The sequence below is a fragment of the Rhinolophus sinicus genome, linkage group LG06 (genome assembly GCF_036562045.2).
Source record: "Rhinolophus sinicus isolate RSC01 linkage group LG06, ASM3656204v1, whole genome shotgun sequence".
Taxonomy (NCBI): domain Eukaryota; kingdom Metazoa; phylum Chordata; class Mammalia; order Chiroptera; family Rhinolophidae; genus Rhinolophus; species Rhinolophus sinicus.
Genome location: NC_133756.1, coordinates 141,269,144 through 141,557,501, shown reverse-complemented (window position 1 = coordinate 141,557,501; position 288,358 = coordinate 141,269,144). Strand labels below are relative to the sequence as shown.

General features: G+C 39.6%; 1 protein-coding gene across 7 annotated transcripts; it reads left to right on the top strand.

Moving 5' to 3' along the window:
* The first annotated feature begins 102,835 nt into the window (after positions 1-102,835).
* MPPED2 (metallophosphoesterase domain containing 2) lies at positions 102,836-264,828 on the top strand. 7 transcript variants are annotated; one of them, XM_019738618.2, is made up of 7 exons: positions 102,836-102,995; positions 109,227-109,475; positions 151,571-151,752; positions 187,396-187,621; positions 257,436-257,551; positions 260,692-260,805; positions 263,450-264,828. In XM_019738618.2, the coding sequence occupies exons 2-7, from the start codon at positions 109,348-109,350 to the stop codon at positions 263,566-263,568; spliced, it is 885 nt and encodes a 294-aa protein (XP_019594177.1). In that variant the 5' UTR covers positions 102,836-102,995; positions 109,227-109,347; the 3' UTR covers positions 263,569-264,828. The 7 variants fall into 7 exon arrangements, with proteins under 7 accessions (XP_019594177.1, XP_074192264.1, XP_019594175.1 ...); XM_019738616.2 differs by lacking the exon at positions 102,836-102,995 and adding an exon at positions 103,374-103,699; XM_074336162.1 differs by lacking the exon at positions 102,836-102,995 and adding an exon at positions 103,782-103,813.
* The last annotated feature ends 23,530 nt before the right edge of the window (positions 264,829-288,358 follow it).

Sequence of the window (288,358 nt, the reverse complement as noted above, 5' to 3'; positions counted from 1 at the left end):
TTTTCTGAAAACAGGACTTCGTATTAATCAATTTTAGGTCCCATGTGGATGTTGTAGAACTAGCTTATTATTGTTGACATTGAAATCTTACAATTTCACACAAAATCAGATTTAAATAGTTCCAAAATATACAGATCACACATGAAATGCAAAATCTGAATGTTATTTACTCATTACATTTATTATGCTTTGGATTAGAACAGACTTCAAAGCTACATTATTCTCTTAAGATTTTATAAGAACCTCTATTTGTAAAGCATATTTCCACTCTGCCACATACTTCCATGTGGAATGGTCTTAGGAAAATTCTCTTACACTTGCTTTTCTCTCCCATATCTATATTAATTCCTGCTTGCTTTTCTTATGATCCCAGGAAGGAAGAAAGCATGGAAGGATTGATTTACTTGCTTAGTAACATAGTCTACGGGCAGTAACAACGAGTAACCTTGCATGTTTCTTGCAGTTCATTTTTTTCTCTGAAATAAATCTACTTCCCTTCCCTGGAACTTCAAAGCCACCCTCTACCAGATCTCCATATCTCCATGCCATGGAATGAAGTTTAAATCAAGGCAGGAAGTCCTGGGCTGTCATATGGGTCTTAGATGCCTGCTTGTCTCCAGAAACTGAGGTCAGCTGGCCTCAACATTGATTCAGGCCAGCAGGACTTTCAGCCTGGCCAGTGGACATCTTAGAAGTATTTTCATCTGTTTGGGGTCTGCAGAAAAGTACCTTAGGTTTTCCTAAGAATTCTCACCCCTCCTCCACTCCACCCTTTCAACTTGGACCCCAGGAGTATTTCGAGGGAAATTCAATCCATATGTGCCTGATTCGTGTTCACTTAACTCATTGACATGTTGTTTTCCAGGAGCTGATTGATGTACAAGGAGTCTTCTGACCTTTTTTCCTGAACCTTGCAGAACTGCCTTTCTTTGAGCTGGAAAATTGCCTTTCACTTGGGTAAGTAGCACTTTTGAGAGTTGAAAGTTTGGAGCTCAGCTTGAAACATAGTTCCCAAATCTGCGTGGGATTCTGGGTTTGACAAATGTGGCCTCAATACCTTTGTATAAAGCCCTTTCTTGCCTCATTTTTTTTTTCATGTGTGACACTCATAGCTAGAGGGGGAAAAAATACAAAGATGATGATAACTTTCAGGGCATCCAAGCGGGTATCTGTGGAAGTCACAGCATCACTCTGATGGTATAAGATGTCCAAGTCCATCTGTTCTCTTCAACCATCTTTCACTTGCCTTGATTTCTTTTATGTGGTCCCAACCCAAAGAACTTCCTCTGCCAAGTTTTGAGTGTGTGATAAAGGCAGCAGCTGACTTTAAACCCTGCTTTGATTCTGTTAGGCAACTTCTCAGCTTGGGTTAGGTTCCCTAACAAAGTATTTCAGTAGACTTTCATACTGCTGCCCCTTGGAACTCATCCTAAATGATGCCACTAAATCATAAAAGTTATAAAGACAAACTATTCTCTCCTTTATTTTTGCTAGGTTAAGAGGGAGCTGAGACTGGGGCGTGCCTCTGTCCAGGGACAGCTGGCTAATTGATCCAGAATAGCTGGAATAACACCATGAAAGGATAGTCTCTTAGCTCTTCTAAAACTCTGGATAGAGAGGCTAAATTAGATCCTGTAACAGGAATCTACAAACCCAAATGCCTACAGGGGACAAACAAGAAATGTGAATAAGTAGAGCAGCGTCAGGGGGGACTAGTTCATAGGGAATTCATGTCCAAAATTCATCTAAGCCAATGTCCAGAGACAGCCACTCTAAATTGTTGCAGACTTGGTGTTGCCAGCTCTCTGGGATTTCAAAAGAATCCAGAAATCTTCTAATTTTTAAATCTTTGCATCTAATTCACATATGATACAGTTCTGTTTATGAGCCAAATTTAGCCTCTCATCCAGGCTATGACAGAGGATCAGAAAAAGAACAGTAGTTGGCAATTTATTGGGTAACTGTAATGTGCCAGAAGCTACACTAAATGCTTTACAGACATTATTTCATTTGCTCTTCACCATTATCCTTTCATATAGGATAGTACTTGCCCCAGATATAACAGTACTTGCCCCAGATATAACAAGAGAAAACTAAGATGTGGAGTTCTTGTTAAACATACAGATTCTTCATCCCCTCCCAGACCCCCTGAATCAGAATCTCTAGGCACAGGACTGACAGGTGATTGGAATGTATACCAAAGCTGGAGAACCATTGTGTCATGATAGAGCACAAAGAATATGCGCTGAGCTTTAGACAGAATCTGGTCCAACTACACAGTTTGCAAATGAGCCTCTCAGAAAGGAGCTGGCTTGCCCAAGCTTAGATAACAGAACCAGGACTCAAATTCAAGCCTACTTGCAAGTAATAATAATAATAAATAGTAATAGTGATCCCAGATCCCATTTACTGAGGACCCCATGCAGCAGGCCCTAGACAAGTAATGATATCGCCCCCGTTTAATTCTCGTAGAAATTCTGAAGCAGATATTATTGTCTCCATTTTATAGACAAGTAAACAGGCTCAGAGGAATCAAGTGGCTTTCAAGGTCACTCAGAAAAAGTAAAGGGTAGAGTCTATTTTCAAATCCAAGTGTGTCCGCTTCCAAATCAGGAGCTCTTTTTATTATACAACAAGGACAAAAACTGCTGGGTCCTTCCCACTGAATGCTGATGGAACAGTATGTATTAAGCAGATGGTACAAGAGCACATTCCAGGAACCCCGTGACAATGATGATGGTGATGATGGTATGCTAATTATGCAGAGGACCAGGAGGAGAAGGAGGAAGAAGAAGAAGAAAAACCAGGAACTGTCAAATTGCCCAAAGGGTAACCAACTGGTTGACGCACTAACTTGCTGAATGACCTAGTGTGGGGACAGAGCCAGGAGTGCAGTTTCCAGGCTCTCGGCCTCACGTGGAAAGGTGCTGGCTCAGGTAGTAAATGGCCATCAACTGTGATTGGATGGCCATCAGCTGTGGCTAGTTGGCCGTCAGCTGTAACCAGTGAGCCATTGGCCACTAATATAACTGCTGTGGCTACGCTAGCAGAAAAATGGGGGCTAGCAAGAAGATGGTGGCTGGGCTGGCAAGCGCAGATTGCAGTTAGGATGGCTGGTTGCGAACAGTGTGGATCCAGCCTCCAGTGAGAGTATACTAGTATGACTCCCCTACCTATGGCTCTGCGGGTGTTCCTTTTTGGCCTCACCATATCCTGCGTTCTCTTGTGGGGAGCAGGAGCAGAGACCCCGCAGGCCTCCCCGCATGACAAATGGCACAGCGAGCAGGGTCTCCCGTACGACACCTAGTCTCAGAAGACACTTATCCACGTAGGGGCTTTGTCGTGCAAGGTGTCATGTGGCGTCTCAGCTCCTGCTCCCCACATAAGAACACAGGATATGATGAGGCCAAAAGGGAACACCCACGGAGCCATAGACGGGGAGTCATACCACTACAGTCTCTCTGGCGGCTGGGTTAGAGACACAGGAAGCAGGAGCCACACTATCCGCAACCAGCCATCCACTTCTCTCTGCCAACCAACCTCACTTGCCAGCTGCAATCCGCCGTGCTAACTGCAATCCGCTCTTGCTAGCTAAGCCACCATCTTCTTGCTAGCCCCCATTTGCTGCTAGCGTAGCCTCGGCAGTTATATTAGTGGCCAGTGGCTCACTGGTTACAGCTGACGGCCAACTAGCCACAGCTGATGGCCATCCGATCACCGTTGATGGCCATCTACTACCTGAGCCAGCACCTTTCCACGTGAGGCCGAGAGCCTGGAAACTGCACTCCTGGCTTTGTCCCCACAGGCTTGGTGCCCTCATCTTTTAAGTGAAAGAGATTTTAGTAGGTAATCTTTATTCTCCTTTACCTTTTGAAAACTCAGTAACTCCAAGTGAAGCAGCAAGATGAATTATAGTATTTATGCAAATGTGAAGGCAGGAATGAATGCTTTGACCCTGCCAAAGCAGTCAGGCAGGCTGCTCCGGCCACAGAACCAGCCCTGCTCAGTCTCACAACGCCACTGTGAGAAGACTTGCCACACCTTAGACTCCTTTACCAAATATCTTGGAAAAAAATTTAAAAAAACTGCAAGTGGGGTCAGGTTATCAGGCCCCTTCTTAGGAGGCAGCCTCATCTTGTCTAGAATGAGGCCGTTGACCTCAGGCCTGGGGAGTGTCTTCTATCGTTCTTTCTCCAGCCTACTCTGCTTCCCAGCCTCTATTCCACCATCCTTTCTTCATGTACAGGAAGCCAGCTCTTTCTGTGATGGAGTAAACATTGCATTTGAGGTCAAGGCACTTGGACCTCTGCTGTACTTAGTTCAAGATCCAGCCAAAGGCCAGATCAATACCACAAATCACAGCCAAATGACAGAAAGGAGGCTCTTGTCCATTTTTGCCCCCTTTAAAGATGCCATTTCTAACACTTAGTCATTTCATTAAGTCAATTTCATTACTCCTTGTTTCCTTAAGATGCCTGCACTAAAGGCAATCTTTAGCCCCAGAAAGAGCTGGTCCCTGCACTATTATTATCTGGGTAATACATAGCTCCTCTGAGGTGCCTCCAGGGTACAAGTGGCTGTACCTCAGAAAAACAGCCCTCAATATTCAAAAGCACTCTGTACGGAAAAAAAGATCAAAGGCTTTATGGGGGAAGCATCTATCTCTGCTGAATGCATCAAGCTATATGAATCTATAAGAGCATAATGTCAGAGCAGTGTCATATAAATGCGACTTGTCACAAAGTTATCTTTTGTGGAAAAGAAATGTTGCCATTCAAAAACACATAAAACCCCAGCTTGCTTCAAATAGTACGTACATAGTACATCTTCAGATTCCTACAGCTAAATCAAACCAGGGTGAAGCAAAAAGACTGACTCGGAAAGTTTAATTTCTGTGCTCGCTACATGGTGAAATAAAGGCCGAAGTCTTTAGTCTTTCAAAGCTTATGAGTTTAAAAAGTAAAAGAGGGTTATCTGTCCCTTTCAATTTCTCAAAAGCCTTGTTTTGGTTTTGTTTTTTATGGTTCTGCTGTTCAGTGTACACATAACCCCAAGAATTCAGAAAGGAATCTCTGATGCCAAATCTAGGATTTGAAATAGATAAATGATTTTATTAGACTCATCTGGGCATTTTAGCAATTATGGGTTGTCTACAGATATTCAGTGAAGCATTACTGGTAATACTGATAAACTGGAAAAACCTATGTGTCCATCAATAGAGGAACAACTAAATGAACTGTGGCATAGTCGTATCATGCAAGCAAGGCAGAGAGCTTCCACAAAGAGTTGTGCAGGCTGTTCACTGCACAACTCCATGAGTGTCATATACGAATAACAGCCCTGTTGTTGCCACTATTGTAGCATCTTAAAAGATGAGGTAGATTAAATGTGCTAATATGAATATATGAGAGAAAGAAAGTTTCAGAAGAATATGTGTATGTGCATTTCTTTTAATTATCATACACTTGAAAAACAGTGCACGCATGTGTGGGTGTCTGTGTGTGCATACATGCACAATTTTGGAAGGATATGGACTAAATCACAGCAATAATTACATGCAGGGAAAGGGGAGAGAGAACAAGCTTGAGGTAATCATCAAAACACTCTCTCCATATAAGTAATGTTATAATTTTCAGTAAGATGAATGGGAATCTAAAAGAAAATTTTAAAGAATTTAAATGTAGATTGTGGAGCAGTATAAGCTCACATTTGTGATTATTTTTATTTTATTATTATATTTTAATGTATTTATATGTAAATATTTTATATTTATATTTTATTTAACTGACACATATATATTGTTATTATTATATTTATATTTTATTTATTATTATTTGTGATTATTTTCCAAAAGAATCAGTAAGTGCACGACCATGGGACTCATGTATTATATATTATTATATCTTTATGGACCTATTTCCCCCACTAGGTTAGGATCTCCCCGAGAACAGAAACTGTATCTACAGAATTCTTTTACCTTTAGCAACTAACACAATGAATAGCACAGAAAATTGTGAGTTAATAAATTCATTAATTTATCAACACATTCATTCTACAAATATTTAATGAGCACCGACTCTGTGCCCTTAGAATCAATTAGGGAATGCAACCAACAAAGTTTATGTTCTGTGAATGAATGAATGAATGAATGAATGAATAGGCTGAGAGAAAATGGCCAAAGATCATCAAATGCATTCCAAGAAGGTTCCCCCAAAATATAATTAATCTACATTTGAGAATTTCCTGGTTTAGAATTGCCACTATTTGGCAGTAATTTGCATAGGCAAAATAACTTTTCTCAATTTGGTGTTCTTTCTTTTTCTTTCTTTCTTTCTCTCTCTCTCTCTCTCTCTCTCTCTCTCTCTCTCTCTCTCTCTCTCTCTCTCTCTCTTTCTCCCTCCCTCCCTTCCTTCCTTCCTTCCTTCCTTTCTTTTTAATGGGATTTCTCTACGTTTATGTTTTAAATTCTGAAACAATCTAGTAGGCTTTCTTCTGGATTATGTTCCTTCACTATAAAATAGATCACTTAAAATATCTGTCCCTTAATGATGTCGTACAACATTCCTGCAAAGTTCTTTTTAATTATATTAATAATTTCTCACAACAGTATTGCTCTTTACATTTTTCCAAATGTTTTCTATATACAGTTTTTACATGATCCCAAATATAATTTTCATTTGCTTCTCAGATAAATACAGTGAAGTATGCTGGGTAGCATCTATTGAATGGACACATGAACCAAGGCTCAGAGGAGTTCAGCAACTTGCCCAAGATTACAGAGCCAGAACTGCTAGCATCAGAACCGGAACCCAGATCCTTGGAGTTCAAAGCCAACGCACGCCCATTCACCATGCCTACACACTTAGTCCAAGAGTTTCGGGGCAAACAGTACTTAATGAGTTTAAGAAAGTAAGTTTATTTGAAAGTTGAGACAAATCCAACTCAAGAGGAAGTCCCTAAGCTGTAAATTTGCATACTTTCTCTGTGTCAGGGTGTGTTAAACATTTAAATTGGAGTTAGGCAGGCTCGGTTAATATCTATGGCTTCTTTATGCTTACCATTGAGATTTCAATTCATGAAGGCAGTAACGACAACACCGAAGACAGTTTCTTAAGACTTTTCCTGCACTTCTGTGCCCTCTATTTGATCATCTGCCAAGGTTTGTGAATAGTGCCAAATCAAACAGCACAGCATCTCAAGGACGCTTCTCCTGGGAGTTGAGGAATTCTGCATTTGGAGCACGGGGTAAGATATAAAAGGCACAATTATGGTCTTCTTTGAAGAGTTTAGAGGCAGACAATGTTAATCTATTCTTTTGGATTTTCTGGTCTGAAGTGTCTTCCCTGAGCGACCTCCTCACTTCCCTGTGCTTTTCTGGCCAGGTTATCCTGTATTAGTATAAACATCCTAAAATGAGAAAGGGGACAGTGACCTGATGCTTTTAAGCATTCTTCGTGAGAAGATTCTACAGAAGCATCAAAGAAACAAGCACACGATTTCCATTTGCAATCTTATTTATCTAAGAAAATAATGTAAAGGTTTCTCATTCTGATCTTGTACATAAATCTCTAATGAGCTCCTGTTTGTGTTTCAATTTTTCCTGACTTCATTGTTAGGAAGATTGTATTAGCATGTCAAGTGTGATGTTATTAGTTTTTATTTAATGGTGCTTACTTGCAGAAATTGTTCGGATATACTATACTTGAATTTTCTCTTCAGAGATGCTCCTCTTTTTCTTATGTAACCTATAGGTTTTCTATTTGGCTTCACTCAGTGAGGAAAGCCAATGGTTAAATCTTCTTACTCAGGAGAAAATTAGAAAAATTTGTGCAAATTTTGGATACTGTTATAATAGCATGGGACCAGTAAGACATGCAAAGATACACTTGAATGTTTTTAGACTAAGAAGCCGAAAACCAAAAGTATTTATAGTTTTATCACACGTTCTCTGTATTTTCTTATAGAAATTTACATTTTATATTTGTATTCATCGGCCAGCGATTTCTATAACACAGTACTAGTCTTCACTATAAACATTAAAAAGACTTTTTAAAAAGTCCTGAAATCTGGAGTTTAACTTTTGATTATGTGGCAACACTGGCTAGCTGCTCCCCAAACCCATTTCCTCTTTCTGGGTATAGCGCTAACTTGCATAGTGAGGCTATGTGATGTTATCACCAGTGGAACGTGAGAGGTGATACAATGCCACTTTTAGGCTCAGTTAAGGGAAGGTCCACCTTCACCGTATGGTTCCCCAACTGCAAGCTGGATTTCAATGTGCAGGGAAATGAGGCACTGAGGCACAGTTTTTGTCGGCCTCTACCTTTGAATGACTCCACAGAGCAGGGTCATCAACGACCTACATGGGGCCGCCATGAGTGAGAAATAAACTTTTATTGTGTTAAACTACTGAGATTCAAGGCTTGATTTTTATAAATAGTTAACTTACCCAGATGAATTTTATCCATTTATGTTCAACCTCTGGATGTCTCTCTCTTAAATTTGGTGTTACAATGAATTTTTAATATTCAATTTTAAGAAAACAATTAAATGTCATGCAATAAAATCCTCCTACGTATCACAAAACATTTTCAACACAAAAAATAGATACGAATATCCAATAAACATTCAGGTACATTTTAAACATAGTAATTTAAAAAATGAGTCAAAACAGTGAGATATCACTAATTTGTGTCTAGCAAATTAATTTTTTTTAAATGATTTTAGTCTATGTTGGTGAATGCAGAGAAATCACTATGTTTATTCTCACTTACTAGAAATATAATTTTTGCAATATTTTGGGAAATAAATTTAATAATATATATTAAGATCCTTTAAAAATGTTCATCCCCATTAAGCCATAATTCCATTCTTAACAATTTACTCTATAGAAATAATTGTTGATGTCATGTGCAAGGATTATTTCTGCGTCATCTATTTCAAAGTTGGGCAAACTCAGCCCACAGGCCAAATCCGACATGCCACCTGTTTTTGTAAATAAAGTTTTATTGAAACATAGCCACTACTCTTCATTTACATATTGTCTATAGCTATTTCTGCAACAGCAGAATTGAGTAGTTGCTACAGAGGCCTTATAGTTCACAAAGCTGAAAATATTTTTTCATTTGACCCTCTATAGAAAACTTTTGCCAACCTCAGATCTACAAATATGAAAAATGTGAAGTGTACTGAGCACACAATGATAGAGGAATTGTTATATAAATTATGGTACACTTTTATAATGAATTGTCACAGAGAGTAAAACATTTTAAAATGGGTGAAGGGTGTCTAAAAGTAAAAAGAAAAAATAAAGAAAAAATTTTGTAAACTAGTGATGTTGAAATATGTTCTTCATGTAATACTAAGTACAAAAAAAGCAACATTCAAAATTATTTATACATTATGATTCCAATATAATTAAAAAATATACACACAGGTACACAAAATAAAAAGTAGATTAGAGAAACTAAACATCAAATGCAAATGTTAGTGGTGGTTATTTATGAGGGGTAGAATTTGCAGTGGTATTTATCTGTTCTTTATAACATATCTATATTTTCTAAATGTTCTACAGTAAACAAGTCCTGCTTTTATCATTAGATAAATATTAATTTTATTTTATTACTAAAAAGAAAAAAATTAAGTAGTCAAATGGCTGTAACATATCAAGCCTAGAACATGGGTAGAATTATTTCTCATATTCCCACCTAAATGACAAATCTGAGCTAAAACACACATTATGGGAAACTCCAAATTTGGGGATCAAACTGTCAGACAAAAGAATAATCAACAATTCAGGATGTTTAGCCCTCAAGCTGAGTCCCTAGAGAAATGAAGTTAAACCAGCAATATGTTCCTCATCTCTTACCCCCTTTAAGGAGCAGAGGAATTTCAAAAATTAGATGGGGTAGTAGAAGAGGATAAAAGGGGGTCAAATATATGGTGACAGAAGGAGAACTGACTCTGGGTGGTGAACACAATACAATATACAAATGACGAATGATAGAATTGTACACTCGAAACTATATATATATCTCTCTATATATACGTATATGTATTTATATTTATATACGTATATATATATTTAAATTAAAGTTCGTTGGGGTGACAATTGTTAGTAAAGTTACATAGATTTTGGGTGTACAATTCTGTAATACATCATCTATATATCACATTGTGTGAACACTCCCTGACTTCAGTTTGTACTACAGGGCAACAATAATCAAAACAGCATGGTATTTGCAGAAAAACAGATACACAGACCAACAAAATAGAATTGAAAGCCCAGAAAGAAACCTACATAAATATGGACAGACAATTTTTGACAAAGAAGCCAAAAACATACAACGGAGAAAAGACAGCCTCTTCAATAAATGATGCTGGGAGAATTGGAAAGCCACGTGCCACAGAATGAAACTAGACTGCTATCTGTCACCATGTACCAAAATTAACTTGAAACCTATATACTTTTCCATACCAATGTCACTCCAATAAATTTAATAAAAATTTTTAAAAAATTAGATGGAAGAGATGATGGATTTGTACCTCTTCTTTCTTTGAAAGGGAGTAGATATTTATCTATTTAACTAGTTCCTCAGAGTGTCTGAATTTTGCATAATTGTATCTGGACAGAAACTTCCATATCAGACACTAGCTGCAGGGGGCAAGCCCACTGCCCTGGACATGCTTCCAAGAAGCCAGGTGTTCCCTAGGGTAACTGTTTTTCCTTGGATTCCTGTCTAGATCCATTCAAATCTTTCTGCTTAGCTGTGTACATTTGCAAATAGGCCTTTCTGATTCATTTACTTACAGATCACCCATAAATTTTTCCTGTCAATGGTAAAATTTATTAGTCTAGATATGCTACTGCAGGTCAACAAGTAGGTTATGTAACCTCCATGTAATTGCTGAGGAAGGAAAAATGTATGTTCAGTGTCATGGATACAGAGAGAGGAAGGAGACTATTTTCTTACAGCTGCCTAAACAGAAGGAAGCAATTATTAATCTCAGGTGTGGAGCCAGGAATTCAAAATCCTAGAAATTGAGTTGATGGAGGAAAGATTGAGAATGATAATGAGTGCCTTAAAATGATATCTATAACCAAAGGAGAAAAGAAATAGTATATAATGCTGACCTTTAATGAGACGTGTTTGGTGATATTCAGACCTCGTTACGTATATAATTGCATTGCTTACTAAGTGCCAGGCACTGAGCTAAGCTCTTCACTTGCATAATTAAATGTACTGTTTACAGTCCTGTGATAGGGAGTGCAATTAGCATCCACAGTCTACATATGAGAAAACAGGCAGAACAAAGGTTAAGTATTTTCCTGTAGTCACACAGTTGGCTAAGAATGGTTGAAGCAGGAATCAAACCCAGGTCTTGCTCACACCAATGCCCACAATCTGTGCTACAGGCAACCCAGGATGACCAGCATGATGAGGACGTCATTCCTTCTCTGTGTTGTATGTCCAAGCGACTCCATATTCCCTCTCTTCAGCATGTACATTCAAGCCAACCAGAAGCGGTTTCAGAATTTTATTTCAGAAGGTCAGCAGTTGTCTTGGAGTAGCCAAATCAGATAAGGCAACAAATGCCAAAACGCTTTGCACACCATAAAGGGCTGAAGGATATTAATAACCACGGGTGCATTCTCTAACATTCCTGTTGTACTTTGTATTATAAATTATAGAGATTAAGAGAGTGATTGAAGTACAAATCATTGCATAAACACACTGCATATCTGGCTGGCTTTAACTTTTCACAGGACGGTTTTCCTCATGTGTGACCTGGGGACACTATTTACAGTATCACAGGAGTGTTGTGCAAATAAGGGAAATAGTAGACATAAAGCCCAATGCTCAGGGTTCATGTTCAATAAATGGCAGCTATTCGCTTTATCACGGTGAGCAATTGTAAAAGGTGGAAACTGATTCATCAACTTCTTCAAAAGAACATTTTACATTGTTTTCTGTTTCTCTCTTTTTCGGGGGACCACCCTTTGAATCTATTACCCTTTGAATAAATTCTCTGTTCGCTCCTTTTTGCCTCCTTGCTCACTAAAGAAATGGCACGCTACAAGAATACCCTAAGGCAGGTTGTCTACTGAATAGTGGAATTGAAAGGCCCTTGCGAAAAGCTTTATGTCAACTCCTCCTTAGAAATAGTTTAGAACGTTAAAGCCTAGATATCCAAAGGATGGTCTACAGACCAGCCCCTAAGGACTCTATCAGGGAGCTTATTAAAAATTCAAAATCTCGTCCCACCCCAGACTCACTGAGTCAGAATCTACATTTAACAAGATGCCCAGGTGATTCATGACTCACATGCACTTTTAAGTTTAAAGCACCCTACAACAAGTCTGACAGAAGAGAGAGGCTTCTGGGACAACAGACCAAGAAGCAGCTTAGTTATTATAGTGGCTATTAGATGGGGAGTGCATAGCATGACTCCTGGCATGTAGTCATTCACTGGACAAGCATTTATGCACCTGTTATGTGCCAGCTACTGTGCTGGTTACTGGAAATAGAAAGTTCAAGAAGATTTCGACATGTGTTCACATTTCACATCCTTGTTTAACTTTTAGTCATCCAAATTCTCCCCTGAGGTTCTCTGCCTAAGGTCACCATCTATTTTCTTCTCCAGGGAACTGACGATATTAATAACAGCAAACATTCATGGATGGCTTGATCTGTGTCAGACACTATGTTGAATGCTTTAAATACTATAGAGGACATCTGTTGTTTTGTCTACCCCCATTTTTTTTTCTTGTAGTAATGCAAAACCTCCTTTGTTGTATGAGAGAAGGTTTCCCTCACCCACTTTTCTATCCATGTTGTTTTGGGTGGGGGTGGTATAACCCACTGGTTCCAGGATCAGGCCAATTTGAGAATCCTTTCCCCTGGACTCAGTCTGCAGTGAATCACCCAGAACTCAGAAATGAGATTCAGTCCTAGGACATTTGCTGGAACCATGGAAAGAAGGGTACAATTTTTTACTGTAGTAGCTAAGCTGCAGGATGTAAGTTTGGAGCTTGCTGCTGGTGGTCATCTCTGCCAACACATAAAGAGAGACTACTTGAGAATAAAGCCAAACCAAAGAAAAGCAGAGCCAACAGTTGGAGAAGAAGATGTAGATTTTGAATACATTCATTGAATATCCCCATCCAACCATGCCTAAAGCCAGCCTTGAATTTTCAGTTCCTTATTGACTGAACTAATAAATTTCCCTTTGTGTTTGAGTTGGATATTTGTGACCTACAACTGATGATATCCTCACAGCATAGAAAAATGTTTTCATTTAATCCTTACAAGGCGTTCTGAGATAGTTACTATTAACGCACCCATTTTTCAAATGAAGAAACTGAGGTTTGGAAAGATTAAGTGTCTTGCTCAAATATACGTAGCTGACAAATGGCAGACTAAAGATTAAATCTCAGAATTTCTCATTCCAAAGGTTCACAATTTATTAGCACCATTGTAAATATTGCTTACTGTCTGGAATCAAACTCTATATTTGAGAAAGACTGACAAGAAATAAATATCTTAGTGACTCACTCTATGAAAGTATGGCTTTGAAGGACCACTGAAATAAGAGATCCATTGATAACTTCCCATAACTGAACCTTCTTGAACAGGGTTCATTGCAAATCTCATCTTAATTCAGTCTGTGCAATAACAGGTTGCAGGTTCATGGTTACAATAGTGGGTAATTTACTCGAAGGTCAAAGCCAGCTCAAGGTAAACTTGGAAAATAAAAACGTTTGTCTTCATGGACCTTTCAGCTTCATAGTTCTACTCCTCCCATGCTTTTCCATGTCCCATTTCCCAATAATGGCATCCCACGCTAGTTCTTTTTCCTGGGACCCAATTAAACTTCTTTAAGAAAAGAATCAAAATGTTTTCCATAGTAAGATAGTTATGACTGAAAACAACCTTCATCTCTGGGGTCATCTAGTTCAAAGCCACAGAAATAAACTATTAAGAGTGGAAACCTATGATCAAGGAAGGTAGAGTCAGTCTACCCAAGATTTCTGCAATCATAGCACCAACTCCATCTATAGGTAAGGTTACATCTCAGTGAGTCTGGGGATACTTTGGACCTACAAACAGCCATTGCTAAACAAACATCCTTTATAGGGTCATATCCATTGAAAGTAACTAGAACATAATTTAGCCCATTCTTCAGGGGACGTGAAAACTCAAACAGGAGAATGATATGAAAACTGCATAGATATTAGGGAAAGACAAGATGAACAGAAAATTTTGTAGACATGTACCATTTATTAAAATGAGCTACCAACAGTAGCTTTTAACAGTAGAAGAAAGAAGAAAGCACTTGAAATAGCGAAAACACCAGTGAGTCTGTGCTCGTTGTGTCTCTACTCCATTCGCCTCCAATTTCCCATCCTGCTGCTGCTTCACTCCCAAGACAAGTTGCTAAATTTGTCTTTTCTGCAGACCTGCTCTGCGTTTGCCAAACTAAATCCTCAAACATTTTATTCATAGGTGAGGTTAGCTGTAACTGCATGAGAACAACGAAATCTCATCTACTTTGTCCAAGTGGACTTGGAGAAAAATTCAAGGTGTAAAAATGTTCCCTCTTAATAAGGAAATTCTTTTCTCTTAGTTGTAGTCAGAGCCATTAAAAAAAAAAAAGTGTGCATAAATATATTTTTAAATTTTTAATGTTATTCAATATAAATATGCATTCATTTATTTATTTAACAGACATTTAGCAGTGCCTACTATTAGTGAGACATTGTATGTGATTGGTTATATAAAGACATGGAAATGAAGGACCTCCAGGCTGTGACTTCCTTTTACCCAACAAATATTGGCGTTCTTAACGAAAGGCCAAGAACTGTCAGACAGAGCTATGAACAATTCATAGAAGTTTTCTGCTTCATAGAATTTATATTCTAGTGGAAGAAACCAATAATAAACACAAACCTTAACAAAGGAAGATAATTTCAGAAAGTGATAAGAAAATAAAACAATAGAAGATTAACTAATCTGGGAAAAAGGAATGACTTAAGGTGCAGGTGTTACAAAAAGTTTCTTTTGAGATGGTTTCATATGAGCTAAGTCTTGTGATAGGTTATAGTACTGTTTCCCAATTCCCTTCCTCTTCCTTGTAGACAATACATCCCCACCATATGACCGCACTGCCGTCTGTAGGAGGAGTTTCCTTCCTTACCACACTAATCAAGCTCGGTCATCTGATATGCTTTGACCAATGAAATGTGAACACAAGCAACAGTGTGCCAGCTCCACGGAGAGGCTCTGAGAACTGGTGTTTGATTTCATCAGCTTGCTGGTTCTCTTCCCTCTGCCATGAGTTTGGCATATTCCACATTGGGTTTGCTCTTTGTTCCTGGAGCCTAGGAAGAAGACCTGGGGAGCAGATCCATAGCTAACTCACAGTTTGTGGATCAGCCATGCAACATAAGCAAGAAATAAGACTTTGTTTTTGTGAGACACAGTATAACCTGGTAAAAACTGAGTAATATATACAGCTAAACAATGAGAAGGAGCCAATTTTGAGAGGATTGGGTAGTGTATGTGTGTGTGTGTGTGTGTGTGTGTGTGTGTGTGTAGCTGAGAATCCATTTGGCATACTCAAGGAGCAGAAAGAAAACCACTGTGGGTGGCACAGAACTGGAGATGATATAAGAGGGTAAGAATGGGTCAGATGATTTAAATCGTTGTAGGCCATGGTAAAGACTCTGGACTATATATATTCTTCAAAAATTTTTAAAGAACACACCCAAAAGTTGTCTTTGAAACCATTTTCACTTATCACATTATATTTTATTTTTTAACTTTTAAATTTTAATCTTTTACACTTACAGAAATCTTGCAACAGTAGCACTTGAAACTTCTCCTGTCAACATCTGACATAAACATAGTACAATGCTCAGAACAAGGAAATTAACATTGGTAACACCATTAACTAAACTATAGACCTTATTAGAATTTCACTAATTTTTTCACTAATTTTGTCTTTGAGGTCTAGGATTTTGTCCGGGAGCTTATTTGAGACATCTTATTGCATTTAGTTATTTCTCCTTAGTTGCCTACATTCTATAACATTTCTTCAGTATTTCCTTGTTTTTCATAACCTCGAAATTCTGAAGAGTATTATCAGATATTTTGTATAATATTTTGCCAAAAACTTGGGTTTGTCTAATATTTTCTTGTGATTGGAGTGAGGTTGTGCCTTTTTGGCAAGAATACTACACAAGTGATATATCTTTCTTAGTGCTTCATATCAAAGAATTCATGATACTGATACATCTTTATTGCTAGTGATATTGACTCTGCTCACTTGGTTAAGTTGGTGTCTGTTGCATTTCACCAGTGTATATTCATTATCTTCCCTGTTGTAAATAGTAAATATCTTGTGGAACAAGTTTTGGTGATTTTCTATTTCTTTCCTCCCTTGTACAATTATTAATGATAATTCTACAGTAAGAAAGAGCTCTTCCTTCTCCCTCATTTATTTACTTAAGCAAACATTTGTTTATATCAATGTGTACTCATGGATACTTATTTTATTCCATGGGTTATAATCCAATACTGTCATTTATCTCATTGCTCCCGTTGTTCAAGCTTTGGTCATCAGAAGCCCCTTTTAGAGGTTGGCTCTTGAACAAAAGAACAATTTCAATCCCATCTTTTTATTAATCATTATATTCTGGTACCATAAGATGTCCAGGATCATCTTGTTTCTCTCACCTCAGCCCTGGAATCAACCACTTCTCCTAGGAGCCCTGGTTCCTTTTACTGCAAATGACGTTTAGAAACCAAGAGCTGGGTGCTACATGTGCTAGGTTGGTGCAAAAGTAATTGCAGTTTTTGCATTTATTTTTAACCTTTTAAACTGCAATGACTTTTGCACCAACCAAATATATTATTATTGGACGTCATTGCTTCTAAGCCTTCTTAGCAGACAAACTAGTAAAGATATTTATGTAATTGAACCCACACATGACACAAACCTATGATTTTGTATCTGTCTTTGTGTGTGTGTGTGTGTGTGTGTGTATGTGTGTATGTGAAAAACCATGAGTTTATCCTAATACATCAGATTCCAATCAACACTGCAGAGTTCACTTTAGCCTTTTCCTTTTCCTTATTTTTTAAATTCTTTCTCCACCAGTGAGAAACCCCATTCTTATTACCTGCAATATATTTACCTATTTGTTAAATTTTAGTATACCCATAAAGTTGTTTCAGAATTGCTAAACCATATACCTTTAGGAAAAGCATCTACTGACAGTATTACAGAATTCATGCATGCTTAGTTCTCTGGGTCTATAGCCTTACAATATCCAATCAAGATAATATTTTCCAAAGGTAACAGGTTGGTTCTTTTCCTCGCCATCCCCTTCAGTGTGATTATGTTATTCACTTACATTGTAGTTGGATCACGTGTTAGTTTCTGTCCCATTTTGTGTTCCCTCTGCTTCCGGTTGGATTTATTATTTCTTACTTTTCAATAATAATAAAAATAATTTTAAAAGTAATGTTTCATATATCCTTCACATTATTTGTGTAGGTGCAGGATACGTGAAACACGGCTATAGTTCTGAGATCCAGAACTCTTAAATATATACTCAGAGAAATGCCATGCCCTCCTCATCCCTGCTAACCTGTTCCAATTCCCCTATTCTTTCCATCCTTTTTCCACCTACCCCATTAGGGAACCAATCTCTTTTGTTTCTGCTTTACCCTTCCTGTATTTCTTCTGCAAGAATGAATATCTATATGTGTATTTTCTCAGCTCTTTTATTTCTTGTTATAGATACTCTTTGGTACTTTGCTTTTTTATGTAACAGTATGCCCTGGAAATGAACAGTATATTTTAAAATATGAAGGGGGGTGGGGAGTGCCATATCATCTCAATCAACTTAATACTCTTCACCTACAACCTAAATGGATGATAGCTCTGAATTAAAGAAAAAAAATAGGTTTCAGTATAATGTGTTCTTTGAAGAACACTGTTTAATTTAAACCTTTAAAATGTTCCTGTTTTATATCCATCTGTAATTTCTGGCAGAGGAGCAAATATTTTAGACCAGACCACAGACTTGCACGCCTTGGGCTGTGTTCACCATTGTCAAGCTCTGCTTTCCTTGAAGGTCAGCAGGCCTGACATCTGACACGAAGTCAAGCAAATCGTCTCTCTATTTCCGTAGTTGGAAACCATGCACACCCATGGAAAAAACTGGAAATGACTGTGTTTGGTTTGGACAACTCCCCCAAATGAGAGGGAGCCCAGCATGAGTTCTGCCTGAGTGATGTTTGAAAATCTAGCTCTTGGGTCTACCTTAACAGTCTACCTATTGGAATTTGAATGGAGTTCAGATACATAAACCAACTATCTTTGCTTTGGCTTCTCTTGAGTCCTATCAGTCTACACCTCATCAAGAGTACGAAGTTTGGAAGAACAAAGGAGCAACTGAGCATCCTAAAACCAGCTGTTAATTTTGGCCTTTGGAAATGTCAATGAAAGGACTTAAAGTTGTTTGTTTAATCATGTCTCATTGGTACTCTCTGTGATTAATAGGAATTTGAGTAAAAGGAGTTAGCTTCTCTATTGTCGACATGAAGAATTCATATTTAATTCTTTAAAATGACAACTTTATGTTTAAGATTCTAAAATGCTAACTTAAATTTAGAATTTTTAAAATTATACTTTTATGAAAGAAAACACCCAGAAAAGTAGATGTCAGTTAACATGTTAGGAAATCGATTTATTTGAATCTTGAGAAAGACAATTATATTTTTATCGGTCAATTAAAGAAATTTTTCTGTATCTGTCACATATTTCAAACCCCAGTTTAGCAGTGTATCTGTCAATGGAAAGATTAAGAGCTTGAAAATTACATTTTCATGAAGAAAGAAAAAGTAGAGTTTGTTTTATTTGAGTTAAAACTTTTCAACTAAATCAAGAACGGAGGAAATTCTCTGGATAGAAAGGCCTTATATAAAGTAGCCATATCTCTAAGGCAAGAGTTTTAGGAGTTAGAGAACCAAATTATCTGGGTGATGCCCTCCACTCTCCATTTGCCCTATGCATGTAAATGCCTTGGTGTAGTGAAAGCTCCTACTTCTAAACATGTTTTAAGATACTTACATGGCCCTAGAACACATTTTCTGTCTGTGCCAAAGAAGCATCTGTGAAGCATGAAAAGGGCAATTGTCCAGGCTCCATCCCTAGAGACTTCAACTCAGTTGGGTCCTGAAATCTGTATTTTTGCAAGACTGAGTAGTTAAGAAACTGTCCTAGACTGGAGAGGGAAGAGGATCATCTAGCCCACCCCATCCATTGCACAAATGAAGAAGTGGAGGCCAAGACAGAAGTCAGAGTCAAAAGCAATTTTTCCTAAAATATTTTCATTCATTCAAAACATATTTACCCTTACACTCAATGCACTGAGCACTTGGAACACACTGGCAAGTTAGACAGGTTTGGGCCTTGCCTGGCAGAAAGACAGGGTAAAGGCAGGAGTAAGATTGTGAGAACTGGGTTATAGCCCAACTCAGTGATCTTGCTGTTGTGATTCACAGCTTTTGCCCTAGTTCGGGTAATCATTACAATCTCAGTAACTGAGAAAGACATAACATCATTAAAATGAAAACGAGTTCTCTTTCAAATATTTCTTGTGTTCTTGAAATATCTGTTACGTTCCTATACTTATATCTCCTTAGGCTCCCACCCCTTGAAAGTTTCACGGTTGCATTGTAAAAGTGAGATCTGGGAAGCCATCTGCCTCTTACTCATCTCCAATTTCTAAAACCCACATGGGGGCTAACCTGATGTGAACCCTAAGTCCTAATGTCAAGTTCAACCTTTTGCTTGTGCTGAAGAAAGCAAGCCCATCTGCGGTCAAATTTATGTAACATTTACTTATAAAGAATGTATTGTACTGTTTTGTTTTGTTTTGCATTGGATGGGGCAAGTAATGCAGACACTGATACTTAACACAGTTCCTTCTTATTTTCTCTTGAAATGTGGCTTGGTTAATGTATTCTGCATGGACTTGAAAGGTTTTGGAGTGAAGCAAATTTCAAAGTGAAGATTTTTGGGATATTGAACCTCTGTAAGAAATCAAAAGAGTGCATAACAACAAGCTGATAGTTTGGAGATTAGTTTAAATTCCAGGGCTAATACACGGTCTTACTATTGCTAAGTCTAATGTTTGAACTAAATAAACATCCATTTTCAGAGTCTTCACCAAAATTCCTTTCTTAATATGTATCTCTGTATTAGAAGCATTTAGGTAACCAATCATATTCTGTTGAATGAATGGTGAATTACAGTGACATAGTTTTCAGCAAATTCTAAACAAAATTTTAAACAATTTTATTAAATGATTAGTTTAACATCTACCATTTAAGTTGTAGATTTCATTGTAGGCTTACAGTGGAGATTTCTCAAGCATACTAATAATGCCATTCACTTTTAATTTCATATTAACTTAATAGATGATGCAATATATTAAAATGAAATTTAAACTGCAAATTGCTTCATTTTTGCCAATTAAATTGTCACTTATATTTGGATAAAATTTGGATAGAATTTCATACAAAATTTTTAAAAGGCCAAAGGCATGAAAATGATTCCTTTCGATATTATAAAGTTGCATATTTATTCAGAGCTTCTTAACCTTGCAAGTCTGTTAAAAGTGGTATGGAAACAGTTCATGGACAGGCTTTCTCATTACATTTTTGGCACCTTTACATCAGACTCAGCCAGAACCCTGAAGAGCAAAGGCAAAATTGGAACACATTTATCTGAATATTTCAGAACCTCCAATGAGTTTGCTTCCAAAAGCTAGGGAAGGGTTATGGGGATTCTTTTTCCCTGTTTCTTCTTCTATGAAAATCTTTCATTATCCAAATTCATTATGGAAGAAAAGTGCTATCTGCAAATGTGCTTTATTTGTAGTATGTCTATGCAAAAACTTTTTGGTTGAGTTTCAGGTCCAGAAAACATCTTATTAAACATGGTGGCCATCCAAGTGCAATTTAAAGACCCCATGACAATTTTCAAAAGGAGCAAGAATTAATCCCCAAACCTGGCCAATATCAATAAAACTACCTCTAATTTCCACAGTCTCGTTTGAACTGCTGTCAAGAGCAAAATGGCTTTCTCCATTAGCTTACATAGCTTCTAACCACCAGTGTTTAACTCATTACTTTGTAAAGCACTTTAAAGTACTTTAAAATACCCCCAGTATGAAAACTACTATTTAAAAACAATCCTGTGCGGTTTTGTACCATATCAGCATAACCTAGCTAGACCACCAGAAATAACACTAGTGATTCCTAAACTTAGAGTTTTACAAAAGCCATTTTTAATCCACCAAGTCCAAATGAAGTTGATGGCACCATGTAGATAAGTTTCAAGCCATATCTAATTAACACACTATAGTTTATACTTGTTTTTTGAAAACGGCCATGAATGGTGTAAGTCCCTTCCTTGACTACAAACTTCTTGAGAACAGGGTCCACTTTTAATTTATCTACCCCAGATCCAGTTCATGGTACCTTAAAAAAGTAGAAAAAAAATTTGGTAAAAACATTGTTATTCATTTATTAATCCTTTCAAACATCTGCCCATCCATCTTTCATAGTCATGAGTCAGTTACTAACGATAAAGAAATACATCTTTAAAATAAGTAAAAGTAAATAGAAAGATAGATAAATTGACGGATTCTGTCCTCAGGTGTTCTTAGAATAATGTTGGAAAATAGAAATAAAACCAACCAATACAGTACAAAGTTACGAAAGTCCTAAGCAGAGGGTCTTATGGGAACACAAAGGAAGAGTAACTGGAATTCTACAGATGACTTCCTGGATGAGAGACCCTGGAGGTGGGTATTTACGGATGAGTAAATGGTAGCAAGGTCGAGTAGAAGAAGAGCATCCCAGGAAGAGAGTGAGCAAAGCCTGAGTATTCAGAGAATTGCCAAGTACTATCACCAGAAAATATTCCCAATGGGCGCAGGATTGCTCCCAAAGGGATGCTTTAAAAAAAAGTAATGGGTAAATGGGGTCAAATATATGGTGATGGAAGGAGAACTGACTCTGGGTGGCGAACACACAATGTGATATGTAGATGATGTATCACAGAATTATACACTTGAAACCTATGTAATTTTACTAACCATTGTCACCCCAATAAATTTTAATAAAAAAAGTAATGGGAATATTTTATTTGGTCCCAAAGACTGGTGGCCCTATAAATGATAAATGGTCAGGGATGTTATATGTTCTGTAATGGGCAAGTCAATCCAGCACAATGAGAAATTGCCCCAAGTCTTATACATGTTTGGAATGTCCCTTTAGACATTTATGTCCATAGTTATTTATAACTTTCTTGGTGTACAGCTTAGCCCCACAGTGCATAGAACACAAAACATGTTTGCAGTTTTAATATACACTAATTTTTCAGGAATGTAATTATCATGTAAATCAAAGAAAGAATGTTCTTTGCTTTGTTTGGAACTTTATCAAATGTCATTCACCACTTCAAAAAATTACCAAAAATGCAATACAGGTTTTGGTATCTGAGTTGCCAATTCAGTCACCTGTATCAACCTGTATTTGTAGTTACCACTGTCAAAGTGATTCTATTTATAAACATATATGACATCTATTTGTAAGCATATACTACTTCACTAAGTCCTCCAATGTAGTTGTGCCCAAGCATTTTATATATTTTATTATATATTACTTTCCTTTTATTTTTCCTTTATATTATAATTAGGGCATTAAAAATAACATTATGCGTAGATAGATTATTTAATCTACAATTTTCATTTCAGGACATTAAAAGTGTGTTGTAAAATGCTTGTTGTAACAAAGGTGGCTTCAGGTTACAGAGGTGAGAATGGGCTGGTGTGTGGATAATATCTCTTTCCCCCAAAGACCTCAGCCATTACATGTAAACCTCTAATTGCCATGAGATGTTTCCAGTTCTAAGGGTCTGACTATGGTTAAATGCCTGCTGAAAAAAATAAATGAGTAAAATCAAGTTAGGGGACCACTTATTTTTCCCTGCATGAAACACTTTAATGTGATTTTTATACTTATATTTCCCGGGCTGTTTCAACAACATAAAAAGCCCATCCCACCTCAGGGCCCAAATGAATCAGTTTAAGAGCTGTTTGTATCTTAATAGATGTTATTGGGCTTAACTCTGACATTCCCCAACATTGGATGAAATATGGAACACGATTATGACGTATCGAAGGAAGAATCAGTGCCTGAGCATCTTGTCCTTGGGAAGAAATTACTTTTATTCTTCTTCTGATTTAAAATGAAGACATGACATTGAAATCTTTACCATGTGACATGAGAGATTCCTTTACACCAAGGGTAGGTTACCCATCCCATTGTTGTCACAATGATAAATAGGTACCTCTTGTTAAAAAAGCGTAGAATAAAGATTTTAACTGAGCTATGGAAGAGATCCAAGCACTATTTGCCTTAAATATGTTCTAATATACAGACTTAAAATGTCTGTTGAGCTTTTCGTTAATTTCATTTTCATTGCCTTTTTTCCATTCTCCTGATTTGTCTTCCTCATTGGCACCGCCACCACCCACATGTGGAGGAGGCAGGGTAAACGAGTGGAAAGATGGTTACACTACCATCTTTAGAACGAGGGAAACTTAGATTGAAATTCTAAGTCTGGCTAGGAGGACTGGAGCAAGATGCTTTTCTTCTATGTGCTTCATTTTCTTTATCTGGAGTGTGAGGATAATACCACGTACTTGTATATAGTAGACCACTCCCAGCACATAGCTCGTGCTCAACAAATGGGAGCTATCACTGAACATGGTAAGTGCCAAGGAGGGGAAGAAGCATAAAATGTGGCCCTGCCCTTGAGTAACCTAAAATCTACTTGAAATAAAAGGATTCATGCATAAATATTAATGATCTAGAACACGAAATACACTAATTGCAAAGTGAGTCAGGTAGATGATAACTACTGAAGGAGTTCCCACGGGCAGAAGCAGTCAGCAGGGCTTCATGGAACAGGAGGCCATGATGGGACTTAGAGCAGGGTCAGGAAAAGCAGGAAGGTGTTTGCAACAGGATGGCTGGCATCCAGTAGGTGCAGTAAGTACAGAGCCAGGGCCTGTGATATATTAGGGGGTCCATGAAGTCTTTTCATTTTAATTTCTTTTAAATGCAGAAGTACAAAATGAATATAATAACAATGAATGTGTAATAATCGACCCAACCTGGATTATATTTGTCTTTATACTAACACAGCCAGAAAATATAATTTTTGACAATTTTTATTTTGGGGAAGAAAGAGCCCATGAAGGCAGATAGTCTAAGGACCTCATAAATCATAATGTTCCCAGAAGGAACTGGGAAACTTTTTCCAGAAATTTCTGTCACTCACTCTGTTTTTAATTTACTCTTTGTTATAAAGTATGTCCCCCCAAAAACTCATATGCTAAAAGCTAATGCCCAATATGATGGTATTAGGAAGTGAGGCTTTTATGAGGTACTTAAGTCATCAGGATGGAGCCCTCAGAAATGGAATTAGTGTCCTTAAAATAACAAAACAAAACAAACCAGAGCGCTCCCTTGCTCCTCAGAACGTGTGAGGTTACAACCTTCTAGGAAGAAATTCCTCACCAACACTGAATCTGCCAAGACCACGGTATTGGACTGTGAGAAGTGAATGTTTGGTATTTACAAGCCACCAAGCTTGTTGCATTTTGTTATAGCAGCTAGAACGGACTAAGACTGTCTTCACTGAGTTTGTGGATCGCACCAAAAATTAATGATATGTTACATAACAAAACCAGTGATTATTTTAAAGAAAGGTTTTAAGCCTTTCTTTCTTTCAGTTCACTTAAATTTGCCTGTGTTTTGCTTCTTTGCCTCATCAAATCCTTCCAACGTTATTCTGGGTTCTCAAGGGCTCCAGAGGCAAGCTCTTCAATCCACAAGGATTCAGAAAGATGTGGCCCCTCTCTGCCTGTGTGTTCTTGGGCTGTCACTAGATGCTCATTGAGACAGACATCACTAACTCCCTTTTTACAGAAATAGCAAAGGGGCAATTGGAGGTGCTGATTGGGGTCCCTGACTCCCTTCCTAGATGATTTAGCTCTACTAAAAAAGAGAGCCTATCATCCCTCATTGGGGAAAGAAATACTAAATTGGAAGTTTGTTTTGTTTTAAATAAAAATCTCAGTTACCTATCTTGTCTCCCACTTGGTTTCAGAAAGAAGTATTATATTTTTTACACTTCCTGTCCCCAAATCCAATTGGCATCAATAAATTGAAAAGTGGGTTGCATAGATTAGGGTCTTTTGTTCCAATTCTTTCTCAGTAAGAATCATAGAATTTCAGAGCCAGATGAGATCATAGGCACTATCAGATCCAACTATTTTATTCTATTTCTGTCTCTAAGCTTACAGCCTAGTAAATATTCATCACCAGCTTGTCACCTCTTCTTCCACTCAACCTTTCCTCTTAGGCTCTGACTGATCTTTCTTAGGATACTTTGTAGCTCTTCTTCTTTTGCCTACTTTGTAACTGTGGCATTCACCAGGTTTTTGTTCTCTCTCTCTCTCTCTCTCTCTCTCTCTCTCTCTCTCTCTTATCCTATCAACTTTTAAGGAATAACTTCCATATTATCCTTGCCTCAGTAGGGTCAGCAAATGATAAGTGTTCAGAGCTCGTCCTAGAATAAAATTAAATTTTTTTTTAAATTTTGAAATTTAAAATTTTATTTTTTTATGTCATGAAACTATAGGTCAACCTTAAGCAAAAGGTTTAAGGACAATTGTTTTTTTTCTCCTAAAATGTTCCTTTTTATAATATATTCAATGAAGGCCGAAATTAGGGAGTTCTTGATTTTGAAAATGGTTGCCTAGTCTTAGCAGTGGATTTTACATTTTCTTTTTATGATAGGTTTGGAATTCACTCTGTCAAAAGATAATCCACACTTCTGCACAATGACTGCATCAGGAGACTTTGAAAATGAAAATATCCTTCCACCCGGTGAAAAACAGCATCTGTTATCAATTAAATGTGAAAAGGTGAACTATTCTGGAATAAAAGTGATTCTAATGCTCCCGTCTCTATAAAACCTGCTACCAAACACGTAATGGCTACTGAATGAACTTCATAGCTTTGACAGCTTATAAAATAAAATATAAAATGCAATACATAATAAAATTCACATTTATTTAATAATCTGGTATATGACACATTAGAGGGTATGGTAAAATAATCATGAGATTTTGAGTTAAGAGACCTGGGTTTGAGCCTCAGCTTCAAATGACTTGGGTCCAAACACTTAATGTCTTTGAAATTCAGTTTCCTTCGTTGCTGAACAGGAAGGATGATAATAATGCATCATCAGTTTGGTGAAAGAGAACTTCTTATTTATAAAATATAAAATATTATGCAAATATTTCCTTTCCACTCCATATTGAATAAGTAGCTTATAATTTTCTGTATTAAAAAGATATAAATTCTTTGAATTTGAGAATGCTGATATACATAGGTCTATATCCATTCCGTTTGTTTCTCTTATTACTTCGACCTTTATATTTATTCATTAAGAAAAAATTATCTTTGTTCACTTAACTCAGCAAAGTAGCATGTCTCATCTCTGCTATGCTTGGCACATAATAGATGCTCAAAAATGTTTGCTGAATGAATGTTTAAAAATATTACAAAATTTCAGCAGAATACCCAGCAAGTTTTAATGATGGGAATAACCATGAGAAACCCATGAAAAAGAAAGTAATGAAGAGAGTTAGGAAATCTGAGTGAAAAGATGAAAATCAAGGTATTCATGAGATTTGGCAGAAAGAGAGAGTCACTATTCGCTCCCTGGAGGAGATCCAGAAGGCTCTCCATCATCAGCAGGAAGTGGTCTGGTTCTGATACACCCTTTCTTCTAAAACAATCATCTTTGGCCAACTTCTAAGCACATCATTGTTAGCTGACTTGCCTGTCTGTCTTCATCATGTCTAATTCTCATTTCTCTATTTCCTCCTGACTTTTACCTTCTTTTTTTCTGCCTTCCTGTTACCTGCCCTTTCTTCTCTCTCTTTCCTTCATTGTCTAAGAGTGTGTGCGTGGTACATCTCTGTGTTGTATAGGGATACACACATGCACAACACACTCAGACAAACTATATTGACAATGAAAACTTTATGTTAAGGAATGATTGCTCTTGTAATAAGATCGCGTTTTTATCTATTAACTGGTGTTCTTTTGTTTTGCTTTTAAATTTCTGGAAACTTCTTCCACCCAAGCAGCTGCTAAGGTATTCTAGACTTCCTGTCTTAGGGAAGGGAAGATATAGCCAACAAGTCAGATTCTTGCCAAGGTCTTGGAGTAGCTAATAGATCTGATCTGGAAGAATATATAATTGATAAGAGTTTTTTTGTTTTGTTTTGTTTTTTGTCCCCCAGTTGAGATGACAAAGTGTTGAGGAAATAAGGAGAGTACAAAGCACAAATTTTGCCTGGATCCAAATATGATACCCTCAAGGGAACAAAACAACAAAATATCCTGATAACTTTTGTGATCTAAGAGCAGAGGAGACTTGTGTACCCCTTTTAAACACAGAGTTCAGCAAAGTGACAATATGGATAGAAAAGCCCCTAAGTCAGTACTGGCAGGGTCAATGGAATAGAAATGGCTGAGTATATTAGTTTCCCATTGCTGCCTTAATAAATTATCACAAACTAAGTGATCTAAAGCAACATGAATTAATTATTTTACAGTTATACAGGTCAGAAGTCCAAAATGGATTTCAATAGACTGAAATCAAGGTGTTCGCAGGGCTGCATTCCTTTCTGAATGCTCTTGAGCGTTTTTCAGTTTCTCAAGGCTGCCCACCCTCCTTTCCTCCATCTTCAAAGCCAGCAATGGCCAGTCAAGTCTCTCTGACTCTGATACTGACTTTTCTGCCCACTCTTGCACGTTTAAGGACCCATATGATCACATGGGGCTTATCTGAATTATCCAAGATAATCTCCCTATTTTAAGTTCAACTGATTGATAACTTTATCTCTTCAAACATAATTCCCTTTCGCCATGAAATGTAACATATACACATATTCTGAGGGTTAGGACAAGGACACCTTCAGAAAACCATTATTCTGTCTATCACAGCGGTGCTGTATGTGATAACTGACACAACCTCACAGAGTGTCCAAGGTACCACAGTGAATGGCAAAATGTTTTCCCTTCATGCAGTTGAGAATAACATGGACAATAACATGGACTGAAGGTCCCAGAGAGGTTGTACTGTCAGACTCAGGAGAACAGAGCAAGAGATTTATATAACGGACCAGTAACTAGGAATGGAAAACCAGGTACATTTCAGTAGCTGCCAGCATGGAAAGATGGTGGTCAAGGACCAGACAGCCTCTTTTCTCCATAAAGACCCTAAGGATTTTATGAGGCACAGTCCCCTGACACCCCTACTTTCCCCTCTGTGAACTTAGATGCAACCTCACAGAGAAAAAGAAGTGGGAAACCTTAAATCAGCTGAGGTTCCCTGGAATCGATAAAGACTAATTCTCCACTATCAATAGATCGGGGGCTCTACAGAGAAATTAGGTTCATTTCTAGGGGGATAAAAAGCGTATTTTACTTTTGAGATTATTGTGTGATATTTAATACACATTGAACTCTCAACACTTTTTTTTTTTAACTAAAATGGGCACTTTGCTTTCTTTTCCAAACCCATCGGGTGCGTGTAATCTCACCTGTCCTTGTACTTCTCACATTCAAACATTAGAGAAAAAGGAGAGGTAGATGGACCAGACCAGAGACCTGTGTCATCATCTCCTTCCCCCTTTCATTTCAAAATAGATTATTTTACCAAGGAAGAGACGTTTTCCTTCAATATACATATGTTTCTATTCCACTTGGATGATTTCATGGTAAACTTCAGAACCTCCCCCCAAGGTAAAAAACAACAACAACAACTTTTCAAAACCATTGCCTTTCCCAGGGTTCCTGTGAAAGAACTAACTTCTTTAGAGAACCCTATTTTTCCATGCACATGGAATTTTGCCTTAGGAAATGTCAAGGGAGAAGATAATAATGGGTATCTAAGCTTTCTTCTCAGAGCTTTCTACCTTCTAATTCCCACAACTCTTAAAAATAGATATTATTATCCCCAATATACCTGTGACAAAATTGAGATCCATAAAGACACCTCATTTTCCCAAGGTGCCTTAGCCTAGTTCCCTCCCCCTCCCATCCCACCCCACCCAAACAGAGCCCGACACAAAGGCTTGTATGCAGGTAGTTTATCTGGGAAGTGGGCCAGGGCACCGGACTGAAGGACTTAGGGAAGGCGGAAACGCGGCACAAGGATGCATTATAAAGTTGACCTCTCTGAAGGTGACAGAGCTTGACCCTGCCATGCCCTTCGAGGAGGTTTGTGAAGTGTGTCACAGGACTGTGTACCTGGGTTAGAAAAAAGAGAAGAGTTTATCTTTGGCCTTCTGCCCTGACTGGTTGAGTTAGGCCCACAGGTGCTACCACAATGGCCCTTCCAGTTCTGCATGTACAGTGCCAACAGTGTTCCCATGGTTGTCCCACATCTAAGCCTCATGGCAAGAAGCTAGAGATGGGGGGTGCGGGGTGGAGTATGGCAAGGCACTGTTCTGTGTCATCTGTGCAAAGCTGGCTGAAGCCTGCAGAAGCGGCTAAGACAGCAGTGGCTGCACGAGACAGACATGGGGCTGGGAGGAAGTGAAATGATACACTGAGGTGGTTAATACTCAAGGTCATATGGTTATTCAATACTTAAAATTAGGCCTGCATGACTGCAAGGCCTGGGTGCCTTCCATAATTCAGATGAGTTCCCAAGAAGATATTTGGCTTTGTGGAACTTAAGCAGGAGCTTATTACCCTTGGCAATTAGATGAGGATCTGGTATTGATTTTACACTATATCAGAAGTGGACCATTATACACTCACTCTTTGTGTATCTCAGGGCATGAATTCTTCCCCTGTTAACCTCCAAAATGGGTTTGAAAATAAACACATTAAATATAGGACTCTAAAACAGTGCTCTCAAGCAGAAAAATACTGTGAGCTACAAGTACAATTTTAAGTTGCTTAGTAGCCACATACAAAAAGAAGGAAGAAAACAAGAGAAATTAATGTTGACAATCTGTTTTATTTAACCCACAAGTATTATCATTTCCACATGTAATCAATAACAAATGATTGTTGAGATCGTTTGCATTCTTTTTTTTCTTTTTATTCATTTATTTATGTTTTTGTCACATTAAGTTGTCAAAATCTGGTGTGCATGTCACACGTACAAGCACATGTCAGTTCAGACTAGCTGTACTTCAAGTGTCCAATAATCACAAGTGGCTGATGTCACCATTTTGGATAGTGCAGCTCTGGGATATTCTCTATTTGTTAACCAAAGGAGCTAATCTGTGAAAGGCAATAGCACTGCAATTTTCCTGGGGACAAGATGAAGTAGGGAGGATTTCTATACACTCTCCAGACATTACGACTTTGGTCTATATTATTTCTCTCTGAAATAAACAAAACGTCAAATGGGCAAGGTTCATGGTCAGAAGTGATTAGAACAGTAATTCAAAGACAAAACCAAGCTATACATGAATCTAATATGTCAGGGCTTATTTCCCTCATTCATTTGTCTTTAAACTGCAGGATATATGTAATTTTTAACTTAGAGAGAAAAAGTTGTATACAGTCAAGCACACATCACACAATGAACAATATAAGATAGTAATTCTAAAAGTCAGTTACAAAGTATCCTATTCTACTTGAATTATAACATGTACATTTATTTGTCTTTGCTCTTACAAGAACTGCATCTGTATTTTCATGGGTTTATATTTCACATTAAGCACATAAGTAATTCATATAAAGTCTACTAAGACGTTGGCAGACATAGGTATTATAATAGCACATGTAACACATAACACATAAACAATAACATATAAAAAACACAAGATTTGGAGATGGATCTGAGTTCAAATTCCACTTTACCACTTACTGTTTGTAACTAGGAACCAATTAATTCTCCCCTTTCATCCTTGTTTTATCTTCTCTGAAATGGAGACAACAATACCTATCTTACAAGGGTTAGTAAGAATTTAAAAAGATAGGGTAGGTTAGCAACAGTGCCTGGTACGTGGTTAATGCTCAATAAATGGCAAATTTTAGTGAACAAAAATCTAACAGTAAGCAGGCTGCACAATGTTCAACTTGCCTGCAACATTTCTCAGTCTATTCATCAGTAGAAAAACATTTGTAACCCACATATGGGACCATGAATTACTGCGAGTGCCACTAAACTCTACAGTGTTAAGAAATTTACCAATAAAAGGGGCATTTTCCATTCAATGCTAGGCAAATTGTTCATAAAAATCCACAGGCTCAAGGCAACCTGACTGGAAAATTGTTTTTTCTTTTTTTCCTCCCTGTTCTTTTGTCTCCTAATCCCCACACTGTGGCCTGATTCCCATAACAGCTGAAATTAGCACTTTAATTTCCATATTATCTACTTTATAATACAGATGAATAATGTGCTAGAATAAAAAAGGGGAATCTTAGGAGGAATTACCAAAGATGAGAAAAAGTACTTTGCTTCTTCCTGAATAGTCTTTTATATCCTATACTGAATTATCAGTGACCAAGGAGAATACATCTCCAGCCATTCGGTCTAGAGCCAAATCAGAAGCTATCCCTCTGGGAAACAGAAGCCCTCTGAGATAAACCTCCTGTATTACCTGCCTCACATCTTCTTTTCACTACCTGCTTCAAGCCAAGTGGCTTGAGCATGCTTCTCTTTGAACGAAATGTTATAGGTTGCATCATTGTAATAATAATAATAATAATAATAATAATAATAATAGCTAAAATTTATTCAAATGCTGCCTATGAACCAAGTAGTGTGCTAAGCATGTCACTGGCATTAGCTCATTTATTCAATCCTATAGTTATCTGAAAGATGCAGAAATTGAATTGCAGAAGTTTAGTAACTTTCCCAAAATCATACAGCTGGTAAATAGTGGAACCAGGATTCCAAGAGAGACATTTTGACACCAGTGCCCAAGCCCAATAACACTACACAAAGGAGACCCAACACATGTTCAATCTACTAATAAGTTCTGCTGGCTCTACTTATAAGAAATGTTCCTGGTCCATTCACTTTTCCCCATCTTCACCTATACCAGCGCAGTCTAAGCCACCACCGTCTCGTGTCTGGAGAATTGCAGTAGTCCCCAACTAGTTTCTGTTTCCATTCTTACCCTCCTACAATTGATGTTCCACACAGTGGCCAACTGAACATTTTAGAATATAAATTAGACATTGCTCCAATTTTGCTCCAATGCATGAAGCCCTCCACTGCCTTCTCCATCCCTGTTGGAATAAATCCAATGTCCTTACCATAGTCTTTTAAACTGCACAGTCTGGGCTCTGTCGACCTCCTCATCTCATCTCCTCCTACTCTCCTTCTCACTCATCCCATTGTCTTTCTTTTTTCCCTCAAGTATGTCAAGCTCATTCTTTCTTTAGGGACTTTGCCCCTGCCATTCCCTCTATTTGGCACACTCACAGCTCACAGCTTCACAGAGCTTGTCAGCCGGGCCATCAGCTCATATGTCACCTCCAGAGAGAACCCTTTCCTCATCACCCAAGTTAAAGACATCCACCCCTTTTTCCACTTCCCCATTTGCTCTCCACATGACCCCATTTTACTTTCTTCATAACACCTCTCTATACAAAATCACTTGTTCATTTATTTGTTAACTTCTTTGTTTTCTGCCTCCCCTTTGTCACTAGCGAAATGTAAAATACTGTAAAGCAAACACCTGTCTGTCATACTCACTGCTGTACCTGCGAGGCCTAGAACATGATCTGGCCCATAACAAAAATTTTATTGAATGAAAATATGAACAAATCAGTTAATTAATGACATGACAAAAACCAGTCACCTTTAAAGATAGGAGTCCTCCTATACATAGCAGTAAGGTAGTGAGAAATGGGATATGACAGGGACACTACAGAGAAGCTATAAACAACTAACTCCAAAAAGAAACAAGGAGAAAGACAAAACGTGGTTTTTGTTGTTGCCACTTTCCCCATGCCTCCTATTGTTCCCCTGCCACAGGGCTGTGTCATTTCTGTTCTCCTCTTACTTCTCTTGAACAAAAATTTTTAGGAGCTTATACACCAGGTACTATGTTAGGTGTTTGGCTACGTCAATACATAAGAAATTCTAAGGAGAGCTGTATGTGCTCACACAAATAATGATACAAACGTTCTCTTTGTGATTTGCAAAAAATGTTTTTGAACAACGGGACATTGTATCATCATTAAGAAAAGTTGATAGATTTTTAATAGCAGGGAAAAATAAGATTATAAAAGTTTTTGAGAAAATAGGACATATCTCAAATATAAGAAATATGCATTGAAAATTACTAATAGTATTTGATTCCTGTTAGTGGAATTACAATTCTTTTTTCCTTCTCTCCTTCTCCTTCTTCTTGTTCTAAATCCATCACCTTAGATTCCAATACATTTCAAGAAGAAATGATCCCAAAACCTCATCCACCTCTCATGTTCATGTCTCGTGTGGTTAGATACAGCACTGTTCCATACTGTCTTCTTTCTTATCCAGGACTGAAGGGTAAACCTCTATTTGGGACACTGGTGTCTCATAACAGAGGTCAAAACAAATGGCTTTCTCTTGACAGTGGCACATGCAACGTTCCTTACCTTTCATTGGTCTAAGCAAGTCACATGACCATGCCTTATGTTCATGGGGGAAGACCTACATTCTTCCAGTAAGCAAAGGCCCCATATATTCAGAATAAAAAGGTGAACAGGCCTTTCTCTCATTTCCAAATTTTCTGCAATGAGTGCATATAATATTTATTAAAATAAAAATATCTTGAGATGTTGATTTTTAAGTAATTTTACTTCTCTTTGGCTAGAAAGCATTTAGCTAGAATACTAGAAAATTTGACTTTCAATGGTTTAAAAAAGAAAGGCTATTCTCTCACATAATAAAAAATATAAGGTTAAGTGGCTCTAAGCATTGGCTTAGTAATTCAGTTACATTAGAGTCAACTTGCTGCCAATGGTCTTGATTTGTCCCTTATATTTACAGTCGATTATCATGGATGGCTGCTGCTGCTACAGACCTAACTTCTTCAATGAAGGAAAGAGGAAAGAGAGGTTAAAAAAGCACAGCAGTCCCTTTATCAGAAAAGCGAAGATTTCCCGAGAACTGGCCCCATCCAGACTTTCCCTCATACCTTATTGGCCAGAAATGAGTCACATGATCACTCCGAGATACAGTTAGGTTTGGGAAAGCAAGGAATGGTATTTCTGTGTTTGGCTTAGAGCAACCATGATCTATCCTGGGGTTTAGCATATTTCTGCCTTTAAACAAAGTCTGAGTTATGTTAGCAAAAGGGATTTAGGGACTGGTTATTGGGTATGCATTTACCAAAGAAGCTAAGAGAGGGTGCAATTCATTCTGATAAGTGAACTAGGTGGACATCTTAGCTGGGCCTGGAAAGTTAGTGGGATTGTGCCCCATAGAGTAGAAGAGTGGTACTTCATAGAAGAGGAGCTGCATGAGCCCCAGCAGGAAGGTGGTTTGGAAATGCTGACTAGTTTGTCTGATATAACTAGAGCATAGAGTGTGGAAATGTCAAGAGAGGGTAGAAGCTGGGGCAATAAGATAGGGCCAGATGATGGATAATAATAATAGTTTGCATGCATTCAGTGCTTACTATATAGATCAGGTACTTTTACTGCCATCATCTCATTTAATTTTCACAACTCCATGAATGCCATATTATGTTCCCCTATTTTACATATGAAGTTAAGTAACGGGGTACAAAACTGGGATTAAACCTGGTCTACACTGTAGTGACTAAGAGTACTCAGAATGCCTGGAGCCCATACCCCCATCTTCACTTTATTTACACCCTTATCCTTACTCCACTCCCTCCTACAGTGACCCCCTCCAAATGGTTTGTAACCACAAATACACAAATTACATATCTATGTTATCTGAACACAAATTAAAAGTCAGTGTGGTGGAGAACTCCTGCGTGTGTAGAGAAAGAAATAAACTAGGAAGGGCCTGGAAATGCAAAGATTAATACAGAGACTGAATCTTCCAAGAAGACACTTCTCCTTGTCTGCACCTCTCAAATCAGAGCAAGAGAGAGACTATAAGTTCAAAATGTTTACTCCTCCCCCTAGCCAATTTACATGATCTGACAAGAAAGCATATGAGCCAATGGCGGGGCTATAACTCATCCACTATCAGAGAGGAGATGAGCTTAACAATAAGGCTTCCCAGAAACATCTTTCAAGCACCAATTCAGCTGCTTAAAAAGTACTGCCTGAAACACTAATAAATACTGGCAATCCATACAATACATCTTTACTTCTCCATACCAACTTTAACCATGATTTATAAGAGGCTGCCAGAATTCAGCAGATCTGGCAGTCACATGATCATCTACTTGTTTTAGAGTATGACAGTTTTCCTTTGGTGTCTATTTTTTTACCCAGATCCATAAATTCCTTTATAAAATCTAACTTCTTCCCCCACCACATTTTTTTAAAGCAAAGACATATATACATAATCGAAATCCATAAAATAATAAATGCATGAATGTTCTAATTGTCACTTCTACAACATAAACAGTTTCGGTGTTCTGCCTTATTTTAGGGTAGGGTAAGTCAGGGTTTCTTAGTTGGGCACTGTTTTATGGATCAAATAAAACATGTAAAATACAATGCTTGATACATACTCAAGTACATAGGCCTATCCTGGTGAATATGTTAGCTTGAACCAAGCACAGAATCCAATTTTTTTCCTTCCTCTCCAGGAAATGCTTTGAGGTGAATAGAGTTTTAATTCATTGTTTCATTCTGCATTGCCATATTCTGGCTCCTGTTTATTTAGGAAATTAGATAACAAAGCAATACTTCCAAAAATTGAATAAAGCTATATGATTGATATAAAGTAGAATACTTTAGAAATAATAACAAAAGAGAGGAAAAGTCCATTCTGGAAAATGTGAGAATTGCAGACCAGTAATCATAAGGTCCCAGAAAATTCTGTTTCCTTGATTTATCATTTCATAGATTGGAAAATGATCCTTTAGGATTTCTTATAGAAAGCATTTGTTCAAAGAGGGGTAAATTAAACCAGATAATCCAGAAGTTTCATCTAATTGTCAAAGGTCTGTTAAAACTATGATTAAATCAACCCAATTTCTAGCATTAAAGACATGAATGGCTTTAAATTTTGCCAGCTTATAACAATCGTTTATGTACTGTGATGAGTTAAAGGTAAAACACTACTCCTATGTTGATAAGTGGGAGCAAAATATGGCTTCTGTCCACCGAGTTATATCTACCTATGCAAAGACATACAAACATTTTTGTCACAGAGATTTAACTAAGCAAACATGATGTGGGAGCTGTTACAGAAGTCCAGCTCCTTTCCAAAGCAGTGAAAATTTAAAACAGGATAAAGGAATCTTTTTAACACCTTATTGAATATGCTAATTTTACTTTAGATTTCAGTTTTGTACAAAACTGTTCCAGGAGCAAAATACTTCTGTAATAAGGAAAATTACTCTGTTGGATATTTCCTGTTACCACTACAAGATATTCCCCAACCTGCTCTGGACTCTGGGAGGCAAAACTTTATAGACTGTCAACTGGGCTCTTGGCTCTCCGTGATCCATTTGAGAACAGCCGGAGATGGGTGATGGGAGGGAAATGAAAGGGAAGTATTTCCTCTGGCTCCCTTGATGTGTAGTCAGGGCAGGTTGGCTACATTCCTCAACCAAATGCCACAGCTTTTACCCAGCCTCCCTCACTTCTAACTGTAACTAGTCTCTCTAGATTCTGGTAACCATTCCCTCCCCTCGTCCTTTTAGATCGACAAGTGGTAATAGCTCCCCACTGTTACTAGCCCCAGAGGATTGCATCTTTCCTGGTTGGTTTCCCTAAACTCTGTAATATTTATTCTTTTATTCCTCAGTTAGCCAGTTTTGAGTATGTCATCCATTTCCTGTTGGAATTCTCACTGACACATTCACCTTTTGAAATTGCCTATAAAGTCATTTTATAACTACAGTTTTGGGTCATTTGGAGTACAGTGGTTCCAAGGGTTGGTGTGAAAGTCAAATGCTTGAGTTCAAATCATGGTTCAACCACTTACCTACCATGTGATCTTGAACAAATTCCTTAACTTTTCCACATCTCAGTTTCTTCATCTATAAAACAGAATGAATACCAGTAGTGATTACCTCATGGCGCTATTTTGAGGATTAAAATAGCTTAGAAGGATGCCTGGTACATAGTACATGCTTACAAATGATGACGACTTTTATTATGTCTTCATACACCATGTATTATCCTTGGTAGTTGGTACACCAATGGTACGTTACTGTGAACTAAATGCCAGACTTCATTTGGATTTTGCCAGCTTTTCCACTAATGTCATTTTAGAGATTTTTTTTTAAGGAAAAAAAAAATAGAAAAAAACTTCAATACTAATCAGGAAAAAAATAATACAAATAAACAATAATGTTAATAAAGATAACCAGAATCAGAGATTTTAAAATGCATACGATTAATCTTCTGGAGAGAGACTCCTACCCACTCCTATTTATGGCTTCCCTTGCAGTTATGTGCAGCCTGGTGACTAATTTCTCCCTGATGCAATAAGAGTAGTATCTACGCATGCCACTCTGGGGCCTAGATCTTAAGATCTTGGGCATCTGCCTCCGAATCGTCTTCTGTCTCACAGTGAGAAAAATGACCTAAGGAAAGACAGAGCAGTTGACTGGGCCCCCAAATGACCTCAAGAAACAGCATTCAACCACCAGATTGAACCATTCACATAGTAACCATTACATGAGAGAGAAATCAACTGTGTTTCATTCATTTATGATTTTTAAAATGTATTTGCAGTGAACTAGAAATAGAAGAAAACTTTCTTAATGTGACAAAGGAATAGCTAACAAAGCCTATAGCGTGCTTCCTATTTACTAGTAAAAGTTGCAAAGCATTCTCATTCATGTCAAAAATGAGATAAGGACACCCACTGTCGTCACTGCTATTCAATATTGTCCTATAGATGCTGACACTACATAAGGCAAGAAAAAAAAATGATATATATGACTAAGAAAAAATACACAAAATAGCCATTGTTCGCAATACTATGCATTTATTTACATAGAAAGCTATGAATGTTAAAATGTATGAGAATACTACAATTTTTCTGGACATAACAATCCATAGGTTTTGTGTAACCAATCATTAACTAGTTTTAGAAATTGGATTTTCATACAAAAAATTTTAAATTAAATCCATAACTTGCCATGGCAAAAAAAAAAATTAATTACAGATATGTTAGAAACCTGCAAGGGAAAATAAAACTTTGTGTATTAGATGAAAATAACTAATTTTATGAACTCAAATAAAGAAAGATGTTTTAGGCACCACACTGAGAAGCTTAAGGCATAAAGGAAAAGTTTGATAAGTCAGCTTGTCTATTCCTTCTGTCACTTACTATCTATCAAAAGATGTCAAAAAAATGATAAACCACAGGCAGAAAAGATACAATGCACGTAACTAACCAAGAATTGATATCAGAATATATAAATCGCTTCAAAGAAATATGGAAAAGATAAACAACCCAATGGAAAAAAATAGGAGGCAATTATGAACAGACAATTCATAAAAGAAGAAATAAAAATGGCAAATAAACTTATAAAAATATGCTCAGTTTGAAAAATAGAAAGAATAATATAACCCACCATCAGAATTTTTTAAATGTTAATCTTTCATCATAGCAGCTTTAGATTTTTTTTTTAATGTACTGATAAGCCTAAAATCCCCTTTATCCCCTCTCTAGTATTGCTTAGTTTCCAGATTCATTTTGGATGAATAACAATCATGCATCATGTATATATACTCCAGTCCTTGTTTTTATACATATAGTATAGATATAAACATTGTTGTGTTTAGAACATACTTAATGGTTTTTGGGTTTTTTTCCAAAAAGTGAAAATAAAAATGGTCAGAGCCTGACATTCAATCCCTGGTGTGACTGACTTCAAAACCCACACTTTTTCCCATTATGAATGACGATGTGCAACTTCCTAAACCATGGGAAATCTTCTTCTGGATCTCAGAACCAGACTGTTGTCCTGGGTGCCAGAGTTCCACGGCTTTTCTGGCTGGGATGGGAGGAGTGTGAAGCAGAGCTGAGCCACGGAGGAACTGAAGCCTCTTAGAGTCAGACATGCAACCCTTATGAAAACCTTTTGGGAAAATCCAAGCTCCAAGACCTGGAAAGTCTAACAATCAACCTGCAACTTGTCAGAGGCAGACTGTAAATCTGGGCAGCAGATCCAAGAATCCAACATGAGTAGAGATGGTGGTGGAAGGGGGACAGGCTTTCAGCAAAGGAGGGCTCTGGCCTCGGTAAGCACTGTCTCAGGACCTCTGGCTCTTAAGAATTATAGATATGTGGAATCATCAAGTCCAGCCCACTTAAAAGGCAGCAGAAGGAACCAACACTTTCCCTCCTGAAATTAATAATTTATGACTATGGAAGACCTTCGTTCCCTCCCCTCATATCAAGACTGAAAGAAAATACATCTTTTCATTCCTACCGACCCCCCACTTTTCCTCTTCCTATCAGACTGGTGACAACCAACATGCCATCCCTAGCCCTTGGCTTAAGAAGAAGCATTTAATAGGACCCCCAGAGCACAGTGACAGACAGGAAGTAATCCCACCAATTTTTTCCCTCTCCAAGAAAAAGTTGCCATCCATTGGTGGGAGCACAAGGCAGCGTTAATTTTTTGATGGAAAAGAAAAAAAAAAAAGGATCATAGAAAATCGACTTCACTGTGGACCTGCCAGTTGGAAGCCTGACTAAGGAAGAGAGACGAGCAGGTGAGTATGGTTTGAAAAGAGGTCAAAAAAGTCGATATGAAAAATGAGACAAAAGTCCTAGGAGCATAGTAAAACTCTTCAGCTTTCATAACCCCATCACAATTGTGTCAGCTTTGCTGGGTCAATTAGCTGCCTACTCTGTCTTCCTCCGTTGTTAATAATGGCCACTATCCTTTCCCTTTAAAGAATGAAAATGAGGGATTTGTGGTTATAGTAAGCTATCATTAAAAGCACATGAATTCCTAAAAGCCTCTGAAAATAAATTAGTCTTCACATTACCATCTGCAACCATTTCACCTCAGCTAGTGATTCCATTAGCCCTCGTGCACTCTAAATAGGAGAGGGCTTGGATATTACTTAAGGAAAAATCTCCAAGGGAAATCAAGTGATTGCAGAGATCAAAAAGAGAAACTCCAAAGGTGGCGTCTGTGCACTCACATCGCTCCAGAGCCAGGACCCCGTGCCACACGAGGGACACCAACTGTGCCATCTCTCAAAGGTAAAGATGAACTCTCCAGTACAAGTCATCAATGAAACTCCAGGATGACTGGAAAGAAGGGCATCTGCGCATGCAGATTTAAGGATAATCTACTTAAGTTCTATCTTCTTTCTCTACGTTATTGGATCTCTGCTTTCCAATAAACCAGGTCAAGTCTGGAAGCATTCTCTAGACTGCCTCCTTTTGGAACTTACCTTTTCCCCGGTATACTGGGCTGGATAGTATTCCCCTAAAATTCATGTCTACCCCAAACCTCAAAATGTAAGCTTATTTGGAAATAGAGTCCTTGCAGATGTAATTAGTTAAGATAACGTTTCAGGGCTGGAGTAGGGTGGGCCCTTAATCCAATATGACTGGAGTCCTTGTAAGAAGAGGAAAAGAGACACAGAGACAAAGACGTATCTAGGGAGAACTCTATGTGACAACAGAGGTAGAGAAAGTAGTGATGTTATCTATAAGCTAAGGGATGCCAAGGATGGTTGGCAACACCACAAGCTAAGAAATGGGCACAAACAGATTTTTCTCTTGGAGCCCCAGAAGGAACCAACCCTGCCGACACCTTGATTACAGACTTCTGGCTGTCTGAAGGGTGAGAGAAAATACTCTGTTTTAAGCACCCTGTTGTGGTATTTTATCGCAGCAGTCTTATGAAACGAATACATGTAACTTCTGTAATGCCCCATTCTTTGGTGTCACACTGTCTCTAACTGGTATTCTAGCTGGCCCTCAAATAATGGAGTTTCTCCAGGCTCTAGCCTCGATCTCCTCTTTTCCTCACTCGAATCTCCCCCTGCCTGACCTCATTCCTATTCATGACTTCGATTACAACCTTCGTAAGTTGACACATACATTTATATCATCTCTCAAGTCACTTATACACCTTCCTACTTCATCTCTTGGCTTTCTCACAGCACTCAAGCGCACATGTACCAAATTAAATTCATTATCTTCCTCCCAAACTCATGTGTTTTCCAGTATTCCCTCTCGAATGCAGGGTCAGCAAACTTTTTTTGTTAAGACCCAAATAACAAATATTTTAGGCTTTGTGAGCCAGTCTCGGTCACAGCTACCCAACTCTGCATTTATAGCACAAGAGCAGCTATACACGATACATAAACAAATAAGCGTTACTGTGTTCCAGTAAAATTTTGCTTTCAAAAACAGGCAGAAGGCACAATTTGGCCCATGGGCCATAGTTTGCTGACCTCTGCTCTAGAGGAAAAAAAACCCTCCCACCCCCATCAGTTGCATTATCTATTACACGAGCCAGAAACCTGCTCTTAACATCTAATTCCCCTTCATAACACTTCCCTAATATCCTCTCAGTCCTGCAAGTTTGACTTCCTAAGCAATTCTAATCCATCCACTCCTCCACATTTCCTCCACTGTTCCTTTTGTCCTCTTCTGCCTGGATCACTACACAAGGCTACTGACTTATCTGCTCACGTCCACAGTCAGTCCCCTCCCCAAAGTGCTCTGTGCACCTCAGCAGAGCAATCTTCTTCAAATGCAAATCGAGACAGGACGCACAAACTCGGTGGCATCCCATTGTTCTTATGACAATGACAAAATTCCTTAACACAGCCAGCCATCCCCTACATGGTTTGTCCCGTTAGCCATGTCTCATTCTATGTTTCTCTCTCGTCTCTGCTCCAGGACCACTTTTTTTTTTCTCAGTTCCATTAACTCTGGGCACACACCTTTGTACATACTTTTGTCTCTTCCTAGCATATTCTTAATTCCCATCTTTATTTAGTAAATTTCTACTCATCTTTCAGATACAAGCTCAGGCACCAGCTCCTTAGAGATTTCCCTGACTTCAGCTCCACCGTCCCTCCCACTCTCATTTATCGTAGCTCTAGGTACATCTTCAGTGCATTATAGGTAGAGTTGTAATTTTACATTGGATAGCATGATTATCTGGTTAATATCTGTCTCCTCTACTAAACTGTAAGCTTCTTGAGGGCAGGGACCTGCTTTCTTTTTGAACTCCCATGGTTCCCCATCACCAAGCATAACAAATGCTCAGTAATGAATGAATATGAGTAAATCTTGGGCATAGGGAGTCAGCCTCGTCTCATCCCTGCTTCAACTATGTTTGCTCCACATTTCTCTATTTCACATCCTGGAACTCTATAAAGACTTCTCTTTAAAGAATGATTTAATGTGTGGCAGCACTGAGCTAGGAATTTCTTTACCTCTGCAGGGTTTCCTGGTCTAAAGTTAAACGGAGTCAGCGGACACCTGTGCAGGAATGTCATTTCTACAGAAAGTAGCTAGACTCTGAGTTTGGAAAACTCTTGCCTTTTGTTCATACTGAAATAGTGTACATTTAAAATTTTGGATTCTGTTTTTTTTCACCTCTTACTTTAATTTTTAAAGGCATGACAACATTCATGTTAATAAATTTTTCATGATTAAGAAAGAATCATGGAAACTTTTACCCCTGCTATTCAGACGTCTTATTGAATAGCAAATAACAGACAGTTGCAATTGGAAAATATTATTGAGACAAGGACTCACGAAGTAATGGAAAATAACAACTATTATCTGTCCATGATGAGTTAATTTGTCCACTTTGCTTTCTTTGAAATGTCTATTTTCAGTGTAATGATGAAATTATATGCTTATCCTCATTAGACCCTGGCATCAAATCAAAATTTTATGTGGTGAGCCTGACAAAGTGGCAAGTTCTCTTTGAGCTTACTTTTTTACATTAAATGTGATACATATGGTGTTTTTTAAAAAGACTCTTTTTATACATTTATAGAAAGTTGTGTAGTGTCCAAGAAAGAGCTTTGAATAGGAATTGGGAAACTCAGTCTCTACCCTGAGTACACCACTAACTAGCTAGCTGGCCTTACAGTTAACTTCTCTGCATTTGTTTCTTCACCTATAATAATGAAAAAAAGAAGACCTTTCCTGCCTACCTACCTGGCAGTATTGTTATGACACTCCAGGAAGATAAGGTGTGTGAAAGCGTTTAAATAGTTAAAGTTCTATATAAATACAAGGAATAAGTATTGTTACTGTTACCAAGATCCCTGAGGATGACAAAGTGTTACATGGAGAACGGAATAACGCAGGCACAGTCTACAAAATATGGATGAATATAGTTCATTGGTCAAAGGTTTCAAGTTATTGATAGATAGTAGTTAATTGTGGCCATTAACACAACCATATTTTGCAACCACCAGGATGCAAAATATGAACATATTTCCAAATAACTGAATACTTGTCATAATAAAGGCAAACATCCAGATGTTAGGAACCAACCAAATGATTTAGAATAATTTTCACTGATTAAAAAAAAAAAATTACAAACCAACCTTAAAATGATTCCTGTCACTGCTGATGGACAAGATCAGCATAACCTTTCTGAAGGGGAATGTGGCTGTGTATCTCAGGAGACTTCAGAATGGACATAACCTTGTACACAGGAATTCTGTTTTGAGAAAGTTCACCTAAACACATAATCAGGGATATGTTCAAAGTCAGGTGCAAAAACTCACAAAGTCAAAGTCACCCTGAGATACCACTTCACACCCAATAGGATGGCTGTTGCTCCTCCTCCTCCTCCTCCTCCTCCTCCTCCTCCTCCTCCTCCTCCTCCTCCTCCTCCTAATGTGTTGGCATGGGTGTGGAGAAATTGGAACCTTGTGCATTTTACAGGGTGGGGAAGTAAAATGGTATAACTACTGTGGAAAACAGTACAGAGGTTCCTCAAAAAATTACACATAGAAATTACCTTATGATTCAACAATTCCATTTCCAGGTATATACCAAAAAAGAATTGAAAGTAGAAGCTTAAACAGACATTTGTACGCCAATGTTCATAGCAACACTATTTACCGTAGCCCAAAAGGGGAAACAACCCAAACTTCCATCAAATGGATGAACGGATAAAGCGAATGTGGTATGTGCATATAATGGGATATTATTCAGCTTGGAAAAGGAATTAAATCTGACACGTTACAACATGGATGAACCTTGAAGACATTATGTTAAGGGAAATGAGACAAACACAAAGAGGTACCTAGAACAGCGGAATTCCGTGACAAAAGGTAGACTAGTGATTACCAGGAGCTGTGAGGAGAGATGACTCAGGACTGATCCTTTAAAGGGTATAGTTTCGGGTTAGGACGCTGAACATTTTCTGGAGATGGATGGTGCTGATGGCTGCACAATGCAAATGTACCCAATCCCACAGAACTGTACACTTAAAAATAGTTAAGTGACAACATGTATTATGTGTATTTTACCAAAATAAAAAAGGCAAAGCAAAAAAGTTTTCCACTCTAGCATTCTTTACGATAGTGAAAACAGGGAATAATTTACCGACCAACAGAGAGGTTGAGTTAAGGTATATGTGGTATATAAATTCAATGGTATACGCTGCAACCACTGAACCTGGACCAGAATCTTTCCACCAGCTTTAGTCAAAATTGCCAAAAAACTGGAAATAACTCAGATATTCACCAACAGGAGAATAGATAACCTAACCAAATCATGGCATATTCATACAATGAAATTCTACTCAGTGATAAAAAAGATTATTGTGTGTAGCAAACATGAACAACACCTGAAAGCAGTATGCTAAGCAAAATAAGCCAAATCCAAAAAACTACATACTGTATATTTTCATTTAAATAAGTTCAAGACAGGCAAAACTAAACATTAGTTATATTAGGGTTAGAGTTGGGAATTATGTTAGGGTAGGTGATTGACTGAAAGGGGGAAAAGTTCTATGTCTGGGTTGTAGTGTTGGTTACATGGTTGTATACATTTATAAAACTCATAAAATTTTACAGCGTATTTCACTGTAAGATTTACCTCAGCAAAAAAATTATTGAGAAAGAATATGTATTTATGTTGAGGTATTTTTCTAGCATGTTGCTAAAGGTAAAACAGAGACAATAAAAAACAATAGATGATTCATGAAGTCAGAGAGAAAAAAGGAGGGAGAGAGGGAGGAAGAAGGAAGGACTAAAGGACAAAAAAGTATGACAAGTATGATGACTTTGGGTGGAAGAAACGAGTCATTCTTTTCCCTTTGTGTTTTCTGTGTTCCAAGTTTTCCACATTGAGCATTGATTATACTTATAAAGAGAACAAAAGATATTTTTAAAATGTAAAATGATCCCCAAAAAAGTGTTAGCTTAGGAAGAGAAGTTTTTCATATATTTCAAGTATTGAAGTATATATTCAATATACTGGGGGTGCCAAAAAATGTATACATTTTAAGAGATATTATCTGTGAGTATGTATTACTTTTCAAAGTTGAATTGAATTATGGTAGCAATGTGTATGTAGTATGACGTTCACTCAAAAGATGGCGTTAGTCAAATGAATGCTAGCGTCATTCGTTGTATTACAATGTTAATACAGTTTTTCCCTTTCTTAAAATGTGTATACGTTTTTTGGCATCCTCTGTATATTTAATATTGGCTTTTCTCAAGGTTGTTTGGTAGAACGAAATTCAAAACATGACATTCTACATTTCTGCAACCTTTGGTGTCATAGGCAGAGGGCAAGATTATTCAAGATATGTTAATAAGCTTTTATTAAAAACTGAATGTCAGGTAATGGGGGAGGGGGATGGGAGATGAGGGTAAGGGGGATCAAATATATGGTGATGGAAGGAGAACTGACTCTGGGTGGTGAACACACAATGGGATTTATAGATGATGTAATACAGAATTGTACACCTGAAATCTATGTAATTTTGCTAACAATTGTCACCCAAATAAATTTAATTAAAAAAACAACAACTGAATGTCACCCCTGCTCTACAATTTTCCAACACACGTAATGTGGGAAGTGCCACTTTCTGTCAAAAGAAAGCGGAGAAACGCAGATGATCTTTGAGAAAAGAGTTAATTTTGTGTGTGGAGGAGACTTTTGTTGTTTTCAAGGGTAGATTTGGGTTCGGCTTTAAGAAAAATCCAGTGAAACAACAGTAGCAAAAACTGTATCTTCAAAATGTATTTACAATATGACATATATGGGAAAGAAAAAAGTTCACAAAATTGAATGTTGGGCCCTTGAAATCCATATATCTGATAATGTGATGGTTAGACATGTCAAAAATCAATTTTCCCCTTCATCTTGATAAAATTAAATTTAAATGTCTCTCTTGTTTTTCTCTGTTAAGGATTTTGAAAAATAGATTGAAGAGAACAAATATCTATACCGACTTCTTTTTTTTTGGAACCTCAAGTAATTTGATGTGAGTGGTCAGGTTATAATATGCCACCGTTTGTTTCAATCTCCTAAAGCAGAGATGGAAGGAAGCATTTAGATTTTTCCACATTAAGCATTAAATAATTTTAACACGACAAAAGTTGTTTGAGATCATCTAGTCTAGAATAAACGAATAGGTTTTTATCTCCTGAGTCACCTCTAATGTATTAATTGAGTTGCCTGGTTTGCTGGACTGAAAGAGATTCAGAATCCACAGCCACGCTGAACAAGCCAGTGGGATTGTCATGCAGGGTGTCACGTGGGGTCTCTGGTCCCACTCCCCACATAAGAATGCAGGACATGGTGAGGCCAAAAAGGAACACTCACGGAGCCATAGACAGGGGAGTCATACCACAATAGTCTTGGTGACGGCTGGGTTGGAGACACAGGAAGCAGGAGCCACATGATCTACAACCTGTGATCCGCTTCTCTGCCAACCAACCAACCCCACTTGCTAACTGCAATCCACGCTTGCTAGTTCAGTCACCATCTTCTTGCTAGACCCCATTTTCTGCTAGAGTAACCACAGCAGTTATATTAGTGGCCAATGGCTCACTGGTTACAGCTGACGGCCAACTAGCCACAGCTGATGGCCATCCGATCACAGTTGATGGCCATTTACTACCTGAGCCAGCATTTTTCCACGTGAAGTCGAGAGCCTGGAAACTGCACTCCTGGCTCTGTTCCCACAGGGATATAATTGGTTATGAAAGTCTGGCTAGCTTTGGACAGGGAAAGTGGTGGTAAACATGTAAAAAAATTTCTGTCCAAGCTTTAGTCCAATGCACTGATTTAACAAAGGAAAAAAGGGAGGCCCAGAGAGTTGGATTTGCTGTTCCATGAGATTAACAAATTGCCCAACCATTTCCATTCTCCTTCAGCATCTCTCTCCACTGTTAATGCCTATTCTTCATCAGGTCACTAGCCCGCAAAACTTACCTCCATGTTCCCAGCATCCTCATATTAGTCTCTACTTTTTATATCAACCGCCACTCAGGTCTCATCCCTCCCATCTAATCCTTGGAACCCATTGAACTATATCTGTTGGCACATCACCTCCTCAGACGTCAAGGTGTCAATTAACTGAAAAAAGTTCACTGTTATTACACAATTGTTACATTGTTTTGCGACTTCTGTAATTACAGACACTCTTTAATTACAATTTATTTCAACCAAACCTTGACTACAATTGTCCGATTCTTTCACTCAGGTTTTTATGTGGGGAAATACGGCCCATGGCAGATTAGGGGCAAGATGTTTTTTAGGCAGAAAAGCTTGATTAAATTGTCTAGACTTGTCCCTCTTTTAATAGAAGGTTTCCCACTTGCCCGTCATCAGTTATGCGGTCAGTCCAAAAAGGATTTCACCTCTGTAAATCACAACTGGGAGATTTGATCCTACTCCCCTTTCTCCTTTATAACCCTTTTCTCCACATTGTAATCATTAATGTTAGCGCTATTTGTTTTCTGTTTGTTTGTTTAAGATGAAGGTAATCTTCATCAAAGATGAAGAAGCCAAATCCTGTAAGGAAAGGATGTCAGTAAAATCTTTATATGGATGATGAAATTTCTCAAGGATAACAGTAGAATTCATATGTTAGAAGAAAAGGGGGAACCAGATTCCAAAGCATTCATCTAAATTTTGCTGCTCAATCACCCCATAACTTAGAAGCAGAAACCACAAATGTTTATTATTTAGCTCATGTTCTGTGAGTTGGATGGGATGAGTGGGACAACTGAAAATGCTGGGGCAGCTCTTCTAGTTTTGGTGGGAACCACTGATCTCTATAGTTGGCTTGCAGTTCTGCTGAGGCTGAATGGTCTAGAATGGTCTCCTTCACTTTCCTGGCGGTTAGATGTCAGTGGGTCTGCTTGTCTCTGCCCCATGTGATCTCTATTTCTTATCAGCTATGTTATACTCAGCGTGTTCACAAAGTGGAAATATTCTGAGAGAGAGACAGAGAGATAGAGAGAGACAGGGACAAAGGTGTGTGTGTGTGGAGAGAGAGAGAGAATTTTCATGGCATATGGAAATAGCAATGAGAACTCCCTCCATAGTTCTTGAAGTATGTCACAAGGAGTAGACTTCATTCAAGACAGCTACAAAGGAAGAGCGGGGTTTCCATTACGATAGGAGGAGACTCCATCCTCTTTACATAAAGAAGATTTTGTCAGTCCTGTAATGGACTGTGGATTCCTGGGGACACTGCAAGGAGTTGGGAGAAAGAAAGGGAGGGAATGATTACTTGGGGTGGGGCAGTAGATGCACAGAGGAATTTAGGTATTAGAACATGAAAGAGAACATATTTGCAGTAGTACCTAAAGATGGCAGAGGTAAGAAATAAACTAACCTTAACATTCTTAGCAGAGATTTGATCACAGGCAGTTTTCATACGGACACTGGCCCCCATATTTGGAGAACCTCTGCATCTGCCTGCACTAGGCTGCAGGTATTGCTGTGGGTCAGGTGGGTCGAGTTGCCAGATTTAGTGAAGAAAATACCAATAAAATTTGAATCTCACGTATAAACATAGAATAATTTTTTAGTATGTCTCCTGCAATACTTGGGACATAGTTTTACTTAAACCTTCTTTATTATTTGTCTGACAATCAGACTTAACCAAGGGTCCTGTATTTTATCAGGCAACCCTGGGGGAGGGAAGGAAATGGAGCAGATGCTGAGCAGAACTGATCACAGCTAACAGTCCTGGTGGCTCAGTAGGACAGAACCCGCTCTAGAACCAAGCACTGACTTTCGGTCAGGTGCCCCTCATCCCTTCCATTTACCAAGGAGGGTTTCCTTTCCTTCTCTCCCCCTTAGCCCCTACCTCACCTGTCTCCCAGCGGTCCCTCCAGTATTCCCATTTTTCATTCATTCCCATTTCTTGGCCTTCAGATCTCCCAGGTCCAAACCATGGCTCTCTCCTGCTCCCCACCATTCTCTGACCCTGATGGTCAACTTCACGTGCATGGTAAAATTAGCATCTCTACATCTACATCTCCCGATTTTTGTCTCCAGAAGAGGGAGGTAAAATTGGCATCGACTATAAATAGGAAGGGGGGATACTTCTTCAATTGCAGCCTCGATCCACAATCTTGATGCTGCTGCTGAGAGAATGAATACATCCCTAATTTTGCAAATCAGGAATGAAGGTGACACCCATTAAGAAACATCAAATAAAATATTTAAATGTATTTAGATTTCATATTCTCAGGTTGAGGAAAACCACAATGTAACTGACTGTGGAAACCCTCGGGGTTTATAGGAAAGGCTGCTTCTTTCAGTAAGCCGTGAATAAATACCAAAATGAAGTACTTAAAATTGGTTTACAATACACCTCAGCGCAGAGCCAATAAATTAATAAAATCTGGTAAGTTTTCAGATCCCTTGAGGGGTGAATATACAGTTTGCAACACAGTGACTTCACAGCAACAACACAGAATAGTGAAAGTTAATTTTTTGCATTCCCTATGCTGTAAAGTCCAGCTAATTTTTCACTGCCAAATCCCCTTTTAAAAAATACGTAGTTCTTGGTAGCTATTACTTAATTGTGATTTTCATGTCCTTCCTTTCTTTCTTTTCAGTTGCTTTTGAGGAATTCCAACGTACAAATAAGGAACTGCAGATGGCTTTTATCTTATTTACTTAAGTATTTTCAGCGCACTCAGTAATCAGTGGGTTATACTTATTCGGGTGTTGGGCAGGGAACTGCATACCCAGCTCCTATTACTGTTCATAAATTATTCTCCCCATACGCCCCATCCTGAAAATATACCCCAGTGGGCTTTGTTTGGGTAGTGTATTTCTGCAGTGGTGGTAGTAGGAATCTCACCAGAAATCTGGAAATGACCAATTAAAAGGCAACCCCCTCTCTTCCTGTTCCAATAACACTGATCAAAGTAATTGAACATAAGGAGATAAATGTGAATTATTTTCTGTGTTTTGCATAAACATTGTAAATTTTAAAATACATTTTAATATGGAGCACAACATACGACTGTCCCTGGAGAGTTCTGTTTACAAACCATTTAAAGATACATCATGCAGACAGCCCACCCTTATAATTCTAATGACCTCAGATATTTTGCATTAAGGCAATCAGTTCTAATGGTTGGTGCTTAAATGGTCAAGGAATTAAATAACAGCATAAAGAAGCTTCCATCTTTATTTAGAGCACAAATTACACTAGGTAACAGCTGTCAGATCAGGGTCCACTCCACAACAGGACATTTTAGTGAGCCCCCTTCTCTGATTAAATAAAGTTACTATGTAATTACTGATCATTTCCCAGATTTCAACTTGGGAGTGGTCCCACCTCACAGAAGCCCGTATGGGGTGTCCTATAAATGTCTGTGGAATGATACAGTCTTCTGTTTATTGATTTTCTGGGTATACTGGATGGAGTTGGACACCATCCCTGCCCTCAAGCACCACCCATTGTAGTGAGGAAGCTTGAAAAATGTATCTGGGGCAGAAAGGATGGTGCTGCCTTAAGAGGACTCTTCAGTAAACTATGCACATGTAATGCAGTCTAATTTTCTTTCTTTTCTCTCTTGGGTGTACTGATCTTAATTATTAGGGGAACATATTTGAAGTTTTCTTTTTTTTTTTTATTTACTTACAAAAACTGTTGTTTCTTTTCTTCACAGATAAAGCTCTTTTTTTAATTTTTCACAAGAGGTTGTCTGCAATTAAAACAGCTACCCCTTCAATACAAAACCAAACTAAACCAAATAATCTAACCACACAATAATATACAATGATTGGTCAAAGAAAAATAAACACCCCTGCTCAAAAATGAAACAGAGTTGTCACTCAGATGGCAGAAAAGCGAAATAGTTCTGTAATAGCAGTGAACTTCAGTTCTAAAATGATCTAACATGCTGCCAGATTCATGAGCAGTTTGCTTCTATCTACATATCTATTTTATCTTTATTAGGAGAGTTGATGAAGCCTTTGATGTTCCAAAAAACACAATATGGGATGAATTAAACATCATTTTCACCGTCACGTGTGCAGATTTGGACCTGAGATTTTTTTTTTTTAATCCAGCTGAACAGAGTCCAAAGCAGTTTTCATTACTATTAACATCTTCTCCCACCAATGTCTTTCCTGGCCTAATATTTCATCTTGATTAATGGACTAGTAGCAGGGACTACTTTTGTAAATGATGTTTTGCTTAAAGCGTCTGTTTATGTTTCAACAAAACAAATAAAGTCAGGATTATTAAGGAATATGGTGTTTTAGAAACAAAGAAACCAACCAAGATTAGAGGAAAGTTAACTGTTCCCTCGGGAGAAACCCTAGTGGTTAAACTGTTTCATCAGCAACCAAACAGAAATTGTTTTAATGGTGTTTTGAACATCTTAATTCTTGAAAAAATAATACCCATGCTCATAAAACACAAAGGGTGGAATCAAGGCTCTTCATTTGGAAAGTTGACATTTATTGAGTGCAATATTTCACAAAGTCTGTTCAAGCCAAGAGATGGAGGATGTAGAAACTATATGATATACCTTTATACTGGATCGAATATTTTTCAAGCCAAACTTATTGATACTGTTGAGAACAATTAATATTATTCAGAAGCTGAAGAGGGGTTGACATTTTAGGGCTGGGTTCTTGGGCAAAAAACCACATTACAAAGCACATTAATAACAGTTCAAGAGAAATCACGCAGGAAACAAAACTGAAGCCTGATTTCTTTATGAGCAAGAGAACACCAATGGAGTTTGTCTTTGCTTTCTCTTCCCAATTAAAAATACTGCATTCCTTTCTTTCTGTTTTCATTTTCTAGGTCTCAGTTTAAAAATGTAACACTCCTAAATATTTGGTGGGAGTGGAAGGGAAAGACATTTTCCTCACATACTGAAATCTGCTGCAGTTTTTCTCTGTCCTTTAAAAACTGTAGCCATTAAATGCATACTGCTGTCACTAGACTATCTTGGAGAAACTTCTAGATTTGTCAGAGCAGCAAACTCCATCATGTGCGTGTAAGGTATAAACAGACAGGGCAGGGTCCACCTCAGGCAGAAGATGCATACAAGAGGCTTTACATTTTTTCCTCCCTTGGTCTAAACTACAGATTGGTGTCCTTTCATTAAATGCTTTGGTTTGCCTTGATAAAGGCTGTTTGTTACCGCTGCTGTTGGGGGCAAAAGTTCTTTGGTAAAACTTGTCATTATTTACATACAAGAAAGGAAAACCTTGTCTATTAAATTAATTAGAATGTGACCTGAAAAGGAATATTTTTGATCAGTAAAAACAGAAGTCTTCGGGTAAAGGGGAAAAAAGGCAGAAAGGTTCAAAATACAGAGCTGCATTGTTTGCAGAAAGCCTGCTGTTTCCTTTATGCCTAGCTGAACCATGCCAGGAGCGCTCTTGAATTTCTACAAGAATACAGTTTCAGATCATCTGCATTCAGGGCCAGAGTCATGGCCCTGGAACCGATAATTGCCTCTGACAGGATTTAATTACCTTCTCTAGGACCTTTTCTCTGTTTGATTGGAGACCACCCCCTACCTCCGATCAAATCAGACAGTAATAACACGCTGAAGCGCAGCAGCCAATCACGAGTCAAGTCTGAACAGTGACCTTGCTGAGTCGAAGCTGATTGGTGGTGTCAGCCTTGTCAACGATGTCAGGGAACCGTCAGACAAGAAAGAGCGAAGGGGGAGCGAGGAGAGCGAGGGGAGATAAGAGAACAGCATTAATGCTAATGGAGGCTGTCAGCATTCAAGGCTCCAAGCCGCCTTACAAGCGGCCTTGCACAAAAACAAAAATATTAGAGAACTCACACAAGTCTAAAATATTCAGAAGGGGACATTTTCGCTTCTCCAGGTTGGGGCATCTATCAGAAGTCTATAGAATTCAGATGCAATTCAGATCCAGAAACAGATACACGTACACGATTGTGATAGAATAATTTTCATGAAAAGAAAGAGCCCCACAAAACTTAGCCAGATGAATTGGGTGGGAGAGATAAACTACTGCTGCATGATTTTTGTTTGCTTGCTTAACTAGAGGACTGAGAATAATGGTATTTAATATGCACCACAAAACTCTGCCTTTTAAAATTAACCTGACTTAGCAGTCACTCTATTATTTATGACCACTTTAGTGTGGGATACAAGCCCACCTGTAATCTTAACAAAGAATAATACATTCATTGAATGGCCAATCTTTGTGTACCTATAATTTTAAAATAATTTATAGTAATGGTATAATTCTGGATCTGCAAAAAATAGTTTAAGCTAAAATTTGGTTAACCTCTATTTCATTGATTAAAAAGCAAAACAAAAATGTGGTACTTTTCCCCTGATAAACAACACCATAACATCAGCGACTTATAAAATACAGAAAGTCTGTTACAAAATGGTAATAAATTGAGATTTGGAAAAGAACTAGAATACATTATTAGGACTGAGCTAATTTGGAGTTTAATTTATTCATTTCATTTGTCCATAAATAACCTTCCCCATAACATTTGTTTCGTTTATGACTCACCTAACTTTCTTCATAATGCAGCAACTAATATGAAAAAACATATTTACAGAGGTAGATTGAAATTTTGCTTAATTTAGAGGCTAAACGTCTAGTATTTTAGTAGAAATAGAATGTTTATCTATTGTGATTCACAGTGTATTTCATAACTCAGTCTTTTAAGAAAGCTGGTCTAATTTGACTCCTCTCCCAAAGAAAGGGACACTTTGTTGCACTGTTCCTAAACTTTACCACAAGGAATATTGCTTTTAAAAATAATATCAGCTGATTTCAGTTTAAGGCAAACTTTTGCCACATGTCTACAGATTTCTTTGAGCAATTTCCAGCTCCACCAAGGAATCTTACCAAAACAGCCATTGCACAAGTCATGGAATTTAAAAGATGATTTAATTAATATATAAGTAAATTGTATTTGTCTATGCTGGATCAAAATTTATAATTGACTTGTTAAGATGATATAGTTATTTCAACCTTTAAAAAAGCTACTTGAAACAACACACAAGGATGCAGGGTTACTTTGAAAAGTCGGTTTATTTTCAGAGTCCCATGGTTAAAACAACTCATTTAGGAAAAAATGTATCTGACGCAGGAAATCAGAGACTTAGAGTCTGGTTCCAGCTTTGCTATTGACAAGCTGTCCAATTTGGGCCAAATCACTTTGTTTTCATGGATATTGGTTGCCTCAGCTATAAAAGGCAGTTAACATGCAGTTACCTAAAGAATTAAAAGTGAAGCGTACGAGTATAATTAGAATGTAGACATGATAACAGAGTCATTTTGCTTCTTAGAAACACTGTTCAGGTTTGGTGAGTTTCTCTCTCCCTCCAGCCCCATCCTATCACACACTCTCACCACCACCCAACTTACACATACACACTGACAAATATTTTGACCAATATTGAGAGGAAGGTAACGAATAGTAACTGTCACTGTCAGGGCTAGAACCCAAATTTGTTAATCTTATCCCCAGATTCTTTCAGACTCCGCTTTTGCCACTTGGAACTAACACATTTTTGGTACTCAGATAAGTGCTAATTACTTACTGCACGGGTTTTAAGTATATTTCATTGGTAGACTTCATATGCATTATGCAATCTTACCTGGGTAAGGAAGCAGATGCTTAACAAATGCTTTTTTAAAAGACTATGCAAAAGTAAACAGATTTAGTCCTGGTGGGATTATTATCAATTTGAATTATTGGCCACTTTGGCTACGATCCCCAAGCCTGGAATATATGGAACTCTGAATATGAGAACAAATGTTATTAAGCTATTTTTAAAGTATTAAAGAGATTAACACAGAGATTAGATATATATGAGCATGTGTATATTCCAAACATAAGAAGAAGGTTTATTATGTCTCAAAGCAGATAGTCAATGACATTTTATTTCAATAGAGGATACATTTTCCTACTCCCAGTGAAGGGAAGGACAAATTTTCATTCTGTCCTCCTGCAATCACATCTTCAGCCAGTTCGGTCAGAGCAGCAGCAACAGAAAGGAAGGGAAAGAAGCCAATAATAGCATGCCTTATTTCATTTCTTTAGCAACAATGCCATTCTCGCCCTGGAAAGGTGAATAATTAATAGTCATTTGACTCCACCTAATTAAGTCCACATTTGCTTGTTCTGTTCATTTGAAAATGCTTTCCTTTATAGCAAATAGCCTTTGCTTATCTTCACAGTTTGTATTTCTTAAATGGACACTTTTGGAATTAAAGAGATTCTATCTGGGTTTTGAAAAGCCTTCCCCTTTTTGTACTAATCATTAGGAATCAATGACAAAGCTTACTATTTTTCTAAGTGGAAGACAGAATATTAACTAATTGGTAGGTTTAGATTCTTATAAAACAGACACTCAGGCCTCCTGTAATCCTAGATTGTGTCCCTTTTTTTTTTTTTATCGTCTAGAGAGTTGAAAAAGAAAGTCTTTTGGTCCATGAAAAACTGAACATACACCCCCCCAAAATGAGGATTTAAAGAGAAACCATGCACCAAATCATGGGTTATATCTCAGTTACTATTTCAGAACGATCTTTACATAATGTGAGTTATACAACAGATTGACTCTAATTGCAAATTCAGTCACTCCTTGACTGAGGCTCAGAAATCAATTCACAGTAAAATACGACATTCGGTCATTCAAAACAATAGAATAGTCAATATTTCACCATCAACAGTCTAGTTAGGACGTAGTTCAATACAATATAAATTTAGGGTTTCTTCTGTGCCAGGCAAATCGCTTCTATTCCATGTAAATTTGCCCAACATTCCCAATAATCAAAACCATGATGGAAAGTTAAATAAAATCATGAGATTTCTAAGACTTGTAGAGAGAATCTCCCCCAAAATCTTCTGATCTTTTCTTTAATTTGTATTGATTGTCAACTTCACTTGTGTTCTTCTGGTTGGCAATTTAGACAAGTGTCGCAAGCACCTGTAAAGGCAGTCTGCTACACTTCAGTCTATTCCTGAAAGTCAAGGGGACATTAACCCCTCCCCAGGACCCTACGTCCCTGCATGGTACTTGTGATGCGAGTAGGGAACGAAGTCCTGACACATAGGTTCAGATAGAGTGAGTAACACAGCTTTACTTGGGAGCCAATGTCCCTCCAGAAGCCAGTGCTCTGGTAAGCACAGAAGATTATACAGAATAGAATAGAATTTAATAATGAACCAAAGTCCAGATCATCGGGATGGAGAAGGTCCCTGGTCCGGGAGAGGTGACTAGGTCCATGACAGGTCTGAGGCAAGTTGGTCAAGGAAGAACTTTGGAGAGTCTCGGAATATCGCGGCTTGCACCTTGCAGAGGGTCTTAACTGGAGTCCCCAGTCAGACTTCTCACAGCATTGCTCTGGAGTTCTGTGTTTATCCTCTTTTCTTTGGACTTACTTGTTTACTTCTTAGGTGATAACCAGAAGTGGTTTGCCAGGAGTTGTTTACCTCTTAGATAATAACCAGAAGTTGTTCTGTAAACATTTATCACTCAATTTTGTTATACTTAGTTTCACACACAAAAAAACAACAACATGTTTTTTACTTCACTCTTACCAGTCTCAAACATGTGTGGCCATAGTCCTGTCCCTACTAGTAAACAACTTGTTTTGCACCCCTCAATCCAACATACATAATACATTGTATATACTCTATACAACAAGGAATGTCCAAGAAGGGAGAAAGTAACGTGAACTGGGGGCATGGGACAAGAAGGGTAGAGAAGATGCAGCTTCAACTAGATGGTCCAGAATCTGACTGAGATTGTGGAGTTTTGAAGTGTGTTGCACTTATAGTAACTGAATGAAAATGGCAACACAATTTTCCAATAGACCTCACATTGGCATCATTTTTACTAGCTCTAAAAGACTAGGGCAGAGAAAAGATAGAACTCAGATATATAATGAGAAACCAAATCTAAATAGAAAACAGATAAATGAAAAGTTTTGAGTCAGTGAGTGCTCCAAGACTGAAATTCCCAAATTTTGACTGTTCATACTGATTCTACTTACTTGGTCACCTTATCAAGTTACCAGCTGCCAAAATCTCAGTTTGTCTTTCTCAACCCTGGACTCCCAGATATTAAAGCATGATTCTTATTTTTCAGCTTGAACTTTTACTATCCAAAAATACCCAAGGCTTATATTGCTTTGTCTGTCATATTGTTATAACAATGTTGCGGTTTGCCTATATGTTTGGAAAAGGGCTGTTTCTTTAAAAAAAAACAAAAAACACCTGATGAAGTGTACGGTTTATGTACTTTAGAATCCACATTTTAAAAGTCTGGTGCACAAAAGGCTTAGAAATGCATCCAGAATGAGAAACTCCAGTCAACTGATTACTCAGCTGGCAAAATGGAAATTTCAAGTTGCATGGACAGCTAATTGCGGCCTGCCTCTGGAATGACAGGTCTATAATTTTTAGTTTTGTGTGCATTGAAAGCCAGTCACCTTGACACTCAGTGCTCCATTATCCACCGGCCACCAACCATATGATGATGTTCAAGGAGTGACGGGCCCTTTCCATTATGGGTGATGAAACACACCGTGTTTTATTTGGATAAAGCTGTCCTGAGGAAAAAAGAAATCCAGGTGCCTACTCCTCCCCAGGAACAACAATGACACGAACCACCTTTAATTCCAGAGAATCAACTTCTTTGTTCTTGGATAATAACAACCATCAGTTACTCTTGGTATTCGTGCTTTAATGTTGTGATCTTAGACTTTTAAATATAAATTTTGCCTCTTAATGTCAAGAGCTGTCCCCGTTAAATTATATTATGTTAGAAGAACTTGAAACCTGCTTAAAGCCTGCATGCCAGGGAAAGCTTAACATGTTTGTTCTTTGCTGTTTTGTTTTGTTTTTTTGTTTTTCCCCTGACAGCTATCATTTCAATTGTTCCAAGGCTTCGTGGGAGATGTTGAACCAGGAACCAGGAGATAAAATTATAATCCCAATTGTGAACTAATTTTGGCTGTTGACTTTGCAGAAAGCTATCATTCTCTCAGAGCCTCAAATTAATACTCTTTAAAAAAAAAAAGAGATGGATCCCAAATGTTCTCTTCATTTTCTTCTATCTCTTGAAGTCTCTGTTCCTATATCCATACTAAGGTCTTGATCGTAGCATTTTCCTGGCTGCAAACAGCACCAAACTTCATTTGTCAAGTGGAACAGTGAAGATGTAGTCAGATGCAAGTAAAATATCAACTACCAGAAAAGGCAGTTAATGATCTTACTGGAAATTTGGAGGCATATTGATCATGATTCTGTGCAGCAGCTCGGCACTGCTGTGGAGAATACAGGTTCTTTCTGTCCTTAATATGGGGTGTCTTCATTTTTTGACGTCACTTACTGTTTATAAATTGGCTACAACACCTCCAGGCACTAAAGCCTTCACAAAGATGAACCTGGAAAACACTATACTGAGTGAAAGAAGCCAGGCAGAGAGAGAAGTACTGTAGATTCACTATTATGTGGAGTCTAAGAAAGCCATACTCAAAAAAAACCATAGAGTAGAATGGTGGTTGCCAGTGGCTGGAGGGTGGGGGAAATGAGGAAATGCTGGTCAAAGGGTACACATTTTCGGTTATAAGATGAATAAGTTCTGGTAATTATAGTTAATAATACTGTATTGAATACTTGAAATTTGCTAAGAGAGTATATCTTATGTGTTCTCAGCACACACACACACACACACACACATTCACAAAACCTAAGTATGTGAGATGATAGATTTAATTAACTTGTATTAAATAACTTGTCTTGTGGTGGCCATTTATATATACACATATATTACACCTCTAAAAAATCACATTGTGCAACCTAAATATATACAATTTTTATTTGTTAACCATACCTCAATAAAGCTGGAATACATTAATTTTTTTTTTTTTTAAATACATGGCTACAAAAAATAGGTCTCTCCCAAACATTCCTGACAAGGAAAGGGGAGACCGAAAAGAGGGCTCTCTGATTACTAGGAAGTGAGACTTACCCAGAGGCGTTGTGGTAAACTGAGTAATGGCTGCCATGTCCCTGTCTTAGTCCCCAGAACCTGTGAATGTTACCTTATATTGCAAAAGGACTTTGCAGATGTGATTGAGTTAATAATCTTGAGAGGGGAGATTATTCTGGATTACCTGGGTGGGTCCTACTGACTGGTGTTACCATGAAACTAAGCTCTACCATATCAAAATTCATGGAAATTTATGAACTTTGAGATTATTTCTCAATTTTGAGGTGATTGTGATGTTCAATCACAATATTTATTAAGTGCCTAGTAACTCAGTTTAAAACTTCACTGACTTGCAAAATTCTCCTTGAACTAACCTCTGCTTATCTTTCCAGCATATCTCCCATCACTCTCTAGGGATCCAGTCTTACTGGTTTTTCAGCTTTTGTTACAAATTAGGCTTTCTTCCTCAAAGTCACTTCACTGTATATTCAGTTTGCTTTCTATGAAAATTTCCCTCACCCATCCTCACTCCCCTGTGCTTACCTAAATTCCACTGACTTTTCAATTCTCAACTAAAACAGCAATTCCTTACAACATTTCCCCTTACCACCCCAGACTAATTTAGCAACCCTTGTTACATGCTTACTTACTATCTTTTATATAATACATACATCAGACTGAAAACTATCTATTTGATGTTGTATTCTCCACTAGGCTGGTACTAACAGTAGAAGAACATCCTCGAGGAAGGTCTAGGCCAGGACGTAAGATCAGCCCTGTTGGCTTGTGTGGGAGCAAAATAAAGAAGGCAACACAACTCTTTCCTATCTGTCTCACTGATCTGAATGTTTATGTCCCCCCAGAATTCATAGGTTGAAATCCTAATGTCCATTGTGGTTGTATTAGGAGGTGGGGTCTTAAGGAGTTACTTAGGCCATGAGGGTGGAGCCCTTGTGAATGGGATCAGTGCTTTATAAAAGCAGGCCCCGGAAAGCTTGCTAGGCCCCTGTGAAATAAAAGCAAATACATGTATTGGTCTCTGCCCCCGGTTCCTGGCACAGAGCTCCTAAATCCCATGCAATTTCCTAAGTGATAAGAGTTCTAGGAGCATCTTTTCCTCTAATATTTAGTCTTCCACCAGTTTCTGACACAGAGCTCCTAAATTCCTTGGAATCTACTGGGTGATAGGAGTGTCTTTTGTTCTAATAAGGGGACTTACGGCCAATTCCTGAATAGCTTCAGGATAGGGGCTGGTCACTAGACAGACCAAACTATGATTGGAAGCTTGGAACTTTTAGCTCTACCCACTTCCCTTCAGGAAGGGGAGCGGGCCTGGAAATTGAGTTAATGACTGATCATGCCTACATGATGGAATCTCTACGAAAACTTCAAAAGTACAAGGTTTAGGGAGCTTTCAGGTTGGTGAACACATCTATCTCCTAGGATAATGGAGCATTCCAACTCCACAAAAACAGAAGCCCCTCCACTTGGGACCATTCCAGACCTCACTGTAGCTCTTCTTCTAGCTGTTCAGCTGTATCCTTTATCATATCCTTTATTATATAATACACTGTTAAACCTAAGTGTTTCCCTGAATTCAGTGAGTCTTCTAGCAAATAATTCAATCCAAGGAAAAGGGATCACGGAAACCTCTGATTTGTAAACAAGTCAGACCAAAGTGTAGGTGACCTGGGGACCTAATGCTTGTGATTACCATTTGAAGTGAGGACAGGCTCATGGGACTGAGTCCTTAACCTATGGCGTCTGTGCTAACTCCAATTAGTGTCAGCATTAAGTTGAATTGTAAGACACCCAGGTGGTGTCACAGAGAATTGCTTGGTGTGGGAGGAAAAAAATGCATCTGATGTCAGAAGTGTAAGTGTAGTAGTAGTTTGAGGGTAAAAGAGAAACATGGGAGATGTGAGTTTTTCCTTCACACACTCTTCTACCATGGGAGAACACATTGAGAAGTCACCCATTATGAACCTGGAAGAAGGCCCTCACCTGGAAGAAGGCCCTCACCTGAACAAGCCTAGACAGGTACCTTAATCTTGGACTTCCCAGACTCTAGAACTGTGAAAAATGAATTTTGGTTGTTTAAACAACCCAGCCTGGTGTTTTGTTATAGCAGCCCAAACAGACTGAGACCATTACCACATGAGCTCCATTTCCATAGTGTATTGAACAGTCTACCTCCCGATGTGGATTGCATTGTTTGACAACTGTTTATCCTAGTCATCACCAGCAGGTCAATATATTGCCTTCAGATTGTTGCAAAGGAGCCACTTGGAGAGAATGAGCCAAGAGGTGAGGTGTTGAAAACTGCTCCCTCTATTCAAGCAATCAAACCTCATTTGATTTATTAACCACTCTAGGCGCAGAATCAGGCACAAAGTACTCTTTATTTAGTAAGGGCACTAATCTATTGCTAGAGCTATACAAAGACACAAGAGACAGACCTTGCCAAAAAGATGGTCAAACCCATCCAATTGCACAGACTTGTGTTTCTTAAAATTTGGTCCACCAACCACTTGCATCAGAATCGCCTCCAGTGCTTACTTAAGAGGAATATTCTTGGGCCCCACCCTAGACCTACTGAATCCGATTTTCTTTGGGAGTAGTAGTCCTGATGATTGTAGATCAATGAAAGTTCAAGATCATTGCCATAAACTAAAAACCAAAAATAAACAGTTCAATTTTTTTCTATCCAAGAAATGTTTTGCTCTTATGTGCATGCTTCTAATCATTTCACAGCTTCACACAGACACTCGCCCTTTCTTCCATGTGTATTTGGCACAACACTTTACACACACCTGACTCAATTAAACATTGCCTCAGCTGAGCAATTCCAGAATCTTCATCTATTCCTCCATACTACTACAGAACTAACACAGCGTTTACGCCACAGGATAGCTCACACTTGGGGAATTGTGTTTCATCTAATTTCTTACAATTAATGAACAAGTGTTATCAGTTTTAATTGTGTTATCTTAGGCCTATATTTTGGCATAAATTATTTACCCTACTAATTTAATGGCAAACAGTCACCAAGGTGAGCTTAAGGCAGTAACTTCACATGTATATTGGTTAAAGGTTAATTATTTAGGTGCTACAACCAGCTTTGCAATAATGAACTCTCCTGGGCAGTCTCCATAAAATACATTTTTCAGCTTAAAAAAAAAAAAGAGTTTTAATGTTTGGAAGTTTCTCATGCTGAGGTTTATGTAACTTCTGGGTTTTACTGAAATTTTAGAGTAGAACCAAGGGCTTTTTGTGCCAAGCAAAAGACAAGAAAGAGAACAGGATAAAGGAAGAAAGAGCAATCATGGTTTCCAAATCTTTATATGAAAGTTCTAAACATTAGTGGTGGCTTAGGTCAAAGAACTACAGGACTAAAAAAACTAAACACCCATGTTTTAGAGCATGGGTCATATTTTTTTAAAGTCCCTTAAATTCCTCCATTTGTCATATATAGTTAATATTTATAGTATCTTATGCTCAATTCAAGTCATTCATTCATTTAATCCCAATAAACAGTCAAAAAAAGAAAAGAAAGGGCTGGCCCGGTGGCTCAGGCGGTTAGAGCTCCATGCTCCTAACTCCGAAGGCTGCTGGTTCGATTCCCACATGGGCCAGTGGGCTCTCAACCACAAGGTTGCTGGTTCAACTCCTTGAGTCGCGCATGGGATGGTGGGCTCTGTCCCCTGCAACTAAGATTGAACACAGCACCTTGAGCTGAGCTGCCACTGAGCTCCCAGATGGCTCAGTTGGTTGGAGCGTGGCCTCTTAACCACAAGGTTGCCGGTTCTACTCCCTCAAGGGATGGTGGGCTGTGCCCCCTGCAACTAGCAATGGCAACTGGACCTGGAGCTGAGCTGCACCCTCCACAACTAAGACTGAAAGGACAACTTGAAGCTGAACGGCACCCTCCACAACTAAGATTGAAAGGACAACAATTTGACTTGGAAAAAAGGCCTGGAAGTACACACTGTTCCCCAATAAAGTCCTGTTCCCCTTCCCCAATAAAAAAAAAAAAAAAAAAGAAAGAAAGAAAAGAAAATGACTTTGCTATGACTGGTTCCCAACCACTGGCACACACAGAATCTTCCACAGGCATGTGACAAAGTTTGATGATTTGGATCACTTGGAAAATTGTATTCATTACAAAGTAGGCTATACACAATGAGACCAAATGAGAAGTTGAAGAGCTTATGTAATGTGGTGTATTACAGGATAAAAATTGTGAGGAGTGAAAGATACAATATTAAGCCCTAATTGTTGAGAAATTGTGCATTTACTGAAACGCTTGAGAAGTTTGCCTCCTGAGTGTAACAATGCGTGTGTTAAATATCCCTCTCAAATAGCTGAAGTGCTACCCAATTAGCACAGTGATGTTGATGGATATGAGTTAATGCCTTCAAATACTCTGCCAAAACGTTATGCTCCAAAAGTCAATAAACTGAGACTCACTGCCATACAGAGTGGTAAAGTCTATGGCACAAATATGTACAAGTATTTGGAAACATAGCAGATGAACCCTTATACTATTTGGGTTTGCCGATAGAAGGTGTCCCTTGAGGAGTTGAAATCACGAACAACATAATGCAATCTCTGAAAATAATGAATTATTTTCTGAAGTAACTAGGAAAACAGTGAGCAGAAACTCAGGCAGTTCCTTTGAGAAGAGAACGAACACTCAATGTGTTGGGAAGGATAAAGGATTTCTGATTGAATGGCCAAACATTCAACACCCCATTCAGTTGAATGTCTACATCACCTCCTTCTGTTTTCCCCTACATAGTAGTTGGGCATTCACTCCCTTGTCTTTCCAAACCAAGAGATGCATTACATTAGCAGGCCAACATTTCACCTCTGCAAATCTGGGTCCATTTAAGCAATGTGTGAAATGCAAACTTTTCGACAGCTGATGCCAATATAAATCCAGATGCTCTCATGTCTATTTCATTCCCTTGACCCATAATCTTCAGGAAATCCTTTCAGTTCTTCCATCCCAGTGAGATACTTATTTTCTTCCTCATCCTTTTGCTCCACTCAACACTTAGAATGAATCTTAACCCTATGAACCCCCTCCTTTAAAACTCCAACAGCCATTCATGTCTCCATCCTTCTCACTTACATTGGTAGAAGATGTATGTGAAGATCTAACATATTCTCAGGTTTTTCATGAGAAACTGATGAGCTCTGTAGTTTATCTTTGGAGTGTTCCTATATTCATGTCTCATTTTAGTTTAGTTTTGTTTTTTGCTCGTGGACAAACTGATATTTTTCAAAAACTGATTAAAGGGTTAGAAAGAGTGAACTATCATCTCAGTTCTCTGTATTTTCTAAGAATCTCTCATTTGTGACTTACTATAGAACTAACTGTGTAATTTTCCCATCCCCTAAAATAGCACCAACATTTTATATCCAGGTACTTTAAATACCTTATAATGGGTGGTAAGATTACATAAGATTTTAACATTTATGTAATTTTAGACTTAGAATGAACATCATTTGATGAGCTACTGTTGGTCTCAGAGGATGAGTCCCACCCACTTTCTCTATAGGATCTAAGGTCTAAATTCAACATGAATGACTGAAAAAGTACTTCCATATTTGCTGTTCTTTAGTGTATTCAGCTTAAATGATAAATACATACATTTTTCAGCTTAAATGATAAATACATACATTTTTCATGAGATGTGATAAAATAATTTTATTTTTGAATGAAAAATAAAAGTGTCTTTTTAACATGACTTCGTTCTGAATGGCCCTTTTACTTAAAAAAAAAAAAAAGTTGTTTACTATTGAGGATGCAGTCTCATTCATTTACATACAATGAAACTGAGCCTGTAAAAAGTAAATGACTTGACTTCTCTTTCTGGTCTGGCCTGTAAGGAGATTAAAAGTTTTCACCCTAACAACAAGTTGAAAAATAGAACAAACTGAAAAACCAACAACTCTTCTTAATTCTGTCAGAGAAGTGAGGGTGACAGGGTAAACCACTGCCCCCAAAAGTAGTGAGACAGACAGGCAGATACAGAGAATCATAACTTATTAAAGCAGAAAATTATAAGCAGAAAGCTACATAGGAACCAATACCGATATAAGAAAACCTAAACTATAATTGACAAATTGGTGGAGGCTCAGTGTGCACAAGCCTGAGTAAAAAAAAACTCCAGAAGGATCCAGGTATAGGGAAGCCTTCACATTTTTGTGAGTTTTACTTCCAGGAGCCCTAACATGTCTTCGCAGTGAGTATCAGAGAAAAATCCCCTGTGTTTCCGGGAAGGGGAAGGGAAAAAAGGATCATTTTGAACTATACCAGAGCATTCTTTTCTTCTAAACAAGACCTATTCTGAGAAGAAACTATTTCACCAGAGCATAAACTGCTGGTTATATCAGATCCTAGGGGAAGGAGGGACATGCCCAACTCCAGCCCCTTCTAGCCTTCCACATAGGAGAAGGGAAATACATGATTCCAGCCTCCTTCAGCCACCCTGTCCCACCTGGGCTGGGGGCAACTGAGAAGCACTAGTGAAGTTCACAGTCCAGGGCCACAGGCTCACCAAAGCGCTGAGACCTACTTACAGGGCTGTAGAAGGCTTTCTCCCACATCCCACCTTATCACTATACTACGAAAGTCCTCTTTACTGCCGTTTCCTTTCATCCAGTACACCTTGTCTGCCTTACAAGCAAAATTTACAAGGCATACTAAAAAGCAAGGAAAAAAAACAAAACACAAAACCCCCACAGTTTAAAGAATCTAAACAAGCATCAAAACTAAAGTAAAAAAATGTCAGGAACATTGGAATTCTCAGAACACAACTTGTTTTAAAACTATGATTGGAATGCTAATGGCTTTAATGGACAAAGTGGACGATATGTAAGAACAGATGGGGTATATAAGCAGAGAGTTGGAAATTCTAAGAAAGAATGAAAAAGAAATCCTAGATATCAAAAATGCTGAAACAGAAATGAAGAATGCCTTGTATGGGTTCATTAGTAGAGTGGGCACATCTGAAGAATCTTTGAGCTTGAAGAGGTAACATTAGAAACTATTAAAACTGAAAAATAAAAATAAAAAAGGCTGAAAAATAAAGCACGTGATATTCAAGAATTGTGGGACAACTACAAAAGGTGTAATAATACATGTATCTGGAATACCAGAATTAATACCAAATTAATGTCAGACACTCAACCGAAGATGCAGAAAGCTCAGAGAACATCGAGGAGGATAAATGTTAAAAACCTACACCATGGCATATCACATTAAGGTTTCAGAAAATCAAAGATAAAACAAAATTTTGAAAAAAAGCAGAGGAAAAAACACCTTCTGTATACAGGAGCAAAGAAAACAATTACAACTGACTTCTCAGAAACCATGAAAGCAAAAAGAAAATGACAGGAATAGTTAAAGTGTTGAGAGAGAAAATATTGCCCACCTAGGAAGCTGTACCTTGCAAAATTATCCTCCAAAAGTGAAGGACAGATAGACTTTCTCAAACAAAGATTGAGGGAATTTCTTGCCAGTAGACTTGCATTGAAAGAAATGTTAAAAGAAGTTCTTCAGAGAAAATAAAAATGATACAGGTCAGAAGCTTGGATCTACATAAATAAAGGAAGGGCATTGGAGAATGAATAAGTGAAGGTAAAATACAACTTCTCTTTTTCTTGTACTTAGCTGATCTATCATATAACCATTTGTCCAAAATAATAATAACAATAATGTATTCATTTATGTATGCTTATATATAAGTGAAATGAATGACAGCAATGATATAAGGGATAGGAAGGAAGAATTAAGAATATTTTATTATTATGAAGTACTTACACCATACGTGAAGCAATACGGTGCCATTTGAAAGTGGACTTGACTTATTTGTACATGTATATTGCAAACTCTATGGTACCACTAAAAAAGGTAAAAGAAAAAATACAATTGATTTGCCAAGAAAAGAAAGAAAATGAAAGCATATCAAATGCTGAATTAAAACCATAAAAGGCAGAAAAAACAGACGAATACAAAATAGGAACAGAGGATAGTGGCAACAAATAGAAAAGAGTAGCAAATATGGTAGTTATTAATCCCACTATATCAATAGTCACCTAACACGGCAATTGTCTAAATACACCACTTGAAAGACAGAGATTGTCAGAGTAGATAAAAAAACAATACCCAACTATATGTTGTCTACAAAAACTCACTTAAATCGAAAGACACATATAGATTAAAAGTAAATGAGTGGAGAAAGATATACCATGCTCACACTATCAAAAAAAAACAGGAATAGCTACATTAATTTCAGAAAGAGAAGACTTCAGAGCAAGAAAAGTTATCAAGGATAAAGAGGGGCACTATATATTGATGAAGAGATCAATACTTCAAGAAGATATAATAATCCTCAGTGTGTATGTGCCTTAACAACAGAGCATCAAAATCCATGAGGCAAAAATTGATAGAACTGCAAAGAGAAATAGGTGAGTCCACTATTATAGTTGGAGATTTCAACACCCTTCTATCAGAAATGGACAGATCCAATAGGAAGAAAATAAGTAAAGACATAGTTAAACTCATCAGCACCATCAATCAACAGGCTATAATTGCCATCTCTAGATTACTTCATCTAACAACAGCAGAATACAGATTCTTTTCAAGATTTCATGAAACATTCATCAAGAAAGACCACATTGTGGGACATAAAGCACATCTTAACAAATTCAAAGGGGGAGCAATTATATAATATCTGCTCCTAGACAGCAATGCAATTAAACTAGAAATCAATAACAGAATAATAACTGGAGAATTCCAAATTATTTGGAGTTTAAATAACACACTTCAAATCACACATGGGTCAAAGAAGAAATCTCAAGAGAAATTTAAAAAAATTTTAACTAAATGAAATGAAAAACACAACTTATCAAATTTATGTGGGATGTAATGCATAAAGGGAAATGTATTACATTTCAATATTAGAAAGGAAGAAAGATCGAAAATCAATCATCTAAGTTTTCATTATAGGAAAATAGAAAAAGAAGAGTGAATTAAATCCAAAGTAAGCAGGAAAAAAAAAGAGAAATGATAAAAATTAGAACATAAATCAATTGAAAAATAGAAATCAATAGAGAAAATCAACAAAAACAAAAACTGGTTCTTTGAAAACATTCATAAGATTGGCAAGACTCTAGGCCGGCTAACTAAGAAAAAAGAAGACAGACATTATGAAAATTAGGAATGAAAGAGGAAATATTAATACAGAATCTATGGACATGAAGAGGATATATAAAAAAAGAATATTATGAGGAACTTTGTGCCCACAAATTTGTTAATGTAGAGGAAATGGCCCAATTCTTTGAAAGGCACTATGTGCAAAAACTCATACAAGAAGAAATGGACAATCCAAATAATTTTACATCTATATAAGAAATTGAATCAATGATTAATAACCATTCAATCTAGTAATCACACTCCTTGATATTTACTTAAAGGAGTTGAAACGTTATGCCCTCACAAAAATCTGCACATAGATGTTGATAACAGCTTTATTCCAAATTACCAAGACTTGGAAGCAATCTTCAGTAGGTGAACAGATAAATAACATCCCAGACAATGGAACATTTTCCAGCACTAAATATTATAAAAGGGGGAAGAAGGGTGCTATCAAATCATGAAAAGACATAGACGAAACTTAAATGCATATTACTAAGTGAAAGAAGCCAATCTGAAAAGGCTATGCATGCTGTGCGATTCCAACTGTATGACTCTTTGAAAAGGCAAAACTATGGAGGCAGTAGAAATAATGGTGGTTGTCAGGAGTTAGGAGAGAAGGAAGGGTGAACAAGCAGAGCATAGGGGATTTTTAGGGCAGTAAAACTATTCTGTACTACCCTACTATACTATAGCAATGGATAAATATTACACATTTGTCAAAACCCATAGCAATGTACAACATCAAGAGTGAACCTCAGTGTAAAGTAGGGATGTTGGGTGATGATATACGAAGGTTCATGGATTGTAACAAATGTACCACTCTGGTGGGTGATGTGAATAATGAGGGAGATTATGCATCTGTGGCAATAGTGGGTATATGGGAACTCTCTTTGCTTTCTGCTCAATTTTGTCGTGCACCTAAAATTGCTCTAAAATATAAACTTAATTAATTTGGGGGGGGCAGGGCGGAGTAAATGACCTATCCAAGGTCACAGAGCCAGAGCAAATATTTGAAACTGGAGCTTCTGTTCTTCAGCCCAGCATTTTCCCCTTACACCAGGCTCCCATTCTTCTGTCTGTATTTATATTTGTTTCTTATCCTGAAAATATAGATAAAATATTTATTCATCATGTGTCCTTTCCTTTATAGAATCGGACTTACTTTTTCATAAATTAATAATAATTTCCCAACTGTTCCTCTAGTTGTATTCTGATTAATGCTGTATATATTATTCATATTGAGAAAATGGGAATTAGACTCATTTGTACTTCAGGATTTTCCTAAGGCCACCTCTTAATATTTCAGGAGTGTACAGTTCAAGTACCCTTTTTCTCTTTTCAGCATATTCTGATACTTCTTCTCAGGTGCATGCTGTCCTCAGAAGCTTCAAGTAGATCATTTCCATGCCAAGAGTTGTTCAGTGCCATAAATTTTAATTTCTTGATTATCTGTTTAAGTGTTATCTGTATTTCATTAGTATTACTTATTTCTCCCCCGAGATATCTACAGACATCTTACATCTGTTTCTCATAGTCTGCTATAAATAATGATGATAAACTGTACATATGAAACAGCAGTATACTGTTTCAAAATATTTTCTATGACAAGTCTTGACAATTCAAACTCTCTTTTATTGAAGTTAACATTCTTTTATAATCTCAGTTGTAGCAGAAATAGGGGAAAAATATTGTGAAAGGGCATTATTTCCTACCTTTCATATTCAGCATCTGCAGACTGTTTATCCTCCATCAGGAAGTTAGTTAATGTAAATGTCTGGTGATTTGAATAGAGTGCTCTAGAATTCTTTCAACTGAGATTTGAAGAATTAAACTAACCTCTACCTTCAGGCAGAGGCATCATTATGCTGAAACTTGAGATAATGGGCTAAATAGAAATCCTGTCACTTAACATCCTTCCAGACCTAAACATGAAAGAAGGAATTGGAAGTTGAATTAATATCTTTATTTTTAAAAATGAAGTAAATCACATTTGATATAATTCCCTTTGAGAAACACGATCTGTATAATTTCAGTGTGTGCTTTAAAATGGCAGTTTGTAGGAATATGGAGAACAGGTAGAGGAAATATGTACAAAAGAAAAAAAAAAGGAACTTGGTTTATTTTTAATCCCCCCAGGAACCATTAGTTTGGTCATAAAGCATAGAATCATGAAACCATCTGAGGACTAAGATTGGGGGGTGGGGGGAATAAGCAGAAAAAATCCTGAGGACTGGCCAATGGAGTTTTCTAGGCCTGTTTCCTGGGACTCAGCAAATCAGGGGAAGATCATTAGTTGCTTTGGTAGAAAGGGTAAGAGTAGTAGATAGGTGTGGGGGCAGAGCCCCAGAAAGAAGTTTCCAGGCTCTCAGCCTCACATAGACAGGTACTGGCTCAGGTAGTAAATGGCTATCAATGTGATTGGATGGCCATCAGCTGTGGCTGGTTGGCCGTCAGCTGTAACCAGTGAGCCATTGGCCACTAATATAACTGCTGTGGCTACACTAGCAGAAAAGAGAGGAAGAATGGGGGCTAGCAAGAAGATGGCGGCTGGGCTGGCAAGCGTGGATGGCGGTTTGCGGACAGTGTGGATCCAGCCTCCAGTGAGAGTATAGTGGTATGACTCCCCTACCTATGGCTCCGTGGGTGTTCCTTTTTGGCCTCACCATATCCTGCGTTCTTGTGTGGGGAGTGGGAGCAGAGACCCCGCAGGTCGCCCGGCGCGACAAAAGGTTTAGGTTTTGTTTGTTTTGGCTTGTTTTGTTTTGTTTAGAGAGTCTTGAAATGGTGTTTCATCTAAAATAGTATCCAACATAGAATTAAAATTGCTTCATTCATTCATTCATTCATTCATTCATTCATTCATTCATTCATTCATTCAATGAAATGCCTATTTGAGAAAATGGCAATTAAGCCAAGATCTACAGGATGAAATGCAGGACTAAAGCATTCCAGGAAAGAGATCATCATATGCAAAGGCCTTACAGGTGTACAAAATTTTGAGGAGGGAAAAGATCAATAAGGCTACAATATAAAGTTTGAATAGAAAATTGACAGGAGATATGGTTAGGAATATAAGCAGAAACCCTTACATGTAAGGCCTTGGAAAGCTTTACAAGAAATTTGAATAATTTTCTTAGAGCCATTAAAGAACTTCCAATGTTGGCGAGGGGCTAACAACTTATATATATATATTAAATTTGCTTTTGTCCCTGCGTAATGGGTAGATTTAAACAGTCACTCTCAATGGAGTGTGACCTTGTCACTGAAGGGACATTTAGCAATGTCTACAGACATTTTTGGTTGTCATAACTGGGAAAGAAGGGGAAGGGTGCTGTTAGCATCAGTGGGGAGTGACGTTGCTGAACACTATAATGCACAGGACAGACCCCCCCTCACCTGCCCCAATCTACAACATAGAATTTTCCTGTCTAAAGGTTCACAGTGCTGAGGCTGAGAAATCTGAGATTCAAAGAGGCAACCAAGCCTCTTAGTCACAGGGAAATTAAGTGACTATTTCAGGGGTCTACGTAAGAAATAATGGTGTTTAGGGTGTTGGTAGTGAAATGGAGATAATTGGATGGATTCCAGATATAGTTTAAAAAGAAACTGGTGGAACTAGACTTCTATTTTTGGTAATGGCAGATTAGGTTATTCAACTCGTTACTGAAGACTACTAATAAAGGTAAATTACATGTTTTGTTTTGATCTTCTAAAGATAACCAAACAGCGAACAAATAAATGAGAAATTAATAGACTAAGATCAAAGGAGGATGGAAATCCAGAGATGTGAACCCAATATTTGACTTTATTTTTGCCCTGTATTTGCCCATCTAGGAAAGGCAGCCCAGAAGCTGAGTTGTTCTTTTAACATCCTCAAAAGCTTAGGAAATAAAAGTAAGAGTCTAAAGTTTGGCAAGAATGGGAACTCTGCTGAGCCATTTCTACCTAGGCCTGGGACCCTGAAGGGTTGCTTCATGAGAGTTAGGTGATTGGAAGCAAATGAGCTCTAGCACAGATGGCACCAGCTACCAATCATCTGGGAGACCAGAAACATTTCAGGCATGGAAATTGGATTAGGATGATCTTTAATTGCTAAATGACAGGTGTCTAAGACCAAAGAAAATCTTCTCTAGAGAAATAAAATGTCCTCCACATATTTGGGTTTTTTTTGGTTTATGTTTATTTGTTTTTTACAAACAGTGTTTTAAGCCCAGCATAAAATCAGATCAGACTAGATACATTAGAATATAAAATCAGCGGATGTAAAAGCCAATAGACATAGACCAACCAACACTCCCAATCCTGGAATTTTCAATCATAGACTGTAAATCAACAATATTCAAGGGGATAAAATTCAGTCTCAATGATTTCAAGTAGGGAATCAGAAACTCTTAAAAAAGTGACAGAACAGACTTGAGAAGAAACCAAATAGAAATTCAATAATTGAAACCTACAACATCAAAATTAAGAATTCAATGAACAGTTGACATAGCTGAAGGGATAATTCTAAACTAGAAGAAAATAACCATAATGAAACAGGTAAAGACACAAGGATAGAAACTGCAGAAGAAGGCATAAGTGACACAGAGTAACCAGGGAGAGGTTTAATATATATTTAACTGCAGTCAGGAGAACAGGAAACAAATAATAAGCAGAAGCAACACTTGAAAAGAAAATAGCTAAGAATTTTTCAAATTTGACGAAAGATGTCATCTACAGATTCAAAAAGCCCAGCTAATCCCAAGAGGATAAATGAAAACACTTCACAGCTAGACACATCACCAAAGACAAAATGAAAATCTATAGTGGGGGATGGAAGTCATGCATTGGGATGAAGAAAACTGGGGAAGGATTGATAAGAAGTAAGATTCTAATCCTTCCAGTATTATACATCTGGAATATACTGAAATTTTTTAGCTAAATCAGCATCATGATCAAATAATACAAGATTTTTTTTATTGAACTAAAAGAATACCCCAGCTGAGATTGAGGTTCCCTCCTAAGTGCTCTCCTAACACACTAGCACTCATCACACATTATTATAGTCAACTCTTTGCTTTCTATAGACTAAGTACTTTGAAAGTAAGAGTAATGTCTTTTATTTATTATCATCAGAAACCTGCCTGGCAAAGAGAAGATTCTCAATAAATTTTAATTATATCCCTTGTATGACTTACCGGTACAAATAGTATTTACTTACTAGGAACAGAGACCCGAAATATGAGCAAGGTGAACAAGATTCATGTTTATTTTATCTCAAGTAAATGAAATTTAAAGGCAGTCGGACTCAGGCTGGTAAAACAGATCCCACTTTTACAAATTTACCAGGCTCACCGTTCTTCTTTGGCTTTTGTATATGACTTCTATGCTTCAAATCAACTAATGACTACAAGATAGCCACTGATGTTCCAGCCATCATGTTTGCACTCTGGGCAATTAAAACAAAGAAGAGCCAATAGAATGCTCTTCTCAGCTGAGTTTGTCCCCTCTAAAGAGCTTTTCTGGAAACAGTACTCAATAAATTCTATTCACATTCATGGTTGCAGTTTTTACTTCCCCTGCCACAGTCCTACCCGCTGCGAGTTCCTGTCTCTATTTCCCTCTGTTCCCCTAGTTTGAGAGGTGTTCTGCCTTTCTCCCCAACCTTAGAAGCCTACTAAAGTCACTTCCCCAGTTAAAGAAAATATATTTCTAGATTTCTAAGGAAGAAAATAGAATGTGTTTTCTCAAAAAGAATGTTATCAGTAGTTATTACATTGTATAGTATGCTTATGTTTTCAAGTTAATAACTGTCAAATGGATTTCTCTGGCCTAAACTTAGAACTCAAACCCCATTCATAACTTGCTTAAATTAGAAAATTTATTTTTGATGACACATAATTGCCCTGGAAACAAATTGCTGAAACACAAGCATTTGTGAGGAAGTGTCGATATTGTTAGGTGTGCTAGAACTCTGATATTGCCTAAACTTTTGAATATTTGATCATATTTTACCTTTCCCCTGTGCTTCATTATTTTTCTTGCTATTCTCTTATTGGAATGTGTTGGGGTTCTTTTTTTCTGTTTATTTTATTTTATTTTTAATTGGGTCCCTCTTACTATCTGAAACATTTTTTTTCTCTTGAGACGCAACAGGAAATGATTTATAGATGTCTTGAATGTGGCATTAATCCAAACTTAGTTTTCACCTCACAGAACTCAGCTGGTAGCTAAAATGATACCTATAACATTTTGCACATTTCATTTAATAAACCAAGAAGTCAGATTTTAGCCTTTCAAATCAACCTACACACTCTCAATAGTTCTGCCTTGAAGTAGTGATGAATGAGTACTAGTTTGCATGTGATAATTTCCCAGAATTTAAGATGTATTTCAGGAATTATCTGAGAGATTGCTAATGCTATATTTTATCAAGTTATCTGACATAGAACCTTCTTTCTTTATTATGTGATTTTTTATTTTATTTATTTTTTTACTTCTCTGTTATGGCACCTTATGAACTAGTAAGATTGTTGGTTTCATATTGTGGTAAGCACAGATGCTTATCATCTAAGTGATTGCTTACAGAGCTTGTTTGGTTCTTCCTCACTCCAATCAGAGGTGGATTTATGATGGAGCTAATGATTCTTCAGCCTCAGGGCCCTGAATTTGCTTCAGCCTCTTCTAATGCTGAGAAAACTTGTATTTTTAAAAATTTATAATTGTATATTCTTTTTGAAAATAGAGGACCCAAAACGCTGTATAAACATCTTGTCCCATAAAAATCTGCCCCTTTCCTACCTGCTCCTGTCCCCTGCCCCATTATGTCTAAGTTAGCTTCCTTCCTCAAATTTCCTTCTTTAACTCTTAGTTGATCAGATTTGAAACCAGAACCCTGGATGAGATGAGCTGGGGAAATTCTAAGGCCATCTAGCAAGGTGTAAAAAAAATAAAAGATTAAGCCCCTTATGGAACCTTTCTTTACAATAGGAATCACAAACTTAAATTCTTCCAGGGATCCGACAGGCGACAAATGAATGGTAATGGCTAGATGACGACTTTGAACAACCCCAAGAGCTCATGCCCAGTTCGAAGGGAGCATTTACTCATCTCCAGACAATTGTGGCATGAAACTGAACTCACTATATCCAGATCTTCTTTTTTTTTTTTAAGAGAAATTGAAAATATAATTTCTTTTCTGCAAGTGAAATGTGAACTCTTTCAATTTTTAAATGTACACTGAAAAACTTTAATACACCGCTGAGCAAAACAAATCTCATCCAAGTGCTATATCGAACCACCAAGCTGCCAGTTTACATTTGTTTTATAGAAAATATGCATAACTTGAGAAATCTATAATCAATTTTAAGATGTTTATGAAAATACAGCTAACATACAATATTATATCAGTTTCAGGTGTGTATCATAGTTATTCAACATTTATATTCCTAAAGAAGTGATCACCATGATAAGTCCAGCAACCATCTGACACCATACTGTGCTATCACAATATTATTGACTGTATTCCCCATGCTGTACATTACATCCCACGACTAATTTGTTTTATACCTGGCTATTTGGACCTCTTATTCCCCTTCACCTTTCCCCCCTTTTTAAATTGTTCAATTACAGTTGACATTTCGTATTATTTTATGTTAAGTTCAGATGTACAGCATAGTGGTTAGACATTTATATAATTTAAGAAGTGATCCATCCCTCTAACTAGTCTAGTACCCACCTGGCACTATACCTAGTTATTACCATATCACTGACTATATTCCATATGCTTTACTTCACATCTTCATGACTGTTTTGTAATTACCAATTTGTACTTCTTAATCAGTTCACCTTTTTCACCCTGCCCCCCAACCCCCTTCCCATCGATCACCCCAATAAATCTAATACCCATCTGATACATACATAGTTTTTACAATATTACTAACTATATTTCTAATGCTATACCCTACATCCCCATGACTACTGTGTAACAGCCAATTTACACTTCTTTTTTTTTCTCAATTTGTACTTCTTAATCCCTTCTCCTTTTTCACTCACTCCCAACCTCCCTGCCATCTGACAATCATCAAAATGTTCTTTGTACCTATGAGTTTGTTTGTGTTTTGTTTGTTGGTTTATTTTATTCTTCAGATACCATATATAAGCAAAATCAATTGCATCTGTCTTCTCTGTCTGACATACTCCACTCAGCACAACACTCTCCAGGTCCATCCATGCCACCACAGATGGCAAGAACCCATTCCCTTCCATGGCCAAGCAACATTCCATTGTATATATGTACCAGTTACTCTTTATTATCCATTCACCCATCGACAGACACCAAGGCTGCCTCCAGATCTTGACTATTGTAAACAATGCTGCAATGAATATGTGGATGCACATGTGCCCTTGAAGTAGCATTTTGGGTTTCTTTGGATAAATACCCAGAAGTGAGATTACAGGGTCCTTCTTTGTCTTTTGTTATAGGCTTTGTTTTAAAGTTTACTTTATCTGGTATAAGTATTGCTACTTCAGTTTTTTGTTTTGTTTTGTTTCCATTTTCATGAAATATCTTTTTCCCATCACTTTACTTTCAGTCTGTGTGTCTTTCAAACTGAAGTCTCTTGCAGGCAGCATGTGTAAGAATATTCTTTTCTTATCCATTCAGCAACTCTGTCTTTTGATTGGAGCATTTAATCCACTTTCATTGAAAGTGTTAGGTTGGTGCAAATGTAATTGTGGTTTTTGCAATTATTTTTAACCTTTTAAACTGCAATTACATTTGCGCCAATCTAATAATTGTTGGTAGCTATGTAGTTATTGCCACTTTCTTATTCATATTTTTTTATCTTTTTTTTTTCCATCTTTAAGAAATCCCTCTAAGATTCCTTGTAATTCTGGTTTGGTAGTGATGAACTCGGTTAGCTTTTTCTTGTCTGGAAAGCTCTTTATCTGTCCTTCTATTCTAAATGATAGCTTTGCTAGGTAGAGTAGTCTCGGTGGTAGGTCCTTGCTTTTCGTCACTTTGAATATTTCCTGTCAATCCCTTCCAGTCTGCAGAGTCTCTGTTAAGAAATCAGCTGACAGTCTATGGGAACTCCCTTGTAGGTAACTAACTGCTTTTCCATTGCTGCTTTTAAGATTCTCTCTTTGTCTTTCACCTTTGACATTTTAATTATGATGTGTCTTGGTGTGGGCCTCTTTGAGTTCATCTTGTTTGGGACTCTGCACTTCCTATGTTTGTATATCTATTTTCTTCACCAGGTTAGGGAAGTTTTCTGTCATTATTTCTTCGGATAGGTTTTCAATTCCTTGCTCTCTTTCTTCTCCTTCTAGTACCCCTATGATGTGAATGTTGATATACTTGATGTGCCTGAGGCTCCTTAAACTTTCCTCATTTTTTTTGGATTCTTTTTTCTTTTATCTGTTCTGCTTGCCTGTTTTCTGCTACCTTATTTTCTAAATTGCTGATTTGATCCTCTGCTTCATCTAATCTGCTGTTAATTCCCTATAATGTATTCTTCATTTCAGTTATTGTATTCGTTACTTCTGACCACCTCTTTTTATGTTTTCTATCTCCATTTTTATGTTTCCTATCTCTTTGTTGAAGTTCTGTCTGAGATCACTGAGTGTTCTTATAACCAGTGTTTGGAACTCTGCATCTGGTAGATTGCTTGTTTCCATTTTGTTTAGTTCCTTTTCTGGAGCTTTGTTCTGTTCTTTTATTTGGGACATGTATTTTTGTCTCCCCATTTTGGCTGCCTCCTTGTATTTGTTTCTATGTACTAAGTAGGGCTGCTATGCTTCCCAGTCTTTGTAGAGAAGCCTTGTGTAGGAGGTATGCTGTGGGGCCACCTGAGACTGATGTCCCTTGTGTGGGTTGTTATGCCCCTTGTTGTAGTTGAGCCTTGGTTGCTGTTTGTACATCAGTGAAAGGGATTAACCCTTGGGCTGATTGATTGTGAGGACTGGCCATGACAACAGTGGAGGAGCTGTGGTGCTGGGGCTGCCCCTACAGAGCAGGGTTCTCTTTAGCGGGGCTCTGGTCCCTACCCAGTCCACCCTTTGAGTGTATCATTCTTGGAGGTGGCTGGTGATGCTCCAGCTCATTCTGAAGCTGGCCACTGGGCATGCTAGACCTGGGGCCTCTTGGAAAGGGACCTGGTGCAGGCCAAGTTCAGCTGCAGTGTGTGCCCTGCCTGAGGCCACCTGGCATGAGCCACAAAGCCATTTGCAGATGGCCACTGCCCATGCTGGGTTTGAAGGTGCCTCCAGTGGTCAAGCTGTGAAATGAGGCTGGCTGTCGCTAATGCTGGGCTTAGCGCTCAGCCAGAGGTATGGGACATGCCGAAGCCAGATGCTGCTTGTTTGGGTTTTCTGAATGTTTGAAAGATTTTGCATCTGCATGGTGGAATGGGGAAGGGTTCAACAAAGAAACAATGGCTTCTTCCAGCTTCTCTGTCTGGGGGAAAGCTGCCTCTCCAGACCTTGCTCTGAAGTTAGACAATTCAGTTCCTCCCTGGTGCCTTTCAAACTGCTGTCCCAGTGCCAGTGCTCAGAGTGAGTGAGTCCACCAGCCAGTAAGTCTGAGGGCAGGTCCTTTAAGAAGAATGCCTGGGAATGCAGTGGCCCTTGGTCTCACTCACCCACAATTTCCACTGGTTTCACAGCCAGAAGTTGTGGGACGTTTATACCTGGCACTGGAACCCTGGGCTGGGGAGGCTGGTGTGGGGCTAGGACCACTTGCTTCTTGAGGTGTGGGTGGGGGACCTCTGCAGCCACAATAGCCCTCCAGATTTTTAGTGGTCACACACAGGTGTGAGACCATCCAGGTTCATGTCTCTGCCCCTCCTACTAGTCTTGAGCTGGCTTCTTCTGTATGTCCTTAGTTGTTCAGCTAGACTTCAGGCGATTCTCAATGATGGTTGTTCTGTATTTTAGTTGTAATTTTGATATAGTCATGAGGAGGTTAGCATAGCATTTACCTTTTCCACCATCTTGACCAGAAAAAAAAGAAAGGAAAATAAAACCTATAATCAATTATTTGAAGAAATCTGATTCTTTCTATTCCCAAAGTCAAACTTGAGAGAAAGAAAAAGTTAAAGCTACCCTAAGAAGTCTCAGTGCTCTATAACAGTTTGATTATTATTTATCATAATAAAAAAATAGCTTCAACAAAATCAGTTTAGAGCCAAACATGTTGCTGGTGCTGGTCTATAAAAGTGAGTGATGGAGCCAGAAAAAGCAGGGGAGGCCAGTAAATATATAACAAACTAAAATATTGTGATGATGAAATAGATAACAGATATTGAATACTTATTACGTGCCAGGCACTGTGCTCAGTGCTTTTGTCAACCAAACAGTCAATCAACAAACATGCGTTGGGCCAAGTACTGTTCTATGTGCTGGGATAAAGCAATGACAAAACAGAAGACCCTGCTTTCTAGAAACTTAGAGCCCAGTAGAGGGAGATAGAAAATAAATGTGTAAAAAAAAGAGACCTATTAGATGATTTCAAGTGTTCTGTGATAAAATAAAGAAAATAGGTCAATGAAGTAGAGAATAAATAGAGTATGGGAGATGAAGAGTTTTCAAAACTGGTCCAGGATGGGCTCTCTGAGGAAGTGGCTTTGAATAAAGACATGACTTAGAAGAAGCAAAATGTATGTAGTTTGTTCCAAGTAGAAAGAACAATTGCTAATGGTTCTGAGATGGCTACAAGTTCAGGTTAGCTGTGGGATAGAAATTAGGTCAGTGTGAGTTGAGCCAGAGAAGAGTAGAAGATGAGCTCAGAGCGTGGGCAGGACCCCTGTGGAACTGTAGACCATGATCATCTACTATGGATGTTCATCTACTATGTGCAAGAAAGCCACTGGTACGTTCTGATTTAAGCAGTGCCCTGCTATATTCTGATTTAAACGTTAGCAATCACCACCGTCTACCACCCACCTTCATGCCAGCACACTTCCCAAGCCCCACTGCTCTCTGACATAATTGTCACTGGGCTGGATGAGTAATTGATAGTCAGAAGAGTATTTCACTTTACCAACCAGTATGGAAGTATTTTAATATTTTAGCAACCGCTACAGACACACTAGATCATACCAGCCGAATATCAGTCTTAAACTAAGAAGTCTGAAATCTAGCGTGTTAGGCATAAGACATCAGTGACAATTTCTGGCCAGGGGAAAGACAGGACCAAAGTAGAGATTCCAGAAGGTTGAACGGGCAGCTCTGTGCAGGATAAGTTAAAGAGTGGAGGGAGAAACTAAAGGCAGGGAGATCAATCAGCAGATGACTCCAGAAGAAGCATAAGATCAGGTGAGAAGAACACATCAATTCCCCTAAAGGATTTTGCTGCGTTAGGCCTTGCCTTGATAAATGTAATAAATCCCTTCCCCTTTAAATTGATTTGTTGGCGATTTGTTTTGATGCTGAGGGTACCAAATGGGCATATGGCTGTCACCTACATGCCCTGTGAGTAAATGATAAAACTACTACCCTTGCTTCCTCTCTCTTGAGGGAACGAACTTTAGAACTCTGTGGTATGGAAAGTGCTGGGTTAGGAGTGAATTCCTGAGGTAACTTGGTACTTTCCAAAGATGGAATCTATCTATGAATCTTTGATATGTTGGTTAAACTGGGAAAAGGAAGAGATTCACACCTGACATGAAGAACATGCAAAGATCTTTGAAAAATCACCTTAAGTATACATTTTTGCTTCTTTCTAACGGTCTGAATAGATAGAGCAATTTCAGGAGAGAGGTTTGAGCAGGGAGGACAAAATGGCAACAGTGGAACAATTGGTGAATCTAGGTGAGCATATGGATCATCATTGTACTATTTTGAAACTTTCCTGTTGGTTTGAAATATTTTAAAATAAAAAATAAGAGAAAATAATTTGTTAGTTCGCTAATTGTTCTTTCTGGGAGCTAGCTGACATTTGGTTTTTAGTAGCAATAATTTTAATGACTCACTTTGTTTTCACTCTTAGAGAGGTCTCGCTACAGCCCAAATGATAAAATGAATCCCATATGTCTGAATCAAGGGAACAAGGTCGTATTTCCTAATGTACAGTGGCCTTTATTCTTCTTATTTTAATTTCCCTAATTATTATTATATAAGCCAGGGACCCTTTGTATGGCTGTAGAGTTTCCTTCTCTTTGCCATTTAATTGCTATTCAGCTTGACACAGAAAACACTCAATCTAATAACTAGATGTTTTGAATTATCTATTTGTGATTTGTTTGTTTGGGTCTATGATAATTTTCAAAGTGTCTGATGTGTCGAACAAACATGATATAATATTTAAGAATGTCAGAGGGCACTTTAAACTTTATTTTTCAGTCCCTCACTTCAAAATACAATCATGAAGTTAAAATGTTCAAATTGCCATTTTCTGTAAACTGGAACAAATTCCAGTGCAACTCCAGTTATTGTTAGAATCCAAGAATAATATCTTTGCTTTGTGGTTTATTCACATCTTAAAATATAAGGTTGAAACATATAAAATTGACATTTTGTAGATCAAAAACAGTGAAATATTGACAATTTCATATGGTTCACCCTATTAAAATCAACATATTTCCTATAATTTTGACATCAGATAAAAATATGATTCATATAGTCTATTATATATTATTTCCTCCCTGATGAAATCTCATAGCTTACAGAAACATGGAAACATAGTTTATAGAACCTCAGAGCATGGGCCCAAAGCAGTTGTTACAATAAATATAAAATCTCATATAAACTTACAAATGATGGAGTTCAGTGTGTAGTATCCAACTCATTATTATTTTGTTTCATCTCTATGCTGGCAGCAATTGAAGAAAAAATACTATTGACTAAAGTTAGCTGAATGGAGGTTGCATATTCTATACACATTCTGTACAAATCCTACAAATTTTGTATATTCTCTACAAATTCTACATATTATTTAAACACCTGTACAGTGGATTTCCATGATTGTCCTTGTAAAAGTCCCTTCTTTGCCCATCAAATGGAAACCCCATGGAGAAGGTTGGAAGTTCACTAAGTAGTATTAGTCTATTGGGCAACCTACATCTTTTCCTTTCATTTTTTTCCTGAATTACAGCTTCCGATAACCTCTGACAGGTGAAAAACCACTCATAGAATTCTCTTACTCTTTCTTTTTAACAAGTGGATACTTTCAATTTAACATGTATCATACTTAAATGCCAAATCCTGAACGTACCACATGATGCAATAGAGTATAGATTATCCTAACTGCTCTGCTAAGTGCTATTAAAAAAAGTCTGTGGATAATTCTCATAATTTGGCTCACTTACAACACAGGCATATCTTTTCCTTGACACTAAAAATGTATTTTTCCCCTCAAATGATTAGTGTTTCCCTTGGATATTTCTCATTAATATCCTTAAATATTGTAGTTCTGAGAACTACAGTTTTTTTAGAAACCTAAAGTTGCAGGGATTTTTTTTTTTAACAAACTCTCTTAGCAGAAAATTGAATATTGGAGCTTCAGTACAATATAGGTGCTTTTTCTATTACCATTTCAAAACTATACTGGCAAAAATGAAGGAGGAACTGAGATCTGGGCTTCTTTGTTTGTTGAAATCTTGTAAATTTTCTATTCCAGATTCTTCAAAAATTCACTATTCCAGGAAATAAATATATTTTTTTCTTTTTTGGCATAAAACCCACACACTTCCTAAAGTTATGTAAGTACCCCAGTAATAAAAATAAGCACAGGAGGAAAAGAATTGGAATTGAGCAGCACGAACAGTCAACCGGAAGAAAAACATGAAAAAAAAGAGTATTATGAGGGAGGCAACAGAAAGACTCAGGTCATGATATAGAAGCTTCTAGAGAAATCCCTGTGTAACGCACACGTACAGGTACTGACCTATACTCAGGCCTCACACCAGTACTACCATCAGGTAGCACAGTGCGGTAGCTGACAGCCTGGGTGTTGTTATCGCACGCTTGGGTCCAAAACCTAGTTCCACTTGGGTCATCTTAGGTAAGGACCCCAGTTTACTTGTCAATGAAATGGGCATAAGAATGGTATGTATAGGATTGAGTTAAGAGAATTAACTGTGATATTCCAAGTAAAGCACTTAGATCCTGATTCTGATGAATCGCCGACAACTGTTAACTATAAAAACTATAGCTATAGCTTAGTAATTTCTTTTCTAGTCTTCACAGCAGAAGCATCCAAAACATACATGCAAAAATCACAATCCTCAGTAATAGCTGTGGAAAAGAACTCTAAAGAATTATATGGATTCAGGTGAAATCAAACTATAAGCTCATTGGCTCATATAAGGATCGAACAGCTCTTACACCATCATTACGAGACGTGCCTGCAGAGACGTGATGTCCTGTAGTGGAAGGACAGCAAACTTATAACGAGGGTACACAAACCAAATTTCAGGTGCTCCATAGTGGCTACTGTATTGGTCAAATTCTAGAACATAAAACATCATTACAGAACATTCTATTAGCCATTGCTGCTTTAAAACTTAAGTAATCTCTAAGTTAACATAGCTAACACATGGTAGAACCAGGACTCAAATCCAGGTGACATGACTTCTAAACTTGTCCTCTGACGCCCTCATTGCCAAAGCCAGAACTAAGATTTTCCAACACCCACATCAATGTTCTTTTCGTTGTCCACTATTTCTTCTTAAGACTATCATTACCTCAGTGAATTATTATATGCTTCTTGGTGATATAGCACTAATATTCATGAAACCAGAATTTTCCTGCAGGCATTCATGTATCCCTTAATGATTCTCAGTACATCTACACACAGACTCTACTAGCATTTACTTATTTTAAAAAATTTACTAACATTTTTATTTAAATCTATTTACTCAAAAGTTATATTACTATAGTGAATGGTTTATCTTTATTACTTGCCTTATATTTATAAAAATAAATGCAGTGAAAGCAAAATATTTTATCATATCTATTTACTTAAAAATTATATTACTATACTGAATGGTTTATCTCTATCACTCGCCTTATATTTATAAAAATAAATGCAGTGAAAGCAAAATATTTTATCATATTCTATCCAGGTACTAAGAGTTTTTTTTATATTTCTATATAGAGAGGTTTGTGTTTTATATAGTGTTAAATATATACCAGTACAAAACAAATACTTTTACTTGTGCTAATTCCAATTATTGAGGAAGAACCAAAGAAGGAATATATTTCCTACAATGAGATATGATGCTATTCACTGCTACATCTGTAGAGCCACCCAAAACCTTCTCTGTGCCCACCAGGAGTTTGTGTGGCACCTTTAGAAATTCTGCATCAAACATTTAGGGCAAACCCAAAACAGTACGTAATAAACAAATATAAACATGGGCAAAAAACTGTATCACACAGACAATGGGCAATCTAGAAAGGAAGTGATTTTCAAGGCATATCTTCGTGGAAGGATGTACAAATGGGCTTTAAAACTAGAATGAAATGGGTAGGATTATTTGGGCCAAATAGTTTATGTCCTAAAATAGGAGGGCACACGGAGTTCGGGGGAGAATAAGACTCTCAGCATGACTAGCAACACAGGAACACTTTGGAGAATTTGGGGAAATGTAGCTAAGTAAGGTGGGTGAGGCTCGAATTTGGAAAATTTTGATGCTAGATGAATACAGAGAAGTGAAATCCGTTTAGAGGAGTGGCTTCAACTTACTCACAGAAGGCTCAGGATTGGAGCTGCAGTACTAATACCATTATGGACATGAAAAGCGAACATGAGCTGGATAACTTCATAGAACCAGAATATTCCAGGCGTTTTCAGCCATGAGTTGAAATGTAGTCCACTTTGCATTACAATCCCAGTATCCCTCCACAAGCCAAATCCCCTTCACTTGACAGAGTCTTCGAAAGAAACTCATTGTCCAGGTGTATTTCTAATCCTCAGAGGTCTTTTACGTCATCGCCTCCCCCACTAGTAGTCCCAAGGCTGGATGCCTGGCTCAGGGCTGGATGTAGGAGCAATTCACAACTATTGCTCACTGGAGGACAGAGGTGTGGCAATCCAGCCACAGCCTTTTCATTTTCTCAGCTGATCCCCTATGTGGTGCAGAAGAGAATGAACCTCTGACTGTGGCACACTCTGACATGGCATGTTTTTAAGAACCAAGTTAGCTGAGATGGCTCTGGATCCACAGTACTCAAGCTCAAATCCCAGTCTAACCATTTCACCTTACTGCTTTCCCTTAAATGATAATAATAACAGTGTTTCTGTTAACATTAGCTAAAATAAGTCATACAAGGTATTCATATACCTCCTGATTTAATTCATGTTAGTTGTATCCCTATTACTACCCCAAATTATTATAGCTCTGTCATGCACACACACAAGCACGCAAATGTGCACATACACACACACACACACACACACACACACACACACACACATCCATATTCCCCAGGAAGCTCAAATTCCTACTTTGCCTGATTAATTTTTATTCAACCTTCAAGTCACTGAGAAGCCTTCTCTACGCTTCCATCCAAAGGAGCCACTTATTTATTCATATATATGTACAGAGGGTGCCAAAACAATGTATACACACTTTAAGAACGGAAAAAACACTGTATTAATTATAATACTCAACATATACCAATAACAAAAGATGAACACAAGTCACGTGTAACTTCTGCAATTACAAGAGGTGCTCAAAGTGGTCACCATCAGTATCCAGAGACTTCTGATTACGGCAAACTACTGCTTGAGCATAGATAACATCTCTTAAAATGTGTAAACATTTTTTGGCACCCCTTGTACATATATACATGTAAATGAGGTCAGACAATTAAGTTCATGAATTCATCCTAGAAAAAGTGCTACATACCTCATTGCTGAATATCACTATGGTCACCTTCCAAGTACTCCCCTTGGGAAGCTATGCACTGACGCCAGCACCTAGTCCACCCTTCAAAGCAATTTTGGAACTCTTTCTGGAATGGCCATCAGAGCTGTCGTCGTATTACACTTGATGTCCTGAATGTCATCAAAATGTCTTCCTTTCAATATTTCCTTTATCTTCATGCAAAGAAAGAAGTCATTGTGGTCCAGATCAGGTGAGTAGGGAGGGTGTTCCAATACAGTTATTTGTTGACTGGCTAAAAACTCCCTCACAGACAGTGCCGTGGGAGCTGGTACATTGTCGTGATGCAAGAGCCATGAATTGTTGGCAAAAAGTTCAGGTTGTCTAACTTTTTCATGCAGCCTTTTCAGCATCTCCAAATAGTGAACTTGGTTAACTGTCCATTGGTATAAATTCATAATGAATAATCCCTCTGATATCAAAAAAAAGGTTAGCAACATCATTGCAACAAGTTTGCCAACTTAATTGTCAGACCTCATATATATCTCCCCTCTTTGTGAAGTCCAACTTAAATTCATAGACATTTGTATAAACAAAGCTTTGCACTGGAACAAAGCCAAGTCAATTCTGTTCCCCAGCAACTGAAGACAGAAATGGTCATGTACAGTCATTTTAATCTTAGTCATTTTGTTTTCATTTTTCTTAATTCTCTAGTGCTCGCTATGTTTGTGCTTAATTTTGAGGTATTTTATGAGCATTATTAATCTCATTATGTCCAATGAATGTATAAGCAATGAGAATGATGAAAACTACTAATTAGTGGCATAAGATTATGATGGAAACAAAGTGAAACCTAGCATTAATTGATGTGCATATGTTCATCACTTGTATAGCATCATTTTGGACTTAGGAAAAAATAGACTTATGAACAGCCTTTGGAAATTTAACTCATCTGTACCCAGAGAAGTTTCTCTGTTTGGCTTTCTGGTTATATTTTGATTTCTCTCTCTCTACTCTATGTTCCATGAGGCTATGAAACAACGTTTTGTTCAGTATGGTATTGCAGAGTACCCTAGAGTTATCATGATAACTTCGGACACTAGCTACCTACAGGTAAGCCAAACGTCTCAGGGTCAGGGCACAGTCCTCCACAAGATTTTCCTTACTCCAGGCACCAGACACAAGTCCAGGAGTTCCCAGGCCACACTCATTTCTGACCTACTGGCTACAATTAAAAATTTCCCATTACCCCGTCATGTTTTATCATTTGTTAGAACAACTCACAGAACTCAGGGAAGCACTATACTTAATGATTATAGTTTTATTACAGCAGAAGGATACAAATCAGAACCAGCTAAAAGGAGAGGCACATAAGTGTCATCCGAGAAGATCCCAAATGTGAAGTTTTCTTGTCCCCGCGATGCACAGTATTACCCTGTTGGCACACTGATGTGTGACAATATAAAGAGTACTTGCCAACCAAGGAAGTTCACCTGAACATCAGCTTTCATTTTATGATGGAAGCCTAAAATTTCTGTCCCACTCGTAGAGGAATGGCCATACCTAGGTTTATTGATAATTGCATGGTAGGTGTAAATGAATGTGGTAAAAGGCCTAACACATTTGTTGAACCAATAAATAACATAAGTGACATTAATATTAGGGTTAAAGTCTGGCCTTTATGATTGTGAATAGTCATTATTTGTTTTGATGTCAGGTGAAAAAAATCACTGTTGGATGGCAATTAGGCTATTACTAATTAGTTGATCTGTTGAAGGAAATAAAATGCTCAGGAATATGAAAATTAAAATGATGATCGGTAAACTCATTATCATAGGGGTAAGAAAGAGGAGTATAGATTTTCGTTCATTTTGTTTCTCAAGTTTTTATCAGGATTTTATTATGTAGGCAGAATTGGTTGAATCATTGCCCATGGAACTCAATTTCCAGTCCCATTCCACTCCCCAGAGGTAGGCTTATATCACATTCTCAGAGCCCCAAAATCTAATCACACAGTTGGTCTTTCTAACATGGCGAGCCCCCATCCTGACTCACCTCACTAGTATAAATCATCTGGAGACTCACCATGAGTCTCCTTGCTATCATAAGCCTTCAAGTATGGTCTGAAGGGTGTCTCATGAATAACAAAAATAACCTATCACTTGGGAAATTCCAAAGATTTAGAGGTTACTTTCCAGGAATCAGAGACAAAGGCCAATAAAATTCTTTATTACACAGTGATGCATAATAGGTTCTATAAATATTTGTTGAGTAAGTAACCTGCTGGAGAGGTAAGTCAGGTTAAACTGGATTTTGCTATGATTATGTCAAGAAGAAAGATAAAACATGTGACTGAATCTAGCAATTTGGTGATTGTATTCAAAGCAGTTTCAGATATTAATTGATTAAATAAGTGGGTGTTGAAATGTTAAAGGTTACACTATTAAGATGTTTGCTGGTGACTGACTAGAAGGTGGGAGATATAGGATAAAGGGACATGAACTTGTTTGTAGCAAGATGAGAAGGAGCCAGTGGAGTATAAGAGATTAAGAAGATAAGACCTGGCTCGTTTGAGATGGCCTTATAGGTGACTGAGCTTCCAAGCACATCTAGTAGCCACATACGAGTCTCAGGGATGAGGTAGAGATGATTCACTCAACAATATGGCTTCCAATGTCCCTTCTAAACCTAAAAATCCATGATTCAGCTCTGTGTAGATATTATTGTTCAAAGAAGGTTGTTCCTTTAGGTAAGGGGTTCTTAATCTGGGGTGATTTTGCCCCCCAAGAAAAATTTGGCAATGTCTAGAGACATTTGACCCAACAATTCCACTTCTGTCTACATACTCAGAAGAATTAAAAGCAAAAAATCAGATATTTGTATACCCATGTTAACAGCAGTATTATCCATAATAGCCAAAAGGCAGAACCAACCCAGGTTTCCATTGATGGATGAATGGATAAACAAAATGTGGTATATCCATAAAATGGAATATTATTTAGTCTTAAAAAGGGAAGGAAATCCTGACGCATGCTACAATATGAATAAACTTTGAAGATATTACACTAAGTAAAATAACCTAGTCACAAAAGGACACATATTGTATGATTCCATTTATATGAGATACCTAGAGCAGTCAAATTCACAGAGATAGAAAGTAGAATGGAGGTTACCAGGGGCTGTGGGGAGTTGGGAAAGGAAATTTATTGTTTAATAGGTATGAAGTTTCAATTTGGGAAGATGGCAAAGTTCTGGAGGTGGATGGTGGTGATGATTGCACAACAATGCAAATGTACTTAATTCCACTGAACTGCATATTTAAAATGATTAAAATGGTAAATTTTATGTCATATATATTTTACCACAATTAAAAAAAAAAAGGCTAAACTGCTAGTATCTAGTGGATAGTAGCCAGGGATGCTGCTAAACATCCTGCAATGTACAGGCCAGCTCCTGCAACAAAGAATTTTCCAGCCTAAATGTCAATAGTGTTGAGATTGAGAAATCTTGTTTTCACAAAATAGTGAAAGAACAACAGTGATAGACTGTGCAGTGATACTGGCCTTTCACTTTTACACTGCTTTTCCACACTCAAGTCACTTTCCTGATTGCATCAGATTTCACTGGCCAAATCAAGCTAAAAAGCAGCAGAAGTGGAGAAAAAGGCAGAAATTTGGAATTCTCAGTTTCTGAGATACCTGTATATCTATCTTTCTGTAAAATAATTTCACCCATAAAATCTGAAATTATGTAAGACTCCCTAGGTTGGCTTGAATTCTTCATATTTTGTTGTATTCGCAAGTCTATTTTATGCATGTTCAAGAAAATGATAATAAACTATTTTAGCAGTGATGTATTATTTTAGTATATATTGTGTCTAAATATATGTAATCTGATTTAAATCCTTGGGAAAACCATGAGTCTTCTACAGATGTGTTTTCTGCAGAAAAGAAAGCATCCTGGTTTAGAGAATGTCTTTATTTCTCCTGTTTAAAAATACACAGAAATCTCAATGGTGAGGTATCATTTTTTCCACTGCATGCACCATTGCTTAAAAGAGAACAATGTCTCCTGTTAAATAACTAAACAAATTAAAACTTGAATGAACAATGACAGTAAGAAAAAATGATCCTTTACATTTTCTATCCATGGGGGTCTCTGGATCAATGGCCTTTCAAGTCAGTCAAATAAATCTCCGATCCAGTCGAACAATCATTGAGTCTTACTATTTTCAAGAAATTGAACAGCTTATTTAATTGAAAATGATTGAAGCAATTGTGTGTGTGAGTGTGTGTGTGTGTGTGTGTGTGTGTGTGTGTTTGGGCCACCATATTTGATACAGATTAAATACAAGTGAAAAAGAACTATGGTTTGAGAAGCAATGGTCCTGAAAAAATTTTTAGTATTTGATTGCTTAATTATTTGTTTATTCCTCCAGCTTATTAAAAAAAAAAGATTTAAGGCAGGTCTGAGTATTTTTATAATCTGTAGGCTCTTGTCTTATATTTGTAAATATTTGGTAGACTGGGTGCTAAGCACTAAATTATTAAAGATCATTAAAAAAAAGGAAGGAAGGAAAGAAAGAAGGAAGGAAAGAAAAAAGAAAGGGGCCTAATATCTTCTAACACCCAGTAAATTACTTGATCTTAAAGACTATTTCAATAACTTTATTCAAAACACCATTAGCAAATAAGACATATATTTTACTTGCAATTAATGTGTATTCAAGGATATGATAACTAAAGAAAATTATTTAAGTAGAACGAAATGTGGTCTGAGTGGACTTACTGTTTTTTACTTCTGTCATCCATTGCCATTCTGAAAAACACTCCAATTTTTCCCCCAGTGTTATAGTCTTGGTAGGGATGACAGATTCTGGTGTCTGTCTGCCCATTGGAGAGTCACGGCAGCCGCTGGGGGCTCTTTCTGCCAAATCATTCCTGCATCATTCAGATACATGCAGGAGGTGGATTTACAGTCTCAGCTTGGTGTGTGGATGTACTCTCCAGGACGTGGACTCTTACGCAAGTGACAGAGGAATGATGAGACATTGGAGTTGAGTCGTCCTGGTGGCAGTACCTACTAGTACGACACTACCAATGCTGTAAGATATTTCTCTAGTTCCTGGTTCCCAGTTCTCTACATCTTCACTTCTTGATTTCCTACTTCCTGCCCAAATGTTGTAGTAACTATGGCTGTGTTCCAATGCACACCAATTTAATGGTTTAAAACAATAATAACAACATCTATTTTGCTCAGGTCTCAACAAGGGCAGCTTGTTTCTCTTCTACTCATTCTGGCTTGAGGAGGCTTAAAGACAGGGATTGAAGGCCTGCTCACATGTGTGGTGCCTGGTCAGGGAAGACTGGAACAGCTGGGGACCAGAACAGATGGCGCTCCTTGGGCATCTCTCAAATCTTTATATGTTTCTATCCCGCACCGTGGCTTAGGGTGACCAGACTTCTTACGTGGCAGTTCAGGGACCCAAAGATCCACTCCTCCAGAAAGATTCACGCAGCAGCCCGGTCGCTTTTTATGACCTAGCCTCCAAAGTCATGCGGTGTCACTTCTATGGCACTCTTGGTTGAAACACTGTTAAAAAGTCCTTCCACCCACATTCAAGGGGAAAGAACATAGGATCTCCTACCTCTCAACAGAGTACAGTCAACACCACATTGTAAGAAGAACATGTGAAGTAGAATGTACATCGGTGCAAACATTTTTGGAAAATTTAACCCCCCTACCCCCAGCCTTCTGATTGGTCATCCTGTCACTTTTCCATAAACTCCCTGTTGCTGATCTTAGCCTGGGTCAGGCTCTATTACTTTATAACTAAAGAATCCCAATCTAATAGAGTAAGGATCTGTTTTATTAATCCCTTGGCAATTAAGTGCCACTTTCATGTTGGATATGTAATTAATATCACTATCAAGAGGTTGGTCCTTCTTCATTACTTAATTACTAGAAACACCTGCATGACTTGGAAGAAGACTTTGCTTCACTGGTGAACAAGTCCAACTATTTTATCAAGCTTCACTCCACTGCTGCAAAACAGAGACGATTGTAAGAAAATAGCTGAGGCAGAGAAAGGTTATTTGGTTTATCACAGATGGCAATGGGCAGTGAGGCCCTTCCAGAAACAGACCCAGAAGTTTGCATTCCCTCAGCCAGGCTGAAACTATTAAATCGCATAGAAATACCAGGAAAAGATAAGCAACATGAACTAGTGATTGCTGGCGCTAAACACTCTAGTGAGTTCAAAGAGCCTCAGGGCTTGCTGTTTATTTGGAAAACCAGAAAAAAAAGAAAAAAAAAGTGGTGAGAGAATGGTAGGTTAGAAGCCTAGCTACATATTAGCTTACAATTTTGTCTTAACCAGGCTTGTTTGAAGAATTTACATATTAGGGGTGTATGGGTTTATGTATGTGTTTCAAGTACTTTAATCCTTTTTTTAAAAAAAATGCTTCTGGGCATGTGTACAAATTTGAAATAAAAATGTATGTTCCAATGAATATTATCACTCACTCATTAAAATATCTCCTTGAAAAGGAGAGAATTTTAACATAAGAGTACATGAATGTCAGAAAAGCAAGTTAGAAAAATAGCAAGTGTTATAATTAATATGTGGAATTTGATGTTGTTTTAGTAAAGATGAAAATGTTAAAGTAAATAATTAAATCAGAGAACAAGTTTGTTGTTTCTAGGAATATTCCATTCCTCCTTCTGAGTCTTATTTATTAATTTCCCTTAGAACCCAGAAGGTTCTAGAAGATTTTTTCTTTTTGATGTAATTGTGTGATTGATCATCTATATACTTTCAAATTCTTTTATTAATAAAGTTGTGGAGATAAAAGAGAAGAGGAAAATGTATGCCTGTGATTCCAGCCATTGGTATTTTTCAGGGTTTAATTTTTACCTTCAGTGTTCAAATACTATATTTTCATCTATTCTCAGTCTCTCTCTCTCTCCCTCTCTCTCTCTCTCTCTCTCTCTCTCTCTCTCTCTCTCTCTCTCCACACACACACACACACATACACACACACACACACTCCAGTTCCACCTCTTCCCCTTTTGGTTGTCTTCCAGAAGCCGCTTTTTCCAGTGACAGACATCTTCATGGGTTGATTTTTGTGACCACTGGCTGTGTTGTGAGAACTGTTTTGGTCTTGCTTGTCTTCCTGCCTGTCAAAGGCCACGGAGTGTTGGAGTCTGAAAACAGCCTGAATCAGCATGGACCCCAGAGACGTTCAACACCTCTCAATAAAACTTTCAATGATCTTCATTTTTCACACATCATTTCAGTTGTGGATGACACCCTTCATATGACAAAAATTATATTGAATAGCATCTTGAATGAAAAGGTTTTTTTTTTGTTTTTTGTTTTTTCAAATAGAGATGATGCAGAGAATTACATCTAATAACTGGTTTTTTATTCTCCACTATGAATAAAACCGCTACTAAAACCCAAGAAAAATCCTGTGTGTTCCTCTAGAAGCAAAATATCCTAAAACCTTTAATTTGAAAACCCTGGGGGCCCAACCATTTAAGCCATCTTGAAGAAAATTCTATGTATGTGGAAACACCTGTTAGAACTATTTTTCCAAAGAAATGATTATTAAAGGACATTAGTGAAACACCTTTTTATTGACTAAATACCTTTTGGAGCTATTGCTTCACTCTCTTTTCTTTGTATGTTTACCTTATTTTATTAGCAACTTGTTGCTGGATTCTGATGTATTAATTCTTTGCAACAGCAAGAGATTTTTGTTATGTTATGGTATAATATTACTTCTAAAATGTTACATTTTTACCTCAGTGTAAGTACAGCATTGCGGAACTAAACAGCACACATAACTCTCAATCTATCATCTGCATTACATTCCCTTTGCATTAGGTGTACCACTGGCACGAAAATCAGAGCCCCAGCTCCAATTTTTCCAGCTGTCTCTGTCGCCCTGTGATCTTTTGGTACAAAATTTTCTAGCCTGTTTGAAAAGACAGGCTTCTACCCCCCCACCCCCTTTGATTGTGCTTAGGCATTTTGCCAGCCTGAGACATGGATTAATATGAACAGAATCACAGACTTTCCTGCATATGTCATTTACGTGTGTTTAGTGGCGTATACTAAGCAAGAAAAAGGCGGACCACAGTTGCCTTTGTGTAGGTTTTAGTCTGGGTAGGTTTTGATTTCACTCAGAGTCAAGAACAAAGCAACCTCTGACTTTTCCTCAAACTCAGCCCGTATGGAATGACTTCTAATGACTGCATGAACTGCTAGCCTTCAGATGACTAGAGCGCTTTTTGCTTTTTTAGTTTTCTCCTTCTGTGATGTTTTATGATTATACCCGTGGTGCAGTTCTATTTTTGTTTTTCATGATTTCCTGAGTGCTTAAAGTCTAGAGGGAATTTTTTTTAATCATTTGGACACCATCAAATGTGCTTTTCAGTTTAGGGATAATGTAGAAAGAGGCTTTAAGTATCATGCCAACACCAAACATGGCATTCCCTGTTGAATGAGCCAATTCCATCCCCTGAGTCTGAATAATTTAGAGGAGACGTGATGTCATTGTCTACTTAGAGATAAATGGAAAGGAGTCTGGGTGTAGACTTTTGGAGTGGTCTTTGTAATAATAGTAATTAAAAAAGAGCATTACCTCATATATTTAAACTTTCTGTATATACCATGTGCTTTTCTCATTTTTACCCAGTATTACTCATAAAGGGCTAGTAGTTCTGTTTCATTATTTTTGAAGTACTGTTTGGTGACACTGGTTTAACACTTTCTCACAGTTCACTGCTATAGTTTTCATCAAATTATATTTCTCGTAACACTAGGCACTTTCATCACCAATTTCCATATGCCTCAAAGACATGTAAGGACCACTTTGCCAACAGCAAATGCAGATACCAGATATTAGCTGCTACTGAATACATTTTTCTCTTAGTATAGCATTTTCTACAATGAAAATCTTAGAATCTACCAGGCCAACCCCTTGACACCCAAACACACTTATATTTGTTTGACTAGATTAGCCTGTGTGTATGGTGAAGGTGGAGGGTTACGACAGACTATTTAATTTGGATGTGCAGATCTAATGATAAAATAACTACTGGCCATATACACTTCCATATACTTCATATTCAAGCTTGTGGGAAAGTAACAGCCAAAGAACTGCCAATTTCCAAAAAAACTCTTAAATCTTCCCTGCTTTAAATTCTACAATTTTCCCATGTTATTGCCATCACATCTTGAACTGCCTGTTGTCAAATGAATGCTACAGATTAGGGGCCATTATATATTTTCAAGAACTCTGAAGTATGCAAATAAGTTATATCAATAATTGGTGTATCCATTAGTCATCGCTTCTCAACAAACTATCAGCTTACTTGTTTTGCTTATGAATTTAAACAGCATAAATAATCAAAAACTAACTGCAGCTAGCCAAACATAAAATCCTTAATTTGCTTTTTTGAATGCTGCTCATGCCTCAAAAAAAGGGGGTGGGGGAGAATTAATAAACCGACAATAAACTAAATACAAATCTTTTGGTCTTTCAAAGATCAATTCAATCATTCCCATAAATATGAATATCAGAATAATTTCCTTAATATGCTTTAGGACTACTGAATTCTTAAGGAAGCATCTTTTAAAGTAATCTCTCTGATTGTACTATGTGTGCAGGATCCAGAAATGGAGTATACACTGTTGGGTATTCTGAACTTATCACATGCATCACACTTCCTTTAATGAAAGTGCTTGTCTATAGAGCCACAGAAAACATTTAATGACATAGAAAGATGTTCATAGCATTATATTCATTTGAAAGAATAGGTTATATAGGTGATAAAGTATAAGGGAGAAAGAAGGGAACTTTTACTTCTTATGTACTTCATTCAGTGTTTAATTTATTTACAATGAGTGTACATTAATTTTGTTTTAAAAAGATTTAGAAGTAGATTACAACAGTGTATAATAATTGCTTGATATGGATCAGACATTATTCTAAGTTCTTTAAAAGGTATTAACTCATTTAATCCTTGTGAGGACTCTGTGAAGTAGGTATATACAGTATCTTCTTTTTACAAAGGAGGAAATCAAGGCACAGAGGATTGAAGCAATTTCCCCAAGATCACACAGGTAGTTAGAGGCAGAGATGAAATTCTAACCCTGCTTTTCTCTCAGCTACTATACTATATACTTAGCTGCATTCCCAATTTTATTCCATTTTTGTAAAATACATTTGACTGGAAAATCTATATAACAAAATGTGAACAGTGGATATTTCTGAATGATGAAATTATGGCTAATTTTTAAGTTTTTCTTTTGGCTTTTCTCTGTTTTCTAATTTTCACAAAACAATGAATATAAAAAGGAAAAATTGAAAAGAAAAAAATAGAAATTTTTAATTTCCTTCTAGTACCGGTAAGTGTGAAATAGGGATGTTGATACAGCACTGTGATTTGTAAGTACCCTCCAGTAAACCTTCCTTTTATTTTAGCATCTAGTAAAAACCGTGTGCCCTAAATCTTGGATATTTGACTGTTCTCTTGTGTGTAGATTTTACTTTGTTTATAGATGATCATTACAGGGCATCTTGAAAACAGAAAAAGAAACTGATGGAACCTTCAAAATGTAGAAATGCCAAGAAAGGGGTAAAGTTAGAAAACGTAATTGCCTTTATAGAAGTCCTAAAATGTTTGTATATATTTCCGTTGCATCTTTTCTTAGCAATCTGAGTTACTAAGCAGGGCCATAGTAACTTAACTTGTACCAGTAAGGAACCCAACAACTAGAATATCTTCCTTTCAATGGGTTTGAGAAGACTGATTGGGTCCCTATGGAATAATCCTGTACCAAAAGAACAATATTCTTACTTGCAGTTAGTGTCTATGTATTTTCTCTGAGAACACATCTGTCTATTTGAAGATTTCACTTAAAAAAACCAAATACTGGTAAGAATTCCTTAGAATATTTTTGGAATATTTAATACAGGTGAACTAGTTCTGATGAGGACAGACATGAAATTGATGTAGCATCTAAAATCTTTAAAGGAAAACAGAAATGCATTTACCTACTGGATTTATATTTCAGACAAAATTAGAACAAGTCCATACGTGGGCCAAAAATTGGTGTGGGGCATCAAATGGGGGATAAAGTTTTAGGATCTGTATATTTGAAAAAAAATAAATTAGATTAGTCACTTTTTTTTTTTTTTTTTTTGCCAGTGTTGTATTTAATACTGCGGTTCTTCATGACAAGATGGTATCCCAAAAGATGAGTATAGAATAGAATGAATACAGCTTGGAGACATAGGAAGGCTGGCCTGTGAGTGGAATGAGGAGATTAAGAAAGGGAGTCATTAGGTAAGTAAGGCTGTCAGCATCTCTGGCTGGGTACTACCCTGCCTTCAGCCAGTACTTCAAGATTCTGGTAATCTTTGTTTTTATTATATGAAATTTATTCAAATCTCGCATCCATTCATCTCTCTCCATGTCTCATCTCCTCCAAACTGTCCTGCTGAAGTCTACCATCACCTCCCAACCTATTGTAGTCATTTGCAATAGTTCCCAAATGGCCTCCCAATGTTCACTCTAGCCCCCTAAAATCCATTCTCCATGCTGGGGGAAGTGACCTATTCAAAACACAAATCTAATCACGTTAGCCTTTCCACTTAAGATCCTTAAATAGCTGCCAATTGCCCTTAGGATGAAGTCAAGCATCTTGAATAGGGCCTTAGCTGTGACCTTCGAACATCTCTAACCTGGCCCTTCAGTTCCTGGCCTCTGTCTAGAGTTCCCCATCCAGACCCCTTTTACATGTGCTATGCACTTTCTCATTCAGCATCCCACCACACTGCTCCTCTCTGCCCCATGACATCCTTGGATTCTTTTCCTGCATCAGGGAAGTTTTTGCTTAATCTCAGAGGAGACAAAGTCTCTCTATTGTGTGTTTTCTTTGCACCAGGGGTCCCTCCTTTCCATAAATATAACTTTTATTTCTTTGTGTGATTATTTCAAGTCAGTCTCTCCCAAGGTTCATGAGATTACAAACTTCATAATGTGAAGGACAACTCTGCTTTTTTCATCATTATACCATCAGTATGGTTTAAGTACTCTGCCTGGCACAGAGCAGAGCTTAAAAAAATATTTGTTGAATAATAGAACCATCACATTAAATAATATAGAGAGAAATGGGTTTTAGGTTCTGCTGGTCTCTCAAACTCATTTTATGTATATATTTTTTAGAAAATGTATTCATTCATTTATTTTTGCTGAAAAGGAAAATTACATTATATACTGCTTACTCAAAATATTGATATATCTTATGCTAGCTTGTCAAATTGAATTATTAAATTTGAAAACTCCCACAAACATTTTTTTAATCAGGTTATTATGGGTTTTCCACTCTTCCCATATTTCAAAAGAGATTACTTTGGCTTTTACGACAATGAGCATGTTCTTCCACCATGACAAGCCTCTCCCAAGTACCACTAAATTCTATCACTTTCCCAGAATTGGAACCATGATATGGAGAAAAACTCAGCCTATATTAATTTATAACAGATCATGCGAGTCTGTTAGGATGGAAAACACACTAACATACGCTTAGCATCTCATTCAGATTTTAAAAATTATTAAAATTATTATTACATAAATAATACTTGTCTGATTTTTTTTGATATGTAACTAGATATTGGCAGTAAGTATGGTAAGAAATAGTGAGTTTTGCATAATTTTGGTATTTTCACTCCCTTTGTATTTTTTAAGTTGCTGGCAAAGCTGGATCAAATTTAGTTTTTCTAAGATGATACCTATATATTTTATGAAATGAAATTTATCAGTTCTAGTGCTTCCTAAATCTTCTTAGCCATAAATGTTTTTATTGAACCAACAGGAAATTTTAAATACAAAGGACTAAAAACGTGATTTATATATATATTTAGAGGACTTCAAAAGGAATCATGTTAATCACACAGTTTTTTTTCTTTTTTCTTTTTTGACTATATCTGGGTACATTTTTCCTGTAAATTTTAAGATATAAATTTTACTCTGGATTTTTTTTTTTTTGCATCCTACTGCATTTTAAAAAAAGGGTGACTGTAAATGGATGTGATACATAGCAATCTTCAGTTTCTCAATGAGAAAATCAACTTCTGAAACAGTCTTATGTATTATTTCATATTCCTAAAGGCATTAGCAAACCCTGTTAAATGTGCTATGTGAACTCCATGGAAAGTCCTTAGGCTTACCCTCTGACACTGGCCTCATGACATCACTTCTGTTCCTGTATATCAGGTATGGATTTTCCTTCATTGTGTAGTTGCCTCATTCACTCATGCATTCTCTTACTCACTTTCTCACTTATTGACTCATAAAATTGTTTAACAAGTATTTCCAAGTTTCTACTATGTGCATAGCACATAAGAATGAAGTACACAAAGGAGTATAAGGTATAGTTCTTAAACTTGAAAGAGGTACAATGAAAACATTTTAAACAAGTCAAAAAATTAAAAACTGTAGGAATTTAGAATAAAGGTGCTTGTTGGCTCAGATTATTTCCTAATAGCTTCATAATATTAGTTCCATTAAGAGGCTCTGATTTTTCATAATATATATCTTAGCCTTTTCTGGAAAATGATAAAAATGCAGACAATTTAAAGGAAAAAAAGAGGTAAAATAGCTGCTGTTTGTTCCTAGCTGTCTTTAAGTTAGATTGGGGTATATAATTTCATTTCACTGAAATTACTTAGTGAAATGTAATAGTTTCAAATTTTTTTTTTTAAGAACCACAGGATTGAATCAAATTTTAAGTTATACACAAAGTATCCCTGAATTACTGAAAAACCTGTTACAGGGAGAATAAAAGCCAACTCCAAATAAAGTATTAAGCTTTCAAAGGACACAACATTCACTTTCCAAGCTTCCACGTAAAGTTCTCTCATGTTCCTCTCTCATTTTCTTCCCAAAACGCATTCTGAAAAGATATTTTAAAAAGATTGCAGCAGGCTATCAGGAATCATATTTGCCAGGTCCTTCGATGAAATCACTGGAGAAAGGGTCCAGATTTACATTCCATTAAAGAAAAAAAAAATTGTAGTATTTACATAGAGGCAATCATAAACTTAACATTTGGTTTTTATCCCTCTTCTGCTTTCCATTATAAGCAATAAAAATTGAATTTAACAACAATAACAAAAAATGGAGCTTACAGCCTCACTTATCTTTAAAAAAATAAAAAGTCCCAGCGTATAGCATTTAAAATTTGGTATAATGAGGCTCAATGTTTCAAAGCTGATGTCAGGGGACAGACATGGTTCACATCCAATCATTTTAAAACAAGCTTTTAGTGTAGGTAGCTATATAGGTAGAGAATATGATTTAATAAAATGCAATATGTTCAAATCCATGTAATGAGAATTATTTGAAAAGTGAATTCCTTTTGTTCCTGATTTACCATTTAAATCCACTTATATTTCTCCAGCTTCTTTCTTTTGGTAACCTAATGGAAATAGAATTTCAGAACCCTTATACAGCTTGGTCACTGCCTCTGTCAGTGTATAATTGATCAGCAGGGACCCTGTAGAGGCTGACTTACTTCTTCCTTCAGTACAAGTTACAATTTTAAGCTTTTTTGTGCCTCAATTTTTCCCCAGTGAGCAAATGGTATACAAATTTTCGTCAACTTTGTGAAGAATCACTTGCTTGATTTTTTATAGCATTATATGTCCTGCAAAATGTGCCACGTTATTATTTACTGTCTGTGCACATAGATTTAGGATCATGCACAAACTAGTATGAATGTATTGATTGACTGACTACCTGTTACGTTTTAGAACAAGAAGTTAGAAAACCACAGAAGTTATTTGACTGGTGCAGAATTTTGTTTGTTTGTTTGTTTTTGAAGGGTGGTGGGGAGAGGAGGACTGATTAAATCAGTCTAAATCCCAAATCAGTCTAAAAACTCAACCCATTTAGATAGGAGAAGTATACTACTAATTCATAGAATAAGGGGAACAAAACCAAACATTTCTTCAAAAACATGATTCTAGTCAGTGTTTGCTGCTGGGCTGGAAAACAAAATAAAAAGATATTCCCACCCCATCTTTGGCATTCTTTAATGTCAATGCCACTTGCTGTGATTTGTGCTGGGCAAGGGTAGTCACTGTCCCTTGATCCCAGTCCATTTAACAAGTACCGACACTCTGGGCATACTGTACAACAAAATAAATACATTAGCAAAACCATTTCCCCCTTCATTTCAGCCCAGGCATAAGAGATAGGTTACTTAAAATTCAAGTGCCAGGAAAGCCTATTGTAAAAGGGAAATATTTTCAAGTGAATTCCGTTTGATCTTTTTTTTATAGGGGCTCCTACCAGCCTCTCTCCCTTCCTCCTCAGACCCTGGTAACCAATTAGTCTCAGCACGGAGGCCACAGATCAAGTTGAAATGGCTCCTTTTTATTTTTAGGAGATATAATTTCAGCCAGGATGTCTAGTCAGTTGTCACATAGTATACTTAGCACACTTCTCACTCACAAACACATCCATTGGATTTTCCTTTGGAGAATGCCTAGATCTTTGAGTCTGACTCCTGGAAAGGAATTAGATCTGGTTGCCCTCCAAATCCTTCAGCTCTGACAATGGCATAACATCACAGGGCCACCTCATCTTTCACAGGAAGCCTTGCCAACCAAGTTTTCTAAAAGCCTTCTCTTCCTAGTCTTCTGTCCTCTAGCATTTCAGTGTAGTTCCCTTTCCTTATGTCGTTTGCATACAATTCTGAAAACCTTCCCCCCACCCCCCCATCCAAAGTAGCAGAGAAAAGGGAACTAACTTTGATTTCTAAAACGTTTTTGAAGGGCTTATCTTTTGGGGAAATGTGCCCCAAAGACAAAATGAAAACAATTAGAGTCTGCCTCTCCTCACCTCTATATCCTAAACCTGCCGTACATAATTCATGGAGGTGAAAGAAATTATCAGCTGGGTTGGCCTTTTCTTTCTCAGGAACAACATTACAGAGAGAAAGGGGTGTGTGTGTGTGTGTGTGTGTGTGTGTGTGTGTGTATCTGGTGAGTTGAAAGGCTTAAGAAAAGGGAGCAGAGCTCTCCCCCAGGAAAGCCTAAGCTCAGCAGATGGGAGGGAACCCAGGGTCGCCTTTTTTGGTCTGAGCTGAGTGCCCCAGCCCCTTGCCCTGCTCCAGCCGCGAGCTTTGCGCCCTGGAGCTGTGCCAGGACTTCATACAGCGCCTGACAGGTCGGTGGTTGGGGTGGAGGGGGGGGGGCTGGGTATTCTCTTTTTCAGAAGACACCCATTTGGAGGGAAAACTCCCTTTATTGTCCTGGGGCTCCGTAGCACCCCCTCCCCGGTCCCCGATCATTTTTACGCTGATCACACTCATGATGATGAACTTGCAGCTCAGCTTCCTGCCGCCTGCTTGACCCGGGAGCACCAGCAGGCTGCCGGCCTCGCCCTCAGTTCCCTCCTCCTCTTGCAACCCAGGGGCCTCGGGGCGCCGGCGGGGGTTCGAGTGGGCCGGGGCTGCAGGAGCTACGCGCCGGGACGCGGGGTCCTGCTGGGGAGCGCGCAAGGAGCGGCGCTTCGGCCGCCTGGCTTCCTGGAGCTGTGCTCCTTTGACCCCAGTGGCGGTCCCTGTCACTGCACCGCTCACGCTCCCTCCGGCTCGCCGCGCCCTCGCTCCCTCTCCTCGCCCCCTCGCTCGCTCTCTCCACAGATCGAGGTTGCTCTCGTCTTTTCTCCCCCCCGCCTCCTTCTCACGCCGCGCCCCCGGTCCCCCGCCCCAGCCCACCGCGGGACCTCCGAGGTCGAAGGTTCTGGCCCACTCGCGCCCCTCGCCAGCCCCGCGCGCCCCCGGCGCGCCTCCCGCCGGCTTCGCGATGGATCGCCTGCTTGCCGGGCGCTGAAGGCATCCCCGGGACCCGGAGCGCAGCCCGGGAAAGGTAATCCGCCCCGGGAAAGGAGGCGGAGGGCGGGGGAGGGGGAGGAGGAGGCCGGGCGCCCGGTGCCGAGCGCGAGAGGAAGGGAAAAAAATGCACACACAAAGCGGAGCCCGGGTGAGAGGTGCCTTGTCACAGGCGCGTGCGGGGGGCTCCCTGGCTGCGGACCGCGGCTGCCCCGATGCCCCTGACATTCGCACGAGCGGGCACTTCCCCAACAATTCGGAACCCGAGGAGGGCTTATTTTCTACCCCCGAGCGAAAGCTAATTCTTTTTTAGGTGCTATCTCCCTCCCACTCCCCATCTTGCCCTTCTGCTCTTCTCCCCTCCCCCCAGTCCTCGGCCCCCGACCTCTCGGGGTCTCCACATCCCCGCCCCCTCCTCCGCCGGGATTTCTTAGGAGGGGAGGAGAGGGTGTCGGCGAGGGGCAGCGGCAAAAGCCAAGTGGCGGGAATGGGGGTGGGGACGAGGGCACGGCGAGCTGTTTACTAGAAAGTCCCGGGGTTATGTGTTCGAGCCGCCCCGGCCTAGGCCCGGGTGCATTGTGTTGGCCCGAGCCCCGGGCGCCCGCGGCGGCCGGAGAGAGGTGCGGTGGCCGGGAAGGCGCCGCGCAGCTTTGTGCTGGGGCTGCGCTCCACCGCCGCCCCCGGGTCTCAAGCGGGGCTTTTCTCACCCCGTCCCCGCGCCCAGACCTCGCTCTCCCCTGCGGTCTCGGGTCTTCACGATCGTAGCCTACGGAGCGAGCTAGAGACTCCGGCTGGGCGGCGGGATACGAGCAGCGAGAAAAAGTAACCCTTGCCGCCGGATTTCTTCTGGAGAGAAGCAGGAGTTCTTTGGTATTTACATGTAACAGGGTTATCTTTGTGAAGCCTTTGAATTCCAGGGTTTTGCGGCCTAGGAGGTGAAGGGGGCATTTTCCCTTCTGGAGACTGGGGACGGGGGTAGAATCTAACATCAAGAAAATAAATTAAGGATGCCCCATTGGGGGTAGATTTAGAGCACATTTACCTCCCCTTCAACAAATCCCAAATTAAGTGCAATGCAGGTCATGAAAAATGTGTAATTGATTTGAGATGCTGCAAAGAAACACAAACAGGTCAGGGTGGAAAACACAAACAAAACTTTAAGTGAAAGAAAAGATTTCCAAGGGGGGTGGGATCCGTGGCCTCCACACCCCCTTCCAACCCTCGCTGGCTCCCTCCCTTCCTTTCTCTGCCGTTCCAGGGAAGCAGCCGGCTGCTCCCGGGCGGAGAGCCGGGAGGCGACGGCGGCGGCTCCGGGCGCGGGCTCCGCTCTGAGGGTTCGGAGATGCCAACGCGCCCAGGAGGCTGACGTCGGGGGCGTGGGGCTACGATGCCTCTGCGAGGATGGCGCGGTGTCAGGGCTATTGGCCGCCGTTGGTCATCAATCAATCCGGGGCTGGGGGAGAGGGAGAAAAAGAAAGACAGGCGCCCAGCGGAGCCCGGGGCCGTGAGCGTCAGCGCCAGCAGTGCCAGCAGCGGCGGCGGCAGCGGTGGCGACGGCAGTGGCAACCGGGGACTGAGCGAGTAAGGCGAGCTGGTGCTCTAGGAAGGAAGGGGGAGCTGTAGCCGGGACCAGACGGCCGTGAGCCGGGAGGGCAGGGCGAGCGCGCGCGCGCGCGCTCGTGTGTGTGTGTGTGTGTGTGTGTGTGTGTGTGTGTAGTTGGCGAAGCCCCCCTCCCCGATTTAAAACAAACACACCAATCCAAAGTGGAGAATTCCGCGCCCCCCGCCCCACCATATATAGACTCTCCGGATAGCCCGAGGCGCGGGAGGAAAGTGCTGCCCTTCCTCTCCGAAAGCATGTGCCAGCCGGGTGTCCGCAGTGCTGGAGACAAGTTCAGGTGTAAGTGCGGCGGGAGGGAGGGCGCTGTATGGACAGAGGCACGTGGAACTTTGTGCATCCCTTCAAAATCCCTGGCAGAGAAGCTGCCGGGAAGGCTTGTGAGCATCGCTCCGGGATGCAGGGATGTGTAACTGGAGGTGGACATAAAAGAGTAGGGGCGGGAGCTGAGAAATCACTCGATCTGTGCGGCAGAGGGAGGGGAGCGACATTTGGCGAAGTTGGAACCCGCGAGTTCCAAAGTCTGGACAGGCGGTCTGGCGATCTTAGGGCAAGTGAATAAAATGAGCATCCTTGTTTAAAGGAGGAAATCACGGGCCCCTTCCTCATCGGCTATGCCGTGCGGTGCTCCGGTAGAGAGGTCATGAGTTGTTGCTTTGAAACTTTTGGTAAATTGGACTTCTGGTGTTTAGGAGGTGGAGACAGTTATTTAATTCCCCGGCTTTTAATCCTTTCATTGCCAACAAACTTTAAAAGGTTTTCCAACTAGATTCCTTGGGGGAAAAAACAAACAAACATAAAACATTGCAAGTTGCACAGCTTAAGGGACAGGAGAAGTGATTGCTGTCTAGGAAATGCAAAATGTGCTCACATGGTTTTTTTTTTTTTTTTTTTTTTTTTTAAGATAGAAATCAAACTAGCAGCAGTATAAATGTTTGGCAGTAGCAGTCCCCTTTAGATTTTTCTTTAGGATCCCTGGCATTTAGTGCTGGATTCCTTTGTTTTGTGGAGCAAATATGTTGAAGTATAAAATGAAAAATTTTAAAAAGAATACTGGTCATTTTAAATATGCAAAAAGCAATACAAGAGCGATGAAGATGAGATACTCCAAAATCTGATCATTTGGAAGTTTTTCCTGCCAAAAAATGTGAAGCAAAGTGATACAGCTTCTTGATAGTTCTAGGCAGTGTATCGTTCTGTTTGTTTCACGCTTTTTTCAAATTTCTCAGGTTAGAGGAGGGGACCATTGTCCTGTCTCTGAGTTTACAAAAAAAAAAAAAAAAAAAAGGTCTTAACCATGTGTTGGTGTGTTTAATATTCTTACGATATGTTCATTTTGTGATGTGAGTGGGGGTGAACATAGCGTTTACAAAAAAAAAAAAAAAGCTGTTTCTTGACTTGCCTGTAAAGGTTCCTGTGCAAGTTATGAAGCTCTGCCTCAGTCTGACATTTTCTTCAAAGAACTCCAGATTAAAGAAGATAGACACTGCAGGTGCACTGTTTCGATAAAACATTTGAAAAGAGAACACGGTAAAGATGAATTCAAATGAGATGCCAGCCACCCATTTAGTCCTTCAGAGTTATAGGGTCCTGTGCTTGCTGATGAAAAGATGCCCTATTTTTCTGCTGGGGCAAAGGTGCAAAGGTGCAAAGATGTTCACTTGATAGAAAAGGCAATCCTGCAGTTGACTTTAGGATGAAGTGGACCACTTAGGGGTGTGAATTGATCACTTTCTAAGTTCTGCCTCTTCTAGGCTTCCAATGGGAGGGTCTAATGCTAACTCCTGTTAAGTCATTGCTTAGATATGTACATAATAGGTATATAGGCTGTCTTTCTAGTCCGTTTTGTTTAATTAGTGAGTTTGTTCCAAAAACATTTAAACTGTTTTTGGCACTGGGTGCAGAGATTGTTGCTGAGAGGTCACAATGGTCTAGACGTGAATTTTGTTTCCTTCGCTTCTTAATGTTCTGTATATCACACAATAGACATTGATGGCAGGAACATAAGAATTGCCATGTCATTTTTACACCACTCTCTAATTTGTGCAAACACTAGGTTCTCGCATTCTGAAAATGTGTTTTATTCCTCTGTGCTTTGATGGCTAACATTCTTTTTAATGACCCTCATTTCTATAACAGGAAGATATTTTCATTTGTATTTACTTTTCAGCGTGGCGCAATTATGCAGTTTTGTGCTTCAGCAGTGTCTCGGTACTTTGTGTCTCAAAAGAGAATTACAGTACTTAGAACAGGACTGCAATTTGAAGCAGGTGTTGTGTTTTACTGTTATGCAAAATAACAGTAAAATATAATTGTGGGGGAAATTAAGGAAACAGCTGCAAACTTGGTATGAAAACTGCTACATTATGATTTGTAAGCAGTTCTTACAGCTATCTTACATCAGAGGAGCAGGGAAAGATTTTAATTTCGTTAATCCTACTGGCCTGGTTGTCTGTCAACTGGTGCTTAAAGGAAGGACTCAAACCTCCCATGAAGGCAGGAAGAAGAAAGAGAACCCAAAGTGAGACTTTGTTGAAAATGCCAGTGCATCAGGGTTTCCTCTGTTGGCAGTGCCTTTGTACATTAGGAATGCAGGCGAGGTGGGTGTTGTTTAGCTCTCTTCACTAAGATGAAGAAGGCAATGATTTGAGTAGAACGCTGTGGAATTTCTTAGCCCAGCTAGCATATGGAGGACTACACAAGCCCTGGGTTGTAAAATAATAAAATAAATGGCCTATGGCAGGCCATCTGCATTTTGCTTGGTATTTAAGGTGTTTCATGCCAAATTTAAATCTAATCTTGTTATTCTAAATAATTTTATTTGAGATAGCAGCTAAGACTCCAGAGCTTAATGGTGTACATGGTAAATGTATTTTGCTGTGGAGCTTAAAGTAAGAGGATGGGTTACCCCAGGGTTACCCAAGGACTGTGCCCTCCGCTGCCGCTTCTCTACTGCACTGATCAATTACAACAGCCTTCATGCAAGGGTGTGCTTTCCTCAGTCTGTGCACACTTGCTATAAAAATAAACATCTTCATTTCTGAACTCAGTGCAGCAAATCATATACTGACATTTAGAAAAAGATTCAAAACTAATGGGAACTTAAAAAAGTGTGAAACCAACTACTGAGAATTAGGTAGCAGCAAGCAAGAACGAAGATGTAGACGTAATGGCTGCCCTCCTTTACTGCTCCCAGCTCAAAGAGAGATGGTAATGAATGCATCGAAAGTGGTGGTCCAAGCCTGGATGTGTTTGACTTTCCCCTGAGTGACGGTAGTCTTTAAAGAAATTGTACAGCATTGAGCAAGAGGGATTTGCTTCACCATAAAGTTCTTGGCCGCAGTGGAATGCATATGTATTCCAGGCATTGAGTACCTATGTATTTTGGGAACTGCTTGTGAATGAAAAAATTATGTGCAACGTGTGCATGTGTGATGTGTGTAGCATAGGTACACACATGTATTGTTATCAGCAGAGCATTTTAAATTTACATTTGTCATTGTGTTATATGGCTGTGTTAAACACTGAGATTTCAAATTATTATAGGACACCAACTTTGTACAGACCAAATATTCCAATTAGCAGGGATGGTTTGGAAGAGTCTCCACTTTGAGCACAAACCATTTATAGTTAGACACCATGGCAACTGTGGATATGGCCCTTCTGTAATTCATGTTAAGTGCCATAATTATAATTAAAGAGGAAATCTTAGTTTGAATGCCACTGAAATGATTTGCGAGCAGCCAGCAGTGTCATCTGCCATGTAATGTCCACTCTGAAGCACTTGCAGGGTAGAGAGTTGGAAAAGGTTGTATCCATGAGGCAACAACACAGATCAAGATTTTTCTGTGAACCAATTTCATGTCCATGTGTCACATTTGATGTCTCTTAGAACACCCTATTTTTCTTTGTTCTCATTTTATAATTTTTTTTTTTCTTTTTCCAGAAATGCACAGCGGTATTGATGAGTAGATCCTTTGGTTCAGAGGTTGGCTGAAACGCACCATGCCTGCTTCCATCCTTTGCTCCGGAAAGTTGTGAATTGCTCATGCCTATAAGGAGGAAGGATGGCACATGGGATTCCTTCTCAAGGCAAAGTTACCATCACGGTGGATGAGTACAGTTCTAACCCCACCCAGGCATTCACTCACTACAACATCAACCAGAGCAGATTCCAGCCGCCACATGTACATATGTAAGTATCACTCATGAACTTAAAACAAAACAAACAACAACAGAAAAAATCTAGCAATCAAGAAACTAGAAACAAAACAAAAAAGTCACTAATGACTTCTGTCAGGGAGAATAAAAAGTATCTGATTCGCAAAACAGATGTGTGTCTGTGGTTCCAAATACCGCTCAGAGGAATCTCCTACATCTGTGTAACACTTCGAAGTTTCAGAGTCCTTTCAACCACAACTTAACATTAGGTCTTCAGAGCCTCTGAAGGGTGGCAGTAGGCTGCCCACATTTTATGAATAAACAACAGAGAGGTTAAGGTATTTGCTGAATGCCACACAGTGAATTTTGGCAGCGTCTCCTGACCCCTAGCTCAATTTGCTTTCCATTGTATTGCTTGCCTCCATGATGAAATATTTCTTGAAAATTTCTGTAGTTTTTTTCTCTTTCACCTCACCCCACCACCCCTTTACATTCAACGGGGAAATAGGCCTAATTGGGACTAATTGTTCAACCACTGCTCAATCCATTGTCTTGCCTGTTGCTAGTGGAACGTGTGCTGCATGCTGCACGACTCAAACAATATGGGGAACAAAGGCTTGAGGGACAGTGGAACACTTGGTTCCAGCAATTGTACTTTTCTCTCACTCCCTAATACTATTGAAGGCATGTTGCGGTTTAAGCTGTTAAGGAACAAAGTGTGGGAGAAATCAAGAGGCGAGGATTTTGCAGTACCTGGATGCACACCAGCTTTTTTCTGTTCCTCTGCTACATACAGGATGTGCTGGGCTTTCAGAAGACAGGGCAAAAGGTCACCATCCCCCTTGTTTATTCAAGGCCTGGTGCCCATTCTCTGTTAGATCTTCCAGTGTCTAACATTAGTCTTTCATAGTAGGACTGAACCTCTTTGAAAACTATTGTATAGTCAAGAGAGAAAAGGAGGTTAGGACTCTGTTGACTGTTTTTGCAAAAAAAGTCCTAGCAAAATTGAACTCAGGGCATGTCTTAGTCACAAGCTCTTTTTTTTAGTAATTGTTTCCTTTGGGCATTAAAAAAAAAAAAAAAAGTAGGACTTCCGTCCCCCAAACCTCCCCCGCCCCTCAAATTTAGAAACTGTAATAAAACAAAAAGATCTTCTCTTGACTGCCTGCCTGGGTTTAAGTGTAAAGACGGGGATGCTACTTTGCAAGTATATTCAATAGAGCCACTCAATTACCTATAACGGGATTTCTGGGGGAAAAAAAAAAGAAAGAAAAAAAGAAAGACATCCTTTCAAATGGTTAGTGCTAAACTATTTCTAAGAATTGTATACTTTCTTTAATTCAGGATATATTCATGATTATGAAAGATTGTTAACATGATTTTAAGGAAAGGTTTTTAAGGTGAATAAGAATTTTCTTTGTTAAAATGGTTTTTTTCAACAGTAAGTATGTATTCATTTCAAATATTTCTTTTATTCTGCTTCTAATAATTTTTTCCTTCAAATACGTTACAGAATTTGTGAAAATGGATTTAGGATACCTTTAGCTCTGTTTTGCTGGGGTGATGTTTTGTATTAAAGAATCGCAAAGAACTTTGTGAATTCTGTTTCCTTTCAGGCAAAGGAAAGTATGTTTTGCCCCAGATTCCTTGGAAAGTGACTGATAGGGAACCTCAGCTTAGTCCTCACTTGTTCGTGGCCATAAGATTCCACTTGTGAAATGTGATGCATAGAGATATTTTTAAAATCAGGTAACCTTAGAACTGATGTGCTTAGTTCTAGCCATGCAAAGTTTGAAGGATCAAATCATACCTTTTCTGAAACAAAGCTTTGAGAAACGGGGTTTGCACTGGCAACCTAGACAGCTGTGTAGTGCTTTTACCAGGCATCCCTCCTACCTTGGAGAAGAGGATTCTTTCATGCTCTAGGTCCAGCTTGTCATTCCCCCTTGGCTACCCACTGAGGACTTCCTACCTGAACCCTTGGCTCCAGCTACACAAGTTGGCTCACAGTCACCTGAGCTCATCTTGCATCTTTCCGTTTTGATGCAATGTTTTCACCGTTTCTCAGAGCGGAGACATTTATGCTCTGCTCATCAAAAACCTCAGAGCCAGTTCAGGCCCCTCTACGTCTATGAAACCCCTCTTCTATCTCTCCCAGTCGAAACTGACTGTTCCCCCCACCCCGCAATGCGATGCTCCTAGTCACTTGGGGGCATACCATACCACCTCCATTATTATTTCTCTCTATATACAGGTATATACCTCTCTCTCTCTCTCCTCATGTGTTTCTTAAAGGCAGGGATTGAGCAGGTAACAGGTGCTCAGAATACTGATTGATCGACTGATTGATCCATCCATTGATTTGATTGGGCACTGAGATGAGAAATTGTGTTTGAGATTAGGAGATTTTCACTGGCATTTTTTCTGAGCTGTTTTTAGCATTATGTGTGTTTGCATGAAGGTGCCTCTGTATGGTCAAGATGCTGGCTCACCTTTTCCTTGTCTTTACTTTTCTGTGCTTGATGCCCTGGCACAGTGGCTGGTCCATACTAGGCATTCAAGTTTCTTGGTGAATTGTGATCGTGTTATACTTCTGTTATTAAAAAAAAAAAAAAGGTTTCCCTTAGTCTAAACAGAAACTTAAATTGGTTGCAAAATATCCATAAAATAGTTAGTCTAAAATTTCTTAGCTTTTCTGAAATTTTCAATGTGTCATGCAGAGCTTTGCTCCTGTCCCTGAGGATAGTCTCTCTTTTCCACTTGAATAGTTGCTCATTTGTTTTGCATGGAATTCTTAAAACATTTGTTTCCCTTTTTCACTTAAACTGAGGTCAATGAAGACCTGGCACAGATCATCTGGATTGGAGTTAAAATCCTACTCCCTCAAGTGATCCATTGCTTTCTTTCATACAACCTAGTTGGGGGTTTTGTCACCTTAATTAAAGAATAGCTCACTTTCCATTTAATTCAGTTAGTCTCACTTCAGGTTTGTGACTCACCTTGGGCCATTTACTTCCCTTCTCCAGGTCTCAGTTTACTCATCTGTAAACATTTACACCAAATGATAGTGACGGATCTTTTAGCTCTAACATACTAAGATTAAGATTGCAACTAAGACAATATTAATTTGTAAGGTGTTGGTGTGGGGGGAACACAAATACATAAGACCTGATTTCCATCTTCATGAAGCTTATCACTGATTTCATAGCTGTTCAACTGGCTGTAAGAGGTTTACTGCTTTCTCTCGGTTTGGTTTTACCTGTGAGTTCTGATGAGGCTACCACCGAGCTTTCTAAGAACCACTGGTTTGTATCTCTGCCTGTGATATTGGAATTTTTCTTTTTTTAAATAAAGCAATCCTATATGACCCTGGGAAAGACAATTAAAGCATAGCTGGAGTTGGCAGGGCAGAATTTAACCTAGAATTTGTGTGCCCCCCTTACCCAGACTCTCGAACACACTAATAAATGGGATGATTGAAAACCAACAATTAACAGGGCTTCATTTTTCTACAACCCTTTCATCTCTCCCGAGAAGGCTGTTGAGAAAATTATTTAGTATATTCATTTACTGATGGTGGGAGGAGGTGTTGAAGGAGCCAATGTAGGTTTGAAAACACAGTAAAGATTTTGTATGTTTTTAATTATCTGAAGCTAATAAAATATTATACAACCTTTTTAGTAGGGCATCCAACAATCTCAGTCTTTGCATGGAAAGTCCCATGTTCTGGGAGACCCCTTCGTCTTGCGCTAACCAGGATGGCTGGTCACCCTACTGAGGTCAATTCCTCACCTTTTTTGCTAAGGATTGGTTGTTAGGAAGCACAAATCAAGTTTTATTTTCAGTTTTAGTCACTTTGCTTGTCTATCTCTTCAATTGTCAACGCTCTTGGACTCTTACCTAGCTCTGGTTCTTTTCCACTTGTTTTTGGGAGACAGTGTAGCATGGTGGTCGGTATCTCCAATGGAATCGGACTATTGGATTTAAAACCTGGTTGCACCCCTGACTTATTTGTGTAACCAACCAGTGAGAAATGTATTAACTTCTCTGTGTTGTCTTTTTTTCATTTATAAAATGTGGGCAATAAGCGTAGTACCTATCTCACAAGGTTGTTGTGAAGGTTGTTGTCGAGTTCTTAGAGAAGTACTGAGTACGTGACCTATACACAATAAATGTTAGATGTTATCATTAAATGATGGTTTTATTGATTCTGTGTTTTGTATTCTGAGCTGTCTCAATTCGTTTTGAAAATCAGTGGAGTATAAATAAATGAATAGATAAGAAAAATCACTCACTGGTACATTTTGTCCAGGAAACTTTACTGGATGGAATTTTTAGCTGTCAGCGTTGGCATGCATCTTGACTTTGTAGGGTCTGTCAAGACAGTTTAGGAGTGTCTGTCTCACCTGCCTCCAGTTACTCCATGGGATTGACAGTCAGGGGAGGGGGAGGAGCCCCATGAGCTGAATGTTGCCTGGTTGTTCTCTGGGGTATCACAATGACCTTTCTTCACTTGGGCTGGTCTCAAGACATTGTACCTCCACCAGTGTCTTAGGCTCCCCATCGGGCTGTGCTTAAAACAGAAGCATCAAGAGTTAACCATAATTAACCAGGGTTGAGTGCAATGGGCACAGCTTGGGCTGGGGAATGAGGACAATATTCACGTGGTAGCTGAGAATGTGGTCTGAAATGAGATATCTCTATACAAATGCTGATCCTACCCATTACTGGCCTGGCTGGGTGGTGATCGACAAATTATTGAACCTCAGTCTTCCCATCTATAAATGGGTTTAATGACCCTTTAAAATGGTTGTGAGCTTTAAATGAGATGATGTATATGACAGATAGTGCCTGAAAGATAGAACTTGATAGATGTTGGGATAGTATTTATGGTCTTGTCAATTTGCTGGTGAGCATGAGATAAATGTTAACATCTTCCTTTCTGAACTGGTTGGTGGTATAAAACCTGACAAGTCCCAGTTTGTGTTCTTTTTGCTTTGTTGGATTGCATCTGTCAGTGTTTGCTCGGGCATTGCTAATCAAAAATGATCTGAAGTGGTTAGGGTATCTGGGTGATCATGCCAAATTCTTATAGGATTTTGTCTGATCAGAAGTTTCATTTTTATGTGGTAGGAAGTAAATGTTTGTTTCAGGGCTGTATTAGCTATCCTTAGGTGCAAAAACAAAGTTACAGAAGAGTGTTAAATAATGGTGCTGTTTGGTTGAAAAAAAATATAAAAGTGTGTAGAAAGATAAATACCAACATTACTGGTGATTATTTTGGGAATAAATTGGGAAATAATTTGGGGGAAGGGAGTGTTGGGTAAAAACCTTTACATTTTTATTTTATATACTTTATATTTATGTAATACTTTTATATTTTATTTTATATGTTTTATATTTATGTAATACTTTCACGATAAAAACACTTTTTTAAAAAATGATAAAAATATAATTTGTCTACAAGTGCTTCTGCTTTGTATGCAAGAGTTGCAGGAAAGTCTCACTCTGCTGCAAATCTACTTTCTTTTGGCCTGGTGACACCTTCTATTTTATATTATAATCAAGGAATGGACCAAAGGCTGTTCATTGGTTCAATATAATTCAACTTGCTCATGTGTGGGGAGAGGAGAGCAGTGCCAAGGATGCTGCCTACTTCTGAGTCCTGTATCTGAAGGGGAAGTTTTTGTTTTGTTTTGTTTTTTAAAGATTTTATTGGGGAATATTGGGAAACTGTGTGTTTCTCCAGGGTGCATCAGCTCCAAGTCTTTGTCCTTCAGTCTATTTGTGGAGAGTGCAGCTCAGCTACAAGTCCAGACACCGTTTTCAATCTTTAGTTGCAGGGGATGCAGCCCACCATCCCATGCGGGAATTGAACTGGCAACCTTGTTGTTGAGAGCTCGCGCTCTTAACAAATGAGCCATCCGGCCGCCCCTACAGAACCTCAGTGGCAGCTCATTGTCTTCAGTCTAGTTCTGGAGGGCGCAGCTCACTGGCCCTTGTGGGAATCGAACCAGCAACCCTGCTGCTCAGAGCTCGTGCTCTAACCAACTGAGCCGTCTGGCTTCCCCCTGAAGGGGAAGTTTTGAAGAAGTGTCTTCAAATTCATTTTTGAAAGCCCGCAGATTATACAGTATCAGTAAATAAATGGGTTGCTGTAGGACACCATCTGACGATGTTTCAGGGAACTTGTATTCTAGTCCTGGCTTGGTCACTAATTGGATCCATGATCCTTAGCAAGATGGGCCTCTCTGAATTTCAAGTTTCTTACCACCTATTGGTCTTGATGCTCTTTAGCATCATTCCTTCTCACTGGCAGTCTCAGATTTCTATTTCTTATCTTTTCTTTTGTCTATTTGAAATTAAGAACACAAATCCCTCATCATTAGTGATATTCTGTACTAAAGAATGTTATAGGGAGACATCATGGGGATATAGTGGAGGGAAAATGACCCCTAAGTCTCACACAGAGGAAGAGTAATATCAATGAATGAATGAATGTCTGGGGCTCCGTAAAATTGCACTTTACTAACAAGGTAGAAATTCATTCTTTGCTGCAGAGCTGGCTGCATTAGCTGTTTGAAGGAAGAGAAAAACAGAATTTCTAAACATTTTCTCTTGGTAAGCCGCTTTCTCATTCTCATTACAAATTTATCACTGGCCTGCACATTAGCATGGCCATAATTTTTGTTAATGTTTTCAATCTGAAATTCGTCATGGAGATGCTGAATGGCCCTTTTAGTTTGCACTCGTATATAAACACAGGGTATTTTTTCTTTTCCTCTCTCATTTCTTTTTTAAAATAAGTTTTTTTTTTCCTATACACTCCCTGAGGGTACTGATCTTGTGGTCCGTGACAGTTCGACTTCATTTTAGAGCTGACTTTTTTCCTATTCTGTAGATTTCTTTGTTTGCATTCGAGCATTAAAAAGGCAACCTAAAATCAGATATTTTTTTTTGTCCATATGGATTTGTTCTTAGAATCCTAGTTGTACGTTGCATAACTGGGTAATATTTTTTTTTTTTTGGTGGTTGGTTACTTAACTCTCTGGGAGGGTAAAGAATATTGACAAATAAAGCAGATCCTCTGTAGTATGGTATTCTTGGAATTCTGAAATACTTACATTTACAGAGATAAAGATTCATAGGGAAAGTGTGGCCACAGTCAATGGATATACATATCCTGAAACCGGGAAACCATCAGATCACCTCTCCTTATGAATTAAAGCTATCTCCTGCTCTAAATACAGTTGTCGTTTTTCTTTTTTCTTCTTTTTTTAAAAAGCTTCTTTCATGGAAATGTTTTGATAAAAATATACAAAATGGCAAGGCAAGCTAAACAGGAAGTAATGTAATGGAGAGTCTGTATTTGAGAAGTATTTAATTTTAATTCTGAGAGTTTAGAGCTTATAAAGATGTAAAATATAAAACAAAAGCTAGTGCCACGGAATCTACGACGTCTTATATAACAAACTCTAGGTAGTTTTGAACTGTTTTCAAAAATGAGAAAAAGCTCAGTCTCAGAGTATCTACCCATCAGTTTCTTTTTATTCCTTTGCGGTATTTCCTTCCTTAGTTCTTGTCTTCCCATGGCTTTTTCCTTTTTAGATTTTCATAGCATACTGAAAACCAGATTTTTCAGTAGCTGTCCTGGCATGATCAGGCTACTATTTCAATATCAGTATGGACAAAACTACCATACTTTTGCAGACCACCATGTTAGTCTGTTAGTCTGCCTTTTTTTTTTTTTTTAATGTAAAAAGTACACTTGGAGGCTTTGTCTATGTAGAAACACTAACTCTGCAAAGAGGAAACTCTGTTGGATTTATTGGCCCTTGCAGTATTTGGGTCTGCATATTTTTGTTCTATTTTGCTTTGAAGATTTTTTTTTTCTCTAATTTCTGCCTCTGTAGAAGGGTAAAATATATGCAAATAAGAAAATGCAGTTTTTGCAGGCTTTTCATTTTTTCCTTCTTTACCGTAAATAAAGAATATAAGCTCCTCTAGTTGGTTTAAATTTTTGTGCAGTTTTACAATAAATACTAAAACCCTTGACACTGGTTGAAAAAAAAAAGTAAAAGAAAAACTAACACCATTTAATAAAGGAAACAGATACATTTTTAGTACTTGAAATTATTAAGCTTTAAAATCCCAAGTGAGAATTAAACCACTCTTGAAGTTCCTCTGTTGGTCGTGACTTCCTCAAAAGATTGCAAGACTCTACACCGTAACATGGACTTGAGTCCAACCCATTTATTTCTTTGTGCAGTCTCTGAAACCTTCCAGCTCAAAGATTCGATAATTCTTGGATTGGAAAAATATCTTTTCCCATCTTGTGGTGGGCTATTTTGGCATTTATGCTGATTGGCTAAGAAAAGTGGCTCACTTGTACTTTTTGGTTTTAGGTATTTGGGCCACAGACCAAGTTTCAAACCGTTTATATATTGTACACTTAGTTTAAAATGTGTTTTGCACGAAGACTTATAACTGAAATCAAGAAAAAAATTAAATCTCCCACCAGCTAAGCAACCTCAGCATGTTTCTCTAATTTCCTGAAAGATTATCCTTCTGCTATAACATAGACATTTTACCAGCTCTATTTTGGTCCTGAGTTTTGGAAAGTTTTTCTCTCCTTTGTTTCATTTTGCTTTGCCTTAAGACTTCAAAGATAACCACAGAATCTATCAGACTGTTTTAGACATTTTTTTAAATCACAAATACGCTCCTTGCTTGATTCTACCGTATATTTAATATATTCCATTAAAAAAATATACCAAAGTTTACTTTCTAGTCCTGCTTGGGTAGGCAGGGCATATAATGAGGAGATTCATGTTTTATAGAGAAAAAGAGGAAAGATGGGGGTATGTGTGAGAGAGAAAAAGGGAGGGGAAGTGAGAGGGGAAGGGGAAGGGAGAGGGAGGGCCTAGCAGATATATTTGTTAGATCGTAATTCTCTTTCTTACAATTATGATGTCCGTGGCCTTGGGCTTGACTTTAACACCAGGAGCGTGTCAACATCCCTAAACATCAATCAACAGGGAGACAAGACAAATTGCACCTTAACTTTCTGGGGTATGCCAATTTTAGATACCAACGAATCCAGCATTGGAAAGGATCGGAATAGCAATTTTTCACACATTGACCTGTTTTGATCTCTGAGAAGGAACAATTTGCTAGACCTTTTTAGGTAATTCAAAACTTTAGGTTTGTGTTTCAATATTTAGAAAAACCCGTTTGACAAATAGTGAACTATGAACTGGCTTTTGAGAACTATAAGAATATCTGAAATTGCAATTTCCCAAGGTTCGCCATCTGTTAGTATCTAGGAGATTTACCATATGTTGTGCTCAGATTCTGACTTTTACAGGTTAACTTGTTTTCACTTTGTTCTTAACCCTCACATTTTGGGCACAGCTGGTAGCGCTGAAACCTATTTTGACTCAAACTTAGAGGAAAGAAGAATAGGGAGGGGCAAATCTTTGGGAAGAACCAATGGAGTAGGAAGGAGGTGTTAACTCCTAAAGGATATTAATTCCTGATTCTTCCATAATGTAGTTCAAAGACGAATCTAATATTTTCCCTGTGTAAAATGTACAGACTTGTGTGTCCTGTTCAGTGCAGTGGGGTAAGCCCCGATCCACCGCTTTGCCGGCTGACACTCTGGAGAATTCAGAAGGGAAATAATAACCCCGTGGGAGGTTGTTTGCTCCACGCTGTGCCCCTTGGTGGCTGATGGCTAGTCTGTTTTGCATCTCTCCATCTCGACCCCTCCACAACATTAATGGCAGCCGGCACGCTCCACTGTTTATCTTGGAATTTGATACCATCATCTTGGCAACCAAACTGGGACCTTTACTACTCAGATTGTTTGTCATTTGTTGTTAATTATCTGTTACCATAAATTCTGCACTTTGAGAAAAAAGGGAATGTTTTGAAATATTTCCTCCAGCATGTAAGTGGAGCTTCATTTGCTGTGGACAAAAGAGGGGGGGAAAATCAGCCCTTTTGGGAATCGGTTTCAGGGAAATCAAATGCCCTGGTTTTTCAGACAGGCTCCGTTAGGTCCCACTAATGCAGGCAGAATTTGCACTGGAAATTGTGTTTCAATATTTGCAAGGAAGAACCTTTGCAATTCAGCAGTGGTCTGTATTTAGGAGAGGTAACCCCTTTCGAGGAAAAACAATAATCTAACTTCACAAACGGGGGTTTGCAATCTCATTGTGCCATAATTGTGTTTTGTGTGTGCGAGAGCCAGCCTTTTCCCCTACAGTGGTTCCTCCCTTTCAAAGGTTATTAAGACAAAGCCATCCAGAGTGAAAAGTAGCTTCTGCTTACCTGCCTTTACGAGGTGTTTATTTTGTCAAGTGTAGAATTAAAATGAGCTTTCTGGCCATTAGTAGATTTTAATCATGCCCCCACACTCTGCAGGGAAGGTTGTATCACCTTATAAACAAACAGCGCTGTTTTGCAAGGTGCTGTACCATGAGCTACGAGAGCTCGCTGCTGCACTTAATATCTTCATAAAGCCGTAAACAGAAGATCATGAGCGAGAGGAAGGATGAATGCATGTATTTTGGAGGGGAGACTTTCAGGAGTGGAGTGGTTGTTGCTAAGCAGAAATGTAAGCACATTTAAAAATATAAAAAAAGAAATCATTTGAAAAGTCCCCCCCGCCCAAGAGTATATCCAGAATCCAGTCTGTCTCTCTACCGCCGTGTGCGTCCCTTGCATGTGTTCATTTATATTCTCTGTGAATGTCTCATCTTTACTGTGGAGATCATAACAATATGTGTGTGCTTCCGTAGGTACTAGTGAAGGTTATATTAAATGATGCTTGGTGCTTAGGAAAGGACTGAGCACACTCTCAATGTTCAGGGCATGGTAGTTATGATTATTATAGTAATTAATAATAATTGCCAGTAAGTCAGTATGTCTGTTTTATTCTTGTTGAGAAGTTTTTGTTTTCGTTCTTTTCCTCCTGGCTTTTAAAGTTTTTAGAGTTGTGCTGTCTCCGCAGCGATTCCCACACTAGGAGGGAAGGATTGAGTCTGTGTTAACCTATGGATAGCCAGGCCACAGTCTTAGTAAACAATATCTTAGCTGCCTGCCTGCTGCCTGGGACAGGGGAACTCTCAGAGATGTGTGTGCCTTTTATTGGAGTTGTGGAATTTGCTTGGGTCTGCTGCCTTTGGTTTCCACAGAACCAGAAAATGTCCTTCCCAGGCCCATAATAGTATTGTCCCTGAAAGGAAGCATCGTTTCTATATATTCGACTTCCATTATTCTTTTATTTTCCCTCTCAGTGTTTTTCAAAGGAAGTACAGTAGGGGTGTGTGCACTATTTTAGAACACAGATTACCATCAAACTTTTGGATTAAGAATTGAGTATTAAATTGGTGCCTCAGATTTAGTAACAGTTTGAGTATGAGAATAAGAGACTGGGGGGAGGAGAATGGAGGTTGGAAAAAAAGCACCCTTAGACTGCTCTAGAGGAGGCTGGGAAAAGGATTTAACACTTTGGATTTCTTAGAAGCCATTAAAACTCGGATGGGATCAGATTACCTGACTGCACATCTGAAACATGAAACTCTTGCCCTAAACCATGCAATTGAGTTAAGCTCCAAATTCAAGGCCTCCCCCTAAGGCTGGCCTCTGGGTAAGCCTCATTGTGGATTGCAAAATGATTTCCTTTGAGAGGAGCAAGACTACAGTGAGGTTTTTATGGCCAATTGAGCCTGTACATTGGTGCCAGCCAGACATTTGGCAGCAGTTAGTGCCAACTTTGGTGATCTGTCCACCGATTTTTCCCAAGGTCTCCCATCCCATCTGGATTCAGTGCTGACATTGAAGGGAAGATACGTTGTAAATCCAACTAGGCACGCCCCCTGAAGTTTGTATTTTTTAAATTTTTTCCAAGTGGAGAGGTATTGAGAGGTGCAGGGAAAGCAGCAGGTGGGTCCACTCACCGCCCTGAACTTTGAGGCTCACAGTGACGACGACAGCCCTCTTCCCTAAATACCATTTCTTCCCTCTACCTTTGTCACTTCTTTAGGGGTACCCGTACCCCTCTTTCTGGATCAGGTGAACCCTTTGTATATACTCAGAGGACCTACAAGGAATGCTTTCCCGAGGTCACAATTATCATGAATGCATTTTCTAATTGTTTGTTAAATCACTGTCTCCACTAGGCTCTCAGCTCTGTGAAGGCAGCAACGCTTATCTTTTCATTTTCCTTTTTTGCCTGCCTCTGTCTAGAGCACCTATCACAGTGCTAAGTACTTTCTGTACACGTTCCGAATACCTGCTGAATGAATGAGTGAAAGTTGAGTTTGCAAGGATTCAGTTCTCTCTTACTGTGTGCTTCCCCAAGAAGCTTGCGTTCCCTTGTAATCATTCTTTCATTTGGGGAGTGTGTATTTAGACGTGATGGTACACGTGGCTTTAAAAAGGGTAACTTATGTAAGTCTCCCGTGTTTTTTTCAGGATGGAGTTGGATGAAACTCAGAGTGAGTATTTCTGATACTCCTACACTGATGCTATCATCTATCCTGCCATCAGTTCACTTTTACAATGATAGTAGTAAACTCTCCTATCTAACATCGGAAAAACATCCAAGTTTCACTTTCAACTGGACCCTAAAGATTTGGGTTTCCTTTTGGGTTTCCTATGTTCTCTAACTTAAAAACTGAGACATTAGGAAGTCTGTTGTTTAAACTTCTTGTAAAATGCTCATTTATTGATCCTATTTGGGGTCAACAATTATTGGTTAGAAGGGTGAAATGAATGAGGATATATTTAGGCCGATTACCAGGAGTCTGACTGACAACTACCCCTAATGTGTGGCGTTTACCTGAAATGAAGACCATGAAATTGGGTTATCTATTATCATAAGAACCATGCATTGCACATACGGTGAACCAATTTTATTCTGTACTTGTATGTTGTTTTTTTAACAATTGTACTTTTTTTCTTTTGAAACAGTGAACTTTTTAAGCTCTTATAGAATAACTATTTTGACAGAATCTGTGATTTAAGTACAGATAATACCATCATAACATGGGTGTTATACAGTGATTGAAAACCTTTAAAATTTTTTGATTTAAAAGTAAAACAAGTGAAATTTAAAGTAAGTATATAACAAAGTTCCAATTATGGATGACTAAACTACAAACCTCTTGAAAACCAAATGAAAACAAAAAACCTGTATAAAGTACCACGCTTAAGAAAATTTTACAAGAAGCAGAAGTTAAAAGATGAGAGATAATAAGAAAGAGGTTTACACTGCAAGCACTTTGGGGCAGGAAGTTTTTAATTTCGGTGGCCTCCTTCCGGTTTTCTCCCTAACTGTCCTTGTGACTGTGTCTACTAAGGAAGGTGCTGCATAATTAGGCTTTCTGGAGATACCCTTTGGCTGAAGACCTAATTGAGTTTCTGGACTTGAGTGCTGGACTAGAACTGGGGGAGCTTTTTGCCCTGTAGGTAGAAGCCCTTTGATGGATCTGCCTCTTTGATAAGAACCTGTAGTGACTGGCAGTAACACGGTTTAGGTAAAGTATGGTTTAGTAATTGAGGAGTCAGTACTCCTTAATATATGAAAATCTTTCTTTAAAATAGGGACGACACCAAAATCCACATGTGCAATTTAAATGAGCTTGTATTCTGCATTATAAATATGCACCGGATGCCAAGTAGAAAACCGGAACACTCTCTCAGGATGCTGTTAGGGCCAAGCGGAATCTCATTAGGGACAGCTTCAAAGATCAGTTCCTCGTGTCCATAAAAACAAGTGTAAATTATCTGGTGCGCGCCTGCTGTTAGCAGTTGTGGTATTGCATTATGCATGATTCCAGACTGCACAGAGGAGACACAAGCGGCACGGAGTTCTGAAATAGATGTGGGGATTTCTCCATATATATATATATATATTGGTGCTGAGTCCACAGTTTGGAAATTTATTGGTGTGTTTCAGTTAATGGAGGGTGCCATATATAACCTGCTCCTACATTTTTGATGAATTGGAGTCAGTTCAGAGAGGCATGATAAGGCTCTGAATTGTTTAGATGAACAACCAATCCACTCAGATTTATGTATCTTGTTTGCTCACATATGGAGTCAGAATTGGGGGCCATGAATACATTCGATACACATAGAATTGGGTGCATTTGTTTCTGTCATTCTCTCCCTCTTTTTGGTCTCTTGGTTAGATTTTAAAAACAAGTGTTAATGATTAGTAAACTAAGAAAATGTGGTTGACATTAACAGGCTTTGATAAGTAGTTTTAGAATAAATGCCTAAGGGTCTGTAATATATTCTTCTGGTTCACTGTGTGAGAAGATAGAGAAGCAGTAGAGTGTTGTGTTTAAGAACATGGACTCTAGAACCCGCTTGCCAAGGTTTGAGTTTTGGTCTACCTCTTACTAGCTGTGTGCCCTTGGGCAAGTTACTTAATCTCTCTGTGTTCTTATGTGTAAATCACAGAGCTGTGGTGAGTGTTAAATCAATTGATTTATGTATGGTACCTAGAACATTTCCTGGGACACGGTAAGTCCTATCAGAGTGTTTGCTCATATTGGTGTTATCATTACTGTTGGAGGTAGAACACCTTCCAATATAGCTGGGGGTGACGAGGTATGGCGCACCCAAAGACGGAGTTCATAAGTGTATGTGTGGTTGAGCCTGAGGGCCGGCAACGTCAGGAACAATTCCTCAGAGTGAATTGGGAAAAGCCATTAAAGATATAAAATACTTAGTAGATGCGTATCTTTCTGGTCTACCTAACCCAGGAAAATAACGAAGAGATCTTGGGGAAAGGGTAAAAAATGGTAAGAAGAGAGGCAGCTTTCCTCTGTCCAGAACAGAAGAAAGTGTCTGTAACATCTTCTTTTCCCTGTTGTTTCTCAGAGCCTCGTCCCAGAACAATGCTTCATACGGGAGAAAGATCAAAAGAACAGCCTTATGCAGTACCATGTGACTTAAATCCATAAATGTTCCAGCACCGGTTACCTCCATTTTGAAATTTACATTTGCAAATATAAGTGCATTGCCAGTGTGTCAGGATTGCCCTTCCTAGACTGGAAGCTCTGTCTGGGCAAGGCTGATGCTGGTTGATCCTCAACCTTCTGCAGTGTCCAGGGGCTCAGTGATTAAATACATCTTTGAGAAATCAATAAAGAGTCTCCCATTTGTATTTCTTCTGTCGTTTTGTCCTCACGATAAATTCTCTCTGAACTTAAAATCTTTCCATCCTCTTTAGAGAGTCATCCCTGCTATTATTATGCTCACTCAAGCACTAGTTATTGCCACCATTGGTGTTCCTCCTTCCAGTTTGCTGAAAATACCCTACCACCTCCTGTCACTCACTCATCAATATCTGAAGGATGGTTTGTTGTCAGCTGTCATGTTTTGTCATTAAGTGATTATGGGCTCCTGTGTGACTCTTTAACACCTTTTCTGGGAAATGAGAACCTCTAACATATTTGGAAAGGGGAAAAGTTGTTTGGCTTGATGGCAGTCTTGGAAACCATCTACAGGATGGGGAGGAAATGAGGAAGATGAGTGGGAGGTTTGAGGGAAGTTGGCTGTCACTGACATTGTTTCAATCAATGAATCAATAAGTATTTACTAGAAGTGTCATGGGGGCAGGGATCGTGGCTGTTTCAACTATTGTTTTAGCCCCAGAGCACAGCACAGTGCCAACTACAATAAATAAATAGTTACTGATGAAGAAATGAAGGTCTTCTTGGGTCTAGCGGTCAGAATAATGTAGAATTGTAAACCCCGTAGTCCTCATCTGCTAGGGCTGTTTTCCCTATTTAGGGAGACAATCAAAAGCTCCTGAATTAAATAATACTTGATAAAATAATCATGTGTGCATTATTATTAATAGAGTATCTAGGTGTATTTTTGTATATTTGTGTGCTGGTGTTCTCTGTGAGGAAACACATGTAGGGAATTTTATATATGTTCGGTTGGCCACCCAGAGAGGTTGGGTGACCTGAGGAAGGTCACATAGGACTGCTGGTTTGCAGTACAATATGTGTCTCTTTTTGACCCTTACTGAGCAGAAAGTGCTTAAGGAACTTACAGTTTGAGGCAGATAATAATTCCTAACTGAGTAAAATTTCTTCAAGCACATGCCTGAAATACGACTTTTTCCGATATCTGATTTAGTTCCTTTAAATTGCTTTCCAATTTTATTTCTCATTTTTCTCTGTAGACGTATCCCAGAATAGTCAACATGTCTCAGGTCTGATTCTTGTCCCAAACTTGAAAGAAGGTAGGCTCTCTGTAGGAGGCACCCTATGATGGAAAGCAGTATAAATTAAACAGGAGCAGCTCTTTTATGCCCTGGAGGATCACACTTTGATTTCATTTCATAATATTTCCTCCTGTTTTTACCACTCCTGTGTCCCTTGGTTCCTGTCAAGTCTGGCAGCAACTTCTGGACCCCAAGGCTCCAGAAACCATTGCCATTTCCTACTCAGAGACTATATGCACACTTGGACAGCAATTGCATTTTTGCTGGGATGTGGGAGTTGAGAAGTGTGCAACCATATGCCGTGGGCTTGGATAATGGCTCACATTCCAAACAAGTGAAATGGTTTCTGGCCCATTGCTTGTACTGTGTAGAAATGAACAAACCTGTACTATGCTTCTAAGCCTTTTCCATTTGGAGACATGAAGATAGAAAGTTGGATGCTTCAACACAATAAATTTTACCCAGTTCAATTTGAGTACAGTTCTGAGACCTAACTACGGTTGACTATCATAGATCAAGGGTAACGTCAAAGGGATCTCCTTTTTTGAGAAGTTCCTAGAGGTTACTATTTGGAAATGATGTTTCTGACCAAAAGTAAGTGGTCTTATTGCATAGAAAATTGCTTCTGTTATCCATAATTAGTGTTGGCATCATTTGGTAGACCACTGAAATGTGTTTTCTTCATTAAGATTGAGCAACCCTAGGGCCACAAGTCACTCCACAAGGAGCATTTCCAGCCACATGCAATTTCCCTCTTGGAAAATGCTCTGTGGAAGGTGAGAGGTATCACATTAAACTTCTTTATTGTTAAAACTGCAGCTGGGCCCAAGTTGGCTTTGGCCATGATCTTTTGCCTAGGGCACTGCAGGTCTAGCTATCAGTAACACTAGCCAAATGCCTAGGGTGTTGGTGCAATGGCTGGCAGCTGGGCATTGGTTCAGTTGCAGGTCATGAGCCAGAAGTACCTGTTAGATCTTTAAAAACTGAGCATCACAGAAAGTAGGAGCATTTTTCCATCTTTGCTTTTCTGGAAGTTCAGATATGGCACTGGGGAGCGCTTTCACATTGAATTCTAATGGTTAAACTTCATAGTAGAAAATTTATCTAATAAAAGTTCTAGTTTTTGGTGATGATTAAAATGAGTAGTTCTGGAAAGCTCTAGACCCCAACTTACTGGGCAGAGAAGTTTATAGAATATGCATTCTGAGGAGTCCAGCTAGTGAATATGTTGGTTTAACAGTCTACATGTCACTGTAGAAATTATACATCTGTGAGGACAGAGTGCCAGAGAGCAGTTTCCAGGCTCTCGGCCTCACGTGGAAAGCTGCTGGCTCAGTTAGTAGATGGCCATCAGATGTAACAAGTTGGCCATCAGCTGTGACCAGTTAGCCACTGGCCCCTGATATAACTGCCATGGCTGAGCTAGCAAGCGCGGACTGCAGTTAGCAAGGGGTTGGTTAGTTGGGTGGTTGGCAGAGAAGCAGACGGCGGATTGCAGCTACCAAGTGGGGTTAGCAAGCATGGATGGCGGGTTGCGGATCATGTGAGTCCTACTTCCTGTGTTTCGCCCAGCCGCCAGCTAGACGGGTGAAGGAAGAGCCCCTGTTGGGGTACTGGTGGCTGTTTGCTTTTGTGTCATCACCAGCTGCCATCGAGAATATAGTGGTATGAACCCCCTATCCATGGCTCTGTTGGTGTTCCCTTTTGGCCTCACCATATCCTGCGTTCTTGTGCGGGGAGCGGGAGCTGAGACCCTGCATTACAACATCTCTGTTGTCTATACACAAATACGTGTGTGTACACATACATACACTCCCACAGATAAATGAAAATTTAAAATTAAACACAGATACAAGCACTTCATGAACAATTCTTTTTTTATTATTTCATTTATTTATTTTTTTAAGATATTTTTTATTGGGGAAGGGGGACAGGACTTTATTATTGGGGAACAGTGTGTACTTACAGGACTTTTTTCCAAGTCAAGTTGTCCTTTCAGTCTTAGTTGTGGAGGGTGCCATTCAGCTTCAAGTTGTCCTTTCAGTCTTAGTTGTGGAGGGTGCCATTCAGCTTCAAGTTGTCCTTTCTGTCTTAGTTGTGGAGGGCGCAGCTCAGTTCCAGGTCCAGTTGCCATTACTAGTTGCAGGGGGCACAGCCCACCATCCCTTGCGGGAGTCGAACCAGCAACCTTGTGGTTGAGAGGATGCGCTCCAACCAACTGAGCCATCCGGGAGCTCAGCTCAAGGTGTCGTGTTCAATCTTAGTTGCAGGGAGCGCTGCCCACCATCCCTTGCGGGACTCGAGGAATTGAACTGACAACCTTGTGGTTGAGAGCCCACTGGCCCATGTGGGAATCGAACCGGCAGCCTTCCGAGTTAGGAGCATGGAGCTCTAACCGCCTGAGCCACCCGGCCGGCCCCATGAACAATTCTTAATGACAATCTAAAAAAACAAATAAAACATTGAATATTGTTTGCATGTGGGTTGAACACCTCAGCTAACATTACTCACACAGCTGACCTTGTTTTCTATTGAGGGCACCAAGAAGCCACATTATTAAGCATATTGGGTCAACTCGGGGTTCACATTAACATCAGTTTTCTTTCTGAGGCGATGAAAAGGTCTTCAGCCAGATTTTCTTTTTGTTCCACACCCAGTTTGGGGGGTTGGGGGGAATAGCATGATGTTTGCATGACTACGAATCTGCTCTATAAATAAGCAGATTCAGTCTTTTGTTTTAAATGTAATCAGCAAGATTGCATTTGCATTGCTTGTAAGTGAATCACATAAGTGAAATTACATTGCCTGCATCTCATTTGCTATCATAAAATGTTATGGGATGCAGGCTGTTTTTTTCCAACTAAAGTGTCTTGAGTTGGTGTTAGGGTACTTGCTTTCATTTTCCTTTGTGACCAAATTTGTTGCATTCTACAGAGCTGGGGCTCATATTTTCACTTATGTTAGTTGCTAGAGAAATACTCGTTCTTGTTCTCTACAATGAGCTAAGATATTGGTTCGGTAGGGGGTAAATGGGAGTTTTAAGACTGTCTCATGTCGTGTAGCAAGTGATTGCTAATCACTTTCTGTCGTTTGTGACAACTTCTGCTTACGAAGAGTAAATGCCAGTCACTGTTGGGAGTAGAAAGCAATCTGAAGCTTTTTAGGCAGTTGGCTACAGAAAATGGTTTACATAAAACAAAAATAAAAACTTCAGTTAGTCCCCATGTTTTTAGTGACCAGTATGAAATGCATATCTTAACTGGCTCTTTAAAAGTTATCCTTGAGGAAGATACCTTACAAGTCATTTTGGGATTCCCCTGCTATTTCCTTGAAAATAAATAATTAAACACAGCAATAATGATTCCTGACTTCAAAAGTCGGTAATTTCAGTGACAAATGAGAATGCCCTATTTCACAGATCACCTCCTCCCTCCACTGAGGTTTTCTTAATTCATGAATTTTTAAGATGGAAGTCAAAGAAAAGGTATGAGATCTTAGATAACCCATAACATGGTGTGGTTATCCACAAAACCTCTGTTTATTAACTATGCTATTGACAAAATCCCACAAGGCAGCAGGCAGCTATAGTGCTGATTATGTCCTTTGGTAAATGTGAAGATGGCTTTCAAAAAGAAAAAATCATGACGGTTATAGTGATACACCAGCAGAGTGAAGGAGTTTGATAAACAGTGATGATCTTTGATTATTTGAAAAGGATTAGTAGGGAGATATGGGAAGAATTTAATGTCATGAATGGGAAATTAAAATATGAGAAGGTAGGTGTGTGTTTTTTTTCCCATCAAAACCGAAGACTTAAAGATACTAACCCCAAAAGAAAAACTTAACATTCCTAAATAGCTTACAGTTTTTGCAATAAGACTTTGAAGGAGATAGGCAGTTTTGTGTTATCATATTATTCAAAAAAAAAGTGTACCTAGGAAAAAGATTTTATGTGGAAGGAGAAGACTGAGTATAACTTCTCTTAAATTAGTAAACTTTTAATTGAAGAGTAGTATACATGCAGAGAAGTGTACAAATTAATTGTATTGACTAAACGAATATTCACGAAAGGAACATACTTGTGTGACCAGTATGGGATGTAGTTTTAAAGATCATTTTGTTTTAGTCTGCAAAATAATGTTCTAAAGTCTTTAGAATTTAAATATTATTGCAATCTGCAATAAACTTTTATTAATAAAAATTGTAGAGACCTTTGTTACTATTGCTGTGTGGTTTACAAAGAAGATAATTGTATGCGTTGGGATCCCAGTGGCCTCCCTAGGCGTCCTCTGCAGCTGAATGCTGCAGGGTTTAGACTTGCACGTGTGACTACTTGTGACTTTTATTTAAACTGGTCTCCAAGGCACCCTTTTCGTTTGTAGTCACTTAAGATTTTCTGAAAGCTCCTGTCTGTGATTTGAAAATTCTCTGGATAATATTTCCAAATTGATGACCTTCTTGAGTTAAAATAATTTTTTTTTTTAGTTTAGCTTTAAAGATATCTTTATTTTCTATTCCATTCATCACCATTTTCTCATTGGAAAAATTAACCATGCCTATCCCACTTCAAATGAGCAGCTGCACTTTGAAACTAGATCCTTCTTTTGGCTGTAATTGTCCAAATGAGGAGGCCAAGGTTTGCTAAGTATTTGAAAGGAATTGGTTGTGACTGTAAAGCATTTTTATGCTTTCAATTTTTTTCTCTTCACATGTTGCGGTGTTCCCAGCTGGAAAAAAAATGAAAAGAAGAAAGGAAACAAGGAGCGAGGAAGCAAGGGAGAAGGAGGGAGGAAAGAAAGAAGGAAACGAAAGAGAAGGAAGCGGGTAGAAGCAGTGTACAATGTACCTATAAGAAAGGTAGCTTTTACCTGGGAATAGCTTAACTCTAGCTTTGGAGGAAAGAGAAAGATAAACGATGCCCCTAAAAGTTCAGCCTGAGGAAGACTATCGGGCTTGAAGTGTGACTGTAAACTGCTGACCTAGATTTTTTGTTTATTTTTAATAAATTAACCAGAATAAATGAAATCATAAAATGCATACATGCATATATACATATGTGTGTGTATTGTTGGGTGTTGTTATCACCTCTTTCTGTATGTAACACCTACACTGCCAAGAATAGTTCTGAAACCATTTCTTTAGGAGTTGTTTCTGGAGCCAGTTCATGAGCACATAAGGAAAGAGTTTTCTCTATTTTCCAGCTACAAAAATCATCTCCACTAACACCCATTCACACCTTCCTGAAGAGGCCCTTACTCTGCCAGTTCAACATGCCCAAGGAGTAAAACTCATTAGTGCGTTCTTACCTTTCACTTATTTACTCTGGCTACAAGGCTGTTTAGATTCGCCAGGCTAAACGTCTTCTTTGGTTGGACCATCCTCATGGTCATTGCCATGAATACATACATAGCCATATGCACTTTGAGTTATATACACTGTACTACATCAATTTTCAGTCCACAAACGTATTGGACTGACTACTGGAAAGTTGAAAGAACAGTTAATCCAAATGATCTTATATAAATGGGAAATATGGTCAGTCTGCTTAGAGACTGAAAGAGTTGCACGTTCTGTTGTTTAGGTGACTAAGATGGTTGATTAGAGATGTTTACTGATTGGTTATTTAACAAATAGCCATTCCTTTTTTATTTCTTATGGAAATGAGCAATCATAATAGATTATCTATGTATGTCTGTTAAATCTCCCAATAACTGGGGAAGAATATTTCCAAATGAATATGAATTATAGGTCTGTTTTTATACTGTTGTGAAAGCTAATTGTCTTGCTACAATAGCTGCGTTTAGGCTATCAGGAGTCACAAATAAGTGAAAATATACATAAATTTCCAAAAATATATTTGAAATCTTATATTTTGATTGTACAAAATTTACATTGTCTCTAACGAAAAAGTTTGGATTGAAACCTCTAGCTAAGATAGAAATATTTTAAAACTTATTTAGCCTTATAGAATAGCAAATACAACTCTTTCAGAATTCTGGTATGTATTTGTTTATTTGGTACGGTCATTTTTTTATTCATTCACTAATTCAAATATTTATTGAATTCCTGCTATGTTCCAGGTAAGCAAACTGCATATGTCTGGAAGTGTTTAACAAATTGAAATGATAATGTTATAAATTTATTATGGGGGGAAATGGTTCAATGTAATGCCCCCTAATGATCTGTATCAGCCTTCATAAAAAATTTGTCATAGCCAAAAGTATGAAACTAACCCCTACTATTTTGATTATTTTTCCATTCTGGTGGCTTTTTTCTCATTTTATTGTCTTACCTTGGTGAAACACAACTTTTGGGGAGCCCCTTTCCTCTCTTCTTTAGGACACCTTAGATCTTCTGGACTGCAGGGCATAGAGCCTAAGTTAGAACTGGGGAACCAAGTGGAAAGAGGCAAGCCAAACAGAACAAGGCAAAATCCACAGAGATAGTAATAATAAAATAATGGCTACCATCGATGGAGTGCTTATTATGTACCCAACTAAGTGCTAACTGCTTTAGTATGTTATCTTATTTAATTCTTATCATAACCCTCGGAAGTAGGTGGTATTATTCCCGTTTTGCAGGTAAGAAAGCCAAGGCTAGAAGAGGCTGCCCAGAGTGACGTAGGTTTCACAATTGGTCAGTGAAACATAAGTTTGCGTGAGTCTATGGGTCATGCTAGTCTGCCAAGAAAGCAATGACAGTCCCATAGATTAATGATTTGGACTTTGATTGTTTTCTTTCCCAAAACAACACTCATGATAAAACCATGTGGAACTGAGTCATGAAGAAGCATGGAGTAAATACAATCCAGATCCACAAACACATTTTTGGAATAGCTCCACCAATTGAGACTCTGTAGAGAAGCATGATCTAGGATGACTTCTTCACTCAGATAGAGACACAAATATGGAGGAATTCAATATTAGGAAGCTGGGGGATCAATGGAGAAAACAATATTAGATTGAGAATCATAGGTGTGGGTCTCAGTTCCCTCATCTGTAAAATAGAACCAGTAATGGTTAGAACCAATGCAAGGTCTCCAAGAATCCTTGCATTTCAAGCATTCTAAAATTTTAGGCTGAAGTTACTCAGAATTTTTTATATTATTAGTTCCTGGACTTTTGACTTCAAGTCTGCTGGATAATTCAGGGAAGAGTTACACCTGGAAACATCACGCTCATAGGTCATGGAATTCCAGAGGGAACGTTCAGGACAGTTAACCCATTCAGCTAAACACTCCAAATTGAGTGAAATTTTAGGAAGAAAAATATTTTCTCTTGAAGTACATTTGGGGGCTTGTGGAAGAAATAAATTTCCTCAAAGAACACATTAATATGGAAGTATGAAATAAAGAAATGGAGAGTGGACACTTTACTGGCTGGAATGAAGAATTTGAGATTTCCGAGAAGTGTGATAGGATTTCTTTCTTTCACTAGTTCATAGACATGTTCATGTAAGACTATGTTGGTGGCCTGAGAGACTCTAGGTCGGGGAGCGTCTAGTTTCAGAATTGCTGCTGACTCACACTTTAATTTTGGACAAGTCACTCAGTATCTGAGCCTTGTTTCCTTGTCTGTAAGATGTAAAGTAGGTCTGCTGTCTGATGCTAAAAATCTGTGAATCAGTGTATCTGCTGTTATCACTAAAACAAGAGTGTGACAGTATTGAGGTGACGTTTGGAATGACTGGGTTCCCAAGACGTGAGTTATGGCTAAATGACCAACTCAGAGAACCTGGACTGAGATCGTTCCTATGGGGAGGAAGAAGTCAAGTTCCACCTTAAAAAGATAATTTACAGTTGTGTGAGGATGGTTTGTCCTCTGGGATGAGTTAAATAGGTGATGATAATTCTGCTGTCATACGTGGTGGCATTAGGAAATGGTGGAGGAGACCAGATCTTCCAGTCCCACGTTCCCGTGGTGTGCGAGAGACTGTGTGCATTTGGGGTCGGTGTGAGATGCAGGTCTTGGAAATATGAGAGGTCATGTGGCTGTGTGGAGCTGTGTACTAGTGAACCCACGTCAGGAGGGCTGGCATGAGCACAGGCAAGTACGGGAGATCCTCCAACCCAAAGAAGATGTGGCAACAGGTGGCAGACCTCGAGTGGATATCCTTGAGTTTGGGAGCAGACATTTAAAAATCAGAGACTAACCTTAAAGGAACAGGGCAAGGGCCAATTGATTGCAGTGCCTGGAATTGTGGTAGGTTGTAAAGGCTTAGAAGTGGGAGCGGGCAGAAGCCCATTTGCTAGAACCGAAGTGCAAGGTAACGCAGAGGGAGATGTCAGAATGGCTTGTTCCCCAGCGGCTCGAGGTATGGATTAGGGTTTTCTGAATGTTCTCTGTGGTCAGGGTCAGTTCTGATGCCTGGCCTGTGACTAAGCTGAGTGGTGACCATGAAGTTGCTATGGCCCTGGGTAGGGGACTGACATGGGGACAGGGATCTCTTCTCTGCAGTTGTTGGGAAATTCACAAAGTGCCTGGAGGATCCAGTGTTGGGCAAACTGCCTCAAGACAAGCCAAGAAGTCTAGGAAAGGTGTGCTTTTCTTCTCTAGTTTTTATTTGCTTTATATAGTTAAAAAAAAAAAAAAAAAAAAGACGCGGTAGTCCTCAGTTTCTTAATCTCTAGGTCCTTGACCTTATGTTTATGATTATTTGCACTTATAAGTTAGTTGTCAGTGCAATCTGAATACCGGCAGCTTCCTTCCTGTAGTATAGGCTTGTTTATAATACTGAAATCCGTACAACATAAGACATACCTACTCTATGCCAGAGATGGTGCTTGGAGTTGCAGATACCGTATTTAATACTCAAAGAAACATCTAAATTGGCTCTTTATCCCTCCTTCGTGAGGTTTGAATCAAAGTTCAAGTCCAGCTTTTCTTGTCACAAAGCTCATTTTTTTCCACTAGGCCATCCTGACTTTCAACTTGAAATAGCAATTTCTTTCCTGTTCCTCAATCTTGTTTTTAACAGGTACAGTGAAGATGAGTTCAAAATTCTAGCTATGGTGCCTGGTAATTTACAACTGTTGTCTTCTCTTTGCTTAACCTTTCACTGCTTAAAACAAAAACCCATGTTTGTTTGTTTGTTTTAACTGTGGGAAATGCAAATGCAATTCACAAGTTTTTTCTGGAGACCACACAATCTGGCACTGAATTTTGGATCTTAAGATGATGGTCATGCATGAGGGTGAAGGTAAAGAGTAAGCACTGATAATTATGTTTTCTGACTTCAGTGTTACATACTGTGACTATAAGCAAGATCTACATTGATTTTTATTATTATTAGTTTCAGGTGTATAAATCAATGTAATAGTTAAACATTTACACCCCTCACAAAGTGATAACCCCACTCCCCCAATCTACTACCCCTCTGACATCGTGTATAGCTGTTACAGTTCCACTGACTCTATTCCCTGTGCTGCACTTTGATTATTTTCTACATAACCCTTGTTCTTCTGCCTCTTTCACCCCCTACCCCCCCTTTTTTTTCCCTGTTGGGGAATGTTTTACTTATGCTTTTATTTATTAGATTGAGATATAAGTGACGTGTAATATTATATTAGTTTTAAGTGTATAACCTAATGATTTGATATAGGTATAGATCACAAAATGATTGCCACAGTAAGTTTAGTTAACATCAGGTACACATTTTTTTCCTTGTGATGATGAGAACATTTAAAATCTTTTTCTTTTCCTGAAAGAAAATATAATGAACATGATACATGACTTTAAAAAGTAGGTTTTGTGGTGCAGTGGGTGGCAAATGGTGTTGAATGGTGATGGAACAGAGATTTTTGGAAATAAACTGTGGAGGGGAAGAGGAGAAAAGCAGATACATCTGTGCCCTGTGTTTGCTTTGGAGCACATGCTCCAAAGCTGGGCGGTGTTGTGCTCTTGACTCTGCTCACTGTGGGTGGCCAGCATGGTGGAGAACATTATTTTACTTATCTTCGAGGAATTGCTGTAGTTCTGCCCAGAACCACTGGCATTTGGGTTCACACATCGCTGAACTACCAGGCTGTTGGCATTTAAAGAGTAGGGAGCACGGTGTCTCTCACTTATGGTGAGAAGTTATGTAGCTAGTTCCCAAAATGGCCCAAGCTCATGACCACAGACAAGCCCCATTGTTAAGACTGTGTGTCTAGAAATCTTGTCTGGGCTTGACAGCTTAAAAGCCTTTTGGGGGAGTTCAGCAAAGGAAAATGGTTAAGAAAATTATGACAACACTAACCCATGAAATATCCCGCAGCCAGTGAAAACGTTTATAAAGAGTCTGCAGTAACATTGAAAATGCTGACGTTATAATGATTTAAGTGGAGAAAAAAAAAAAAAATTTAAAATAATCCCAGAATATAATGTTTGTAGTGCAGAATGATCCCAATTACGTATGTTTTTAAAAAGCATAGCAAAAAGACAAAATGTAAAGATACCAAAATGTGACTAGTATCTATCTCTGGGTAAATGAATATGGGTTTATCTTTCTTTGCTTTTTATACACATGTACATTAGTAAGCATGTGTTTTATAATTAGGTATAAAAAGCTTTTTATCGCAGTAAGATAATTTCTCATATTTTGGGGAAACTCACCTTTGTGGATCAGGAAAATTGGCTTGTCCTTAGTGATTCTGGTGACTCTTATGTGACTGAATTAACACATTACATTGTGTAAAATAACACCTATTTGACACGAGAACTTAGGTGATCTAGAGACTTGACAGTTTGAATAGTGCCCGGTGATAATAATTTTAAGAGACAGAGTTGAATTGTGAGTTACAAAGTGGTATGTTCTTTCCCCGTTAGGGTACAGGGTGCTTTATTATCAGTATATAAGAGTGTTGGAACGCTTCACTAAGGAGAGTAGTCAGGTTTTGTCAACCTAGTGAAACTAAGGTAATCCTGAGAAAGTTTGCAGAGACAGAAATAACTACAGAACAATAATGATTATGTTAATGATTCATCCTTGACGCTGGGCTCAGTGCATTCTCACTGCTTTCTCACAGCATCTTTAGGAGGTAACTATTTTTACCCCTAACATAAACATGAGAAAACTGAAGCCTGAGGTTCAGTAACTTGCCCACGTTCTAGAGGTTGTCAGTTTGTATATTTGGGATTCAAATCCGTGCTGTTTGTCTTGGGAACTTATTATGCTCATAAAGTTTTCTGGGGATTCTAGTTAAGTTCATGCAGGAATTTATATTGGACATCTGTTTTCCTTCGACAAGAACTAAGAGATGGAAGCAAATGATATTTGGACCAGTGAAAACACCTGACAGAAGATGGCATTTTCTAGTTTTAGAGTGTTTTCTGTTGGACGGTATCAAAGTGGACAAAACTAGAATTTTAAGACTTTATTAGGTATTTAAAAGTAAATACCTAATATTTGAAATCTTCAGAGCTGGAGAAAACTTCTATTTCTTCAATTTAACATTGGATTTGTGTAGAAAAAAGGATTGGACTGGGAGTTGGTATCATAGTGAATGAGCCAGAAGTCGGACAGACTCCCTTTGTAACTACGGCTTCACCATTTATGCATCGCTGACACTGAGGAAATTATTTAACTTCATAAACCCAGTATTTCTCGTCTATAAAATGGGATTAATAATACCCACCTTACAGGGTTCTTGCAAGGAAGCGATGAAGTAATGTTCATAAAGTGCTTGGCACAATGCTTGATGCACAGCCAATGGCACTCATTGATGGTGGACATTCTTTTTATTACTAGGAGTTGGGGAGCATGGAGCTTAGATCCAGTTCTGTTACTAACATTGGTCATGAGCAAGTCCCTCAAACCATTTGGACTTTAGAGTCCAATGGCAATAATGACACTGTCCCTTTTACCTGTAAGGTGAGGATGAAATCAGATTATGTATGAAGCAGCTTTTTGGAAAAGTATGAAGGGTTGTCCCAATGTACAAGTTAAACATGAAGGGAACGCTAGGCAGATCAGAAAGGGCAAAGTAGCTGACTCAAGTTGTAACTGCAACTTTCCCACAGGAATCCAGTTTGTGGAGAACATGTTGAGTGAGTTATACTTAATCTCCTGTGAGAAAGAGCTTTAACCCAGAAATCCTGCAGCACCATTCACAGATTCACCTGATCTGTGCCCTCTTGTCAAGAAAGGGCCAGCCCAGAACTGGAACCAGACCTTGTGGGAGGCTTTATTGCATCTTTTCCCAGGTGAGGGCTGCGCCTTTGGTTATTAGGGAACTCCCTGACAGGCCTGGCTGAGGTTTCCCTTTCACCGGGGAGTGAGAAGAGGAACAAAAAAAGTCCATTACTTCAGCCCGGCAAGCTGTGGGAGCATCAAGTGTAGATGTGTGTGAGCTTGTCCATACCCTTTAGGCCAAGTGCTTATAAAAATTATCTGTATGCTAAATCGCCACAAGCGTTCAGCGAAGTTTTGCTTTGGCAAACTCACATCAAAATTTCTGGATATTCTCACATCCACTCTGCCGGGCCGTAATGGGAATGCTGCCCTGCCACAGGTCCTGTAGCAAACATTTCAGAGTCAGGACAAAGAAAGAGAGACTGTAGTCTAGTCCTGCTGCACTGACTGAAATGGGTTCATGATTCTCTGCGTGTTTTCTAGTACTATGCATGCTACAACTTAGGTGGAAAAGACAATAATTTCCTTGGAATCAGAAGCTGATTTGTAGTTGGGGTTTATATAAATCTTTTCAGTGACTTTCTCAGGCCACTATTCACCCTAGATTCCAAAGGAATCACGTTGTCTATACAGAAGAGCGCCAGCCCCGATGTAATCGAGTTTAAATCTGTCAGTCAGGACTGCTTTCCTACAATGGGCATTTGGAGACAATTGCCCATTAAAATATCCAGTCTCGAGCCCTGCCCTGAAAGCGGATTGAAGGCTTGATAGGGATGACCGTCTTTTTATTATTATTGTTGTTGTTATTTTAAAAAGCAATTGATAGGAGAATGAGAAGGGGACTTGTCTGAACTTAACATGCCCCTTAGGCCACCCTTCCCTAAAAGATGATTTAAAAACAGGCAGTGAGCCAGAGAATTTTCAAGGCTAACTTTCTCACGTGGAAGAGAAAAATTATTGCAATGCCCTTTAGCTAAGTACACTCACTTCAGCCTTTATGGATGGCAGTGGTCACGTGTTCACTTCTTCATGAGGAAGAGAGCTTGAAACAATCACACAGCAGAACCTCCTGAGACTGGGGGTGGAATGATATCTGATAGCAGGGCACAGGGAGTACCTGTAAAGTTTTTTCTTTTTCTTTTTTTTTTTTTCTTTTTAAAAGAGAAGGTTTTTTGAGGAAGTTATCTTTCTGCCAAAAAACTAAAGTGGTCTAACCTCCTTTTCATCTTACCATCACTGCTCTAGCAGAAAGAGATAGTCGACATGCCTGAGTCATAGCCGACCTGTAGGGTGCTACAATAGGCCATTTTGCAGGATGCACACGCCAGCAATGGGCCTCTACAGTTTAGCATTCGAATGGGTGTATGCAGGTGTAAAAAGGAGCAAACAGAATTATGCAGAATTATGGTGGATGAAGACTTTCTAGTAAACTTATAGCAGATGTTGACAAAGAACTGAGAATTATTTGAAGTTGATTTCCCTTATCCAAAGTATCCAGGAAAGTCACTGATTTGAACTAGAATAGGAAAATTTTATATGAACTATCATGAAACCAATAAAATAATATAGGAATGACATATAACCAGCCACTGAAAGAAATTGGATCTGGCCAGGATAAGAAGCAGGGTATAATTTGATTTGTATATTATTTTTGTGGGTGTATAGGAGATGATAGATAGATAGATAGATAGATAGATAGATAGATAGATAGAGAGTTTGAACTGAATGTAAGCTAACTATTAAAGTACAATGACTAAAGTTTGGCCTTTATAAAATGTGGTTTGTACCTTGGGCTCAGTCATTCATGGCTAATACTTTTCATTGTTTTTATAAAGTTTGGAATAAAATAAGTACTTGTTCCTGATGGGTACCTGCTCTGGGTGAGTAGTCATAACTGTAGTCATGATGATTTGGTGTCCAGATTTTGTAAAAACTGGTATCTCGATAATGCATTTCTATTTGGATTTAGCAATCCTTAACAACTGTGCAGTAGAGAGATACAAGCTTCAACAGCTTTAGGAAAATGCAGGTCACTTTACAAATGCAGTGTGTACCGGGGAATTACTTTCTTCTCAACTTGGCACTCTGACTCACTTTCCTCACCTTCACACGTTTATTTCTTTATTTTTTTATTTAAATGCTCTTCCTTTTATGTTGAGTGACATTACCTTAGCTGTCTGCTTGGTGAACTGCTACCCATTCAAGGCCCAGATAAAATATATCTACTTTGTGAAGACCTCCCATTCCCAAACAGAGCTAATTCCTTTCATCAATATTCTCACAGAAGCATCTTCATAATGATGGCTAACACTTGTTGAACACTTAATATGAACCAGTCCCTTTACAAGCAAGTTGCTTAATCTTTGCATCATCTTTATGAAGCAACTTCTGTTATTATCCCATTTACAGATGAGATAACTGAAGCTTAGAGAAGTTTAATAACTTGTCCAGGATTTCAAAGCTAGGCACAGGCAGAGCCACGGTCCAAACCCAGGTCTTGATGTTCTAAGTGACATCAATGATCCCTAAAGTGACCTCATAATCACTTTGTTCTCTTAACTCACCCTCCTCCCATACCTATGTAGGTATATATAATTTGTGGTTACATTGGTTACAGTTTGATATATATGCCCTCCCAAGCAAAAATGTGAGGTTCAAGATGGTGAAAATGGCATTTTGATAACTCTGTAAAAGAATAATTATTAAAAATCCTGACTCTCATACAGATATACAATGAACACTGGTCAGAAATTTTATTTAACTCATTTATAAATGAGGGAACTAAGACATTTGTTATAGCGGATTCATTGGGGAACCTCAAATTTATGTGGAATAAAAAATGTTGAAATGAATTTATAAATGGATGCAAAACTGGAGGAGGAATCAGTTGAACCTCCACCAGAGAGAATGCATTTGCATCTATAGTTAAGAATTATTTGCATTGCTTTGATTGACCTACAAGTTAAAAGTAGTAAGATACCCCCCAAAATAAGGCTTATGTCCCCATGGGACCAGTTAACGTCTGGAGGCTTCAGCATTCTATTAGAGGGATGCTCATTCCGAAATTTAAAATTTTCCCCCAAACCTCTGAGAAACACTATTGCATAGCAAAGGGCAGCAACTCATGGTTTATACAGGCTCCAAATCCAAAGTCCCAAGCTTATTGGGTGACTCTAAGCAAAATTTGGAGAATACGGAACACACACACACACACACACGTCATACAGAAATCTTGACAGGCTTGAAAGTAATAATAGAGGAAAATCCCCTAGTAGATGCTGCTAAATATCAGGTATGATTATTAGTAAAAAGGGTCTAACATATACCGGGGGTGCCAGAAAAATGTATACACGTGACTTGTAGTCGTCTTTTGTTATCGGTATATATTGAGTACTATAATTTTAATACAGTTTTTTCCTTTCTTAAACTGTGTATACATTTTTTAGTACCCTCTGTATTCTTGCCAAATTAATGTTTGTTGAGTGACACAATCAAGAGTGGACGAACTTTCTTTTTTAAAGGTCCAGGGAATAAATATTTTAGGCTTTGCAGGCCATATGGAGTCTGTCACAACTCTGAAACTGCTGCTGTAGCTTGAAAGCAACCATAGACAATATTTTAACAAATGCATGTGGTTGCGTTTTAGTAAAATGTTCTTTCTAAAAAACATGCATTGTCCTGAGTTTACCTATGGGCTGTAGATTGCTGCCGACTCCTGGATGAAAAGATTACGATGGCTGATTCAAAAGTTTGGGGTGGAAAACTAATTTCTAATGGTACCAATTGGTGGGCCGTGCCAAAGTCACCCAACAGGGAAATGTGGGCAGAGTTTCCACGTTTAGCCAGTGCTAATCAGAAGTTTTAACTTAGTAAAGGGCATTTCCCTTTGTTATTTATTATTCAAAGTAAATTGACTACTGCAATCAGACCTAAATGTGATTCTTTCTCAACCACATACTAGCAGGTGATCATGGGAATGTCACCCACCAGCTGTATGTACCATAGATACATCAACTCTGTGATCATCGTGAGACTATGTCAACTACAAAATACTGAACCCTGGAAATAAGTCTTCGTTCCCAGGTGGGGAAGAAAGTAGTCCTTCATGGTTCTTCCATCGTATGGGAACTGTGTAACTTTTAGGGTTGAATAGTGGGCTAGCTATTTCAGCAAAGGATAATGATGTGAGGTGAAATGGTGCTCTTTGTTGTGATGAAACAGTGTCCAGAGTCATATACATTGAATCTGAAAATTATTGTACTCGGATTGGGTTAATTTGGCCAGGTCCTTAGACCTTGGCATCATGTTAAGTGGCCTCACAAATAAGCATTTGTCTTGAACTGTACTTAACCTGATGCTCTGCAAGTAGCTGTTAATAAAAATGGTCGTTTTGCCTTAGGCATGACTGAGTTTTTTTGAAAGTAAGTCAATCAACTCAAGCCAAAGTCTGAAAAAACAAAACGAAACCCCCAAACCATTACAGACCAGTAAAACCCAACTGAAATGGCTACACACTTTAAAGAAGGCCCATTAGCTATGCCAAATGAAGTTACCTGCACTTCTGATAAGCACAATTAACCAAACAGTGAGTGCCATTAACAACGACTTGTGAGACGTTAAGCATTAGAAAAACTTGGCTTTGATGAGTTGGAAAAGTGAGAAAGACAGTAGGATTCGGTCTCCTTGACAAAGTTTTAATACGAAAAAAAATCTTGTGTCATCAGACCAACACCTCCTAGTAAAGGACCCCCCCCAACTTTTAAAAAAGGAAATACCTGTGTTTTTGATGTCCCTTAAGGTTCTTTGTACTTGACTGAGCCAGATGAAGACATATTTTCAGGGGGACCAATGTTTAAAAAACCCACATTTTGTTCCTGAATTAGTCATTGTAATTATTGACTTAAAAACCAGGGTGCCCCGTTTCAAGACAGAGTCTGCTCTTACATCGGGGTGCGCTGTGTTGGGTTAGAGGAGTTTGTCAAGCGGGAGGATGGCAGACAGAGCAGACGCTGGGCATTCCGCTTGGGGCAGAGAAACCCCCTACCAGCCCCGTACGTTCGCCAAAGTGCTAAATCTTTCTCAGGTTCCGTTTTCTCGTTTGTAAAATGGGAGAAAGACGGGGCCTACCTACCTGCTCTGCTATAAGGATGAAATGAAAACCACCCGTGGAAAGGGCATCCCCCAGTGCTTGGCTTCTGCAGGAAAACGCGCTATTGCTATTTTTGGCCAAAAAATTCTGTGTCGGTATCCACATGTCTTCGTCTGTTTGGGCTGCTACGACAAATACTGTAGCCTCGGTGGCTTCAACAGCAATTTATGTCTCGTAGCTCTGGAGGCTGGGAAGTCCATGTTCAAGGTGCCAGGCGCTTTGATTCCTGGTGAGAGCCGGTTTCCTGGCTCGTAGATGACCACCTTCCCGCTCTGTCCTCATACGGCCGGGACAGAGATCATCTTCTCTTGTCTCTGTTTGTAACGCCACTCATCCCATGTAGAAGAGCTCCACCCTCATGACCTAATTACCTGCCAAAGGCTCCACCTCCAAATGCTATCACATTGGGAATTGGTTGGGGCTTCAACAGAGGAGTTTTAGGGGAGGACAAACATTTAGTCCACAACACCAGCTCAGTGACAAAAATGAGGACAGGATGGAGCGACAGGAGACTTAACAGTGTAGCATGTTGTCGTTCAATTTTGACTGCTTCTCCAATCCTTATTTACTGTATACTCATGATGACAGTTTCTGTTTATAATATCATCATCAGATTTCTACTGCCTTTCCTTCATATCCTCACCTTCCTATATGTTTTCAGTTGACTGGGCTTGGCTTTATCACATGCCTAGGTTTTTGCCAGCTCCCTTTTCTCTTCTTTAGTTCCCTCCCACCCCAACTCAACCACCCTCAAATCTTGCATGGAGCCACATCGATTTTCTAAAAGCCAGCTTTCTTTATGGCCTTCGGCACCTTTCAGTGAGGGAGGAGGACGTGTCGTTGCTTCCAGGGCTGGTTCCGGCCCCACAGTCTGGCTCTGTGTGGTCTGGCCCCAATCCCAGCAGCCTCTGAAACCTTCCACTGCTCCCTGTCACAGTGGGTCTGCTGCAGCCACGCCTCTTTACTCACAAGTCCCAAATATTCCATGAGCGTCCATACCCCTCCTGCTGTTGCCAGAATAGTTCTTCTTTTCTGCCTGTTTTTCCGAGCCCTGTGCATGATTAAATCCCAATTCAAGTTCCTACTTCATGCCACTCTCATGCCTCTTCTTTCTGAGCCTAAGATCCTTTGTCCCAGGCATTTGAGATGGACACACTACGTTGGTTTCTGTACCACTGCAATGTCCCCTGTTCTTCCCAGCCCTCAAGCAATACCAGGCATTTTCTCCTTTACCCCACAGCACCTCACACATCCTTGATTAAAGCACTTTGCATGTTGTTGCATAAATCATCTGTTTACATACCACAAGAGCCATCTCAGACTTGATTATAGTTGTCTCCCTAGCACCTCGCACAATCTATGGCCCATAAAAGGTGCTTAGTAAGTGCTTGTGAAATGACTAAATAACTGAATAGAAACCAGGCATGCCAATAAGCATTTGTTGAAGAATGAATTAATTGACAGATCAACTACAGAATCTCTGAAGGAACTACCCTTGTTGCTTCTTTGTTCTCCCAGACCCTACCGTGGCACCTGGCACACAGGTAGGTGATTAAGAAATGGTTGTTGACTGACTGACTGACCGACTGGAATAACAGACACTCAGTGCAGTGTCACATGCCTTCTTTTCTCAAATACAGGGCCAATACTCAGAAATGTAAGCCGATTAACTTGGTTGTTAGATTAAAAGAGTGGGAAACATTTAATCCCGGACAATACGTCTCTGGTAGGATGTTTATGACCCAACAATATGCCATTTGAGAGGCTTCAGTGGCTCACAAAGTAGCACCAAAACACCTCAAATGGGACTAGTGCAAGGACCATGAATTCATATCACATGCAGTGCTCAAAGAATTAAATTGTTTCCACTTAATATTCATTGAATGTCAGCACTGTACTTTTGTACTTGGAAAAAATAGACGAGACACACTCCGTGCAGTGGGTTTTGTTAGCTATAATTAGTTGGTGATAGAACAGTGTTGATACAGCAGTTCAGCAGTTAAAGGAAAGCAGTGCCCTTGATACAAATGTGAATATATTTATACATCTGGTTCTGTTCTGCTTACTTACTGCGTTTCAGCACCGTTTCTGTTCTGGGGTATGAGGGCTAATAAGCTAGGAGAATTTCACCAGCTCATAGTTTTAGAAAAACAATAACAGCCCCATATCTGAAGCAACTGGTTAAATCACATATTTTTAAATTTTTGTTTTATTCTGGTGACTGGAATTCTGGCTTTTTTGTTCTCATTTATGCTGAATATACCTGGAGGCTCTATCTACAGTCTTCACTGGCAGTTTTACTTCTCTTTATATATAAAGTCTCGCTAATCCTGATTATATTTGGATGGATCTGGACTGAGTTTATTTTTGCATTGTCTGGAAAGCAAAAAATAAAATTGCAAAGAGAAAGAATATATTTTAAGCTACCGAAGAGACTGAAGTGTTTCTCAAGCCTTGCACAAATGAATAGTGGCGTAGAAACCATGCTCCTGATGACTTGGGGATCATTCAGTCCTTCCCCCCTTTTCAAACACTTGAGGAACAGGGTAGAAGAGGGGAAGTGACCTGCCCAGGGTCATATAACTAATCGATGTAGTAGTGATCTTACTAATCAGTGTAGTAAGAGTGCAGAAAGCCCCTGGACTCCACAAGCAGGGCTCTTTCAATGAGGCTTTTCTGTCCACTGAAGCAGTCCCTCTAAAGACACCTGTGTTTGGAAACATTTACAGTCAGCTTGCATGTGTGACTTGACATCCTGGAAAACGAGGAACACTCTTTATCCATATTCTAAAAATCAGACTTTCATATTGCCCATTCCCTCAAGGAACTGTGACATGCAGTTTTTTTGTGGTGTTAGGAGACTCCATTCTACTGGATAATGTACAGGAGAACTGAGAGGTCAATGTACCGAGCACTGAAACAGATTTTTGACAGTAAATTTCAACAATTCTGAGCAATCTCTCTAGACATGAATGGCTACAAAAGCTTAGGTGATTGATTTGCTGGCATTTTATAATTTTAACTCCAAGTTCAGGTATGTTTTTAGCGTCCAAACCTAAGTGGGTGGAAAGAGAAGTAAATTGGCAGTTAGAAAATCTGCGTTCTAATTCTTTAGAGTGGTGAACCTTGAACAGAATTTTAGTAGTTAGATATTTATGTTAATGTATAGTTGACACATGCAACCAGCATATCCAATTCATGACTTTCAGATGATATTGTTTAGGGCAAAACTGAAAACAAAGTTGTGTAAAAACTGCAAGACACAACAAAAATTAAGTAATAGTATACACAAGTCAGGCAGAACACATGATAGAACACATGATAGTCAAAGAAGTAAAACACAGGATTAAATCATCTCTAAGGCCCCTTCCAATACAAAAATTCTGCGATTCTACTACTTTCAGCGTGGTATTTATTTATTCATTGTTTTGCTCGCGGGTTTTGCATATCTGTATCAAACAATACATCTAAGGTGAATGGTATAACATTGTAGTTCTAGCTTTCATGCCATCTAAATTTTCTGGATAAAAATGAAAGCTTTATTGTCACACTGGCAAAGTTTTTACAGATCAAGTCAGTGGAATGCATAAGCATAGCATTGATATTTTCAAGTGGAAGGGGGATGGGAATACTTTCAGATCTTGTTAACATGCTTTGTAAGGTTTATATTCTATTCTGACACTGAATTATAGGCTAATTATGTACACACAGCTATTACTGTACACATGGCCTAAAAAAGAAATCCATGTCATAACAAACCATATGATAACAGCTTTTCTGAAGATCTATCAATGGAACTTGCAACGCTGTATGAATTTGTTATTGGAAAAAATAACACATATGGCCAGAAAAGGGTTGCTTAATGGAAGCGATAATATCATCATATTTTTTTTTATGGGCAAAAAATTCTAATATGCCAAGGCTGAATAAATAAGAATGGTTTATTTGTTTGAATATGCAGCGAGATATGTAAACATTTGAGAATCAAGTTTCAAGAACAAGATTTGAGGCTTGGGACAAAATCTGGAGTTTCACTTAGAAAATGGTTTAAGATGGTAGACAGCTCCAGCCTGGAGGAAAGTCCACCCGTGTGTCCAGCACAGGCGCCCCGTCTCCTGGGCCAGCTTTTGTCTCTGATAAACAGCTCACTGGTGCATGAGTTCTGACACTACAGATGGACAGGTTCTGACCAACCAGACTACCTAGGCAGTCACCAGGATTCCGAGGGCGCTTGAAATCCTAGCACACAAGGAAAAGCTAAAGAAATGTCTGGCTCCTCAACTTGAATAGAGAAGATTGCAGGGGTTTATAATGCATGTTCCCAACTATTTGGAGAACTAGCAAATGGAAAAGGAACTGAATTCTTCTTCTCTGTTACTTGAGAGTGCAGAGCTAGGATGAAGAAGGATGTCACGGGAAGGAAATGCATGGGTTGATTGACTGTGGTTTATGTGCCCAGTATTGTGCTAAGTGTCATGTATGTGAGGTGTTTTCATTCTCACACATCCCTGTGTGGTAGCTGTAATTATCTCCTTGTAACACAAGGAGAGAAGGAGGTCAGAGAAATGAAAGGTTACTAGGTACTATCGATAATAGTAGGAAAAATATGGCTACTGATTAGTAAAAAGAAATCTTAACATGTATCGAGTGTCTGCTGTGTGTCAGACACTCTTCTACATGCTTTGAGTACATTGTCGCTTTGATCCTTATGGCAATCCTATGGCATAGGTATTATTTTTATGTTCGTTTTATTGGTGAGGAAACCAAGGCATAGGAGTTTAAGCACCTTGCTGGGTGTCCCGCTGTTAATAAATATGGAGCGGAATACGGAGCCAGTTAAGTCTGGCTGAAGAGCTTAATGTACTTTTTACCCTTCTGTCATTCTGCATCTCTACTTTCTGACTTTCTGTGCTACGTGCCAGACTAGTACTTGACAATTTACATCCTCATAGCAACTTAGCAGATTAGGCTTTATTATTCCCATTTTACAAATGGGGGGGGGGGGAAATGAAGACCAAAAAGAATGAAATAACATGTCCGATGTGAATAATTCAGCTAAAATTGTTACTCAGTCTTTGAGCTCCAGGCCAAGTCTCTTTGGACCATGGTCAGCTTTTCAGAGGTGCAGACTCTGATCAGAAAGTCTCTAGCAAACAGAGATATCAAAAACGAGAATGGGCTGCCCTGGGGGGAGGGAGGGGACTCAAGAGCTCCCTTTCTCTGGAAAGCTTGAAAGGAAAATTTATGTCAGCTAGGCAGGCAAGGGGTAGAGGGGATTCAAGCTTTATATAAAGCATTGAACCCAATGCCCCCTAAGGTTTTGTCCAGCTCTGGGATTTTATGATGCTGTGTTTTCTTCTCATCTTCCCATGTCATCTTGTTTTCCCCTGGGTGTACTCAGATGTACGTGCAAATCTCACTCTGATATTTGAATCTGGCTCTGGGGGTTAGATTGCCTTGGTTAAAGACTCACTTGCTAGGATATTTGACATGATGCCTTGGGGGAAATGTTAGGTCATTTGAGAAGTCACCAGCATAAATAGTAAGCAGTAAAGTAGTTGTTAACTAAGAGGGAAAATGTAGCGTGGGGGTCTTCATACAATCTGAACAGGTAGGTTTCCCAATCGTAGTCAAGGTCTCCCTTAAACCTGCTTTTACAGTGAAAATGTTTATCTTGACTTTCCGAACTGTTTACCAAACGCCCAATTTGGAAATAATAGTTTCCCTAGGGTTGTCTCAACTTTAATTATATCCACTCAACTTTAATTAGACATCTTATTTTCAACTCTGAATGTCTTTGGGTGGAAATGTCTTCCTTCCTGTGAACTCCAGGTGATATTTGTCATGTTTTGCTGCAGCGTCTTACCTTCTTGTACTTAGTCCTGTGGGTAACAAAGCACGTCAGTGTCAATGGGTCAGGGGATGTATATAATTGCTGCATTTGTGTCTTTATGCCTCCCTCTTTCCCAATCCTCGACCTTGAATCAATCCTCCACATCTCTCCCAAATGACAGATTGTTTCTCTTTGACAACATCAAGTTGATGGTGTTGATGGGTGAGCCTTTTCTGCCATTGTTTCTGTGTACTTCTGACTCCTTATTTCAGCTCACAGCTGAGAAGACACATTTTCTCCCTATTTCCTGTCCCCTCTGTTTTTCTATTCCTTGGCCTTTATTTCACGTTAATTCTGTGGGATATTTAAATATTTTTCTGGAGAAGGCGCTAGGGTGGGGAGGGAAGTTGCAGCCATTCAAAAATTGACTGGTGTTCCAACAGTCTTAGAAACTTATTGCCCAATATAGAGCTAAGATGGGAAACAAATTATGTACCATGTGATGATTTGTTTGTTGAAGTTGAGTAGATTCATAGAGTATGGGCCTATTCACAGCGAGGGGTGTATATCTGTGCTATTTTATGTTTGATAAATTCAAAATGATGACTGTGATGGCCCTCTGATAAATTTGGATGGACTCATAAAGGATTTTGATTTACTAGTTGTGTCCGTAGCTTAGCTGAGTTATAGAAAGGAAGGGGGCTGTGTGTATACATTTTTATTAGGCTGAGAACTAGAAAATAAACATATATGTGTATATGCACACATAGACAATATTGAATTTATTCATATACTTAAAGTCCAGTGGTTATTTTCTTTCATTCAAATGTTGGTGGATTAAGTATAAATGTGCACAGTCTCATTCTAATGAGTCTCTTAACTTCAGGGATCGGGATAGAATATTACCTATCATTTTCAGGGGGTGACAGTCTGATGCAGCAGGAGAAAATCATTCATTCTCTGAGAAAACTACTTTTAAAAGACAGGAGCTATTGATAAGATTAGAACCAAGGCGACTGTAATAATCTCAGAAATGGCAAGGAAGATGCCAAACTTTTTCATATATTTTTTAAAAAATCAACATTGGATATAATCAGGAAGGTTTCCAGGTTACTCATGAGATCTCCGTGGATTAGTGAATTTTCTCCATGGTAACAGCATTATTAATTTCTAACCCTTACGGGAAAAATCCATTAATTTTTTGCACGAGGTAAACCTGCCTTTTGGGTTTCCAGTTAGACCCACTGTGTTGACCAGTTCACAGTCCCTCCCTCCTTTCTTCCTTTTTTTCCTCTCTTCTTCTAGATCTTCTTGCTTACTTTACTTCTTCTCTGTCAAAGAAAAAATAAAATTAAAAGATTAACCATGAAAGAAATGCAAAACTAGCCAGGATGTATACTGATATCTTTATTTCCCTCACTACAGTTGCCATTGTTAAAACAGTTTTTTTTTCTTTTTAAAAAATGGGAAAAAGAAAGAAAAATTAAACAAAACCTGTGGAGGCAAGATATATAGGGAATCTTGTGTTGAGCTTTCAATGTGTTCTCTGCTACATGTTAACTGTCAAGGGTGGGACTGTGATATGAAATATTGTTCCTTATTTAATGTTCCACACTGTAATCTCCACATTGCATGTCTGTGTCTCTTGTGACCTTCTCTTTGCATTTATAACTGCTTCTTTTCACCCATAATCCAAAATAAGTGTGCATTCCTACAGAGAAATTAAAGGAAGCTGTCAGTGTAGAGTTAATACAGTTAAAGCATCCTTAACTCTGCTACCAACCCCTTAAATAATTAAAACTGTATGCTTGAAGAGTCAGATTTGCATTTCTTTACCAAGTTTATGTAGCACACTTTGTTACACTCAATTAAATGAGAATGTTCTGTTTCATTTTCTTTGCTTCGGGTTGATCATTTTGCCTTTTGATTCTTATGCCCTCGTGTAATTTCACAGTGCTTAGGTCTCTGAAACTATACATATATTAATGCATATGTAGATCTATAGACACCCATTAAAAGGCATACTGTTTGTACTGAGTAGAATGTTTGCCCAAGGCATTTGGGCATTCCAAGTAACCTAAGGTGTATTGGGACTGCAGATAATTCATTGTGGTAAAGAAGGAGCTTGACCAAGTTTTTTTTTTTAACACCCGATGATTTTTTTTTAAAGTTCTCTTATTTTGACATCACCTTCCCTCTCTGCACTTTGATTTGAGAATCTCTTAGCGAAAACAAGAAGATACCGGTGTTGAATGGTTCTGGAAAGGGTATTAAATATTAGTACTATCTATATATTTCTCTACACCTCAGTTGGCAAATCATGTGCAGTGTTCTCCGTAAGTTAGTTCATTGCTTAACTTATGCATGTTTAAGAAGGAATAAATTAGTTATTCACTTCCTAATGAGTAGTGGGATCAATTGCAGCACAAAGAGAGAGAAAATCGCATAATTTTGCTTCCCCAGTTGGGGTTCAATATCCCTAAACTTTACCATTAATCACTCTATCAGTTTCCTGGGTTACTGCCGACTCTGCATGTAAGATATTCTTTTTTAATTCTCCTCCCAGGTAAGTAAGACGTTTTGAATTTGCCCACTGGGTTTGTAGATGAGTGATGCTGTCTCTTTTGTACCCCAAAGTGTCCCTTGTTACAATGGTCCCTTCTGCCTTTGCCTCAGTTTGGGTGCGTTCAACGGCTAACAATCGATATGTATGTGCGATGACAATTACGAGGGTTCTAATATATTTAACTGTTATGGGATCTGTTATGTCTACTTTAGGGTCGACCCCATCCCATATGACACTCCAAAACCAGCGGGCCACACGCGGTTTGTCTGCATCTCAGACACACACTCCAGAACAGATGGTATCCAGATGCCTTATGGGGACATCCTTCTCCACACAGGCGATTTCACCGAGCTGGGACTGCCCTCAGAGGTTAAGAAGTTTAATGACTGGTTAGGTAAGGAATGATTGCGTTCTGGCGCCCCCAATTAACCTTTCCCGTCCGAGTGTCACTCACTTCGTCCTAATTGAATTAGAGCACTTGGAAGCCAGCTCAGCCATTTCTCGTATGATATGCGGTGGTGTCTAGCTTTAATCCAATTCTGTTAATTAAAGATGAATTTTTAGATATTTAATTTTACTGTGCATCCTTTCAGTGCCTGGCCTCGGCGGCTCTGGGGCAAAGGGATGGAAAGCTTTGAAACCCATCTCATCTCGCTCATTCTGCTTTAATGAGGGCATTCATTGGCACACATGAGACCTAGAATCCTATTTTTAATTCATTGACTCTGCAATCTTTCCTAGATATTACGAGCAAAGATGTACAAATGACCTACTAGTAAGAGAACATTTCTAAGAAATGAAGGAGCTTGTAAAACTCCTTCTGCGAAGGGAGGGTCCTAGCACAGTGCTGTGTAAGAGCCGCTTTTCTAAGTGAACCAGAGGGGTATCCTAAGACCCCTGAAAATACAAGGTGTCCTCGTGTAAAGCTCCAAAAACTTGGAATATGAAACCACCCTAGCACTGTGAAAAGTACCATGGAAACTTTGTGGTTACTGGAGAGGCACCCACAGGTCAGGGGTTATCTGAAAAATCTTGACTCCTGAGTCAGGCATGGCCAAATATTAGCATTACAAGGCAATCATGAGGTTATTCATAGCTAGATTAGATGACAGATCTTTTTTAGAATCCTCTTAGGTGAAGGAAAGAAGTGCAAAGGTTCTGAGATTTTCAGACTCTCTAAAGCTACTAAAGAATTACATAGCAGAGAGCAGAAATCACTCTAAAAGAATAATGTCATGAATAATATGTCAGCCAACAAAAATTACTGAGGAGATTTAGGCAGAAACTTTAAACTAAAACAGGGATTGAGAAATTTTTAAATGTTTAAATAATTGATCAAATGTATGTGTTAATGGAAAAATAATATTCATTAAAAGCAGTTAAATTATTTTAAAAACAAACCAATAAGCCTAACTAATAAGCCTAACTAATAACATAAGTATTTTGAGTTTTCCTGTGTTCTTGCACATCTGTTCACATTTTATAAAGTTGACATCAGAGTGCATATCTGCTTTTTTACTTTTGGTTATTTTCATTTGAGAGTATTGGTAAGAGTTTAAATGATTTTGCATAATTTTCTTATTTCTCCTTTTTAATAGCAATATGACATTCATACTGTGCTATGCTTCTATGTAATAAGATGCCCCTCTGAAATGAACATCTAAGTTGATCAGTTTTCCTCTGACAGCTAACACTGAAATGTGTGTTTTCAGTGTTTGTGTATGTCTTTCTGCTTCCGTTGACTAATTTCTTAGAGTAAAATACAGTCTGAGTTAAACTACTAAGTCAAAGGATATGAAATTCTTCATGGTCCTTGTCTGTTGGCATATTGCTTTCCGAGGGGGTTGTGGCTGTGTACTACATTTCATTAACAGTGAAGGAATATACCAATTTTACCACTGTCTTGGCGGCATGGACATTGGAGCTTATATTTCGTGCTGCTTTAGAAAGTATTCAGCCATCTCATTTAAAACAGCAAGATATCTTAAGTATCATTCAGCACAATCCTATTTTTACAAATAACTCAGAGATGCAGAGAAGTTAAGTGACTTTCTCAGAGTCTCCTTGTAGCAGACCTGGGTCTATAATCCACATCTTTTCACTGCTCTTGCCTCTGTAAAATTAGCTTTCAAGTACTATTATCTCATCATTTTAGCAACATTTATTTATGAACTGTTAGCAGGCAAAATTGTTTTGGGTTGAATTTTGACACTTTTAAACTTCTGTAATAACTGAATCTCAACACAGAAATGATTTAGCTTCATTGACAATGCTGAGTGGTAAAGAAAGGGAACAAGACTGTGGAAAGTGTTTATAGACGTACGAGACAGGATAGGTCCTGGTTATAATCTTGTTTAGCCACTGACCTTGGGCAACTGAGTTAACCTCTCTTTTCCCCTTGGTTTCCCTGTGCAGAACTAAGGATTAATACTACCTGTCTTCCTGGATTGTTGTGCAGATTAATCAGTAAATGATTGCTGCTAGTAAGTTTTTGTGGGCCATTAATAACTGAATGGGGAATGTGGTGAATGAACCATCAACAGATATTTAAAGGGTAAAAACAAGAAGAGGTCAGAGGAATTATTAAGTAGGTTAGAAGTAAACACTGGGAGATTTTATACGGGAAAGTGCTCCATGAATGGAAATGTGCCGTAACTAAGGAAATAAAATGCCAAGGTCCGGGCACATGGTCAGTTCCTTCTCGTCCCATTTCCTCTCTGATCTTCTGAGTCAGGAGGAAGAGTTCTCAGCAGGGGTCAGAAGGGAGCCTATGGGATATGGATAGAGAAGTGGGGATCCCATAGGGAAGACCCAGGATAGCTCAGTTACCCCAGCAGCCTCATGGTACTCTGAGGGCCAGAGATGGTGTATGATTACACTGTACCACTTGGCTCATGCAGGAACCTCTCACCTGAAAAAAGTGCTTCCAGCAACAGCTGCCAGGCAGCCTCACAGAGAGGAGTCAAGGATCAGATCAGTCTTGGGCGTTTGCTGTAACAGGGCATCCAACTCTCACCGGCACGGGTCTTCACAGATTTGGCAGGCACTTAGAGTCCAATGAACTCCTAACTGATTTCCATCTTTCTACTCTAGTCTAGACTACCCTGATTACCAGAAACAGCCTGTCTCTCAAGCTCCTTAGCTCTCCAACAGGCTAAGCTGTTTCTACTACAGGACAGGCGCTCCTTCTGTCCTTAGAGGTTGCTAATATTATCCCCATTTTACAGATGAGGAAGTGAAGCCCAGTTGGGTTACCTCACCCAAGATCATTTAGCAGACAGGAACCTCAGAGAGGCTAATCCACCCAAGTGCATGGACTAGTGACCCTGGGGTTGTCTTACCCCAAAGTGTGAGCCCTTTTCCTTCACCATCCTGTGATATGAGTGGGCTTATGGCCATTGGGAAGCTCACAGATATTAGGCATCAACCAGCTTCCGGCAGCTTCATGTGAAAGTTGAGTAGCTGTGTGACCATGTGCTGTTATTTCGAAGATGTATTTAAGCCCTGCCTGTCTTGACTCTCACCCTGACCTCCCAGCTGCAAGGCCTGAGAATCCCATCATGAGTTCCCTGCTGGTTCAGAGATGATGGGTTCTGGTTAATATGGACATATGTCACCTGGCAGGTGTAGCACATAAAGTTATTAATACAAAGTAATTTATGAGATAAGCTAGCACAGCACAGGATCATAAGAAGATAGAATTCAAACTAGATATAGTCGGAGGATGGAAAGGTAGTCTAGCATGTAATGATTAGGAGCAGCTGGGAAGACCCAGCTTTAAATTTCAGACCTTTGATAAATTGCTTCATATCCTGAGCCTCGATTTCATTTGTAAAATGGGAAGAATAATAATAGTAGTAGTAATAATAATAATAATATACCCCATGGTTGTTGTGAGGCTATATTCTGTGATAAAGCTTGTATCATTTTTAACACAGTACTTGGCCTGACTTTCAACAAATAGTGTGGAGGGAGACAGCACAGCCAGTGTCATAGAATCCAAAAGGCAGAAATTAGAAATTTAGGGAACCGTATATTTAAAGAGAGAATCAGAGTGTAAGAGGGAGCCCCAAAAGGTACAATAACAGATTCTGAAAACAAGCCTCCCCCTGAAAAGTTGCACTAATCTGACAGAACGCTAGGACTGTAAGAGGCCTTGGAGATCCCACTACTGAATTTGCCAGAAGGGGAAACTGAGGTCAGTAAATGAATTTCCCCGGGCCACTTGGATAATGAATGGCCAAGTTGGACTGGAATTTGGATGGGGAGGGGGTTGAACTAGTATGTTTTGTCTCTGTGTGGTAGAGTCTAGACACTGTACCTCCCTCCCACTCCCCAATTACAGGTATTGTTTCATGCAGTCTTCACAGTAACTTGTGAAATAAGGATTAGCTTCTAATTTTTACTTATGAGGAAACTGAGCCTTGGTGAAGTTAACTTACCTCGGGTCACACAAATAGGAGGTGACCTCAGGATTTGAACTTGGGTCTATGAGACTGCACTTCCCAAGTGTGTTCTCCTATCTTTATTTCCAGTCTGGGACCTGGAATCCCTGAGAAAGGGACCAAATCCTGGGGAAAATGGTGGTTCTTAGAATAATGGCCTGTTTTAACATATACACTTACATGTACGTGAATTCAGAATCTAAGATGGATTTATGTCATACTAAAGCTTTTTTTGTGGCACAGCCTCTGTCTGTGAGTTGGTCGATGGGAGTGTATTGTGAGGTCATGACGCTTTCTTAGCGTTTGGTGTGGACCATTCCAATGGTGGTGAATTACAACAAAGTAAATATCCATAAAGAACACTGAAAACACAGCCGGTCACATAAGCTCCCAGGGATGGTCTAAATTACGTTGTGACATTAGCATTCCATTGCACTCATTTCCATCCTTAACATGAATAGCCACTAATGAGAGCCTGAAAATCTTGTTTTCTGTGGGCAAGTCTCTTCCCCTTGTGAACACTTGAATGACAAATAATCAGTATATTCTAATAGATGCTTTTATTGCCCCAATGGCCCCTTTCCTCTGAAACCTCTGCCATGGATTGGGGAATGAAACTTTAAATCTCCATTTCTGCAGCCCTGAGTGAACTATGAGAATCCTTGGTTTTTGCCTCTCCCCAGTCTGGCTAATCAGACATCCCACTCCTCTGTCTCACAAATGGAGCTGTGTGGGCCTGTTTTCAAGGGAACCAGCCCAAGGCCAGAGAGACACATGACTTCTTATTGCCAGGGGCTGCAGAGTTGTGGGAAAGAGGCACAAATAATCCTTCCCCAAAGAAGCATTTTTTAAAGTGATAGTTAAATCCTATAGTCCCATTAATATGTGAGCTCAGATATGCTAGAGGTATGTCCCAAATATGCTTTGGTGAGCTGAACTGGGGTCCTGGCCGCTCAACCGTTATAACATTTTCTTTTATATCTTGGCTAAAATGCATCATAGTCACAGACTTGGCTTAAAAATAAACTTGCCAACTATGGATGACCTGCCAGTTAAAATGTGATTATTTTCACTGCTTTTCAGTAAATTCCGAACCTCAGGGTTTTCTAACAGCACTGCTCTGCCTGCAGGTCCATTTTGTAAGGGCCTGAGGCTGGGTGTGGTCTTCCTTCACTTGGGCCACTGTTCTTCTGACCTGTGCCTCTTGGACACTCTTTACTTATCTCCATCTCTCCGGTCCTGTCATCTTCCGAATATTGCTGGTAGCCTCTTCCTTGAACATTGCGTGTAAGCCCATGAATGTTGCACAAATGAGCTTTAGGAAATCTTGTTTGATTGCACATCCACCTTCTTATTTCCAATGCTCAGTTACACGCACTCCAAAATTCTCCCCATTCCCCAAACGCACGTGCCCTTCCACACCTCTTTCTCTTTGCAAACCTTGGTTCCACTTCCTGGAATGACCCTCTCTCCTCGGTGAGAATGTATTCATCCTTTATACCCAATACTCTTTCAGAGTTGGTTGCTTCCCTTAACACTTTGGTCAGGCATCTGCGCGACCCTTCTCATGGTTGTTATATAATTGTTTACTTGTGTGTCTGCCCCACTAGACAATAGTGTTTGCCTAACGAGTGTTCTTTGTATACCCAGTTCTGAGTAAAGGGCCTGGAACATGGTTTAGTGCACACAAATGATTGTTTAAATCTCTGAGTAATTGAATGAACATAAAGGCACAAAATTTTTTTCTGTCTGCACTTTGGCACAAACTTTAAAATTATGCAGTACTCTATCTAAAATGTTTTACCCTACCTTCCTTTCCTATTCCCGCTGTTCCCTTCCCTTCTTTTTTCTTTTCTCCTCAAAGTATTTATCACAGCCAGTTGGCTACTGTTAGTAATTCCTATATACTGTGCAGAAATACTTAAAAAAAGATTTGTTATTGTTGTTTTCTTCATATATTATCGTTAGACACATAGGATTCTTGGGTGGCCTATTCTTTTAGCAGAAAGTTTTTATATAACAATGTAGTCAGTCAAAATCCCTTTTAACAGGGTACCAATGCCATGTTATGGCCTTTCTTTGGTATCAGTTGTCATTCAATAGCTCTGAGCTTCAGTTTCCCCAGGCCTAAAAGAAAGAAAGAAAATATTTTCAAGGAAAATCTCAAGAAAGGGGTTATTCATATTTGTAGGAGCATTGTATTAGGCATGGTTATAATGGAGTGTGACTGTAACAAGCATCGCAGATCGTAGACATACAAATCAATTTTGCCCCTTTCACAATAATCATATTGGGAGACTGTGTTTCATTCCAGTGATCTTGCTATTGGCCCAAAGTTCTGGAGCTGGTCTTTAGGAAAAGCTTTCACAGCCGGAGCTATTTATTTTACTTTTATAATACATGTAATAGATGTTCATTCTTGGTAACTTAGAAAATAAAGATAAGTGAACGCAGAAAATAGAATTACCCATGGCCAGAGATAATTACTGTTAACATTTTAGTGTGACTCTTTTTAGTATATGTGCTGCCGAAGCGAGCACTAGTGTGACTCTTTATAGAAGTTTTTTATTGATACATGAGTATACGCACATATGCATTTTACCAAAATAGAGATCTTTCAGTAATGCCAGTATAGTCTATTTTTCATCCTAACAATAAATATATCATGAACAAAACTCTACACCTATAAATATGGCTAAAACTTTCCCCCCAAAATGAATATTTTCAATATAAATAAGATACAGATAAATTAGAAAACTTCCAGCATTCGACACGTGCAAAGTAGAAAATATGCATTCATCTATAATCCTGTTTTCATAGTAACTACTGTTTGGTATATGGTATTTGAGCAATTTTTCTACTTTTTCTATTTTAAATGTCCTCAATAGTAGTAATCTTCATGTTTTAAGGGCTTTTTGCTTAATTACAATTTTTAAATTAATTGAGTTAGGCATATTATCCCATAATTTAAAAAAATTTAACACATCGTTCTCTGTGTCAGCACAATATTCTGTTGTTGGGTGCACACTGATTTATTTAGCCATCTCTATTACTGGACACCTGAGGTGTTTTCGTTCTTCTACTATTATCTGCACTGGTGTGATGAATATCTTCTTGCTCTGTCTTTGCAAACATCTTTAATTATACTCATAGGATATCTAGAATTACAATTGCTACTGCAAATGACACAAACTTCTTTAAAAAAAAAACGTTTTATAATGTATTGTCAAATTTCCTTCTATTAAGATTGTAATTTCTCTATACCAGTCTCAGGATTTAAGAGTTTGTGCCCCGTATTTTTGAATATCCTCAGTGGTAGAAACTCTTCACCCTCTAAGGGCTTTTTAAAAATGACTGTGAACTCTTTTTCTAATTGTGAAAGCTTACATGGTCTTTGTGAAAAAAATGTAAATAATCGTACAGAAAAACAAGTAAGGTCACCAGTATGTCCTACCATTTAGCGATAACTACTATTAACAACTGGTGTGTTTCCTATTGTGTGGTGTGTGAATGCACATGTGTGTATTGAATAAAAGGACATTAGGCATAAGGTTAAGAGCATGAGTAGGGGATTTTATGTTTAAATCCTGGTTTCCACATTGTTAGTTCTGTGATAGTCAATGTATTCGTCTGTAAAAGGAGAATTAGTTATGCCTAACGTATCTAACCTACAAGGATTGCTGTGAGGTTAAATAAGATCATCGATAGCCAACGTGTCCTGGTAGTGAATGGTCAGTAAATGTTACTTGCGGCTAACTTACATTATCCAAGCATGCCAGTGCTATTACTCCTCCGTCTGCCCCATTGGTGAGTTTTTCTTATTCCCTGGGAGGGCAGAACTTCAGGGAAAGTGGTCTTTCCAGGTTTTTGTGCCACAGTAACCCAATGGCTCATGGACCACTCTGCCCATGGAACAGAGAAAAGAGTGAGCACCATGAGTCTGCATGGCCACCCGAAACCTGGCACCGTCTCTTTTCCAAGTATCCCAGACCCAACACACATAGATGTCTCCTTAGATTCTAATTAACTTTTGAGCCACATACCTGACAGGGCCAGGCATCCCCTTTCCCTATCCCTCTCTTCAATCTTCTCTCTTCTCCCTTCTCTCCCCGATCTTTAATCTGACTCCCTCACACCTCCCTGCGGTGTCACCACCCGTCCTCCTGGAAACCATCTCTGCACACTAGCTCCTGTCTTACAAACTCTAGCATACCAGGCTTTGCTCAGATTTCAACTGATATTTTAAACTCCTACACATAATGCTTTCCAGGCATGGTTTGCACATGTAAGGCTTTTGATTCTTTTTAAAAAAACAGTAGAAAATTATTAGGAACTGGAACTTGTGAAGTGGGCAAGGGGAGATATACCATTTTGAATAAAAAAACATGATGTGACCTACTGGCGTCTCCTCTCATGTACGGTGCCTAACATTTCCCAGAGAAAAGTTTCAGAAATGATTTGAGCAGGGGAGCCTCATTGGAATGTTTATAGTGATAGAACGTTCTGACTACTGAAGAGTCATATCTATTATAATAAGGAGGCAAAGGTATGAGGCTTTAAGAAGGGCAATCCAGATGACTTTTCCCAGGACTTCCAGTGGAGAATGTGCCGGAGAGTTTCTTAGAGCCTAGAATTCCCTAATTCTAATTGTCTGGAGTTTAATATCAAAGGAGTTTCTTAATCTTTAGCTTGCTCACAAAATCAATATCTGACATGCTGTACATTTAAGTTTTTGATTTATACTTTGATTTTCCCAATTACCATCCGAGAGTTGTAATTTATTTATTAGCTTCTCTTTCTTTTCAAGCAATTATTTAGGGTGTTTTGGTCTTAGCATGAGATTCTAGAATTTCAAAAAGTATCTATGAGTTGTCTATGTAGCCTATCACGTGGACACAAACATTCAGTTTTCTTGTTTGTAATAGTATTTGCTTGATACAAATAACAGATTCATGCTTATCATCTACTTGTCCTTCTTTACAATGAAGAATCTTCTATCCTAAACTGAATTACTTCATGGTCTAATTCACATATAAATACTTTTACCCAATAAGGACAAAATTAGCTTTATAGTTCAATTTTGATATAGAATTAAGTAAAGTGCTTGGAAGGAAAAAAAACCCAAATACAGAATAGTTGAATATGCTCAAATAAGTAAGATTGGATTTTGTTCCATTAGAAAGGGTCGTTAGTGACCTGAGGACATGATGACGGGGTCGTTTGTGATCCATGTGAACCAAATCCTGCTCGTTATGGCTAGCCATTTTCTTAAATTACATTAATTATAATGCTTCTAATTTATATGACATATTTCCTCCAAAGGACTCAAAGTACCTTTGAGTATATTAGATCATTAATGCTTATAATGGTGCAGGGAAGTTGATATGGGCAGACAGTATTATCCCTGTCTTGCTGATGAATGGATGGGGATCCAGAAAGGTGGAAGGACAGACGGGGGTCATGTTGTGAGCCAACCCAAGAGCTGGGACAAGAGCTGAAGTCACAGGACGTTGTCTCCAGTCTTCTAGCCATCAATTCCAAAGCTTCCTGCCTTTCTCCTTTGCTGAAATATCCCCATCTCCTGAAGAGAAACAGACATGGGCAAGACACATATAACCATTACTTCATCAGCTTAACAGAGAAAGCTAAGTAAACACTTTTCTGAAAAGGGTGAATCTTGTTTGCATTTTTCTGTATGAAAATTCCATCACTATTAAAAATAAGTAGATAGATAGATAGATAGATAGATAGATAGATAGATAGATGAATAAATAAAAATGGAGCTCTTTGGGAACAGCAAAGTCCCCAAGATTTCCAAACCACCTGGCTCCAGAGAGAACATTGAAGCCCCAAACAATGCAATCCTAAATCCTGGAGCAGGACCCTTGTATCCCAGGATATTTGAGGGACTTTATCCTGAAAAGACTGCATACGATCTAAGTGTGTTCTAAGGGCCAGGTCCTGCTTTGTGGGAAGGCACTGAGAATGCAGAAGGGAACAGAAGAGTTATATCACTGCGTTTAGCATCCGGCCCCTGATAGTCATTATTACCTCTTCCATTTTATGAAACAGGCAACTAGAACTCAGAGTTTCAATGTCTTGGGCAATTTCGCACAGACTTGTTAGTGGATGGCCCAGGACTAGGGGCTTTGTCTTCTGCCGGGTGTGATGCCATTTCTCATCCTATGCTAATTCCGCATATCAAAACCTGGCAGGTTATTTTCATTCTTTGAGGTTTGATTTATGGAATGGAGTATTGATTTTATCTTTCTCTCTCTCTCTCTCTCTCTCTCTCTCTCTCTCTCCCTCTTCTCTCTCTCTCTCGAGATATTTGCATCTAACTGGAGACTACACATGTCCCTCAAAACCAATTTATCTCAAGCTGAGTTCATAGCTCTTCCAAATACTGCTCATCTTTCCTTCTGATTCCCATGATCGTTAACCCAGGCACCTAACCCTCCTCTATCTATGTTTTGTCTGCTTTACTTCTTGAGTGTCTTTCAGATGTCTGTTGTACCTGAAGAAACTGCCAAGGCCAATCATGCCGTCTTTCCTGCAATCATTTAGTAATGAAAACCAACTTACTGAGCACTCCCTATTGCTTGACCCTTTGCTAGAATTAACTCATTTGATCCACACGACATTCTGGTTGCTTGACGTAGCTATCACCATTTTTATAGATGCAGAAATTTTTTTACAGATGCAGAAACAGGACCCTTTTTCCATGGGACATCCCATCAGGCTGAGATTTTGTGGAATGCCTTTTAGGAAACTTCTACGGATGGAATGAAGTCTATTGTGGCATTCAAAGTTCTTCCTGAGCTGGTCCACTCTATCCAGCGCCACTCTCCCCATACCTGTACTTCTCTCCACCCTCTCCTCAGATCTTTGGGCTTACGTCTTAGTTTCTCCCTTGCGCCTTCTCTTCCAAGCACGGTAACATTCTGGTGCAAGGTTGTTCGCACCTTAAACCTTTGTATTTATCCATTTCTTTGGTCTGTTGGTCTCTGCTCAAATGCCACCTCCTTGGTAAGGTCTTATTTTTTCTATTTCTGTGTCTTATTTATTGTCAGTCTTTCTCCACTAAGTGCAAGCTCCATGAGGATCTGGACTTGTACTGTGTAGCACTGTATTCTCTGTACTTACAGCAGTGCCTGACTCACAGGAGTGGCTCAAAACATGTGCATTGAGTGAATGGATAAATGAAGGAAAGCAAGCTCTGTGAGAACAGGGGCTGCGTCTTTCTCACTCCCTGCTGTTGTGTGTATAGAAAGCACTCAATACATTTTTGCTGAGTAACTGAATATTTGCTACTTTCTGCCTACCAGTCTTGTTCCCTTTCTTCTGTAAATTCTTGTTCATTCTTTAAAACCTAATTCAAAGGTCATTCTGTTAGGAAACTGGCCCTGCCTCCCTAATTGGTCATCATTCCGTTTTCCCCGTCATACTAAGTTCAAACCATTAGCGAACGTTACCTTTAGGGCTTCTGGTCTCCTCTTTTTGATTATGAGTCTGCTGAGATGATTCTCCCAGTGGAATCTTTAGCAGAGTCTTCAATAAATGTTTGTTTGTTTTTTTACTTCCTGGTTGTACGTCCATGAACAAAAGGTGTTGCTTCCCTGATCTTTAGTCACCTCTACGGCAATGAGAAATAGTCACAAAGCTGTGAGGGTGAATTTTGATGAACATCTTCAGAAGATGTCAAGTGCCATGTAAATGTTAGAGGTGACAATTTTATTGTTAAAGTTACATCCCTCATTGTCTTACATGGTAGGGAAACCTCCAAATGTATTTCTAGACTCTGCATAGGTTTCTGGATAAGGACAGTCACTCTTATACCAAAGTAGTCTTTGGTTTGGCTTTTAACTTGCCGATACTGCATAGATCACTTCCATTTTAACTAAACCCATATCCTCTTAGCCTCTTGCATATTGTTTCCTGGAATTTTTTTTCCAGCTGTCCCCTGGGTTTTTGAATGTCATTTTCCTGGCTCTTCAAGCTGCATGGAAAGTCAGTTCTGCTTCCAGCCTATGACTTGACTCACTAATTCTGGATGTTCCCCCTTCCCCTCCACCTTTTGACTGATAAATTTTCATTATTGGTTTTGTGTGAAAGTCTTCAGGGCTCCACTCTGCCTGACCCCTGTGGTCACTTAGTGATTACATGCGCCAGCTGAGGTAATTTATTCACTTTGTTTTGGTGTGAACATGTCCCATGGGTCTTGTAACTGCTGTAATCAATTGACCCTAGTAACTGTTAAATGCTTTAAACACAGTTATTTTAAATTTATAATTGTTTTCATTAAAAATCCCTTATAGTAACTTAACTGACCTTGCTGTCAACGTGGCATTATGTGCAGCGGGAAGAAATGAAAACATTATGATGCAAATGATATAGTACTCATCAGACACACGCAGCAAATCATTAGCTCACCCTACACATGCTCGCTTGGAGTAGTGCAAGGAAGATGAAAAAGAAGAGGACATGATTATAGCACTGTCCACGTAACTCAGTACAGCCATTCCTGCATGCAGGGCACAACACCAGCCTAGGGCATGGAAAGTGGAGTGGAGTCCAAGGTGAAGTACCAGAAGGACCATTAAGATGTAGACAGTACTTCTTACACCAGTGGGCATCCCTAGTTGATCAATCATTTTCAATTAACATTTTAATACTTATTTTCAAGTTTAAGAAAAGTTGCAAGACTAATACAATGAACTCCCACATACCCTAAAACCAGATTCCCTAATTGTTAATGTTTTGCTACATTTGCTTCATCTCTCTCTCTAGATCTACCTATTTTTTTTTCCCTGAAGCATTCAAGAGTACGCTATAGACATTTGCCCCTTTATTTGAATGTATCTTTCTAAGAACATGAATATCCATTTACATTAACCCACTACAATTTTCAAAATCAAACATAAATTGATACAATTCTATTATTTAATCTACAGGCTTTATCAAATTTTGCCAATTGTCTTAATAATGTCCTTTATAGCAATTTTTTTGTTCTATTCAACATCCATTCATTGCAGTCGGTTTTCAAAAATAAAACTAAATTAAAATACTGTTTCTCACTTTCTTACCCTCCAAGAGTGAGGGGTTATAATGGAAACTTGATCCTATAAAATTAGCATATTGATACCTACATTTCCAACTAATAATTATAAGAAGCGCTACCTATTGACTGACAAGATTGCAGACACATTTGTTACTCATTTAATCCTCGAGCAAACATGCAAAGAAGTCATTCTTGATCTGAAGCCACTGATGCTATACCTACGGTGACCCTAGGTCACATAGCTCTTGGAGGCAGTATCTGTGCTCCGAATCCTGCATTCTTCCATGGCATACAGGAAGGGTGGGAGTCCAGCATCTTAGAGATTTGTGGCAATGGGGAATTGAGTGATGTTACATTTCTTTGGTTTCTAGGATTTACATTGTGCTGGCAAGAACCACAAAATATATTTACCTTACAAAGTTACCTAACACTTTTTTTGTTTTCTTTTTTTTTGCTTTAAGATATACTGCTTGGTATGTTAACGAATATCAGATAAACTAGGTTTATCTGATGGAAGGCTGCTAGATTGCTGGCCAGAATGTGCTAAGTAATGAGATGAAAAGAGCCTTGATTGCCTGTTTGGTGGTACTGGAAACTTGGATACTTGGATTCTCCGTGTGTTTCTGGCATGGTTAAGTTAGTTTTTGGGGAAACTTGAGGGCACATTCCACTAACCCCTTGGCTGTTGTTCTTGTGTAGTCAACAACCTTTGCAACCATATACAACAAACTTTAATTAGTCTTCTATTTTGATTTATTCCCAAATAAACATTCTTTCTGTTTGCTTTTTTCACTTTTTAATACCTATCTTTGGTTAATGTTCTTCTGCCAGCATTTACTTCTATTTGTCACCTTGTGACCTTTTGATGTTGTGATATATGCATTTTTATGTATAGTATTTTGAAATGGAGTATTCAGAGCATATGATTTTTAACGTTTGTAAAAGTACATAAAACACATAATTGTAAATATATATGTACAAAATTATATATATATAATATGTATGTATTATATATATGTAAAGTTTTAATGAAAATATCTCTAACTTTGAAAATTGGAGGAAATTTTTATGATGTTCTGGTAAAGAATTCGATTAGGGAAAAAGTGACTTTTATTTTTTATTACACAGCCTGTATTTCCCAGTTCTTTTCACATCTGGAATTTGTTTTAAAACTCTGTTTGGTGCATTCAAAATGAATAATTAAGCAGCTAACTATAACATGCATTATTGATCTACCAAATTTAGATGTTATTGCAGCAAGTTTGTGTGCATTATGAAACTGAAATAATGCCACCCCCCCACCCCACCCCCCCGCCCAGTGTTTCTTAAATTCTGTTGAAATTTCAGGAGCAGGAAAGAAACAGCATATTTATTTTTCCCTTCTAATTTCGGGGTAAAGTTGTACAATTAAACTGTGTTGCCTCTCTTCTCCCTGTCATTTATGTGAATCTCACGTATCCTCTACTTTGTGTTTTTCTCCTTTGTTTGAAACTACTGTTGGGAGGTAAAATTTCTTTTTAATTTAAGAAGACTAAACTTTCCTGTGAGGACTAAAGAATATACACTCTCTAAAGTTTTGATTTCTCTGTAAAATGTTGAGAACGAGGTTGTGTAGTTCTTCACTCACTGTCTCTAAATTATTTCATATTACGCAGTCGTCTGTGATTCAGTGTTGTCAGTACATCAAAGCCATATGCATTTATTTCCCTTTACCAGCTGAATTTGGATTTGATAATCAAATGCTAGCTTATAGTGCTGGTGATGGTGGTGGGAGTGGCATGCTAGGACTAGTGCTACTGGTAGGAATGCTAGTTTAGTTCGCTGTAATTTATGAGGTTCTTGGGGATTTAGGAAACCAAACTGATATTTTCATTGCATATTTTATATTCTTCATTTTATGCATCTTTTCATCATAGAAAGCCTGGATTCAAAAAGCATTGGAACCACAAAGCCTGAAAATGACTTACATGTGAATTGACGAATGAGTCTTTAAACTTGTATATTTAGCACGGTGAAAATGAGGGCACCTAGGGTTCTCCTATAAAAATAGGTAGAAACCAAAACGACATGTATGTCTTTGGGAGTGCAGGTAGAGCTTTTGCTTCCGGATGTTTTGCTCTTGATGAGGTCACGTCAGGGGTAGAGGTGGTGAAAACCATCCCTTCCACCTTCACAACCACAGCATATTGCTTATGTGACTCCTCCTCCAGCGGGGGCCCTCTAATCCAGGGTGACAGGCCCTGGAAAGTACAGAATTCATCCGAAAGTCAGCTAAAGCGGGCACCCATAACATTAATAAACATGTAGCAAAATATTTTTTATTATAACTTGGAGCATACAGAGGTGCATGTTTTAGCCCGTTTTCTGAAGTAGTGCCGAAGTCGTCTTTGTTTAATGGGGATTAGAGAGCAGCACTGTCTTTTTTAGGTAAATTACACACATAATTCATCATCTTTATCTGAAATGTATCGTATTTATCACACTTCGATTTTAGTTTATTTATTGGAGGGTCAGAATGTAAAGATGCTTGAGAAACAATTTGAATGCAGAATACTTTTAGATTTTTATCACTTTTCCCTACTTTTTAAAATGGTGCCGTTTACTCTTTCTGAAACAGCAAATGTATGCACTCTTTTAATGTTCATATTTAGTCGTTTTAAGTCATATACAATCACATTAAATAATTAGGGTACAAAGTACAGCTGACCTTAAACTAGTTCGGGGATAAATGCAAGTGGCTCTGGGATGCGATAAATGGGAGCAGAAGTGCGTAGATGTCACCAGGGATAATTGTGACTGTCATTAGTTGCTATACTGTGGGCAGCAGTCAGTATGTGTCTCAGAGGGACTGAGAGTGTCAGTTAAAAGAGTGTCTAGGATTTCTAGAGAGATTTAAAACAGAAACTATGTGTGGTTTCTGGTCGTTATTCTGTAGCTCATAATTTGCCATATGCTCTTATAGTTATTCTCAGATCTAAGTTTTTATTCTTATCTCTGGTCTCTGCCTGCCTTGCAAATGCTAAAAAATAAAAAGTCATAGATACAGCTCAGTGATAGGGGACATGGGTTTGTTCACAAGTCAGTGTATACGGATGTGTCTTTCATTTTTATTATAAATAAGCCAAAATGCATCACAGAGTCAGATAGGGAAGGAGCTTAACTTTTAAGAAGAGTCGTATCTCCTAGAAATATTTTATACATGGTTTTAGTAAATAAATTTGGAAACTCCTTTTTCTATGACAGAAGGAGGAAGAAGGATCAGGAAACTCATTAAGGGAGGTCATGCCGTTCTCTCTTAGTTGTCTTCATCAAGGTTGGAGGGGCTGAAGTCTGAGCTCGTCCATACTTATAGAACAAGCTCTTTCCTCTCGCATTGGCACCCTGCTCCATCACCTAAAGAGAGAAACACACCAAATGGGCAAGAACACAGTCCCACAGTCCAGACAGACAGGCTCCTACTTCTGTGGGGTTACTACCATTCCAGACCTGGAGAGTTCAGCATTTCGGAAGTGTGCCCACTTCATCAAATATGCAGTGTGCAGTGTTCACATCCATTTTTAAAATTTAACAAAGCTCCTCAGTATCGTGTGTTTTAAAATTTTCTTTTACCATATGTGTATGTTTGAATCGATCCTTTTTTTACAAATGTGTATGCCCAGTGTTCATAATACTGTTTGTGTATACCCTCGTGTGAAATATAGACGCACACCAACTAACAATAGCTATAAAAATGAAATCTTGCACAAGCTGTGTCCTGCCTTCCCAGTCAGCAGGAACAATGCTTTTGGGGGTCAAAGAGAAGCTTTATCATTGGGGAAGTGTGTCTGTGGGGGGGCTCTCAGCTCAAGAAGTAGGGACGGAGAAACCCTGCAAATTTTAGTATAATGCATAATGTTGAAAGAAATTTTATCCCATCGTAAAGATTAGCAGGCTGTGTAATTCAATTTAAAATTGGTTGGCGTGTCCTGACTATTATAAAGCCTTTCTTTTTTTGTTTTATCGCCATCCCATTATTTCAGGTCGTCCACCAATATAGAATGGAGCATACAGCCAAACCATACAAAGTCTCTTTCTATGGTTTCACCCATTGGAGAAAATGTTGGTGAATGTAAGAGATTAGCTTAAAATGAGTTAAGAAAATGCTTGCTCAATTGAATGCCTCCTTGTTTTCTTTCGTACTTTTTTTCACATAAAATAAATTTCTTCTGGGCAAGGAACCATTGAAAGTGAAATTCTTTTAAAACCATTTGCTGGACACAGGGCTTGGTTCTCAAAACCCCAGCGTTAGCACTTATCTGAAGTATCATGGGCATTACTATGCCATTGAAAAACCAAGATGCAGTAGCTTATGTTAATGCAAGACTGGCAGACCCACATCTGATGGCAATTACCCATACTGGGGGGTTAATAAATGTTCTTAGAATTACTGTCTTTATTTTCTGTATTACAAGAAAAATGGGCAGCTTCCTAAGCCATGCCTCCCTCTTCCTGCTACAGTCTTGGTGACTTGCTAATTAACTCTTTTGGTTCCAGTGCTTCACAGGCTCTGCTGAGTTTAATATTCGTGTTGGGGAAATGCTGAATCCTTTGGCCAAAGTAGCAGGGGAAAAAACAAATTATATTCAGCAAACATTTATCCAAGTGCCTTTTATGAACAAGAAATGAGGAGCTATAGAAATCTTCAGTCTTGGATGTACCACAGGAGGGTCTGGGAAATGAACGCAATATATATATATTGCTTTTTTTTTTTTCCTGCTAGTAGTGAGAGATCTTAATTTTTATTCATGTTCTGAGGGAGTTTCAGCCCTGAAGTATTTTCTTAAGAAGAATCTTCATGCCACATCCAGACTCAGTGGGATAGATGTTATGATTGATGAGCAATGGCTGCCATGTTGTGGGATGGGAAGCTAGTTACTCATATACCATGCATTTGCCGTTCAATTTAGTATCATTCATCTTTGGTCACATTCGTGCCCTCTGACTGTGGTAGACAGACGATTGCCATAGTGAAAATGTATCTTAACTCTTTGTGGTCAATCCAGATTTTCAAGCATCTGTTTTAGCAAGTTTCCAAAATGACTGTGACCTTGGGTTGGTGGGTCTTTTAAGTTTCTCTCACATTGCAGGCTGCTCCATATCTGTTGCAGGATGTTCTTGGCATATCTGTGAGGCAAGTTGGGGCTAGAATATGAATCAGGCAGTCAAGAAGACAAGAAAACACACACAACTCTGTGTCCTGTAGGATTTAGGACACAAGTTAACTTTAAATCTTACTCAATAAAGAATTAAGGTTACTTAACCTTTCTGATGGGAGTTAACTTTTGAAGCATTTTGCATCCTTACTTGAAAAGGAGTCACTAGATCAATTCAGTGTACCGTATTATGTCCCCTAAATCGTGGGCAGCTCAATTTTCTCTGGTTTCAAGTTCCATCTCCTAAACCTGACTGCTTCTCAGGCAGGTGGTTAAAAATTCAGGTTCTTGGAATCTAGCTCAGGCCTATTGAATCAGGTTCTCTACTGGTGGGTCTGAGTAGTTGGATCTTTAATGAGCTCTTCTGTGGCTTTCCTGCCAGTTCAATGTGCTGTCCTTGCTTTTGACAGTATACACTGTCAAATTCAGGGATCTATTCTGCACGCTCTCATCACCCTTAACGTCGTCATTCCTTTCCATCGTGACCTCTGTGCACTTCAGTTACCACACCTGCAAAACAGGGTAATTGTTCTTAGTGCACAGAGTTGTTGTAAGGGAGGATTCGGTAGATTGGTGCATAAAGTTTTTGTAGGACAGAGGGTAAATGTTATTTGTGTTGGTTTTGAACCTCATAATTGTCATCGTCATTTCATTTTGTTTACAGGGACTCTGAGCATCCTTGCCAGAAGCAGCAAATCACGATTCAGGATCTCTTACTAGGTTGTGAGGAGGAGTGGAAGGCATACAAACAGCATTGTGTGGGAGAAACATTATTTTATTTATTAAGCATTTTTAAGTGTAGACATAATGCATTAAATCAGTGAGGAGGATTTGGTTGGAAGAAACAAAATGGCTTAAAAAACAAGGGCTCTATCATCTCATACAAGAAGAAGGCTGGGAGGAGTAAAGCATTTTGCAGGATCTGGTCATTCCAGGACCCAATGATGATTATCAGGAACTCAAGTTCTTTCAATATTCTTGTCTCCTACTCTCACACGTCAGCCTTGCCCCTAAGGTTGGAGAGTGACTGTTGAAGTGCCAGACTTGGCATGAAGGCATGACAATATTTAATGGAAAGAGAGGGCCATTCTCTCTTTGTATTATCTGTCTGTGTAGTCAGCGACCATTTCCTAGAAGCCCTTCAGCAGACAGCCCCTCCTGTCTCATTGAGTAGGATTGGGTGATATGCATGTCTTTAAACCAGTCACTGGCAAGGGAAATAGAACTACTGATTAATCAAGATCCACTCACCTGGGTCTAAGAAGAGGCACACATTTCTTGAGCACATGGCTTCCCAGGGGGGATGAATACATGAATGAAACTGGGGGCTCTACTATCGTGGACAGCAGGGTGAGGATTGGAGTAAACCAGCAACAGTGTCTACTTTATGAGTCTGGTAATGAAATAGCTTTTCATGATACCTTGGAGAGCCTACTGTTTTCCTAAAATGGAGTTCATTTGGTGTGACTTGTATTTTAAGGGGTATCCACCATGACATGGCTTGGCTACTGCCTGAGATAACCTTGGGTAATGCTTTAAAATGCCCTACTTATTAACTGTTGACTATTTTCATCTTGAAAATTTTCTGTTTTCTCTTTTCCTTTCCCTCGACAATATTCCTTTTTCGCTTGAATACTGTTCTAAACGTGTGTGTGTGTGTGTGTGTGTGTGTGTGTGTTCTCACCTGTGTGTGTGTGCATGCTCCCTGCCTCCTTATTACGGTATGTTACACATAACCAGGGAAGTCTGTTTCTTGCATATCTTAACTGATTATTGATAAAAGGTTGGGCAGAATGAAAATATTGACTGATCCCCCTGGAAGACACCTTCATTGATCACCCTATCTCAGTAAATTTCTTCTATTACTCTTCTTTCATAGCACCTACTAATTCCCTTCCTAGCAATGACCTTAATTGGTGTTTTGTTAGTAGATATTTACTTCTTTATTGTCTGGTGCTCCCAGCTGAGTATAGGCTTCCTAAGGGCAGAAACCCTTTTCTGTTTTGTGCATTCATTATATTCCCAGCCGGAACCCAGCACACTGCCAGTCTTACCCTTGGGCCCCAGGGAATAGTTGTTGAATGTTGTAGAAAGACTATGATCATTCCATGGGCATTCTGGGACCCTATTTCATTATCAAATCGCATCTTGACTTTCGAGAGGGTCAGAAATCTAATGAGATTTAATGGGATCTAATAAGATTTCTTTTCCCCAAGGCTGCTGGATTAGAAAATTAGGTTGTGACCTGACTTTGCAAGAGCTTTGAAATGAGCTGAAAGGGAAAGGAAACCACAAAGTGGGTGAATCTGAGAATGTGGAGTTAAAAGTAAAATGCCACAAGACAACATTAAAAAGTAAGAACAGTTTAACCCAAAGCATTGAAATCTGGCCAGACCTTCCTAGTAAAGAATCAACTTCACAAGCTTTGGATGGGTTTGAATAGAAGTGATTGGAGTTCTCAGTTGTGGAGAATTATGTTAGACCTTGTAAAAATCCCTTCTTTTTTTACTAACGTATTTAATCTCCAGTTTCTAGCCAAAACACTCCGAAGAAATTCATTAAAAATAATAATAATAAAAGTAGTCTTTTTCAAAACGTTTGACCTCCATTTTCAGCACTTAAAAATCAATGATACTGGCCTCACCTTACACTCTGAGGAGAATAATCCTAGCAAAAAATGCTGGTATTTCAGAGACAGGCAGAAATGAAATACCGTGGTCGAGATGAGCCTGTGTATTATAAGAAGGTATCAGTCTAGCAAATCTTTTGCTTAGAACCTTGAGAAACCACCTGGGTATTTGAGATGAAAAGGAGGAGCCATATTGACCAAGAGAGAGCAAACAGCCCCCTAGGTACTGCTGGAAAAAAGTAAGTAAAATTTGGGGTGTTGGCCTCATGGAAGACCTTTACCATTGAATTTTATCAAAAGCACCTCAGTGATAATGTCTGAGACAGGAGGAGAGTTTGGAAGGACAGTGGCTGGATCCAGAGAGGTCATTTCTGTTATCTTAAGTTACTCTTGATGTAAGCTCACAGTTAAGTTTGCTAAACAGATGCCTTCCATGGGTCAAGTGAGAGAAAATGGTTTTAAACTATAATAGTAGCGATTTTAAAAAGAACGGGAAAGAGTACCCCAACCATGAACTTGAGCAGTCCTGAGTGTCTGTGAGATATGGAGAAATAAGTGGCCATATGTCCTGGGGGGTTGTTGGATGGGACTTGCAGATAGTGGCAGATTGATTTTAGGAGTCAGGATTCATGATTATAGGCAGTCTTCAGAAAAACCTCTCAGTTTCTCTGAACCTAAACTTCCTGATCTGTAAAGCAAATCATTTAAACTATCTTCGACTCAAAATCTCTGAGTGTGTAATTGCATGACAGGATAAAGGAGGAGAGCATTGGGCTGCAAAAACAAAAGTCCCACCTTGTAGCTAACTCATTGGGTGACCTCAGAAGCCTCATAGAGCCTTGCTGCTTCTTAGTTTCCCAGTCCCTAGAAAGAATGATTCTGTTCTCTGAAGACTCTCCTAGGGTGGAATGTCAGTGAGCCTGGAATTAGAGAATGAGAGGTCAGGGGCATCCTGCTGCCTCTTGATTTTTCTGTTGGAAGCAAAAGGAGAAAGCTAGCCCTGTAAGTATGTTAACGTGGATTCTTTCATCTGACCCAGTGACCTGGGGGCCTGAGAAGATGCACACGCATGTCCTGTTTGGCCTGGGCAGTAGGCTCATTTGTAAAGTGGGGCCTCCACAAAGCCAGCTGTCAAAACAGCAGTGGTTTGCCTGAGAAGCCTAGGGGTGAAAACTTTCAGATGAAGGGATACGATGAAGTGGAAATACAGGCATCTTCCTCAAATAATGAATGGCTATTCCATTAACTCCACTATTGATTATCTCCTCCGAGCTACCCAATTCTGGGAACAAAGGCTGTAAAAATCTTTAAATGAGTAATGTTAACCAGGCAACAATAGTAATTCCCTTCTCTTCTGAAATTGAAACACATTATTTGTGTGTTGTGCATAGTTCATCCATTCATTTATTCATTCATTTGTTCAGTCATTCAACAACATTGAGTTCTTGTTATTGTAAGCCACTATCTTCGTCTCCATCTGTGTTCCCCAAGAAAAAGTCCCCTTATAACAGATTTTTAGAATCAGATGTAGTTTCTCAATTGCAAATGAATAGTATAGCTTGCCATCCTAGGAAAAAATAAAAATAGGGTTTGTAACACTTTAAGGCCATCTGGAATCTAAAAGTGAGGTACTAACTACGCATATCCACGTGACTCTTAGCCAGGATAAAATTATTTCTTATTCATTCATTTGATAAATAATTATTGAAGCCTGCTGGGCATGCAAAGATAAGTAGAATATAGTCAGGCCTCCCTGAAGTACATAGTCAAGTGGCAGAAAGAGCCCTGTAGAGAATTTGTAGACAAATTCTCATTCTATGAACTGCGAGCTCAGAGCCGCCCAAGATAGGAATGAAGGAGTGGCGGGTAGGGGCCAGATCCCCAAAGTTGCACACACCACAGAGGGAGTTTGGCCCTTTGTCTGTAGACAGTAATAGAGGGAATCTAGGAAGATTTTAAAGTGGCTGAGTATATAAAATGTGCGTAAGGAATATATATGATGAGATTTGTATTAGGATAAGATCACCTCAGCTTTAGTATGTAGGAGGAATTAAGTAAAGCCTGCCTTATAGGAAGGTGTATTCATTTATTTGAGCTGCCACAGCAAAATGCCACAGACTGGGTGGGTTAAACAGAAGTTTATTTTCTCACAGGCTAGAAGTCCAAGTAAAAGGTGTCAGTTGGTTGGTTTCTCCTAAGACCTTTCTCCTTGGCTTGCAGATGGCTGCCTTCTTGCTGTGTCCTCATATGGTCTTTCCTCTGTGCATACACATTTCTGATATCTGTCTTTGTGTGTCCATATTTTTTCTTCTTATAAGACACCAGTCAAATTGGATTAGGGCTCATCCTTATGGCCTCATTTTAATGTAATCACCTCTTTAAGGTCCCCATCTTCAAATACAGTCACACATTTGAGGTACTGAGGGTAAGAGCTTCAACATATGAATTTTAGGGGGACACAATTCAGCCCATAAAGGAAGCAAACCAAAAGTTAGAGGAAACCCACTTTTTGTCAGAGGGGATGGATGTGTATGATAAGGGAGAGAAATGGACGTGTATTTTAATGAACAGTTTAAGGTTAAAGCAGTGTGTATTCATCTGACTTCAAATGTCTAGCAACAGGGACCCTCACAGAGCAATACCACCTCTCCTCTTCTGTTCCTCTCTCTCTCTTTCTCTCTCTCTCTGTCTCTCTCATTTTAATGTCTTGTGAGAACAGTGTTCAGCAGACAGGGTATGTTCTCCAACTGCAGTCTGATTACCTGGATTTCTTAAAATGTTTAATTGAATTATTTAATAGAGAGCTTTAAAGAACACCTGATACTTTTAACATACCACTTACGAGATCAAATGGATTCGGAAGACATAGTGTGAATTTGTCTCTTGAACTGTAGCTTTAAGATGCCGGGGGCTAGATCTCTAGAAATCTAGAAAGCTAGGTCATCTAGAAAACTATGATGTCTTAGTCCATTCAGGCTGTTCTGACAAAATGCCATAAACTGGATGGCTTATACACAATAGAAATTATTTCGCCCAGTTCTAGAGGCTGGGAAGTCCAAAATTAAGGCGCTAGCATGGCTGCATTTTGGTGAGGCCCACTTCCTGGTTCATTGATGGTGCTTTCTTTATGTGGTGGAAGGGGATAGGGAGCTCTGTCAACCTCATTTATAAGGGCACTAATCCCATTCGTGGGGGCTCCACCCTCATAACCTAATCTTCCAAATACCATCACACTGAGGATTAGGATTTCAACATGAATTTTAGGGGACAGAAACATTCAGAGCATAACATAATGGGTAAGGAATAAAAACGTGGAAAGTCAAGTGATCTCCAAATTCATTTCCTGGAACCTCAGGCCCCAAGGGCCATGATGGACTTTGTAGAAATCCTTTCTTCCTGAGGAATTATAGTACTACTTTGTACTACTTCATTCCAGAGGGGAGACTGGTGGCATTAGGCTACAAAACTGTTCCCAAGGAAGAGGTGAAAGATTGTTGGAACTGTTGTTTCAAGGAATCTGATACCTTATCAGTAGGAGACTTCATGATTTCACACACCCCAACCCCCACCCCCCAGGAAGTCTTCTTTGTAGCTTCTGATTATCTGGAATTTTTATTAGAAAATTTTGCCAGTTAATAGGTGGAGGAGAAGCAAAAATGGGAGAGGAAATGAATGTGGTCTCCATTCCCTCCATCTCATTGCTGTCACTATTGATCAAAATAAACTTCCCTGAGGGATTTCTTTCAAAATTTTATTCTTGAAATGCTTCATTAAAATTTTGAGTTATAAAATGGGAAAAGTCAATTTTATTGGATCCTAAATTTTGCTCTATGCAGCTTCCTGTCCAGGGTGAACATTATTAAAATTGACATAGGATTTGTGTGCAAGGTAATATTCCCTTTAGTAGGCTCTTCTCTAAATTTCAAGATATTCTGTAGAGTGGATTAGATTATACAGTGAGTGGGGACTCTGAAAAGAAAATAGAATTGTGTATTGATGCCTTCTGAAATATTATTTGATGGCAATAAAATATTCTCTGAAATTCCCTTCAGAGAGGAGAAAATGGAGTTTGTTTGCAGTAATTGCATTTTCTAGCATTTGCTCTCACACTTTCCAATATAAGCCAATTGGAACCTGTGATTTGGTTTTGCTTATTGGCAAAAGTACCATGTAAATTGATCTGTGATGCATTTAAAGAAGATGCTTTTGAAAGTTTGGAAATTGAGATGGCTTTTTCTTATTAGATTTCAAGAGTATTAGGGTTCATTTCTATATTTTAGTCTAATGTGATATTAGCCAAATATGTTCTTTTTCAATTTAGTTTTAATCAAGTTCTAGAAGACCATTTTCATCTACCCCCAGCGGCACTGTTAAGGCAGAGATTTTATTTCCATTGTCAAGCCTCTGTTGCAGCTTTGGTGAACCAGGCTCTTGGAATCGTTGCACGCTGAAGTCCTGCATTCATCTGCCCAAACCTTGTTTCAGCCTGCAAAAAAAAATAGTCGTCATTACAAAAAGATGTTTTATTACTATTTGCAGGGTTAAAGTGGGGAGAGAATCTAAGAAGCCTCAAAATCGTTAATTTCCTTTAAAGAATATGGACTTTATACCTGTGTTATCTTTATTTAATTTGATTTTCACCATATTTATTGGTTTAAAATGCAAACACATAGGATTTGCATTTGTTTCTCTAATTATTCAGTAGAATAATTGCCACTTGTATTATAACTATTCCTGGAAGGAACATCTTTTCTCAGTTGCTTTTTAAAGGCTTTGCAGAGATAAGGCAACATATTCTTCAGCTCACCATAGACTTTGTCAGTTAACACTGCTAGTTTATTAAAGATACGGATTTGAATACTCTTCTAAGGTGGTAGGAAGTAGGAGATAGACCTTCCTATTTCATTCATTTATCCGGAATGAAATTACAGTGCAAAACAGAGAACAAGATAAAAAATAATAATAATAACAGTCAGCTTTTACGTGTCTGGTTTGTGTTCTTTACTGATCTTACTCAATCCACTCTGTAATGCAGGTTGTACAATTGCCGTCGTTTTTTTCTGGTGAGTGATGGGAAGGTTAAATAGCATGTTCTGAGTTTGAGTTTCACAGGTAATAAATGACTGAACCAAAAACTTGGTCCCAAATCCTTCTGACTCCAAAGCCCCTGATTGCTTTTCATCATGCCATATATTCCCACTTTCTAATACATTCCACTGATGTGAACGTGCACACAGCTGGTCAAGATCACACTTGACAGTGTCTTTACCAATTCTTCTTGTGACTATCCAATGGAACCCTGATGTGGATCCAGTTTTCTGAAGGTTGAGGAAGTAGGTTGAGTCCTTACGGGATAGTCTGTTCAGATCGCATTTGTTGTACGGGATAGAAATCTTTCTCAACAAAGCAAAGCCCTCATTTGTAAGGAAGGGGTTGGACAAAATAAACAGTGAGGAGACTAGTCGTGGTTCCAGTTGTCCAGCCAGATGGTAGTACTCAGGTATAATTGGAACTGCACTGCAGTGGACAGTTACCACCACAGCTTCCAGGTACAGCATGCCATGTTGGTCAGGGTGGCAACTTAGAGATACTCATTTGGGAAACGGAGAGGATATCGTCATTCACATTTACTACCTAATGGTTGTCTTTTAAAATGTTTGAGCATGAATGAGTGTGTGTGTGTGTGTGTGTGTGTGTGTGTGTGTGTAGTTAAGTCACAGAAAGTTATGTTGGAATTAGGTTATGAGTCAGACAGGAGTGCACACACACAAGTTGCTGCTGAGCGACAATCAAATATCTCTGAGCTGTTTTCAGGTCCCTAATAATTATGGGTACTAACGGCATGTTTCCTCATGGTTTACACTTCTTAGTTATGTGACTGCTCAGGTCCAGAGGGGGTCTGCTTTCCTGGGTAGGGGATGGATTCTTGTCTCCTTTGTGTAGATGAAGCTTATAACATTTACCAAGGCTTATCAACAAAGCCTTGGGATTCTTTTAATGGAGGAGGAAGCAGCATTTCAGCTGTGGTTTCTTACCTAACCCTAATTCCTGCAGCAGACCACGGGGCTTTCACTCAGCATTCCTTACTTTCTCCTGGGTTTCTGGCTTAGTCCTGACATTATTGTAATATAGTTTTCTGTGTTTAATATTTCTTAGACTTGGTTTCCCATTGCAAGCATGGAAGAAACCCTAATGCATGAGTTTCAGAGGAGAAGGTAGCAGTCTGAACCTGCTGTGTGGCTCCATCAGCAAGTGTGAGTATTAACGGTAGAGCTGTCAGGACTTGTGAAAATTAATGGAGCCTGACGGGGGACAGACTGAGGTCAGAGACAGAGCTTGCCCTGATTGAATGTTTCTGGGGGCTTTGCAGCCCAGGCAAGTGAGTGCAAGCCGTGGAGCCGAGAGGGATTGCTATAGGTTCATTCTTTCATTTAAAAAATAAGCAGTGGGCACCAACTAAGTGCCAAGCATTTTTCTAGGTTCTGGAAGGGAAAGGTGGGCTCTGCCTGTTTATAGCTGAGAGAGCCCTCTCCCTGTCTCCAGGCTGGACTCAGCCTTCTCTGCTATTAGCCCCCAGTAATTGTCAGCAAAGGGATTTACATGACATATCTCCTTAGTCCATCCCACAGCCTCAGAGTCCATCATCCTTATAGCCATTTTTTTTTCTTTCTTTCTTTTCTTTCTTTCTTTTTTTTTTTTTCTTTTTCTTCTTTTCGTCCTCCTGCAAAATTTTCTGCTTGGCCAATTTTCAAGCCCAAGTTATTCTTACTCAGTCCTCAGTGGAATATAGGGAACTTCAAGAGTTTGTACATTTTCTTTTCTGTCAGAGTCAAAATATTAAAAATATAATAATTTTAAACAGAGAAAGCAATGTCTTCTTTCATCTACCCTGGAGGTATAACAAGGCCCCTTTATAACACTAGCTTTAGGGAACAGTGTTCTAAAAACAGGCCCCTGGCTCTACCCCACGCAGGCTGAAGATTTCAGAAATGCGATTGTAGTATATTTCTTAGAAACATCCCATAATGATAGATCCGACCATATATCTGTTTTATTCTTTTTAATCTCAGAAAGTGAATTTGTTTTCTAGTACCTTGGCAAGGGGAAGTGAGCCTGAAGGCTGTGCCTTGTGAGTTTGATTTTCCTGGGCATCTGAGAGGCATAGCGGGTTCTCCCTCTGCTTTGTCATCTCTATGTTGTTTTCTTCTTGCTCCATAGTGAGTTTTATGTAATGAGTGTTGTGCCACAAACAGTTTTGGTTTTCTCATTTATTTTCAAAGTCTATGATTTAGAAGCCTGGAGCGGAGGGGGCATAGGGATTGGCGATCTTGAAATTTGTCACCTTTCGACAACTAAGTTTTCTTTTACCCAAGAGACCTCGCAAACCATGCTTACTTTGAGATGCTCTCCTTCATGAAGAATGACTGTTGTACTCTGGGCTTTTTATTTTTTCTCTTGATTTTAGCATAGTAAATAGGAGACAGCTTATCAGATCCCTGATAAAAAAATGGGGCATGGGAAAAGTGGTATTTGTCATTAGCCCTATTTCCCATACTCCCATTCATGTGGCATGAAGAGTATGGTGCAGGATCCATCTTCTAGCAGGTGGCAAGAAAGATTCCTGGAAAAGGGACTATTCTGGAATTGACCTTGGATCTTGGTTTCACCTGAACTTGAGTTTTCTAGAGGAATACAATCTATACTGATTTATAGCAGAATAATAGGTTGCAGTTGTATGATACTTAATTTTGAGGAACATTAACTTTTATTGGTGGTGTGTGGGGAAGAACAAGCACGCAGGGAATCTTGTTTGGCCAAAGCAGTGCTTATAGATGTTTATTTTAGAATAAACATGCCCTAGTCCTTACTGCTCTCTATTACTTCTACTTAGTCCAATTCACATTTTTGTTTTTCCTATCTGGTTCATGTAGGCATTTGGGTTTATTACCTTGAACTTCCATTCTCCTGTACAAGTCTCCTCTTAGTTCTCATAATATAGCCAACCATGTTGTTTTTAAATTCTGAGACCCTGCATCAGGTTGGGCAGAGGTGTTTCTACCCTTCTCCTTCTTGAGCCTGTGACCTTCCCTTCCTTGGGTAGGCTCCCAAATTCTTCTGGGAGCTAGTGGGTAAGAAATTACACCCACCTCTGCAGTAGCATTTGGGGAATGCCTTAATTGAGCCAGGATGCGTGTTGCCATCGTGTGGGGCTGACACTGCTTGATGTGCTGTGGAGGAAAAATCATGACATAACCAGAGAAACATCTAAAATGGGGAGTTCTGTTTCATGATATAAACAAAAAGAGGCCATGGCTGCCTAGAATTAGAGGAAAGATCACCGTAGCGGGAGGAATGGTATGAGGAGGATTCATGGAAGAGGTAGGTCTGGAGCCAGACTTCATAAGACTATTAAAAATTGGGAATCACCTGAAAGAATACCTAGACCTTGAAGCAAAAGTGCGATTCTTGTCCCACTTGTGCCACCAACGTGGCCTGTGACTTTGCTTAACGAGTGGTAGCACCTCCCTGACCCTTAGTTTCTTCATCACTAAAATGGAATTGGATCAATCAATGGTGTGTTTTTTTTAATATTTTTAAGCCAGGGGTAATTTTCTTCAAATGAAAACTCCCCGCAAATTGTCAAATAAAGGAAAGCAGTATTGCTGTGGTGAACATGGAAACGGACCCTCCCCTGTGCCCTCGTCTCTTTCCTCATGTCGCCCTCCTCCAGCCGTGGGAGGCTCGCAGAGCACAGCTTTCCAATCATCAGATCGGTCTGTCTCTGAGGAGCCTCCTGGGTTCGTGTTCTGTGATTCATGGGAGCCACTTTAAGTGACATGTTAAATGTTCAGAATTTGACAAAGAAGGAAGTCTGACCTTGACACAGTTCTCTGTGTGTCTGCCTTAAAGTTCGTTTGGAACTATGAGACATGTGCATACTGAAAATTCTTCAACTTTTCTAAAGATTTGATTCCTCTCCACCCACCGATGGAAGAGTACCCCCATCAGATCCTAGGAATATATTTAGGGCATTCCAAATGAGCAGTCACTCTGGAGAGAAATAGAATCTGGATCTTATGTATCATAGGTTTTACTGTTCATTGTGAATGAGAAGCCAATCCTGGCACATTTTTTTGGTATTCAGTAAATATTAAAAGACATGGGTGGCTGGACAACAGAAAAAGGAAAGAAGTATGTGTTCAAGGAACATTTTGCAAGGTTAGAATTATCTTGACAGAAGTGTCTGGGTTTGCACTGGGAAGGGTAATCATTATAATAATTATTACAACACAACTGCTGAGTGATTATCATGAAGTGTTAGAAACTATAGGTTCTTTACATGCAGTATCTTGTTTAACGCGCACCAAACTTTAGGGGCAGTATTATTGTTTTCCCTCCATTTATGTTTCAGGAAACTACAGTTTAAAACCAGTTTGTTGGAGATTATTTGGTTAGACTGGATTTGGGGGCAGAGAACAGGACACTTTAGGGGAACAACGTGACGCAGGTTTAAACCGTGTCATAGCCCAATATGTCAAGCTCAGTTCCTGGAATTCTCATAAGGAAGCTCCTGGCAAATCTTTCAGAGGTTCATTCATTCCTTCACTTACTCAATAAATACTAGTTGTGTGCCTGCCACGTGGAAGGTATTGAATGGGCACTTTGACTCAAACAAAGAAGCTCTAGCTATGGTCCATGCCTTCAAAGACCTCACAGTCTAGGGGGAGACAAGTCATATGCAAAAAGCAAAACTAAAAAAATGGAATAAAAATAATTAACATTCACTAATTGTGTACATCAGACCATTCATGTGGTTTAGAAGCTTTTTCTCATTTTATCTTGAACACAACCTATGAGGTGAATGCAATTATTACCCTTGTTTGCTAATGCACTTTAACGAACATAAAGACTCCATCTAAGGTCATGCAGCTAACGCGTGGCAAAGCCTACGGAGTCCCCACTCTTAGCCCCATGCTGCCTCCATGGTTTAAATTGTAATCGTTTAAAAATTGAATTACAAAGACTAGAAATGTGATACATACAGTAAAAATATATATATTAAATAATACCCCATAGAAGTAAAGATAAAAAGGGAGGCTATAAGGAGTCAGCTGTGAAAGGGAGCTAAGGAAGAAGAGAGGAAAAAAACTATCAGAGAGGGAGGAGGAAACCTGGAGAGTACAGCATAAATAATCAAGGGACTATGTACTTCAAAGGACAAGGATGTCACTCTGGGGTGATTAATGGAGATGAGAATTGAGAGAAAGTCCTGGCTTTGGCTATGAGGAGGTTATAATCGACATTCCAGAGAAGCTTTTGGAAGAGAATAGAAACAGAAACCAGGTTGTTCAGGGTGAATTCTGAGCAACCATTTGTCTCTAAGTTGCTGATGCTATTAGTAGAAGTGGCCCATCAGGCCACACAAATATGGTAAGTGGGTCAGGTGTGAGAAGTAATAGGGAGTGGGAGGTCTGTGGTATACTGGAGGTCAGTATTGCTTGATCTTTTGATTTTCCAAAAGAAGCTAGAAACCAAGAGATTTTTTTGTGTGGTATCTCCTGATTTCTAAATATTAGTTCAATTAAAAAAAAAACAATAACTAGCCAAAAAACACAGTTGAGGGCTAACTACACTATATCTGTGGGCTGACTTTGGCCTACCAGCTGCAAGCTTCTGGAATCCTCTTTCCAGAAATTTAAAAATGAAATGAAGAAGCACCTCAAAAAATAAGCAAAGTTAGGGATGTTTTAGGATTGTATGTGAGGTGTGTGTGTGTGTGTGTGTGTGTGTGTGTGTGTGTATGAAGGGCTACTTGATTTTGTTTCCTTGGGATGGGTAAACATAAACTCACTAAGGAAGAAGCTTAAAGAGAGAGAGCGAGAGAGACCCAAAATATCAAAGATCAGTGTCTGAGAAAAGAAAATGCCAGTGGGAATGGGAGGAATGGTATTAAGAAGCCAATTATTAGAAAGATGAGCAGATGCAGACAGGAAAGTGAACAGGAGGAAGTGGAGAGAAGCTACCTTGAGATTAGAGGGCACATTATATGCCAAGTGGGAAATCAAAAGGAGCATGGGAGCTAGGGAGAAACCTGGAAAAGCTTTGTGATGGCTGCTTAGAGGATAGGCAGTGGCAAGAGTGTGAGATGATTAGAACTGTAGAGTAGCAGTGAGGACCCAGCTGACTTTCTTTATCCTTTAGTTTTTCAGTGAGCATCTATTGACGTGACCCCACTAGGCAATACAGATACAGTAAAAGGTACAGATTAGAGTAAGACTTAATTGTTGCCTTCAAGAAGTTATGTTCTCTCATATGTTCTATAGCTCTAACCTGAACTGAGGGGCTAGTTTCCCACATTTTATTCATTCACTTGCTACAGTCATCACTTTGCCATATCTGTGAATTATCTGTATGATTATTTGCTCAATATTTTTCTTTAAATCATCTCATATTATATATGTATATGTATGTATGTGTGTGTGTATAGATATACATATATATACACACACACACACACATATATATATATATATATATATATATATGAAAAATGGAAAAATGAAGCTATATACAGAGGGTACCAAAAATGTATACACATTTTAAGAAAGGAAAAAACTGTATTAAAATTGTAATGCTAAATATATACTGATAGTAAAAGATGAATACTAGTCATGTGTATACATTTTTTTCGCACCCCTGGTATCATTACTTGCACTGTTATATTGTATTTTTCCAAATATGTATTTTTAAAACATACAGTATTTAACATTTTGCCAAAACTTCATCTCCATTCCACCTAAAATAACCTTGTAAATCACTGGTAGAACATATTTCATACCTTGGGAAAGATGGAACTGGTTAATTGATAGAGTGCTTTAGGTCATTCAAAGCAAAAATTTTTCCGTATTAGAATAAATGTATGTGGCCTTGATTTTTTTTTTTTTAAATTCAGGCAGGTCAGCTTTTATGGATTGATCTGAATAAAATGGATAAAAGAAAGCACGTCTTTGACAATGTTAAAATGGTGCTATTTAAATACCAAGAAGTTTGGAGCTTGACTGCAGAGCCTTCCAAATTAATCTAGTCTGGAAAAAAACTAAAATGCCATCAAGTAACAGGAGATTTGTCAGCTTCCCTGCTTACACTTTTCATATAAAACATAAAGGTTGGCAGATTATAGATGAAAGGTCAGTTCAGCAAAAAAGAAAATATGTCAGACAATCTCATAACAGAGGTAACAGAGAATGGAAGTTGGAAACTACTGTTGGATTCTCAGAAAGACATGAGTTTGTTGGCAATGTGTAAATATCATTACTGTTCCTGCAGCTCTTCATTTTGATGGCTACTTCTTTATGCCGAGTCTCCAAATTTGATTTAAAAGACACCAAGGAGTCCTGTCTTTCTGAAGAAGATTTACTTTGCAGCAGTTTTACATTACAAAAAAAAAAAAAAAAGAAAAGAAACTAGTCTGAAGGGGAGAAATGTACTTCCTCTCCCTTGTTTCCCAGTGTCACCCATGCTGTCTCTGAACCAAAGCTCTAAACTGGAAAAAGCAACAAGCCAAGCCCTCTTGCAAAGAGCAGCGGTGCATAAAGAAAGGGTTTACAGTGAGTCCATCATCATGAATGATTGAAGGGGAACCGGGCAGCTACAGCGTGACTTATACAAATAGAGTTGCTCAAAGATTCATGCTGGTAGGATCTTCCTTGGAACAAATTACTGTCCAGGAAAACGTTTCAGCCTTGTTTTGGCCTTGGGAGCACAGGTGAATCTGGGGGTGTGCTACTAGGTCGACGGGGTTACAGAGCTATGGTATTAGAGTTGTGGGGCATCTCACAAGTTGCCAGCATGTGCAGTGCTGGGAATTTGCAGCCTATTAATACATCTTTCATCTGTGTTTTAAGTACAGGGAGTTGTGTAAAATATCATCATTCTACCCAAGTAACTTGCAACATACATTACACTCCTTGTTGCCTTATGCTAGTGCAGATTATAAACTCACAGAAGCATGTATTTGAGGGAGGCTTCCTGTTTTCCATGAGTTGTTCACCTTGCACATAACTAAGGCTGAAAACATGTCACACAGCATTGTGGGCTAGTCGTCAAGAATCTCCACTGACGCTTGGACATAGTGTTTTCAGTTTCATCTTTCTGTAGTGTTGTTTTCTGCTTTCATCTCTCTCTTCAGCCTCCCCATTAACCCACATGCTATGTATGCAGTTTCATTACTGTTAAAAACCTAAAAAGTGAGTTAAAGAAAAACCAGGAGCCTTGCAAAGCATATTCTGGTGACCTTAAAAATGACATCACTTTTAGCAGCTGTGCTTGCAGTGTGCTGCTAGGATCGTGGACTTCATCATGTGATCGCTGTAGTTTGCATTGCTAAAATCCAAGTGGACTTATGATAAAATTTGCCAGCCTGTCCCGCCCCAAAATATAATTCTGTTTCCCACCAAGCTTCGTTACTTAAATTATTGACTCTGGTTTTCGGGTAAAGACCAATGCTTAGAACAAGTGTATCCAGTTTCGTGCTAGTGGCAACTTTCATTCTTCCTGGCATAGTAGGAAACATTAATTTTGTGTTGGACCCAGGAGTCTCAGGAAGCTGGAATTACAGCCACCATTGCCCCGCCCTTTTTTCTCTCAAAATGAAATGAAATGAAATGAAATGAGCAGCAGCCCAGCGGTGAGGCTTGAGGGATGGGTAATGAAAATGAATAGAAAAGGGCATTAATTTCAGGATGGGGACAGCTGCCCGGCACTATCTCCCTTTGGATTTTGGTTCTTATAGCATCACGGTGAGTTATTAATATGTATGATCTGTACTTTATTCAAACATTATAAATCTGTGCAGAAGTCTGGTGTTTGGGTTTTCCTTTATAGCTTTCATTCTTCTTCCCAGAATTATCTCATTTTGATCGGGAAACTTTTGCATAAAAAGCACACACCGAGAACTGACATTTCCATACCATAAATATTAAAAGGGGGTTAAGCTTCACACTTTTTTCTCCCATCCCCAATGGGTGAAAAGTTAGCCTTCTAATGGGGGGGTATTATTAATGTTTTTTTTATTCATAAGCCCAAAGGTAAACTTTAACTTGCCGTATGAAATTGTACTGTGTGGTTCCTTTCATTTATGTAAATTGTGGAATGCTTGGCTATGCCATGTCTTTTGTATGAAGGATATACTAAAAATCTAGTAGTTATCTGAGTTAAGAATAGTTGGTTGGCTTATTTTTTTATGAAAGTATAGTTGACATACAATATTATATTAGTTTCGGGTATACAATGTGGTGTACATTTATATGTCGTACGATGTGATCTGCTTATGTTTTGAGGGCCGAACCAAGGCCAGACCTTTTATAGGGATTGTGATTTAGGTGCTTTTTGCTGGACTCTTCACGGTGTGAATTCATCACAGTATGGATTCATCACAGTGAATCTGTAACATACAGATGAGGGAAATGGAACTAGAAAACTTAATGTCTTCTTAGTAGCATTTTAGCTTCTTAGCAGCTCCCCGACTCCCGTTCATTGTCATTTTTGTTAGCATAAAGGAGTAGTCATAAATTTTGGTTCCCATGGAAATATAAAGGAATGCATGAGCTATTTCATTTGGGCATACCGTCTGCTAATCACGCAGTCTCGGCTGTTGTACTTTGTGATGGGAAATGAACGTGCTAATTGGTGCTCTTTTTTCTTATTTCAGGAAACCTGCCATATGAATATAAAATAGTGATTGCTGGGAATCATGAACTGACATTTGATAAGGAATTCATGGCAGACCTTGTTAAACAGGACTACTACCGTTTCCCCTCTGTGTCCAAATTGAAACCAGAGGACTTTGACAACGTTCAGTCCCTCCTGACAAACAGTATTTACTTACAAGACTCGGAGGTAACAGTGAAGGGATTCAGGATATACGGTGCACCGTGGTAAGTGTTCATCTGAACAGTCTTCCCCCTTCCGTTTTTTTCTGTCATCGCTAAGAAAGCGTGGTGCAGACTTAGGTGCTTTAAATGAAAAGGATAACAACTGGAAAGAAACCTTATTGCTGTTGTTTCCAACGTAACACAGAGCCTGGCCCTGCTGTGGAGCGCAGGGCTGATCATTTTCACTGTGTGGCAGATGTCTTTAGGCAGGATCCATGGGAGAGGGGTTTGGCAGATACGGGTGGAGCTGCAGGTACGTCTGGGACACAGAAAGATTGGGGAAAGTTCACTATTATTCCCCTTCACTTAGATTCAGCTCCTCTGAACATTCCATCAGTCTTACGTAACTCACTTCCCTCTCATTTTAAACTGGAAGCACTCATAAAATATCTTGCTTAAGTAAGGTTTCTCAAAGTTAGCTACACATCAGAGCCACCTGACCAACTCTGAAGAAACAGAGGTTTTGAAGCCCTACCCACCCCACTCTGATTCTCCCTCCTGAGGGGGAGCCCAGGAATCTGTATTTTTCACAGGTTCTCGAATGAGACTAAGGGACATTTTGGAAGTCGCGGGTTGACAGCTCAGTTCTAGCGTTCTCAGCACTGAACTCTAGAAAACTTGAAGCAGGGGCATATTCTTTGGGGCCAGACAAGAGGCATTTTGATCTTGGCTCTATCAGTTGTCAGTCGTCTGGTTTTGAAGAAGTTAATTCACAGAGGATGAGCCTCAGTTTCTGCATCTCTAAGAGGGTGGAAATAATACCTATTTTAGAGACTTATTATGAGGATTAAATTGGGTGATATTTGTAATGGGTTTTAAAGATTACCTGGTGGTTTGTTTAATTATCATGTTTTCTGTTCTCAGCTCTGCCACTAAGTATTTATATGAACTTGAGTCTCCAGACCCAGTTTTTTCATCTTTAAAATGGGAGTGTTAGAAGATCAGTATTAAAGGAGGCTTGGATTTCTATTTACTTATTTATTTACTTTTTTGAGAGCTCTGTGTGTATACAGAGCAACAGAGTTAACTTTTACTCACCCAACCTGGAACAGTATCCCAGTTCTGCCCTAGGAGTTGCAGATAAAACTAAAAGAGCACAAACAGAGTAAATTCAGATTGGCCACCCCACTCAACAGTTTGGTTTGTCCTCTATAGAATAGAAAATTGAGATATTTCCTACAAATTTTTTTTCTAGCTTTACTAGTGGGTATCCAGTGGATACAGAAAATATATTTGTGTTTAAAATCAACCTGACAATGATTGTGAACTTGTAATTGAGTCCTTACTATATGCGAGGCACTATTCTAAGTCCTTTATATCTATTACCTCATTTTCTTCCAAATACCTTTAAGAAATGGGCACAATTATGATTTTCATTTGGCAGATGAAAAAACTCTGGCACAGAAAGGTTAAGTTACTGCCCAAGAATCACACAGAAACTAAATGGGAGCGTCCTAATTGGCGTCTGATGACAAGGTACAGGATATGGCATAGGTGGTGGTGGTGGTAGTGGAATGGTGATTGGTGTTTATAATCTGCAGGGGTTATATCCACCTTTATTAATGCATGTCAACCCATTTTTTTTATATGTGAGAAGGAGGTTAAGGGCAAAGAGAATAAACAGCAGAAATTAGTCTTATCAAACAAGAATCTGAAAACGGATCTCAGGGTAGTGTGGGATGTTGATATTAGCATTTCTGGGTAGAAGGCAGGAGAGAGAGAGACCTTTCCCAGCTTTCCATTCCGCTTCTTAGTGACTGTCTAGTAGTTGAGAAATGACATCTGATTGGCAGAGAAGCTTTACATAGGGTCATGGTCATTATTTTCAACACCTTCAGATGATTTCTGAAAAATCTTCAAAGGGCACAGAAGACTGAGGCTATTCCTGAGCAAGCAGGACGTTCTGAGGTCCCTGGATTGAAGGTTGCTGAAATGATGACAGCAAACACACTTTCTCCATTGTCTGAGCAGATTCAAACTAGAAAGTATGAACTGTTTCTTGCCTAGTACCTCTTTACTATGAGGGAGATCTTGACATGGAATCTGTTTCACCCATTGGAACTGTTGCTACTTTCTTTTTTGATCAAGAATGTAGAGGTTGGTGAAAAGGAGATTCCAGTTGCATCCTATATTTTGGAGGCATCTGTAGTTTAGATATCACTGTACAGATGTTTTTGTTAAAATTAATATTTCTAGGATTTGCTGGTAACCTGAACATTGATTTAAGAATGCCTATATTAGCATTTCTGTGGGGGGGGAGGGGGACAGATTTTTTTTCTCAGCCCTTCCACTTATTGAGCCCTGGGACCTGGGGCGAGTTTCTGAACCTCTCCATTCGTCTGTTTTCTCGTCTCCAATGCGGGAGATAGCAACATTGCTTCCCTCACACAGTTGTTAAGAGGATACATGAGTTAATGCATCCGTAACACGCAGAAGACTTCCTGCAATAGAGTAAGCATTTAATAAGTGTTAACTATTCCTGATATTGTGGGGTTGGTGGTGTTTCCAACCTACTTTGTACCTTTGTCAGCTTCATATGAAGACTGTTGGATTAGGAGTCAGATGGAGTGGGTTCTAGCTCTAGTTCTGCCTCTACTGATTGAGTGACTCTAGGTGAATCTGTTAACTTGAATTTCTCTATTGGTAAAAACAGGGGCATTGTGGTCTGTCCTAGTCTCTCTCATATGCTGCTTACTTAAATGGTTGTCAAAGTCATCATCTTCAAAGAATATAATTATTTGCAAGCATGTTTGATTACTTTAATATCTTGTACAATTATTAACCTTTTTCACTATTAGGATTTTGACTAGAAGCCAAGCTACCACTTTTTACCTTCAGAAGTTAGGTTCTGTGATTCGCCCCTAAGTGAATGCCTGTTTAATAACCCATTAGATACTGCAACCCCAAAATAATGTAAACCGATTTAAGTTTGATTTCCATGCTTTTCCAATGACTTTTTTGGAGGAAATATCAAGTTCTGATTTGCTGCTATTGCTAGTGGTTTTAATTTAAAAATAGAAATCAAAATAACCTTGATACTAAAAATTTCCATCCTGTCATAGGTTTCTCAAAAGTAATTGTCATCTGACCAGGAAGATAGCTATAACTCATGTATTTTTTAAAATGTGGATTGTGAGTTGGTCTCACTACAGAAAAGGAATGTTAGTCTGTATTCATTACATGTTTATAACTTGCAGCCCAGCTGAAAGCTTTCTAAAGATCAGGGAAGGGGAAAAGAAAAAAAAGTAGTATCTCCTAATTTACAATTTAGCAGGAATTTGTATGTGGAAAATAACTTAAACAACATTCCAGAGCATTCATGTGTGTTTACAGTTGGAGTACGCTGTGGTACTTAGATCCCCAAGGAAAAGGATTTGGATGTGATTTGATGGGTCTGGGAAAATTCAGTGGCCCGCACTGAAGAAGTTGTAAGTGGGATGCCTTGTCCTGGAAGAAAGATGCTCCCTTGGAAGAAGGACAAGAACTGACTTGTTCCTGGGGAGCACCCCTGTCTTGGGAAGCCTTATGGCAGGTTCTGTGGCTTCTGTATATATTCATCTTCACCATTTCGTTTTTCCATTAATTTTGAAGAAAGGAATCAGGCATGATGTGTTGTCCTCTTTGGGAGTGGCAATTCAGGGACACCTTTTCTTTAACTTACCCTATTGTGTTTTTCTCTCCCTCTTTGGGAGACAGAAGAAGAGGATCTTGTGTTGCCAGGCAGTTAGTTCTGCCTTGGACTTCGCTGTCGTAACAGGAAAGCTTGTGGATTTCTTATGTCCCTCGTGTGGATACTCTGCCGCCAAGATGGTTCCTGATTTCCTCTTTGTGATCACTCTCAGTTCTGTAATGTCTTTTCCAAAGGCTGAGTATGGTTAGAAAGAGGAGACAAAATTCTAATCTGTCAAAGATTAGCCACTGTGATAACTCACTGCTTGTCTGGCTAGGGTAGATAGAGGGGAGGTGGAATTTTAAAATCATCTTTGTCTTTTTGGCTATCGATCTGTAGCCAGCATTTTAGTGCAAGCAGTTTTCAGTATACTCACTGGTGGGACTTGGCATTTTAAACATTGACTAGTTCCTTCGTTTTTTCTGATTTCAACTGCTCTTTTGATACTAAGATGCTGTGTAGAAAAAAATTCAGGTACTAATTGATCAGCAGCCAAGCTGCTAAAAGTGAAAAGTCTGTGTTGCTCTGAGCTGAGCAGAGCAGTTGCATTGTTCAGCAATAGCCGGCACCTCGTTCCCCTCTTGAACAGAATTGCAAAGCTGGTCTCCCGTGGCTTTTAATGAATATGAGTGGGGCTTTCTGGTGTCCAGGAATTTGATCTCTACGCTGACCACGGGGTCAGGAACAAAGAGCACACTTTTTCATGTTAGAGTAGACCCAGGTGTAATTTGTCAGATTTAGTAACTGTGGAGGAAGTGCCTTAACTTCTGCAGCAGGAAAATTAGATTGGGCCTAGGCACTGTAATTCTGAAATAGCTGAAAGAGCAAGAGAAAGCCCATTGAGTTGCATTTTCAAAGGAAGTGTGAGCGGGATAATTCTTTCCCCCCTCCTCTCTTCCCCTCATTTCGGATCCTAAACGTGTTGAGTTCGTTCATTCATTTAGATGCCATTTTTTTCAGCATTTTTCAAAGTGGGAGTAAGTGTTGGTTCTACTGTCTGCCGCGTTTATAATGATGCGTGCATACCAATAGCTACAAGGTCGCTCGCATTTCCTTGTTCTGATCAGTGCAGTAGTACTTTACCTTTACCCTGTCAGAAAAGCTTCAGATGTTTTTATTTCCAATTATAAGTTTTGTAATGCATCATGTATTTTGCTGACAGTCTTCAAGTTCTTGAAATAGCGAACAAATTAACAGCAGATATTGAGTGAGAGGATTGGAAAACCAATTGACAACTCATATGATAGAATTCAGATATGCGGAAGGGTGGAATGGGCTCATTTATTTTATTTTCACAGTCATACTTTGTAATTAACTTGGGCAAAAAAAAGGAGGAGGGAAGGAAGAGAGGGAGAGGAGCGAGGGAGAAGGAGGGAGGGAGGGGAAGAGAGAGAGGGAGGGGAAGGGAAGGGAAGGGAAGGGAAGGGAAGGGAAAGGAAGGGAAGGGAAGGGAAGGGAAGGAAAAAAAGATTTTCATGTCCAGCAAGAAAGTTATTTCATGCTAGAGAACCAGAACTATACAAACAATATTGGTTCTATACCACATTCTCAGGGATTCCAGCTTTTATTCAGGAGGGTTCAGAAAGGTATTGGCACAGAAAAAGGTAGGTGTGTGTGTGTGTGTGTGTTAAACAAATATGCACTCTGCTTTTACATGATTCTGTTTAAAGGCCCAGGCTAACATTTCATTTTTCTTGGCTCAGGGCCCATAGACTCACCCATTATGAAACCTATGGCTGTTCTGCCCTGCTCTAGAGTTTCAGGCTTTGTTTACATTTTTGCCTGTTTCAGAATGCAGCCGACTGCTCTGAAAGCCACACGGGATCAGATTCACTTCTGGTTTAACAACTGCCCTGTTTATTTGAAAAAGGAGAAAGCAAAACCAATCACTTTGCTTCCTACCTCCCATTGATAGCCGTATCAGTAAATACCGTTTCCAAAGCTGGTTTATGCAGAGCTTGTGATGTTGGATCTAACTAGTATCTTTCTGCCCACTCTGTCCAAACCTCTCAAGCGTGTTGTGGTGCCTTTACCTGATGTGCTGGTGGTAGTTGTAGAGACGAATGTGGCATGGAAGTGTTTGTGTGCATTCAGTCATGTTTAATATCAGCCGTTGGCATAACTTACATTTTTGCCTGTGTGTGCATTCTGAGAGACAAAGTCCATTAGCAAACGGCAATAGTAAACTTATATTTGGATGGAATAGTTCACTCACAGAACTTTCATATGTGTTACCTCATTCGGGCTTCACCACAACTCTAAATAATTAAAATTTAAATAAAAATACAATTCTAAACAATTAAAATAAGCACAGTATATAATAATAATAATAATAATAATAATAATAATAGCCAGCATTTACAAGTGTTTACATGTCAGTATTGCCTTCTTTTGACAGAAGAGACCAAGGTAGAGTTTTTGACAGAGAAGGTGACTGACCAAGGTCACAGAGTTAGTTGGGGAGAAATAGGACCAGAATCCAGAGTTCCTTTGCTGAGTCCTTTAGACTAAACCAGGATAGCCTACTAACCACAAATGTCCCTCTACTCTGTAACCTGAGGCAACCCAGGAAGTGGCCCGTTAGAAGACTTGGATGTTTCCATCTGGTTACAAAATGGGCATACAGAAATCCAGGCCAGTGTTCTTCAGGAGTACTCAGGAATCAGTGGTGAGGTATTTGCAGGGAGAAATAGGAGTGTTGAGCGTGGACAGAACGAAAGAGTTATCCAGTATCTTTTACATGGTGTGGTCCAGAACCTAGGGTGTTAAAAATGAAAATTCTACATCTCAGTGTGTCGTAGCCTGTGGATCGCTCCTTCTGGCCTTCAAGGGGGCAAGTACCAGGTACATGTGGCTTTTTCCCTCTGAATCATCAAGTAGCAGGTGACAGAGACAGCAGCACAGGGATATGCACCAAGAAGGAACTGCTGGCCATGTGCCCCCACTAAAGTCAGGTGTGGCATGGGCCCAGGTACCACGCTACCGATAAGACCTGGATGTTGAGACCCAGCCCACTGACTGCTGGCTGTTCTTTCATTTTCTCCTGTTACATTGACAGGCTCCTTTTTAACCCAGAGTTATTGCTGGTGGATGAAAGGAGATAATACAGTGGCTATAAACTCCATGAGGGCAGGAATCCTGTTGGCTTTGTTCTCTATTGGCTTTGTTAGCCTAAGCTAACCCAATGCCTGGCACATAGTGGGTGCTCGGTCCATATCTACTGAATGAATGAAGGAATGAATAAGGGTGGTGGTGGTAGAGATGTGTCTGTATGGCTGATGGACTGAAGGTCTGCACAGATGGGACACTCAGTTGTAAAAGGAAAGAAAATACTTCCAATACAAGGTGTAATGTAGCCATCCATCTACAAGGAGGAATAGAGATGGTAGAGCATAATGGAACCAAACAAAGTGCGAAATTATGTCCATGAGCTTCTTGAACATATCTAGATCCTTCCTGAACGTTCAGAAATGTAGAAAGCATAACAGCATCTCTCCAGGTTTAGTAAAGGTGAGGAATGGGAGAAGTTGGACAGACTTAACTAAAGGCAATGAGAGTTTTCAAAGAAAGGCTCCAACAGTATTTTTAAGCCCTTTACTGTCATTTCTTTACCTGAGATGCCTTATCTCTATGTTGTGAGCAGCTATGAGAGTTTCTGTTAAATTTGGAGACTGCCTCTTCAAGCTGCAGGAAAAGAAGTGAGCGTAAAGTGTGAGTTTGGTAGGGGAGCTTGACCAGGTGGGCCCTCAGAAAGTCCTTTGGACGTCAGGAACCAGTTATCAAATATTTGGTATTCTCTTATCACAATGGTTGAATTCTCAGTGATAGAATTCTTAGAGTTGAATTACAGTACCATTTATTTTCAAACTATTGGACAAACATGGATTTCTCATCTTGCACTCTGAACTCTAAGTGTAATGTGAGTTTTTCCAGATAGTGAGTCTACTGCAGTCCCACTGACAGTCTAGACCCACATTTACCTGGTTCCAGGCACTGCGGCTGCGCTGCCTTCCTGTGGCACACTTCTCCCCTGTAGCTCAGATGTGCTCACAAGTAACTCCAAGTAATTGCACGGGTTCCTTTAATCCTCCCGGTGCTCTGTGATGCATGTGACATGGGCTTTGGAGCACACAGTTAGGAGGTTGCCGCTTCCACAGAATGCTCCCTTTCTGTCAGGTCCTGCATAGCTTCAGGACATGTCTTCTCCCCCATGTGATGTTTCACAATGGAGTCATGATAATCAAAGCCATACTGTGTTCTGTGCTGGACAGGGGAGAAGGCTTTGGCCTTCTAGGCTGTTTGGTGAGAGGGCCGTCAAGGAACGATGTCAGTCCCCCTCCTGAGGATTCACCTACAGCCCCTGGGAGGCCTGTTGGGGAACAGGCCAAACCATGTTTAGCTCAGGGACATCCCTCTGACAAGGAAGTCTTTGCTAAAATAGGGCTGAACTCTTCTAGCTGATTCCCTTTTCCCTTAAACTATCAGTTCCTCAGGTTAACAAACTTCTGGGAGGACATCCCCAGTGGGAAGACTTACCTGGAATGGTCTAATCCCCAGGCTGGGCATAGTTTAAACAGTTGCCACCTTCTTCCGCCCATTACGGGGAAGGCAGTGAGTGGTATAGAGGCTGTAGGCTTTGGCCTTTAGAACCGGCTACCCCCAGTGATCTTGAGGCTCAGTTTTATCATTTAGAACTCATTTACCTTGTTAAGCAAGTTATTTCATCTCACAAGTTTTATCTGTCAAATGGGTATGCAAATAACAATAACTACTATTTATTGAGCCAGACCCACATATTGGTATCTTATGCAACATTGGTTTTGAGCCTCACAGCAACCCTATGAAGAAGGTAATATTACTCCCATTTGGGAGAAGATAAAATTGTAGGTTATAGCAGTTAAATAAACCACACAAGGACACTCATTTCCTATGTAGCAGAAGCAGAAGTCCAACCCCCAAAGCCTTTATTTTTTTCACTACTCAGTATATTGTTCATGGGATTAAAATGTGATGATGTATGTTACGTTCCTGGCACTCAATCGTGTAGTTTTGTAGTGGCTATTATGTTTTTGTTTTGTTTGTTTACTTTTTCTTTGTTTTCTTTCTTTCTTTTTTTGACGGTATAAAAGGGAGAAGCAAAAAGGGGCAGAAATGAGATGAATAGGAAACTTAGTCTAGAAAAATGGTTACCCCTCTTCATGTGTGTGTGCATGTGTGTGTGTGTGAGAAAGAGAGAGAGACAGAGAGAGAGAGAGAGAGAGAGAGAGAGAGAGAATGAGAGAGAGAATGTTTAAAAAGCAAATATTGTACAGTACATGGCAAGTTGTTTATAATAAGTAGAAACCGTTTAGGAAAGTAACCTCATATAGCAGCTGCATTTGGTCAAAAAACATGTAAGAAGGGTGAATAGATGTCTGTTAAATAAAGACATGTGGGCATTTTTAAGGTCTTTTACATGAGTATCATTTTAAATGTATGAGTAACACTTGGTACTGGATTTTCACCCAGGAAAAATAAAGATAATCTTGGATGGGGACTACAAATTGAAAGCAGGAGGTTGTGTGAGGGCTGCTTACACAGACAGTTAGTGGCAAATTTGAAAGTCTCTGGCATAGCAGACTGTGTCTCCATTCTGTAAAGAGCAGAAAAGATGAGTTACAAATCTGCATTAATTCAGGAGAGGATTTAAGAGGACTGTTTTGCTCAAATATTAGAAGAGATCAGCTTGGCTGAAGTGTAAATATAGTTACTAAGACTAGTAACGTCTAAGTATGAAATTTACAGAGAAAAATGAAAAGTCAATGAAGAGAAGCACTTGGTGTCTAAATGGCAAACTAAAGAAAGTGGGTAGGAGCTAGGCTAAGTAAGATTCTTCCCAGGGTAAAATTGCCCAAGACAGCATCTGAAGGTGTTGGTGATATTTATTGGGTAATTTAGACACTTTTGATCTAATGTCTGATACGGTGGGTTTAGGATAGATCAAATTTTTTAAAAAGGGGCTAAAATTTTATATGAATCTGTAGTAAATCAATACCGAAGACTAAGTACAACCAATGCTATGTTTGTACAGGAAAAAAGAAAAAGGTCAGAGTCAACACACTGATTTCCCATTCTTTTCTAAAATTGGTATGCATTTCTTTTCCATATTATGTACAAAGTAATTGCACATAAAACTAAGCGCTTGCCTGAGATTACTGTTTTGCTCACTACATTTCAAGCTACTGTATATATGGAAATTATGGGACATTATCAATCTGAACACAGTCCAGTAAGATGTAGTGACTTTCCATGCCACACAAGCCTTCATGAACAATGGGAAGTAGCTTGGAGTACCTTCGTTATAGAAAGGATTACCGAAGACAGAAACTAGGAAAAATAAAATGTTTTTATTGTCTTCATGATTTTAAAGCCCAACCCCCAAATCACTCGCCATAATCTGCCCTTTATTTTTATTTTGAATGAAGAATCAGTAGAAAAACGCCTTCTTGCTTTGATCCTTTCTGAACAAATAAAAGATACTAGACTAAAACCTAATCAGAAATTGTGGATGGCAAAACTAGTTGGAAATACAGCACTGAGCAAATGTTAGCCACTTTTACTTTTTTTCCTTCGGTGTTAAGGCTTAAGGGGGAAAATAAACTGTGGAAAGGAAATTTCAGAAACTCAATTTGTGGAGTTTGTATTATTTAAATAAATTTATACAGAGGAAGCATTTGAGAATGAGGATTTTAGGCTATGCTTAAGATGCCTCTGTGATTAAACATTCCTTCATGCATCCTGTTGTTGTTGTTGTTGTTGTTTGTTTTTCAGATAAAACAGCTTGCTGTCTAATTTCTTTTCTTATCCAAATTCAGCCCCTCCCTTTCAAAAAAGGTATCATTCCATAAGGAGAAGTATTTGCCTGTTGGTCCAGCAGATTGAGTAGGAAAAATGGGAAACCTAAGTATGTGTGTACAGTGCTGGCCTTGACCTTGTGCTTTTAAATAGCTCTTACTGGAGGTGGATTCTGTGTGGTTGAGGCTGGCGTGGTGGCTTCAGAGACAGGCCCATGAAAGGCAAGGGAATTTTCAGGGTACTAAGTACCTTCCTACATTCAAACACACACACAGTATGTGCTGTTCAGTGTTACTATTAAAGGGAAAAGCTGACACTAAGGAGGGTATTGGTTTGTAAAGTTATTTGCTGTAGAAATTACATTCTGTAGAATTTGAACTCTATTCTGAAAAGCCTGAGAGAAACAGGATCACTTGTTTGGAAATTCCGAAGTTTGGCTAGCCTGTAAACCACAGGCTTAACTGTGCTCTAAAGTCAGTTCTGATATTTTGTAACTGTTGATAGTTATGATTTTCATTATGAATGTGTTTTTCCTTGGTTGATTGCAATAAACAGAATAATTGGATTATTGATAAAGCAGAATACCAATATGTCAGAAAAAAAAAATCATTCTCTTTGTCCATTGAATCAAACACTTTTCTTGTGAAGGAGACCAAAAAAAAAACACAAAACAAAACTTGTCTTTCTGGGTTTCTACAAGAATAGAAAAAAAAAGGTGAAAGGAAAAAGTTACTGCAGAAAATCATCAAGATTAGAAATCATACAAAAAAGTAAACATCTCAATTCCTAAAGATTGTTTCCTATGTTGTGTAAACTCTCTTCAGTTAACCAGATACATGGATGAAGCTTTTACAATTCCAGTAAAAATTCATTCATTCACCTGGTTTTGGTCATTTAAGAATTAGCATCAGTCATCAGAAAGCAGTGATATGTTTTTCTTCTTATGTCTAGCAGTAAGCGTTTCGAAAGCTATATCCCCAGCAAAAATACACAAAAGGTCCATAGCGTTACAAAAAACATATATAAATGTATAGAGAAAAGGAAAACTGAGAGGTCATACACCACAAGTACAACAGCAACTTTCTCTTAATGAATGTTCTTTTTTTCTCTTTTGTTCTACTTCCCTAGGATTTTGTATATTCCTACAGTGGGTGAATATTTTTACAGTCAGGAAAAAAGGCCACATTCTCCTATTGTAAAATGTGTGTCTAGAAGTAATTTGGAAATTGATTCTCTTCTTCTAACTTTATGCTGTCACTGTGTCTATAGTTCTTGTATATTTGTGGGTCTGCACAGACGCACACACTTCACAGATCACCTGTGTGACAGGCCATTGCAAAAGATGGGGAGGTGGAAGCTTCTGTCCGAATCAACAAGTGCTGTGGTTTGCCCGGCTGAAATGCAAGGATGCCCCGAAAGCACCCAGAGCCATGCATCGTTCTGCTGAAAAATGTGTCCACTTTTAAAACAGAATCTCCAAAACAGGTGGAACCTAGATGGCTTATTTGGTGCTGGGGTAACTGATGGAACCCAGACCTCTGGCGCTGCATTTTGTTTCATCCCTGAATGTGGCACCCTGCGACTTGGAGTCTGAGCATCTGGCTTTACAGTATGTGACTTCAGTGGAGGAAAGCGTGGTGCCTACCTTTGCTTATTTGTATTCCGGTGCTGTAACCTCCCCTCCTCTTGTGAGTCTTTGTTCTATTAATCTGCAAAACAGGGCTCAGACTTGTGATTAGTCCTTGGAGCTTGTTTCTATTAATCAGTCTGCGAAACAGGTCGACTCGGAGGCTTTTGTCCCAGAGCTTAATGCATTCCCCTTGTCAGGCTGTGGTTTAGCCTGTTCCGTTTGCCTTAACCGGGACCAGGCAATGAAATTTGGTTTTTATATGCTGATTGCATTGTCAAAAAAGAAAATACTGTTTGAAACGACAGCAAGAAAATGCTAATGTAGAACTGTAGAGCTGTGGTTTAGGAGGAGGAAAAGTTTATAGAAAATATAACTTGTGTAGCCTGGTTGTGTTGTACAATAAGCTGCATAGTACAGTTGACTAGAACAGAAAAAAAGGCATTATTTGTGTTATGTAGTTTAGAAGTATGGTGTTGATCAAAAGTTGCCTGTTAATAATAATGTTATGTGTATTTGAAATGTAATTCTCATTGGATACTTAAAGTGGGGCAAGTGTTCTTTCAGTTATAGTATTGAGTACTTATAGGAAGACACAACACAACTTTGTGAATTTCCTTACTTTTTTTCCCCCCACCCTCCCTTGTTCTGAATGACCTTGCCACAGATTGAAATTATTCTACCTGTTAGGTGGGGGAAGCTGTGTATCTCAATTTTCTTATCTTCATTATCAAGGGACAAGCACTGACCTAACTGAGGAGATAGAGTATGGGTTAACTGAGTGATGATTATAAATGGCTTCGTAAAATGCTCATTATCACCATTTTTAAAATTCCGATAACTCCAATGTGCGAAGGATAGAATCTTAGGGAAAGAATTTTAATGCATAACTTCTCCCAGGGATAGCGACACAGTAGGAAAAACACATTCTATTGGAAGTTGTCTTTTACATCTCTAAAAATTTCTCGTAAATTTCAGCATTCATTACTTGTGAAATAACAGCCTGACCCCCTCCGCGTCCCCCCCCAAAAAAATAAGGAAATCTGTTGGAGTGCTGTATATGTACAGAACAAACTGTCAGAGTCCCAAATTAAATTTGTCATCAGTGATAAATTTAGTGCTGTAAGATACTTTAATAAGTGCTTCAGCTTGATTTATTGGTTTTGTTAGTTAACAAGAGTATATTATGTCTTGTACAGAACTTAGCAGAAGCAATTTCTGATTAGACCTTCCTTGATTAAAAAAAAATGAAGTCTCATTTTAGTCATGGTGGTAATTAGTACTAAATTGGAAGGTAAGTAACTGCAGTCCTGTCATTAATATTTTAAAAAGCAAGAAAAAAAGAAAGAAAGAAAGAAAAATGTCAGAATGTGAAAGGAAAGACTTTGAAAAGGTTCTTGTTTTTTATTTTTGTACATACTTTATTTCCTTTGTGTATATGCAGAGCGTCTAGGCTGTTTTACTGGTTGGGGCTTAAGTTGCAGCCCTTGCATATATAATCACTAATGAGTGTCAGGATACAGCTGCTAATTTGAAGGCTTTGTGGCTCTTTCACCCCAGACACTAGCAGCTTCATTAGGCTCTGTTTTGTCCAACCTAACCTTGCTGGCCTCCAGATCACAGCTAAATACCAACATTACACCAACACCCTCCCCGTTGAAACAGTCCAGACACATTTCCTTTAGAGCTTATCTTATCAGAATCTGCTACTGACATAAACTTGGGTGCCTCTCTAGCATGCCACATAATTAGGATTACCTTTCTCCAAAGAGGCCCTATTTCCTCACACCCATGGGGGTATTAGTAGATTGGAGATTTGAATTTTATAGCAATTAGCAAATTTCTCTGTCCCCCCCGCCCCCGTTTTATAACGTACTTTTATATGGCATAGCTCTTAAAATGTGTTTTTATGGCTGTTTCAGCAACATAAAGCTGAAAGCAACAAAAAGGGATTTTTTTCCTTGACTTGAGAACATGCATACAACTTGTTAGCAATGACATCAAAGAAAAAAGAAAAAAACATCGCCTGATATATAGTTTTTTCTTTAGAGGTTTGTCATTGGAAATCCTTAAAATCAAACCAGATAGCAAGCAGTTGGAAGACAGCGTTCTGTTTGCTGTGTTCTTCTAAACTATCCTGAGCAATAAAACACTGGGCGTGATGTGTCAAGCTTTTGGTTGTCAGGAAGCAAAGCCTTTATTTTTGAGTGTTATTGTTTGTAGATTATCCCCTTACTGTTCCCAATTCCCAGAGAAATGCTCTGTGTTCATTTAAAAATTTACCCTGTGTTGGCTAGGAAGCAGTAGTCAGGTGGAGGTATATTTTGGTATGGTATATGATTATCAACCAGGAAAATAAATCTTTATCAAACTTCTTTCTCATCAGATCCAGTCTTCAAAGCCAGGTTTCTGGTGATCTTATTTTGAAGTGGTTTGATGTTTTTTTGCTTTTTACAGAAAGCCATAAAATTAGAGATGGGAAAGAAGTCTCTGATTGCATCACTTTTTCCACCCCTTTGGTCAGTGTGATCTCCCTCCTTCCAGTCTATTCCCTGGTGTTCCATTCAGCCTAGTTTAAGATAGTAAAGGCCAGAGAGGCTCCTTGTCCAATCCCTGCTGGGAAAATGTCCCACGATCCTTGACATGTGGATATGCTTTTAAACATGCAAGCTGAAGTTTTCTCCTGCTTTGAGAATGCTTTGACATTCTTACGTTCAGTCTCTTTTCTTCTTATTCCTGGCTTCTACACCCTCAGGAACTTTTCCTGTCTCGGTCAAACACTCTGTCCATATTGTGAACAAAGAAACAATACACACATGCCTGATTTTGTCTTTTTATCCTTCTCATTCAAACGACAACATTATTTAAGGGGTTTCTCACTATGAACCATGAGTCTAAGATGTGCCCAAATTTGAATGGCCCATAAATTTTACCTATAAATGAATCTCGTAAATCCTTATTAGCCATTCCATTAGAGCCTGTGACTGGACCTTCGCAGAATCTTGTTGGTCCTGAGACTTTTCAGGAGTCTAGGAACAAGATGAGGACTCTGTGAATATTTGTTTTTATAGGGACTGAATTAAATTAATAAAATTCCTTGGTTCGTGATACACTACCATCACTGGTCAGTGTATAGCCCTTATTATTATCATGTTATTTATCATTTTCTGAATCATGTAGAGAACGGCCGTTAGCCCACACACAGCCAGAGCACTAGAACAATAATTGGTATTTACCTTTATGTTTTGTTCCTCTCTTACCCCTCTGTCTTCCTTCTCCAGCTATACATTAATTTGAATTTTGTCTTTATCTTTTTTTTCCCTACTTAACTGGGTCTTAACACACATATCTAAACAATATCTGGCTATTGGTTTTGAACTGTATTCAAAAGATATTATGGGTTTTTGCTTTGGTTATGGAGAAATAAGCTCCTAACAAATTTGAACCTCGCACAGATAACTATAAATTCTGGAAAAACAAAAAACAACTACCTAAGGGTTTTGGACAATAAACACAAGCAGGGAGAATTTTGGAGGGAGTTGAAACTGAGAGGGAGCAACTGACATAGAGTGAGTTTTCCATTTCTGTGGTTTTGCCCCAAGGGCAGCCACAGTTAGATAGAGTTAGAGTATGGGGTAGCTAAAATTCCAACGGAGAGCCTGTACTCTGTGTGGCAGAAGGAACCATTTGGACAAGTGCGGAGTAACCAGAGCTACCAGAAAGTGAGGGGGAATTCCAGAAAAGAAAAAGAGCCAAATAAGAGGAACCCCAAATTCTGTATATAAACTCTGTCCCAGGATTTGACTGATTCCTGAGCCGTGTATTCATGGGCAGGTTGAAAGCAGTCTGAACTGAGATCCGAACTACTGCCCACCACAAATATGACAGTTTAGAGTTTGATTCTAACCAAGTGACTTTTCTGCTGAAACAAATCATGAACATTCTTCTGAGAAATATAACACCATCCAGAGTCTCCACAACATAACATTTCAAAATATAGGAGTGTGATCAAAAAATACGGTGAATGTTTAAATTTTTAAAAATTTATTACAGTAAAAGATACATTGCCATTAATTCCCCTCAAAACACTCCCTCTCACTTCACACACACTTATCCCATCATTCTTTCCACTTTCTGAAGCAGTTCTGGAACTCCTCTTTCGTGTCTTTAGTTGCACTGTCATGGCTGCCTCGATGTCCTGAATCTATTCAAAATGTTTACCTTTGATGGTCATTTTGACTTTGGGGAAGAGCCAGAAGTTGCACAGTGCCGGATCTAGTGAATAAGGTGGATGAGGACACACCATAATGTTTTTACTTGACAGAAATTGCCGTACCAGAAGCGATGTGTGACATGGAGCGTTGTCATGATGGAGGATGAAGTAAAGACACTCACAAAAGAGGACTTCCAGAACTGCTTCAGAAAGTGGCAAGAATAATGGGATAAGTGTGTTCGAAGTGAGGGGGAGTATTTTGAGGGGAATTTATGGCAATGTGTCTTTTACTGTAATAATTTTTTTTATTTATACATTCACCGTATCTTTTGATCACAGCTTATATAGTATTACTTGACATGTGAAGAGCCAGGATGATGTGACCCATTGTCAAGGGAAAAGACAGTTAACAGAAGCCAGCCTTGAGATATATCAGATATTAGAATGATCGGATAAGGATTTTAAAGCAGCTATTATAATTATGATATGTGAGGATTAAAAATATATTTGTAATGAATAGAAAATTAGGAAATATCAGAAGTGATACAAAAAAATAATGAACCAAGTGGAAATTTTGGAACTGAAAAAATGTAATACCTGAATATATCACTTACTACATGGGCTTAATAGCAATGGACTAACAGAGAAAAGAGTGGATGAACTTAATGGTAGATTAATGGAAATTATACAACCTAATGAAGACAATAAAAAATTATTGAAAAAAATTAACAGCATTAGGGATTTCTGGGACAATATCAAAGGTCTAATATACAGGTAATTTGAGACCCATAGGAGAAGAGAGAGTAGAACCAAAAAATGATTTGAAGAAATAATGCCAAAAAAGGAAATAATGCCCCTAAAGTCCCCATATTTGTGAAAGACATAAATTTACAGATAAGAAGCTCAGTGGAAAATATCCAGCCAACTATGCCTAGGAATATCATAGTCAAATTTCAGAAAAACAAAAAAAATGAGAAAATAGTTAAGGCAGCAGATGAAAAACAACACATTACATATAGGGGAACAATGATTTAAATGGCATCAGACTTATCAGAAAACTTGGAGGACAGAAAATAGTGGAACATCTTTAAAGAGCTGAAGGAATATGTAATACATACATAATACATAATGAATACATATGACAACTATGTCATATAGCTATGTGAGGAGACTTACATGGTTACAAGACTCACATTTTATGTGAAAGGTACAATATTAACTCTAACTTGGCTGTAAAATGTTAAGGATGTGTCACGTAACCCTAGAACAACCCCTAAAAATAAAATACAAAGCTTAAAAGTCAGTTGATAAGACACAATTCTAAAAAATAATTTGACTAATACAAAAGAAGCTAGGAAGGGTGAACAAAGGTACAGATACAATGAGGAAAAATAAATAAGTAAATAAATAAACAAACAAATAAGAGTTGACCTACAGCTCACACGAATAATCACATTAAATGAACTTAAAAAAACAGAGATTATTTGAAAAAAATTAGAAAACAACTATATACTATTTACAAGACATTTTAAGTATAAAGACACACTTGAAATATAAAGATGCATTCTAAATATAAGATACAAATAAGTTGATGTAAATAGATGGGAAAAGATGTACCCGGCAAATGGTAAGCATATAAGGGCTGGAGTGTCTATGTTAATATCAGGTAAGATCCACTTTAAGAAGAGTATTACCATAGATAAAGAGGGACATTCATAATGATAAAAGGATCAGTTCATCAGAAAGATGTAACAGTAATAAATATATATGTGCTCAACATTGGACCTTTGAAATATATAAAGCAAATATTGACAGTGTTAAAGAGAGAAATAGAAAACTCCATAATCATGGATTTTACACATCTCTCATTAATTGATTGTAAAACTAGATTAAAAAATTAATAAAACAGAGAGAATCTGAACAACATTATTAATTACCTTGACCTAATTGATATTTGTAGAACACTACCCAACAACTGCAATCTTTTCAGGTGCACATGGTACTTTCACCAAGGTAGACCATATGCTGGACCATAAACACATTTCAATAAATCTAAACGCATTAAAATCATAGAGTATGGTTCCTCAAAACAATGGAATTTAGTTAGAAATCAATAACAAGATATATTTGATTGCTTCTAAATAAGCTGAAGATGTCCAAATTTAGAAATGATTTCAAATTGAATAGTAATGAAAATACAACTCATTACAATTTGCAGAGTACAGATAAAGCACTGCTTAGAAGGGAATTTCTAATTTCTAGCTCTCACATTCATATTAGAAAAGAATAAAGACCTAAAGCCATTTACTTCAGAAAGAGAAAAACAAAAACAACTCCAAAGTAAGTAGAATGAAGGAATTAACTAAAGAGCAGAAATCAGTGAAGTAGAAAACAGAAAATAACAAAGCTAAACTTGATCTTTGAAAAGATCAGCAAAACTAATAAACCTCTAATGACCAAGAAAAAAGAGAGACTATAAATCATCAATATCAAGAATGAAAGAAGAGTTATCACTACAGATCTTAGAAACATTAAAAATATAATAAGAGACCATTATGAACTACTTTAAGCCAACACAATTAGATGAAATGGACAAATTTTTTTAAAAAAAACACAATTTACTAAAAAAGACACAAGATCAAATGTAAAATTTGAATAGCCCCATATATAATAATGAAATAGAATTCATTTACAAAAACCTTCTCAGTAAGAAAACTCCAGGCCCAGATGGCTTTACTTGGGAATTTTATCAAACATTCAAAGATGAAATATCAAAATCTTGTACAAACTCTTACAGAAATTAGAAGAGGGAGTACTTCCCAACTCATTGTATGACCAGCATAACATTAATACCAAAATCTAAGAAATATATTACCAAATAATAATAATAATATGACTCATCAACAGACACAAAAAATATTTGACAAAATTAAGTCAATCAAATCCAACAACATACAGAAAGCTTAATATATTACAACCAAATGGGGCTTATCCCAAGAATTCAAGATGGGTTTAACATGAAAAATTGATCACAATGTAATTCACCCTCTCAACAGAATAAAGGGGGAAAGCTATGTGATTATTATTTCAACAGAGAGAGAGAAAAGGTCTTTGAATACATTCAACATGCATAAAAGAAAAAAATGACAAATTGGACTTTATCAAAATTAAAAATGTTTTCTTCTTCAGAAGACATTGTTATAAAAGTAAAAAAGGCTGCCCACAATCTAAAGAACAAATTCTCCATAGATACAGAGGGTGCCAAAAACATGTTTATACATTTTAAGAAAGGAAAAAAACAACAACTGAAAATTGTAATACAATGAATGACGCTAGCATTCATTTGATTTATGCTATCTTTTGAGCGAATGTCATACTACACATTGCTACATAATTTAATTCAACTTCGAAAAATAATACATAGTTAACATCTCTTAAAATGTGTATACATTTTATTTGGCACCTCTGGAAATGGCATCCCGGGTATATAAAACTGACAATTCCGTAAATCTCTTTTCAGAATAGCACTACCTAGCTGTCCACTTTATTATGATGAACCATTTTATTTATATCTGAGAAGTAAAATGTTCAATGAAATTAAATAATAACATTACATTACAGAACATGCTGAAATAAAAGTGGATAAGAATGATTAAAATGGACAGCTGAAAGAATTAAGTCACCAAGCACCAGTATATCCACTCACAGGTAAGCAAGGTTCTTTGAGTTGAAGTGATTTCAGACCATTACTTGAATGTTGCTAGTCCAAGGACATGGTTTCGGTTGGGCTTGAAGGCACCCCTCATGGAGTTGTGTGGGTACCCTCCAGGACACAGTGACAATGAGCCCTAACTCCTTTCCTTGGAGAGATCACAGTGATTCGGCAATGCTTCACTCATTGAAATACACGTGTTTTATATCATCAGATTCATAGGTGCACAGAGAGAGAAAATTCCTCCTAATCAGTGGAGGCCATGGAAGAAGGAATGATGATGGTGATGATGATGATGGTGATGGTGATGGTGGTGGTGGTGATGATGACGATGATGATGGTGATGGTGATGGTGGTGGTGATGCAGTGTGTTTGAGGGCTTACTCTGTGGCAGGTGCTCTCTGAAGGACTTTACATACCTCTCATTTAGCCCTCATAGCAACCTGCATCTTAGGTACCTCTAACTACAAAGGAGGCTGGGATGAAGAGATATTCAGTAACACCTATGCTAATATACTTACCTGGAGAAGCAGGACTGGGCTTGGATCTCTCTGCTGTGCTATTGCTACATCTCCGATTCTGAGTTTCCTCATCTATAAAGAAGAAATAACAGTATCCATGCATCCCTATTAGGTTGTTTGTTGTGGGGACTGCATGAGTTCGTACTTGTAAACTTCCCAGAACCATGTCTGTCCTCTAGTAAGTGCTCAATGAGCATTAGCATTATTTTATACTATTATCATTATTCTACTATGACTTAATATGTAAAAAAAGAGGAGACATATTTTAAGAAAAAGTACATGATAAAGGAAGAGAAATGTACACACCTACAGTCAGTGAAAACTGCACTCTTTTTCTGCTTCCATCAATGGGTATTAAAATGGAGGTCTTGATAGTATGTATTTATTCAGACATCAATCTTAATCAGCCCCTTTGCTGCTTTGGCAGTAAGGGCATTGTAATTCTATTTTTATCGGTTCCTTCCTGTGCACCAGACATTCAAAATAGCATGAGTAAGGACCAAAAATATCTTAATGGGTTTGGTTCCCAGAGATATCAGTGACCAGAGGAAGAGTTTGCAGAAATTTCTTCCTGAGCTGATAAGGAAGGTAAGTGAGAAAGGTGTAGAGGGGAGGCTGGCTGTTTGGCCAGCTATTACGTCTCCTTAGAGCAAAACAGCATAGATCAAGGGGCAGCGTGAACTATAGGGGCTCTGGAAGAGTTTGGAGGATGACAGCATAAATGCTTCCCATTTCCAGGTTTCTGCTTGCGACTAGTTGTGTCATTCTTTAGGATAATACTGCCTCTTCATGAGGTAACCATGTTTTTGATAAACAGACTTCCTGGCACGATTCCGTTACTCATACACACATACACAAATACAAAGGTTCCTATGCCATTAATACGCTTGTTTGGATCTCTTGCCCAGCTATCTTTCTTTCTCTTTCCCTTCTCTCCTCTCATTATTTCATCTCTTCCTCTTCCTCCTGCCCCTCCTTTCTTCCCTCTCTCTCTCTTTCTCTCTCTCTCTCTCTTCCATTTATATGCAGACCAATCATCATCAGAATGTTATCAAAGTCTGGAAACTGGGATCAAAAGGACAAGAAAATGCCTTCAGAATATCGAGAACAACTGTAGTACAGAAATGCCTGTGATGCAGTTCCCCAAACTGTGCTAAGTTATTCCACTTAATGAGGCATGACATAATCTTAGGCAATGCACAAACTTTCATTCTTTCATAGTTTCGGATTGATCGCATGCATAGTGACCTGTGTGTATGTGTGTGTGTGTGTGTGTGTGTGTGTGTGTGTGTAGCACACCAAACTTGTGATTTCATGGATATTGTTGTTTAGGGTGAGAATAAATTTATTTAAGTAATAAAAGTGAGTCCATGTGTAGAGAAATATTCAGTAAATATTAGTACAGGTGGTACACAGATGTGGCAAATGAATCATGACTCCAGTACATGAGGACTGAAGCTTGGGAAGCATTGTTGTAATATATGGCATCTTTTATTTGAATCCGGGGCCTCTGGGGGGGGCTCTGTTGTCTTCTCTGTAGAATGTGGGATTGGTCCCTCAAAGTGATCTCTAAGAGACATTCATGTTATCACACCGAGGTTCTGTCCTACCATCAGGAAGTCCATCCCTGACATAAGGATTCTGAATAAAATGAGCCCCCTCCCACTTCCAACAATTCCACAGCTGCCTCTCTTGATGAAAGCCAAAGGCGTGAGCTATAACTCTGCACCAGCAACTTGAGTTTTTAAACATTCAAACATGTGTAGCAGGTGTGAATATTATTCCACTACGATATACAGATGCAAGACATTTCACATCAACGTATTTGTTTGCTTACTTTTAGAATTGAAACAAATCTAAATCTGAGCCCTTACCCCTTAATGTAGGAAGAAATTAGATCTCACTCACGATGGAGGGTCCCACTGCCCTGGCTCCCAGTCCAGGGCTTTGGAAAGACCCAGGACTTTTGGAATGGGCCCTGTGGACTTTGGTCCAGTCCTGACAGGTCCTTTGTTGGTGTTGCAGGGTCCCTTGAAAGCACCTGATGAGCAAGGGAATCTTTTTCCAAGCTGGGAGTGAGGGCATGATTTGGCCTCCAGAGGGATATCTCACAGCTGTTCCTGCTGAGGGCTTGTCCCTCCCCCACCCACCGTGCCCCCTTGCCAGGAATTCCAGCTGAGACCTCACTGCTCCTGACAGTCCTTCTGTTTCACTGCAGAGGAGTTCCTCTTCCAGGTTATCTTGACTGCTTCTGGGAATCCTTCACCTCCACCCCGTCCCCAAGGGCACTCACCAGGCTCCCCTCCCCAAGCTGATGACCTAGCTTCAAGGCCTCAGTGAAAACAAAAGCCAGGAAGTGTGGGCACAGGTGTTGTCTCTGGCAACTTCTATCTAAACCATGATATACAAACACCTCTGAGGCGAAGGAACACATAGGCCTTCTTGGAATAAGGGAGAGAAAAACAGAGGACAACCAAACAGAGATCAATATTTTGGTTACCTAGTCTGTCCTGTGTGAAGGTCAAAATTTGAAAGGCATATATGCTTAAAGTATTTGTTATAATGTGTGTGTGCACGCGCACACACACACATACACACTTTCAACTCAGAGGCTCAGAGTATGCCCCCCCCCAACGGGGGAGGGGACAGTGGCATCCTACAATTGCTGAATCCAAGGTCCTCTTCTGAAACTAATTATCTATGTATTAATCCCTTTATTGAATTACCTGGCTATTATACATCGATTAGTCTCCTAGCTGGATCCTCATTCAATGGGGGGAGAAAAATCTGTTAAATTTCAGAAATTAAAATTCCTGATTTGATAGGAGTGATTCTGTGTAGAAATCCACAGTACCATATAATAACTTTCATTTAGTCATTCAACAAATATTTATGGGACACGGTCTTTTGCCAGGCTTAGGAGCAAAGTCTGTGTTCTGATGGAGTTTCCTTTCTAGCAAGAAATAGGTAGACCAAAAATAATAATGTAAAATAAGAATATCAGATACCAATAAGTGCTATGCACAGCAATAAAGCAGAGTGATGTGTTAGTGAGTGACTACTTTAGGGGAGGCTATAATTATAAGCTTGGATGGAGCTTTCAAAGACTCCCTTCACTGCCACTCTCAACTCGTTCACTGTCTTTTCAGATTCTACCTGCCAAACGCCCTAAACTAGGAGTTAAGGCTACATGTGGACACCAAATGTGCTGTTTTCCATGTACAGTATTTTGCTTAAGCAAACAAACAAATAAATGAGTTTAAAGGGCTTCTGTGGTACATGTATGTTCCAGTGTGCTATAGATCCCATCACTTTTTCCAGTTGCCTTACTATTCCAACTTCACCTACTTAATTATCATACCTGCATGAACTCTAAATGCAATTTCAGCCTGAAGCACTTGAGGTACTTTTCATTTGCATAGTACACCATGTGCCAGAACCTGTGCTGAACATGTCATCTTCACAACCTTTTCAGGAAGGTATACTAACCCCCATTGTGTAGAATCCGTAGCCAAGACCCACTGGTGATTTGTTCAAGTCATACAGATAATGAGCAGTAGAAATGGAAATCAGACTCAGTTTGCTTAATACCAAACCCCAGCTCTTTGCTGAGTTGAATGTACCAGTGAGCCTGCGAGTTACCCTGGTGTCTCATGGGTGTTCGTATTGGCTTCTCAATCCAGTAGGTTCCTTGAGGACTTTCTCATCTAAATCCTTGCACCCTCACAATAGAAACTAAAACATAAAATTATAAGCCATAAAATTGATTGAAAAAGAAACAAATCACAGCTTTGAATATTTCTAGCCTTTTCTCTGAAATTGATCAGACTCTTCACATAGGCAAAATAGCCTCAAATTAGCAGGTTTCTGCCTTGTGCCACAGAACAGATACATGAGCTGCTGACTGTTTATCCAGATGATTGAGAAATAGCCAGTCTGAACTAGTGCAAAAAGACTCACATTTCAAAATAGTTTATTATTCAAATATATCAAGGAATGGAAGATAAACTTTCACAGTATTTCATGGCATAGTGAGAGAAAGAAAGACAGTAAGTGTACATACTTATATTTTCGTTGTATGTTGTCAGCTTCTTGGGAAGAACCATCTTTTATTCTGAAATTATAGTCATCCTACATTTTGGCCTTTCAATTTTTTTTTTAATGAAATGTAGTAGATGATGGTCTAGTATGGCGTGTGTGTGTGTGTGTGTGTGTGTGTGTGTGTGTCTTTGTGTGTGTGTTTTAGCCTTCTTTCATGGTAGAATAAAAATTAACAGCTTATGAGTATCTAAAACATTCCTTGAAATTTTACTAGTCCACGAGATCTAAAAATCTGGTTACCTCTTATTTGTAATGAGTGCTTGTATCAGTATAATTAATCAAATTTTTATTGAACGCTTATGCTATACCACTTATAGTCGAATAGTTTAAATGTTCTTTTTAAATCTTGTTTCTTTAGACATTGTATGGTTAAGTTTCAACCTAGCCCTGTATTTTCTAAAATTTACGAGTCTGGGGTCCAAATTATTGATGTCTTACTATATTAAAAAATACATTGTAACAAGATAGGCATAACCTCATATCAGTGAGAATTTTTATGTTGCAAGTGACAGAGATTCAACCTAAACTGGCTCAAACAAATGGAATGTTTTATCTCATGTATTTGAAAAATTCAAAGGTAGATAGGGCTTTAGAGGAGGTTTTAAGATTGCCTTAAACAGGTGACTAGGACACTTGTTCTACCATTTCTTACAGGTTGGCTTTATTCTCAGGCGTACTATTTACTCATGCTTTCCAAATGGCTGCCAGTGGCTGTGGGGGGACTAACGGGAGAATGTATTTAGGGGAAAGGCAGACTCAGCAAAATCCTGAAGCTGATCCTACTGGCTGACTTGGGTCATATCTCCACCCTTGTACCAATCGCCCGAGCCAGAGGAATGGAATGCGCTGATGGCCTGAGCCTAGGTCGCAAGCTCTACCTTGCCAGGCAAGAAGTGCAGTCAGCTTACCATGGATCCCTAAATGGAAGCCAGGGAAATGGAGGAATAAGCATGGGAAAGCAACTAACAAAGCTTTTTACTAGTGGTAAGAGGTGGACAGCTCCCCTTTGAAGCCCATTTCTTGTACATAATTGCAATTATTTGGTGTGTTTTTTTCTTCAGTGGTCCTCAATAATACATTGTAATTGATATTTCAGAATTGGCCTGAATAGATGACAGAGAAACCTTTCTGAGTGACATAAATCTGTACAAAGAAAATGTACTAGGAATTTTTTTTACTTCTTCTCTCTTTATAAGTTTGCCGTTTGAATCAAAAATGACAGATTCAATTCCAAAGTCACTCAACTATTCTTAACTATTGTATTTGTCTTTTTTCTAAACCATAGTTTCGTTAGGAAAGTCCATCTTTCTTTCTTCCAACAGTTAATACTCTTTTCCTCAACCAGCTCCTTACTGTATGACTCTTTTCTTTCCAGATTTAAAATCTCCTCATATGTGCCTTTTTAGATTTCCTATTAAACTTTCCATCCATCAAATAAATACCAGATGATAGAGACTGTGCCCTTTTCCATACTTTTTGCCATGCGGGTAATAAATACATCTATTTATTTCAGTTTCCATCAATTAAACCTACTACAGTGGCTTTTTATTAAATCAGTTATGTGGAAGTTAGAGTGAATGGAAATGGGATATTATTGGACTACTTGTTTGCAAGTACTTGGACGTTAGTAAACTTCTCTTGGAGATCCACTCCAGGAAAATAGATTGAGGGTCAGAAATAGAAACAGGATTTTTTTTCCCCTTAATGAAGGAAGTCATTGTTTAAAATAATACTTAAAAGTGGCTTATTTCCTCTTTCCTTTTTAAGAATATTTCTGAATATACTTTTAAAAGATTCTTGGTATTTTTACATTATTTTAAATTATTTGCATTATTTATGCAGTGATTTTTATGCAAAGCATATACTGAAGTCTTACTGTTCCTTCATGTGCAAGTTGGATCTGTAGGTTGTTGGTGATTTTTTTTTTTTTCTCTTTCCAGATGGGTCATACAATAACATAAATGAGTTCATGCTGGGGGTTGGTGCTTGTAGGGTTGGTTTTGTTTGCATTATGCTTTTTGCTGCTTTCAGATTATTGTCAAGTTAAAGGAATGTTTATATCTTTGATTACTCCCCAGTAACTGGGATATCTTTATCCTGGAAAGCAGAGGGTAATGAAGAACAGGTGTTGAATGTGAACTTTTAGTTTTTATGTTCTTGAAACGCACCCAGACCCAGGGCAAAGCTTTCTAAATTCTTTAGTGCAGATCGCTGTATTGGAAACTGCGAAATTTCTCTGGTCTCCCCCAACACCTCACTTCCCAGATCTCCGAGTATAGCAACGCTCGAAGGAGGCATACAAACTTGTTGAATTACAACTGGTTTGTTGATCTGATGAATTTATGTAAGAAAGTGAGTGCTCAGCATCTCTGCCTGAATGTTTACATGGGATGATCTCCTGAAACATAGTTAAGTTTCTATCTGTGATAGGAAATAATATGGCGCCTACCTTCAGAATCTGAAATAAGACTTGGGGGAAAAAATGCTAGAGATTAAGTTGTCAGGATGTTTTTATTTAAATAGGGGAAGGCTGAAAGAACATGTACTCTTCATAAAGAAGATTTAGCCATTGTAGTCAGCTTCCAGAGAACATTCTCTCTTCTTTAAGGTCATTGTCATGACATGCCTGCCTCCGTGGCTGAACTTTGTATAGTTGGGCCATTCATATGCATTGCTTTATCCTGTAGCAACCCTGACAGTCTTCAGGGCTTCTTCTCATGATTTTAATGTTGGGGTGTGAGTTGCAGAAGGTACAGCATCCTTTCCACTTGCTGGCTCTCAACTTTACTGTGGCACAAATGAAATGCTAACCCAGTCCCATTCAATGGCATCTCTGGTTCAACATCACCATTTTCCTATCAGGTTTTTTTGTTGTTTGTTTGTTTGTTTTTGTGTGTGTGATAAAACACACATAAAATGTACCATTTTAACCATTTTTAAGTGTACAGTTCAGTGGCATTAAGTACATTCATATTGTGCAACCATCACCATCACATCTGCAGAACTTTTTTGTCCTTCCAAACTGAAACTCTGTACCCATTAAACAATAACTCCCATTTCCTGCTCCCCCGGGCCACCACCGTTCTACTTTCTGTCTCTATGAATTTGACTACTCAAGGTACCTCCTATAAGTGGAATCGTACAGTTTGTGTCTTTTTAAGTCTGGCTTATTTCACTTAATATAATGTCTTCAGGGTTCATCCATGTCCTAGCAAGTGTCAGAATGTCCTTCCTTTTTAAGGCCGAATAATATTCCATTGTATGTATATATGCCATATTTTGTTTATCCATTCATCCGTTGATGGACACTGCGCTTGCCTCCATCTATTGACTACTGTGAATAATTCTACTATGAACATGGGTGTACAGATAGCTGTTTGAGTCCCAACTTTCATTTCTTTTGGGTATAGAGCCAGATGTGAAATTGCTGGCGTACATGGTAATTTCCTATGTTTAATATTTTAAGGACCTACCGTACCATTTCCACAACAGCCACCCCATTTTACATTCCCACCAGCAATCTATCAAGCTCTTTTTAGCAGACATAATTCCCACACCACCATACCCCTAGACAATATGGGACTGTGGATGGATTCCCTCATCTTGTTAATAAGGGTTTTTCTCTGTTTTAGTGGGGAAGGGGGTTGGATTCCACATTTATATTATGGTCCACGGAAGCAGAAGAACATTTTTTTTAAAGGATAAGAAAAAGTAAGAACTATGGCATAACCAATACAGAGAAGAGCTAGCTTGCACAAAGAATATAGGATCCTCTGGATTTAAACAGAAAATGCTGTAAGCAGAGTGTGAAACTCCCATCTGTCTGTCACCGCTTCATTTTCAGATGCACCTTTTCTTCGCTGTGCCAAATACAAAATGCCTTGTGTGCCTCTGTAACAGCCGAGCCCCCAGTGTTTTCTCTTTCCTACACAAGTGTCCCGTGCGGGCTACAAAGTGGAACAGACGCTAGGCTGACTCTCACACAGGACTCCTTCCTGCTGTTGGACTCCAGATGGTTCAAACCATGTCTTCTCATTTCTGGAAAACGAGTGTTCGTTTGGCTTTCTTAAAACAGTTACCACCCTTGAGCAAAACTAATTGTCACAATTCACATGTTCTTTTCAGGATTACCAAAGAGAGAAAATGTTTGATACTGGTGTATGCAATCCAACCTAACCACCCCATATAGCAGGTTTGAGGTGAAGACGAGGGAGCAGGAGAACATTATTTCCAATTTTATGTAACTTTGTTAACTTGAGGTACATCTTGAAATACTATGACCCAGAGAAAGAGCCTCTATGTGAAACTCTGTGGATTTGAAAACTTCTATACCGAATATTTTATGATCTTGTCAAGTTCTCTCCTTATAACATGACCTTAAGGGGCTGCAAAGGCTTCTTTCTTATGAAGATTTGAACATTTCCAATAGCAGGGAAACCCCACGAGATGCAGCATTTCAAAAGCCATACTTTAGCTTTTATTTTCTCTGCTGGGATGTTTATGCATTTTCTTATTATATTATAAAATTAGGGTTGGCATAGTGACTTTGTCTATTTTAATCCAAATATCCCACGGTCCCATATAAGTCCCACTTTAGGAAATTGGGTTTATTTTTGAATGCACTAACTTTGTGCACAGAAAGTAACACAACAGTGATAAACAGGCATCTTTGGTACATGGAGTGTTTGGGTAAGTTTAAATTGCTGAGAATTAAACAAAAAACTCTTTTATTTTAATAACTGTTCAAAATTGCCCTGGGAATTTGAGGTCAAGGTCTTCTATTGTCTCCAGGTAACCATTGTTAACAACATTTTATTGGACCCACCCACCCAGCTTTAGAATACAGGTCTCAGCCTTGACCCAAGTCCTTACATAATCCAGTGCATGGGCCCTACAAAGACATGAATCAAAATGGGGGTGGAGGGGCACAAAATGTGCACTTTAGCACCCAGGATGATTGTCATGCCCATTAAAATGCGAGAACAACTGGCTTTGAAGCTATAGATGTTTGAGTTGGCAGTATATTTATTTCTAGAACGACTCCTTGTAAATTGACTCCTGATGGGGACATCTTTCTGCCTCTTTCCTGTAACAGTGGAGAACAAAATAAAATCCAATTAATTTAGGATCTGTGTTCGTTGGGATATGGATAATTGTGATTTTCACTGATTTTTTAAAAAAATTTCCCCTTACTTATGTGTTTCATTTTACGCTCATTCTGCTCTGTGGTATAGAACAAGGATTGATGTGAAACTCAGGGAACCCCAGTTATATGGATCACTTCCTAGTGGTGTAATTGTGGATCTCTCCTTGTCCCTTTGGCCTTCACTTTCTTCATGTACAAAATGAAAATATTGTACTAATTGATCTCTGAGTCTGTTTCCATCTCTAATATTTCATGGTTCCTTCTTTCCTTTTTTTAACTTTTTCCTTCCCAACCTCAAAATATTTTCTCGTGCATGGAACTGATAAGGACCTTTGTGATCATCTACTGTTTGCCTCTCATTTGGCACAAGAGAAAACAGACTGAGAAGTGATGGCAGGTGCTAATTTGGAAGACCCAGGCTTTAGCTCTCGAGTTAGGGCTCCTTTCACTGTGATGTGCATTGCATGCCATGTGAGGGGCTCCATTCGTTACATTCCAGTAATACCGCATATGATTTAGGTGCTGCAGCATCAGAAATTCCACTGAACATTTGGAAAGTAGGAGTTGGACACACATTGGTTCATTTGTGTCATCAAACTCTGTCTTCGCTCTAGGAACATAGATTCTGAATTAAGCCCCAAACAGGAATGTGTCAGCCCACAAGTAAACCCCAGATGCCTCTTGCTGCTAACTCTAGAATGGAAGACAGTATATACTGCAAACTTCACTGCAATCCTCTGGTGTATTGGAAAGGCTTGCTTTGGACTTTGAAGTGTGCTTGAAGCCTGGTGCAGTTATTTACTAACTCTGGGGCCCTAAGCAAGTTACTTTCCATCTCTGAGCCTCATCAACATAAAGTTTGTGAAATAGCTGGTTCGCAGATTGAAGGCAATTATATATGTAAAGATTCCTGGAATTTAGTGAGCATTAAGTAAATGCTAGCTTTCTTCCATTGACCTTTACTTACTTTTTTTGGCATGGTTAGGATCTGAAACTTTACAACCTTGCAGCACATATCAGCAATTTGAAATTTTTGCTACTCCTTTTCAGCTACTCCTGTGACTTAAGGAGGAGATCCTCTTAGCAATTTAAAAAGGAAGGACTGTTTTTGAAAAATCAGAAAGTCCAGATCTCAGACATATGTGAATGAGAAACTCCTTTTGAGCTTTTTCATCGTGGGTGTATGTCATGTATTAAGGATCCAGTTCCAGATAGAAGCCTGTCACAGACCACGGCAGTCAAACCTCTCCCCCTCATGTCCCCACCTTTTCTTGTTCTCCCTTAGAACGTGGCCTGTGAGCCATGCTGGCTGTGCATTGTCAGAACATGGTTTACGCCATAAGTGCTGATGAGTCTTTTTCATGGACAAACTGAAACTGTATGAGTGAACTCCCTCTGTTAAAGGACAGAGAATAAAATTTATCAAAAGAAAGCTATGAAGGTTGACCCCTGCCAGGCACTGAATCTTCTTTCTACAACTTATTCCTCTCGATGAGGTATTAATTTTTAACAAGGGTGTAGATCACTTTTTTTTCCAGGTGTGAATTAGTGCCTATTCCGGTGTATTTGTCAGTCTGAAGAGTTTTCGTTCATCTTGCTAGCTGTGTGGTTGCATGAATAAATAATTAGTGCTCACATAGTGTTTCAAGAGCCTAACCTTCCTGGAAAGACAGTACTGATGGAAAGGGTCTTATAGAGGAAACCATTATGGCACTGTTTAAGAAATTGGAAAGACCTTAAATAGAAACATTGTGCCCACCAAAAAAAAAAAAAAAAAAAAAGTAGAAAGTGGAGGCTAGGCCATTTCTTTTCATTCCTATTTCCATTTGATTTTTTAGAATTATTGAATCTCAGGATTGCAACATTCTTAAAGTTGATCTATCCATCCAGTGCCTCGACAACACACCTTTACTACACATAAATACACATACGTCCACGCATATGAGAAAGAGAGAGCGGAAAGAGAGTGTGTGAGAGCGAGAGAATGAGAGTGAATGAGTTCATCCACTCCCTGCTTAACTGCCCAAGGAGTATATGGAACGTGGCCAGGACACGCGTTACCCCCTATATTGTCAGGATTGATTTTGCTGTGTCCCCCTTCCTCTCACACTGCTATGCCTTTGTGCCTCTCTGCTGAGGACCTTTCATCAAGCAAGGCATTACGTTCTACTCAAACTTTCTTTGACTGAACCTATATCCATCTAAGTGTTAGTCCACATAGCAGACAGCACCTTGGATATTCAAAGGGAATTTGGTGTTTTCCTTAGTTGTCTTTTCTCCAGGTGGATTTCCCCCAGATTCTTTATTTGCTCCTTCTTGTAGCAAATGACAAGCAAAACTAAAGGAATTGCTACACAGTTTCCTCCATTATTCATACAAGTGCAGGTTTTCTATAAAAAACGGCGTTTATAAAGAACAACTAACGTCTGGAGAGACTTTTAAATTCTTATACATTATGCTCTGCTTCAGAAGTAAGACGTAGAGTCTTTGGATTCAGGATGTGATGAAACATTACTCAGACCAGCGTCCTGTCTGGGTTAGAGTGGGGAAACTGAGTCACGGAGTCTCTTTTTCAGAGCATCAGTATGTCAGTCTCGAAGAGCAGAATAGAATGGCTGGCAGGTTAACAAGTTCTGGATGTGCCCCAAGGCTACTCTCATCTTGGCAGGACTGTCCAGGTGAGGGATCTTTATCTTTGTGAGTGGGGAGCTCCCATATCTCATCATGTTGAGCCAGGCTGATCTGCAAAGAGATGGCTTCCTGGAGGGAATAGCGATGCTTAATTGATTTACACTGTTGATGAAGCCCGCAGACATGCCTTCCGATTACCTCCCATCCCATATGGGAAGGAAAGGCGGAGGTTGTAGAAGCTGCCTTTTGGTATTAAAAAGAAGGAAAAAACCAACACACTGGAGTAACCTAAGGAATGTACTTAGCTTTTTAGTATTTTTAACACTATGAAAATTAGTTACTAATTTTTGTTTTAAATGTATATTCTAATAATAAAAGTGGAACTATTGCCAAAATTCACTCCAAAAGGCAGCTTTTCATTCTTAAAGCTCAGAGGGAGGGAGGGAGGGAGGGAGAGAGAGAGAGAGAGAGAGAGAGAGAGAGAGAGAGAGAGAGATTAAGTGTTCTTTCTTTTCAGTGATAATGGTCCACAGTCCTTCCTAATTAGCCTTTTGAAAGGGTCACTGGCAGAGTTTCTGGGTCCCCCTTGGCTGGGTTGCTTGGTGGGACAGAGCATGGGCCAGCATCCCCGAGGGGAGGGGGGCCGAGGACACTAGGCTGGTTCCCAGGCCTGTTTGTTCACCTGTCATTGTAGCAATATGTAGTGACATTTCAAACTGCTAGCATGGAAACAAGGTAAAAACTGCTTGGGACAACTGGGAAATTTCATTTAGACAGAATGTCAGACCTCAGTCTCCAGTGTAAATACTAGAGGCTTTGCTCTGTCCAGTTATGCAATAGTTTTTGGTGTGAAATTAAATCAGAGACCAGTGAAAATCCAGGTAGGATCTAAATGTGTTGAGTACATTTAACTTGCTCCCCTAATTTAGGAAACCGTATGCTTCTCCACCACTTTGCACCCATGTACCTGGAAGAGTCCCCAGCAGCGTTTAATATGAAGGGTATAGTTAGATTCTCTATCATAGAGGGGGAAAAAATGCAGTTTATAGAGCCACTGGCCGGGTTTTCAGGGCCTGGCCTGGCCTTGGTTGTTTTGATTTGTCCAGCAATGTAACCCATATTCTTAAGTAAGCAAGCTGGATTTCCGCTTCTAGAAGGGTGAGTTGCATATATTCACAAGTCATTCTATTCAGTTTTCAGATACAAGATTTTTTAAAAGGAGAAAGAACAGGATCATTTTCATTCCATTTCCAACGCTTTTTATCTTTCAGGGATCAAATTATCAAATTTCAGGAAAACTTTTTTGTTTTTAATGAGGCCATGAGTTTCAAAGGTCATCTTTTACACTCCTCAGCAGAAACATTAAACTTGTTAAAAAAATTTTTAAATTTTCCCTCTAGTGAATTTTTCCTCCCTATCCCCCCCCCCCATACACACACACACACACACACACACACACACACACACGCTCGGGGAAAATGTTTGCCTTCACTTCCTGCTATTCAGCCCTGTGCATTGTTAAACTGATGCTGTGTTTATACACAGTGTGGTTATGGCTGTAGCCCGCCTATTGTTGAAGGATGTTAGACAGCCATTTATCACAGTACGCCAGTCAACCCATTGTAAAAATGTCCTCCTAGTTAAATGAGGCTTAGCTTTAATGAGGTTGTAAGAATGGAACAGGCTTTTATCATACTGTAAATAAGGTTCCTATAGCAAAGTCATGGGGATGAAGGTGCAGATCCCTTTTGTTTTCCAGCAACAATAGTCTCCTTGCCAAGGTAAAAAAGAAGCCCCTTCCCTTTTAGAAGAATCTTGTGAAATTGTTGCTTGCTCAGAGAAATGCATGGAACAAAGGTGTGTGGCATGGAGATGAGATGGAGAAGACCTCTTTGGGAAAGAAATGACACTCCCCTGACCTCTGCAGCACGGTGAACGCTGGAAGTTTCCTTGTTGATTCCTGCTGCATGCCAGTGGTATTAAAATGCTGTTCCCTCCGTTCCTCAGGGAAGGCCAAAGCTGTCCCCATAGAGACCAGGTCTGAGATTCCTGGCCAACTGTGATCGTGTCAGACATAGCAGGAAGGCATCTGTCCTCTGGAGCCAGGTAGGGAAGCTCAGAGAGAAGAAACAGTGTTCTTTGCTTGGTCTTATCAGTGTCCAATGAAATCTACCATTTCAAAATCACAGAGCAAAGTGTAGAAAATGACCAGAAATTTTGGTGCACCCAATTTTCCCTCTAGGAAGGGAAAATCAGTTATTTTCCTCATGTCTAAGGAAACAAATTCAGGGAGAATGTCACCCTAGGCAGCCAAAAGCAAGTGTGTAGAGTGTGGCGTTCCTGTTGGGCTGCAGGATGCTATTTGCAAAATTAGCCAGTTTTGAAATTGCCCCATTGGAGAGAAATTTGATTGTCCCCCAAATAAAATAAAGTGGTCTCCATCTTCATTTTGTTAGGGGCCCTGCAAAGCCTCAAAGAGATTGTTGTGAAGAAGACTGAATTAAAGGATGCCTGAAGGCCAATAGATATAACCTCTGCAGGTTCTCCATGTTTTTCTGGACCTGGAATGCCTTGGGGATGTGGAGGCATCCTAGTCTGAGCCTGCAGCTTGACAGGACAGTGGAGCCCTAAAGGGCTTGGACCCCCAATGCAATTGTCAGTGAGAAGTCCTGGGGAATCCATTGCTTCTCTTTGGTTGTCACCAGAGGCTTAATTTTAGCTGCCAGTAGTTTAGCCTTTTATATTTATTTAATATTCTGAGTAGGAAAAAGTAACAGTTCAGAGGGCAGCGTTCCCATCACATAACTGGATTGTACATCCTTGTAAGGAGGGCCAGCTGACATCGCCAGGAAGTCACATTTAGACAAGGTGTAGTGTATGCAGGGCCTCCTCAGCCAGGAGGGCCTCCTCTGTGATGTCTCCATCGGAGGATACCACCCCAAGGACCTTCTTTCCCAGTTCCCACTGTTGTTGTAACTTCCCACCATCCTTTTTACAGAACCACAGAGAACAATGTTGGCAAAGAAACGGAGCAGTGCTCCCTTAGCTCTTTCATCCTGATAGCAGTTTGTAAAGCCCCACACTGTCAGACAAAATGTTTCTAAAGACATCCTAAGGCAACTAACTCATCTTCGAGTCAAACCCTCAAGATGAGAATTTCACTTGCCTGTGTCCCAAGGGCATAAGTTATTCATTCCTTCACCAGTGGTCATTGAGTGCCTACTGTGTGCCAGGTACTGTGCTCAGCTCTGAAGACAATACAGTGAATCAGGCACGATCCCTACCATTCGAGAGCTCACGCTCTAGGGAAGTGATTCTCACCAGTAGTGTGCACGGGTGAGAATCCTACCTCTAGAAGAGTGATTTGGTGAGTTTGAGTGGGACCCAGGAGTCTTCATCTCCAACAGGCACCTCAGGTAATTCCTATGCAAGGGCCTCAGGAGAAATACTGATAAATATGGTGAGGTGGTGAGGACATAGAAACACCATGAATTACAAACCTGCAGAAACTGATCGAATAAAGGTTCTCATGGAGTGCTTCAGGAACAGAGGATGGGCCAGGACAGGTCCCCTAAATGACAGGGTCATGCTTAAGCCAGATCTTAAGCCACAATGACTCAGCTCTGGCCACTTGGCTATGGTAGACGGAGAAGGCCTTCAGAACAGGAAATAAGAAAATCAAGGAGACTGAGGTGCAGACCGAGGGCCCGTGCAGCCAGAACCCTAGATGCAGGCTAGGATCTGTGAAAAGCTCAAGAATTGGGGTTTATTCTTAGGCAGTAAAAAGCCCTTGAAGATTTTTAGACAGAGGAGCAAAACGATCTGATTTCTGCTTTTATTCTGTAGTGACCAATTGAGGTGGTTTGCGGTAGCATTAAATGAGCAAAAAGGGCAAAATGAGAAGAGGCAGGGAATGGGAAACTCATGGTTCCCTGCTACTCCCCAGGTTCCTTTGAGGCAGGCTTAATTGGTGTGATTCCATTCTCAATTTAAGAAATCAAGGTTAAATGACTTGCCCACGATTACATCGAGTTACACGGAGAGCGGGAATTAGGGCACAGGTCTCCTGCTTCCAGATCTCCAACTGATTCCCCCCTTGCCCCCTGCACCTGCAGACTATGAGTCAGAGAGATTAAAAAAAATATCCCACCCCTACCCTTTACATTCTGTGATAATGAGGCCCACTGCATTCTTTTGAAAGTTCCTCTAACATTGTTGGAACACACATGAAAATGGTAAAAGTTAAATGGACATTTATAGAAACAGGCTTCTTTTAACATTAAAATAGCATCTCCCATGGAGTGATGGGATGGGGTGGGGGGTGGGGTTCCTGATAAGATTCTAAATAGACTAACTTTCTGGCCCTAAGGTAAAGATCCCTCAGTGACAAAGTTTCTGAATCAGCCCGGTTTAAATGATAAATATGAGGACATTGGGCTTTCAGACTCTACATTATCCAGCATAACAAATGCTACCTGCTGGCAAAGACCGCCTCCCTCACTCGGAGCCCCCTCTCCACACACTGCATAGGGGTCAGATCAGCAGTGGGAGTTGCATTTCTGAGACCTGACAGCCAGTCTTTAGTCATGGGGGAGGAGGGGTAAGTTTTGTCACATCTAATTCCTGAATTGTCATAAAAGCAGCTAAAAGATGAAGAAAGGAAGCCAAAAATAAAGAGAAAGGAACAAGGAGTGAGATGGAGCTTTCCGCTGAGTGTGAGAGCTGAAAAATAACTTAGAGATCATGGCGCCAGGGTCCGCATCCCATCATCTTTACAGGGGGAGAAGCCAAGGCCCAGAGAGGGTAAGGAGTTTGCTCAGACCCCACGGCTAGTTAGTGGAAAGGCTGGGATGGAGGCCCCAGATGGCTCCTGCTTACCATGCCAAGCTGCTACTCTCCTGTCTCATGGTACTGTGCTGCCCACAGATTCTTTTCTAAGGATCCAGCGGGATAGTTTACGAATCCTTTAAATGCAAAAATTGAAATGATCCTGGGAACACAGAGAGCCATGAGACCACGTTCAGGACTCATCTCTACTGCTTACCAGCTGTGTGGCATGGAGCCAGACCTCTCAGCCCGTTAGCTCTTCTGGAAAAAGGGGCTAATATTCTTTCTCTTCCCTTTTACAGAGTCTGAGGGTGAGATCTGTCATTTTATGGGGAAATTCTTTGCAAACTGAAAAAAGCCCATGGAAACATATACCATTAAACTGTTGGCGGCAAAACCTGGGTGCAGAATAGGGTCCAAGGAAGTTCACATATGTTGCTATTATTTTTCTGTGTCCATTGTTTGAGTCTTTTAGAAACACCTGGGTGCAACTGTATTGTTGATCCTACAAATCCAGGTTTTGGGGTCAAATCTCAGTGCCCCCATTTGCCCACTGTGGGTCATTGGCAGGTTACTTCACCTCTCCACAGCTCAGATCTTTATCTGTAAGATGGGGCCCATGACAACATGTAATTTATAAGCTAGTGGTGAACATCAGTGAAAGAATATGTGCAAAATACTTCGTGCAGCCTGAAATATACAACCAATTTAACACACCTATTGTTACTAGCTGATAGTGTTCAGTCATTATATTTATTATTTATTCTGCTCTAGACAAGGAGTAGAACCCTGTGAGTGCAAGGTCAAGGCTCTTTTGTTAACTGAAGCCTCAGATCTGGCAAGACCAGGCAGTAATAGATGCTCAATGAATATTTTGCAGTGAAGTAATGAAATCATGTTCAAACACAGTAGAACTTTAAGATTCACGATATTCTGATTAATTTCATTTTCAGCTATACTTAGGGACACTCACTCATTCATTCATTCCACAAATATTTGTTGAGCACCTTCTAGGTATGTGCCAGGCTCTGTGCTTGACGATGAATATATAATATATAAGGCATAAAATAGTTCCTGCCATGGTGACCTTAAATCTAGTAGGGAGACTGAAGAGCAAGCGGGTAAACAGATGAATAAAATTGTCATGCAGGGACTCAGCTGCCGCTCCCCGCACGGAGCCATGGACGAGGGGTTCATACCACTATATTCTCGCTGGCGGCTGGTTGAAACACAAAAGCAAACATCCGCCAGAAACACAACAAGGGGTCTTCCTGCACCCCAGCCTCGTTGGCAGCTGGGCAACACACAGAAGTAGGATCCACATGATCCGCAATCCGCCGTCTGCTTCTCTGCCAACCAACCAACCCCTTGCTAACTGCAATCCACGCTTGCTGGCTCAGCCACGGCAGTTATATCAGTGGCCAATGGCTAACTGGTTACAGCTGATGACCATCTACTACTGAGCCAGCACCTTCCCACATGAGGCCGAGTGCGTGGAAACTGCTCTCTGGGACTCTGTCCCCACACAAATCCAGTTATGAATTAGAACAGGTGCTATGAAGGAAACATAGGGTTTAAAACATATAGAACGAGAGAAATGCTCCTCTGGACTGTCAGAGAATGCCTTCTAAAAACAAATAAGTTAGCCCTTTGCATTTATTTCATCCTTGTAGAAGAAAGTTGTCTGAAATGGCTTGTTCACTTTTCCTTAGAGATGAAATCAGATGCATAGCACTAACCTCCCAAGAGGCTGTTGTAAGAATCAGTGTATGAAGCTGTAAAATTTTCATGTACGTCATGATCATCTTTGGAACCCATGAAACAATCTAAAGCCTGGGCCTGTGCCCAGAGGTAGAGAAGGAGGCTACCCAGTGGGTGCCTGGCATCAGTGTCAGGTTTGTGGAAGGAACTCCTCAGGTGCTGCTCCTGCACCCTTGAGTCTGAGAGCCCCACCCACCCCTATTGATTACATCACTGGCTGATTTCTCTGAACTTCCTGACACTCCTCAGCTAGGGGGATGTGGCTGCAGAAGCATTTGATGGGTTTCCGTTCAAATGACATGAAGACATTCTCCAGTTCTCCAGTGGAAATCCCCGTTATGAAAATGCAGCCCTTGTGATTTGTTTCATCCCCCACCCCCCCAAATGATGCTCATTCATCGCTGAGGAAAAAACTCCCTCAGTAGTAGATGGTGATAACAGATGAGGGACTCTTAGCCAGGGTTCCTGTCATGCAGGGATGTCATGCAGGGTCTCTGGTCTTGCTCCCCGCATAAGAACGCAGGACATGGTGAGGCCAAAAAGGAACACCCACGGAGCCATAGATAAGGGAGTTATACCACTATAGTTTCGCTGGTGGCAGGGTTGGAGACACAGGAAGCAGGAGCCACACCATCCGCAACCCGCCGTCCACTTCTCTCTGCCAACCAGCCTCACTTGCTAACTGCAATCCGCTCTTGCTAGCTCAGCCACCATCTTCTCGCTAGCCCCCAATTGCTGCTAGTGTAGCCACAGCAGTTATATTAGTGGCCAATGGCTCACTGGTTACAGCTGACGGCCAACTAGCCACAGTTGATGGCCATCCAATCACAGTTGATGGCCATTTACTACCTGAGCCAGCACCTTTCCACGTGAGGCCGAGAGCCTGGGAACTGCACTCCTGGCTCTGTCCCCACAGTTCCCCTCTGAAAATGTTCCTGACTGGGCTTCAAGTCTGTAAAACCCCTGACGTTGTCTGTGAATTTTGCGTCTTTGGTGTAAATATGAGTTTTCACTTTTGGAGATCTGTAGCTTTCTCCATATTTGAAGGGTGTCTGCTCCCCAAAATAAGCACTGCTCTAGCCAAAAGGAGTGGCGTCTTGTGCATCTTTGCGTCCCAGCACCTGGCACAGGGACTGGCATAAGAGCCCTTGAAGAAATCGTGCTTGAATGAAGTAAAGATTATTCATTGTGAAGCAAACCCTTTGGGCTATCGGCAGACAGTCTCTGCCTTGTCTCCCATGGCCCCACCTAACTGCCCAGACCCCTCTGTCTGTGCCACCCTCTTTGATATGCCCCCCTGCACCGAGCTTCCTATTTATCAGCTATCGATATCCCCCGAGTGCTGGCTCTTGTCAGTCTAATTTCGAGTGGCTGCTGCTTCTTGACACGCTGCACTTTATCAACCACACACTGTTTGGCTCCTATTACCACTGATCTCAGCATTGCTAATAAACAGCAACAGCCGGGCCATATTTTCTGGTCCCTGTCAGGCTGCCGCTTTCCTGGGTGAAATAAAAGTCCTATTAACATGCTCTTCCTCATTGCCTCTGACAGTTTGATTAATTAGGCCTCCTCTGTAGATGACCTCTGCACTCACACGACAAGGAGGTGAATATGAAATGAATAGTTTGCCCACAGAACGGGCTGCTGTGGGTTTGGGATTTTGATCCAATCAGACTGTCCGAAGTTCTGCATTTGTGTGAGAAGCCGTGGCATGCAGGAGCCCAGGCCTAGCTTTTGGTCCACCGGACTCTGTCACGTTCTGATAGGACTTGATGCCAGGGTTGCCAGGGCAGGGGGAGTCTACCTGACACACACTGGCCTGTCTGCATAGATGACCCTGTGTTTATGCAGCCTGGTTCATAGAGTACGGATCTAATATTCCTTGTTAACATTATCAAATAAAATGACCTTTTTGTTTTCAACAGCTTTTCTCTCCCTCCTTCCCTCTATCCCTGCCAAAGAACACAGTATGTTAACTTTGTGGCTGCTTTGCTTCTCAGAATGCTAATGCAACACCATTACAAAAAGAGCACTTGAGTTAAATGTCCACATTTCCATTGTTAAGTCGCTGTTTTCGGGGAAATCAGTAACTTGGGCATAAAAAGTCATTTTAGACTGGAGCTCCCATGGGGGGAGGGTTCTGACAGTCTTGGCAAACAAATTGGGCTGCTTGTTTTCCATTATGGGAGTGTGGCATCAGAGGGGAGCTTCTGCCTGTGCTGTTAGATACTTCCTTAGTGAGGAGATGGCTTGGGAAGCCATTGGCCAGATTGAAATATACAAGGGGCTGATTGCTTTGCCAGGCAGGCTCCGCTGATATTTGAAATCCTGCCTGCAAGGAAGAATGGAACAGCCTGACAGAGTGTAGAAGCTTCAGCAGGCAAGCAGACATGGACAAAGGTGCCGGGAGATGGAAAGGTGTTTGTTCCTTCTGCTTCCTTATACCGTTTCTTTTTCCTTTGCAGTGAGTTAATTTATTCTTTTTAAGCCAACTAGCTGTGTAACAGCTAGCACTTTTTAAAATGGGTCACTCCATCATAGTGTCTTCCAAAGAAAAATAGTTTTAGTGATACCACAATCAAGGCAATGAATGCCCAGTGCTTGCTAGGTGCTCAATAAATGGTTGTCAGATTGAGCTGAATTAAGAGTCTTTGTCCTGGATGAATTCTCAGTGAGTGAAACACTAGGAGAGAGTAGGGGAGGGGACTTGACAGCATCTTCTAGCATATCCCATTTTCTGTACACAGTTGGAATTCCCAGGTCCAGGAAGGAACTTGAGACTTTTGACCTTGACTGCAAAGCTATTCATTTTCTATCAACCTGAATTTGGGCTGAGTTAACAGCTATCTGCACTCAGCTTAGTGGAATACTGGGTGGTCCATGGAGAAATGATTGCACTAGTAGAAAATGGGATACTCAAGAAGGTACCTATGCGTCTACCATCATTTTAGACATGGTAATAACAGTAACCCTAGAGGAGAGAGAAATTTCTTGATTAAAGGTTATGTTAGCTCAAACAGATATTTGTACATCTATGTTCATAGCAACATTATTCACAATAACCAAAGGATGGAAGCAACCCCTGTGTCCCTCAACAGATGAATGTGTAAACAAAATGTATATCCATGCAATGGAATATTATTTCATTAAGAAGGAAGGAAATTCTGACAGATGCTACAACATACATGAACCTTGAAAACATGCCAAGTGAAAAAAGCCAGACAAAAGGACAAAGATTGTATGATTCTATTTATATGAAGTACATAGGATACTCAAATTCACAGAGACGGAAAGTAGAATCGTGGTTGCCAGGAGCTGGGGGTAGGGAGGAATGGGGAATTATTGCTTAATGGGGACAGATTTTCAGTTGGGGAAGATAAAAAATTTTGTTAGGGAGATAGAAGGTGGTAATGGTTGCACAACAATGTGAATGTACTTAATACCACCGAACTGTACACTTAAAAATGGTTAGGATAGTAAGCTGTGTATTATGTATATTTTATCACAATGAAAAAAATGTTACTTTAGTTGGTGACAGATTGGACTACAACTCAGGAATGGCAAGAGCTTTGCCTAGGAATCAGAAAGTGTGGAATGTAGGTCCGTGTATTAGTCAAATGTCTTCCGACAAATCAAGTCAGCCTTTTGAGCCTTATTTCCTATCAATGATTTGAGAGGGTTAAACAGTATTCCCGTTATGCCAGCCTTCCCCACCCAAAGCCCTTCCTCATCTTCTGAGTTCTCCCACTGGATATTTTAATGAGGCCAGCCTGGTTTTTAGCTTTCTGTATTTTCTCTTTGTCACAGGTCATTTAGGCAATGACTGAACACCTAGAATAGGTGTTGTCAGGGGAAAAGAGTGATAGAGAAGATGGAAGCTTTAAAGGGACTGTTCATCTCCCCCAAACTTAATTTCACAATTCCCAAAGAGGAACACAAATTAATGTAGCTGCTGTTAAGAAATTGCTGTGTGTCCTATTCTGTCACCCCAGGGGGGGTGATCACTGACTCCCACGTGTCCTGACAAAGTCAGAGGACATCCTGGAATTTATTTAATTAAGGTATGAAAGGGTCTGGTTCCTCATCACACACAATTATGGGTATTTAAGAAATTAATGCTGTCATGAGTGCATCTAAGATTTTTTAATGTTTTGGTGCCTTACTAAATAAATATTTTTAAAACTAGAATCCATTAAGCCACTGGGAAAATTCCAACAAACCAGCACAGATCAAGAAGTACAGACATAAAACCAAAAGGAAAACTGGAATGGAGTAAGATTACAATAAAAGTCTTTTTTTTTTAAGTGAATTAATTTATGTATTCTTTTTAAGTCTTAACTGTGATATTTGGGACCACCGTAAATGTGTCTTTTATTTCTTTTGTCAGCCCTGAAGTGAGTTATTTTGAATGTTTATTTTAAATGGATTTAGCCATCATAAACTTAGGTCATCTTGGAAAAGTGTCCTGTCGAGGGGAAAAAAGAGATGACGTTTTGTGTGTTTGAGAGTAATTCAGAAACCACTATTAATTTCCAGTCTTGTTACAGACTGCGTCTTTAGAAAGGCAAGTGCATTTGATATGTTTGAAGCACTTTGTGAGACAAGCAAAACAATTTGGAGCAATTGAAAGTGACAGCTCTGCTCTGAGCACATGGCTTTATTTTCATTACTTTACAATGCAGGTGGAATGCAAATCATGCCTCTTGTCAGTTGCCTTTCTCAATTTCATATTTTCTATCCTGTGTGCTTTAAGGCATATTTTTCACCCAGCACTACCATTCCATCCTGTTTAGTTTCTTTTTGACTTTCCCAGTGAATAGCCATTTGTTTCTTCACTTGTTTTTCAACTCATTACAAAAAGCTTAAATCAATTTCCTTTCAAAATAATTGCTTTTGCTGTAACTCTCATGAGATGACAAGAACACAAAAAGACGTTTGCTTTGAAAGTAGTGCTTTTTCCAGAACATCTTGTGTCCCTTAGCAATTTGCATTCACCCATATATCAAACGTGGATTAAGAGGAATGCACACAGTTCCGACCACCTGGGTGCTTGGGAGAAGCAAGAGGTGAGCTCACCCCTGCTTAAGATGAGTTTACTTATATTTAGTTAGGCAGTGAGATATGTCACTGATTCATACTGTTTTCAAGTAGGCAGAACTCCATCAAACCAGTTACTTACTGGTCCTTCTACTGACAAAGAAGGTGCTGGAGAAGGGGGCCTATGGTTTATTACCCCCAACTGCATGTGAAGTGTTGCATATTCCCTAAGTTCATTCCACAGAGTCAAGATTTGAACCCAGAACTGTCTGGCTGCAGAGTCTGCGTACTTTCCACTTTACCGTTTTACTTTCCACTTTGCCAGGTTTTGGAAATGTTTCCCTTTACTTTGTCTCTCCTCAACCTTCTTTCTTTCCCTTCCCACCTGTTGCCCCTTCTTCTCCTTCCCTCCCTTCCTACAATGTGAAAGGAGCTCAGTGAGATGGAACACTGACCCTGAAGTCAGGCAGACCAGAGCTTGACTCCCACCTGTGCGGGGTGACCTTGGACAAGTTATTTAACTTTGCTAAGATGCCTCAGCTGGAACCAGAGACGATACCGATACTTAACATCATTAAGTTCCAGTATATAAAACACTCTGCCTGACACAGAGGAAACTCTCATTAATAACTGCTATTATTTTTATTATCTTGTCATCATACACACTGTTTTTATTTTATGACTTCTAAAAATATTCCTTTTTCTACTAGGTCCCCAGCAGAGGAATCTGTGTGTCTGTGAACAAAGGGATATATTAATATTGCATCTCAGGGATTTCTCGAGTGATAGATCCAAAACAGATTAGAATCAAAGCTTAATAGTGATAACTATTAAAAAAGAAAAAAGTCCCAATGGGTCATCAGCAGAAATGTCATCTTGCATGTGGTCTTCCAGAACTCTCCCAGGTGGAGGTGGTCACTCCAGCCTCTACACAGAGAGAGTGCTCAGTAACTTTTGTTGTGTGGCTGAGTGGATGAAGTAATGAATGAATGCCAACATTTATCGCAATGTTTTAAAATAGTTTCATATCTGGTTCCCTGATCAGACTATGAAATTGGTCAGATCCAGAGTGGTGTCTCCTCTCTTCCCCTTTTTGCCTGCTGCCCTGACATGCTTCCTCCCACATAGTAGGCAATCAGCAGATGTTTGTTTCTCTGTTGCTTCTGTAGGCTCACTCTTTTCCTATCAGAGGTGATTCTCCAAACACTCACGGATATCATTTGACTAAGTACTGACATCATAGACAGTAATTAGTTGGGCTCCATTTTTTTTTCTTTTTTTCCCTAACATCCCCAACGTATTTCTGTCTGGAGACTAATCTATCTTTCTCCCCTTCCAAGGTCTCAAGATTTTCTTTGTAAACTTCCAGGCTTTAGGGGGCTTCTCTCTTCCTCAGAGTCTTCCCACCTCCTTCCGCAACTTCCCAACAATTCTTACATGTTTACTGAATCCTGGAATCTTGAACATGGTGCTACCTTCTCACCATCTTTGAACCAGTTATCCCAGTGAGCGGGAGATCAACAAACAGAAAATTTCTCACATCTACTAGGTCCAGACACTGGACTAGGCTTACAAGGATACAGGGTAAACAAGACCAGCCTCATGGGCTTTCACTCTGGTAAAGGAGAAATTCAAGGGCAATGAGTGTTTCAGAGTGATAAGTAGGGAATAAGAGGGCAGCCTAACCTAGCCCGAGGGTGGGACTCTAAAGACGTTGATGAGGCCCCAGCCCTTATTTCCATTATGTCTCAGGATTGGGGAAACATATGTAAAAAAGAAAGAGGACCAAGAAAATGCAGACCATGGCAATAGAATAGCATTTGGGGACCAACGCTTTAGAAATGTTTCCCACTTTTATAATTGGGATTGAATTAAAGGACAAAGTGGGAGAGAAATATGAGACTGGACCACAGAATCACAGATCTGTTGCCAGGCTCCTGGAATGAGGGGGCATTTTGGGGAGGCATAATTAAGCTATTACCACAAGATTGTAGTCAATTGTAAGTATTTCATACATTACAGATGTTTCTAAAAGTGATTGTTTTTATAGGAGGGGATTGTGGCAAATGTATAAAAATACGATCTCTTGCTTGTTCCATTTCTGATTTTCCACATGGAACAGATGATTTTGATTGTTTCATGGTCAACCCAGAATTATGAAAGTCTGGGAAGACTAGAAGAAGTATAAACTGCTACTTAAATCTTCTCTCAGCAGCGTTGGAAAGCATGTGTTTCTAGTAATAACTCCTGGGAACTATTTGGTCAGTAAATGCTTCAGTTGTAATTAAAAGGGCATTTCCTTGCTTTTAATTTCTTTTAATTAATTAAAAAATATGTCATCTGGGTATGGGAAGGTATAGTCCCTTCCTACAGATGGGGAAATCTTATTTCTGAGACCAAAATGGAGTTCTCTGAAGACCACCAGTCCTCCTGGGTAACTCATGGGACGAGGAGGGCAGGGAGAGATAGATTTGGGAAGTTCTGCTCACTCTCTACCTTTGGAGATTTACACTGTGTGCTAATACACTGAAGGCTCTGAGAAGTCCTGTGGCAAAGGAACCTCTTTACTTTAACTCGGCTGTTCACAAATGTGTTTGATGACAGCACCCTGTTTTTAACCCAAGACCTGTTATCATTCCTCAGAACACACTTTGGAAAACGCGGCGGTCGTCCAATTTCTTAGCATCCTTTGAATGTGTTCTTGTGTTGACACCAGGCTGACAGCACTCAGAAGCAGACATACCTCATGCAGAACTCAAAGGCCAGGCCTCAGCCACTAATTCTCGGGCAGTGCCAACTCAGCCCTGATTGTTTGTTAAGTGAAATGAGCATGTCAGTAGAGTGTAGTGGAAAAAAAACGTTGGGCTTGCTGTCAGACACTCGGGCGTAGCCTTTCCCTGGCACTCACTAGCTTTGCTTCCTTAAGTAAAGGATGTAACCCTATTGAGCTTTTCTCTTTTTTTAAAATCTGTAAAATGCTGTAACCATGCCTACTCTACTATTACCCTCATAACCATCATTCACTCAGTGCTCTAGCATAGAGAATCTTTCTTTGTAAAGGGCTGCATATTAAATATCTTAGACTTTGCAGACCATATTGTTCCTGCCATGACTCCTCAATTCTGTCATTGCAGCCACGGACAGTACACAAAGGAATAGGTATGGCTGTGTGCCAATAAAACTTTATTTACAAAAACAGTCACCAAGCCAGATTTGGCCTATAAGCCAGAGTGTGCTGACTCTTGGGCCAGGGTATGTTGAGGGCTTTACATGTATTGCCTCTAATTAACCCTGTGGCGTGACATACTTAATACCTTGATTTATACCTGAGGAAACTGAGGCATGGAAATATTAAGTAACTTGCTTAAGGAAATATAATTAATGAAAGGACCAAGAATTATGCTCTGACCCTCCATATTAAACTCCCTTCCTTTATGACATCACAAAAACAGGTCATAGAGTACAGAGGTGTATACAAATAGGATGTAATATAGTATCTGAGGAAATTCCCACTTGTCTATAGGAAGCCATTCGTGAGGAGAACATGGATTATGTATTGTACTGACCATTCCCTCTTATCCTGTCTACTCCCACTTCTATACTATGTCCCAATCCCCCACCTTGAGCACAGAGTATTATTCACCTTCTCCTCCTTCGGCAATAACTAAGATTTCTAGGGCACCACAGTTGAAAGAGATCGCCTTTTTCTGGAAATTACCCAAATCCACCAGCAATCTATTGAACACAATCGCGACACTGCAAATGTGCCTGGAACTTCACATTTTAAAGTGCTGGGATGCTGTAGACGTGGGATTACATTAGGAACCTAGAGTTCCAGCAAACTCTATTTCTTAATAAAAAATAACCCCGTGCACATTCATTTATGTTTTTCTTCCTAAGTGGAGTAAAACTAGCCCTAGAGTCAAGTTTGAAATTATTTTCATAATTTGGGGTAATTAAGACACTTCCCAGATCTCATTAGCAAAAGCCCAAAATAGAATAATTGCCATATAATTAGTGATTGGCAAACCTTTAGAGGTTTGGAGGGTTTGTTCTTTTCTGAATCTGGAAGCACAAGGGCCTAACCTGAGTTTACTTGAACCCGGAATATTTCAGAACCAGACAACATTCCTTTGCCAATTCATTTGTTTTAGTCCCACTTGACTTGTTCTACCAAACTCCGTATCTTTCTATGCGTTCTTAGATCCATTTTGTCATTTTCTACTTAAATCTTTCTCCCTGGTTGGAGTCCTATTCCTTAACAACAGTGTTGCGCATTCTTTCTCCGTATCTAAGGCCATGCAAAATGTTACAGCATTGTAGGAACAGAGGAAGATGCTATTTATGCTCCCTAGAGCCTGCAGCCTGGGTAAGGAGATAGGACTGCACTCTAATACATAGCTCATGAAAGACAGGGTGGCAGATGATTCAGTTAAGGCCGTTGTATGCTGAGGTTTAGCGTTGGAGCATCTTATTTTTCTCTGGCATTCTAAATGCTTCTCAGGGCTGCCTTGGTTCTTGCCGTTGCTCTCACAATAACTCTATGAGGCAGGGTGGGTAGCACACCAAGGTACTGTATTAACACCTGAAGAAGCTGGAGCACAGGGGCAATTAGTAATGTCTCCAAGGTCACACAGTTGCCCATGGGTTAAAAAAAGAAAAGAAGGGAAAAGAAAATTATTGACTCTCGCCCTTTGTCCTCTCCTGTTTCTACTGGGATGCATGCCCCTTTTCTTGTCCAGAGAAAGTGCCTGGACTTTGAAGTCAAGCAATTCCATGGCCAAGTCCCAGCTCAGCCACTTGGCTGTGACTTCTCAGTTCAGTAGCTTCAGCTTTCTTAGTCTTATTCTCCATAGGTTACTTGCAACTATATTACCTACCTTGAGGAACTCCTACAGGGAGTAAGAGGACAAACATGGAAAGCACCTAATAAGTGTTTAATAAATGGAAGCTATTATAATTATCCTCCAATTAGAGTTCATCAGGCCACACACACTCACACCACTTACTTCTCAAGTCTCTCTGTTTTACCAGCCCATGAACTCCTTGAGCATAAAAGCTATTTCTTCATCCTCTCTGACACATTGTAGGGCTCAATACATTTTACTCATTTAACAAACACCTAGCACTTAATGTTTGTCAGGACCATTCTGACCATTTTATATAGTTTAACTAAGCTCTATGATAATCCCTTGAGGTAGAAAAACTATAATTATTCCAGTTATACCGATGAGGAAACTGAGGCACCGGGAGGTTTGCCAGAGTTCACCCAGCTAATAAGTGGTAGAACAAGGATTCAAACCCAGTTATCCGGCTCCAAAGCCCCTGCTCTTACCCAGCATGTGATGCCATCAGATGGACTAGCTGGCCAGGCCTGTCAGCTCTGTTTCCCCCAAAGTTCCTGCTCCTTAGCCCCGAAGGCCCATTTGATTAACAAGCCAGAAATTCTCCCATGAGGTCAGCTTCCCTCTTTCTGCCTTTCTTGCATTGCTCTTGATCTCTTGATCCCAAGGAAGCAAGGAAAGATGACCACAGAACCCCAGGCCTAAATTCCAATGCAGAATCTAGAGGTGTTTCAAATGAAGGGGGAAGATTGCTCATAGGCCAGCTGGGTAGAGGAAGGCTGGGGACTAGACTCAGTCTAGAGTTCAAGTTAAGTGTTGCTCCAGAGAAGCCCAGCTCACATAGCCATGGCTAGATAACCAGTCAGGTGCTTATTCCCCTACAAGGAAAGGACTTACTTAGGAACAGAGGAGTCCCTTTCAAGCACCCTCACCATTCTAGGGTTGGAATGAAATGGAGAAAAGAGATGATTTAGATCTCACTTAGGAGAAAGTGACAAAACAAGGAATCCATTTCCCAGTCCCCATTTGAGCGTCTGTCGCAGGTAAGATGTGCAGTCATTTGCAGAGGTGCACAATCAGTTTAATAGAATCATAGAAAAGCTTGAATGAACAGGGAAAGGAACATATTAAAGCCAACATAAGGCAGTAAAAAGAAAATCCATTCTGAGTTGTGGGTGGGTAACTCGGTGGTTTGAGGCCCTTGTTTTTATTGCATCCCAATGCTGTGAGCAAAACAAGTCTGAGGTAGGCCTGGTGATGACAATATCCATTAAAGTTAATTTCCTGATAGAGGCCACTTAAATCTGATTGTTGTTTTAATTTGTTTCACTTCTAATTTCCTTCAGCTTAAATAGAGAAAGCTCTCTGCACCTCCCACTGCCAGCCCAGGAGGTCTCAGAGAGGTGATAGCTATCATGGCCTTGACCATCCAGAGATGACCGCCGCAGTAGCCACACTCTCTAGGCAGGAGGTGACATCTTTATTTATCGCTGGAACCTAGAAGTTGCATGATTTGGAAGATAAAGATGCTCACTTTAAAAATCTAAAGGTACATTGACTTAGTAAGTGACAAATCTCTTTCTATTACTCAGCAAAGGCCTAAATCCACATAGATCTTCCTGGGAAAACTGTGAGCCCCAACACTGCCTAGAGTAACTTATTAGGGTGACTGTGGGGACAGAGCCAGGAGTGCAGTTCCCAGGCTCTTGGCCTCACGTGGAAAGGTGCTGGCTCAGGTAGTAAATGGCCATCAACTGTGATTGGATGGCCAGCAGCTGTGGCTAGTTGGCCGTCAGCTGTAAGCAGTGAGCCATTGGCCACTAATATAACTGCTGTGGCTACACTAGCAGCAAATGGGGCTAGCAAGAAGATGGTGGCTGAGCTAGCAAGCGCGGATTGCAGTTAGTACGGCGGAGTGTGGGTTGTGGGTTGCAGAGTAGTGGACGGCAGTCTGTGGGTTGTTTGGCTCCTGCTGCCTATGTCTCCAACCCAGCCGCCAGTGAGAATATAGTGGTATGACTCCCCTATTTATGGCTCCGTGGGTGTTCCTTTTTGACCTCACCGTATCCTGCGTTCTTATGTGGGGAGCGGGAGCTGAGATCCCGCCTGTCATCCTGCATGACAAATGGTGCAGCGAGCAGGGTCTCCCGCACCACAGTGACGTCCAGGATTTTCAAGTTATACATACTCTTTCTTTGTAGGGAGAACTCATATAAACACAGACTAAAATATCAAAGCAGGAAAGAATAATATAATAATAATAATAATAATAGCAGATACAAGGTTTTTGACATAACAGGCCCCGGTGGGAGTGTTTCACATACAGGAAATTTGTCAGGTCGGTTTTGTTACTATCTGCATTTTTACAGGTGAGGAAGCTGATGTACAGAGCGGGAAATGAAGCTCATAGCTAGGATTTGAACTCCGAAGCCTGCCACAGAAGCAGGCTCTTTCCCACGAAGCCAGTGCTTCTCAAACTCGGGTCCCAGAGACGCATCAACAGCGGCACCTGAGACCTTGTTAGAAAATGCACACGCTCAGGCCCCATCCTGGACCTGCTGAACTTTGTTGTGGGCCTTTCTGGTGATTCTGATGCGTTCTAAAGTTTGAGAACCACTACACTACACCATGCTACCTCTGCAGAAGTTGTTCTCGCGTTCTAGAAATACTTATCAAGTATCCAGGAAGGGGAGGCACTGTTGGAAATAGAGCAAAGACAAAAATGCCTCCCCTCATGGTGTTGACAGTTTAGAGAGTGAGACAGACACTAAAGAAAATTAAGTAATTTATATACCAAGCTCTGTCATCTTAGTTTGGCAGATTATATTGATAATTAGGGGGAAAAAGCAAAATACTGAACTTGAGCACTCTACTCGCTGACGGGCAGGCGAAGGAACAGCTAGCCACATAAAAAAGTTTAGTAAATTGCCTCAGGTGACATGACTGTTTATAATTCAGAGGCAGGTTTAAAACCCAGGTGTCTTGGTTTCTGACCATCATGTCTCTCTACTGTATAATGCTAACCAGGCTTTCCTGTTCTCCTTCATCTATCTGTGTCTCATCGGGAGAAAAATACAGACTTTGTAGACAGGCTGACCTAAGATCAAATCCCCTCCCTGCCACTTACAGATTGATCTCACGTGGGTTTACATGGACAGTTTGACAGTTGTTGGTAGAGGGGGAGCTGGAAATTCAAACCCGCAGTTACTTCTAACTCACAACGCTGAGAGCGACTGCAGTCTGGAGTGGGGGATACAAATTCTGGTTTCCTCACTTCCTAAAATATTAGCACCAACAAGGAAGAAAGCAGAAATTAGTAACTCAGAAAGCCTACACACAAGATCCCCTTAGGAACTCACTCAGAAGCTCTGCTAACTCTGATTTAAGTCACTATTGTGACATGCTCTGCTGGCCCCAGAGGAACCTGGGCGGCAGATTTGAAGGAGAAATGGAAATGCTGAAACTGTGGGCTCTGGAGACAGAGTTTGGATCCCATTTTTGTCAGTCAGATGTGTGATCCTAATCGAGTGATTTAAGCATCGTGGACCTTGCCTCATTTGCTCATCTATAAAATGGAGAAAATAACAGTCGTATCTCATAGGGTTGTTGCAAGGCCAAAAGGAGCTGATGTATTGAAAGCACCTGCAGGGTGCGATGTAATTGCAGGTGACGGTGTAATTGTTTTAATAGTGATGAAGTAACAACAATCAAATCAAATTGTAACAGTTACCGGGAGTTTCCTATGTGCCAGGCACTGATCTAAGCACTTTATAGGTATTAATTTATTTAAACATCGCTATTACCATTGGAGGTATATTGTGTCATCTCATACACTGTGCTAACCAGGAAGAATACAAAAAGCGTTGCTTTTTAACAAAACCAAAAATATACCTGTGCTTGTGTATTATGACAATAGTGGTTTCACTTTAAAAAATCTCAGCGGGGCCGGCCCGGTGGCTCGGGCGGTTGGAGCTCCACACTCCTGGCTCCCGGGGCTACCAGTTTGAGTCCCGCAAGGGATGGTGGGCAACACCCCCTGCAACTAAGATTGAACACGGCACCTTGAGCTGAGCTGCCTCCCAGATGGCTCAGTTGGTTGGAGCACGTCCTCTCAACCACAAGGTTGCAGGTTCGACTCCCACAGGGATGGTGGGCTGCCACCCCTGCAACTGGCAACAGCAGCTGGATCTAGAGCTGGGCTGCACCCTCCAAGGCTAGGATTAAGGGAACAACAACTTGACTTGGAGGGGAGTCCTGGAAGTGCACACTGTTCCCCAGTGGAGTCCTGTTCCCCTTCCCCAATTAAAAAAATATATATATACAAGAACCAAAATAAAAAATTCAAAATATGGGTTAAAAAAAAAAAATCTCAGCATCTCTAAGGAAAGTGATTGCTCCAGAATGATATATCAGGATGATGTATGGATTCAGGTGTGCCCAGCATAGTGCCATGCCCTTTGGGGATAAACGCACACCTGTTTGGGAAGTGCATCCCTGCTTTCCTTTTGCATCTCACCTCTGCTGTTCAGGGGCCATGTAGCTGAGCTAGTGATGGAAAAGGGGGCAGGTGAGGAGGGGAGAAACCCTATAACCTTGTCTCTTGCCCCTTTCCCTGCAGTGGGAGGTGGGGGCCCCAGAGATAATTTCCATGGCCGCCCTCCCACCCCCTGCCAATTCAGGTCCCTGGGTTTTCTCTTCAGCTCACCAAACAATGCAATAGTAATGTAATAAGCAGAATAATGCCCCCCTCCAAAGATGTGCACATCATAATCCCTCAAAACCTGTGAGTGTTACCTTGCATTGCAAAATTGCTTTTGCAGATGTGATTATATTAAGGACCTTGAGATGGGGAGATTAGCCTGGATTATCTCCGTGGGCTCAATGTAATCACAAGGGTTCTTACAAGAGGGAAGCAGGAAGGTCAAAGTGAGAGAAGATGTGACCACAGAAGCAGGGGTCAGAGGGATACAGAGCCAGGAGCCAAGGAATGTGGGTGGCCTCTAGAAGCTGGAAAAGACAAAGAAATGGATTTTCCCCTACAGCTTCCTAAAAAACCCAGCCCAGCCAATACCTTGATTTTAGTCAAATGAGACTGATTTTGGACTTCTGAATTCCAAAACTGTAAGAGAATAAATTTGTGTTGTTTTAAGCACTACGTTTGCAGTAATTTATTATAGCGGCAATAGGAACCTAATGCACCAGGATAAAGAAAACCCAATTTCCTCTGAAGTGTGGATGAATTCCTCAGTCTCTCATGAATAAAGACCCATTGTTAGACTTTGTCTCTGTTGCAAAAGAGAGAAATGTGTAACCCTTAGAAAATTTCCAAATCTAGCTTCTGAAGACTCATGGACTAGGACATGAGAGTGAAGGAAAAGAAAGGGGTGACAGGGCCATCTCGGGCAGGCGTGGATCTACCTGTTGGACAGTGTTTCCTAAAGTGACTTTCAAGGAGACTGGTTTCCAGGGTTTATTTTGGCATGGTGATTAAACAGGGGTCTCTGTGTGGCTTTGGAAATCTTTCACTTCTGTTTCCACATCCATAAATAAGGTTAATCTAAGCCTTTACCTCAAAGGGATGCTGTAGGCATTGAATGATTTCATATATGCAGAGTGCTTGGAACGGTACCTGCCCTCTCATACACTTTTATAAATGTTAGCTATTGTTAATAGGCATAGAAAAGAGTGTGACAGGATTCATACGGGCCTAAGTTAGGAACATGTTCCGTTATATCACATTAAACATATTTCTTTTCTGCAGGGTGTCTCAGAATCTTTCCTGTGCACTTTATACTCCCAAAGTGGAGGGGAAATACAATAGCGTTTCTCAGACTTGTTTATCTATAGAACCCTTTGTGACCCAGGACAATTTCAGCAGATCAGATCATTTGGACCTCGTATGAGAAACACTGCCTTGAAAGTTATACCAGGAAACTTCAGTTCACTTCTGCCCAATTTGTAGACTCTGCCCTCGGCCCAGAGCCACCCCTGAGCTGGAGATTAGGGGAGAGATGCGTCTCTAGCATTCAGAGCTGAAAATCAGCCCTTTTTGCACGTTCACATGCTAGGCAGTGGTGGAGCTCTTAGCACTATTGTCATTGTATGTTGGTCACCATATGAATTAGCTTGGCTCCTGGGGACTTGCCTAGGAACCTGGCATTGTTTCCACAACATGACACTGAGCAAGTTCCAACCAGGAAACCTAGAAACAGTTTGGAACACCGTTCACAATTTCAGGGACCAGTGGGTTCAGCTTCAAAGCAGTTCTGTTCATCTGTGAGCAGATAACCTAGAACTAACACATTGAAATGGTTATCATACTCCTCAGAGTAAGCAATTTTCAAAGAGGAATTGTGAGTACTGGATAGGAAGGAAGTATAATACTCCATTGTATTCATTCTGGGGCATATGTTTAAAAAAAAACAAAACACCATGGTGTAAAAAAATAAAACCCACTATGGTGTCATTACATAGGCACAACTTGTATAAACATAGGAAATCTAATTTCTGCGGAATTTCATCGCAAGAAATCAGGCCTGGCTCACGTAAAGATACCTTTCAAAATAGAAATATAACACATTTAGTTAAGCTCAGCCTTTTTGTTTTGTTTTGAAAGCTATAAAGAAGTAAACTTAACCCTCTTTATTTTTAGCAGACACCTCTAGGAAACCTTGAACAATGTTCTATTTATAAAACAAAGAGTCTGTTTTCATGCAAACTTGTTTAGTCTCTTGTTGGAGAAAGAGCAGGACCCAGTATCAGAAAAATGAAATGTTTCTTTCTCAGGATTTCTTGAATTCATCAGCAACTCTTTAAGAAACAACAGAACAATTGACCTGGTTTTGTTTTTGACTAATGAGAGATCACCTGGAGATTGATAAATGGTGTTTAATATTCTAAGTAGATCGGAACTGAATGAGTAACATGCTGGTGGGTGAGGGAGTGGAATTTGAAATGAGAATACCGTCTGGCTTTTGTAAGTGTTACGCTGCTGAGTGAGAGACAGCAGACCTAAATAATTCTCTGGTTAAATTATTTCACTATCACATTATATAGAACATTTATAATTTCATCATCCTTCAAGGCATAAAAAAATGAAGAAGAAACCTTGGCTGAGTAAATTCAATGCCTATAAAAGATTCTAGAAACTGAAAACAAGTGACCCAATACAACTAGGATGTCCTGTTAGAATCAGGCTGGTTCCACCCTTCTACTTTGTCATCCTGATCAATAATGATAATAATAAAATCAACATTTATTTAGTGCTTATTATGTGCAGAGCACCCTGCTGAGAACTTTACATGAATTATTTGAATTTTCTCAACAACATATTGATGAAGTAGATACTAGAATTATCTCCATTTTACAGGTGGGCAAACTGAGACTCATAGAGGTGCAGCAGGAGGTGTTAGCACTGTTTCAGACACAATTCAGACTCCAGAGCCTCGCTACTAAAAGGACTACCCCGTTCCTCTCTGAGCCAACAGTGCACACCTGCTCCGTGCCAGAGGCTTGCCGTGGGGTCAGATACTGATTTCCACTCTGCCCTTTTACGATAAAAATCCAAGAAAGCTTGGGAATCTGAGGAGAAACCCATACCGGCCCTGAGCAAAAGAATAGCTAGCAATTTTGTTTTTCTTCACATTTTTTTCCAGTCATTGCTCATCCCAGGAAAAGTTAGCTGTGACCTCATTCAAATGGCCTCTCACCTGGTATATATTTCCATCTGTACACACAATTGTCTGTTTACCTGGCTGCTTCCTCATTCCCTTTTATGCCTGACCTTCCTTTAATACAGAACCTGGTGGGTAGTCATCGTTCAGTTAATGTATGATCAGTGAATGAAAGAACATGCCTACACACAGATTATATGTAGATTCAGACACCGTAGGCTAACTTTTCCAAGCAATATTGTCTTAAGGATTTTCCGTGCTTCTGCCTCGTCTTCATAATTAGTGCTTGCTTACGTAGTATACATATCATTGGATATTCCAATCATGGTCATTTTCTTAACCATTCTTATTTTTATGCAGAGTTTAGGACATATTGGTTTCTAATATTTTGCTCTTATAAATAACATTGTAGTGAATACCTTTGTGCATAGCATTTTTCCTTGCTTTTGCATTATTTTGATGGGCTATAATCCCTAAACAGGGATTACTGAATCATAGTCCAAACATCTATGCAGTCTAGGATAGCACTGTCCAAAATAAATATAACATGAACCACATATGTAATTTAAAATTTTCTGGTAGCCTCATTAAAAAGTTAAAAAAAAAAAAGGGGTGGGGGGAGTTCACTTTAATAATAGATTTTATTTAACCCACTATCTACAAAAGGTTATCATATAAACATGTAATGCATTAAAAATCAGGATATTTTTACATTCCTTTTTTGTATGAAGTATCCAAAATAACATGTGTTTCACGCTTACAGTACATCTCAATTCACACTGGCCACATTTTGAATGGTCGGTAGCCACATAGCAGCTATCGTATCTGGCAGCAAAAGCCTATGTGATAATTAAGTATTCTTAAATGGGTTTTGTTGTTTAAAAACCCAAACCTTAATCTGTCTCACCCCATCCTAACCTCCAATCCCACATGTTGTCTGGATTACTCCCTGGGGCACTTACTCTAAACTCTCTTGCTCTTTTCACTAGTATCAATATTTTCTTGATATCTCTTACATAACAGGCACCATGTTAGAGCTTGGAGAGCCCAGTATACACAGGACATGGCTCACCATGCATGGGGGAAGATAGGCATACTCATAACACAACTTTTGACTCAAGTACTTGTTGGAATGAGGTGGGAAATACGTTAGAACACACACATGCACAGAGACCACTAATAAGGCAGAGTGTGATAAATTACACAAATGACCACCGAACAAAGTGCTGAGGGCATTGGGGAAAGCTTCTTGGGGAAAATATGCGTTGAGCCTGGAGGGCTCAGTAGAATTTTAACAGGCAGGGAGAAGGAAGAACAATTTTGCCTGTGACTATCTAGTTATCCCAACCAGATGGCAGGTTGGGATGGTCTCTCATCGTATTTAGATCTCCCTGGAGGCCTTGCCAGAGCCTTGCAGTGGAAGGTGGTCAGTAATGTTTGCTGAGCCCAATTAATAATATATGATCACCTGGCACACCACGAGCGCGACAACACAGTCTGTCTGCTTGCTTTAACCTCTGAATTGAAGGGGCAGCTTAAGCTTTTCCCTCATTCCTCTGATGGTGTGGACTGCCAGTTTGCAGTCATAGTTTTCTCACTTTACTAAATCGGTCTGGACTGAAACTGGTCGTTGAGAGCCAAAATGGTAGATAAATGGGGCCAACACTTTAACTTGCCTCTGACCTACTTGTCACTTACTCCAGTTCTTCTGAGTGTTTCAAACGGCACAAACAGGCAGCACGGACGTGGCTAGCCAGTGATCGGGGAACGAGAAGACACTTCATCAGAGGGCACTTTCCCTTTAGCTGCAGCTCGCTTCTACGGGCCTTTGTGTGATGACCTAGCGAGTTTCATAGGAATTGTTATCCCCATTGCACAGTTAAGGAAACAGGAGATCATCAAGGCGATGTAGCAAGTAAGCTGGAAAAGCCAAGACTGCACTCGTGTCTTCTGTAGAAACTCCATGTTGTGCTGTCTCATTATCCGAAGCTGGTTCACCTGTAGCTGAATGTCAACACTCGTTGCTTTGAGACAGAGCCACTCAGTTCTTTGGTATCTACACTCTAAATCTGAGAAATGGGGAGAAGGTACACTTTGTGGGGCTACAAAGAAGGTACATTAGGAAACAAAAACCAAAGGGTTGATGATATTCATCTTCATAATGATGATGACTGTAAGAGCCAACATTTACTAGGTGGGTGCAAAAGTAATAGCAGTTTTTGCAATTATTTTTAACCTTTTAAACCACAATTACTTTTGCACCAACCTAATAATTCTTAATACAGGGCAAACACTGCTAAATGCATAATATATATTATCACATTCAGTCATCACAACAAATCTGTGTGGCTGGTATTATTCTCTTCACTTTGTAGATGAGAAATCCGAGATCAGATGGAAGAACTTGCCCAAGGTCACCTTGCCAAGTGGAAAGCAGTCTGAATTTGAACCCAGACCTGTCTCACTGTTAACCTTACATATGTAATCGCTGGACTACAAAATTATGTTCATGCCAACCTCAGCTGTAGGGGACCTCAGACAAGTTATTAAAATTCCTATTTCTGTACACTGGTTTCTCAAAAATTAATACCTTGCCCACTACTTGGGGTTATTGTGAACATGATACTAAATGTGCAAATGATTTGTAATAAGTACTGTGCAGTTATATAATGTTATCTACATTTAAACTAAAATTCCTCAGCAAAATGAAAGATGAACCACCACCAAGAGAATGGTGCCTGGCACACAGCAGGTGCTCTGTAAATTTACTGTGTATTGAATTGTTTGAATGAACACAACACTTCTGGTCCTGAAGACGCTTTTCCGTCCCCACAAATGGTAATGGGGAGGGGAGAGAAAAAAGGCAAATCCTATATCATCTTCCGGAGCAACCGTCTCCCCAAAACCCACCAGTTTCTTCACCCGCTGGAAGAATCTGCTTTGCACCCAAAGAGTAGAGTCTAAGTAGATAATGAATTCTCCAACTCTCTCCTTCTGCACTCAACTTGCATTTGGCTGCATGGAGAGTTTTACGCTGAATAGTTTTTCTTTTGTCTAAATGACATAAAGTCAGTATAGAAAAAGTAGAGGATAGCGACAAATAGAAAGAGGGGGGAAAAAAAAAATCATCCCTAATCATCCTCCCACCCCCAAGATAACCATTCATTCAGCATGTTGGTCTGTTTCTTTTTTTTCTAATCATGTTTTACGTACTTGAATTCATACTGAAATGCAAATTAATACTCTGCTTTTCCACTGACCGTCAAGGAATAGACATTTTCTCATGAAGCTACGAACTCTTCATGAACACTCATTCTTTAACTCAATACAGTTGAAAAAGACTTAAGGGCCTGCTCTGTGCTAGGTGGTGGGGACACAGTGGTGAGCCAGACCGAAGTCACCGAGCTGCCAAACTTCCTTGCTACGTTTAATGAATGGCTGCATAGTATTTTTTTATATACATTTTTAAAAATTATTTTTTTCACTGCATAGCATTTTATTGTCCACTTATCACTTATTCTCTTTGGATCTATCTTTCTGGCAGCAGGCTTTCTTAACAGCACAATCCTCCCCGGCTATATCTGCCTGGTGCCCTAGAATTCAAAATAGTATAAAAAGAAACCCGCATTAGCAACATAAAGGTGTGACAATACAGACTCACACAGACACCTTCTAAACTAAGTTAAACATACTACAATGTTGTTATGCATTCTCCATTTGGGGGCAGAGATTTATTTCATCAGTCCATCCCTGTCTGGTAACATCCATTTTTAAGAGTTCGCTATGTAACAAGACAAAACCTAGTTAATAATCCTGAACCAACCTTTCCTCTTTCTCTTACTCTTTTGGGAAGGTTGAAAAACACTCTCTACCTGCTAAGTTTCTGTGACATGTTTACAGGATAGGGAAGGGGGTGAGGGGGTGCAGGTGTTCTCCACTGAGTTGCCTGAGTACTTGGCAATCGTCCCACCTTCTCCACTGTCCTGTTTGTCCTCTGCTTTGGAGCCAGCCAGGCATGTGACACACGCGGCCCTCACAGGCTCAGTCTTTAGTAGGATATGGTTTTGTGTTCTGTGGTCCTGGCTTCAGCTGAAGAGCCTTTTTAAGGATGTACAAGAGGAAATGAGAGAAGACGCCCCCCTCAGAAGTCCTGCCAAACATGTCATTTGTCACCTCTTGGCCTGGGGGACCATCTTTACTTGGAATTCCTGGGTGAATTCTCATCTCCTTCTGATGTTTCCCAGTTCCCCTAAAATTGGGTTACTTAGAAATGAAGGCTGGAGTTCAGACTTTTGTCCAGAGCAACTTTACCTATGAAATGGTGAGGTGTGGGTTTATCCTGGAAATTGAGTTCAGTTTTATATTCCCAGCACCTGCCTTGCCAGAAAGTGGCTCATAAGAGGCATCCAGGTTGTGTCTGTTGAATGAGTAAATGCCCCCCGAAGTACAGTACTGAGTCCATCCTCGTTGACTTTCAACCCAGTAACTATGCACTTCAGGAAAAAAGGGACTCAGCCTTGCCGTCCAGGTCTCCATAGGGCCAAGCTTAGTGCCTTAGCTTAGAAGCCTTCGATGACAAAAAAGAATGCTGTATACCCATGCAATGGAATATTATTCATTCATAAAAAGGAATGAATTTCTGATACACGCTACAACACGGATGAACCTTGAACACATTATGCTAAGTGAAATAAACCAGACACAAAAGAACAAATATTGTATGAGTCCACTTATATGAAGTACCGAGCATAGTCGTATTGACAGAGACAGAAAGGAGGATGGTGGTTGCCAGGGGCTTGGGAGAGAGGGTGGTGGGGAGCTATTGTTCAATGAATCCGGAGCTTCTATTTGGGATGATGAAAAAGTCCTGGAGATGGATGGTGGTGATGTTTGCACAACCCTGTGCAAATATTGTACTTAATGCCACTGAATTATACACTTAAAATGGTTAGAATGTTAAATTTTATGTTATATATATTTTACCACAGTAAAAGAAATGATTGCAAAAAAAGGGAGGGCGGAAGGAAGGTGAATGCTGCTTTTCTTTGTCTCCTTCTTTCCATCTATTGAGCCTCCCTTTTTCTGTCAAACCTGGATGATGAATGCTGTGGTGTCCCTCTCTGAGGAGTTCTCCCTGCCGGGGGTTGGATATCATTGCAGGTCCCACTGGGAGCTGCTCAGTGCAGGTTCTATCCTCTGGTCAGAGTAGCTCTCATTTCCTCATCCACAGAACAAGAGCCATTTCTGGAAGCACCAGGGCACATCCCTGATCTGCTTCACTTGCCCAACCAGACAGAAGTCCTGCCATGGTCTTTCCTCTGCCCTGTTAGGCTCTTGGCATGATGAATAGGCATAGTCTGTCTCATGTCCCTATGGGAAGGAAATGGATTGAAAATCTTCCCCTTCCTGCTATGAACTTGTTTATAAGATTAAAGGCAGGTATGCTTGGAAGGGCCAGGCAGACACTGTTATTTTTAATAATTCAGGGCACACCAAGTTCAAAAACAGGTCATAGTGATTTTTTTCCCCTTGGTTCCTAAAGCAAACTGCTGACATCATCTCCTTTCCAGCAGGGGAAAGGAAAATGGGTAACAGAGGCTTAATTCTGACACTTGTTCCTTATTAGTTACAAAAAGGGGACACCGTTGGCATGTTTGTAACTGCACTGTGAGATGCCTTGGTTGACGAAGCCCCTGTTCCTAGCTGATGGGCCTCAGGTGACTACCCCAGGTGTGATTTGTTCCTATCCTATCCACAGCATAGAGACGGCACATTATTCACCCAGGCCTGCCCTTTATCAAAACCGTCTCTCTTTTCATCCCAAGGCCCTCATAATGAAAGACCAAGTTACAAAGTCACAGTGACGAGATGGGACTGGACAGCTGGTGCGAGAGAAGCCAGCAGTGCCCTTTGGTGGCAGCTGAGCCTCCCATGGTTCGGGTAGGCAGACTTCCCAGGCAGCTGCACAGGGGTGTAAATCTTGCCCTGAAGTAAGTTGTCCCTCCCTCTCCTAGCGATGTCAGTTGGAGTGCATGTGTCTCTTTGCAGCACAAGGTGTGAAGTTCCTCCCTGGGCTAATGCAAGACATCTTTTTAATTGCGTGGAGGAGTAACTTCCAGGCTGCCAAGTGGAGGGACTTGGGGAGAGAAGGCTGGCTTCTTAAACAAACTCCAGAGCTAGGAAGAGAAAAGGAGGCAAGGAGGGGAGTAGGGCAGGTGTCTGCCTTTCATCTGGATATTCAGGATGACACATCTGGTGCCAGGGAAACCGCTATTTCTAACTGACGGGAAGCTTTGCAGTCAAGGGAGGCCTGAGCTGTCAGGTGAGCTAGAGATCAAGAATTATCATGACAGCTTCATGGCATGTGAAAGGCGCTATGAAGTGCGGTATGATTTTAACCAGCGGTGGTTAAATTAGCTTCTCTTGGACCTGGTCTGATGTGCAGGTAGGGAGGGGCCAATGGCAGCTGGGAGTGCCAGGCCTGGAGAAGTTTGCAATTCTGAAGTGCCACCATTTAGAAAAGAAAGTATATGGGAAAACTAGCTCCCAGATTCTGAGTTTTGCTTAATGGAGGTGCCAGGCCGCAGCGATGTCGTTAATAAGTAGCTTGTCAGTTCCTCCACTGAACCTCTCTAAGCCCCTATTATAAATATTCCAAGGACCCAAAGTAACCTTCTTTGAACTTCCCCCAATTTAAGATCCTGTCAAAATCTAACCACCTGTACTAGCCGGCTAAGCAGCCTTGACTAACCATTTTGTCTGTGCGCTCACATTCCACGGGATTGTCTATGCAAGACTGAGCGAGCCAGCAAGCCATCGAGTGAGTGCTTTGCTGAAAACTTCCACTCGAAAGGGAACTGAGGAAATGCGTTTTAATGAGTGATCAGCAGGAGGAATCCAGCCATCTAGTAAGGCTTGCCTGTCCGTTGGGGACTTCTCAAAAGTCTGGAGCTGGAAGGTCTATGATTTGATGAGCTGCAGCTCGGGAAATTCTAGACAGAAAAAAGTAACATGAGCAGCTGTGTGTGTGTGTGTGTGTGTGTGTGTGTGTGTATACACGTGTACGTACGTATATGTATACTGTTTACATATCGTATATAAATTACAAGCTGCACATTTAAGGCTTTGTGGCACTACTCTGCCACTAGTTGTACGTCCATTATCTCACTTTATCCCCAGAGACAGATACTCTGTGTTTCTATTTGAAAGATGAGAAGACTGAGGCTCAGAGAAGCCAGTAAGGAGCAGACCTGGGAGTTGAACGTGGGTCTGTTTGACTCCATGATCCATGTTCATACCCACTGCCTCCAAAACAAGGATGGCTAACTTTTACAGAACCTCCAGGTTCTCACAGCTGTAAGTGGCATGGCCAACCCACCAGCTCTTACGTCTGGATGCTATGTGAACCCTTGCATTTTACCCTTCACAGCTTCTGGGCGGAATTCCAGTGGATCCCACCCAGGGCTTCCAAGCCCTAATCACTACAGAGACACCTAGGAAAATGTAATAATAAGAATCCCAAGTCTTTGTGATATAGGCTGCCCAGGACCCGCCTGTCCATGGAGAATTTGTTAGCACTGACCAACACCAGGGCTGTGAACCTGAGCCGCCCACCTGAGATGAATAAGTACCAACTTCTCGCTTCAAATCCTGCTTTCCTGGGGCGTGCCCAGCCCCCACTGAAGTTGGTAGGGGAGTAAACAGCCATTCAGCTGTCCGAGCTCCAGATTTATGGGCCGGCAGCTCCCTTCTGCCTGCACCACAGCACTGTGTACTGCAAACACGGATGACCTTTGCTGCGATCTCATCTCAACCTGCTTCCATCTAGCAAACCTGTTTTGTATTGACATTGTTTGAAATGAGTTCTGCCTATGTTAACTCCCTTAGTGCCTGCTCCTGGACTCTCAGCCTGGAGAGGCCAAGTGTCTCTAATTCTGAGAGCAAGGGGGAGGGCACCTTGAAAACATCCCCAGCTTGTGTCTGAGTCTTCTCTCCAATGGCTTCACACAGCTGAAATGCTTCCCTTCCTTCCAGGGTTTTCTAACCCCTCTCTATGAGGGGACGGGTTATGGGCTGATTGGCAATAGGGTGCTTTGTGGGACATTTTCTTACAAGTGGGTTCCCATGTGGTCTTTGTTAGTCACAGCTAATTATTAAGTCCTTGGCTGAGGCAATAAACATTGTTCCCTTGGATTCCTCTCTCCTCCTGTCCCCCTTCGCCCTCCATTGCTACAGAACAAAACCCATTGTGGGGCTCTGGAGGTTGACTCTGCACATAGTTTCCAGTGAACCCCTGATGGGCTCACTGCTGGGGTTTCGTGTTTCAGGTTGAAACCCAACTGGATAAAGCATTCTTCATTAATGCTGACACATTCTGTCTCTGCTCTGTGTAGTTGTTTCTCCCACCCTGGATTTAGCCCGTTGTAGGCAATTTCAGGAATTCACTGAAAGCAATTCACAGCATTTGCCAGACCATTGGTAGTCTGCACAGAATTCTAGAATGTTAGGATTTCTAGATCCTAGAAATAGCATCATGTGCCAGGTTTTGCCAGCTGTGCTCAGATGTGTAGGTCTGAAAGGAGAAGGGGGCTGAGTGAGCGAGCAGGTTCAAAGCCCCTTCTTCCCTGCCCCCTGGCAAGAGCGCCCCTGCATAAGATTTCTGCAATCTAAAAACAGTCCTGAAATCCAGTAACCGAACCCATCCACTCAATCATTTCTTAGAGGAGAAAACTGGCCCACTGCCAGGGGAGGGTCTTTCTCTTATTTAAGGTCCACCTGAGTTAATGAATTGATGCCAGAATGAGAATCAGGATATGGGTCTCCTAACTTCTGTATACCCCATTGATTATGCCAGGCTGGGATAATTCTGAAACACTCCCCTGGGCTGCTTTTCCCATTGCCTGGCCACTATCTTGTGGAAAAGGCCTTACTGAGAGGATCCATAGGAACAGAAAATATCGCAGAAAACAACATTGTGGAAGTCACACTCCATTTTGACTAAGGGCCACCTCGGTACACAGTGCCACGGCGCCCTCTGGAGTTGTGCAAAGCAGACCTTAAGGGACTGCGTGGAGCAGCCCTGTCTTGACTTTATGTATGTGAGAGCCCAAACCAACATTGGGCAAGAAGGTTTTAGTTCTGCATTGTGCAAGGAAAAAGCATAAGCTTTGGGGCAAGAAGATCTGGGCTCAAATCTGGGCTTACCAGTCCTGGGAACATCGGCAAGTAAGTTGATACCACTCACCTTCAACCGCCAACTTTTTTTTAAATTATTTTTTAATCAAAATATAGAGCTGGTAATACCTAGCCCAAGAATTGTCGTGAGAAATGAAACTTAATAGTCTATGCAAAACTACTATGGCAGGCATATCAGGGATTTGATGAATGTTCCTTTCCCTATAACTGAACCTGTTGCTCTGATACACATACAGGTTTAAATCACAATAAAAACCAGGCATTTTTAAAGTTTACCCTTCACTTGGAAAGTTCTGGATTTTGTCACAAGCTTAACATTAACCAAATGAAATTTGGGGCATCTGTAGAGCACGGGCCTGTCTTAATCTTTTACAGAGCACATATAAAACTGAGCATTTCCTGGAGGCACAGGGCTGTGGGTTTCTAAGAGAAAATTCTTCGAGGGAAAACTGGAAAGACGAAAAAAAAAAAAAAAAAAAAGAAAATCAAGTCTTATTTCTTTGACTCAAGGAGCCTGAGAGATGTCCTGGGGATTCAGAGTCCTCAGACAGACTCTGGCGCAGTGAAATCAGAGCCCTTCATTGTACCAACTACTTGGGTGTGCTTGGGACTCTTTCAAACACTACTTTATTTGCCATTCAGTCAGGAACCATGGGCCCAGAAGCTTGTTTTCAAAATCTAGGAAAACAGATGTTTTTGCTTATTTTTCTCTCTCTCCTGCCAAAATGCTCACTGAGTTTTCATTGGGTTCTGCATTTGTTTTTTATTGTTTTTTTTTTTTTTTCCTTTTTTTATTTTTAAGACAAACCTTGGGAAAGGATCATTGTAAAATGAAGGGGAAGGATGGACATCTCAAACTGGGAAAGCGCTGTGATAAACTCTCATGAAAATGTTTAAGATTCTGAAGGCAGGGAGGCCTAGGAGATAAGAGAGAGTGAGATTGGCTAATTGAGCTCTGAAAGGACCTACTTGGCATTATCCCCATGACTGCCTGGTGCCCCCGTGGCAGACTGAGATGAGGAAACCAAAAGTGTTGCATCTAGCTGACCGAGGCACTATGGCTGTGGGACAGCTGTGTTGATTAAACATACGTTGTGTACCAAGTGAGACCAGTACCACTCACAGCCCCTGCCTTTTATAGCCAGCTCAACCATTTTAGGAACTGTATTAGTTTTCTATTGCTACTGTAACAAATCACCACAGACTTAGTGGCTTAACAACAACACATATTTATTACCTTCTAATCTGTCGGTCAGAAGTCTGACAGGGGTGTCACTAGGCTAAAGTCCAGCTGTCAGCAGGGCATCATTCCTTTCTGGTGGCTCTGTGGGAGAATTCCTTTTCTTTCCTTATCTTTCCCAGCTTCTAGGGGCAGCCCACATTCTTTGGCTTGCATTCTTCTTCCTTCACCTTCAAAGCCAGCAACAGCAGGTTGAGTTCTTATGTTGCATCATTCCAATCTCCTGTTTCCCTCCTCCACTTTCAGGGACACTTGCGGTTACATTGGGTCCACCTACGTAATCCACGATAATCTCCCAAGTTTAAGGTCAGCTGATTAGCTCCCGAACTCCATGGCAACCTTAATTCCCCTTTGCCATGTAAGCTAATATATTTACAGGTTCCAAGAATCAGGACATAAATATCTGTGGTGGGAGGAGATTATTACCTACCATAGGTACGGAGGTAATTTCTACACTAAATGTAATAATTGTATATATTAGGATTCTTTCAGCTGCAAGAAGCAGGATTGAATTCAAGCTAATAAAAAGAAAAGGATTTTTCTGGCTTATGTATGGAAGGAAAATGTGATTGGCTTTGGGCCCCACTGAATCCCTACGTCCAACAGGGTCATCAGGGCACTCTGGTTTTTTAGCTTGGCTTTCTTTGTGCTGGTTTGATTTTCAAGCCCAGGCTATCTGCATCGTGGCTAAGATAGCTCCCAGGCAATTCCAAGCTAACATAGTTCTTAAGAGTCAGGTTCCCAGAGAGGAAACCATGACTTCTTTTTCTATAGCACCAGCAAAATCCCGAGCGTGACTCTCATTGGCCTAATTTGGGTCATATGTACCTCCCTAGACCAATCACTGTCCAGGGAGAGGCAATACATCCTTCATTCTAGAGCAGGGAAGAGTTAGGCTTACCAGAGCCCATGTATGGAGTTGGAGAGGGAAAGATTCCCCAGAGGAAATTCAGATGCCATTACCAAAAGAAAGGGGAAGAGCTGAGCAGGCAAAAACCACTGATGTCCATTCCACCATCTTCTTGCTCAGTTTCAGAACCATGCAATTGCTATATCATTCCAGTTCAGAACTCATTTGGTTTCAAGCAACAAGATACTCAAACCTGAAAGAGTACAGAAGGGACTCACCCAGGGCAAGCAAGTTATAAGTTAATTCAAGTAGTATATAAGAATTGCTTGGTGGTTAAAAAGTATGAGTTTTGGAACCAGACTGCTTGAGTTTATATCCAATTCATTAGTTGTGTTTATTTGACCTCTCTGTGCCTCAGTTTACTCATCTGTAAAATGGGGTTAATAACAGCACCTACTTCATGAGCTTGTTGTGAGGTTTAAATGTGTTAGTACAAGGAGAGTGCTTAGAATAGTACTTTGACATAGAGTAAATAGTCAATAAATAATAGCTTTAATAATAATTATTGTTAATATATTACCATTGTTATCATAAATGGTTAGGAACCAAGTCAGATACTTGGTTTCTCTTTTTCTAGTTGGGGCTACACAGTCTTATATCTGGAACTTTCTCTTCTCTCAAACTTCAGTGAGAACTGAGGCTCTCATCTGTAATGTGGATTTTCACATGGCTTTCGTTGCCATCCTTTCAGCTCTGACCTTACCTATATGTGTCCACCACCACATGAATGCTGGGTCAGCGTTTCTGAGTTCAGTCTTCAGATAATCTGATTAGTCTGGCCCATGCTTGGCTTTGTACAAGAATGCACCCTGTTTGATTAGCTGTGACTAACCAGGTGACCTTGTACACATGCTTACCTCTTTCAGTAGCCACGGAAGGGGCAGCTTACGTTGAAGGGGAAAGTTAGGCTAAACTGGAAAAGGGAGCAACGTGTCTTTTACATGTACGCCTTAGCAAATTGGAATTTTCCTACAGAACAAAAGAATCAGTTTCAAAAACTGATGGTTATAACTAGATGTTTGGGAATAGGACGTCATTGGGAACTTCTTTGTTCTAATATGCTTCAGCCTGTAGAGAAAAATTGATCGTGCCCCCGTTATTATAAATAGTAGAGACATTTTCAACTCCAATTAGAAATGCACATTGGATGGACAAAGTCCCCATAGCATTGATCTCAGAACCTCATTCCTGGAGCAGAAGTTCCTGAGAGAGTGGAATGCTTATATTCACTGTCAGGAGAGTGGATTCCAGAGTTACCTGGGATGTCCCCAGATAGCTTCCCTTCGGTGACAGGAGGAAAATTCCACATTGGCTTTTTGTTGACTCCTGCCTTCTAACCTTTCAGAGCCCCCGTGTTTCTTTGCGCATTCTCCATCCAGGGTATTCTCCCTGTACAGAGATTTCTGCCTTCAGGACACTTGTCCTTTTCTCCAAGGCCTTTAGTAAGAATCTTTCTGGTGAAGTAGCTCCACAGTGATGGGGAGGAAGAAGAAGTACCGATGGAATTTCTCAGCTCTGAGGCCCTCCAGGAAGGGTGGAAATGCTTTGGATCCGGGCTGGGCATCTTAGGAAACACTGAGGTTTGGGGGAAGACGAAGCATTGTTAAGAGTTTGATAGAAGTCTGCTGGGAAAGTCTCCACTGCAAAGGCTCTTGTGCCCCTTTCTAGCTGAACAATTCACAGGCTCCACATGTGCTTTCAAGTGGGTTGGTTTTGAAGCAGTCAACAAAAAAGCATCCTGCTGCCAGGACCAGTCATCAAAAAGAGCAAAGAGAGCCATGCAAACTGTGGGGGAATGTGCCAGAGAGAAATATTGCAGAGCAGAAACGAGGCGCTGCTGGCCTGATACCGTGTGCCTTATCTCCCCCAAAGGACCCCGTGGTTTAATGGCTGGGGCTTTAACCTACCCAGAGGTCAGTCTCTGCTGGACAAGTGGAACCTCATCCCTGAGGGCATCGACATTCTCATGACACACGGACCTCCTCTAGGTAAGTAAAGTAAAGGTTGTCCTTTTGTCATGCAAGATGCCTTTTTTCCCAAGCACAATGAATAAATGCTTCAGGAACATAATCATTTTTCTTAAAAAAAAAAAAAAAAAAGAATAACAAAAAGAAAAGTGTCAATGTCTTTAAAGAAACCCAGTATGATAATTAAACTCAGCAGTTCTGCTGGGCTTACAGGTGTTCTTGAAATTAAATTTTTTTATTTAGTCAAGTCAGGGAAAATCAAATGAGTATGGAGCACCACAGTCCTTTGAGCTTATAATTTATTTTAAAAACTGTGCTCACTTTGGAGGAAGGGGTTGGGGGATGGGGTAGGGACTGGCAGGGAGACAGGGACCTCCCAATCATAGGGCGTTTGCACGGCAGTGAAATTATGGAAACTTTTGTTCAAAGGAGCAAACTTTCCTCTTTTATATAACAGAGGAACCTGGGAGAGCTTTAAAGTTTAACATTTGTGCTGATTATACAAGAAAAGGATTTTTTTTTTTTTTTTTGAGCTAAGGTGTTAAATAAGGACTTAGGTTGAATGTTACTTAAAGGTACTTATCCTATAGAATACATTGAGCCTGCAACCAGGGTAAGATTACCAGTGTGCTGCAAAGCTACCTTTAGTTACCCAGGTTATGGGTCTAAAGATGATTATGACTTACATAATTATCTTGTAATTATGCATGAGCTTCTTAGTGGTTTGGCTTTGCCATAAAACATTTTCCAAACATGACTACCACCTTGATCCCCCATCTACTCAATATCTATTATGCCAGGACTCTCCCTTGACTAAAGTGTATTTAGAAAATTCAGATGTTTAACTTTTAGGAGAGTTTCTCTCTCTCTGTCTCTCTAAGTTGTGAAAAAAAGCAAACAAACAAAAAAACACGTACCATGAACTCTACCCTCTTAACAAAATTTTAAATTGTACCGTGATTGTCTTGATTTGGGAGGCGGGGGGGTGGAAACACTTAATACAAAAATAAATGATTTTCACTTTTTTTCCCCCTCTGGTTTGGGATTTTTTTTTTTTTAATTTTATTTTATTAAATTTATTGGGGTGACAATTGTTAGTAAAATTACATAGATTTCAGGTGCACAATTCTGTATTACATCATCTATAAATCCCATTGTGTGTTCAGCACCCAGAGTCAGTTCTCCTTCCATCACCATATATTCGATCCCCCTTACCCTCATCTCCCACCCCCCACCCCCCACCCCCCTTACCCTCTGGCAACCACTAAACTATTGTCTGTGTCTATGAGTTTCTGTTATCCATGACACTCCTCCTGTCAGCTTGAAAAATAAAAAAATCTAAGCTGCATACCCTAATGTGAATTTAATCTGTGTAGATACTGCTGCTTTCCTGCTCTCACAAGGGAAGTGCTGTGTGTTTCACAAAAAAACAGCGAAAGGGAGGACTAGGGCATGAGCAGAATTACCCAGTGAGATCATCCAGAGGTAACATCCCAGCCCACTTGATGGTTTCCCTGAGCAACCTGGTTGGTTGAAGGTATATGATTCCCCTTAATCTGTTTACTGTAAAGGATTTGGACATCCTCAGATAGAAACATTTACATGCCTGAAGTACTATTTGGAATATAACTTTGGACAGATCAGTTGATTCACAGATTTATCAAGTCATTAATTTTGGCACAGAAGCAAGTGGCAGTAATAGTAAGTCTGATTCTAGCCTCCAAAGAATTCAGACACCCCAGGAATTCTTACTAGGGAGGCTACCATCCGTCTCTTTGTAGTAAAGATGGAATAGTCCAGAGATGGGCTGTGCAGAGAGCAGAGTAAGATCTGCACCAAGGGGTTCCAAAGTCAAAGGTCAGGCAAAGTTTTCATAAGGTGAAATTGAATCTTAAATCAGTCGAGTTATCAGGATTCTTGTGAAAATGCTGGATTGGGACGTCGGGGGAGAAGTGGGGATTGGCCTTGAATTTTTTTCCTGCTGGGAAGGGAAAGCCATCTCACCATGGGACGTTACTATTACGGTTTGAGCAAAATGCTTTCTCAGGTGATTGTATATGAAATATGTTACCCCTTCAAGAAAAGCATGTCCACGAGGGAATATGCCAATCACTGTGAATGAAGGACTTTCTTCTCTAGTTAACAAAGTTTTAAAAACCCTGGTTGGATTTTTATAGGGCCCCTACTTTCATCCGATGTTCTTCCCAGACTCTCTGGCCACTCTCCACACCCCAGGTAACATGTCTTTACAGAGATGCTAAATCTCTGTTTCTGCAGTTTCGCCAAAGTGGAATAAACTTGTCTGTCCCTTTCTACCTGATCATTTCTAGATAGTAGAACTCACCTAATGGAGCTATGGAATGGGTTGCCACAGATTATGATTTAGCCTTTCATCCCACCTGCCTTCTTCACACCTCATCTTGCTGAGGTGTATGGATTTCATTTCAGACCATAATCATCCAGATAGCTGACTTTTGCCATAATTGATGTCAGTTTTTATGGATTTTCTGCATTAAGCGTAGAACTAAGTGGCTTTTACATAACGATAGTCAATTAGCCCCAGCTTGCTGCATGCCACCACAAGGTCACCATTGTTACCTATGGCTAGAGGAGAGACTGGAGGACAAACTTGGCGTTTCCAAGCTTCGGTCAGTGGGAACCTCCTTGGGTTAAGAGTTGATGTAGCTAAAGAGAGCAAGGCATCTTGTGGCCAGTTTGCAGGCAGCCCCTCCTACACCTTCTTCTCTGAATTATCTGAGAAGTAAACTGCTATAAGAAAGATATAATAAAAAAGGAAAGTAACTGAATTGAGACAGAAAGAGATATTATGGGACTGCCAGGAATAAATGTCATTGGGTCCATGAAGAAGATTTGAAACCAGTGGCTGAATAAATCAAATCCCTTATAGAAAAAAAAAATGTTAATTAACAGGAAGAAAAAAAATGGAAACCAAAAAAAAAAAAAATTTTTTTTTTCCAAGAACCTAAAGAAGACAAAGTGACGAGTGAAAAGTTCCTTAAAAGCCATTGTGAGCTTTAATGGAGAGGCTAGGATTACAGATAATGTAATAAACCTTCTGTGAGTTATGGCTTCCTGAAAGTCTAAATGAAACCTTACCTGCAGAAAGAAAATTAAGAGTATTGATTGCATTTTACCCTTAGGTTTTCGAGACTGGGTTCCAAAGGAGCTTCAAAGAGTGGGCTGCGTGGAGCTTTTAAACACAGTCCAGAGGCGAGTCCGGCCCAAGCTCCATGTGTTTGGTGGCATTCATGAAGGTAAGACCAGAAAAAAGGAGCTCAGGACATGCTGTGTCATTATCTATGACCTCATTCCATATTGGGGACCCTAGCTACACTGGGAATAACAAGAGCTGTGGTTTTCAAACTCATTTTTACCAGAGAACACTTTTAACAGATAAAATGTTAGGAGAAACACCTGTATATAAAGCTAATACTAAATTATTTTATATGGAGCTGTTCTCTTTTAAGCAGAGTGGGGTGGGAGTAGGAACCAGGCGTACCTTACAGAAAACCCAGCACTCCCCTCCAGGCGGCGTCTGGAATCTTAGCGCTCTGATGAGGAATGTTTGATAACCACTGCTATAGAACAGCCCTGAAGTATTAAAACACAAATTTTCTCTTAGAGAATCAGAAGAAAATGGCTTGGCTATTAGACTAAATAACTTCTATGACCTCTTTCTACCTGTAAATATTGTATTTCATATGACATGTACATAAACATACAGGAAGACAAGACATTCTTCAAAAAAATAACTTTGGACATGAAATGAAAGATTATATATATATATATACAGAAATGGCAGGAACTTGCACGTTTGCAGGTAGACATTTTTTTTTTTTACTAATTCAGGAAACCATTTCAGACTTCTCAGAAATCATTAGCACTATTAGCACTGGCTGAGGTTAAACAGAATAATTAAATCTCCCCTGAATGGTTCAGTTGATGTTTTCTGCCTTTCAAAGTAAGCTGGAGCCAAGTTCACAGAACCTGAAAGTCTCCCAGGAACCTTGAGGGCTCTACGTTCCTCCCATTTGCAAACCAGGGAGAGCTGGGCCTTTGGACAGACTCAGAGCCTTCTTTCAGCAGGCCTTAGATTTTCTGGCCCTGCCGGACTCTCCCAGTTAGATTTTTGCGTGCGGTAGGGACGTCTATGTAGGCAGCCAATATATTCTCTCCAGCTCCCGCTTACAGCTGTTTTCTGAAGTTATTTATGAATCTGCAGTTGAGGTGTTTAGGCCTATGTACCTGACGACGAAGCAAAAAAAAAACAAAACAGGGTTTGCTTTTCAAAGCCCACAAATCCAGTGGCTTCCTGGTTAGGCGGGTAACAAAGAGCATATTGAAAATCATTCCACTGAGGCCAGAGAAAGCTTGCTCCAAGTGCAGGCATCAGCTGAGTGGATGGATGGAAAGCAGGGGTGTAGCTCCCCCAGACTGGATGTCATCCTGCCCTGACTTTAAGCTGTATTCCCTGAAAAGGAAAGCACTTCTCTAAGGTATGATACAGGATTTGGGAAGGGAGGAATGGGAACTCATGTCTAAATAGCATTTCTAGGGACAGTATTCAGGTTTGAATTCCTGTGTCATGTCTACCAGTTTATATTTCATCTTTTTTTTTTAAATCATTAATTAGGTTTAAACAAGCCAGACAATTGGGGAAATTCCACTGAAGTCCCACAATAATAAACTTGCTTAAAAGGGAGGAGATCATATTCAAATAAACTTGTCTCAATTTTATTCGCTTAAGACAGCTGAAGAGGGCAGAGAGAGGGCAAATACTAACCTCCTGATGGAGAGAGATAACAAGACTTTATGACCCCAGAACTAAACAGTGCACATTTTAAATGCCTCTTTTCTTTCCTTAAGAGATTTTTCCATTGACCCTCATTAAGCTCTCCACAGGCTTACTTGGAGAAATTTTAGCAAATGGAAGGGAAAAAAGAAAAATCTCGTCAGTTATTTCTATAAGTCCTGGTAATCTTATTTTTTCACGGGCATATTTTCTATGCTGTTAGAGCCTGATACCAACATAGAATTACAAACTTAATTGCAGAGATTACAAGGGAAATATAAAGTATCCAGGGAAATGTGCAAATTTGCAAACATGCTGAAAATTTCAACATATTAAAAATTATAAAAAGATCATACATACCAAAGACCCAGAGAAACTTTCTTAGCTTTCTTCCAATAGGTCCCAAGAGATTTATACTGCATATGGGAAGTGTTTTTGCTTGATCCAGTGTCCAGGTAAGCGTAGGAAGCAGTGTCCTATGGTGATGTTTCTCCAAATCACTTGGACGTTTGATTACCTGACTTTTTTGAATGAAATGGAATTCAGCATCAAAGCCACGCAGTTCAAGTAAGATGAGATCACTTACTGCTAATTTTCATTGAGGCAGTTTCGAGATTATTTCATACATAAGGAAGCCGAGCATCCATTTTTCCAGATGCCCAATGCAATACTCTTTCCTTCCTCACCTATCCTGAAGTTTATTGGTGGTTTTGATGTATGTGTCCCTGAGGAGTTTATGTTACTCATTCAGTCCCCCAGAACTCAACAGTTAACAGAGGGCTTCGAAATGAAATCATATTTTAAAAAGAAGGAATTTTTTTTTAATATCCTCACTAGAAAAAACATTACAGCCTTTCTCTGACAAATCTAGTATTTAAATAAGGAAAAATAATCGATTTTCTTGGAAGCAGAGGATTCTCCCTTTAAAGAAATAAAATTGGGAGGCAGCTTCTGAAAGCTGTTATATCTGGGGAGGCGCCATTGAATTTCATCTCACTACCCACTGACAGAGACTTTCTTTGTTTGTTTGTTTTCCTTGCTGGATGGCCCTGCACTGAGTCACTATTTGTATATATTACAGTAAGCGTGACACTTTCTCCCCACAGGTTACGGCATTATGACCGACGGTTACACAACGTACATCAATGCCTCAACGTGTACAGTCAGCTTTCAACCGACCAACCCTCCAATTATATTTGACCTTCCAAACCCACAGGGTTCCTGAAGCTCTAAATGCCCCATTGGAATGTGAGGGAAGGTCTATAAACTGCCATTTTTCTAATTATAAACTTACATTCTCTTACTTGTTTATTTCCAAATCCTGTGTCTTTTTGTAAATTGATGGAACACAAATGATGCTCGAGGTTGTGCTTCTTCTTTATTATTATTATTATTTTTTTTTAATGGGGCATCCATTTGAAATCAGAGGAGCATTGTGAATTTGTAAAATGACTTCTGTTTTCTCAAAGGCCACGCCATTGTAAATTGTTAGTGTTCGCCAAAGGACAGCCAAGCTTTCTTTATAAAAGGTGATAAAAGTCTTATTTTAATGTGCTTTAAGCTGGAAGAAAAGGAAAAAAAGAAACAGGTAGGCAGTGTTTTAAAAACCACCCAGATTTGCACAACTGTTTTAAGAGTTTTGTTTGAACTATTTTAGTTTTTGATGTTTTGTTGTTCTCTTGGTAATGCTTCTTTTTTGCAGATGTGGCCCGGATTTATAGTAATCTTTTCAACAAAAGTAGGCGTGGAAAAAGACTTCCCTTCACACTCTCACTATAAAGAAAGTTGTGTCAAGGGAAGAAAATGGCCCTCATTTAAAGGATGGCTTAGCTAGTGAGATCTATATTGTGGTTCTACAAGGTCTCATTGTTTGTTTGTTTCTTTTAAATTATTTTAGCTTTAAAAATATGGAAATGGAATCTGTCAAGAGCAGGTATTTCATGCAGTTAAAAAAAATGAGTGTGCAGACTCCTTTTCAATATGGGTTTATATATATAAATATTTTTTTGTGTATTATGACTAAGTTAGGAGTTTAATATTGCCAAGGACTGTACAGCTGCAAAGGGATGCTGTACAGCAGGACATCAGACGTCCAAAGGAGCTGACACATTTTCTCAGAACTCAAGGTCTTAAAGAGCTTGAGTTAAATCTAGGTACAGTTACAGGCGTGTATAGACTTAAATGGATGCAATGGAAGCTAACTAAAATAAGACTTAGGTGTCCTTTATATTTAAATACCCTGAATTGTCTTCTTACTTCCTGTCCCTCCCCCCATTTTGCACTGTGTGTCGATGCAATCTCCGCTAGCACAAAATATTGTCGCTAATAGTCATTTCTGTTTTCCCATTGTAAATGCTGTTGAGCTTTATTCTATTTTATGTTATCTTGTTAATGAAATTTAGGAAAGCAGTTGTTTCTTTAAATTTATTGTGATATTCTATATCTAGCGGCCTTTATATGCAAATAAAATTGCAAGATTTTTAAACCCGTGCTGTTTGGAGGGTTGGCTGTTGGAAGGATGGTGATTTAGCCCTGGGGAAGGGGGTAGTTTATTCATATGCAACATCAGTACTCCTTTTCAGAAGAATTAGAATAAGTGACATTTTTCTCTAATTTTCAATAATTTTTTATTACCCACCATTCACGGGCTGGCAGGTAGATTGATAAGGCACTCAGTGTACTCTTTCCTTCCATCCCGCTGTCATCTATCTTGCCATAGATTTCAGAGGGTGAAGATTTCATCTTTGGCCATTGTCATTTCTAGAGAAACAGAGAGACCAGGCAGTGGAGGCTGGAGGCTCTGTTGTGGACATGTGAGTGGCAGTGAGAAGGCGAACCAGTGGGTAACAGAGCAAACACTACACAGTCTCATTTGTCCCCAGGAGCAGTTACCATCTCCCCATCACTGTTATTGTTTTTTTTAAAATGATTGCGCCACTAAAATCCTGTGGCAGCTGGGAGGCGGCAGGCAGTGGGATGGGGAAAACTGTATTAAGTCTTTTGTATTTTCTCTGGAAGAGCCATTGAAGAAAAGCAGCATGATCTTGAACTTGCAATGTATCCCAAAAGTCTGCATTCCGGCGCCCATTGGGCTATATTCACACACATCTTCCTTCCTTCCCATTGTAGAGTCTTTGGTGTGACGTTAGCACCAGCAGAATAGAAAGAATGTTCTAGGCCAGAATTCCAGCTCTGACTCATATGTAATGATCTTGGGCCATTGCAATTGTTAATAATTATTACCTGTCTCAGACATCACCCAGAGCCGGTGGGAGACACTTTCAATTTGCAGAGCAGATGCTCTAGCTTCCCCAGCAGAGGTGGTCCCTAACCATAGCAGCTAAGATGTACTGTGAGACGTTAACAACCCTCCTTTGACCTGCTACAGCAGCAGAAGACGGTGTTGACTTCAGGTCCATCCCTAGGGAGCTGGAGTGAGAGGTGGACTGAATGGAAATTTCATTCCGTGACTGCACAAGGAGCTAGGCTCAGACTTCTGGAAAAGCAGGCTTTCCAGAGACAGGTGGCTGACCATGGTAACAAGTGTGTGTGCACAGCCCTTGAAACCACGTCTGGATGCCAACTAATTAAGCTTAGCGCTTACTAAACATTGCTTTTCATCGTGTAGGGGCAGGAAGCAACTCAGTCTGCAGGACGTCCAGGGTAAACTGGCTCATGGACAGAGCTTCCTGCAGCTGGTCCAGGTCCACCACTTCATGTGCATGAACTGCCTCCAGAGGGGCTAGAAGGACCGCCCAGAGGCCTGACGCCATCTCCACTGGGTCTTATCACAGCAATCATTCGAAATAGCTCTTACTTTCTATCTTCCCATCAGCAGGCACTCTGCTGAGCAGGTCTCCTGTGTTGTTTCTAATCCCCACAAAACCCTGGGAGAGGTTACATAAGCCCCATGTCATGGGTGGAAAACTAAGGCTCCAAAAGTTGAATAACTTTCCCTAGGAAAATGGAAGTTTCAAAACCAGGTCTGTCTGACTCTGTAACTCATGCCCTTTTCATCACCCTGCGTCTGGAGCAGAAATAAGAGCTGATACAAAACTGATGTGGACCTGGGGACATGATCTGTCCCTCATGTTGGAACAGCCGAGTGGCTTTATAACAGCATCGCGTCACACCACCTCCTCTGTGCTTGCAGTAGCACAGCACAGTGGAGGAGAACACAGAGAGAGCCTAGAGCCGTCATGCCTGCTCGTCCTGGCTCCACCGTGCACTAGCACCTCTGCCTTTGGCTGGGTACTTACCGTCTCTGTCAAATGGGGGCGATGATAATGTTCTTGTAAGTTGTTATATGAGTTGATACGTGGAGATCACTGCTTGGCATCCAGTAAGTGGTGTACGTGTGTTTGTTAAATAAGGTGCCCTGTGCTGCCTTGAGATTCTCCAGGCAGGACCTGTCTGTTGACTCTTCACCCTCGAGAGCAAGATGGCATTGTGTGCATTCCTTAGAAACGGTAACAAACCTCTCTTCATAAGAATATGAAGAATCCCAAGGGTATTTGCAAGAGGCAGATAAGAAAGTCTGACTTTTCAGTTTGGGTATCATGTGTTGCCAAATCCCTTCTAATCTCCGAATAGGAAGGGGTCTGTCCTTTTTCATGTTGGCTTTAAATGGCACCTTTGGATCTCAGCATCTCTCTCTCCTTGGAGTCTTTACCTTCCTTCCCACCGTCTCCTCCAAGCTCCATCAGTGATTTTTTTCTCTACGTTTTCTCCCAATCCCCTTTTGTCTTATAAAGTTGTTGGTGTTGGGGGAAGGGGGCTGTCGCTGAAATCCCCTTAAGAGGCAGGTCACTGTTATTCTGACAGGTGGCCAGCGTTAAGCCCGCCTTCATCTCCATCACTTAAGTAAATAAATACTGTGACCCAGGTCTTAAGTAGGGAGAAACAGAAGCTTGGAGGATTTGGGATTTGTCAACTGCAGATAAAACACTTGCTGTGACCAGAATAATGCTCTCTGCTCCCCCAACCCTCATCCAGCAAGGAAATGCTGCTTTGGCAGAGTGAACATGTATGTATTAGTTTGGTTTCTCAGTATCTTTCCATGCCCTAGTCTCTTTTCGAAAAGTCGTAAGGTACTTTTTGTTAACTACTAAACTGAAGTGAATTAAGGTCTGCTTTGTTTTGAGAATTTGGCTGTGAGATGAGACATTTGGAAACACTGCTGAGCATGGAGCAGGAGGCATGTGTGTGTGGAGGGTTCCAGGACTGGACTGTCTGTACTTCTCTCAGTCTTAATGGGTGGTTTCACAGAAGGCTTCAGGCCCGTTTCTGTATGTCAGCTTCTTAATGCAAAACGTGTTTTTCTCCTACTTCCTAACGAAGTAGCAGGCTTACTGCATGTGTGCCCCGCTCCCTAGCATGGCTCTTGCAGAAGGTAAGAGCTACTTTCCCTTCCTTTTCAAGATATCACCTCTACCTTTCTGCTCCGATCCTGCCTTCCCTTGGAAGAGAAAATCACACTAATTCAAAAACCTCTCTGAGAAGCCTTCCTCTTTCCTGGTGCCCATATAAAGTCAGTCTCTCCAGCTCCTGAGAAGTTCAGAGAGGGTCAGTGGCACCACCATGGTCACACAGCAAATCCAAGAAATAGCCCCACATTGGCATTGAGACTCAATTTTGAGCACAAACTGCTTTTTCAGCTTGACATTCAGGAATAATTGGATGGGGAGATCAGTTTGGTCAGACATAATGTGATTTTTGTAGCAGAGAACCAGCCATATCTGTGACTTATTATTAAACCAAATTATTTGAAAGAAACCTCAGAATCTGACCTCTGAGTGTTCCCATGAGAGTTGGCTTTCTTTCCTTTCAACCAGTTCATCTTTGCATTGCATTTTGATATACATGTTTATATCCAGTCTGGAAGACATTGGGCGTCAGAGCCCCCAGCTTTGGAACCAGACGTGCTTGTTTTCAAATCCCGGCTATGCCATTTAGCATCTGGGTAGCTTTGGGTGTGCTGCGTTACTTCTCAGACTCCACACCTCTATAATGGGGATAATTCCTACCTCGCAATGGATTTGTCCGAGTTGATATGATAATATCATTAGGGTCCTGGGCCCAGTGAGTGATTATAACAAATAGAAGATGTTATTATGCTGTGAATCATACTTTCTTAAAGAAAAACAACAACAACAACAACAAAAAGAAACATGTAGTTTCTTTTTCTCGATTAGAGCCCTTCATAAGAGAAAGTGAATTCCTTGAACTAGACTGAGTCAGGGTAATGGAGCTGCAAACCCAAGCCAAATATAAATTGAGCTCTTTAAATTCCTGTCTCTCTCTTCGAACTACCTGACAAAACATTTGTGGTGGGTCCTTCTCAACTCCTTCTCGTTTCCTTCCTGAATTAGGGATGCCTTACAAGACAAAGATCTCGAGGTAAATGGCCTTTTATATCCGAGAGCATCTATATCTGGGTAATGGTGAGAGTGAGAAATGCATTTCCATTAGGAAGCACAGCCACAGGGGTACTAAAAGCACGGGCAGACTAAACATATGAAGGCAGAGAGCCTGCTCCCATCAATCAGCTTTGATTTTTATGAAGCCACAGCTACCATGAGGTGCATCCAGATGCTCTCAGAGCCTGCTTACCAAGGGAAAGGGCCCGTGATTTCATAGCCCATTTCTGCCCTGACCTTAGTGGATGACCTTGGGAATAGGTTGAGCTTTTCAGCAGAAGCTCCTGGAATAGCCAATGACTTGGAACCGGAGTATTCCATGCTTGGGCTAACTGACATGCCCTCACACACACCAGCTATAATGCTGAGTTAACAATGACTTAATCTTAAAGGAACTCGTGTTTCCTAGAAGCCCTCCCAGAATCCCCCTACCCATACCCAGAGCACTCCCCTTTGTAACACCTTAACCTGCGCCCCTGATACTTCCACCTGACCATGTTCTGATTGTTGCTTGTCTGCAGGTGAGCTCCCCGAGGTCAATGACCAGGCCTCTGTCGCTGCATTCCCAGCAGTAGGTCCAAAGAAATGCTTTCTTAATGAATTCATCAGTGTCTGTGAGAAAGACAGGAGAAATTAATCACAGGTGAAATCAACAGACATATACTGAACCCTATAAACCTGGGGCTGTACTAGTAAGCTTCATTTGTAAGACCCAGATTTTGCCAAGAAAGGTTCATATAACTTGGTAAAGATATTGACACACGAAGTTAAATAACAGTAAGAGACTTAAATAATGGTTCAAGACAGTAATAAAAAGAAAGTTGGGGTCTGTGATACACAGGTTTCTGCAGGTATGTGAGAGGCCATCATTATTGGGAAGTGCAAGCAGGGGGTATACGTCTCAGGCAAGCACAGGCAGCTACCCTAGGAAAGGGAGTCTGAGTGATAATGATAATGTCAATCCATGCAGCGTTATTCCTGCAGGAGAAAAACTGGTCTGGCCAGTGGCAATTTCAAGTGTGTCACGTAGCTGGTTTGTTTTCTTAATTTACTCTATGAAATGGTTTTCTCTAATGGCATGCCATTGACGAAATGCACCATAATGTCTCCATCCATCACCTCCAAATGCTTTTGCATGCATCAGTTGTTGACTTGTTTTCTCCCATTCAGCACATAAATGAGAGGAATGATTTATCCAAGGCCACCAGTTACTCTTATGTGGAATCGGAAATAGCTCTCTAGAGAAATACTGCCCTGAGCACACGTTTCTTTATGCTGCTCTGAACTTGTATTGAAGGGTGACTTTGGCCTGAGCTGCACTCCTGACTGGTGTTTTGTGGAGAACTGGTCCAGTTATCCCTTGTGGTCTGGAACTCTCAGAGGCAAGAGCTTGTATTCCTGGGAGTGTGACCATTAGGGCTGGATAATGAGGTGTAGAGACCAGGGATTTGGCCTTTGATGCTGTGTGTGATCAAGCAACGATTCTCCCATGAGCTCTCTGAAACTCACACCCACCAGGAAGAGAACGGGCATTACATGTATAGTGCACTTCCCTCCTTTCTTTCAACTCTTCCCACTGCCTTGAACTGCATCTGACATGCTGGAGACATGTGGCCCCTTCCTCCTCAGAGTTTTGCATAGATCAGGAGATCAGAAATGGAAGATAAATAAGCGCATCAAGATAATTCTTATCTTCTCAAGGTTGCTTGAGAGAAAGCAGACTTTGGAATTCCCTAAATGAGAGCTGGTACTGCTTCAAACACGAGCAGGGGCCACTCCACAAAGATTTGTCTTATTTGATGATGGTGATAATAATGATAAAGGGTTTGAAACACAAATTGTACAGAGATCCTAGAAAATTAAACACAGTATTCCTATCTGTAGCATTAATACATTTTTGCAAGATTTGAAATACCTTGTTTACTTTCTTAGTTCTCATCTTTAAAAGTTAAGAAATATAACTTGGAGGTTTTCACCTGAGGAAATTTGCTTAAATCAGATTTATAGAAATAAGAAAAATAATCATACTTGTCACACTTTGTTTCTGCATTAAAATATCTCTGGTGAGAGAGAGATAATGAATGAATGTATATGTGTGTCTACTTCAACAATACTATGTCCAACACATAATAAATTAACCCGTTTTCTTGAATGGCTATATGGATACTCATGGCATTGAAATAAGGTGTATAGAAGGGTAAGAACTTTCCTTACATTGTTTTCTAAAAGGCTGAATAATCAAAATAAGTCTGCAGCTAGTCGTAAGACCACAGGGGCAATATGTAGGTTTCACAAGTCATGAATGGAATCCATCCGTTCTGAGAAGGTTCTGAAACTATAGTGGATGGGCACTGTATTTCTTTTGCATTTGCATTTAATAGATTATCTTCCCAGAGCAGGGTGCAGTCTATGGGTAGACCTCACGCATCCAGGAATAGCCATAAAATATATAATATTTGAGTTCGGTGATTATGCAGAGAAATTTACTCAATAAAAAGTTAAGGTGAGAGTAGGGGAATGGGAATACAGAAGAGAGAAAGCAAGAGGTCCAGGTCAAAAACTGACTGCACTTTTAGATTCTCCAGGTCAATAAATGTGTCTTTTGATCACTTACTTTCTCTAAACTATGAATTGATGGATTTGCCTTCTCAGATGTTAGGACACCTTTGAACAAAGGGGGCAAATGAGCAGCCTGGTTGTTTTGTTAATATGAGATCTGCTGGATTTTATAGGGGACCAGGAGAGCTGGACCCCTCATCACAATCTATATGTGATAGGTTTTCCCAACATAATCAGCACAGTGGCACATGGGATACTGTTTTGTGAGAACATTATTCTCAAAGAAGATATTTCCCAAGAAAAGAATTGTGCATCTCCAGTGAAGTGACAATATGCAGGCTATTCCAGCTATACTTGTGGATTCAGCAATATCTCATTTGTTAATATGAATATTTATATCCATGTCAGTAGTGTTGTGGTTGTTGGTAGTATTTGCAGCAAATAGCTTGTCTGGGATGCTGAGGACATCACCTACTGTTTTTAAAGCTCAGCATTTTCAAAGATTATTTAAAGAACCCCTTCATCACGACCACTTTGGACCAATGTTAAAAGCAATTCAATACAGGGATTCTTCTTTCATAACCCCCCAAATAATTATTGCTGACCTAGAGGCATTCTGGAGGGAGATGTATATTGGCCTTTTTTTTATTTTATTCTATGGAGTTCCTTTTCATCTGAAAGTTTTATAAAATTGTAGTTGTCATTCTTCAGTTGAATCTATGTACAGTTCTTCTGGTTTGTGAGGAAATGTTTCTACTACTTACCTGAAGTCAAAAAGATTCTGTTTTAGTCCTCATCTTAGGAATGAGATTTGGAAGTGGAATGGCACACCCAATAGATCATCTTTTCAGGTGCTTTTAGTGGCCAGTAACATACACCTGGGGAATGTTACATTGAGGGCAGGGATGCAAATCTGTACCTCTACATCCAAGCACCAGGAAACTAATATTTATCATATGGCCACTCTATGTCAGGCATTCTACTTAGCACAAGGTCACCCCAGAGTTGGGCCGAAGAGAGGCTCCAACCAAAGCCTTAACTACAGTGGTCTAACCAGCATCAGAGCAAATGAGCCTGTTTTCCTCCAAGGGGCCTGTGTGAAAACCAGTGGTGCTACTCTGTTTTGCTCCACTGCTATCCTGTAAAATATAGTCTCAGTCTTCTGTAGTGATTTTTGCAGACCATGGCTTATATTTCATAACTGTTACTTTTTTGGCCATGATGTGTGTATAAACAGGAAAAGGTATCAGTAAATTCATTGAAGAATGTTTGATGATGAATACCATTCATTGGAAAAACAAATGAATACAAAGTAATTGACCTTTGAACCATTTATTTAGGAGTGCATGTGTGAAAGCCAGAGAGGTGTCCCTAATGTTAAATCTCAGAAATTAAAGTTTTAGACCTTTTAAACTTTCAGTGTTTAGATGATACGTACATCTTAAAACAGGACGATGAGTGCACGCTCTGTTCTTCAAGGATTTAGAACTTCTCTGGCTAATATTAACACTGACATTTGCAAAGTGATGTTCAAAGGACACCCAAATAATCAAGAATGGAATATATCTCCCATGGACCAGGAACATGACTACTTTAAAGATTTTGGACAGTTCCTGAACTTGCGTACAGTTTTAGGGTGTTTCCCTTTTCTTCCACATTGATCTAAAAACCTTCTCTCCACAAATATGTCTCTCTAAATACAGTCTAAGAATTAACTACAAACTCAAGACTTTAATATTTCTCCAGTATAGTGCTGAGTTTCAGGACTATTTGTCAGGGTTTCATGTGTGTGTGTGTGTGTGTGTGTGTACGCACATGCACGTGTATATGTGTATACACATAGGTATTATATATCTGGTATATATATATATCAATTATATAAACATAAATATATAGAGAACAGGTGTCTATATATCTATTTAATATATAAACACCTGTTTACGTCTTTTTTTCAGAAATTTTCTATTCTGTTTAAAAATGATATTTTAAAGGTTAGAGATTATGGCCATAGTTTGATATCCACAATTTTAGTTCAACCTTTTTTTTTTTTTTTTTTTTAAACTAGCAAGGTCTTCTTCACTGCAAATGAAGCTTCCCTAATCTTCACCCACTGTCCATCTATACATGAGTAAATATGTTAAACTGTTCATAAAATGATAAAATAATTTTAAAGATAAAAGCAAAATGAGTCTTACAAAGACACGAAAGAGTATATTACATTCTACTCTGTGTAATGCCTGCCAACATTCCAGAAGCCAGAGATTTGATAAAATACCAGTTTAGAGGATGGGAAGAAATGATTTCTTGAGTGAAGAATTCCAGTTCCTCAGAATGGGAGTTTAATTCTAGAGGAAAGGCGAAACATATCATTTTTTCTTACCTTAGTAATTCAGCAATTCCTAAGCTAATAAATTTAGAGTAAGTAGCTAGTCTGAGACATAGAGAAAATTGGATACAGCATGAAAAATTAACAGCAGTGTTAATGAGAAAATGGTCGGCTTCTAAGTCCTGTGCTTGAATTTAGTATGCAGGGTGATTAGGTCTTCATAAAGTTGTTTATTAAAAAAAGAGTATTTGATATTTTTTTAATGTCTACAGATCCTGCTGAGGTCAAAGAAGACAATCTCTGCTTTGTCATATTACATTCTGGTATAAGGGTTGATGGTTTAATGAAATTGTTATAGAAGAGCCAGCAGCCAGTGTACATCAGACTTGCGTGTGTCAGTGGGAGAGCATCTTTCACAAACAATTAGCTCTTTATAAGACATATGATAGTCCTCACATTTATCACATATGTCCCATGCCTCCCGAATAAAAACACCATTTATAACCAACCAAAATTAATCTGGGCCCAAATGAAGGAAAATAAGTCAACCCCTTAGTTTTTTGCGGGCAAGTTAACTCAAGTCTGATCGCATACCATTTTATGTTCTTCAGTAGATGGACCTTTACCCATTTGTACTTCCAAAGAGTTGTTTTTGATATTAAAGAATGTTTAAGACATTTTTCTTGTCCGGTTGATGTTTGATTGCATGGAATCAAAACTCATGTCAATTCACTAAAAAAGAAAAGAAAAGGTTTTTATAGGTTACAGACATAATAAATAGCAAGAAACAAGCAAGCCTAGGTAGGCAATGAACCAAGAATTTCCAGGCACCTCAGTAGCAGGTGTTCATGGATCTTATATCTGATGCCTAGTAAAAACTCATCTGATCAGCTTCTCCTTAGTCAATGAATTGGTCCCCGGGATATAAACAACAGTACTCAGGTTCATATACGACCTAGAGCTACCCCATTTGGGGAATGAGTGGAATAGCTCGAGTTTAAGTCAGAGCAGTGTGTTAATGAGGACAAGTATTATTCATTATTTTTGTCCAAGGCCTCAAACAATTTCAGCCCTACCACCTCACTAAGAACTCCAGTATGACCATGGAGGTTGGTTGAAAGAATATAATTGATGCAAATCTGTTTCTGCTATTGAAGAGGAAAAAAAAAAACGGTAATAATTCATAGCCCTGGATGTACTGATAGGAATCAACAATATCACGTTTACTTGCAAGAATAATGACTTATTAAGAAATCCTCAGTCCAGTTTCCTTTGTTTCCTACAAATTAGGGAAATGAAGTGGTCAAACTCAAGGAATGAATTGGTCAAGCTAAGCTATGAAGCACCTCTTGGAATATGTTTGAACATGCCCACATTCAAGACCCATAATTGACTGATACGTACTTACATGGGTAAGCTAGGTCAGAGGGTATATGGCTGAAAAGATGAACCTGAGATGATAATGCTAGTGAATAAGTCACATTTTGACTATCACGTTTGGAACATGGGATTTGGAGTTAGACAGGTGAATTGGTTCAGAACAGGATTCTACCACTCACTAGATGTGAGGTTTTGATCAAATGATTTAAACTCTTTGAGCTTCAGTTCCCTCATTAAAATGAGAGTGATAACAGTACTGATCTCACAGGATTGTTGAGAGAAGTCAGTGAGAAAATGGATGCAAAGAGCATGGTGTCTGTCACATGGGAGCTACCATTATCAAATAATTTATATAGACTTTCTATGCATGTCAGTGGTTGCTTTATGACTTCTTTCTCTTGTACCTCACTCTAAATTCTACTTTACATATGCATGCATAACTATTTTAATTTTTAAAATAAAAAAGAACATTCAACTAATGATTAATATGGAGATAATTCTATTCTGGGCACTCAAATTGAAGCATCAACAAAAAAAGAGTGGAAGCTGATCAGATGTAGATGTAGGAAGCTGTGACTTTGAGCTTGCAAGTAAACCTGGGATTTCCTTCAATAAATTTGTTTCTTTCTTTGTCTCCTTGTTTTGTTGAGCTGAAACACAGAATTAGAAGGCGCATATTCCAGACCAGCTCAGCGAAACAAATCACCAGCCACTTGCAAGACTTAAATTTATAGCACCCGTAAAATGTAGTTAGGTACAAGTATATGGAATAAGCAGTCTAGAGGATGAGAAATTTAATAAAAATTGCAGATACACACAGCCAACTGCTAAAGGCTGTAATGGGAATATTTTCAGCAGTGGATGTGTGCTGCCATTGAATGCTTAAATCAGTGCAGGTGGGGCATTTAAAAGGCTTCTGAGGGGTCAAGTTGCTCCAGGTACTTTGCAAGGTTATATTGTCCATGAATGAATGATTTGCATCAGGGAGTCAGAGGACAGAGTATTCTCTTAGTCCCCAAGGATTCTCACATGTGGTGACTAGCAAAAACCCAAAGTAGGAGGATGGGTCAGATATCTGAAATCCAGTCTTGCTGGAACGCGTTGATCCTTAGAAATAAGCGTCTCAGTATGATAAATACGAACTCCTCAAGCCCGTTAGGGAATGGAAATTTAAGAACCAGTTAGGTCAAAGATCAGGAAATTTATGACGATTATCTGCGGTTACAGTGTAGAGTGTTTGAGGATGGTTTAAGCCAAAGAGTCCAGTGCCTGTAAATCTTGAGTGATATTAATACCTCTGTGAGCGTGTGTGTACAACGTTTCTGAAAAGATTGATTGCAAAGGCCAGTTCCCAGGAAAGACAAGCAGGTAATTGGCATTTAATTAATGAGAATAAGTTATATTAAATTAAAGACTTATAATCCTTGATTATTTATCTTCCTGTAGCCAGTGTGACAATCTACTCTTAGACTATTAACTCAGCACAGTTTTTCAAGAGGCCAAACTAAACCTTCTGTTCAGACTGTATAAATAAGAATATGTTTGCATCTCAACCATGGGAACAAAATAACTTTGGGAAACCACAGAGGGTTGTTTTTTTTTTTTTATTAACATAAATGGTTTCTAAAAATTAAATCCAGCGGAGCATCCAAGGTATTCTCAGACATATTCCCTACCTCCAGAATCCAGAAGAGTTGACATGAACTATTGTGCAGTAGAAAGGGTGTGAGCTTAAGGGTCAGACCTGTGGTTAAAACCTGGTTCTGCCTCATATTAAATAAATAGTCTTGGGCATGTTATTAAAATTCACTGGGGTTCAACTCTCTTATCTTCAGAAATGGGAAAATAATACCCATCTGTAATGCATTTTTTTAAATTAAATACTGTACATTCACATGGTCCACTGTCTATGACATAGACGTGCTCAATAAAAGTGTTTTCTCTTTACTTCTCCTGTGGCACAGGATGATAGCAGTTAGAAAATTAATCCATAACAAAGTTGGAGGACGCATTCTATTTGATTTTAACAACTACTACCAAGATACATTAATTAAGACAATGTGGTTTTGATGAAGGGATAAATGCATACTTTAATGGAATAGAAGAGAAAGTCTAAAACAGACCCACACAAGTGTGATCATTTTTTTAAAGGTGTGAAGGCAACTCAATAAAGATAAGTAGGTCTTTTCAAGAAATGGTGTTTGAACAATGGGACATCATAAGCAAATATAAATAAACTTAGACCTAAGCTTCATACCTTATATAAAAATTAACTTAAAATGGGTCATTGATCTAATTATAAATCTGTAAAACTCAGAAGAAAGTATTCATAACCTGAAATTAGGCAAAGAGTTCTGAGATATGACACCAAAAGCACAATCTATAAAAGAAAAAAATCGGTAAGTTAGACTTAATGGAAATGTAAACTTTTGCTCTGTCAAACAGGTTACTTTAAAAATGAAAAGACAAACTACAAGCTGGGAGGAAATGTTAATAGTTGTAAACCTCATTATGTCTTATAACTAGAATATATTTTTTAAAAGTCTTAAAATTCAGTCAAGTTAAAAAATGAGTAAACGACTTGAACACTTTACCAAAGAGGATATATAGATGGCAAATAAGTACAAGAAAAGATGTTCATCATTAGTCATTAGGGATGTGAGATATCACTACTTGCAATTTAAAACCACAGTGAGATAACACTATATGCCTATAAGAATGGCTTTAAAAAATGCAAAAACTGAAAATTTGATAATGCCAAGTTTTGATGAGGAAGCAGAGCAGCTAGAACTCTCATGCATTACTGATAAGAATGCAAAATGGTACAGTCACATGGAAAATAATTGGGTAGTTTTCTTTTAATGCAATTAAACTTATATTTACCATATGGTATAACAATCCCACTCCTGGGTATTTACTGTCAGCAATGATAGGTTCATGAAAAACCTGTACACAAATGTTTACAGCATCTCTTCTCATAATCACCCCAAGCTGGAAACAAATGTCCTTCAGAGGGTGAATGGATAAACAAATCTGGTATGTCCATACAATGGAATACTACTTGGCAATAAAAATACAACTTGGCATCCAATCAATGGAATACTAGTTGTCAATAAAAAGGAAGTAACATTAATACACAGAACAACTTGGATGAATCTCAAGGGCAAGGAAGACAGTGAAAGAAGACAGTCTCAAAAGGTTTCATTCGATATGATTCCATTTATATGATATTCTCAAAAAGACCAAATTATAGTGATTAATAGTTGCCGGATGTTGGGAGGGGGAGAATATTTGACTCCAAAGGGATAGCATGAGGGAGTTTGGGGAAAGGTTATGGAACTGTATTGTACCCTAACTGGTGATAGTGATTACACAAGTCTATACATGTGTTAAAGCTCATAGAACCACATTCCAAAAAAAAAATGTCAAATTGTGTGTTATTTTTTTATAAGAGAATAAAACAAAAAGAAAATTATGCCATCAAGAAGTCATTCTGACTTATGATAAATAAGACACAATACCCTTGGGCCGGCCCGGTGGCTCAGGCGGTTGGAGCTCTGTGCTCCTAATGCCGAAGGCTGCCGGTTCGATTCCCACATGGGCCAGTGCCAGATGGCTCAGTTGGTTGGAGCGTGTCCTCTCAACCACAAGGTTGCTGGTTCAACTTCCCCAAGGGCTGGTGGGCTGCGCCCCCTGCAACTAACAACTGGCAACTGGACCTGGAGCTGAGCTGTGCCGTCCGCGGCTAAGATTGAAAGGACAACAACTTGACTTGGAAAAATCCTGGAAGTACACACTGTTCCCCAATAAAGTCAAAAAAGACATAATACCCTAGAGCTCTGGGACACTTTCTGTAAGCATAATTTTTTTCATTTATTGGAGAAATGTTTACTGAGTACTTCCTATGTGTCCACATTGCTTTAGGTGTAGGGGATGAAGTACTAAACATAACAAAACTCATGGGAGCTTGAATCACCATAAAAAATAACTGTATAGTATGTCAGATGGTATAAGTACTATTGGTAAAAGAAATAGGAAATTGGGAAAGGTAGTATTGCTCTTTTATATAGGGTGATTGTGGGGAACAATTGAACCACAGACACAAAGGAAGAGAAGGAGCAAGCTATGCAAATGTCTTGTGACTGTGTGGACAAATGGAGCAATCTTAGGTGGAACTCCAAAATAGCACACAAGACTGGTCAGAGTAGAACTAATCTTGTTGAAACCAAGTGGAAGATCCCCAGAGAATACTTCACAGAATACTTCACAGAACCCTAGGGTGTGGATAAGGAACACAATGTGAAAACCACGTAGCCAGCCTATTCCTGTACGTACTTGGTTTAAGGTCAAGAAGAAATCTCTTTTGGCTCAGAGAAATCTCTTATCCAAGCCCAAGATGTAACTCTCATCTAAAATTCTATCAGTTGGAGGCATGTGCACCTAGGTCTAAGTGATAACACCAAAGTCACCTAAAGACCACGGAGACTATCTCCAGCATGTGGTGAGAGCAGATACCAGCTTGTCTATCATAAGGACATGGAGGGGAGGAGACTGGCCACTGGTATCTTTCAGTGATGGTGTGGGTGCCCAGCAGGTATGGAGGAGAGGCAAGACGCTAGCCCAGATGATTCATAATTAATTTGAGAAAGAGAAACAACTGTAGTTGGGAGGTGAGCCCCAGATTGGCTACAAATTGAAGGTTCCCGGACTCAAGGCATGGATAGTCAGAGACATGGTGGCTGGAAAAACCCTAGGGTTGACAGAGGCCAGCAGGAGGAACAGAAGGCAGACTAGGGCCAAGTCAATAAAATGCTGGGACCCAAGTGTAGACGGCAAGATATTGGATAATGTGGCTGGAAAGAAGCTGGTGGACATAATGAAGCATGTTTTCCTTCAGCCCTGAGCTCAGCTGAAAATGTGCACTTCTTCCCCGGATGTCACTTCTCTCCTCCAGACTCAATGGCTATTCCTTGAATTTATCTTGAAAATGAACAAACCTTAAGCGAAGAGCATGAAAACTTTCCTCCCATCAGACGGTCCCTTCCTATCCCACTCTCTTCCTGAGCTGCAACTCCAGAAAATGCAAGGGAATCTGTCCCCTTTAAGAACCAATGGCTTACAGGGCCTGGCATCCTGCCAATGTGGAAAAGTAGAGCGGGAGACATTTAAAGCCCTGTTTGAAAACTGTCATTTTTCCAACGGCCTCAGATGGGGTGATTAATCAAGAAGCAATTCCGGAGAGAAGCCATCTTCTTTGCCTACTTAAATCTCCCAGGTTAAGTTGTATTTTAAGCCCTGGCTTATTTTCAGACAAGTTTGTTGCTGTTGCCTAACCCTATGTTAAAGCAATTATTGTCTGAGAGGGTCATGCAGAGTTCAGTAGAACTGAAAAACTCACAGCCTTTAGTATTAATGAGGTGAGCAGCCTGTTCAGGGTCTTATCCTTAAAGAGACAAAACAGTGAGAATAATCAATAAGAACAAAAACACATTTGACATTTCAAGAGAGGAGAGGCTTATTGGTGTGGCTCCTGGCAAAGACCCCAAAGCAAACGAACAATAACAAAAAATTGTTAGAGTCAAGCAAATCACCATCTTCTACACGCCAGTGCTCAAAAAATATTGTTGAATTTGTTATTTGAACTCAAGTGGGAAATTAGCAATTCAAAAAGTGGAGGTGAGAGAACTAGTATGTTTTGAACACCTACTGTGTGCTAGATGCTTCACATTGTCACCTGAATTCTCACATCTACTCCTTCGATGTAATTGTATGTACTGTTTTATTATGTATACTTTGCAGGTGAAGAAACTGAGACTTAGAGAGGTAAGTATTTTGCTCAAAATGACACTGTCCATAAATGGCAGAGCCAGGATTAGAACCCAGGTTGGTTTAACTACAAAATGCAGACCCTTTTCACATGATTCCCTGGTCTACATTAAAGCACAATGATATGGCTTACATGGGTACAGGGTAACTGGAGAGGTCGAATTTTTCTTTGTTCTTTTTGTACTAGTATTGCTTCTATAAATATGTTCAGGTATTCATTTCAAAGACAACTCTCTTTTAGTTTGACTTCTGGGTCTTTGGAAAATAATGGGAACTAATATGTCATACTTAAGAAATGCCAAATATTGAAGCAAAATGACATTATCACACACACATGATTGAAATTTAAAAAAAGATGTAGTAATCCCAGTAATCAACCCATGTTATAGAGGAGGAAGCTGAGGCTTAGAGAATTTATGTTTCTTGTTCATATATCATAGCCAACATGTGATAGAGCCCGGATTCAAACCCAGGCATTTTGACTTGAGAGCCTACACTTACGGAGTGTGTCATTCAGGAACCATGTTTTTTGTTTGTTTGTTTGTTTGTTTCCATGACTGATAAAGCTAAGCACCTGTCCCAGATTTCCAGGGTGAGGAACCTAAGGGCTGATCTGCCTCCTCACCGCAGAGTGGATGAGCAGTGCAAAAGAAAAGATGAAATGACCATAGGGGAGACCAGTGCCTCTTTAGCCGTTGTCTCTCATGCTGCTCAACCAAAATGCTGCTAAGCTGCCCTCTACAGAAAAGCCACTTTAGGAGGGGTTGAGGGGCAAAGCCATAAGGCCTGCTATTCAGACCCAATACCCCAGTTTCTTTGAAGGCCCTAAGACACTTCCTTCTCCCTCACTTCTGGGACTTACAGTCCATCTGTGGCATGGCTGGGGTGTGTTGTTCAATGGCAGCAAATTTCTCCCATTCCAATATCCAGGTCCCTTGGCACTGTAATTCTGCATCTTCCCACCCAGGAAGAGAATCTGTTTCTCCACCCTCTTGAAGCTGGGCTGGTGTTACTTGCTCTAAGTAATGCACTTCCTCCCTCTTTGAATGCTGCCCCAAGTCCACCATACAAGGAAGCTGATCTAGCCTATCCCGAAAGATGAGAGGCCAAATGGGGGAGAAGTGAGTTACCCAAGCCAACAGGCAACACCCACTGCCACACATGCCACCATCTCAACCTTTCAGCCCAGCTGGCTCTCCAGCATGAGTGAACCCAGGCAAAACTGGCAGAGCAAAATTGGAGCCAATTCACAGAATTGTGAAAAATAATCATTGTTTTAAGCCACATTTTGGAGTGGTTTGTTATTCAGCAAAGACTAACTGAAACAGTGTTCCTTTGAAGTTCAGAGCAATGGAAGGGTGTATTCTTGTCTGACACACTTTTCTGGAACACTTCAGAGGCTGCCACACTGCAATCAATGAAAATGATGTTCTTCAAATCCTGCTTTCATTACCATGAACTCCTCCAGAGAACAAAGGATGGTTTCAGGGCTCTTTTATCCTAGGAACAGCATAGGCAGGGCGTTCACACTATTAGACTGACAATGCTTGAGATCTGGAAAAATATTGTTCCGATGTTTTCAAAGGAAGCTGACAATCCAAATTAATAAATATTTAGCTGAATGTCTGCAAATGTAATAACATGCCAACTAGTTGCTTGCATTTCAATACTTATATGCAAAATATGTTTAATATGGGCCATTATGCTTGAATCAGTTACCTCGGATGCTCTTCCCAAAAGGTAGGTGATCTGGGGCCCATGATGATCTTCAGTAGCTTGGGCATTTTGTGTGCTGATGGACCTGGGAACTATGTGTATTTGGCCAGTAAGTTCTACTTTGATGCCTCAGACTCTTGCTGTGTTATATTACCCTGTCCTTGGGGAGAATATTGGCTCTGGAGTTCCTAAAACGAAGGATGCCCTATCTACCCAAGTCAGTTACCAGAAAGGCAAACTCCTGTCTCAACCTCTCAGAGGCTCCTTGGGGTAGGTTAAGGCAACTAAATTCAACAGAGGCCATAGAAAAACAATAGGGCACTTTCTAGAGAAACAGAGTATTGTGGGGGCACAGTGCATGATGGGATACATAGGGAAGTCATGAAGGATTATTGAATTCTTCATTACCTAATGAGAATTATTTTAAATCTAAATCTCACCTGAGGAAAGGAATCAGGGAATTCCTGAATTTCTCCCCATCAGAATCATGACCACAGTCACACCTCTTATGAAAACACAGAAGCAAAAGTTCACACAGCAGCTTAGCAGGAGGGCTAAGAATTCTTATTGCCACATTAACCCCCAGAGAATAGGAATCCCCCAGGACATTATTTTCAACTATGAGGATTAGCCACTTCTGCCTGAGTGGAGCTCTCAGTTTGGTTCTGTGGGGACCATGCACACTGTGTTTGTTCTCATATTCTACCTCTTGGATTGGGGAATAAACCCAACCTTAATCAATGTTTCCCCGAATCCAGTCTACCGTGTTTCCCTGAAAATAAGACCTAGCCAAATCATCAGCTCTAATGTGTCTTTTGGAGCAAAAATTAATATAAGACCCGGTCTTATTTTACTATAATATAAGACCAGGTGTGATATGGTATGATATGATATGATATGATATGATATGATATGATATGATATGATATGATATAATACCGGGTCTTATTTTACTATGAGACTGGGCCTTTAGAATAGAATAGAATAGAATAGAATAGAATAGAATAGAATAGAATAGAATAGAATAGAATAGAATAGAATACTGGGTCTTAATTTTTGCTTCAAAAGACGCATTAGAGCTGATTGTCCAGCTAGGTCTTATTTTCGAGGAAACACGGTATGTAGCCTAAAGGCTATGTTAGAGGAAGGGGTCAGCCTTACTAGAATCCATTATGATCATAAATTAAACTCATGAATTGCTCCTGCCAGGCAACTGCTGGAGAGGTTCTGTGAAAAGCCAAGATTGCTCTTAATTTAATCTAGTGCAGTCAGCCCCCTGGAGAGGTACCGAGGGGTTGTTTATGGGAATGGGGAAGTGATCAATACACCATCAGAGAGGGAGCCAAATAATTTAGGTCATGTTCATTTGAGGGAGGGCAGACCTTCTAGAAAGGGCATCTATAACTGTAGTTGAGGGAGAGAGAGGAAGGAAAGGAAAAGGGAGAAGCAAGAAATAATATTTTAATAAGAGGGAATTAAACATTTTTATCCTAATCAGAACAATTAGGAAAAGCTGACAGGTTTCTTTATAGGTGTTTCTTGCCAGATTTATTATTCCTCAAACAGAGGTTCCTTAAATGCCCCCTTTGGTTTCTTCCCACTCATAGTTGTCCATTCAGGAGCATGTTGCATCAGGACCGTCCCAAAGCATCTCAGGCAGTTCTTGCATTGCACCTTCCATGCTTCGCATCCACGGCTTCTCAGCTGATTGATGGCAACTGACAAATTCCTGTTCCAGCCACAAATATTCATCCGTATTGAAATAACTCATATCATACATTGCCTTTATCTGTTAAAAATGCCTTAGGGCAGACACATCCCATTGTTCTAGATCATGTTTGGGCAATGAATCAGTAGAGTATGACCCAGCAACCTGAGCATAAACTGTTTATTCCCACATTCAATAAATACCTTTCTACATGTGCAAGTATATTTGTTTCTACTTGTTTAGAAGGTAATAGTCACATAGGCTACAAGTTTCAGTTTTACAAAGAGGTTAAAAGTGTAAAATACGTCTCCAAGTACTCTGCCCAGAGGCAATTATTACTAGCACTATTATTTGTTTTAACATAACATCCTTACACTGTTAGTCACGTTGCATTATTTTCTCTTAACAATATGCTTTGGACCTGATTCCTTGTGACTATGTGTAGATCTGACGCGTTCTTTTCAATGGCCACATAGAATCACTTTTTATGTGCATTGAGGTTGCTTCTAGTTTTTGTTTTTGTTTGTTTGTTTGGAAATCTTGAGCATCTTCAAGACACTGTAGACAAAAGATGAATCAGATATAGTCTGTGCCTTCACAGACTTCCCAGTCTAGTGGAGGAGACAGGCACAGAAGCAATTAATTGATGATTTGATTCATTAATGCTGTGTGGACTACAATCCTGACATGAATCAAGAACTAGAGAGGCACATAGGAGAACACACAGAAGTCTGCTTGGTGGGAGCACAGAAGAATCACAGACAAATCACAGAAAAAGGGGACAGGGAAGCTCCTCAGGTAGCTTGCTCAGCAGGTAAGGGGACAGGGAGGACCCTACTGGAAGAGGAAACAGCCTGTACATTTCAAGGTGGCCCTAGGCAGCTGCAAAGATTTGCAGGAGGAAGGGAGAGACCCGTCAGCCACTGACCACTGAGGTCTGCATACAGAACTGGTCTCTTCACTAAGCCCCAGCACCCCCAATGGACAAATGCTTCCTCCTGTTCCTTCTTTCCCAAGTTCCCCAAACAGCTTCATGCAAAAGCCACAGAAAGGACATTCTCAGGCCCACATCAGTGCTCCTGGGTACAGAGTAGGAGAGCCCTCCGTGGGAGCGTGGCTGGCCCTCTTGGCTGTCCCCATGCCTCCGGGAGCCGAGGCGGGTGCAGTGCACCTGCCCCTGAATTGTGCCTGGCAGTTGCCGGTCTGAAGCTGAGTGACACAGCAGGTGTCTTCAGCCTGCAGACAATTCCATATTTCAATGAAGCGTCGCCACCAAAGCTTATTATCTAGGGCAATAAAGTTTGGGATTAGGAGGATTCAGAATGATTGTGTGATTCTCCACAAAGCTTATCTTCTAATAGACCAGCTGCTTTATTAGGCCACCCCCACCCGCACCAGGCCCTTCCCAAAGCATCCCGGGTCCCAGGCAGCAGAGGGGGGCCTTGATGGCGGCAGTGGCAGACAGCTGGGGGTATCATATCACCCTCAGTCTCCATCTGCGAGTGTTAAATTACGGGCGGCTTCCAGCTGGGCACACCCCAGCCCCCACCTTCCTCCCACAAAGCCCTCCCCCACATCAATGCCCCCGGCATCTGCCAAGGACATGACGTGGCCGCCCCTCCCCCACTGGTCCCTACCTCTGAACCCTGAAAGGGCCAGGACTGGGTATTTGTTGTCACGGGGTATAGTGCAATGGAGTGGAGGAGGGCTGTAAAGAAGAGGGGCACCATGGAAATTTGTGTTGCAAATGGGGTTTTGCTGAAACTGTTCACTGTCAACAAGAAACAGGACAGGATTGTACACGACAGAATCCCGAGGAAGCTGGAATGCTTAGCAAGCTTCTGGGTATTTTCCCCCAAACAGGAAAGTAATTAACTGCTGATTATAATGGGGGTCATTCCCACACCCTCCCCCAGCCCACTGCTGGCTGGAGCAGATCCTGGGGACAGTCTCTCCAGCCCTATGTGGTCAGCATCACTGAGGCCACTCTCATTTTCCGTCTCTCCCTGAGAGCCTCTTCTGTCCTCAGTCCCTGGCGGAATGTCTGCTCAGAATAAGAGTTTATTAACAAGCACTGATAAGCAAGTGAAGAGGAATATGGGAGTCTGCAAATACATTTGAGACCTAACGACTCTGTGGCCACAAAACATGGATTCTGTCACTCACTTTGCAGAACTGTGGTGACTGTTAGAAATAAATGGGAGACAAGTGTAGTGTCCAACCAATATATGGCACGTGCTCAATAGGTGCTGATAATTTTTTATTATTATTATTATTACGCTTTTGCAGTTGTGTGTGACCTGTAAACACATTTATTAATATGGTTTCTATGATGATCCTACTGGTATGAATGTGAGCAAGAATTATTGACTGTAAATTTAACACTAAATCAGGAGGGCTTGACTGTCGTGGATGCTCTTGAGAGCAGGAGCCAGTACTTGAGCAGTGATGAGAGTTACTGAAGTTCATCTAAACTGTTCTGTTCATTTATTTATTCAACAACCAAATCCTGAGCCCCTACTATGTGCTAGGCACTGTTCTACGCTTTGGGGAAACAGCAGTGCATGAGAATTTAAATCCCTTGCCTCCATGGAACGCATATTCCTTTGGGGAAGAAAGAAAATTAAATGTACATTTAAAAAATAATTTCAAATTGTGATGGGCCCTATGAAGAAAACATCTGAGCAATGGGCTAGAAGGAGACCAGCAGGGCTGGGGAGCGAAGGTAGGTGACGTTAAGGAGGGTAGTCAAAGAAAACAATCTCTGATAAGGAAACATTTGAGTGAAGACATAAGTGATGAGAATGAAGCAGCCACAAGAAGACCTGGGAGAAAAAGTGCTCGGGCACAGGGCTCAGCAAATGCAGAGCTTCCGGTAAGAGAGAAGCAGACAAACAGGCCAGTGTGGCCAGAGCAGAGTGGGTGAGGAGACGGGGAAGGGATGAGGCAAGGGTCAAATCATCAGAGTCCTGGCAGGCCCTGGTAAAACTTAGCATTTCATTCTTTTTTTGTTTTTTCAGTTTCATTGAGGTATAGTTGACAAATAAAGTTGTAAAAATTTAAAGTCTACATCATGATGATTTGATACACATTTACATCGAGATAGGATTCCTCCCATCCAGTTAACACATCCAACCCCTCATATTCTTTTTACACACACACACACACACACACACACACACACAGACACACACACACTTTTATGTCCCACTCTCTTAGCAAATTTCAAGGTAGGATTTCATGCTAATTCCCATAGGAAGACAGTGGAAGATTTTAAGTAGTCCAATGACATGATTTGTTTCTACGTTGGGTAGGTCCTTCTGGCTACTGTGTTCAGTACCACCATCTATCATGAAAATTCAGAAAGCCAGGACAATAGGAGATCTGAACCACAAGAGACTCTAGAAATAAACATAGACAAGGAATCCGAGAAAAGCCTGTGTTGAGGACAAGTTCAGCTGAAGTAAAGCTGTACTGACATTGCGTTCTCTATGGGTTTGGGCCTTTTGCTCCACCTACACTAATATACCTAGAACAACTGTACAGTTTAAGATGTGAGAAAAGCAAGAGATTATACCTGATTGTTTTTTTAATTGGCTACCAGGTCTGTTGCTGTTTTCCCTAAATCCCTTACACACACCTTGCAAAACTCTGCCTCAACTCTTTGCTCTTATATGGTTTGATATTAACTGATTCACATAAGATAGCTGCTTAATGAGGAGAAAGATATGTGATTCTCGTCCCCTATTTTGGAAAGCTACTGAGAGTATTACACAGAGATGGATACAAAGCTTATCATTCTGTAACACATTCTTGGGAGTCTGTGGTCTGGTAAAAAATACATAGAATTAGCAATCAAGAAAGGTGAAGATTGGTTCTGGCTCTGCTTCTCACTAGCAATACAAACTTAGACAACATATTTATTCTTTCAGGTGTCAGTTTCATTTCAATCATATGGGTATTGAGGAATACCTCCTCTAAAAAAAAAACAAAAAACTGAATCTCCTAAACTTGTTTGAGAATCAGAAGCAATTATAAAAATAAAGTCCTCCATAAGCACCAGACTGGATATTATTATCCA

Excerpts from the sequence above, each read along its gene's own strand:
- MPPED2 (XM_019738618.2), top strand. The coding sequence starts at position 109,348 with ATGGCACATGGGATTCCTTCTCAAGGCAAAGTTACCATCACGGTGGAT. Across the intron at positions 257,552-260,691 it reads GACACACGGACCTCCTCTAG|GTTTTCGAGACTGGGTTCCA; the intron begins GTAAGTAAAGTA and ends TTTTACCCTTAG. Across the intron at positions 260,806-263,449 it reads GTTTGGTGGCATTCATGAAG|GTTACGGCATTATGACCGAC; the intron begins GTAAGACCAGAA and ends TTCTCCCCACAG.